At 41.1% G+C, this 288,358-nt stretch overlaps 2 protein-coding genes, 1 long non-coding RNA gene and 3 pseudogenes across 3 annotated transcripts; 2 read left to right on the forward strand and 4 right to left on the reverse strand.

Moving 5' to 3' along the window:
- Nucleotides 1-12,193: 12,193 nt before the first annotated feature.
- Nucleotides 12,194-37,877, reverse strand: LOC120035677 (piggyBac transposable element-derived protein 4-like). Its single transcript, XM_038982245.1, has 5 exons — nucleotides 37,846-37,877; nucleotides 18,996-19,110; nucleotides 15,399-16,913; nucleotides 15,215-15,341; nucleotides 12,194-12,304 (listed from the first exon to the last, which is right to left on the reverse strand). The coding sequence occupies exons 2-5, from the start codon at nucleotides 19,079-19,081 to the stop codon at nucleotides 12,194-12,196; spliced, it is 1,839 nt and encodes a 612-aa protein (XP_038838173.1). The 5' UTR covers nucleotides 19,082-19,110; nucleotides 37,846-37,877.
- A 9,973-nt stretch (nucleotides 37,878-47,850) lies between these two features.
- On the reverse strand, nucleotides 47,851-202,390 carry LOC120035678 (annotated as a pseudogene).
- LOC120035681 lies at nucleotides 98,749-99,776 on the forward strand (annotated as a pseudogene).
- LOC120035683 (piggyBac transposable element-derived protein 4-like) lies at nucleotides 102,408-110,527 on the reverse strand. Its single transcript, XM_038982246.1, has 5 exons — nucleotides 110,485-110,527; nucleotides 108,958-109,072; nucleotides 105,497-106,870; nucleotides 105,160-105,286; nucleotides 102,408-102,437 (listed from the first exon to the last, which is right to left on the reverse strand). Exons 2-5 carry the CDS (start codon nucleotides 109,041-109,043, stop codon nucleotides 102,408-102,410), a joined length of 1,617 nt encoding a protein of 538 aa, XP_038838174.1. The 5' UTR covers nucleotides 109,044-109,072; nucleotides 110,485-110,527.
- LOC120035682 lies at nucleotides 159,131-167,397 on the forward strand. Its single transcript, XR_005474259.1, has 3 exons — nucleotides 159,131-159,167; nucleotides 160,585-160,699; nucleotides 167,345-167,397. It is a non-coding gene; the product is annotated as an uncharacterized LOC120035682 (long non-coding RNA).
- A 27,700-nt stretch (nucleotides 202,391-230,090) lies between the features above and the next one.
- On the reverse strand, nucleotides 230,091-248,961 carry LOC120035679 (annotated as a pseudogene).
- Between the last annotated feature and the right edge of the window lie 39,397 nt (nucleotides 248,962-288,358).

Genomic DNA, 288,358 nt, shown 5'->3' on the forward strand with positions numbered 1-288,358 from the left:
TTCTTCCCACAGCTGGCTTGCTTCTGAAGCTAAACAGGGTTGGTCCTGGTTGGTTATGCAAACATTTGTTTATTAGATCATGTTTATCATTAAGAATATTGTTTTATTTCTAAATGGTTACGCCTTGCTTTGGTCATGTGTTCTCTTATGGGTCAATAATTTTAATTAGAATATAGCAATTATGGTCTCTCCTCAATCACTTCCAGTGCCTTTGTAAAGTATTCAGATTGAGGACATTGCCTTGTGTAGGGTGCCATCTTTCAGATGGGACGTTAAACGGGTGTCTTGACTCTCTGTGGTCACTAAAGATCCCATTGCACTTATCATAAGAGTAGGGGTGTTAACTCTGGTGTCCTCGATTAATTCCCAATCTGGCCCTCATACCATCATGGTCACCTAATCATCCCCAGTTTACAATTTGGCTCATGCATTCTCCCTCCTCTCCCCTGTAACTATTCCCCAGGTTGTTGCTGTAAATGAGAATGTGTTCTCAGTTGACTTACCTTGTTAAATAAATAATAACCATGTTTCCATCAAAAGTTGTTTAATTAGGATATATACAAATATGATGATGTCATAGTGAATTCATGACATGTGAATGAACAAGCCTTTTCATACTTTATAACATGGCTATATACAATGCCTTCAGAAAGTATTCAGACCCCTTGACTTTTTCCACATTTTGTTACGTTACAGCCTTATTCTATTGTGTATTAAATCATTTTTTCCCTCTCATCAATCTTCACACAATATCCCATAATGACAAAACAAAAACAGGTCTTTAGAAATTGTTGCTAATTTATAAAAAAAAATAAAAAACTGAAAAATAACATTTACATAAGTATTCAGACCCTTTACTCAGTACTTTGTCGAAGCACCTTTGGCAGCGATTACAGCATTGAGTCTTCTTGGGTATGATGCTACAAGCTTGGCACCTGTATTTGGGGAGTTTCTCCCATTCTTTTCTGCAGATTCTCTCAAGCTTTGTCAGGTTTCAGGTTGGATGGGGAGTGTTGCTGCACAGCTATTTTCAGGTCTCTCCAGAGATGTTAGATCGGGTTCAAGTCCAGGCTCTGGCTCGGCCACTCAAGGACATTCAGAGACTTGACTCGAAGCCACTACTGCATTGTCTTGGCTGTGTGCTTAGGGTTGTTGTCCTGTTGGAAGGTGAACCTTCACCCTCAGTTTGAGGTCCTGAGCGCTCTGGAGCAGGTTTTCATCAAGGATCTCTCTGTACTTTGCTCAGTTCATCTTTCCCTTGATCCTGACTAGTCTCCTAGTCCCTGCCGCTGAAAAACATCACCACAGCATGACGCTGCCACCACCATGCTTCACCCTAGGGATGGTGACAGGTTTCCTCCAGACGTGACGCTTGGTATTCAGGCCAAAGAGTTCAATCTTGGTTTCATCAGACGAGAGAATCTGGTTTCTCATGGTCTGAAAGTCCTTTTGGTGCCTTTTGGCAAACTCCAAGTGGGCTGTCATGTTCATTTGACTGAGGAGTGGCTTCCGTCAGGCCACTCTACCATAAAGGCTTGATTGGTGGAGAGGTGGAGAGATGTTGTCCTTCTGGAAGTTTCTCCCATTTCCACAGAGGAACTCTAGAGCTCTGTCAGAGTGACCATCAGATTCTTGGTCACCTCCCTGACCAAGGCCCATCTCCCCCGACTGCTCAGTTTGGCCGTGCCGCAAGCTCTAGGAAGAGTCTTGGTGGTTCCAAACTTCTTCCATTTTAGAATGATGGAGGCCACTCTGTTCTTGGGGACCTCCAATGCTGCAGAAATGTGTTGGTACCCTTCCCAAGATCTGTGCCTCGACCCAATCCTGTCTCGGAGCTCTACAGACAATTCCTTCTACCTCATGGCTTGGTTTTTACTCTGACAGTCTCATAATAAAGGGTCTGAATACTTACTGTTATGTAAAGAAGGTATATTTTTTATCTTTAATAAATGTTTCTATAAACCTGTTTTTGCTTTGTCATTTAAATGTTTTATATTTAACTAGGCAAGTCAGTTAAGAACAAATTCTTATTTACAATGACGGCCTACCACTGAACAGTGCCTTGTTCAGGGTCAGAACAACAGAGTTTTACCTTGTCAGCTCTGGGATTCGATCCATCAACCTTATGGTTACTAGCCCAATGCTTTAACCAATAGGCTACCTGCCGCCCCAAATGATGGGCTATTGTGTGTAGTTTGCTGAATATGTAAAAAAAAAAAAATTAAATCCATTTAAAATAAGGCTGTAACTTAATAAAATGTGGAAAAAGTCATGGTGTCTGAATACTTTCCGAAGGCACTGTACAAACATCACATTGAATATTCTCCTCACTTTTGAAAAGCTCCATGAGAAAGAAAGGATTCCCAGATGATCTTTTAGATGTTCTGTCTTCAGGATGTTCTGGGTTGATGGCTGTTGGAGAGGGGAGAGGGGAGGGGCAGTTGAGAGAGCTGGGGCCTTTTATTGCCCTTCCTCTGGGAGCCTGACAGCTGTGACATGATGAGAGAGAGTGAGAGAGGACCTACCCTACCTCTGGGAGCCTGTCAGCTGTGACATGATGAGAGAGTTAGAGAGGACCTACCCTACCTCTGGGAGCCTGTCAGCTGTGACATGATGAGAGAGAGTGAGAGAGGACCTACCCTTCCTCTGGGAGCCTGTCAGCTGTGACATGATGAGAGAGAGTGAGAGAGGACCTACCCTACCTCTGGGAGCCTGTCAGCTGTGACATGATGAGAGAGTTAGAGAGGACCTACCCTACCTCTGGGAGCCTGTCAGCTGTGACATGATGAGAGAGAGTGAGAGAGGACCTACCCTTCCTCTGGGAGCCTGTCAGCTGTGACATGATGAGAGAGAGTGAGAGAGGACCTACCCTACCTCTGGGAGCCTGTCAGCTGTGACATGATGAGAGAGAGTGAGAGAGGACCTACCTGTAAGATATATTGTGTTATAAATGTACTTCTATTTGAAGAGGTTTTTGACCATTCAGGGACCTAATCTCAAACACTCATGAAAACATGAAAAAAATATTGTCCACACGAAAGATAGAATTTGGTAATAAAAAAGATTAAGTTATATGCATGAAAATAAAGATATTTAAAAAATGTGACATTTTGGAGAGGTTTTTGCAGACTATATGGGAGGCCTAAGCCTTGTTATGGATACATGTCTATAAAGAATGACTGGTATAAGATATCAGCTCCATTTTTGTGGCACATGTTGACAAGATGTTGGGGAATCACTGGAGGGGAATGTTGACCAACTGAGCATCTCAGTGTACAGTTCAATAAACACAATAGGCATTTTGTTACATTTCAGTCTTCTGATGATGTATTTAAAGTGTCATATTGGGATGTAAATTCAAATATGAATACATTTAAACTGTATCTGACATGGTACTGGTGTCTTCTTTTTTAAAGCCCATAACCATGTGTGTGAAGTGTAAACAACAAAGGGCACCCCCCCATAAAAAGATCCTGCAACAGAAAGCTGCACAATACGTTGAGAAAAGTATTTTGCTTAACATGACTATATCAAACCCAACTCCATGTGTTTCCACTATCATGTATCCTACCCTGACTATATCCAACCCTACTCAATATGTTACCACTATCATGTATCCTACCATGACTATATCAAACCCAGCTCCATGTGTTACCACTATCATGTATATCCAACCCTACTCCATGTGTTGCCACTATCATGTATCCTGCCATGACTATATCCAACCCTACTCCATGTGTTGCCACTGTCATGTATCCTACCATGACTATATCCAACCCAGCTCCATGTGTTGCCACTATCATGTATCCTACTTGGCTGAAGCTTTGATCCAGTGGAAGAAGTATTGAGGAGCAGGGAGGTTAAAGGTCACTTCAGGACACAGCTGTTACTCTACACTATCCCTAGATAATCCAGTAATAAGAGAACATTTCTACATTATTTAGGGCTCTATAACATCTCTATCTATATATAACATCTCTATCAAATCCTTTTTTTTGTTTTTAACCTAATTCCATTTTCTCCGTTTTTCCAGGTTTCTGATTTGTCCCTGTTTTTCTGTTTTTCTCTCTAAATCACACTGTTAATAGAAAAACAACAACATTGGATGTTCTAAGTCCTCAACAATACTCAAACTACATCAGGAGACCACTTTTGAAAAAAAATTCATTTTTGTTTGTAGATACCCTTTAATTCAAGAGGCACCAGCAAGAGCCTTGCTTGGTTAGTGGTGTCTCTGTAGCACACATGTTATTGCACAGTTTGCTGAACAAATCACAACAGGATTGATGCAAATAATCATGATATCATTCTGCCAGGTAGGCATAGACTACTTTGTAGTTAACATTTAATTGACAAGGTTTGTGTGAGAACTTTTCTATCAACCAGAAGATGGTTGTCATTAGCATCATCGCTAACAGCTAAACATAGTGGTAGACAAATGCACTCAGACAGGGGGATTTCCGGGCTGTTTCCTCTTCAGAAAGTTTAAGGAAAATACAAATCACTGAGGCTAATTTAATGTCAACTTGCAGGCAGTGGGTTCAGAATAACTATGACAAAAAATGAATACTCATCAATCTGTCACCTAATCCTACCTAATGGGCAGGTCAGCCCTGGAGGAAAGTATTGGCTGTAAGAAGTAAGGGAAAACATAACATCTGGTTGTTTTTAAAATTACTTCTAATAAATATATAAAACAATCTGCGTTACCCACTCCAGTCAGCAGATGGGGATGTGCGTCTTTCAGGTGATGCTTCTTGCGTGACGTATATTCTAGTGGACGGGACGGGAGGTTTCTTCAACAGCGAAAAAATAAGAAAAAAAAGTTTATTGAAGAGCGACAACAGACTACTGATTTAACCAACGTGGTGGTTTGCTAGCGAATTTAAAACCGAGACATTGAAGCTCTTTAGACCAATCTTGTGTATATTAATCTTTGTGTTTTGGAGGAAGAGGAGGCTATCACATTGAAAGAGGAGAATGTATTGAAAGAAGAGGAAGAACCTTTTGGAGTGAAAGAGGAACCTTTTGGAGTGAAAGAGGAACCTTTTGGAGTGAAAGAGGAACCTTTTGGAGTGAAAGAGGAGGCTATCTCAGTAAAAGAGGAGGAAGACGTTTGGGGAGTGAAAAATGAGGAGACTGAAGATCCGATTACCACCAGTGAGTACTGTCTTAAAAACAGGGGCACAAACTATGCAGTTGTTGAACTAATGTGTCTTTTAAAGGGGCATTCTACTGAAGTTCTACACTTGAATATGTTGTTCAGTAAGGTAGGAATTGTTTAAGGGACAATCTGCCATTGGTACATATATTTTTGGGACTTTTCAATTAGATGTATTGAATTCTCCATGTGGTCTACATGAAAGTTCCCCTCATCTGATGTAACAGGCTTTTAAAATTCAGTATTGGTAACATCATTTATACTTAAAATATCAAAGGGACGCAAAAGGCACCCATTTAGTGGAGCGACCCTTTCACATTTACAACACAAACAACATTTTACAAAATCATGATGAAAGTGGCCATTGTAGGCTCTTTTTAGACATATTCATGCCTCTTGTAAGACTCTGTGATTGCAATAGATGGTGTTAGAGAATTTCCAGTCGTCTGGAGATTTTCAGTACCCATACTGTTTTCTTTGAAGGAGAAAGCAGAATCGATATAAGGTAAAATATTAGCCATGTGTAAGCAGAATGAAGGCTGAGCCCATGTGAATGTACGGAGCTGGATCAACATGGAGTTAACCATTAGACATGTAACAAACAGAACGTAAGCAGAATCCGTGTGGATGAGGCAAGGTAGACCAACACAGACTGGTCTGGGCCATATCTGATCTTGTGAAGGCTACTGGACATGCACATGGGTTAATCATACATAGACAACATCAGCCTGAACTTGTGAAGACCTTTGGACAGGAACATTAGCTAATCAGTTATAGGAACCATTAGACAGTAGGAGTGTTCATGTCTGTGTGTCACGCCACCAATAGAATCTATGCCCTAATGTCTGAGCCAATAAGAAAGGCAGCAAGACTAGGGTGGCCAAGGCTAGAAGGTATCAATCATTTATGTAAAAGTGGGGTGACGATGTTATGTAAGGGAGAGTCAGTTCTTCAATGGAAATGCTTGGCTTTGTTAATTTTGTAATGAAGTCTATTTGAATTCACATGCTCCGGTATCTGAGAAATATTTGATTCAATATTTCCACGACAATGGGCATAAGTTTACCATCTGTTTGATGTTCTCATTAACACAGGAGAGAGACACGACTATTGTGGATCCTCTGGGGAGCCTCAACAACATCCTGCTGACGAGGCAGAGAACAGTCTCTCCAGATCAGAACACCAGATGGTACAGCTTGGTCTGGTCTAGCATACAGCTTGCTCCGTCTGGGTCTGGGCTGGGTTTCCGTAAAGCACTTCATGACAACAGTGGCATCAGCATCCATAATGATATGTGTCTGTGTCCCCTCTTTATGGTTACCAGGACAACGCTAGCCCTTCCTCCCTCCCGGAGTCCCCGTGTTGTTCCTCTCCCGGTAGCGCCTTACTGCTGGGTATGAAGAGGTTGTCTGTGCTGCTGGTGGACTGCAGGAAAACAACAGGGCTGAGTGGAACTGTGAGAGGAGGAGAAGAGAAGAAAGGATCAGATTTGACACATCAAAGTAAGTGCTGTAGTTTAGTTTGAACAAATACAATAGATCTGCCCACTGGTATCTGTTACCAGTACAACCAGCAGAGTTCTGTTAGTTGACATGAAGATAGACTGGTGGATATGGATGTTATGAATATCATAACACTGAAAAAGGTTACTGCCACTGAAAAGAGAGAAACCAATAGACCATATAAGGCCTTGATGAAAGTTAGCTTTAGAGAGAAAGTTTAAAGACGATCTGATGTCAGGTGCATGTTTTACAAAAAAAAAGTCAAATCATTATGGATGTTACAATGCCTGTCCCAGTCAACCCCCCCTATCTTTACAAGACTGTAGAACAGGAAAACAAAAGAAAAAAGACACTTCAAATCTGTCTGTATTGCTTCATTAACATCTGATCTACAGATATATTATTCTACACTACTGGTCAAAAGTTTTAGAACAGCCAACAAGTTCTCAGCTTATGTGGGAACTCCTACAAGACTGTTGGAAAAGCATTCCAGGTGAAGCTGGTTGAGAGAATGCCAAGAGTGTGCAAAGCTGTCATCAAGGCAAAGGGTGGCTACTTTGAAGAATCTATATATATTATAGATATAAAAATATATTTGTTTATTTGTTTAACACTTGTGGTTACTACATGACTCCATATGTGTTTTTTAATAGTTTTGATGTCTTCACTATTATTCTACAATGTAGAAAATAGTAAAAATGAAGAAACCCTTGAATAAGTAGGTGAGTCCAAACTTTTGACTGGTACTGTACATGAAATTCCCTGGCAACAACTCCTGTGGACCTTCCTGCAGTCAGCATGCCAATTGCACTAAGACATCTGTAGCATTGTTGTGTGACAAAACTGCACATTTTAGAGTGGCCTTTTATTGTCCCCAGCACAAGGTACACCTGTATAATAATCAAACTGTTCAATCAGCTTCTTGATATGCCACACCTGTCAGGTGGATGGATTATCTTGGCAAAGAATAAATGTTCACTAACTGGGATGTAAAAAATTCTGCAATCTTTTATTTCAGCTCATTAAACATCCAACACTTTACATGTTGCGTTTATATTTTTGTTTATTGTAGTTACTATCAGTTTTAGGAACATCTACCCAAAATATTTCACCTTATTTTTTACTTTACCCAAAATATGACATCAGCGATAGTCAAAATGTTGAAAATCTGTGAACGTCTAAATAAGAAATTGGTCCATTTAAACATCATGTGTCGAACCCTTTCAACAACGGGGAGATGTTACTGATGTGCTTTGTGTCTTCGATGTAAAAACAAGTTTTGGACTTCCACTTAAAATTACTTATTTACTTATTTTATGTTTAAGGAAGTGTGTAGGTCGCATTCTGTATCATACAGCTATGAAGGTTATATATTTAGAACCACCTGCTCAATTGGAATCTAGCGACGTCTGTCTTCAGTGTCCTAGAACTGTTTAGTTTTGGATGAATAAATAAGTAATGTAAACATATTATCAGTAATTGCCAGGAAACTCTACAACATTTGTTTTAAAATCACACCAAGGTTGTTAAAACTGGCATCAGGTTATTGAGGGATCTGATTAGAATTTACCCTCGTAGCAAGGCTGTTTTATCATGTGGAGGTTTCATTTGGGTCTCTTTTTTAAAAAACACACTTGTCTTTGGCAGGAGAAAGACCAGACTCAGAGGAACCAGAGCCAGGGACGTCCAAACCAGCAAGAAGACACCAGTGCTCCCACTGTGGAAAAGGTTGTAACCACTTATGGGAGCTGAAGCAACATGAGAGAATACACACAGGGGAGAAGCCTTACCACTGCTCCCAGTGTGGAAAGAGTTTTAACCTGTTAGGGTACCTGAAACGACATGAGAGATTACACACAGGGGAGAAGCCTTACCACTGTTCCCAGTGTGGAAAGGGTATTAACCTCTTATGGGAGCTGAAACAGCACGAGAGAATACACACAGGGGAGAAGCCTTACCACTGCTCCCAGTGCGGCAAGAGTTTTAACCAGAAAGGACAACTGAACCAGCACGAGAAAATACACACAGGGGAGAAGGCTTACCACTGCTCCCTGTGTGGAAAACGTTTTAACCAGAAAAGCTACCTAAAAAAACATGAGAGAATACACACAGGGGAGAAGCCTTACCACTGCTCCCAGTGTGGAACGCGATTTGCAATGTTTGGGACTCTGAAAATACATGAGAGAATACACACAGGAGAGAAGCTGTACCTCTGTTACCTGTGTGGAAAGAGTTTTTCCCACTTATGTCACCTGAAAACTCATGAACAAATACACACGGGGTGAAGCCTCACCACTGCTCCCAATGTGGAAAGGGTTTTAACCTGTTAGGGGACCAGAAACAACACAGGGGAGAAGCCTTACATGCTCCCAGTGTGCAAAGAGTTTGCCTAGGCTTACAAAAGCTCAGACTGTGGGAAAACATATTACTCTTCACAGTCACTTAAACGTCATGAGAGAATCCACACAGAAGAGAGAATAATTACTTCTCCTACTATGTAAATTGATATTTCACATCACATTGACTTAAAATTCATCAGAGAACATACACAGTGCTCCCATTGTCTTATATTGTTGACTAATAATGTGTTTACTTGTTTATACCATATGAAATTGAATTGTACACAGTATACTCAAACATATATTTGTATGTTTTTATTAGAAAACAAATTGTATATGGAGTATGTCAGTTTGAATATAGAGTAGATCAGATTCCATGTGTTTAAATGGTCCTTTTTTAAACTCTGACTATGTGTGTTTATCTGGGTGTCATTCCTCCAGAACTACAGATAATCGAGTGGTATTTGGATGTGATTCTTTTGCTCCATTGTTGACATTTGCATTGTTGGCCCACTGATGATTTAATGACATGAAAATGTTCAGACTGTAATGGAAAATGGTAATTGTATATGTCCACATAACTGAGTATGTGACTAACCTTGTGAAACTGACTTATTATAATCTCCTGTTCTTGGGAGTATCTTCCTGTGTTGCAAACCAGCTCCACCTGCATCCTTGTATGAACAAAGTTCCTCCCAGGAACAGGAAACTATAAAGATATGTGCTCGTCTCCCAATGCTCCGGAATTGAAACCGTCTCCACTTCGCTGTGTAACTATTGTATAAGAGGTTATTAAACAAAGATTCTGCTGTGACTCTGATGTGGAAGATGTTATAAATATTTGTTGGTCTGATTTGATTAATGAGGAGCATCCAGACACTGCACTTGAAAACCATATGAAATTGCTTCTTCCAATTATTGATAAACATGTACCTGTTAAGAAACTGACTGTTAGAACTGTTAAGGCTCCGTGGATTGATGAGGAGTTTAAAAACTGTATGTTTGAAAGAGTTGGGGCAAAAGGAGTGGCTAATAAGTCTGGCTGCACATCTGGCTGGCTTACGTACTGCAAATGGAGAAATGATGTGACCAAACTCAACAAAAATAATAAACTTTATTATGAATCCAAGATCAATGATATAAAGAATGATGGAAACAAACTTGTAAAAAAAACATAATGAAAGAAAAGCATTGCAAGTATTGAATGTTGTAAAGTTAGTGTGGGAGAGGTGGAAAAATTGTTATCGATCAATAATGACAAACCTCCTGGCATTGACAACTTAGATGGGAAGCTACTGAGGATGGTAGCTGACTCTATAGCTACTCCTATCTGTCATATTTTTAATCTGAGCCTAGAGGAAAGTCGTTGTCCTCAAGCCTGGAGGGAAGCCAAAGTAATTACGCTACCCAAGAGTGGTAAAGCGGCCTTTACTGGTTCTAACAGCAGACCTATAATCTTGCTGCCAGCTCTAAGCAAACTGTTGGAAAAAATCGTGTTTGACCAAATACAATGCTATTTGTCTGTAGAAAAATTAACAACAGATTTTCAGCATGCTCATAGAGAAGGGCACTTAACATGTACGCACTGACACAAATGACTGATGATTGTGCAGATTTCAGTGCAGCCTTTGATATTATTGACCATAACCTGTTGTTTAAGAATGTCTGTGCTATGGCTTTTCAACCTCTGCCATATCGTGGATTCAGGGCTATCTATCTACTAGAACTCAGAGGGTTTTTAATGGAAGCTTCTCTAATGTCAAACATGTAAAGTGTGATGTACTTCTTTTTTTTACCAATGACCTGCCACTGGCATTATACAAAGCATGTGTGTCCATGTATGCTGATGATTCACCCATATACACATCAGGAACCACAGCTAATGAGGTCACTGAAACACTTAACAAAGAGTTGCAGTCTGTTTTGGAATGGGTGGCCAGTAATAAACTGGTCCTGAATATCTCTAAAACTAAGAGCATTGTATTTGGTACAAATCATTCCTTAAGTTCTAGACCTCAGCTGAATCTGGTAATGAATTGTGTGGCTGTTGAACAAGTTGAGGAGACTAAATTACTTGGCATTACCTTAGATTGTAAACTGTCATGGTCAAAACACATAGATTCAATGGTTGTAAACATGGGGAGAGGTCTAGCCGCAATAAAGAGATGCTCTGCTTTTTTGACACCACACTCCAAAAAGCAAGTTCTGCAGGCTCTAGTTTTGTCTAATCTTGATTATTGTCCAGTCGTGTGGTCCAGTGCTGCAAAGAAAGACCTAGTAAAGCTGCAGCTGGCCCAGAACAGAGCGGCACGTTTTGCTCTTAATTGTAATCAGAGGGCTTATATAAATACTATGCATGCCAGTCTCTCTTGGCTAAGAGTTGAGGAGAGACTGACTGCATCCCTTCTTATTTTAATAAGAAACATGAATGTGTTGAAAACAACAGACGGTGGTGGAGGTGTTTATGGTGGAGAGGACTGTTGACTCAGTGGAGGACATCCCAGCCACTTGGCAGTGTTGACACTGCTACTTCCTACCTGACTGGTAATATGACTTCACTGCTACTTCCTATCTGACTGGTAATATGACTTCACTGCTACTTCCTACCTGACTGGTAATAGGACTTCACTGCTACTTCTTACCTGACTGGTAATAGGACTTCACTGCTACTTCCTATCTGACTGGTAATAGGACTTCACTGCTTTTTCCTATCTGACTGGTAATAGGACTTCACTGCTACTTCCTACCTGACTGGTAATATGACTTCACTGCTACTTCCTATCTGACTGGTAATATGACTTCACTGCTACTTCCTACCTGACTGGTAATAGGACTTCACTGCTACTTCTTACCTGACTGGTAATAGGACTTCACTGCTACTTCCTATCTGACTGGTAATAGGACTTCACTGCTTTTTCCTATCTGACTGGTAATAGGACTTCACTGCTACTTCCTATCTGACTGGTAATAGGACTTCACTGCTTTTTCCTATCTGACTGGTAATAGGACTTCACGGCTACTTCCTACCTGACTGGTAGTAGGACTTCTATTTATACAATCAATCAAGCAAATTTGTATGGCCTTTTTTTTTTACCTCAGCAGCGGTCACAAAGTTATTTTACAGTCATCTGGCCCAGAGACACCTTGGACATACAGGGCACCACTGCCGTTGCCTTTCTCCCTGTCTGATGTCATATCCTTTTCCTGTTAAGGCACATGACCAGCTGAGTGCAGGTGGGCTCTCCTGTGAACATGGGGCTGAAGATCAGACAGTGAAGAGACTCCGGGGGCGGTGATGAAGGCTGTAGGAATGAAGATATAAGATAGCATAACTTCCTGTAGGCAGTGTAGCATAACTTCCTGTAGGCAGTGTAGCATAACTTCCTGTAGGCAGTGTAGCAGAACTTCCTGTGGGCAGTGTAGCATAACTTCCTGTGGGCAGTGTAGCATAACTTCCTGTAGGCAGTGTAGCATAACTTCCTGTGGGCAGTGTAGCATAACTTCCTGTAGGCAGTGTAGCATAACTTCCTGTAGGCAGTGTAGCATAACTTCCTGTAGGCAGTGTAGCAGAACTTCCTGTAGGCAGTGTAGCATAACTTACTGTGAAAGTAGTGAAATAAATGACATGGAATGAAAAGGTGTGGTATTTACTTCTGAGTATGTCCAATCTATATTGTGTGATCAAAATCTACTATAGAAATGATAGTTTTCTTAGTTTACCAAACTGAATTGCCAATCAACATTCCCAGCATGAACAGCAGCCTCGGAAACAAATTCGTATTTACAATGACAGCATGGCAAAATGCCTCCTATGGGGCAGTAAACACAGCTCTGGTTATTTTGAAAATACTTTGTATTAAGTTGTTAGCAAGAATAAACAATGTAATTAACATTTTCCTAAACTGCGTCACCCAAACTAGTCAGCAGATGATTCTTTCAAGTTGTTTCTTGCGTGACGTATAATCTAGTCGACGGGACCGTTCGACACAAGGCTACTGATTCAGACAGATCGGCAGCTTACTAGCCAACGTTCTACAATGAAAACAGGTACATTCTGAAAGGTTTTGTTGATGTGATAACAAAAATGTTATTCACGTCTGAATTCTGGATAATACTGTTTGTTTTATTTGACTTAAATGTTATTATTTATGTATCATACTATGCGAATACACTACCAAGCAATGCAAGTAGATATTTGGAATTAACCCCAAAGAAGGTTTTGATCAATAATTTATTAAGAAAACCAGTAGTCACGATCAGACTAGGTTTCCTATTCAGGCATCATATAATGCACAGCCACATGCAAATACATCAACTCCACCAATAAAACATTGAAAACTTTAACATGACTACTGGTGATGTCATTATTTATCACCATCCATCACTGGTTAAATTGCATTATTATTCTTTGTACATGGTGTGCCCGCCTCCTGAGTCTGACTAGAAGTCCACTCGGAATACCTCTTCTCTGCCGTCGGCGACGAGCCCTGGGGAGTACGAACAAAGGATCACATTCTGGAAAGTTGTAATGCTGGTGAGTTACCGCCGCTCTGATATCCAAATGTTATTTCCAGCTGTATGTAATGACACAACAAACGTTCTGGGCTAATAGAAATAACAAAACACTGCAAAGTTGCTGAGGAGCCAGAAGCAGAGTTTAGAACATGTCTCTTGGGAATATTTTAACTTGGCACATACAGTATTCAGACCCCTTGACCTTTCACCTTACAGCCTTATTCTAAAATTGATTAAATCGTTTTTTTCCCTACACACAATACCCCATAATGACAGACCGAAAACAGGTTTGAATTTTTTTGCAATTTTTGTGGTGTTGTGAACAATTATAAATGTACATTGACACATCGCAACCCACCATTAACAGGGTCGCGACCCATACTTTAAGAAAGGCGGTTGTAGGGTCATACCCAAGACTCGAAGCTGTAATCGCTGCCAAAGGTGCTTCAACCAAGTACTGAGTAAAAGGTCTGAATACTTATGTAAATGTGATATTTCCATTTTTTATATTAACCTGTTTTACTTCATCATTATTGGGTATTGTGTAGATTGATTATTTAAAAATATATATATTTTAGAATAAGGCTGTCACGTAACAAAATGTGGAAAAAGTCAAGGGGCCTGAATACTTCCGAAGGCCTTGTATTTGCACCCTCTGAACTAACCCTACAAAAATAAGACTAAAATCCAATTTATGCTTTATCCAAAAATTTGGTCTCAGCCTCCAGAGGCCAAATGGAGCTCCGTACTGCACCGCCAAGCGCCTCCCAAATGTTGTACCAATGAGGACAGCTCTGTATAGCTTCTCATTGACATGATTGGTCAATGCGGCAACTTCAGGAGAATAATGGCACAAACTGCGAAAGCCAGCAGGAGAGGGAGGAGAATGGTTGGGTCAGGTTAAAACCTCTTCCGGATAGGACCCTTCATCTCAATTTCCACCTAAAATTACCCAAATCTAACTGCCTGTAGCTCAGGACCTGAAGCAAGGATATGCATATTCTATACTATTTGAAAGGAAACACTGAAGTTTGTGGAGATGTGAAATTAATGTAGGAGAATATAACACAGCTGGTAAAAGATAAAAACAAAAAAAAACATGTTTACAATTTTTATTTGATAATCTTTGAAATGCAAAAGGACATACATTGATATAGGACGCTGGGGGTAATTTATATGTTGTCCACAACAGGGCAACAGTACATGTGCAAAGTCAGACTGATAACTTCAAGAATGAGCGAGTTACATGACATTTAGTATGAAGTCACCCAGGTGTCCCACACCAGTTGCCCAAATGGCCAAATTGATTTTTTTCAAGAAAATAACTACATAGAAAATACAAAAATGCTACGCTAATAAAAAATACAAGTCTCCACACTCCCAGGAATGTCATAAATGATGGATCATTAGCTTCCCTACATAAAAGGTACTAACGGGAAATGTGACAAGAATGCTGATCCAATATCTCCAAACACAGAAGTGAAACATTTAAGGGCCAAGTTAGCAGCCCACAGTGATCCAATGTCACTGTTGAACAACACCACAAACCACACAAAGTAAAAATAAAAAAAGTAAAAAAAACTATTTGAACACTTTAGAATGACAGTATTTGGAAGATCCTCAGTCCTCTACACAATATTGTGCTGCTGATGCCAAGTCCCAAAGCAGTCTCTTTCTGCTGTAAAGCAGAGGCAAACCGAACAAGTCGTGCAGGTGATGGGGGACTTCATGCGACAAAGAACACAACGACGCCTCCATGCTGTGGCCTTTTTGCCCGGAGGCACATTCATGCCTGCAGTTATGAATTTGGCCATGTGAACACCACTGGTGGCAGGAGCAGAAGGGACAGAGGTAGAGGGGGCAGAAGGTGCTGCAGTGGACTTTGTGCCGTAGCCAGCAAGCTCCTGGATGAGCAGCTTTCTGAAGGCTAGCTGTGTCATGGGGGTCTGTCCACAGCTCTTAGCCATTTCCTTATGAAGGATGAATGCATTCACCACAGCAATGTCAATGAAATGATAAAACAATGTCTTGTACCAATTCATTGTCTTGTGGAGAACATTGTAGAAGCCTATCAGAGTGTCTGACAGGTCCACACCTCCCATGCTCTTGTTGTAATCCTTCACAGCAGCAGGAATGGGAACATTTTTAGTGGTCTGTTCCCCATTAGCGTCCTTCACACGCCTGACGACGTGATCGCCACTGTACGATTTGTGGATACTGGAGCACATGACCACCTCTCTGGTATCCATCCACTTCACAAAGAGCAGGTCATCTTTACGAATCCATCGCATGGTACCCCTATCAGCCCGCTTAGGCATGTCGTTTACTTTTGTTTTGGGAAAACCCACTCTGTTGGGACGAATGGTGCCACAAGCCCACACATTCAGCTTCCTCAGGTCTGTGAACAGGGTAGGGCTTGTGTAGAAGTTGTCCACAAACAGTTTGTAGCCCGTCCCCAGCAGTTGAAAATCGAATAATTCCATAACGGAATCATAACTAAGTCCCTTACCGGTGGCTGAGATGGATTCCCCCTCGTAAACAAAAAAATTCAAAGTGTAGGCACACACAGAATCGTCCAAAACAAACAGTTTGTACTTTGTTGGCTTGTTACACATATATTGTTTGAGGCCAATTCTATCCTTTGAGGCTACCATCCTCTCATCTATGGACAGGTTCTGGTTGGGTTGAAAATGGGTCTTGCAAGCCTCAACCATGCTGGGGTAGAGTGGTTTGATTTTGCAGAGCCTATCAAAGCTTGCTGTGCCTCTCTTCTTGTCATTGTCGTCGTCAACTTGTGGGTCACTGATATGAAGCGCCTGCGAGATAGTCAGAAACCTTTTAGAAGACATGACAGTGGAGGGGAAAGGCAGTTGGTAGAGTGTTGACGTTCTCCAGTAGTCCTTGAGGTTTTTACACTTCACAAACCCCATGTAAATAACCAGTGAGATGTAACAGTACAGGTCTTGGATGGAAATGGGCTTCCATGCCTCTTTCTTGCCTGCTTGTGTCTTAGCCCCATACTTGTTGGTGTTAGAAACCAGCGAATCAAGAACTGACAAGGAGAAAAACATCTGGAAAAGATGAAGGGGGCTGTACTTTGCAGTCATGTCCAGCTGAGGTCCTGGCTGCCTTTTCGGTCTAAATGTTGGTGGAAGTGGCTCCACATCATCTTCTAGCACAGTGTGCCAACGGTCCTCTGCCTCAGTGGTAGTTGTCGCTGGTTCACTGGCCCTCCTCCGCTTCTGGGCTGGCCTCTTCACACCTCTAGATGGCCGGGCGGGGGAAGGTGTGGAGCCCGAGACAGCAGGGGTCCTGCTGGATGAACCAGCTTCAGCGTCTGAATTAGTGGGGGATGGACACCTTGACATTGTGGGTTCCCATTGTTCATCCGAGTCCCTGGCAGTGTGTAAGAAAAAACAATCAGTAAGAATACTTCTACAGATGAGCCCTGTATCGACACGTAAAATAAACAGATGTCTATTATATAGAGTAAAGGGAACATAATCACGACGGTGAAGTGTGTGTTTATCAATGGTGAATAAGGCTGGTCAGGGGAGAACGGCTCATAGTGGTGGCCGGGGTGGGGTGAGTGGAATGGTATCAAGCAACATGGTCTGTTTGGTGCTGTTCCATTCTACTCCATTCCGGCCATTGTTGTGGGCCGCCCTCCCCTCAACAGCCTCCAATGGCTATTTATATAACAATGGAATGGAGTGAATGGAACAGCACCAAACAGACCATGTTGCTTGATGATGTGGAACCTCGGGGCGATAAGGTAAGGTAACCTAGTGGTTAGAACGTTGGGCCACTAACACAAAGGTTGGTGGATCGAGTCCCAGAGCTGACAAGGTAAAAATATGTCATTCTGCCCCTGAACAAGGCAGTTAACTTCTCTTGGGTAGGGGGAAGCATTCAGAACTTTGGATGAAAAGCATTCCCAAATTAAACTGCCAGCTACTCATCCCCAGAAGATAAGATATGATTATAATATATTTGGATAGAAAACACTGAAGTTTCTAAAACTGTTTGAAACATGTCTGAGTATAACAGAACTTATTTAGCAGGCGAAACCCTGAGGACAAAGCATTCAGATTTTCTTTTTGAGGTCACTCTCTTTTCAATGAATTTTCATTGGGAAACCAGATTTCTAAGGGACATTCTTGCAGTTCCTACCGCTTCCACTGGAAGTCTTTAGAAATTGGTTGAAGTTATTCCTTTGTATAATGAAGTACGGCCATCTTGAAGGAGGGTCACTCGAAGTGTCCTGTTTGTTAGAAGCGCGTGACCAAAAAGCTAGCTACAGTTGGTTTTAATCCTGTATTTAACACAGATCATCCCGTCTTCAATTTTATCGATTATTTACGTAAAAAAATACCAAAAGATGTATTACAAAGGTAGTTTGACATTTTTTGCCAAAGTTTACAGGTAACCTTAGATATTTTGTAGTCACGTTTCACAAATTGGAACCGGTGTTTTTCTGGATCAAATGCGCCAAATAAATGGACATTTTGGATATACATCGACGGAATTAATCGAAAAAAGGGACAATTTGTGATGTTTATGGGACATATTGGAGTGCCAAGAACAGAAGCTCGTCAAAGTTAGAGCATGAATTACATTTTTATTTCTGCAATTTGTGTCGCGCCTGCAGGGTTGAAATATGCTTCTCTCTCTTTGTTTACTATGGTGCTATCCTCAGATAATAGCATTGTTTGCTTTCACCGAAAAGCCTATTTGAATTCTGACATGTTGGCTGGATTCACAACCAGTGTAGCTTTAATTTGGTCTCTTTCATGTGTGATTTAATGAAAGTTAGATTTTTATAGTAATTCATTTGAATTTGGCGCCCTGCATTTTCTCTGGCTTTTGGCCAAGTGAGACAGTAGCGTCCCGCCTAAACTCAGATTTTTGGATATAAATATGAACTTTACCGAACAAAACATACATGTATTGTGTAACATGAAGTCCTATGAGTGTCATCTGATGAAGATCATCAAAGGTTAGTGATTCATTTTACCTCTATTTCTGCTTTTTGTTACTCCTCTCTTTGGCTGGAAAAATGGCTGTATTTTTCTGTGACTTGGCTCTAACCTAACATAATCTTTTTGTGTGCTTTCGTCGTAAAACCTTTTTGAAATCGGACACTTTGGCTAGATTTACAACAGGTGTATCTTTAAAATAGTGTGAAATACTTGTATGTTTGAGGAATTTAAATTATGGGATTTCTGTTTTGAATTTGGCACCTGGCAGTTTCACAGGCTGTTGACGAGGTGGGACACTACCGTCCCACATACCCTAGTGAGGTTAACAAGAAATTTGTGGAGTGGTTGAAAAACGAGTTATACTGACTCCAACCTAAGTGCATGTAAACTTCGACTGTGTGTATAAATATATATAAATAAATAAAAAAGATCAAATGAATATGCGACCATTTAAACAACTGCATTAGCATGAGAAGCAAAACCCTTTTTTACTTACTGGTCTAAAAGTGGATCTTTTCCTTCCAAAAACATTTCTTCCGCGCTGGAATCATAACTGTGGTCACTCACAGAGTCCTCATCCATTCCTTCTGTGTCACTCTCCGGGTCAATTTCTGCAATAATATCATCAAAATGTTTATACTTGGACTGAGATTTAGCTTTTCCACTCTTAGTAGCCATGTTTAACTTTTTCAGATTTGAGAAGTTTGTAGAAGAGAAGGAACTGCTGTGAAACGTAAACTACAGTGCGTCCGGTTTCCTTTCACCGGAGAATGAACTCTGTTGTGCACAGCTCTAGCATGATGGCTGTTTGTCCTACAAACGGCGTTCACATACTGCTGGAAAGCCCAGCTCATTGGCTATCTAGCTAGGTTTCAAAACGATAGGTGGTCATTGGACCAAGACCCTTCATGGGCTAATTCAGGTGTTGTATAGCCAATACATCATGTAGAATGATGAAACAAGTTTGGTTGCCTTCTAGAGTGTCTGAAGATTGCACAGAAACCGAACTTGACCATGTTAAACAATGTTAGATTTCTAACAAAATTAGATTTCATAAAATTGTTTTGTTGCAAGTTGAGTAAGAATTCATGCAGAATGCTGTTTACAACATGGATGGTGTTAGGATATACAATACCATTCAAGAGTTCGGGGTCACTTAGAAATGTCCTTGTTTTTGAAAGAAAAGCCTTTTTTTGTCCAACATCAAATTGATCATATACACAGTGTAGACATTGTCAATGTTGTAAATGACTATTGTAGCTGGAAATGGCTGATTATCTACATAGGCGTACAGAGGCCCATTATCAGCAACCATCACTCCTGTGTTCCAATGGCACGTTGTGTTACCTAATCCAAGTTTATCATTTTAAAAGGCTAATTGATCCATTTTGAGCCTGTAATCAAACCCACAAATGCTGATGCTCCAGACACTCAACTAGTCTAAAGAAGGCCAGTTTTATTGCTTCTTTAAATCAGCATAACAGTTTTCAGCTGTGCTAACATAATTGCAAAAGGGTTTTCTAATGATCAATTAGCCTTTTAAAATTATAAACTTGTATTAGGTAACACAAAGTGCCATTGGAACACAGGAGTGATGGTTGCTGATAATGGGCCTCTGTACGCCTATGTAGATATTCCATAAAACAATCTGCCATTTCCAGCTACAACAGTCATTTACAACATTAACAATGTTTACACTGTATTTCTGATCAATTTGATGTTATTTTATTGGACAAAAAAATTGCTTTTCTTTCAAAAATAAGGACATTTCTAATTGACCCCAAACTTTTCAACGGTAGTGTATATATAGAAATACACGTTTAAAATGTGACCAATTGATTGGTGGAAAGAACAGGTGACTAAGTCAAACAAGATGTTCATTAGTCTGTGACAGCCCTACTAGTAAAAGATACCAGTCCATCTTCATGTCAACTAACACAACTCTGCTGGTTGTCCTGGTAACAGATACCAGTGGGCAGATCTATTGTATTTGTTCAAACTACAGCACTTACTTTGATGTGTCAAATCTGATCCTTTCTTCTCTTCTCGTCTTCTCACAGTTCCACTCAGCCCCGTTGTTTTCCTGCAGTCCACCAGCAGCACAGACAACCTCTTCATACCCAGCAGTAAGGTGCTACCGGGAGAGGCACGACATGGGGACTCCGGGAGGGAGGAAGGGCTAGCATTGTCCTGGTAACCATAAAGAGGGGACAGACACACATAATTATGGATGCTTATGTCACTGTTGACATAAAGTGCTTTACAGAAACCCAGCCCAGCCCCCGATAGAGCAAGCTGTATACTAGACCAGACCAAGCTGTACCATCTGGTGGTCTGATCTGGAGAGACTCTTCTCTGCCTCGTCAGCAGGATGTTGTTGATGCTCCCCAGAGGATCCAGGATAGTCATGTCTCTCTCCTGTGTGAACGAGAACATCAAACAGATGGTAAACTTATGACCATCTATTGCAATTACATAGTGTTACAAGAGGCATGAATATATGTCTAAAAAGGGCCTAAATTAGCCACTTTAATTATGCTTTTTCTTTTTTTTGTGTTCAGTGGTATAAAGTACCTAAGTAAAAAATACTTTAAAGTACGATTTAAGTAGTTTCAGGGAATCTGTACTTTACTATTTTTGACTAATTTGACTTTTACTTCACTACATTCCTAAAGAAAATGATGTACTTTTTACTCCATACATTTTCCCTGACATCCAAAAGTACTCATTACATTTTGAAGGCTTAGCTGGACAGGAAAATGGTCCAATTCACGCACTAATCAAGAGAACATCCCCGGTAATCATCACTGCCTCTGATCTGGCGGACTCACTAAACACACGTTTCAATTGTAGATTGTCTGAGAGTTGGAGTGTGTCCCTGGCTATCCGTAAATGTAAAAAAAAAAAAAAAAACTAGAAAATGACACCATCTGATTTGCTTAATATAAGGATTTTGAAATTATTTATATACTTTTACTTTTGATACTTCAGTATATTTTAGACTTTTACTCAGGAAGTATTTTACTAGGTGACTCACTTTTACTTGGGTAATTTTCTATTCAGGTATCTGTACTTTTACTCAAGTATGACAATTGCGTACTTTTCCCACCACTGTGATGCAAATGTTAAAGGGCCGTTCCACAAAATGGGTGCATTTTGGGTCCCTCTGATATTTTAAGTAGAAATGATGCACTGTATATTATATTTTAAAAGCCTGTTATATTAGAATAAGTGCACTTTAATATAGACCACATAGAATTCAATAAATACAATTTTAAAGTGCACAAAATATATGTACCAATGTTCAGATTGCCCCTTAAACAACTCCTACAGTACTGAACAACATATTAAAGTGCAGAACTTCAGTATAATGCCCCTTAAAAACCCCACATTAGTTCAACAACTGCATAGTTTGTGTCCCTGTTTTTAAGACAGTACTCACTGGTGGTAATCGGAACTTCAGTCTGTTGATAATTCGTTTTACTGGAGACAGGAGAACAAGAGGAGACATATGACAAGGTGTATAATTTTATAATAAGGCAGATTTATTCAAGTGTAAAGATATTAGGCACGGCTCATTCTGTCTGATTTGTATGAAATCGTCCGGAAAGAGGTAGTTTCAACAATTGTACAGTTTTATATAGACAACAAGCAAAGTAGGTAGATCTGCGAGTCTGGCCTTCCGATTGGTCGATCTGGGTCTTGGGTAGTCCTGAACAGGCCTGGTGTCCACGTTCCATTGGTTCCTGAGATAGTTCTTTGTCTTGAGCTCCAACCCTGAGTTGTGTGTGTCTGTGGTTATCATGGGGGAGGGGAATTATGTGTGTCTGTAGTTGGTGTCTTAATAAGTCCAGCATATGTCCAAGAGAAATGAGGAGTATGTGTATTTTGTATAAAAGATGACTTATGTATAAAAGATGACTTATGTTGAAATGTAGTTATTACTAGTTTCCAGTCCCTATTACAATTTCTTACAAGTCTCCTCTTTTATTGAGATATCCTCCTCTTTTACTCGAAAAGGTTCTTCCTCTTCTTTCAATTTTACGGCATCTTCCTCCTTTTTGATTCTGAAAGCTTCTACCTCTTTTTCCACTTTGACAACCTCTTTCCCATATTCCTCTTTCACTGTAATATCATCCTCTTGTTTCTCCTTTTTCATTCTTCAAGCTTCTTTGCCTCCTTTCACCAGAGTTTCTTTCTCCGTCTAGATTTGTGCTTTTATGCTCCGGGAAATTAACCTAGTGCAGTATCAATGTAACACATTTGCTAATTTAACAAGCAAATTACGTTTATAAATGAACCAGTAGATAGGTAAACAGAATTATGTTCGAAACACTAAGAGTAATATACACAAGAATGGTCTAAAGAGTTTTAGGTTTGCTAGCAAAGCACCGCGTGGTTAAACCAGAAGCCTTTTGTCGCTGTTGAAGAAGCCTCCTGTCCCGTCCACTAGATTATACGTCACGCAAGAAGCATCACCTGAAAGACTCCCATCACCTTCTGCTGACTGGAGTGGGTAACGCAGTTTGGAAACAATAGTTACTACACTTTTGTATTGGAAAGAACGTCATAATAATTTAACAATAAGCTGATATATTTTCTCTTACGTCTGACAAATAATACCGTCCTGTATACAGACGTAGAAGCTTAATAGTGTAATAATAATAGTGACCCTGGGTTTATAATTGCGGAAATCGACCCTAACGCACGAGCATGCTTTTGCGGCACAGTCGATAGCGCGCCGGACCTCGGGCTAGAAGGTCGAAGGTTCGAGACCTGCTCGCTACTGTTTCATTATAATATGAATATGTAAATGTTGAATAAATACTTATATGATTAGGTTAGTGTTTTAATACACATTTGCTCTGTTCATTTTTTACATTCGTTTTTATTTAGATGTGACGGTTCTATTCCCTTAAAGCTACGCTCTTTAAGATACAAATCATCCTGTAAACCAGGGGTGGGCAACTCCAGTCCTCGGGGCCTGATTGGTGTCACACTTTTTCTCCCTCCCTAGCAAACACAGCTGATTAATCAAATTGCATTCTAAACTGAAGATTATGATTAGGTGATTATTGGAGTCAGGTGTGTTAGCTGGGGCTGGGGCAAAACTGTGACACTAATCAGGCCCTCGAGGACTGGAATTTCCCAACCCCGCTGTAAACAATAGAGCAAATGCGTCACATTCAAATAGCACTTGATTATCTGTAGTGATTTACACTGAGTCTACAAAACATTAATAACACCTGCTCCTTCCATGACATAAACTGACCAGGTGAATACAGGCTAAAGCTATGATCCCTTATTGATGTCACTAGTTAAATCCACTTCAATCAGTGTAGATGAAGGGGAGGAGACGGGTTAAATAAGGATTTGTAAGCCTTGAGACAACTGAGACATGGATTGTGTATGTGTATCATTCAGAGGGTGAATGGGGAAGACAAAATATTGAAGTGTCTTTGAACGGGGGATGGCAGTAGGTGCCAGGTGCACCGGTTTGTGTCAAGAACTGCAAAGTTGCTGGGTTTTTCCAGCTCAACAGTTTCCCATGTGTACTAAGAGTGGTCCACCATCCTAACAGTGCCGTTTAAGATGGGGCAGAACGATTTGTTTTTTTATGAGCATGGCCTTATTTCTATTACAGCATATTAGATGACTGTCATTCATATTCCGTTCACCCTGTTCAATGAAACAGCAATAGGTTTAGGCTAATACATGATACTAGAATTTTCCCTATACCCATCATGAGGTTGCTACAACCTGCCTATGAATGAAAGTTTAGAATGTAGGGTCACACAGGTCGAGATAGGTTTTTTAGGTGACAGACAGTGACACATGGACAGACAGTCGTGAAGACATCACCAACTAATTATCATGGTCCAAACACACCGAGACAGTCGTGAAGACATCACCAACTAATTATCATGGTCCAAACACACCGAGACAGTCGTGAAGAGGGCACGACAACAAGTTTTCCACCTCGGGAGACTGAAAAGATTTGGCATGGGTCCCCAGATCCTCAAAAAGTTCTACAGCTGCACCATCGAGAGCATCCTGACCGGTTGCATCACCGCCTGGTATGGCAACTGCTCGGCATCTGACCGTAATGCACTACAGAGGTTAGTGAACATCACTGGGGCCAAGCTTCCTGCCATCCAGGACAATTATAAAGAAAGACCCAAAAATTGTCAGTCACCCAAGTCATAGACTGTTCTCTCTGCTCCCGCACGTCAAGCGGTACCGGAGCACCAAGTCTAGAACCAAAAGGCTCCTTAACAGCTTCTACCCCCAAGCCATAAGGCTGCTGAACAATTAATCAAATGGCCCCCTGGACTATTTACATTGACCCTCCATTTGTTTTGTACACTGCTGCTACTTGCTGTTTATTATCTATGAAATGTCACTTCACCCCGACCTACATGTACAAATTACCTCGACTAACCTGTACCCCCGCACATTGACTCGGTACCAGTACCCCCTGTATATAGCCTTGTTATTGTTATTTTATTGTGTTACGTTTTATAATTTCATCATTTTCTTAACTCTTCCTGAACTGTACTGTTAGTTAAGGGCTTGTAAGCAATTCACTGTAAGGTCTACACTTGTTATATTCGGCGCATTTGACAAATAAAGTTTGATTTTATTTGACAAATTCAGGTATGTTTATCCCGTTTTTTTCTGTTTAAGAAACGTTTGTCTCTAGAGAGTTGAAAACAGCAGGTTTGGGACAGGTAGCACCTCCGGTGAACAAGTCAGGATTCCATAGCCGCAGGCAGAACAGTTGAAACTGGAGCAGCAGCATGGACAGCTGGATTGGGGACAGTAAGGGGTCATCATGCCAGGTAGTCCTGAGGCATGGTTCTAGGGCTCAGGTCCTCCGAGAGAGAGAAAGAAAGAAAGAGAGAAAGAGAGAGCATACTTAAATTCACACAGGACACCGGATAAGACAGGAGAAATACTCCAGATATAACAGACTGACCCCAGCCCCCCGACACATAAACTACTGCAGCATAAATACTGGAGGCTGAGACAGGAGGGGTCAGGAGACACCGTGGCCCCATCCGATGATACCCCCGGACAGGGCCAAACAGGCAGGATATAACCCCACCCACTTTGCCAAAGCACAGCCCCCACACCACGAGAGTGATATCTTCAACCACCAACTTACCATCCTGAGACAAGGCCGAGTATAGCCCACAAAGATCTTCGCCATGGCACAACCCAATGGGGGGTGCCAATCCATGAATACGGCTGCACAGTATTGTCTCTTCTCGATGGCGGTTATGATATCGTTTAGTACCTTGAGCGGGGTTGAGGTGCACCCATGACCAGCTCGGAAACCATATTGCACAGCGGAGAAGGTTCATGCTGAAAGAGCTCTGATAGGTTGGAGGATGTCCTCCGGAAGTTGTCATAATTACTGTTTAAGTCTATGGAAGCCTTGAGAACCATGAGCCTCCTAGGTTTTGTATTGAAGTCAATGTACCCAGAGGAGGACACAAAATAGTATGTTTTATTCAATTATTGTTTTATTCAATTATTTTGGTGAAGTGATTATATTTAGTATAGTTTTATAAAAAAAGGATAATTTTTTTATGTTTTACCAATTTATTTTCTTCTGAAACTCACTGAAAATCCCATCCCACAATTATGTCATGTTTGCTCGATGTCCTTTGGGTGCAGTGGAGGCTCCTCAGAGGAGGAAGGGGAAGACCATCCTTCTCTGAAGAGCCTTCCAATGACATCCAGCCAACATGACACAATTGTGGGAAGCATTGGAGTCAACATGTGCCAGCATCCCTGTGGAAGGCTTTGGACACTTTGAAGAGTTCATGCCCCGACAAATTGAGGCTCTTCTAAGGGAAAAGGAGGAGGTTCCTAGTCCATATTAGGACGTTTATTTCTCTCCAAATATTTGGTATGATCAGTGTATATATATAAAGGAAATATTGCATGACCAAAAGCACAATTCTATTTTTGTAAAAATGAGACAAGTGTACAAGCATATGTGTGTTCTCTCAAGAACTTTAAGTAGCCTGTATTTGATGTGATATACTCCTTTCGAGACAGGATTGTGTCACGGCATAGATCTGGGGAAGTGTACCAAAACATTTCTGCAGCATTGAAGGTCCCCATCATCTTAAAAGGAAGAAGTTTGAAACCACCAAGACCTTTCCTACTGCTGGCTGCCCGGCCAAACTGAACAATCGGGGGAGAAGGGCCTTGGTCAGGGAGGTGACCAAGAACCCAATGGTCACTCTGACAGAGCTCCTCTGTGGAGATGGGAGAACCTTCCAGAAGGACAACCATCTCTGCATCACTCCACCAAGCAGGACGTTATGGTAGAGTTGCCAGACGGAAGCCACTCCTCAGTAAAAGGCACATGAAAGCCAGCTTGGAGTTTGCCAAAAGGCACCTAAAGGACTATCAGACCATGACTAACAAAATTCTCTGGTCTGATGAAAGCCAAGGGTCACGTCTGGAGGAAACCTGGCACCATTTCTACGGTGAAGCATGGGGTTGGCAGTATCATGCTGTGGGGATGTTTTTCAGCGACATGGACTGGGAGACTCGTCAGGATCGAGGGAAAGATGAACGGAGCAAAATACAGAGAGATAATTTTTGAAAACTTGCTCCAGAGCACTCAGGACCTCAGACTGGGGCAAAGGTTAACCTTCCAATAAGACAACGACCCTACGCACAAAGCCAAGACAATGCAGGAGTGGCTTTGGGAGATATCTCTGAATGTCCTTGAGGGGCCCAGCCAGAGCCCGGATTTGAACCCGATTTAACATCTCTGGAGAGACCTGAAAATAGCTTTGTAGTGACACTCCCCATCCAACCTCACAGAGTTTGAGAGGATCTGCAGAGAAGAATGGGAGAAACATGAGGATCCTGCTGCTGGTGTCCTCAAGGGCAAATTGACATATTTTTCACCTAGTTGTCTTTGGGATTCAAACCAGAGATCTTTCGGTTACTGGCCCAACACTAGTAACCGCTAGGCTACCTGCAGCAGGAGCCCCATGTTGACAGGAGAGCCCACCTTTATTTTTCCCTTATTATGAACATTCATATCGGTCAACAGTCAACCTAGTGTGTGTATTGAACATTCATATTGGACTGTAGCAGCTAGCTAACTGGCTACTGATCAACCTATTGTGTGTATTGAATATTCATATTAGACTGTAGCAGCTAGCTAACTGGCTACTGATCAACCTATTGTGTGTTTTGAACATTCATATTGGACTGTAGCAGCTAGCTAACTGGCTACCGATTAACCTATTGTGTGTATTGAACATTCATATTGGACTGTAGCAGCTAGCTCTCTGGCTACTGATCAACCTATTGTGTGTATTGAGCATTCCTATTGAACAGCCTTAGCTGGAGAGTAGCACCACCACCCATCAGCCCAATCTCTTCTTGACGTCAAATCTGCAGTGTATTGTTGGCATAGTTTTTGATGAATAATAATTCAAATTGTGAAAATAGAAGTGTACAATTTATATATATATATTTAATCAACTTTAAGATACTGTTTGCCTCTATGCAGATGTAGAAGCTGAATAGGAAAATACATTATCAATAAATAGTTGATTGTTCTTTTTTCACATCATACTAAGAATACTGAGCCACAACCTGTAAATGTGACCATACTATTCCTTTAAAGCCCCTCTGTCAGATATAAATCATCAGAGTGGGAAACCAACTGACATGGAAACAATGGAGCAAATGGATCACTATCAGAGTGTATTATGACATCATATAGAACTACTCAGACATTCCAAATATCACTTGACTATCAGAGGAGTGTATTATGACATCAGATAGAACTACTCAGACATTCCAAATCAGGCTTCATCCATATCATGAAGGTGGACATTGACCCAACCATTTCAAAAGTAATGACCGGGATGACGGAAACAGGATATGCCTGTACACTTTTATTAATGCAGATAGACAATTTGTTAGTTTGTTTAACATGGTGGGGTCTTTTTGTGTCAGTAAAAATGTATGAGCAAGAAATGGAGGTGGAAACTCATTTATCCACAAATATTTATATACTAACCATCACATCTTTTTAACTTGGAGTCACGTGATGATGATATCTCTCTCATCCATAATAATCTCATCATGTAGGTAGCCTACCAGCACTGTATATGTGAGCTGCAGGCTACAGTGCACGGGACAAGAGCACGTTTTCTATTTCACACAAGTGTTTAAAACCATCAGGAGAGTTGAAAATGTGATGGAAACCAATTTAACTTGTATTTTCCATTCGGTCCATTGGAATTTAACAGCAAACGTTATTCTTCTTGTGCACTACGTCATAACGCAAAGCCTTTTATCCGCAATAAGTCTGTTTGATGCAAACATTTCTGATGGGAAAATGTGTATATTCTTTTATGCAGATTTGAGAATATTCACATGGAAATCTGGCACAAATTGCATGGAAACTTAGCTACTAAGGTGGATATTGATCCAACACCTGCCACGTATTCAAACCAGCCCACTGGGCACAGACGTCAGTTCAACATCTAGTTTCTATTTACATTTCTTTGAGTCGTCAACTAAAGTGAATTCAACATTAAATCAACACAAAATGTCACCTGTCATTTGATTTAGGTTGCCAGTTCGTGAAAAATTAAAAATACCTGATGTTCATGGCTTTTTACAAATCCAATCAGTTTTCCACATTGATCAAACATCATCACATGGATTTGTTTTGTTGAAATGACATGGAAACAATGTTTATTCAACCAGTGGGAGGCTTGTAAATGCCCCCAGGAAAGTAAAACAAAGAACTCTTTACTAAGACAATGATAAACAGCAATCTGTGGGAGAGTTGTGGTGGATATTATAAAATAAGGATCTGCTGGAGTCCAAGTCAAACCAAGATTCTTTATTTCTGAGCTCAGAGAGAGTAACAGTTACACAGCGCAGTGTAGACAGTCTGAATTCCTGCAGCATTGGGTGATGAGCACATATCTTTATAGTTTCCTGTTCCTGGGAGGGACTTTATTCATACAAGGACGCAGGTGCAGCTGGTTTGCAACGCAGGATGATACTCCCAGGAACAGGAGATTATAATAGGACAGTTTCACAAGGTTAGTCTGTGGTGGTTAATTTTTGTATTACCAAATGAGGAGAGACAAACTTCACACACCAGTCAGTTAAATTACATCTTTAATAATAAGATCTTTGCAATGACAAACACAAACTCAGCAAGAAAAGAAACGTCCCTTTTTCTTCCACAGAAAATAAATGTACGGATCTTTTTCAGGACCCTGTCTTTCAAAGATTATTCGTAAATATCCAAATAGCTTCACAGATCTTTGTTGTAATGGGTTTCAACACTGTTTCCCATGCTTGTTCAATGAACCATAAACAATTAATGAACATGCACCTGTGGAATGGTCGTTAAGCCACTAACATCTTATAGACGGTAGGCAATTAAGGTCACAGTTATGAAAACTTAGGACACTAAAGAGGCCTTTCTACTGACTCTGGAAAAACACCAAAAGAAAGATGCCCAGGATCCCTGCTCATTTGCGTGAACGTGCCTTAGGCATGCTGCAAGGAGGCATAAGGACTGCAGATGTGGCCAGGGAAATAAATTGCAATATCCGTACTGTGAGATGCTTAAGACAGCGCTACAGGGAGACAGGACGGACAGCTGATCGTCTTCGCAGTGGCAGACCACGTGTAAAAACACCTGCACCGGATCGGTACATCCGAACATCACACCTGCGGGACAGGTACAGGATGGCAACAGCAATTGCCCGAGTTACACCAGGAATGTACAATCCCTCTATCAGCGCGCAGACTGTCCGGAATAGGCTGAGAGAGGCTGGACTGAGGGCATGTTGTAAGGCAGGTCCTCACCAGACATCAACGTCAACAATGTCGCCTACGGGCATAAATCCATCGTCACTGGACCAGACAGGACTGGCAAAAAGTGCTCTCACTGACGAGTCGCAGTTTTGTCTCACCAGGAGTGATGGTCGGATTCGCTTCATCGTCGAAGGGATGAGCGTTACACCGAGGCCTGTACTCTGGAGCGGGATCGATTTGGTGGTGGAATGTCCATCATGGTCTGGGGCGGTGTGTCACAGCATCATCAAACTGAGCTTGTTGTCATTGCAGGCAATCTCAACGCTGTGCGTTACAGGGAAGACATCCTCCTCCCTCATGTGGTACCCTTCATGCAGGGTCATCCTGACATGACCCTCCAGCATGACAATGCCACCAGCCACACTGCTCCTTCTGTGCGTTATTTCCTGCAAGACAGGAATGTCAGTGTTCTGCCATGGCCAGCGAAGAGCCCGGATCTCAATCGCATTGAGCACGTCTGGGACCTGTTGGATCGGAGGGTGAGGGCTAGGGCCATTCCCCCCAGAAATGTCCAGGAACTTGCAGGTGCCTTGGTGGAAGAGTGGGGTAACATCTCACAGCAAGAACTGTCAAATCTGGTGAAGTCCATGAGGAGATGCACTGCAGTACTTAATGCAGCTGGTGGCCACACCAGATACTGAATGCTACTTTTGAATTTGACCCCCCCTTTGTTCAGGGACGCATTTCTGTTAGTCACAAGTCTGTGGAACTTGTTCAGTTTGTCTCATTTGTTGAATCTTAGGTTCATACAAATATTTACACATGTTAAGTTTATTGAAAATAAATGCAGTTGACAGTGAGAGGACATTTCTTTTTTTGCTGAGTTTACAATTACCATTTTCTATTACAGAGTCTGTGATCATTTTCATTTCATGAAATCATCAGTGGGCCAACAATGCAAATGTAAACAATGGAGCAAATGCATCACATCCAAATATCACTTGACTATCTGTAGTGCTGGAGGAATGACACCCAGATAAACACACACACAGTCAGAGTTTAAAAAAGGACCACTTAAACACATGGAATCTGATCTACTCTATATTCAAACTAACAGACTCCATATTCACTTCATGTTTTCTCATAAAAACATACAAATATATGTTTAAGACTACTTTGTACAATTCAATTTCATATGGTATAAACAAGTAAACACATTCTCAGTCAACAATATAAGACTATTGGAGCACTGTGTATGTTCTCTGATGAATTTTAAGTCAATGTGATGTGAAACATGAATTTACACACGAGAAGTAATTATTCTCTCGTGTGGATTCTCACATGACGTTTAAGTGACCGTGATGAGTAATATGTCTTCCCACAGTCTGAGCATTTGCAAGGGTTCTCCCCTGTGTGCAGTCTCATGTGTTCTTTCAGCTTTCCTGAATGGTTAAAACGCTTTCCGCAGTGGGAGCAGCGGTAAGGCTTTTCCCCTGTGTGTATTCGCTTATGAGCGTTCAGGTTTCCTGACTCTCTAAAACTCTTTCCACAATGGGAGCAGTGGTAAGGCTTCTCCCCTGTGTGTATTCGCTCATGAGATTTCATGTTTCCTAACTTGTTAAAACTCTTTCCACACTGGGCGCAATGGTGTGGCTTCGCTCCTGTGTGTATCCCCTCATGTCTTTTCAGGCTTCCTAATCTGGTAAACCTAGTTCCACACTGGGAGCAGTGGTAAGGCAACTCCTCTGTGTGTATTCGCTCATGAGCTTTCAGGGTTCCTAACTGGTTAAAACTCTTTCCACATTGGGAGCAGAGGTGTCATCTTGCTGGTTTGGACATCTTTGGTTCCTCGAAGTTTGGTTTTCCTCCTGCCAAAGACAGTGTTTATTTAATGAGAGACCTGAATGAAACCTCTTCATGATAATGCCACCTTGTATGAGGTGTCATGACTGTCCTGATCATGTCAGTTTACTGGAAACCACAACTGTACCGATTATCTCTCACCCCCAACTTAGGAGAGATCTAGGGGTATGAAGATGTGGGGGTTTTATGACCCCACACGCCCAATGTAATTCTTAGGCAACAGACAAAATTCCTTTGTCCTCTCACTATGGAGAACCGGCCTCAGAACATTAAACATGGAATAAATGGACTTTGGAACAATGGTTTCCGTCAGCCACAATGGTGGTAATGACGATAGATGGAATATGAAAATTAATGTCATTTTTGTTTTGTTATTAAAGGTTAAAGGACGAAGTCATTATGAAAACATTGTAACTTTAAGAGTTTTCCTAGTATATGCTTGATGTTTATACATTGTACGTTGTGTGGAAAATGTTCAAATCAAAGAGAATGTTTTGGTAAAGATGAAATGTGAAGTTAGTTGTCTAAAATTGGATTTGAGTCAAATCTAGACCTTGCCTCATAACTTGGTAGGCCCAGAGAATTGCCCTAAAGGCGGTGACGCCCAAATCTGACCCGAGGGTATAAGACATGTGAGTTAAGAATTAACATATCAGACTAAGTGACCCGAGCTGCAGCAAAGGTCTGAGTAGTCAACGAACCCAAAACACAACACGAGGTTGAAGACAAAGGAATCCTTTTCTACTCATGCTATGGATGAATAGCTGCGTCTAAGCTGGTGAATTCAAGCCGGACCACCCGGTCTCCACCCCCCATCGAATCGTGGTATCTACACTGTTTTCATTCCTACGCTGTGAGCCCTGAGCTACAGGGCTGGCTGTCCTCAGAAGAACCCTTTCAGAACAAGGGTGAGGAATCAGACCACTAAGCAAAAAGGACACTGACATCGTGAGGACAACCAGAGAGTTGCACCAGAGAAGTGCATCATTTCTTGAAGCCTAAACGGCCCACGTGGAGAGACCCACGGCGGAGACCTTCAACACGTAATTACATCATTATATTCTGACCCATAAGAGCGGCAGTTCGGGGCAAGGCTAGGGTTCAAATAAGCATAGCTGACAAATGCACCCAAATGTATATTTCTCTCGTTTACTTTGTCTTTTTCTCTCTTTTAAATCCCCATTTTGGGGAACACGCGTCAGAGTGTGTTGGTCCGTTGTACTAAGTTCCAATCAACAGCCTAGACTGTGTTTTTGTGTATGCGTATCTTTTATTATCATTTTAGCTTTCTAGTAAATAAATAATCAACTAAAATTGGTGTGGTACGAACTCATTGGTGGGACTCGGGTTTGTGCAGATTCCTGGATTATGCGACGTTCAGAATGAGACTGTAGAGGAAATTGATTAATTAGCGACTGTTGTCAAATCGATATTCAGATTTTCTTTGAGGTAATTTGGGAAATAGAAACTCAATAAAACTAATTTTCCCATGGTGCCCAGGTTAATGAGTTAATAATTGTCTGATTCATTTAATCGCGCAATTATAAACCGTTAATCATTCGATGAGCAGCAGTCGTCACATTAACTAATACAACGTCACGACATATTGGCACCCCGTGGGAGGCATCAAAGATAAAACTATGGCTGCACTTTGGGTTAATTCCATACCAATTGTGTAGCAAGATACATATATACCATTAACTTCAATTATCTACGGATACCGGATGCGGGTTTGAATTCGACAACATACGATGATCGCCACAAATAGTCATATTAAACATTCCTGAAAATACAAGTGTCTCACATGCTTCAAAAGCCTAGAATCTTGCTAATCCAACTGCGTGGTCAGATTTAAAAAAGGATTTACTGCGAAAGAATACGATGTGATTATCTGAGCACAGAGCCCCATACCAAACTACTTTTTCAACCAGCACAGGCGTAACAAAATCACAGATAGCAAAGAAATAAATCGTTTACCTTTGAAGATCTTGCTCTGTTTGCAATCCCAAGGCTAATTGTTACACAATGAATGGTCTTTTGTTCGGTTAAATCCATTTTTATAGCCTAACACGAAACATTTTGTGAACGCTTATCTCATTGAATTTCGTGTCATTCAATTTGACTAAACATTCGACGTGAATACACAGACTAAACCTGACTTTATCCAGTCATGTTTTGTTTCCTTGCAATCAACTGTTTGTTTGTAACACAACCAAACTTGATGGGTCATTTCGCGGGAAGTGTTGACCCGAAAAAAACGATTGGAAGACAACAAGTAACGACCTCATTGTGCACCAATTATATGACCGCTGTTTCGTTGATTGACTGTATTTTAACCCAATGACCACCAATCGTCTTGAAATCTATCTGGGTAGATAGCCAATGAGCAGAGGTAAACGTCAATATCTAATGTTTGTGTTTTGGAAGACCAACCCATGTAGTAAACTCCGACGTAAAGATCGTCATTCGCCATTGAAGTTTCATACTGGAAGTAGCCAAACTCATTACGCACAGCACTGTTTCGGTAACAAGCATCTTCAGATGTTTATATATCGAAAATCATGGTGAATAAATCAGGGAAAGCTAAATCTAAGACTAGATATACGAATGTAGACAAAATTATAGAGGAAATTGATCGTGAAAGTGAAACATATGCTTTTGGAAGACGACTCAGTTAGCGACCATGACTCAAATGGAAGCATATTTTTTGAACGGAGAGGACATTGTTTTGGACTGGTAAGTTCTTCTCATGCTAATGCCATTGTTTGAAATTAATAATATAAAATATTATTTGTGATTGTTTTTACATTTTATTTGCAATATATAAAAATGTAATGAAATGTGTAAAGTACACATTGGCTATACTTCCTCCAGCGCATGCTTCCTCAACTCAGTCTACATATTATGGATTAGAGGATGGTCGAGATGTGTGTGTCTGTCGCCAACGTGCCCATCCCCAACGTGTGTCCATGCCCCTCTGAAGCTGGTTCATCCAGCTGGACCCCTGCTGTCTCTGGCTCCACACCTCCCGGGCCATCTAGAGGTAAACTGTTCATATTTACTCGAGGGCTATATAAATAGATTTGATTTGATAGAGGACTGAGGGTCTTCCAAATATTGAAAGTGTGTAAATAGTTACCCATGTTATTTTGTAAATGTATATATATTCTTTCCCTTTTTTTCCCTTTCCCTTGTGTTAGAATACCATTTTGGTATTTTGTATATAGTTATTTGTTTCAAAAAGTATACCTTCACCAATTTGGCCACTTGGGTACATTTGGGCTACTTGTGTGGGACACCTGGGTGACTTCATGATAAATGTCATGTAGCACACTCATTTTGGAAGTTATCATTCTGAAACTTTGCACAAGTACTGTTGCCTTATGTTTTCCACTGAAATTGTCCCCATATTCATATCTGAATGTTTGTTTTATCTTGTTCATTTTAAAGATGATTGATTGTATTATTAAGATTGTATTATCTAAACCAGATCTATTGTGTTATATTCTCCTACATTCAATTCACATTTACACAAACTTCAGAGTGTTTTCTTTCAAATGGTACCAAGAATATGCATATCCTTGCTCCTGGGCCTGAGCAAGAGGCAGTTAGATTTGGGTATGTCTTCAAGCGGAAATTGAAAGGGGGGGGGGGTTAGCTGTAAGATTAATAGCTATAGGCAGGACTGGTGTGGGAGAAGCGTGTGTGTGTCGTTCCATTTCACCCAGATACTGGTCGGGAGAGAACCACCCCTGTGGTACATCTGACGAATGTCAGTGTGTCGGAGGGTCTACTGAATGCTACGTGCTAGGGCATATGTACCAGCCGATGTAGACATTCTGAGAATAATACTAGTGGCCCAACTAGTAGGTCGCTTTCAGGAGTGATCTGACTCGGTCATAAGCAATTCCTAGAGCAGAGGACATATGAGCCAGCCATTACGGAAATTTGAGTAGATATATTCGTTTGACCGAAGCGAAGCCATTATCTTTCTACCTCTCGCATTTGGTCACGTGAAGAGTTTAAGGGTTGAACGTGAGACGTCACCTAGTAAACCCGTTCCCTTGTTGGGGGAACATCCCTTGCGGCGCGAAGTGGAAGGAAAGCTAAGCATTGCCCCAGATGCTAAGCTAACAAAGGGGAGCAGCCATTTTTGTTTTCCCCTTTGTTCATAGTGAATTCCCGCGCCGGGTGGGAATCATGTGAGATCTCAGCTTGCGCTATCAGTAACCTCTGGCGAAGAATCGGCAGTCATTTTTCATTAAATAATTCAGGTTACGCTGTAGGATATCAATCCAATCTCAACTGATTGGATATCATTGTCTCATTCAATTTAATACATACATTAAATTGATACACTACCTTTCCAGGTTGGTTATTGGAATAATACACAAACTAATGTCTTCTAACCAATGAGACATAGTTAAACTTTTCAATGTTAATGAAGCAATACAGACCACATTGAAGTGTCTGGAGTTTAGTTTGTGTGTTCTAGAGTCTTGTAAAGAAAGGGGGGGTTGACTGGGACAGACAATGTAACATTCATAATGTTTTGAGAAAATGTTTTTGTAAAACATGCAGCTTACATCAGATCATCTTGAAACTTTCTCTCTAAAGCTAACTTTCATCAAGGTCTTATATGGTCTATTGGTTTCTCTCTTTTCATTGGCAGAATCCTTTCTTAGTGTTATATTCATAACATCCATATCCACCAGTCCATCTTCCTGTCAACTAACAGAACTCTGCTGGTTGTCCTGGTAACAGATACCAGTGGGCAGAACTATTGTATTTGTTCAAACTAAACTACAACACTTACTTTGATGTGTCAAATCGGATCCTTTCTTCTCTTCTCCTCCTCTCACAGTTCCACTCAGCCCCGTTGTTTTCCTGCAGTTCACCAGCAAAACAAACAACCTCTTCATACCCAGCAGTAAGGCGCTACCGGGAGAGGCACAACACGGGGACTCCGGGAGGGAGGAAGGGCTACCGTTGTCCTGGTAACCATAAAGAGGGGACACAGACACATATCATTATGGATGCTGATGTCACTGTTGTCATGAAATGTTTTACAGAAACCCAGCCCAGACCCTGATAGAGCAAGCTGTATGCTAGACCAGACCAAGCTGTACCATTTGGTGTTCTGATCTGGAGAGACTCTTCTCTGCCTCGTCAGCATCAGGATGTTGTTGAGGCTCCCCAGAGGATCCACAATAGTCATGTCTCTCTCCTGTGTTAATGAGAACATCAAATAGATAGTGAACTTACGACCGTCTATTATAATCATAGGGTCTTACAAGAGGCATTCATCTCTCTAAAGAGGGCCTAAAATACAAATGTTAAAGGGTCGTTCCACTAAATGGGTGCCTTTTGCATCCCTTTGATATTTTAAGTATAAATTATGCTACAATATTGCATTTTAAAAGCCTGTTATACTAGATGAGATGCACTTTAATGTAGACCACATGGATAATTTAATAAATCTAATTTAAAAGACCCCAAAATGTATGTACCAAAGGCAGATGGCCCCTTTAACAATTCCTACAGTACTGAACAACATATTCAAGTGTAGAACTTCAGTAGAATTCCCCCTTAAAACCCCACATTAGTTCAAGAACCGCATAGTTTGTGCCCCTGTTTAAGACAGTACTCACTGGTGTTAATCTGATATTCTGTCTCCTCCTCTTTCACTCCCAAGACGTCTTCCTCCTTCACCTTTATTGAGATAGCATCCTCTTCCTCTCTAAAAGGTTCTTCCTCGGTTTCCTCTATAACATCCTCTTCTTCTTTCACGACAATGTTCAGCCCCAGAGCTTCTTTCTGCATACAGCAGACCTCTTCTTTAACAGGGGATAAGTAGTTGAGTGAGCTCATGGTCTGGGATGTTAGAATTAGCGACTAGCCTAAAGCTAGGCTCTATCAATGTTTAACAACTTTGCAAATTGAACAAGCAAATTAGGTTAAAGTTAACTAGTTGATACGTCACCTGAACTGCGTTTACAAAACTGAGATTAGCTAATGTACTTTTACATGGTCTAAAGTGTCAATCTTTCAGTTTTATGTTGGCTAGCAAGCTACCGAGGCGGTTGAAAGAGTAGCTGTGTTGTTGTTCCTGAAGAAGCGTCCGGTCCAGTCCATTATACGTCACGCAAGAAGAGTCAGAAGAAAGACGCACTTCGCCATCTGCTGGCTGGAGTGGGTAGCGCAGTTTGGAAACAATAGTTACTACACTTTTTGTATTGGAATAAAACGTCATAATAATTTAACAATAAGCTGATTTATCGCGCCGGACCTCGGGCTAGAAGGTCGAGGGTTCGAGACCTGCTCCCTACTGTTTCATTGCAATATGAATATGTACATGATGAATACATACTTCTATGAATAGGTAGTGTTTTAATAAACATTTGCTCTGTTCATTTTTCACATTCGTTTTTATCTAGATGTGACGGTACTATTCCCTTAAAGCTACGCTCTTTAAGATACCAATCATCCTGTAAACCAGCGGTAAGCAACTCCAGTCCTCGGGCCCTGATTGATGTCACACTTTTTCTCCCTCCCTAGCAAACACAGCTGATTAATCAAATTGCATTCTAAACTGAAGATTAAGATTAGGTGATTATTGGAGTCTGGTGTGTTAGCTGGGGCTGGAAGCTATGATCCCTAGTTGTCACTAGTTAAATCCCCTTCAAACAGTGTAGATGAAGGGGAGGAGACAGGTTAAATAAGGCATTTTAGGCCTTGAGACAAATGAGACATGGCTTGTGTATGTGTCTCATTCAGAGGGTGAATGGGGAAGACAAAATATTTAAGTGTCTTTGAACGGGGGATGGTAGTAGGCGCCGGTTTGTGTCAAGAACTGCAACGCTGCTGGGGTTTTCCAGCTCAACGGTTTCCCATGTGTACCAAGAATCATCCACCACCCAAACAGTGGTGTTTAAGATGAGTCAGAACGATTTGTTTTTTCATGAGCATGGCCTTAATTCTATTACACCATATTAGATGACTGTCATTCATATTCCATTCCCCTGTTCAATGTAACAGCAATAGGTTTAGGCTACTACATGATACTAGAATTTTCCCTATACCCATCGTGAGATTGCTACGTAGGTGCACACAGGTCGAGATAGTTTTTTTAGGTGAGAGACAGTCTTGAAGACATCACCAACTAATTATCATGGTCCAAACACACCGAGACAGTCGTGAAGAGGGCCCGACAACAACTTTTCCACCTCAGGAGACTGAAAAGATTTGGCATGGGTCTCCAGATCCTCAAAAAGACCTACAGCTGCACCATCGAGAGCATCCTGACCGGTTGCATCACCGCCTGGTATGGCAACTGCTCGGCATCTGACCGTAATGCACTACAGAGGGTAGTGAACGTCACTGGGGCCAAGCTTCCTGCCATCCAGGACAATTATAAAGAAAGCCAAAAAAATTGTCAGATGCTCCAGTCACCCAAGTCATAGACTGTTTTCTCTGCTCCCGCACGTCAAGCGGTACCGGAGCACCAAGTCTAGAACCAAAAGGCTCCTTAACAGCTTCTACCCCCATAAGCCATAAGGCTGCTGAACAATTAATCAAATGGCCACCTGGACTATTTACATTGACCCTCCATTTGTTTTGTACACTGCTGCTACTTGCTGTTTATTATCTATGAAATGTCACTTCACCCCGACCTACATGTATAAATTACCTCGACTAATCTGTACCCCTGCACATTGACTCAGTACCAGTACCCCCTGTATATAGACTTGTTATTGTTATTTTATTGCGTTACTTTTTATAATTTTTTACTTTGGTCATTTGCTCATTTTCTTAACTCTTCTTGAACTGTACTGTTAGTTAAGGGCTTGTAAGCAATTCACTGTAAGGTCTACACTTGTTGTATTCGGCACATTTGACAAATAAAGTTTGATTTTATTTGACAAATTCAGGTATGTTTATCCCGTTTTTTTCTGTTTAAGAAACGTTTGTCTCTAGAGAGTTGAAAACAGCAGGTCTGGGACAGGTAGCACCTCCGGTGAACAGGTCAGGGTTCCATAGCCGCAGGCAGAACAGTTGAAACTGGAGCAGCAGGACGGCCAGCTGGACTGGGGACAGCAAGGAGTCATCATGCCAGGTAGTCCTGAGGCATGGTCCTAGGGCTCAGGTCCTCCGAGAGAGAGAAAGAAAGAAAGAAAGAGAGAGAGAAAGAAAGAAAGAAAGAGAGAATTCGAGAGAGCATACTTAAATTCACACAGGACACCGGATAAGACAGGAGAAATACTCCAGATATAACAGACTGACCCCAGCCCCCCGACACATAAACTACTGCAGCATAAATACTGGAGGCTGAGACAGGAGGGGTCAGGAGACACTGTGGCCCCATCCGATGATACCCCCGGACAGGGCCAAACAGGCAGGATATAACCCCACCCACTTTGCCAAAGCACAGCCCCCACACCACTAGAGGGATATCTTCAACCACCAACTTACCATCCTGAGACAAGGCCGAGTATAGCCCACAAAGATCTTCGCCATGGCACAACCCAATGGGGGGTGCCAACCCATGAATACGGCTGCACAGTATTGTCTCTTCTCGATGGGGGTTATGATATCGTTTAGTACCTTGAGCGGGGTTGAGGTGCACCCATGACGAGCTCAGAAACCACATTGCACAGCGGAGAAGGTTCATGCTGAAAGAGCTCTGATAGGTTGGAGGATGTACTCCGGAAGCTGTCATAATTACTGTTTAAGTCTATGGAAGGGCTTGAGAATCATGAGCCTCCTAGGTTTTGTATTGAAGTCAATGTACCCAGAGGAGGACGCAAAATATATGTTTTATTCAATTATTTGGTGATGTGATTATATTTAGTATAGTTTTATCCAAAAATGATTTTATTTTAATGTTTTACCAATTTATTTTCTTCTGAAACTCACTGAAAATCCCTTCCCACAATTATGTCATGTTGGCTCGATGTCCTTTGGGTGCAGTGGAGGCTTCTCAGAGGAGGGAGGGAAGACCATCCTTCTCTGAGGAGCCTTCACTACACCCAAAGGACATCCAGCAAACATGACACAATTGTGGGAAGCATTGGAGTCAACATGTGCCAGCATCCCTGTGGAAGGCTTTGGACACTTTGAAGAGTTCATGCCCCGACAAATTGAGGCTCTTCTGAGGCAAAAGGAGGAGGTTCCTAGTCCATATTAGGACGTTTATTTCTCTCCAAATGTTTGGTATGATCAGTGTATATACACTGCTCAAAAAAATAAAGGGAACACTTAAACAACACAATGTAACTCCAAGTCAATCACACTTCTGTGAAATCAAACTGTCCACTTAGGAAGCAACACTGATTGACAATAAATTGCACATGCTGTTGTGCAAATGGAATAGACAAAAGGTGGAAATTATAGGCAATTAGCAAGACACCCCTAAAAAAGGAGTGATTCTGCAGGTGGTGACCACAGACCACTTCTCAGTTCCTATGCTTCCTGGCTGATGTTTTGGTCACTTTTGAATGCTGGCGGTGCTCTCACTCTAGTGGTAGCATGAGACGGAGTCTACAACCCACAAAAGTGGCTCAGGTAGTGCAGTTCATCCAGGATGGCACATCAATGCAAGCTGTGGCAAGAAGGTTTGCTGTGTCTGTCAGCGTAGTGTCCAGAGCATGGAGGCGCTACCAGGAGACAGGCCAGTACATCAGGAGACGTGGAGGAGGCCGTAGGAGGGCAACATCCCAGCAGCAGGACCGCTACCTCCGCCTTTGAGCAGGAGGAGCACTGCCAGAGCCCTGCAAAATGACCTCCAGCAGGCCACAAATGTGCATGTGTCTGCTCAAACGGTCAGAAACAGACTCCATGAGGGTGGTATGAGGGCCCGACGTCCACAGGTGGGGGTTTTGCTTACAGCCCAACACCGTGCAGGACGTTTGGCATTTGCTAGAGAACACCAAGATTGGCAAATTCGCCACTGGCGCCCTGTGCTCTTCACAGATGAAAGCAGGTTCACACTGAGCACATGAGCACATGTGACAGACGTGACAGAGTCTGGAGACGCCGTGGAGAACGTTCTGCTGCCTGCAACATCCTCCAGCATGACCGGTTTGGCGATGGGTCAGTCATGGTGTGGGGTGGCATTTCTTTGTGGGGCCGCACAGCCCTAACCTCCATGTGCTCGCCAGAGGTAGCCTGACTGCCAATAGGTACCGAGATGAGATCCTCAGACCCCTTGTGAGACCATATGCTGACACATGCACATTTGTGGCCTGCTGGAGGTCATTTTGCAGGGCTCTGGCAGTGCTCCTCCTGCTCAAAGGCGGAGGTAGCGGTCCTGCTGCTGGGATGTTGCCCTCCTACGGCCTCCTCCACGTCTCCTGATGTACTGGCCTGTCTCCTGGTAGCGCCTCCATGCTCTGGACACTACGCTGACAGACACAGCAAACCTTCTTGCCACAGCTTGCATTGATGTGCCATCCTGGATGAACTGCACTACCTGAGCCACTTTTGTGGGTTGTAGACTCCGTCTCATGCTACCACTAGAGTGAGAGCACCGCCAGCATTCAAAAGTGACCAAAACATCAGCCAGGAAGCATAGGAACTGAGAAGTGGTCTGTGGTCACCACCTGCAGAATCACTCCTTTTTTGGGGGTGTCTTGCTAATTGCCTATAATTTCCACCTTTTGTTTATTCCATTTGCACAACAGCATGTGAAATTTATTGTCAATCAGTGTTGCTTCCTAAGTGGACAGTTTGATTTCACAGAAGTGTGATTGACTTGGAGTTACATTGTGTTGTTTAAGTGTTCCCTTTATTTTTTTGAGCAGTGTATATATATAAAGACAATATTGCATGACCAAAAGCACAATTCTATTTTTGTAAAAATGAGACAAGAGTACGAGCATATGTGTTTTCTCTCGTGAACTTTAAGTAGCCTGTATTTGATGTGATATACTCCTTTCGAGACAGGATTGTGTCACGGCCCAGATCTGGGGAAGTGTACCAAAACATTTCTGCAGCATTGAAGGTCCCCATCATCTTAAAAGGAAGAAGTTTGAAACCACCAAGACCCTTCCTACTGCTGGCTGCCCGGCCAAACTGAACAATCGGGGGAGAAGGGCCTTGGTCAGGGAGGTAACCAAGAACCCAATGGTCACTCTGACAGAGCTCCTCTGTGGAGATGGGAGAACCTTCCAGAAGGACAACCATCTCTGCATCACTCCACCAAGCAGGACTTTATGGTAGAGTTGCCAGACGGAAGCCACTCCTCAGTAAAAGGCACATGAAAGCCAGCTTGGAGTTTGCCAAAAGGCACCTAAAGGACTATCAGACCATGAGTAACAAAATTCTCTGGTCTGATGAATGCCAAGGGTCACGTCTGGAGGAAACCTGGCACCATTCCTACGGTGGAGCATTGGGTTGGCAGCATCATGCTGTGGGGATGTTTTTCAGCGGCATGGACTGGGAGACTCGTCAGGTTCGAGGGAAAGATGAACAGAGCAAAATACAGAGCGATATTTTTTGAAAACTTGCTCCAGAGCACTCAGGACCTCAGACTGGGGCGAAGGTTAACCTTCCAATAGGACAACGACCCTACGCACAAAGCCAAGACAATGCAGGAGTGGCTTTGGGAGACGTCTCTGAATGTCCTTGAGGGTACCAGCCAGAGCTCGGATTTGAACCCGATTTAACATCTCTGGAGAGACCTGAAAATAGCTTTGCAGTGACCCTCCCCATCCAACCTGAAAGAGTTTGAGAGGATCTGCAGAGAAGAATGGGAGAAACATGAGGATCCTGCTGCTGGTGTCCTCAAGGGCAAATTGACAGATTTTTCACCTAGTTGTCTTTGGGATTCAAACCAGAGATCTTTCGGTTACTGGCCCAACACTAGTAACCACTAGGCTACCTGCAGCAGGAGCCCCATGTTGACAGGAGAGCCCACCTTTATTTTTCCCTCATGATGAACATTCATATTGGTCAACAGTCAACCTATTGTGTGTATTGAACATTCATATTGGACTGTAGCAGCTAGCTAACTGGCTACTGATCAACCTATTGTGTGTATTGAACATTCATATTGGACTGTAGCAGCTAGCTAACTGGCTACTGATCAACCTATTGTGTGTATTGAACATTCATATTGGACTGTAGCAGCTAGTTAACTGGCTACTGATCAACCTATGGTATGTATTGAATATTCATATTGGACTGAAGCAGCTAGCTATCTGGCTACCGATCAACCTATTGTGTGTATTGAATATTCATATTGGACTGTAGCAGCTAGCTAACTGGCTACTGATCAACCTATTGTGTGTATTGAACATTCATATTGAACAGCCTTACCTATAGAGCAGCACCACCACCCTATCAGCCCAATCTCTTCTTGATGTCAAAGCTGCAGTGTGTTGTTGGTATAGTTTTTGATGAATAATAATTCAAATTGTGAAAATAGAAGTGTACAATTTATATATATATATATATATTTAATCAACTTTAAGATACTGTTTGCCTCTATGCAGATGGAGAAGCTGAATAGGAATATACATTATCAATAAATAGTTGATTGTTCTTTTTTCACATCATACTAAGAATACTGAGCCACAACCTGTAAATGTGACCATACTATTCATTTAAAGCCCCTCTGTCAGATATAAATCATCAGAGTGGGAAACCAACTGACATGGAAACAATGGAGCAAATGGATCACTATCAGAGTGTATTATGACATCAGATAGAACTACTCAGACATTCTAAATATCACTTGATTATCAGAGGGGTGTATTATGACATCAGATAGAACTACTCAGACACTTCAAATCAGGCTTCATCCATATCATGAAGGTGGATATTGATCCAACCATTTCAAGAGTAATGACCGGGCTGACGGAAACAGAATATGCCTGTACACTTTTATTAATGCAGACAGACAATTTGTTTGTTTGTTTGACATGGTGGGGTCTTTTTGTGTCAGTAAAAATGTATGAGCAAGAAATGGCGGTGGAAACTCATTTATCCACAAATATTTATATACTAAGCATCACATCTGTTTTAACTTGGAGTCACGTGATGATATGTTGTGTGGTCCTCCCTCTACGACTTGGGAAACCATGCAGTTTATTAGGCTACAGACAAAATAAGTTATGAACTTCACAGGGTGGTGAAACTGCATGTGATGAGCTTGATGCTCCTTTCCAATACATTTTGAGGGCCTTATTCTGGTGACATGATGATTGATGCTTGGCTGCCATTTGACAAATAAAGTAATATCTCTCTCATCCATAATAATCTCTTCATGTAGGTAGCCTACCATCACTGTATATGTGAGCTGCAGGCTACAGTGCACGGGACAATTTTACACAAGTTTTAAAACCATCAGGGGAGTTGAAAATGTGATGGAAACCAATTTAACTTATTTTTCATTCGGTACATGGGAATTCAACAGCAAACGTCATTCTTCTTGTGCACTACGTCATAACGCAAAGCCTTTTATCCGCAATAAGTCTGTTTGATGCAAACATTTCTGATGGGAAAATGTGTATATTGTTTTATGCAGATTTGAGAATATTCACATTGAAATCTGGCACAAATTGCATGGACTTAGCTACTAAGGTGGATATTGATCCAACACCTGCCACGTATTCAAACCAGCCCACTGGGCACAGACGTCAGTTCAACATCTAGTTTCTATTTACATTTCTTTGAGTCGTCAACTAAAGTGAATTCAACATGAAATCAACACAAAATGTCACCTGCCATTGGATTTAGGTTGCCAGTTCGTGAAAAATTAAAAATACCTGATGTTCATGGCTTTTTACAAATCCAATCAGTTTTCCACATTAATCAAACATCATCACATGGATTTGTTTTGTTGAAATGACGTGGAAACAAAGTTTATTCAACCAGTGGGAGGTTTGTAAATGACCCCAGCAAAAGAAAACAAAGAACTCGTCATTGAGACAATGATGAAACAGCAATCCGTGGGAGAGTTGAGGTGGATATTATAAAATAAGGATCTGCTGGTGTCCAAGTCAAACCAAGATTCTTTATTTCTGAGCTCAGAGAGAATAACAGTTACACAGCGCAGTGTAGACAGTCTGAATTCCGAAGCATTGGGTGATGAGCACATATCTTTATAGTTTCCTGTTCCTGGGAGGGACTTTATTCATACAAGGACACAGGTGCAGCTGGTTTGCAACACAGGATGATACTCCCAGGAACAGGAGATTATAATAGGTCAGTTTCACAAGGTTAGTCTGTGGTGGTTAATTTCTGTATTACCAAATGAGAAGAGACAAAGTTCACACACCAATCAGAGTTATACTTAAAAACGTCACACACCAATCAGAGTTATACTTAAACTACATCTTTAATAATAAGATCTTTGCAATGACTTTCAACAATTCACTATTTCTAATGAACCGTTGAGTGGCAACACAATGGCTACTGAGATCTTTTATAGCAAAGATCCACCCCCCTAGTCGACATAAACCACAGATATTAGGAACAGTTTACAAAGTGAGACTTTATAATGAGAAAGGAGTATCCCGTAGCCAGATAGCATTCGCTATAATTTATCATTCAGTTTGGTCCCTAAGACGAGGTTCTAATCTCTTTCCTGGTACTTCATAGCACAAAAACACCAACTCATCCAATGGCATAACTCAATTGTCAACTCTAGATACTCCCATCTCAAGTAAAACCCCTTCTTGACCCCACTCCTGGACAAGCTCACTGAGGGGAGTGAGCCTCTAGGTCATACACTATCCCAGGATAAGTGCAACATCAGAGAAGACATACAATGGTTCCAGACACTGCCATACACCTCCCCCCAATGCCAAAGGAGGGAGTGACTTGCGCACAGACATTGTGGAAACCAGTAATTGGTTCCCCATTAATCACACCATCCCTTCACATAGTTTAACAGATACATTCACATATGAAGACAATGTTCCCTCCTGTCCTCTTCCCTTCCTGATATTCTGCATAGCACCAGGGACATGTGAAAGACAAGCCTGACCTCTCCCCTCTCTGGGACCAAGGTGACTGAGCCCCAGCTGAGGGAAGAAGTGCAACTGCCATCACCAGAGTCCGAAGGGATACATTCTAATAACAAGTATATCACATCAGCATATTATGCAGATAAGACATCTTAATTATCTATGTTACCCAACTAATTCCGATTCATCCACCACAAGTCACATACTCAGATATGTGGACACATACAATTAACATTTTGTATTACAGAGTCTGTGAACATTTTCATTTCATTAAATCATCAGTGGGCCAACATTGCAAATGTAAACAACGGAACAAATGCATCACATCCAAATAACACTTGATTATCTGTAGTGCTGGAGGAATGACACCCAGATAAACACACACAGTGTCAGAGTTTAAAAAAGGACCATTTAAAACAGAAGGAATCTGACCTACTCTATATTCATACTCCATATTCAATTCATGTTTTCTAATAAAAACATGCAAATATATGTTTTAACAATTCAAGTTCATATAGTAAAAACAGGTAATCATTATAAGTCAACAATATAAGACAGCAAGTCCCCTGTGTGTATTCTCTCATGCCATTTCAGCTCCCCCAGCTGGTTGAAACACTTTCCACATTGGGAGCAACGGTAAGGTGTGTGTATTCTCTCATGCCATTTCAGCTCCCCCGGCTGGTTGAAACTCTTTCCACACTGGGAGCAGTGGTAAGGCTTCTCCCCTGTGTGTATTCTCTCATGGTTTTTCAGCTCCCCTGACCAGTTGAAACACTTTCCACATTGGGAGCAGTGTTAAGGCTTCTCCCCAGTGTGTATTCTCATGTTTTTTCAGGTTCCCTAAATCGTTAAAACTCTTTCCACACTGGGAGCAGTGGTAAGGCTTCTCCCCTGTGTGTATTCTCTCATGCCGTTTCAGATCCGCAGGCCAGTTGAAACTCTTTCCACACTGGGAGCAGTGGTAAGGCTTCTCCCCTGTGTGTATTCTCTCATGGTTTTTCAGCTCCCCTGACCAGTTGAAACACTTTCCACATTGGGAGCAGTGTTAAGGCTTCTCCCCTGTGTGTATTCTCTCATGTTTTTTCAGGTTCCCTAAACGGTTAAAACTCTTTCCGCACTGGGAGCAGTGGTAAGGCTTCTCCCCTGTGTGTATTCTTTCATGCCGTTTCAGATTCGCCGGATGCCTGAAACCCTTTCCACACTGGGAGCAGTGGTAAGGCTTCTCCCCTGTGTGTATTCTCTCGTGGTTTTTCAGCTCCCCTGACCAGTTGAAACACTTTCCACACTGGGGGCAGTGGTAAGGCTTCTCCCCTCTGTGTATTCTCTCATGGTTTTTCAGATCCCCTGACCAGTTGAAACCCTTTCCACACTGCAAGCAGTAGTAAGATTTCTCCCCTGTGTGTATTCTCTGATGTCGGTACAGGTCCCTTAACTGGTTAAAACACTTTCCACAGTGGGAACACTGGTGTCTTCTTGTTGGTTTGGACGTCCCTGGCTCTGGTTCCTCTGAGTCTGATCTTTCTCCTGCCAAAGACAGTGTGTTTTTAAAAAAAGAGATCTGAATGAAACCTCCACATGATAAATAGGCCTTGCTACGAAGGTAAATCCTAATCAGATCGCTCAATAAGCTAAGGCCAGTTTTGACAATCTAAAGTTAACAATCTTGGTGTGATTTTCAAACAAATGTTGTAGAGTTTCCTGGTAATTAATGATAATGTTTACATTACTTTTTTATTCATTCTGTTTTACAAGTCAGAACACAAAAAACTAAACCGTTCTTGGACACTCAAGACACAGACGTCGCTTAATTCCAATCGAGCAGGTGGTTCTAAATATATTATTTTCATAGCTGTATGATACAGAATGCGAGCTACAGTCGTGGCCAAAAGTTTTGAGAATGACACAAATATTAATTTCCACAAAGTTTGCTGCTTCAGTGTCTTCAGATATTTTTGTCAGATGTTACTATGAAATACTCAAGTATAATTACAAGCATTTCATAAGTGTCAAAGGCTTTTATTGGCAATGACATGAAGTTGATGCAAAGAGTCAATATTTGCAGTGTTGACCCTTCTTTTTCAAGACCTCTGCAATCCACCCTGGTGACAATTAATGTTTTGTTCCCCGAGCCACTTATCACGTTTGCCTTATGGCAAGGTGCTCCTTCATGCTGGAAAAGGAATTGTTCGTCACCGAACTGTTCCTGGATGGTTGGGAGAAGTTGCTCTCGGAGGATGTGTTGGTAGCATTCCTTATTCATGGCTGTGTTCTTAGGCAACATTGTGAGTGAGCCCACACCCTTGGCTGAAAAGCAACCCCACACATGAATGGTCTAAGGATGCTTTACCGTTGGCATGACACAAGACTGATGGAAGCGCTCACCTTGTCTTCTCCGGACAAGCTTTTTCCAGATGCCCCAACCAATCGAAAATGGGATTCATCAGAGAAAATGACTTTACCCCAGTCCTCAGCAGTCCAATCCCTGTACCTTTTGCAGAATATCAGTCTGTGTGCAGATGCACTCACACCTGCCTGCTGCTATTCTTGAGCAAGCTCTGTACTGGTGGTGCCCCGATCCCGCAGCTGAATCAACTTTAGGAGACGGTCCTGGCGCTTGCTGGACTTTCTTGGGTGCCCTGAAGCCTTCTTCACAACAATTGAACCGCTCTCCTTGAAGTTATCGATGATCCGATAAAGGGTTGATTTAGGTGCAATCTTACTGGCAGCAATATCCTTGCCTGTGAAGCCTTTTTTGTGCAAAGCAATGATGACGGCACGTGTTTCCTTGCAGGTAACCATGGTTGACAGGAAGAACAATGATTCCAAGCATCACCCTCCTTTTGAAGCTTCCAGTTTTGGGGGGGGGATTCAGTTCATTTGCATGGCAAAGAGGGACTTTGCAATTAATTACAATTCATCTGATCACTTTTCATAACATTCTGGAGTATATGCAAATTGCCATCATACAAACTGAGGCAGCAGACTGAAAATTCACATTTGTGTCATTCTCAAAACTTTTGGCCACAACTGTACACACTTCCTTAAACATAAAATAAGTAAATAAATAATTTTAAGTGGAAGTCCAAAACTTGTTTTTACGTCGAAGACACAAAGCACATCAGTAAAATCTCCCCGTTGTCGAAAGGGTTCGACGCCTGCTGTTTAAATGGCCCAATTTCTTATTTAGACGTTCACAGATTTTCAACATTTTGACTATCGCTGATATCGTCATATTTTGGGTAAAGTAAAAAATAAAGTGAAATATTTGGGAAGATGTTCCTAAAACTGAGAGTAACTACAATAAACAAAAATATTAACGCAACATGTAAAGTGTTGGATGTTTCATGAGCTGAAAAAAAAGATGGCAGAATTTTTTACATCCCTGTTAGTTAACATTTATTCTTTGCCAAGATAATCCATCCACCTGACAGGTGTGGCATATCAAGCTGATTAAACAGCATGATCATTACACAGGTGCACCTTGTGCTGGGGAGAATAAAAGGCCACTAAAATGTGCAGTTCTGTCACACAACACAATGCCACAGATGTCTCAAGTTTTGAGGGAGCGTGCAATTGGCATGCTGACTGCAGGAATATCCACTGGAGCTGTTACCAGATAATTGAATGTTAAAATCTCTACCAGAAGCCGCCTCCAACGTCATTTTAGAGAATTTGGCAGTACATCCAACTGGCCTCACAACCACAGACCACATATAACAACGCCAGCCCAGGACTTCCACATTGTCTGAGACCAGCCACCAGAGTTGTATTTCCTCTTTGTAATGAAGCCCTTTTGTGGGGAAAAACGAATTCTGATTGGCTGGGCCTGGCTCCGCAATGGGTGGGCGTATGCCCTCCAGGGCCCACCAATGGCTGTGCCCCTGCCCAGTTATGTAAAGTCCATAGACCAGGGCCTCGTTTATTTATTTACAATCACTGACTCATATAAACTGTAAATCGTTGTTTATATTTTGGTTCAGTATACACACACACAGTGCATCTGTTAAAAACTTCTCTAGGATAGGGGGCAGCATTTTCACGTTTGGATGAAAAGCATATCCAAATTAAACTGCCAGCTACTCATCCCCAGAAGATAAGATATGCATATTATTAGTATTATTGGATAGAAAACACTCCGAAGTTTCTAAAACTGTTTGAATGATGTCTGTGAGTATAACAGAACTCATATGGCAGGCGAAAACCTGAGAAAAATCCAACCAGGAAGTGGGAAATCTGAGGTTTGTAGCTTTCAACTCATTGCCTATCGAATGTACAGTGTCTATGGGGTCATATTGCACTTCCTAAGGCTTCCACTAGATGTCAACAGTCTTAGAACATTGTTTGAGGCTTCTACTGTGAAGGAGAGGGGAATGAGAGCTGTTTCAACCAGAGGTCTGCCAGAGTGGCATGAGCTGGTCATGCGCCTACACGTGAGAGCGACCTGCGTTCCATTGCAATTCTAAAGACAAAGGAATTCGCTGGTTGGAACATTATTGAAGATTTATGTTAACTGTCTAGCCCCGGGGTGCCGCTAGCGGCACACCCCCCCCACCCCCACTGAAAAGGCAGAGCCGCGAAATTCCCCCAAAAAATATTTTTTAAATATTTAACTTTCACACATTAAAGTCCAATACAGCTAATGAAAGACACAGATCTTGTGAATCCAGCCAACATGTCCGATTTTTAAAATGTTTTACAGGGAAGACACAATATGTAAAGATGTAAATCTATTAGCTAAACACATTAGCATAATCCACCATTTTTTCTTTGTCCACCAACACCAGTAGCTATCACCAATTCGGCTAAACTAAGATATTGATAGCCACCAACCAAGAAAAAACCTCCTCAGATGACAGTCTGATAACATATTTATGGTATAGGATAGGTTTTGTTAGAAAAATGTGCATATTTCAGGTAGATGTCATAGTTTACAATTGCACCCACCGTCACAAATGGACTAGAATAATTACAATGAGCAACGTGTTTACCTAACTACTAATCATCAAACATTTCGTAAAAATACACAGCATACACTAATCGAAAGACACCGAACAAAACAAACATTTATTGTTGAACTGGGATTCCTGGGAGTGCATTCTGATGAAGATCATCAAAGGTAAGTGAATATTTAAAACGCTATTTCTGACTCAACAACATGGCGGGTATCTGCATGGCTTGTGTCTGAGCGCCGTACTCGGATTATTGCATGGTTTGCTTTTTCCGTAAAGCTTTTTTGAATTCTGACACAGCGATTGCATTAAGGAGAAGTATATCTGTAATTCTGTGCATAATACTTGTATCTTGTATCAACTTTTACATGTTTATTATGAGTATTTCTGTAAATTGATGTGCCTCTGAAAATTTGCCGGATGTTTTCGATGCACAACATTACTGACCATAAAGCGCCAATGTAAACTGAGATTTTTGGATATAAATATGAACTTTATCAAACAAAACATACATGTATTGTGTAAAATGAAGTCCTATAAGTGCCATTTTATGAAGATCATCAAAGGTTAGTGATAAATTTAATTTAATCTATATTTCTGCTTTTTGTGACTCCTTTCTTTGGCTGGAAAATCGCTGTGTGTGTTTTTGTGACTAGGCTCTGACCTAACATAATTATATGGTGTGCTTTCGCTGTAAAGCTATTTTTGAAATCGGACACGATGGGTAGATTAACAAGAAGTTAAGCTTTAATTTGGTGTATTGCACTTGTGAATGCATCAAAGTTACATATTTCAAAAAAATATTTTTGAAGTTAGCGCTCTGCCTTTTCAGCGGAATGTTTTTCGAGGGGTTCCACTAGCCATAAGAAGTTTTAAGACTCCATAATGTTTCATCATTAGATGCTACAGTCCTCCTTCAAGACTCCATAATGTTTCATCATTAGATGCTACAGTCCTCCTTTAAGACTCCATAATGTTTCATCATTAGATGCTACAGTCCTCCTTTAAGACTCCATAATGTTTCATCATTAGATGCTACAGTCCTCCTTTAAGACTCCATAATGTTTCATCATTAGATGCTACAGTCCTCCTTTAAGACTCCATAATGTTTCATCATTAGATGCTACAGTCCTCCTTTAACCTGTTTGGGCTGCAGGGGGAGTATTGAGTAGCCAGATAAAAGATGCCAATTTCAAACGGCCTCGTACTCAATTCTTGCTCGTACAATATGCATATTATTATTACTATTGGATAGAAAACAATCTCTAGTTTCTAAAACCGTTTGAATTATATCTGTGAGTCAAACAGAACTCATTTGGCACAAACTTCCTGACCAGGAAGTGGAAAGTCTGAAATCGAGGCTCTGTTCTTCTTCCTGCCTATAAATGGGCATGATACGTAAGAGTATACGTGCACTTCATAGACCTTCCCCTGGATGTCAAGAGGCTGTGAGAGAAGAAATTTAGTGTTTACCTTGGTCTGAAGTGGAATACAAGCTCTTTGTATGACGTGTCCCTCATTTTCGGTACTCTGAAGAGCGCGAAGGTGGACAGTGGGATTGCCTTCTGTTTAGCTGCCGTTATAGGCGACTACTATCTCCGGCTTTGATTTTATTTGATACATGTGACCATATCATCGTAAAGTATGTTTTTTCAATATAGTTTAATCAGATTATTGAAATTTTTTCGGGAGTTTTGCCGTGTTCCGTTCTCTGACTTTGTTGACGATGGAGAGATCCGTGCCACTTGGCTAGTGTGCTCGCTAAATCAAGAGGGAAAGTTGCCGTTCTAAATCCAAACAACGATTGTTCTGGACAAAGGACACCTTGTCCAACATTCTGATGGAAGATCAGCAAAAGTAAGAAACATTTTATGATGCTATTTCATATATCTGTCGTAGATGTGAACTAGTCGTCGGCGCCCAAGTGTTTCTGGCTATTGTGGTAAGCTAATATAACGCTATATTCTGTTTCGCTGTAAAACACAATCCATATAGAGTTTGTTCGAAAATGTGCATATTTAGCGGCACAAATCGTGGTTATACAATGTGATTAGTGGACGAAACTTCAAGCAATCTGTCCGGCGCCCTCTTGGAGAGGCACCTAATCTAATCGAAAACTATTCATAAACTTGACAAAAAAATACAGATTGGACAGCAAATGAAAGATAAATTAGTTCTTAATGCAATCGCTGTGTTATATTTTTAAAATTAACGTTACTGCGCAATACAGCGTGCGCTAAAGCGAGACCGCACTGAAATTCATGGCAGAATTATTATTTGACATTTGCCAACATAAATAAGAATTAACAGCATAAATACTACTTACTATTTGCTGAGCTTCCATCAGAATCTTGGGCAAGGTGTCCTTTCTCCAGAACAATCGTCTTTTGGTTGAAATATGTCCTCTTCTCCTGTCGAAATAGCAGCTAACGATAGCCACCCACTGGAGAGGTGTCCAACTCGTGAAAGCGCATGACAAAGAAATCCCAGAAAATCGCAATAAACTGATATAAACTGCTATAAGTCGGTTTAAATTAACTACCTTATGATGTCTTTAACAACTATAACGAATAAAAACATGACCGGAGATACAGAACTGCTAAAACGAAAGCTTTGCAGCAGGCCATAGTGATGTCCCTGATGCGCCAGGCGCACCGTTGAAAAGAACGGTACTTCCGTTCCACGGTCTTATATAGGGCCCCAGATTGTGCAATCGACTCCATTCAAATTCTCCCCGCTTACTGACATCTAGAGGAAGGCGTATGCAGTGCATGTAGCCCGATGGCTTACATGGGGACTTATAAACTGACCTCAGAACAGGGACCTCGATTTCTGAAATCTCACTCCCTGACAGGAAATGTGCTGCAGAATGAGTTCTGTTTCACTCAGAGAAATAATTCAAACGGTTTTAGAAACTAGAGAGTGTTTTCTATCCAATAGTAATAATAATATGCATATTGTACGAGCAAGAATTGAGTACGAGGCAGTTTAATTTGGGAACAAATTTTTACAAAGTCGAAATGGCGCCCCCCTAGGCTCAAGATTAAGCTGGTGTATAACATTTGTGTCTTTCATGTATGTTTATTATGAGAATTTCTGTTTTGTTGAGTTTCAAGCTCTGAAATTTCACCGGATGTTGTTTGAGACAGTGTTTTACTGAACAAAACGCACTAACAAAACAGGTTTTTGGATATGAAGAGGGACTTGATCGAACAAAACAAACATTTATTGGGTAACTGGGAGTTTTGTGAGTGTAATCATATGAAGATCATCAAAGGTAAGTGATTAATTTTATCGCTATTTCTGACTTATGTTACTCGTCTACATGGCCAGTTACTGTTTGTTATGATTTGTCTGCTGGGCGCTGTTCTCAGATAATCGCATGGTTTGCTTTCGCTGTAAAGTCTTTTTTGAAATGTGACACCGTGGTTGGATGAACAAGAACTTAATCTTTAAACCGATGTATAACACTTGTATGTTTCATTAATTTTTATAATGAGTATTTGAATTTGGCGCTCTGTAATTTCACTGGATGTTGGCCAGGTGGGACGATAGCGTCCCACACCCCCTAGAGAGGTTTTAAAGCATCATTAAGAAATAATGAATTGAAGTTGGAACATTTGTGACATTTGTAGACTAGAGATTAAGAATGTTGGGCAATTAACTGAGAAGTCGCTGGTTCGAATCCGCACGCCCCCCAAGGTAGAAAAAAGCTGCCGTTCTACCCTTGAGCAAGGCAGTTAACCCCCAACAACTGCTCTCTGGGCGCCGATAACGTGGACGTCGATTAAGGCAGCCCCGATTCAGAGGGGTTGGGTTCAATGCGGAAGACACATTTAGGGTGAATGGATTCAGTTGTGACTGACTAGATATCCCCTTTCCTTTCCCATCCCAGTCCTCCTTTAAGACTCCATAATGTTTCATCATTAGATGCTACAGTCCTCCTTTAAGACTCCATAATGTTTCATCATTAGATGCTACAGTCCTCATTTAAGAGAGATCTTTGATGAAAAACTGCTCCAGAGCAGAACCTGCTGCTTGAACAGAGTTCTGAGTATAGGGTCTGAATACTTAAGTAAATGTAATATTTCAGTTTTGTATATTTTGGTAAATTAGCAAAATTATCAAACAAAAATGTTTGGTATTGTGTTTTTAGAAAAAGGCTGTAATGTAACAAAATGTGGAAAAAGTCAAGGGGTCTGAATACTTTCAGGAGGCACTGTACTCTCCGATAGCAACGGCCAATAGCAGACCACTTCCTATATCAGGGACATAGTCGCTCCCGTCTTCCATGTGTGAAAGGTAACCTGGTGAATATCATAGAATCAGGGTTCTGTTAGGTAACCTGGTGAATATCATAGAATCAGGGTTCTGTTAGGTAACCTGGTGAATATCATAGAATCAGGGTTCTGTTAGGTAACCTGGTGAATATCATAGAATCAGGGTTCTGTTAGGTAACCTGGTGAATATCATAGAATCAGGGTTCTGTTAGGTAACCTGGTGAATATCATAGAATCAGGGTTCTGTTAGGTAACCTGGTGAATATCATAGAATCAGGGTTCTGTTAGGTAACCTGGTGAATATCATAGAATCAGGGTTCTGTTAGGTAACCTGGTGAATATCATAGAATCAGGGTTCTGTTAGGTAACCTGGTGAATATCATAGAATCAGGGTTCTGTTAGGTAACCTGGTGAATATCATAGAATCAGGGTTCTGTTAGGTAACCTGGTGAATATCATAGAATCAGGGTTCTGTTAGGTAACCTGGTGAATATCATAGAATCAGGGTTCTGTTAGGTAACCTGGTGAATATCATAGAATCAGGGTTCTGTTAGGTAACCTGGTGAATATCATAGAATCAGGGTTCTGTTAGGTAACCTGGTGAATATCATAGAATCAGGGTTCTGTTAGGTAATCTGGTGAATATCATAGAATCAGGGTTCCGTAAGGGAACCTTCAGTTCTATTTCAGTGACTCGTTAGTCTCTCACTTTGGGGATATAGTCAACTACCACAGAGCTCATACCCTCTCTGATGCCAAGTCTAGACAGGATCATCCCTCAGAGGTCCCCACTCTACTCACCGTATGTGTAGTGATGTCCAGTCAGTAGAACCTCATGAAGGTACATCACCACAACATGCTGCATTACAGATCTCTTGAACAGAGATGCCTTTGAACAATGCCTATGTTGTAGCCATACCTCTGGTGGATTGAGCCATCAAGCCCTCCGGAGGTGTCAGGTCCTTGCTACTATAGAACCTCATGAAGGTATGGGGGTGTAACTCATTATACGGATGTAATGGCTAATGTAAAGCAGTTTTAAACAAGATAAATCTAATTTCTATTCTTTCCAGCGGCTCCAACAGCAGAAATGGTCTCAAGCAAAACATAAAAATCCCAGGATGGGACTAGCTGTTTGGGTACTGGGCGTAGGTGACCCTTCATAAAACAACAGATCAGGGGGTGTTGCACTGTATAGTTGTTGCAGCCTAAATGGCAGCCAAATATACATTTATAGTTGAAAAGGTTTTCCTTCGTCAGAAGGCAGAGTAGCTCTGAAACAGAGCAACAAAGGGGCTGATTTGTTTCTGATCTCACCATCTGTTAAATACACTGTGCTATAGTAATTATTGTGCTATAGTGAGTGTGTGGCTCTAGAACTCTGAATATAGTTTATTCTCAAGGAGAGCGGTCACGTGTGTTGAGAAGCAGAGGATCACTGGTTTGAGCCTGGTATGGGGACAGGGACAGTGGAGGAATTTCAACTGTTAGCATCAGTTACACATTTTATTAATAAAGTTAGTCATTTCCAACTGAAACCATCTTCTGTAAGGTCTATATGTTGGAGTTCAGGCTTTATTTGACCTGTTAAAGTATGAAATTAAATGAACTTTGTCCATTACAGAGACGGAGGTCAAGACAAAAAAAGGAGCTTGTTTTAAAATATATATTGGCCTGTTTAACAAGTTGTGTAGATCAGATATTAATGAAGCAATACAGACCACATTTAAGTGTCTGGAGTTTAGTTTGTGTGTTCTAGAGTCTTGTAAAGAAAGGGGGGGTTGACTGGGACAGACAATGTAACATCTATGTTTTTAGGAAAAGGTTTTGTAAAACATGCACCTTACATCAGATCATCTTGAAACTTTCTCTCCAAAGCTAACTTTCATCAAGGTTTTATATGGTCTATTGGTTTCTCTCTTTTCATTGGCAGAATCCTTTTTCAGTGTTATGATATTCATAACATCCATATCCACCAGTCTATCTTCCTGTCAACTAACTGAACTCTGCTGGTTGTCCTGGTAACAGATACCAGTGGGCAGATCTATTGTATTTGTTCGAACTAAACTACAGCACTTACTTTGATGAGTCAAATCTGATCCTTTCTTCTCTTCTCCTCCTCTCACAGTTCCACTCAGCCCTGTTGTTTTCCTGCAGTCCACCAGCAGCACAGACAACCTCTTCATACCCAGCAGTAAGGTGCTACCGGGAGAGGCACAAAACGGGGACTCCGGGAGGTAGGAAGGGCTAGCGTTGTCCTGGTAACCATAAAGAGGGGACACAGACACATATCATTATGGATGCTTATGTCACCGCTGTCATGAAGTGCTTTACAGAAACCCAGCCCAGACCCAGATAGAGCAAGCTGTATGCTACACCAGACCAAGCTGTACCATCTGGTGTTCTGATCTGGAGAGACTCTTCTCTGACTCGTCAGCATCAGGATGTTGTTGAGGCTCCCCAGAGGATCCACAATAGTCATGTCTCTCTCCTGTGTGAATGAGAACATCAAACAGATGGTAAACTTACGACCGTCTATTATAATCATAGGGTCTTACAAGAGGCATTAATCTCTCTAAACAGGGCCTAAAATGCAAATGTTAAAGGGTCGTTCCACTGAATGGGTGCCTTTTGCATCCCTTTGATATTTTAAGTATAAATTATGCTCCAACATTGCATTTTAAAAGCCTGTTATACTAGATGAGATGCACTTTAATGTAGACCACATGGATAATTTAATAAATCTAATTTAAAAGTCCCCAAAATATATGTACCAATGGCAGATTAAAACTAACAAAGGCAGATGGCCCCTTTAACAATTCCTACAGTACTGAACAACATATTCAAGTGTAGAACTTCAGTATAATGCCCCTTTAAAACCCCACATTATTTCAACAACGGCATAGTTTGTGTCCCTGTTTAAGACAGTACTCACTGGTGTTAATCTGATATTCTATCTCCTCCTCTTTCACTCCCAAGACGTCTTCCTCCTTCACCTCTACTGAGATAGCATCCTCTTCCTCTCTGAAAGGTTCTTCCTCTGTTTCCTCTATAACATCCTCTTCTTCTTTCACGACAATGTTCAGCCTCAGAGCTTCTTTCTGCATACAGCAGACCTCTTCTTTAACAGGGGATGAGTAGTTTAGTGAGCTCATAGTCTGGGATGTTAGAATTAGCGACTAGCCTAACGCTAGGCTCAGTATCAATGTTTAACAACTTTGCAAATTAAACAACCAAATTAGCTTAAAGTTAACCAGTAGAAACGTCAAAAGAATTGTGTTTAAAACACTGAGATTAGCTCATGTACATTAACATGGTCTAAAGCGTCAATCTTTCAGTTTTATGTTGGCTAGCAAGCTACCGAGGTGGTTGAAAGAGTAGCCGTGTTGTTGTTCCTGAAGAAGGGTCCAGTCCACTAGATTACACGTCACGCAAGAAGAGTCAGCTGAAAGACGCATATCGCCATCTGCTGGCTGGAGTGGGTAACGCAGTTTGGAAACAAGTTTGGAAACACTTTACGTCATAATAATTTAACAATAAGCTGATATATTTTCTCTTCCATCTTACAAATAATACTTTCCTGTACACAGAAGTATAAGCTTAATATGAACATGTATATTGATTGAATTTAATTGACAGTTTGTAAAATACATACAATAAAGGCGCTCCAGCTGGTGACGCCTCCACATACAGTTTAAGAAAATCATGAAGGATAACACAATAATGCTTAACAGATATTTACATGGTGGTCCTTTTCAAAAGGGGAAGGGGAAATACAACAAGGTTAGGCGGCGATTGTAATGACAACAGACAATGACAGACACAATTGTTGTTTGTTTCACAACATCCGATAATTAATACAATTTCCTTTCCTAATTAACAACTATGGTACGTCTTCCTTGTCTCACATACCCTTAATATATAAACAATCAAACCCTAATATATATATATATATATAAACACAAGACAATCACAACATAATAAACAACATACCCTTAATATATAAACAATCAAACCCTAATATATATATATATATACAAGACAATCACAATATAACAAACAACATACCCTTAATATATAAACAATCAATCCCTAATATATATATATATATGTATATATATATACACACACAAGACAATCACAATATAATAAACAACATACCCTTAATATATAAACAATCAAACCCTAATATATATATGTATATACAAGACAATCACAATATAATAAACAACTATGGTACATCTTCATTGTCTCACATACCCCCAATACATTTTGATTTGGCAAAATTACACAACTCAAATTCTTACACTATTAACTACTATCTTACACTACTTCTAACAAATTTGGCAAATACGGCTATTGGATCTTCCCAGACTCTTATCATCGGATGGACCCCAGCCATCAATCTGCAAGGCTTTGATCTTCCCAGACTCTTATCATCAGACGGACCCCAGCCATCAATCTGCAAGGCTTTGATCTTCCCAGACTCTTATCATCAGACGGACCCCAGCCATCAATCTGCAAGGCTTTGATCTTCCCAGACTCTTATCATCAGATGGACCCCAGCCATCAATCTGCAAGGCTTTGCCCTTTTGATCTGTGGAACCTTGCAAGTTGATTTGTAACAATAAATGCATAAAGTATTTGCTTGTTAGTTTGGATGAAAATGTAATTGAAACCAGAGTGAAAATTATCTTGAAGTTATACATTAGAATTTATTTCCTGTTGGAGTTTACATTATAGGACCACTACTTATTCATCAGTTATTCAGCACACTACTATGATACACAGCCCTATTATTCCCTATGATATCCTATGATACCCATCCCTATGATACACATCCCTATTATTCCCTATGATATCCTATTATACCCATCCCTATGATATCCTTACGATCCCCTATGATACACATCCCTATGATACCCTGTGATACTATGATACACATCCCTATTATTCCCTATGATTCCCTATGATACCCATCCCTATGATATCCTATGATACCCATCCCTATGATATCCTATGATACTATGATACACAGCCCTATGATATCCTATGATACCCATCCCTATGATATCCTATGATACCCATCCCTATGATATCCTATGATACTATGATAGACAGCCCTATGATACTATGATACCCTATGATATCCTATGATACTATGACACACATCCCTATTGGCTAGTGGAGGCGGCGCCAGACATTATAGCACCAGTACTTAATTATCCCCAACATCATTCTGAGATAACAGTTTATTTACATAAAAATACATGCAGTAAGGAAAACACTGTAAAGTCAATACCTAACACGAATTTCCCGAGTCTCTGCAGCCTCCCACCACGTATAGGGCTTGCACCTCTCCTATGTCCTACTGTTCAGCAGCCTAAAATCTGTCCTGTTTCCTACTGTTCAGTAGCCTACATCCTTATCTACTGTGTGTTTATTCTCATGTGTTCTCATGTTACCTAACTGATTAAAACGATTTCCACACTGGGAGGAGTGGTAAGGCTTCTCCCCTGTGTGTGTATTCTCTCATGTGTTTTCAAGTTCAAAAACTGGGTAAAACTCTTTCCACACTGGGAGCAGTGGTACAGCTTTTCTCCTGTGTGTATTCTCTCATGCCGATTCAGGTCCCCTAACTGGGTAAAACCCTTTCCACACTGGGAGCAGTGGTAAGGCTTCTCTCCTGTGTGTATTCTCTCATGCCGTTTCAGGACCCCTAACTGGGTAAAATCCTTTCCACACTGGGAGCAGTGGTACAGCTTTTCTCCTGTGTGTACTCTCTCATGTTGTTTCAGGTCCCCTAACTGGTTACAACCCTTACCACACTGGGAGCAGTGGTAAGGCTTGTCTCCTGTGTGTGATCTCTCATGTTTTTTAAGGTAGCTTTTCTGATTAAAACTCTTTCCACACTGGGAGCAGTGGTAAGGCTTCTCCCCTGTGTGTAATTGCTTGTGTGTTTTCAGATTACATAAGTGGATAAAACTCTTTCCACACTGGGAGCAGTGGTAAGGCTTCTCCCCTGTATGTATTATCTCATGTGTTTTCAGGTTACGTAAGTGGGTAAAACTCTTTCCACACTGGGAGCAGTGGTACAGCTTTTCTCCTGTGTGTATTCTCTCATGTCATTTCAGGTCACCTAAGTGGTTACAACCCTTTCCACACTGGGAGCAATAGTACAGATTTTCTCCTGTGTGTATTCTCTCATGTCGTTTCAGGTCACCTAAGTGGTTACAGCCCTTTCCACACTGGGAGCAATAGTACAGCTTTTCTCCTGTGTGTATTTTCTCATGTCGTTTCAGGTCACCTAACTGGTTACAACCCTTCCCACACTGGGAGCAGTGGTAAGGCTTTTCTCCTGTGTGTATTCTCTCGTGTTTTTTCAGGTAGCTTTTCTGGTTAAAACGTTTTCCACACTGGGAGCAGCAGTAAGGCTTCTCCCCTGTGTGTAATTGTTCATGTGTTTTCAGGTTATTTAAGTCAGTAAAATTCTTTCCACACTTGGAGCAATGGTAAGGCTTCTGCCCTGTGTGTATTCTCTCATGTGTTTTCAGGTTACGTAAGTGGGTAAAACTCCTTCCACACTGGGAGCAGCAGTACAGCTTTTCTCCCGTGTGTATTCTCTCATGTGTTTTCAGATTACACAAGTGGGTAAAACTCTTTCCACACTGGGAGCAGTGGTAAGGCTTCTCCTCTATGTGTATTCTCTCGTGTTTTTTCAGGTAGCTTTTTTGGTTAAAACCCTTTCCACACTGGGAGCAGTGGTAAGGCTTCTCCCCTGTGTGTATTCTCTCATGTTGGTTCAGGTGTCCTTTCTGGTTAAAACTCTTTCCACAGTGGGAACACTGGTGTCTTCTTGCTGGTTTGGACGTCCCTGGCTCTGGTTCTTCTGAGTCTGGTCTTTCTCCTGCTAAAGACAGAGTGTTAATTTAAATAGAGACCTGAATGAAACCTCCACATGATAAAACGGCCTTGCTACGAGGGTAAATCCTAATCAGATCCCTCAATAACCTGATGCCAGTTTTAACAGTCTTGGTGTGATTTTAAAACAAATGTTGTAGAGCTTACTGGTAATTACTAATAATATGTTTACATTACTTATTTTATTCATTCTGTTTTACAAGTCAGAACACAAAAAACTAAACCGTTCTTGGACACTGAAGACACAGACGTCGCTGGATTCCAATTGAGCAGGTGGTTCTAAATATATAACTTTCATAGCTGTATGATACAGAATGCGACCTACACACTCCCTTAAAACGAAAAATAAGTAAATAAGAAATTGTGTGTGGAAGTCCAAAACTAGTTTTTACGTCGAAGACACAAAGCACATCAGTAACATCTCCCCGTTGTTGAAAGGGTTCGACACATGCTGTTTAAATGGACCAATTTCTTATTTAGACCTTCACAGATTTTCAACATGTTGACTATCGTTGATGTCATATTTTGGGTAAAGTAAAAAATAAAGTGAAATATTTGGGGTAGATGTTCCTAAAACTGATAGTTACTATATATAGTAAGTCTATACACAGCCATATCATAGAGTTTGAAAAGGCTTGTTCATTCTCATGTGATGAATAACCTATGACATCATATGTTTCTAAAACTGATAGCAACTATACTGAACAAAAATATAAACGCAACATGTAAAGTGTTGGTCCCATGTTTCATGAGCTGAAAAAAAAGATAGCAGAATTTCCCCCCATACGTACAAAATGCTTATTTCTCTTGAATTGGGCACAAATTTTGCATCCCTGTTAGTGAACATTTCTCCTTTGCCAAAATAATCCATCCACCTGACAGGTGTGGCATATCAAGAAGCTGATTAAACAGCATTATCATTACACAGGTGCACCTTGTGCCGGGGACAATAAAAGGCCACTCTAAAATGTGCAGTTTTGTCACACAACAGGATGCCACAGATGTCTCAGAGGGAGCGGGCAATTGGCTGACTGCAGGAATGTCCACTGGAGCTGTTGCCAGGGAATTTAATGTACAGTACCAGTCAAAAGTTAGGAATCACCTACTCATTCAAGGGTTTTTCTTCATTTTTACTATTTTCTACATTGTGGAATAATAGTGAAGACATCAATACTATGAAAAACACATATGGAATCATGTTGTAACCAAAAAAAGTATTAAACAAATCTAAATATATATTAGATTCTTCAAAGTAGCCACCCTTTGCCTTGATGACAGCTTGGCATTCTCTCAACCAGCTTCACCTGGAATGCTTTTCCAACAGTCTTGTAGGAGTTCCCACATATGCTGAGCATCGGGTGATTGTGGAGGCCAGGTCATCTTATGCAGCACTCCATCACTCTCCTTCTTGGTCAAATAGCCCTTACACAGCCTGGAGGTGTGTTGGGTCATTGTCTTGTTGAAAAACAAATGATAGGCCCACTAAGCCCAAACCAGATGGGATGGTGTATCACTGCAGAATGCTGTGGTAGCCATGCTGGTTAAGTGTGCCTTGAATTCTAAATAAATCACAGACGGTGTCACCAACAAAGTACCCCCACTCCACCTTCTCCATGCTTCACGGTGGGAACCACACATGTGGAGATCATCCGTTCACCTACTCTGTGTCTCACAAAGACACGCCGGTTGGACCCGAAAATCTTAAATTTGGACTCATCAGACCAAAAGACAGATCTAATGTCCATTGCTTGTGTTTCTTGGCCCAAGCAAGTCTCTTCTTCTTATTGGTGTCCTTTAGTAGTTGTTTCTTTGCAGCAATTTGACAATGAAGGCCTGATTCACACAGTCTCCTCTGAACAGTTGATGTTGAGATGTGTCTCTTACTTGAACTCTGTGAAGCAGTTATTTGGGCTGCAATTTCTGAGGCTGGTAACTAATGAACTTATCCTCTGCAGCAGAGGTAACTAATGAACTTATCCTTTGCAGCAGAGGTAACTAATGAACTTATCCTCTGCAGCAGAGGTAACTAATGAACTTATCCTCTGCAGCAGAGGTAACTAATGAACTTATCCTCTGCAGCAGAGGTAACTAATGAACTTATCCTCTGCAGCAGAGGTAACTAATGAACTTATCCTCTGCAGCAGAGGTAACTAATGAACTTATCCTCTGCAGCAGAGGTAACTAATGAACTTATCCTCTGCAGCAGAGGTAACTAATGAACTTATCCTCTGCAGCAGAGGTAACTAATGAACTTTTCCTCTGCAGCAGAGGTAACTAATGAACTTTTCCTCTGCAGCAGAGGTAACTAATGAACTTATCCTCTGCAGCAGAGGTAACTAATGAACTTATCCTCTGCAGCAGAGGTAACTAATTAACTTTTCCTTTGCAGCAGAGGTAACTCTGGGTCTTCCTTTCCTGTGGTGGTCCTCATGAGAGCCAGTTTCATCATAGCTCTTTTGCGACTGTACTTGAAGAAACATTTAAAAAAGTTCTTGAACTTTTCCGGATTGACTGACCCTCAAGTAATGATGGACTGTCTTTTCTCTTTGCTTAATTGAGCTGTTCTTGTCATAATATGGACTTGGTCTTTTACCAAATAGGGCTATCTTCTGTATACCACCCCTACCTTGTCACAACACAAATGATTGGCACAAATGCATTTAGAATCAAATAAATTCCACAAATGAACTTTTAAGAAGGCACACCTGTTAATTAAAATGCATTCTACGAGCCTACCTCATCAAGCTGGTTGAGAGAATTCCAAGAGTGTGCAAAGCTGTCATCGAAGCAAAGGGTGGCTAATTTGAAGAATCTCAAATATAAAACATATTGTTTTGTCGAACACTTTTTTGTTTACTACATGATTCCATACGTGTTATTTCATAGTTGATGTCTTCACTATTATTCTACAATGTAGAACATAGTAAAAATAAAGAAAAACCCTGGAATGAGTAGGCGTGTCCAAACTTTTGACTGGTACTGTAAATTCCTCTACCATAAGCCGCCTCCAACGTCATTTTAGAGAATTTGGCAGTACGTCCAACCGGCTTCACAAATGCAGATCACGTGTAACCACGCCCGCCCAGGACCTCCACATCCGGCTTCTTCACCTGCGGGAGACTGAGACCAGCCACCTGGACCATGCGTAACCACACCCACCCAGGACCTTCACATCCGGCTTCTTCACCTGCGAGAGACTGAGACCAGCCACCTGGACCATGCGTAACCACACCCACCCAGGACCTCCACATCCGGCTTCTTCACCTGCGGGAGACTGAGACCAGCCACCTGGACAGCTGATGGAACCGAGTAGAACGTCTATCTGTAATAAAGCCATTTTGAGGGGGAAAACTAATTCTGATTGGCTGGGCCTGGCTCCCCAGTGGGTGGGCCTATGCCCAGTCATGTGAAGTCCGCAGATCAGGGCCTAATGAATGTATTGACATTGACTGACGTATATGAACTGTAGATCGTTGAAATTGTTGCGTTTATGTTTTGTTCAGTCTATATATAGCCATATTATACAGTATGACAAGGCTTGTTCATTCACGTCATGAATTCACTATGACATCATATTTGTATATGTTTTATTAGACTTTTATTCTGTAATAGATCATGTGGGTTGAAAAGTGTTTTATGATGTAATAGATCATATGGGTTGAAATGTAATAGATCATGTGGGTTGAGAAGTGTTTTATGATGTAATAGATCATGTGGGTTGAGAAGTGTTTTATGATGTAATAGATCATGTGGGTTGAGTAGTGTTTTATGATGTAATAGATCATACGGGTTGAGTAGTGTTTTATGATGTAATAGATCATACGGGTTGAGTAATGTTTTATGATGTAATAGATCATGTGGGTTGAGTAGTGTTTTATGATGTAATAGATCATGTGGGTTGAGTAGTGTTTTATGATGTAATAGATCATACGGGTTGAGTAATGTTTTATGATGTAATAGATCATGTGGGTTGAGTAGTGTTTTATGATGTAATAGATCATATGGGTTGAGTAGTGTTTTATGATGTTTTAGATCGTATGGGTTGAAAAGTGTTTTATGATGTAATAGATCATATGGGTTTAGTGTTTTATGATGTAATAGATCATATGTGTTGAAAAGTGTTTTATGATGTAATAGATCATATGGGTTTAGTGTTTTATGATGTAATAGATCATATGTGTTGAAAAGTGTTTTATGATGTAATAGATCATATGGGTTGAGTAGTGTTTAATGATGTAATAGATCATATGGGTTGAAAAGTGTTTTATGATGAAATAGATCATATGGGTTGAAAAGTGTTTTATGATGTAATAGATCATATGGGTTTAGTGTTTTATGATGTAATAGATCATATGTGTTGAAAAGTGTTTTATGATGTAATAGATCATATGGGTTGAGTAGTGTTTTATGATGTAATAGATCATATAGGTTGAGTAGTGTTTTATGATGTAATAGATCATATGGGTTGAGTAGTGTTTTATGATGTAATAGATCATATGGGTTGAGTAGTGTTTTATGATGTAATAGACCATACGGGTTGAGTAGTGTTTTATGATGTAATAGATCATATGGGTTGAGTAGTGTTTTATGATGTAATAGATCATATGGGTTGAGTAGTGTTTTATGATGTAATAGATCATGTGGGTTGAGTAGTGTTTTATGATGTAATAGATCACGTGGGTTGAGTAGTGTTTTATGATGCAATAGATCATACGGGTTGAGTAATGTTTTATGATGTAATAGATCATGTGGGTTGAGTAGTGTTTTATGATGTAATAGATCATGTGGGTTGAGTAGTGTTTTATGATGTAATAGATCATGTGAGTTGAGTAGTGTTTTATGACGTAATATATCATATGGGTTGAGTAGTGTTTTATGATGTAATAGATCATACGGGTTGAGTAGTGTTTTATGATGTAATAGATCATACGGGTTGAGTAGTGTTTTATGATGTAATAGATCATACGGGTTGAGTAGTGTTTTATGATGTAATAGATCATACGGGTTGAGTAGTGTTTTATGATGTAATAGATCATATGGGTTGAGTAGTGTTTTATGATGTAATAGATCATACGGGTTGAGTAGTGTTTTATGATGTAATAGATCATATGGGTTGAGTAGTGCTTTATGATGTAATAGATCATGTGGGTTCAGTAGTGTTTTATGATGTAATAGATCATATGGGTTGAGTAGTGTTTTATGATATAATAGATCATATGGGTTGAAAAGTGTTTTATGATGTAATAGATCATATGTGTTGAAAAGTGTTTTATGATGTAATAGATCATATGGGTTGAGTAGTGTTTAATGATGTAATAGATCATATGGGTTGAAAAGTGTTTTATGATGAAATAGATCATATGGGTTGAAAAGTGTTTTATGATGTAATAGATCATATGGGTTTAGTGTTTTATGATGGAATAGATCATATGTGTTGAAAAGTGTTTTATGATATAATAGATCATATGGGTTGAGTAGTGTTTTATGATGTAATAGATCATATAGGTTGAGTAGTGTTTTATGATGTAATAGATCATATGGGTTGAGTAGTGTTTTATGATGTAATAGATCATATGGGTTGAAAAGTGTTTTATGATGTAATAGATCATATGGGTTGAGTAGTGTTTTATGATGTAATATATCATATGGGTTAAAGTGTTTTATGATGTAATAGATCATATGGGTTGAGTAGTGTTTTATAATGTAATAGATCATATGGGTTGAGTAGTGTTTTATAATGTAATAGATCATGTGGGTTCAGTAGTGTTTTATGATGTAATAGATTATAGGGGTTGAATAGTGTTTTATGATGTAATAGATCATGTGGGTTCAGTAGTGTTTTATGATGTAATAGATCATATGGGTTGAGTAGTGTTTTATGATGTAATAGATCATATGAAGAATGGCGCTGAAGGAGATGGCTGCCATTTTACGATCCCGTAACCAATTGTGCGATTGTGTATGCTTCTTCTCGTTATTTGTAACTTATTTTGTACATAATGTTTCTGCCACTGTGTCTTATGACTGAAAATAGCTTCTAGATATCAGGACAGCGATTACTCACCCCGTACTGGAGAAATACTTCATCTTCAATGAAGGATTTACTTCAGAAGCCGGACAAGGCCCTCATCCTCGTCATTCGCATGAGAAAGAAACGGAGGTATCAGGGACGAAGGTCCGGGTGCCTTGTAAGGATCCGTCGCCAAGAGGGTAATCTACCTTTACCATCGGTCCTATTAGCCAACGTACAATCAATCGATAAAAGACGAAGTACGATTACGTATATATCCTACCAACGGGACATTAAAAACTGTTTCACCGAGTCATCATATCACAACCAGCTATTGTTGGGAGTCCCATAGGGCGACGCAGAATTGGCCCAGCGTCGTCTGATGCAGGCCGTCATTGTAAAATAGAACTTGTTCTTAACTGACTTTTTTATTTATTTTATTTTATTTTACCGTTATTTTACCAGGTAAGTTGACTGAGAACACGTTCTCATTTGCAGCAACGACCTGGGGAATAGTTACAGGGGAGAGGAGGGGGATGAATGAGCCAATTGTAAACTGGAGATTATTAGGTGACCATGATGGTTTGAGGGCCAGATTGGGAATTTAGCCAGGACACCGGGGTTAACACCCCTACTCTTACGATAAGTGCCATGGGATCTTTAATGACCTCAGAGAGTCAGGACACCCGTTTAACGTCCCATCCGAAAGACGGCACCCTACACAGGGCAGTGTCCCCAATCACTGCCCTGGGGCATTGGGATATTTTTTAGACCAGAGGAAAGAGTGCCTCCTACTGGCCCTCCAACACCACTTCCAGCAGCATCTGGTCTCCCATCCAGGGACTGACCAGGACCAACCCTGCTTAGCTTCAGAAGCAAGCCAGCAGTGGTATGCAGGGTGGTATGCTGCTGGCATTGCCCAGTTATATAAAGGTTCAATATAACTATGGCCATAAGCAAACAGGAACACACTCAGAGGTGGGCTCCTAGTGGCTGGAGACTTTAATGCAGGGAAACTCAAATCTGTTTTACCTCATTTCTACCAGCATGTTAAATGCACAACCAGAGGAAAACTCTAGACCCCCTTTACTCCACACATAGACGCAAGTTTGCGGACGACACTGCAGTGGTAGGCTTGATTACCAACAACGACGAAACGGCCTACAGGGAGGAGGTGATGGCCCTCGGAGTGTGGTGTCAGGAAAATAACCTCACACTCAACGTCAACAAAACAAAGGAGATGATTGTGGACTTCAGGAAACAGCAGAGGGAGCACCCCCCTATCCACATCGACGGGACAGTAGTGGAGAGGGTAGTAAGTTTTAAGTTCCTCGGCGTACACTTCACGGACAAACTGAATTGGTCCACCCACACAGACAGCGTTGTGAAGAAGGCACAGCAGCGCCTCTTCAACCTCAGGAGGCTGAAGAAATTTGGCTTGTCACCAAAAGCACTCACAAACTTCTACAGATGCACAATCGAGAGCATTCTGTCGGGCTGTATCACCGCCTGGTACGGCAACTGCTTCGCCCACAACCGTAAGGCTCTCCAGAGGGTAGTGAGGTCTGCACAACGCATCCCCGGGACACCTACACCACCCGATGTCACAGGAAGGCCATAAAGATCATCAAGGACAACAACCACCCAAGCCACTGCCTGTTCACCCCGCTATCATCCAGAAGGCGAGGTCAGTACAGGTGCATCAAAGCAGGGACCGAGAGACTGAAAAACAGCTTCTATCTCAAGGCCATCAGACTGTTAAACAGCCACCACTAACATTTAGTGGCTGCTGCCAACATACTGACTCAACTCCAGCCACTTTAATAATGGGAATTGATGGAAATGTATGTAAAAATGTATCATTAGCCACGTTAAACAATGCCACTTAATATAATGTTTACATACCCTACATTACTCATCTCATATGTATATACTGTACTCTATACCATCTACTGCATCTTGCCTATGCCGTTCTGTACCATCACTCATTCATATATCTTTATGTACATATTCTTTATCCCTTTACACTTGTGTGTATAAGGTAGTAGTTGTGGAATTGTTAGATTACTCGTTGGTTATTACTGCATTGTCGGAACTAGAAGCACAAGCATTTCGCTACACTCGCATTAACATCTGCTAACCATGTGTATGAGACAAATAACATTTGTTTTGATTTGATACAAAGCTTTCCCTCCATGTGGCAAATTTGACCATAATTCTATCCTGATTCCTGCTTAAAAGCAAAAACTAAAACAGGAAGCACCAGCGACTCGGTCACTAAGAAAGTGGTCAGATGAAGCAGAAGCTACAGGACTATTTTGCACAGACTGGAATATGTTCCGGGATTCTTCCGATGGCTTTGAGAAGTACACCACATCAGTCACTGGCTTCATCAATAAATGCATTGATGACGTCGTCCCCACAGTGACCGAACGTACATACTAGAGGTTGACCGATTAATCAGCATGGCCGATTAATTAGGGCCGATTTCAAGTTTTCATAACAATCAGTAATCGGCCTTTTTGGACGCTGACTATGGCCGATTACATTGCAATCCACGAGGAAACTGCGTGGCAGGCTGACTTCGTTACACAAGTGCAGCGTCAAAAGGACCTTGTGTTGCACAGAGCCAAGGTAAGTTGCTAGCTATCATTAAACTTATCTTATAAAAACAATCAATCTTCACATAATCACTAGTTAACTACACATGGTTAATGATATTACTAGGTTAACTAGCTTGTCCTGCGTTGCATATAATCAATGTTGTGCCTGTTAATTTATCATCGAATCACAGCCTACTTCAACTTCGCCAAATAGGTGATGATTAAAAAAAGTGCATTGCTGAAAAAAGCACAATCTTTGCACAAATGTATCCAACTATAAACATCAACGCCTTTCTTAAAATCAATGCACAGAAGTTGATTTTTTTAAACCTGCATATTTAGTTAAGAAATTCATGTTAGCAGGCAATATTAACTAGGGAAATTGTGTCACTTCTCTTGTGTTCAGTGCAAGCAGAGTCAGGGTATATGGAACAGTTAGGGCCGCCGGGCTCGTTGTGAACTGGAAACTAATTTGACAGAATTTGACAGAGTTGAAGTCGGAAGTTTCCATTAACTTAGGTTGGAGTCATTAAAACTCATTTTTCAACCACTCCACAAATTTCTTGTTCACAAACTATAGTTTTGGCAAGTCGGTTAGGACATCTACTTTGTGCATGACACAAGTCATTTTTCCAGCAATTGTTTATAGACAGATTATTTCACTGTATCACAATTCCAGTGAGTCAGAAATGTACATGCACTAAGTTGACTGTGCCTTTAAACAGCTTGGAAAATTCCAGAAAATTATGTCATGGCTTTAGAAGCTTATGATAGGCTAATTGACATAATTTTAGTCAATTGGAGGTGTTCCTGTGGATGTATTTCAAGGCCTACCTTCAAACGCAGTGCCCTCTTTGCTTGACATCATGAGAAAATCAAAAGAAATCAGCCAAGATCTCTGAAAAATAATTGTAGACCTCCACAAGTCTGGTTCATCCTTGGGAGCAATTTCCAAACGCCTGAAGGTACCACGTTCATCTGTACAAACAATAGTACGGAAGTATAAACACCATGGGTGTCACGAATCCCGCCGAAGATGGTGCCTCTTCCTGTTCGGGCGGCGCTCGGCGGTCGTCGTCACCGGCCTACTAGCTGCCATCGATTCCCTTCTTTTTGTTTCTGTTAGTTTGGGCTGATTGGGTGCACCTGTTTTGAGTTTAGTTTTGTGGGTAGGCTATTTAAGGGCAGTAGGCCCGCCGGCTTTTGTGCGGGCTTGTTTTCTGTTATTTGGTGTTGGTATTTAAGTGGAAGCTATTTTCCGGACAGTTTAGTCCTGTGTGTTTGGACTGGGATTTTCATGCGCCCGTTGTGTTGGGCATGACCGTTGTTACTGTCGACAGGAATAAAAAACCACGTCCTGAACTAACCTGCTCTCTGCGCTTGACTCCTCCACCCAGTACTCCTAGAAGCTCTGACAATGGGACCACGCAGCCGTCATATTGGCTCATTCATCCCCCTCTTCTCCCCTGTAACTATTCCCCAGGTTGTTGCAGTAAATGAGAATGTGTTCTCAGTCAACATACCTGGTAAAATAAATAAAAAAATAAATACAGCTACGGAAGGAGACGCGTTCTGACTCCTAGAGATGAACGTACTTTGGTGCGAAAAGTTCAAATCAATCCCAGAACAACAAAGGACCTTGTGAAGATGCTGGAGGAAACAGGTACAAAATTACCTATATCCACAGTAAAACGAGTCCTATATCGACATAACCTGAAAGGTCGCTCAGCAAGGAAGAAGCCCCTGCTCCAAAACCGCCATAAAAAGCCAGACTACAGGTTGCAACTGCACATGGGGACAAAGATTATACTTTTTGGAGAAATGTCCTCTGGTCTGATGAAACAAAAATATAACTGTTTGGCCATAATGACCATCGTTATGTTTGGAAGAAAAAGGGGGGAAGCTTGCAAGCCGATGAACACCATCCCAAAAGTGAAGCACGGGGGTGCCAGCATCATGTTGTGGGGGTGCTTTGCTGCAGGAGGGACTGGTGCACTTCACAAAATAGATGGCATCATGAGGCAGGAAAATTGTGGATATATTGAAACAACATCTCAAGACATCAGTCAGGAAGTTAATGCTTGGTCGCAAATGGGTCTTCCAAATGGACAATGACCCCAAGCATACTTCCAAAGTTGTGTCAAAATGGCTTAAGGACAACAAAGTCAAGGTATTGGATTGGCCATCACAAAGCCCTGACCTCAATCCTATAGAAAATGTGTGGCCAGAACTGAAAAAGCGTGTGTGAGCAAGGAGGCCTACAAATCTGACTCAGTTACACCAGCTCTGTCAGGAGGAATGGGCCATAATTCACCCAACTTATTGTGGGAAGCTTGTGGAAGGCTACCCGAAACGTAAACTTCTGACACACTGGGAATGTGATGAAAGAAATAAAAGCTGAAATATATAATTCTCTCTACTATTATTCTGACATTTCACATTCTTAAAATAAAGTGGTGATCCTAACTGACCTAAGACAGGGCATTTTTCACAATTACAAGAAATTGTGAAAAACTGAGTTTAAATGTATTTGGCTGAGGTGTATGTAAACTTCTGACTTCAACTGTAATCATGACATAACATTGAAGGTTGTGCAATGTAACAGCAATATTTAGACTTATGGATGCCACCCGTTTTATAAAATATGGAGCGGTTCCGTATTTCACTGAAAGAATAAACGTTTTGTTTTCTAAATTAAACTTTCTGGATTTTACCATAATAATGACCTAAGGCTTGTATTTCTGTGTGTTTATTATAATTAAGTCTATGATTTGATATTTGACAGAGCAGTCTGACTGAGCGGTGGTAGGCAGCAGCATGCTCGTAAGCATTCATTCAAACAGCACTTTCCTGCGATTGCCAGCAGCTCTTAGCAATGCTTGAAGCACAGCGCTGTTTATGACTTCAAGCCTATCAACTCCCGAGATTAGGCTGGCAATACTAAAGTGCCTATAAGAACATCCAATAGTCAAAGGTATATGAAATACAAATGGTATAGAGAGACATAGTCGACGCGTCATAATTCCTATAATAACTACAAACTCAAACTTCTTACCTGGGAATATTGAAGACTCATGTTAAAAGGAACCACCAGCTTTCATATGTTCTCATGTTCTGAGCAAGGAACTTAGACGTTAGCTTGTTTACTTGGCACATACTGTACTTTTACTTTCTTAATCCAACGCTGTGCATTTGCAATATTTCTACCAAATTGAACATGTTTCATTATTTATTTGAGACTAAATAGATTTTATGTATGTATTATATTAAGTTCAAATAAAATTGTTCATTCAGTATTGTTGTAAATGTCATTATTACAAATATATATATAAAAATGTGCCGATTAATCGGTATTGGCTATTTTTGTTCCTCCAATAAATCCGTATCGGCGTTGAAAAATCATAATCGGTCGACCTCTAGTACATACCCCAACCAGAAGTTATGGATTACAGGCAATATCTCCACTGAGGTAAAGGGTAGAGCTGCCGCTTTCAAAGAGCGGGACTCTAATCCGGAAGCTTATAAGAAATCCCGCTACGCCCTCCGACGAACCATCAAACAGGCAAAGAGTCAAAACAGGACTATGATCGTATCGTACTACACCGGCTCCAAGGTTCGTCGGATATTTGCAGGGCTTGCAAACTATCACACACTATAAAGAGAAGCACAGCCGCGAGCTGCCCCGTGACACCTACCAGATGAGCTAAATTACTTGTATGCTCGCTTCGAGGCAAGTAACACTGAAGCATGCATGAGAGCATCAGCTGTTCCGGGTCAACATTCCCAAGGCCGCAGGTCCAGACGGATTACCCAGATGTGTACTCCGAGCATGCCCTGACCGAGTCTGTAATACCAACATAATTCAAGCAGACCACCATAGTCCCTGTGTCCAAGAACACTAAGGTAACCTACCTAAATTACTACCGACCCGTAGCACTCACGTCTGTAGCCATGAAGTGCTTTGAAAGGCTGGTCATGGCTCACATGAAAACACCATTATCCCAGTAACACTTAGACCCACTCCAATTTGCATACCGCCCCAACAGATCCACAGATGATGCAAAATTGTCAAAAGACTCCAGCCACCCTAGTCATAGACTGTTCTCTCTTTTACCACATGGCAAGCGGTACCACATAGCAAGCGGTATCAACAGTTTAAGCCCGGTATGAGGACAGGGACAGTGGAGGAAACTAAACTGTTAGCAGCACATTGATGTCAAAAAAGTTAGTAATTTCAAATGAAACAATGTTCTTTAAAGTCTATGTTGGAGTTCAGCCGTCATTTGACCTGATAAAGTAGGAAATTAAATTAATTTTGTCCATTACAGAGACGGAGGCCAAGTCTCGCAAAAATGCTTTTCATTTATACATATTTCATGGCTTTTAGAAAAGGCTTTACAGAGTTTGTTTTAAACAATATATTTGTTGTGTAGATCAGATGTTAATGAAGCAATACAGACCACATTGAAGTGTCTGGAGTTTAGTTTGTGTGTTCTAGAGTCTTGTAAAGAAAGGGGGGGATTGACTGGGACAGACAATGTAACATCCATAATGTTTTGAGAAAAAGTGTTTGTAAAACATGCAGCTTACATCGGATCATCTTGAAACTTTCTCTCCAAAGCTAACTTTCATCAAGGTTTAATATGGTCTATTGGTTTCTCTCTTTTCATTGACAGAATCCTTTTCAGTGTTATGATATTCATAACATCCATATGCACCAGTCTATCTTCCTGTCAACTAACAGAACTCTGCTGGTTGTCCTGGTAACAGATACCAGTCTATCTTCCTGTCAACTAACAGAACTCTGCTGGTTGTCCTGGTAACAGATACCAGTGGGCAGATCTATTGTATTTGTTCAAACTAAACTACAGCACTTACTTTGATGTGTCAAATCTGATCCTTTCTTCTCTTCTCCTCCTCTCAGAGTTCCACTCAGCCCCGTTGTTTTCCTGCAGTCCACCAGCAGCACAGACAACCTCTTCATACCCAGCAGTAAGGTGCTACCGGGAGAGGCACGACACACGGACTCCGGGAGGGAGGAAGGGCTAGTGTTGTCCTGGTAACCATAAAGAGGGGACACGGACATATATCATTATGGATACTGATGTCACTGTTGTCATAAAGTGCTTTACAGAAACCCAGCCCAGACCCAGATAGAGCAAGCTGTATGCCAGACCAGACCAAGCTGTACCATCTGGTGTTCTGATCTGGAGAGACTCTTCTCTGCCTCGTCAGCATCAGGATGTTGTTGAGGCTCCCCAGAGGATCCACAATAGTCATGTCTCTCTCCTGTGTGAATGAGAACATCAAACAGATTGTAAACTTATGACCATCTATTACAATCACAGAGTCTTACAAGAGGCATGAACATGTATAAAAAGGGCCTAAAATGGCCACTCATCATCATTTTGTCGAATATTGTTTGTGTTGTAAATGTAAAAGGGTCGTTCCACTAAATGGGTGCCTTTTACGTCCCTTTGACATTTTAAGTAGGAAATTATGCATCAATATTGCATTTTAAAAGCCTGTTATTTTAGATGAAGTGCACTTTAATACAGACAACAAGGATAATTAAATACATCTCATTTAAAAGTCCCAAAAATATATGTATCAATGGCAGATTACACCTTAAACAATTCCTACAGTACTGAACAACATAGTCAAGTGTAGAACTTCAGTAGAATGTCCCTTTAAAACCACACATTAGTTCAACAACTGCATAGCTTGTGCCCCTGTTTTTAAGTCAGTACTCACTGGTGTTAATCGGATCTTCAGTCGCCTCCTCCTTTTTCACTCCCAAAACGTCTTCCTCCTCTTTAATTGAGATGGCCTCCTCTTCCTCTTTTACTCTAAAAGGTTCTTCCTCTTCTTTCACTACATTCTCTTCTTGTATTGTTACGGCATCTTCCTCCTTTCTGATTCTGAAAGCTTCTACCTCCTCCTCTTCCACTTTGACAACCTCTCTCCCATCTTCCTCTTTCACTGTAATATCATCCTCTTATTTCAATGTGATAGCCTCCTCTTCCTCTTCTTTCATTCTGAAAGCTTCTTCCTCTCCTTTCATCAGAGCTTCTTTCTCCGTCTAGTTTAGTGAGCTCATGCCAGGTCGCAGTTGTAAATGAGAACTAATTCTCAACTAGTCTACTTGGTTAAATAAAGGTGAAATAAATAAAAATAAAAAATGCTCAGGGACATTAGCCTAGCGCAATACCAATGTAACAGATTTGCTAATGTAATAAGCAAATTGCGTTTAAATGAAAAGTAGATACGTAAACAGAATGATGTTCTAAACACTAAGATTAATAATACATAAAATACACAATAATGGTCTAAAGATCTTAAACGTTTCGGTTTTATGTTCGCTACAAACCACCGCGGTGGGTGAATCAGAAGCCTTTTGTCGCTGTTGAAGAAGCCTCCCGTCCCGTCCACTAGATTATACGTCACACAAGAACCATCAACTGAAAGACTCACATCGCCGTCTGCTGCCTGGAGTGGGTAACGCAGACTGGGAAGAAATCCCCATTACATTGTTTATTCTGGCAAGCAATGTCATAAGAAGTCATTTAAAAACAACCAGATGTTATGTTTTCTCTTCCTTCTTACAGCCAATACTTTCCTCCAGGGCTGACCTGCCCATTAGGCAGGATTAGGTGACAGATTGAAGAGGGTGGCATATTCCTAGCTAAATTGACCAAGGCTCATCTGGTGGTATAATTTATATTCATTTTTCCCATAGTTATTCTGAACCTACTGCCTGCAAGTTGTCATTATCTACACCCAAAAAATGAAAATATCTTCTCAGATATCTCAAATATTTTTCTCAGACTTCAAAAGTGGTCTCCTGATGTGGTTTAAGTATTGTTGTGGACTTAGAACATCCAATGTTGTTGTTTTTCTATTAACAGTGTGATTTTGGAAGCGAAAAACAGAAAAACAGCGACAATCAGAAACCTTGAAAAACTAAACGTAGAATATAAATTAAAGATTAGGTCCTTGAATGGTCAAAAACCTCTTCAAATAGAAGTACGTTTATAGCACAAAATATCTTACAGGTAGGCCATCTCTCAGTATTTAGCAAGACTTTCATATGGCCAGGAAGGTCATTGAGAATAACAATAGACAATAGTTATTGTTGCTAGTTTAGGGATGAAGATAGTGAAGGTTCATGAATGTTACAGATGTGGTGTTCATAAAGGTCATTTAATATTCTGGTTTAGGGAGAAATAACTTTTTGGAAACCACTATTCACACTATGTACAGACATAAAAAACCCTCACATCAAGGAGGTGTAACAGTGATGAATGGCTATTCAATGTACAACAGTAGTCTTCTGTAACAAGCAATACCTGGTAAATATGTTTACATACATCCATGACTGAATGGTTTCATGAACTCCGTTAAAGGTTTTGTAAGTAAGTTGTAACTGGTCCTCAATCAGCAGTCTGAATTAACCCAGAGGCACCAAACATCAACTTTTAGAGAAGTTTGGAGATTATTCCACAAGTAAGGGGCAAAGAGCTGATTTACCTAACTCTGTACAGACCAAAGGAATTCCCAGAGCTAGCCATCCCTGAGACTGTGTATGATAACACCAACTCTTACCTCTAATGGTTATTGTAGATGTTAGCTACAGAGGGAGTTACTGTCAAAGAGATTTATAAATGCAAAGAGAGCAATGAATGGACCTACGTGACCACAAAGAGGGTCAAGCCTACTTCCTGATGGAGAATGCAGGGAGGTGTACTGAACCTGTACCCATAATAAAACAAAGTGCACTATGGTCAAATGCATCTAATGGCTTTAATGAAGTGGCAGCTGCATTCATATTGATGATGTCACCACAGTCTAGGACCAGTAAGAACATCGATTGAATGATCTGCTTTGTACTATTAAGCAAGAGGCCTGACCTATTTCTATAGAAGAAGACCCTTTTTATACTCAGCATCTTAATTAACTAACTCATCAATATGTTTTTTAAAATACAGCTTAACGTCTATACAGAAACCCAGCCTAAAACACCAACTCAGCATCTTAACTAACTAACTCATCAATATGTTTTTAAAAGACAGCTTAATGTCTATACAGAAACCCAGCCTAAAACACCAACTCAGCATCTTAATGAACTAACCCATCAATATGTATTTTAAAAGACAGCTTAACGTCTAGACAGAAATCCAGCCTAAAACACCAACTCAGCAGCTTAATTAACTAACTCGTCAATATGTTTTTAAAATACAGCTTAAAACTTCTTATGGCTGCAGCCCGGCGTCGGTACACTTATGACAACAGCCACTTCAAGTGCAGGGCACGAAATTCAAAAGATATTTTTTTTAAATATTTAACTTTCACACATTAACAAGTCCAATACAGCAAATGAAAGGTACACATCTTGTGAGTCCGATTTTTAAAATGTTTTACAGCGAAAACAGCACGTATATTTATGTTAGCTCACCACCAAATACAAAAAAGGACAGACATTTTTCACAGCACAGGTAGCATGCACAAAGCCAACCTAACTAACCAAGAACCAACCAAACTAACCAACAAACAACTTCATCAGATGACAGTCTTATAACATGTTATACAATAAATCTATGTTCTGTTCGAAAAATGTGCATATTTCAGGTATAAATCATAGTTTACATTGCAGCTACAATCAGAAATTGCACCGAAAGCAGCCATAATAATTCCAGACACCAACGTCAAATACCTAATTACTCATCATAAAACATTTCTGAAAAATACATAGTGTACAGCAAATGAAAGACAGGCATCTTGTGATTCCAGCCAATATTTCCGATTTATTAAGTGTTTTACAGCGTGTTACGCACGCCTCTAAAAAGAGGGAACGCAACTCCCTGCTGCAACTCAACTCTCCGTGAAGCGAAAGAGGTATGGACCGTAGGTGCGAGAAAGGACGACAAAGGCAGAATTTACCGTTTACTAGGATTTATTTCCTACACGGTAATATGGGGAAAAGGGGCTGGACGGAACCAAAGGAAAGAAAGTAAATATCAAAGCTCCCCCTCTCCTATCTAACCTGCCTACCCACTTAACTTACACCACCTGGTGCCCTAACCAAAATACAGGGGGTGGTCCGCCCAGGTCTTACCTAGTGTGCCTAGACATTGAATATACTACGGGTATATGTATGCCCTCGGGCCTCTTGCCTAAGCACTCCCTAAGTGCCTTCCCCTTCCCCCCTGGGAACAAATGAAACAGAATAATTATTAACAATTTCACAAACACTCACAAACACAGGACATAGCAAAGCTGCTACCAACAACAACTAATATAGTACATACCAACACTTTCTGATACAACCAACACTATACAAAATATTCAATTCTATCTCTGATCTCTTCTCCTTCTCTCTCTAATGATCTCTCCAAAACATTCAATCTCCCTCTAATCTCTAATTTCTCTCCTCTCTCTCTAATCTCTCTCCTAAATATTCAATCTCCCTCTAATCTCTCTCCTGATCTCATCTCTTTCTCTCTCTAATGATCTCTCCAAAACATTCCTCTTTCTCTCCTGAACAGAACACTGGCTTTATATCTTCAGGTGGCAATGGTGATTAGAGTCAGCTGCTTCTTGACGAGGGGGCGGGGTCAGCTCCAATCATCAATTAGCCTGGGGTCGACCAATCATCTGGTTGGGGAGTACTTCAGGAAGCCATCTCCTGAAACACACACTCAAATACAAACTAAAACACAGAAACTGGGGAACGTAACACAGCGAAAACACAATATAGCGTTATATTAGCTTACCACAATAGCCAAAAATACAAGCCATTTCCCAGCAGTAAAAGTTAGCGATCGTGACAAACCAGTAAAAGATATATAATTTTTGACTAACCTTGATATTCTTCATCAGATGACAGTCCTATAACATCAGGTTATACATACACTTATGTTTTGTTCGAAAATGTGCATATTTACAGCTGAAATCAGTGGTTATACAATGTGCTAACGTAGCTACTATTTCCCACAACGTCCGGATATTTTTCTGACACTTTTTATGACACACATATTCTGACCAAATAGCTATTCATAAACATAACTAAAAAATACATGTTGTATAGGAAATGATAGATCCATTAGTTCTTAATGAAATCGCAGTGTTAGAATTCTAAAAAATAACTTCATTACGACATCCAGCTTCGGTATAGCTAGAGTACCCAAAATTGGGCGCTGACGACTAGTTCACATCTACGACAGATATATGAAATAGCATCATAAAATGTTTCTTACTTTTGCTGATCTTCCATCAGAATGTTGGACAAGGGGTCCTTTGTCCAGAACAATCGTTGTTTGGATTTAGAACGTCCATTTTCCCTCTTGAATTAGCAAGCACACTAGCCAAGTGGCACGAATCTCTCCATCGTCAACAAAGTCAGAGAACGGAACACGGCAAAACTCCCGAAAAAATTTCAATAATCTGATTAAACTATATTGAAAAAACATACTTTACGATGATATGGTCACATGTATCAAATAAAATCAAAGCCGGAGATAGTAGTCGCCTATAACGGCAGCTAAACAGAAGGCAAATCCAGGTACCACCTCGCACTCTCCAGAAAACCGGAAATGGGGGACACGTCATACAAAGAGTTTGTATTCCACTTCAGACCAAGATAAACACTAAATTTCTTCTCTCACCGCCTCTTGACATCCAGGGGAAGGTCTATGAAGTGCATGTATACTCATACGTATCATGCCCATTTATAGGCAGGAAGTAGAACAGAGCATCGATTTCAGACTTTCCACTTCCTGGTCAGGAAGTTTGTGCCAAATGAGTTCTGTTTGACTCACAGATATAATTCAAACGGTTTTAGAAACTAGAGAGTGTTTTCTATCCAATAGTAATAATAATATGCATATTGTACGAGCAAGAATTGAGTACGAGGCCATTTGAAATGGGCACCTTTTATCTGGTTACTCAATACTGCCCCTGCAGCCCAAACAGGTTAACGTCTATACAGAAACCCAGCCTAAAACAGCAACTCAGCATCTTAATTAACTAACTCATCAATATGTATTTTAAAAGACAGCTTATTAACATCAGATACACCATACAAGGTACATACACTTCAATCATTAGAATTATTTTTGTGCAATCTAGAAAACAACATATACTTAGTTTTTTTGTATTGTTGTACCGGGTCCTGTCCCGTGTATTGTTGTAACGGGTCTCGTCCCGTGTATTGTGATTACGGGTCTCGTCCCATGTATTGTCATTACGGGTCTCATCCCGTGTATTGTCATTACGGGTCTTGTCCCGTGTATTGTCATTACGGGTCTCGTCCCGTGTATTGTCGGAACGGGTCTCGTCCCGTGTATTGTCGTAACGGGTCTCGTCCCGTGTATTGTCATTACGGGTCTCGTCCCGTGTATTGTTGTAACGGATCTTGTCCCATGTTTTGTCATTACGGGTCTCGTCCCGTGTATTGTCATTACGGGTCTCGTCCCGTGTATTGTCATTACGGGTCTCGTCCCGTGTATTGTCGTAACGGGCCTCGTCCCGTGTATTGTCCTAACGGGTCTCGTCCCGTGTATTGTCATTACGGGTCTCGTCCTGTGTATTGTTGTAACGGGTCTCATCCCGTGTATTGTCATTACGGGTTTCGTCCCGTGTATTGTTACTATGGGTCTCGTCCCGTGTATTTATTAGAGGTTTACACCTCGCTCATTGTTTGGGTTACAGCCTCGTGTAAAATATACGTGTTTGCTTTGGGCTTCGTCCCCGTCATGTTTATGACGTACGCATCTGTGGGTAGAAAAAAAAAAACTATTTTGTATTCCTGCGCCTGTCTCCGATCTTTATACAACGTGACACACTTCAATCATAAGAATCATTTTTGTGCACTCTAGAAAACAACATATACTTAGTTTTACACAGATTCAATAATAATTTAAGGTCAATAAAGGTTTTCTGTAAAACAATGACAGCATACTGTAGTTCAGATAGAGCCTGATCAGCAGGGTGGGCAATATAGTACACAACTGTATCGTCTGCATACAGATGCAGGTAGCAGTTTATTTTGACAAAACAATATTGTTAATGTATACAATATAGTTGTTTATTATACATTATAACATATAAAACAATGCCTAGGAACTAAAGATTTTATATGCAACATTTGAACAACAATTTGACCACCCTTGGGTTACGATGTATATGACATGACAAGATACTTTAGTCATCTTTTTTTATTGACATGTTTATAATCCAAAAGTATGTTTTTAGAGGGGAGGGAAATACTGTTTATGTTAAACTGTCGAGAACAAGAACCTTTGGTGAATCAAGGAGTCCCTGATATTTTATATACTACACATGTCCAAAAAGCTGGTTCTGACAATAAACTTTTCAGTTTCAAACGTCAAGACAGGACCGTACTGTAGTACTAGACTATTACACTGTTATGTACTACTAATGTACTAGTATCTAAGATGTTAAGGAATATCAACAGGGGGAACATGTACACAATATAACACATTCCCACAGCATCTAAGGATACTGACACTGACATTATATTATGTTATGTGACAGTAGCATAAGGATACAGAACCAGTCAAAAGTTTGGACACATCTACTCATTCAAGGGTTTTTCTTTATTTTCACTATTTTATACATTGTAGAATAATATATGAAGACATCAAAACCATGAAATAGCAGTGACGTCCTATTACCAGATAGGAAGTAGCAGTGAAGTCCTATTACCAGTCTTGTATGTATCAGTTCATGAGGGTTGCCTAATCACACATATGACATTTTGGAAAGATGTGACCTTTTTAACCCCTCAAAACAGCACCTATGACCTCAATGTAAGGCACTTCCGGTTGTCACAGGAAGCTACAATTAAACACATTTCCTCACTGGGACACCCGTTTACATAATCCTGAGTTTCAAGTCTTTATGTTAAAAACTGATTGATTTTCATAGGGTTGAATACCTCTTTTAGGGTCAACTTAACCACTTCCGGTTGCTCCAGGAAGCTGAAAAACAACACAGGTAATCCTTATAGTAGCCTGATTAGTAGTCATTGATGATAGTTTTCTAGGGTAACCCTAACCCACTTAGTCATCCAGTTGAATTTCGAGCAGCAGGCAATGTATTCCTAAGGGGAGAGAACTAAGGCACATTTAGGAATTGATTCACTGTTAACACTGTTGTGTTGGATCAATATCTACCTTCGTTGCAAAGTTTCCATGCAATTTGATCCAGATTTCCATGTGAATATTCTCAAATCTGCATAAAACAATATACACATTTTCCCATCAGAAATGTTTGCATCAAACAGACTTATTGCGGATAAAAGGCTTTGCGTTATGACGTAGTGCACAAGAAGAATAACGTTTGCTGTTAAATTCCCATGTACAGAATGAAAAATACAAGTTAAATTGGTTTCCATCACATTTTCAACTCTCCTGATGGTTTTAAAAACTTGTGTAAAATAGAAAACGTGCTCTTGTCCCGTGCACTGTAGCCTGCAGCTCACATATACAGTGATGGTAGGCTACCTACATGATGAGATTATTATGGATGAGAGAGATATTATTTTATTTGTCAAATGGCAGCCAAGCATCAATCATCATGTCACCAGAATAAGACCATGAAAATGTATTGGAAAGGAGCATCAAGCTCATCACATGCAGTTTCACCACCCTGTGAAGTTCATAACTTATTTTGTCTGTAGCCTAATAAACTACATGGTTTCCCAAGTCGTAGAGGGAGGACCACACAACATATCATCACGTGACTCCAAGTTAAATAAGATGTGATGGTTGGTATATAAATATTTGTGGATAAATGAGTTTCCACCGCCATTTCTTGCTCATACATTTTTACTGACACAAAAAGACCCCACCATGTCAAACAAACTAACAAATTGTCTATCTGCATTAATAAAAGTGTACAGGCATATCCTGTTTCCGTCAGCCCGGTCATTACTTTTGAAATGGTTGGATCAATATCCACCTTCATGATATGGATGAAGCCTGATTTGGAGTGTCTGAGTAGTTCTATCTGATGTCATAATCCACCTCTGATAGTCAAGTGATATTTAGAATGTCTGAGTAGTTCTATCTGATGTCATAATACACCCCTCTGATGATGTCATAATACATCTCTGATAGTCAAGTGATATTTAGAATGTCTGAGTAGTTCTATCTGATGTCATAATACACTCTGATAGTGATCTATTTGCTCCATTGTTTCCATGTCAGTTGTTTTCCCACTCTGATGATTTATATCTGACAGAGGGGCTTTAAAGGAATAGTATGGTCACATTTACAGGTTGTGGCTCAGTATTCTTAGTATGATGTGAAAAAAGAACAATCAACTATTTATTGATAATGTATATTCCTATTCAGCTTCTACATCTGCATAGAGGCAAACAGTATCTTAAAGTTGACAAAATATAAATATATATATAAATTGTACACTTCTATCTTCACAATTTGAATTATTATTCATCAAAAACTATACCAACAATACACTGCAGCTTTGACGTCAAGAAGAGAATGGGCTGATGGGTGGAGGTGCTACTCTACAGGTAAGATTGTCCAATATGAATGTTCAATACACACAATAGGTTGATCGGTAGCCAGTTAGCTAGCTGCTACAGTCCAATATGAATGTTCAATACACACAATAGGTTGATCAGTAGTCAGTTAGCTAGCTGCTACAGTCCAATATGAATGTTCAATACACACAATAGGTTGATCAGTAGCCAGATAGCTAGCTGCTACAGTCCAATATGAATATTCAATGAACACAATAGGTTGATCGGTAGCCAGTTAGCTAGCTGCTACAGTCCAATATGAATATTCAATGAACACAATAGGTTGATCGGTAGCCAGTTAACTAGGCTACTGTCCAATATGAATGTTCATTCCACACAATAGGTTGACTGTTGACCAATGTGAATGTTCATAATGATGGAAAAATAAAGGTGGGCTCTCCTGTCAACATGGGGCTCCTGCTGCAGGTAGCCAAGCGGTTACTAGTGTTGGACCAGTAACCGAAAGATCTCTGGTTTGAATCCCAAAGACAACTAGGTGAAAAATATGTCACTATGTCTGTACATAGTGTGAATAGTGGTTTCCAAAAAGTTATTTCCACCTAAACCAGAATGTTAAATGACCTTTATGATCTGTTGTACCACTATTACTTTGGGGTTCTAATCCCCCTCTGTCAACATCCACACTGTGAACACCACATCTGTAACATTCATGAACCTTCACTATCTTCATCCCTAAACTAGCAACAATAACTATTGTCTATTGTTATTCTCAATGACCTTCCTGGCCATATGAAAGTCTTGCTAAATACACCAGTTTTGGCACCAGTTTTTTATGTCTTTGGTTATGCAAACATTTGTTTATTATATTATATTTTCTCATTAAGAATAATATTGTTTTAATTCTATATGGGTCACGCCTTGCTTTGGTCAGGTGTTCTCTTATGGGTCAATAATTTTAATTCGAATATAGCAATGATGCTCTCTCCTCAACCACTTCCAGTGCCTTTGGAAAGTATTCAGACCCCTTGACGTTGTCCACATTTTGTTATGATAGTCTTATTCTAAAATGGATTAAATAAAACTATTTCCTCAGAAATCTACACACAATACCCCATAATGATAAAGCGATAAAAGACTTTTAGACATTTTAGAAAATTTCTTAAAAACAAAAAACATACATCTTATTTACATAAGTTTTCAGACCCTTTGCTCTGATACTCGGAATTGAGCTCAGATGCATGTTTCCATTGATCATCCTTGAGATATTTCTACAACTTGATTGGAGTCCACCTGTGGTAAATTAAATGATTATTGGGTATTGTGTGTCGATTGATGAGGAAAAATTTTAAGTAATACATTTTAGAATAAGCTGTAATGTAACAAAATGTGGAAAAAGTCAAGGGGTCTGAATACTTTCCGAATACACTGTACAAACATCACATTGAATATTCACCTCACTTTCAAAAATCTCCATGAGGAGGAAAGGATTCCCAGATTATCTTTTAGATGTTCTATCTTCATGATGTTCTGGATTGATGGCTGTTGGAGAGGGGAGGGGCAGTTGAGTGAGCTGGGGGCATTTTATTGCCCTGCCTCTGGGAGCCTCTCAGCTTGTGACATGATGAGAGAGAGTGAGAGATGGCCTACCTGTAAGATATTTTGTGCTATAAACGTACTTCTATTTGAAGAGGAGAAAGTGTAGTAACTATTGTTTTCAAACTGCGTTACCCACTCCAGCCAGCAGATGGCGATATGCGTCTTTCAGGTGATGATTCTTGCGTGACGTAAAATGGACTGGACCGGACGCTTCTTCAGGAACAACAACGCGGCTACTCTTTCAACCGCCTCGGTAGCTTGCTAGCCAACATAAAACTGAAAGATTGACGCTTTCGACCATGTTAATGTACATTAGCTAATCTCGGTGTTGTTAACGCAGTTCAGTTGACGTATCAACTAGTTAACTTTAACCTAATTTGCTTGTTCAATTTGCAAAGTTGTTAAACATTGATACTGAGCCTAGCGTTAGGCTAGTCGCTAATTCTAACATCCCAGACCATGAGCTCACTAAACTACTCATCCCCCGTTAAAGAAGAGGTCTGCTGTATGCAGAAAGAAGCTCTGAGGCTGAACATTGTCGTGAAACAAGAAGAGGATGTTATAGAGGAAACGGAGGAAGAACCTTTCAGAGAGGAAGAGGATGCTATCTCAATAAAGGTGAAGGAGGAAGACGTCTTGGGAGTGAAAGAGGAGGAGACAGAATATCAGATTAACACCAGTGAGTACTGTCTTAAAAACAGAGTCACACACTATGCCGTTGTTGAACTAATGTGGTGTTTTAAGGGGCATTCTACTGAAGTTCTACACTTGAATATGTTGTTCAGTACTGTAGGAATTGTTAAAGGGGCCATCTGCCTTTGTTAGTTTTAATCTGCCATTGGTACATATATTTTGGGGACTTTTAAATTAGATTTATTAAATTATCCATGTGGTCTACATTAAAGTGCATCTCATCTAGTATAACAGGCTTTTAAAATGCAATGTTGGAGCATAATTTATACTTAAAATATCAAAGGTATGCAAAAGGTCCCATTCAGTGGAACGACCCTTTAACATTTGCATTTTAGGCTGTTTAGAGAGATTAATGCCTCTTGTAAGACCCTATGATTATAATAGACGGTCGTAAGTTCACTATCTGTTTGATGTTCTCATTCACACAGGAGAGAGACATGACTATTGTGGATCCTCTGGGGAGCCTCAACAACATCCTGATGCTGACAAGGAAGAGAAGAGTCTCTCCAGATCAGAACACCAGATGGTACAGCTTGGTCTGGTCTAACATACAGCTTGCTCTATCAGAGTCTGGGCTGGGTTTCTGTAAACCACTTCATGACAGTGATGACATAAGCATTCATAATGATATGTGTCTGTGTCCCCTCTTTATGGTTACCAGGACAACGCTAGCCCTTCCACCCTCCCAGAGTCCCCATGTCGTGCCTCTCCCGGTAGCGCCTCACTGCTGGGTATGAAGAGGTTGTCTGTGCTGCTGGTGGACTGCAGGAAAACAACGGGGCTGAGTGGAATTGTGAGAGGAAGAGAAGAGAAGAAAGGATCAGGTTTAACTCATCAAAGTAAGTGCTGTAGTTTAGTTTGAACAAATACAATAGATCTGCCCACTGGTATCTGTTACCTGGACAACCAGCAGAGTTCTGTTAGTTGACAGGAAGATAGACTGGTATCTGTTACCAGGACAACCAGCAGAGTTATGTTAGTTGACAGGAAGATAGACTGGTGGATATGGATGTTATGAATATCATAACACTGATAAAGGATTCTGCCAATGAAAAGAGAGAAACCAATAGACCATATCTTGATGAAAGTTAGCTTTAGAGAGAAAGTTTCAAGATGATCTGATGTAAGGTGCATGTTTTACAAAACCTTTTCCTAAAAACATGGATGTTACATTGCCTGTCCCAGTCAACCCCCCGTTTCTTTACAAGACTCTAGAACACACAAACTAAACTCCAGACACTTCAATGTGGTCTGTATTGCTTCATTAATATCTGATCTACACAGCTTGTTAAACAGGCCAATATATATTTTAAAACAAGCTCCTTTTTTTGTCTTGACCTCCGTCTCTGTAATGGACAAAGTTCATCTCATTTCCTACTTTAACAGGTCAAGTAAAGCCTGAACTCCAACATATTGACCTTAAAGAACATGGTTCATTTGGAAATGACTAACTTTATTAATAAAATGTGTAACTGACACCAGTGTGCTTCTAACAGTTTAGTTTCCTCCACTGTCCCCATTCCGGGCTCAAACCAGTGATCCTCTGCTTCTCAACACACGTGACCGCTCTCCTTGAGAATAAACTCTATTCAGAGTTCTAGAGCCACACACTCACCATAGCACAATAATTACTATAGCACAGTGTATTTAACAGATGGTGAGATCAGAAACAAATCAGTCCCTTTGTTGCTCTGTTTCAGAGGTACTCTGCTTTCTGACGAAGGAAAACCTTTTCAACTATAAATGTATATTTGGCTGCCATTTAGGCTGCAACAACTATACAGTGGAACACCCTCTGATCTGTTGTTTTATGAAGGGTCACCTACGCCCAGTACCCAAACAGCTAGTCCCATCCTGGGATTTTTATGTTTTGCTTGAGGCCATTTCTGCTGTTGGAGCCGCTGGAAAGAATATAAATTAGATTTATCTTGTTTAAAACTGCTTTACTTTAGCCATTATATCCGTATAATGAGTTACACCCCCATACCTTCATGGGGTTCTATAGTAGCAAGGATCTGACACCTCCGGAGGGCTTGATGGCTCAATCCACCAGAAGTATGGCTACAACATAGGCATTGTTCAAAGGCATCTCTGTTGAAGAGATCTGTAATGCAGCATGTTGTGGTGATGTACCTTCATGAGGTTCTACTGACTGGACATCACTACACGTACGGTGAGTAGAGTGGGGACCTCTGAGGGATGATCCTGTCTAGACTTGGCATCAGAGAGGGTATGAGCTCTGTGGTAGTTGACTATATCCCCAAAGTGAGAGACTAACGAGTCACTGAAATAGAACTGAAGGTTCCCTTACGGAACCCTGATTCTATGATATTCACCAGGTTACCTAACAGAACCCTGATTCTATGATATTCACCAGGTTACCTAACAGAACCCTGATTCTATGATATTCACCAGGTTACCTAACAGAACCCTGATTCTATGATATTCACCAGGTTACCTAACAGAACCCTGATTCTATGATATTCACCAGGTTACCTTTCACACATGGAAGACACATGGAAGACGGGAGCGACTATGTCCCTGATATAGGAAGTGGTCTGCTATTGGCCGTTGCTATCGGAGAGTACAGTGCCTCCTGAAAGTATTCAGACCCCTTGACTTTTTCCACATTTTGTTACATTACAGCCTTTTTCTAAAAACACAATACCAAACATTTTTGTTTGATAATTTTGCTAATTTACCAAAAAATACAAAACTGAAATATTACATTTACTTAAGTATTCAGACCCTATACTCAGAACTCTGTTCAAGCAGCAGGTTCTGCTCTGGAGCAGGTTTTCATCAAAGATCTATCTTAAAGGAGGACTGTAGCATCTAATGATGAAACATTATGGAGTCTTAAAGGAGGACTGGGATGGGAAAGGAAAGGGGATATCTAGTCAGTCACAACTGAATCCATTCACCCTAAATGTGTCTTCCGCATTGAACCCAACCCCTCTGAATCAGAGTGGTGCGGGGGCTGCCTTAATCGATGTCCACGTTATCGGCGCCCGGGGAGCAGTTGTTGCGGGTTAACTGCCTTGCTCAAAGGTAGAACGGCAGCTTTTTTCTACCTTGCGGGCGTTCGGATTCGAACCAGCGACTTCTCAGTTAATTGCCCAACATTCTTAATCTCTAGTCTACAAATGTCACAAATGTTCCAACTTCAATTCATTATTTCTCAATGATGCTTTAAAACCTCTCTAGGGGGTGTGGGACGCTATCGTCCCACCTGGCCAACATCCAGTGAAATTACAGAGCGCCAAATTCAAAAACAGAAATACTCATTATAAAAATTCATGAAACATACAAGTGTTATACATGGGTTTAAAGATTAAGTTCTTGTTCATCCAACCACGGTGTCAGATTTCAAAAAAGACTTTACGGCGAAAGCAAACCATGCGATTATCTGAGAACAGCGCCCAGCAGACAAATCATAACAAACAGTAACTGGCCATGTAGACGAGTAACATAAGTCAGAAATAGCGATAAAATTAATCACTTACCTTTGATGATCTTCATATGATTACACTCACAAAACTCCCAGTTACCCAATAAATGTTTGTTTTGTTCGATCAAGTCCCTCTTCATATCCAAAAACCTCTGTTTTGTTATTGCGTTTTGTTCAGTAAAACACTGTCTCAAACAACATCCGGTGAAATTTCAGAGCTTGAAACTCAACAAAACAGAAATTCTCATAATAAACATACATGAAAGACAAATGTTATACACCAGCTTAATCTTGAGCCTAGGGGGGCGCCATTTCGACTTTGTAAAAATTTGTTCCCAAATTAAACTGCCTCGTACTCAATTCTTGCTCGTACAATATGCATATTATTATTACTATTGGATAGAAAACACTCTAGTTTCTAAAACCGTTTGAATTATTTCTCTGAGTGAAACAGAACTCATTCTGCAGCACATTTCCTGTCAGGGAGTGAGATTTCAGAAATCGAGGTCCCTGTTCTGAGGTCAGTTTATAAGTCCCCATGTAAGCCATCGGGCTACATCCACTGCATACGCCTTCCTCTAGATGTCAGTAAGCGGGGAGAATTTGAATGGAGTCGATTGCGCAATCTGGGGCCCTATATAAGACCGTGGAACGGAAGTACCGTTCTTTTCAACGGTGCGCCTGGCGCATCAGGGACATCACTATGGCCTGCTGCAAAGCTTTCGTTTTAGCAGTTCTGTATCTCCGGTCATGTTTTTATTTGTTATAGTTGTTAAAGACATCATAAGGTAGTTAATTTAAACCGACTTATAGCAGTTTATATCAGTTTATTGCGATTTTTCTGGGATTTCTTTGTCATGCGCTTTCACGAGTTGGACACCTCTAGAGTGGGTGGCTATCGTTAGCTGCTATTTCGACAGGAGAAGAGGACATATTTCAACCAAAATACGATTGTTCTGGAGAAAGGACTCCTTGCCCAAGATTCTGATGGAAGCTCAGCAAATAGTAAGCACTCTTTATGCTGTTAATTCGTATTTATGTTGACAAATGTCAAATAATAATTCCGCCATGAATTTCAGTGCGTTCTCGCTTTAGCGCACGCTGTATTGCGCAGTAACGTTAATTTTAAAAATATAACACAGCGATTGCATTAAGAACTAATTTATCTTTCATTTGCTGTCCAATCTGTATTTTTTTGTCAAGTTTATGAATAGTTTTCGATTAGATTAGGTGCCTCTCCAAGAGGGCGCCGGACAGATTGCTTGAAGTTTCGTCCACTAATCACATTGTATAACCACGATTTGTGCCGCTAAATATGCACATTTTCGAACAAACTCTATATGCATTGTGTTTTACAGCGAAAACAGAATATAGCGTTATATTAGCTTACCACAATAGCCAGAAACACTTGGGCGCTGACGACTAGTTCACATCTACGACAGATATATGAAATAGCATCATAAAATGTTTCTTACTTTTGCTGATCTTTCATCAGAATGTTGGACAAGGTGGCCTTTGTCCAGAACAGTCGTTGTTTGGATTTAGAACGGCAACTTTCCCTCTTGATTTAGCACACGCACTAGCCAAGTGGCACAAAGCTCTCCATGTCAACAAACGGAAGAGAACGGAACACGGCAAAACTCCCGAAAAAATTTCAATAATCTGATTAAACTATATTGAAAAAACATACTTTACGATGATATGGTCACATGTATCAAATAAAATCAAAGCCGGAGATAGTAGTCGCCTATAACGGCAGCTAAACAGAAGGCAATCCCACTGTCCACCTCGCGCTCTTCAGAGTACCGAAAATGAGGGACACGTCATACAAAGAGCTTGTATTCCACTTCAGACCAAGATAAACACTAAATTTCTTCTCTCACAGCCTCTTGACATCCAGGGGAAGGTCTATGAAGTGCACGTATACTCTTACGTATCATGCCCATTTATAGGCAGGAAGAAGAACAGAGCCTCGATTTCAGACTTTCCACTTCCTGGTCGGGAAGTTTGTGCCAAATGAGTTCTGTTTGACTCACAGATATAATTCAAACGGTTTTAGAAACTAGAGAGTGTTTTCTATCCAATAGTAATAATAATATGCATATTGTACGAGCAAGAATTGAGTATGAGGCCGTTTGAAATGGGCACCTTTTATCTGGCTACTCAATACTCCCCCTGCAGCCCAAACAGGTTAAAGGAGGACTGTAGCATCTAATGATGAAACATTATGGAGTCTTAAAGGAGGACTGTAGCATCTAATGATGAAACATTATGGAGTCTTAAAGGAGGACTGTAGCATCTAATGATGAAACATTATGGAGTCTTAAAACTTCTTATGGCTAGTGGAACCCCTCGAATAACATTCCGCTGAAAAGGCAGAGTGCTAAATTCAAAAATATTTTTTAGAAATATGTAACTTTGATGCATTCACAAGTGCAATACACCAAATTAAAGGTTAACTTTAATTCAAAAAAAGCTTTACAGCGAAAGCACACCATATTATTATGTTAGGTCAGAGCCTAGTCACAAAAACACACACAGCGATTTTCCAGCCAAAGAAAGGAGTCACAAAAAGCAGAAATATAGATTAAATTAAATTTATCACTAACCTTTGATGATCTTCATAAAATGGCACTTATAGGACTTCATGTTACACAATACATGTATGTTTTGTTCGATAAAGTTCATATTTATATCCAAAAATCTCAGTTTACATTGGCGCTTTATGGTCAGTAATGTTGTGCATCGAAAACATCCGGCAAATTTTCAGAGGCACATCGATTTACAGAAATACTCATAATAAACATGTAAAAGTTGATACAAGATACAAGTATTATGCACAGAATTACAGATATACTTCTCCTTAATGCAACCGCTGTGTCAGAATTCAAAAAAGCTTTACGGAAAAACCAAACCATGCAATAATCCGAGTACGGCGCTCAGGCACAAGCCATGCAGATACCCGCCATGTTGTTGAGTCAGAAATAGCGTTTTAAATATTCACTTACCTTTGATGATCTTCATCAGAATGCACTCCCAGGAATCCCAGTTCAACAATAAATGTTTGTTTTGTTTCAATAAAGTCCAACATTTATGTCCAAATACCTCCTTTTGTTAGCGCGTTTGGTAAACAAATCCAAACTCACGAGGCGCGGGCAAGTCCAGGCGAAAGTTCCGATGAAAAGTTCAGAAATGTATGTTACAGTTCGTAGAAACATGTCAAACGATGTATAGAATCAATCTTTAGGCTGTTTTTAACATAAATCTTCAATAATGTTCCAACCAGCGAATTCCTTTGTCTTTAGAATTGCAATGGAACGCAGGTCGCTCTCACGTGTAGCCGAACGACCAGCTCATGCCACTCTGGCAGACCTCTGGTTGAAACAGCTCTCATTCCCCCCTCCTTCACAGTAGAAGCCTCAAACAATGTTCTAAGACTGTTGACATCTAGTGCAAGCCTTAGGAAGTGCAATATGACCCCATAGACACTGTACATTCGATAGGCAATGAGTTGAAAACTACAAACCTCAGATTTCCCACTTCCTGGTTGGATTTTTCTCAGGTTTTCGCCTGCCATATGAGTTCTGTTATACTCACAGACATCATTCAAACAGTTTTAGAAACTTCAGAGTGTTTTCTATCCAATAATACTAATAATATGCATATCTTATCTTCTGGGGATGAGTAGCTGGCAGTTTAATTTGGATATGCTTTTCATCCAAACGTGAAAATGCTGCCCCCTATCCTAGAGAAGTTTTTAACAAATGCACTGTGTGTGTGTATACTGAACCAAAATATAAACAACGATTTACAGTTTATATGAGTCAGTGATTGTAAATAAATAAACGAGGCCCTGATCTATGGACTTTACATAACTTGGCAGGGGCACAGCCATTGGTGGGCCCTGGAGGGCATACGCCCACCCATTTCGGAGCCAGGCACAGCCAATCAGAATTAGTTTTTCCCCACAAAAGGGCTTCATTACAAAGAGGAAATACAACTCTGGTGGCTGGTCTCAGACAATGTGGAGGTCCTGGGCTGGCGTCATTATATGTGGTCTGTGGTTGTGAGGCCAGTTGTATGTACTGCCAAATTCTCTAAAATGACGTTGGAGGCGGCTTCTGGTAGAGATTTTAACATTCAATTATCTGGTAACAGCTCCAGTGGATATTCCTGCAGTCAGCATGCCAATTGCACGCTCCCTCAAAACTTGAGACATCTGTGGCATTGTGTTGTGTGACAGAACTGCACATTTTAGTGGCCTTTTATTCTCCCCAGCACAAGGTGCACCTGTGTAATGATCATGCTGTTTAATCAGCTTGATATGCCACACCTGTCAGGTGGATGGATTATCTTGGCAAAGAATAAATGTTAACTAACAGGGATGTAAAAAATTCTGCCATCTTTTTTTTCAGCTCATGAAACATCCAACACTTTACATGTTGCGTTAATATTTTTGTTTATTGTAGTTACTCTCAGTTTTAGGAACATCTTCCCAAATATTTCACTTTATTTTTTACTTTACCCAAAATATGACGATATCAGCGATAGTCAAAATGTTGAAAATCTGTGAACGTCTAAATAAGAAATTGGGCCATTTAAACAGCAGGCGTCGAACCCTTTCGACAACGGGGAGATTTTACTGATGTGCTTTGTGTCTTCGACGTAAAAACAAGTTTTGGACTTCCACTTAAAATTACTTATTTACTTATTTTATGTTTAAGGAAGTGTGTACAGTTGTGGCCAAAAGTTTTGAGAATGACACAAATATGAATTTTCAGTCTGCTGCCTCAGTTTGTATGGTGGCAATTTGCATATACTCCAGAATGTTATGAAGAGTGATCAGATGAATTGTAATTAATTGCAAAGTCCCTCTTTGCCATGCAAATGAACTGAATCCCCCCCCCAAAACTGGAAGCTTCAAAAGGAGGGTGATGCTTGGAATCATTGTTCTTCCTGTCAACCATGGTTACCTGCAAGGAAACACGTGCCGTCATCATTGCTTTGCACAAAAAAGGCTTCACAGGCAAGGATATTGCTGCCAGTAAGATTGAACCTAAATCAACCCTTTATCGGATCATCGATAACTTCAAGGAGAGCGGTTCAATTGTTGTGAAGAAGGCTTCAGAGCGGTTTAATTGTTGTGAAGAAGGCTTCAGGGCACCCAAGAAAGTCCAGCAAGCGCCAGGACCGTCTCCTAAAGTTGATTCAGCTGCGGGATCGGGGCACCACCAGTACAGAGCTTGCTCAGGAATAGCAGCAGGCAGGTGTGAGTGCATCTGCACACAGACTGATATTCTGCAAAAGGTACAGGGATTGGACTGCTGAGGACTGGGGTAAAGTCATTTTCTCTGATGAATCCCCTTTTTGATTGTTTGGGGCATCTGGAAAAAAGCTTGTCCGGAGAAGACAAGGTGAGCGCTTCCATCAGTCCTGTGTCATGCCAACGGTAAAGCATCCTTAGACCATTCATGTGTGGGGTTGCTTTTCAGCCAAGGGTGTGGGCTCACTCACAATGTTGCCTAAGAACACAGCCATGAATAAGGAATGCTACCAACACATCCTCTGAGAGCAACTTCTCCCAACCATCCAGGAACAGTTCGGTGACGAACAATTCCTTTTCCAGCATGAAGGAGCACCTTGCCATAAGGCAAACGTGATAAGTGGCTCGGGGAACAAAACAGCAATATTTTGGGTCCAGGGCCAGGAATCTCCCCAGACCTTAATCCCATTGAGAATTTGTGGTCAATCCTCAAGAGGCGGGTGGACAAACAAAAACCCACAAATTCTGACAAACTCCAAGCATTGATTATGCAAGAATGGGCTGCCATCACAGGATGTGGCCCAGAAGTTAATTGACACCAGGGTGGAGTGCAGAGGTCTTGATAAAGAAGGTTCAACACTGCAAATATTGACTCTTTGCATCAACTTCATGTCATTGCCAATAAAAGCCATTGACACTTATGAAATGCTTGTAATTATACTTGAGTATTTCATAGTAACATCTGACAAAAATATCTGAAGACACTGAAGCAGCAAACTTTGTGGAAATTAATATTTGTGTCATTCTCAAAACTTTTGGCCACGACTGTAGCTCGCATTCTGTATCATACAGCTATGAAAATAATATATTTAGAACCACCTGCTCGATTGGATTTAAGCGACGTCTGTGTCTTGAGTGTCCAAGAACGGTTTAGTTTTTTGTGTACTGACTTGTAAAACAGAATGAATAAAAAAGTAATGTAAACATTATCAGTAATTACCAGGAAACTCTACAACATTTGTTTGAAAATCACACCAAGATTGTTAAAACTTTAGATTGTTAAAACTGGCCTTAGCTTATTGAGCGATCTGATTAGGATTTACCTTCGTAGCAAGGCCTATTTATCATGTGGAGGTTTCATTCAGATCTCTTTTTTTTAAAACACACTGTCTTTGGCAGGAGAAAGATCAGACTCAGAGGAACCAGAGCCAGGGACGTCCAAACCAATAAGAAGACACCAGTGTTCCCATTGTGGAAAGTGTTTTAACCAGTTAAGGGACCTGTACCGACATCAGAGAATACACACAGGGGAGAAATCTTACTACTGCTTGCAGTGTGGAAAGGGTTTCAACTGGTCAGGGGATCTGAAAAACCATGAGAAAATACACAGAGGGGAGAAGCCTTACCACTGCCCCCAGTGTGGAAAGTGTTTCAACTTGTCATCGGAGCTGAAAAACCATGAGAGAATACACACAGGGGAGAAGCCTTACCACTGCTCCCAGTGTGGAAAGGGTTTCAGGCATCCGGCAAATCTGAAACGGCATGAAAGAATACACACAGGGGAGAAGCCTTACCACTGCTCCCAGTGCGGAAAGAGTTTTAACCGTTTAGGGAACCTGAAAAAACATGAGAGAATACACACAGGGGAGAAGCCTTACCACTGCCCCCAGTGCGGAAAGTGTTTCAACTGGTCAGGGGAGCTGAAAAACCATGAGAGAATACACACAGGGGAGAAGCCTTACCACTGCTCCCAGTGTGGAAAGAGTTTCAACTGGCCTGCGGATCTGAAACGGCATGAGAGAATACACACAGGGGAGAAGCCTTACCACTGCTCCCAGTGTGGAAAGAGTTTTAACGATTTAGGGAACCTGAAAAAACATGAGAGAATACACACAGGGGAGAAGCCTTACCACTGCTCCCAGTGTGGAAAGAGTTTCAACTGGCCTGCGGATCTGAAACGGCATGAGAGAATACGCACAGGGGAGAAGCCTTACCACTGCTCCCAGTGTGGAAAGAGTTTTACCGATTTCGGTTACCTGAAAAAACACGAGAGAATACACACAGGGGAGAAGCCTTACCACTGCTCCCAGTGTGGAAAGAGTTTCAACTGGCCTGCGGATCTGAAACGGCATGAGAGAATACACACAGGGGAGAAGCCTTACCACTGCTCCCAGTGTGGAAAGAGTTTTAGCGATTTAGGGAACCTGAAAAAACATGAGAGAATACACACAGGGAGAAGCCTTACCACTGCTCCCAATGTGGAAGGAGTTTCAACCAGCTGGGGGAGCTGAAATGGCATGAGAGAATACACACAGGGGACTTGCTGTCTTATATTGTTGACTTATAATGATTACCTGTTTTTACTATATGAACTTGAATTGTTAAAACATATATTTGCATGTTTTTATTAGAAAACATGAATTGAATATGGAGTTTGAATATAGAGTAGGTCAGATTCCTTCTGTTTTAAATGGTCCTTTTTTAAACTCTGACACTGTGTGTGTGTTTATCTGTGTGTCATTCCTCCAGCACTGCAGATAATCAAGTGTTATTTGGATGTGATGCATTTGTTCCGTTGTTTACATTTGCAATGTTGGCCCACTGATGATTTAATGAAATGAAAATGTTCACAGACTCTGTAATGCAAAATGTTAATTGTATGTGTCCACATATCTGAGTATGTGACTTGTGGTGGATGAATCAGAATTAGTTGGGTAACATAGATAATTAAGATGTCTTATCTGCATAATATGCTGATGTGATATACTTGTTATTAGAATGTATCCCTTCGGACTCTGGTGTTTTTTTTTTTTTTTTTTTTTTTTTTTGGGGTGGATCAGCTTAATATTGCGGAAAGAATGTTGCTTCCAATGTAATTGTCTGCATCATTTCCAATCCCCCATATTTTTTTGGGTAAATATATATATCCATACACGCATGCATACATATATACATATATACATACACATACCTATATAGACATACATACTTTTTTAAAGAATATACCTTTATTATTATTCCCCGCAACCCTACCACCGCTCCCCCAATTGGAGTAAACTAATAAACACTTCTGCTTTTACCTTCAATTTATACATCTTATACCTATTTTACAGACACAGACTACTTTATAATAGTTCTCTCTTGTTTGTTCTTAGTCCTTCCTCTATTTCTGTTGTCCATCCAATTTTATTTCCACTTGTAACTGTGCTATTTCACAAAAGCTCCGCACCTATACACATTTCACAGATCCCGTATGCCCTACATTGTTTATCTTGTTATTAGTCCCACCCTTCAGTTCCACTCAACCCTTCCCATCTATCTTCCAACATCATCCATTTCGGATTTTTATTTGCCATATATTTTTCAACTGTGCTGTGATGCTTCACAAAAGATTTGAACCTTCCTATTCTCATAGCTTCTACAGATTGTAAATTAAAAATAAACATTTTTGCTAAAATAATTATTATATTATTGATTGATTGACTATGGACTCTGGTGTTGGCAGTTGCACTTCTTCCCTCAGCTGGGGCTCAGTCACCTGGGGCCCAGAGAGGGGAGAGGTCAGGCTTGTTTTTTTACATGTCCCTGGTGCTATGCAGAATATCAGGAAGGGAAGAGGACAGGAGGGAACATTGTCTTCATATGTGAATGTATCTGTTAAACTATGTGAAGGGATGGTGTGATTAATGGGGAACCAATTACTGGTTTCCACAATGTCTGTGCGCAAGTCACTCCCTCCTTTGGGGGAGGTGTATGGCAGTGTCTGGAACCATTGTATGTCCTCTCTGATGTTGCACTTATCCTGGGATAGTGTATAACCTAGAGGCTCACTCCCCTCAGTGAGCTTGTCCAGGAGTGGGGTCAAGAAGGGGTTTTACTTGAGATGGGAGTATCTAGAATTGACAATTGAGTTATGCCATTGGATGAGTTGGTGTTTTTGTGCTATGAAGTACCAGGAACGAGATTAGAACCTCGTCTTAGGGACCAAACTGAATAATAAATTATAGCGAATGCTATCTGGCTACGGGATACTCCTTTCTCATTATAAAGTCTCACTTTGTAAACTGTTCCTAATATCTGTGGTTTATGTCGACTAGGGGGTGGATCTTTGCTATAAAAGATCTCAGTAGCCATTGTGTTGCCACTCTCAACGGTTCATTAGAAATAGTGAATTGTTGAAAGTCATTGCAAAGATCTTATTATTAAAGATGTAGTTTAAGTATAACTCTGATTGGTGTGTGAAGTTTGTCTCTCCTCATTTGGTAATACAGAAATTAACCACCACAGACTAACCTTGTGAAACTGTCCTATTATAATCTCCTGTTCTTGGACATAACTGAGTATGTGACTAACCTTGTGTATCATCCAGTGTTGCAAACCAGCTGCACCTGTGTCCTTGTATGAATAAAGTCCCTCCCAGGAACAGGAAACTATAAAGATATGTGCTCATCACCCAATGCTTCAGGAATTCAGACTGTCTACACTGCGCTGTGTAACTCTGTTATTCTCTCTGAGCTCAGAAATAAAGAATCTTGGTTTGACTTGGACTCCAGCAGATCCTTATTTTATAATATCCACCACAACTCTCCCACGGATTGCTGTTTATCATTGTCTCAGTAAAGAGTTCTTTGTTTTACTTTCCTGGGGTCATTTACAAGCCTCCCACTGGTTGAATAAACTTTGCTTCCATGTCATTTCAACAAACAAATCCATGTGATGTTTGATTGTGGAAAACTGATTGGATTTGGAAAAAGCCATGAACATCAGGTATTTTTTATTTTTCACCGAACTGGCAACCTAAATCCAATGACAGGCGACATTTTGTGTAGTAGTAGGACTGCTGCTTCCTATCTGACTGGTAATAGGACTTCACTGCTACTTCCTACCTGACTGGTAATAGGACTTCACTGCTACTTCCTATCTGACTGGTAGTAGGACTTCACTGCTACTTCCTATCTGCCCGGTAGTAGGACTTCTATAGGAATGAAGATATAAGATAGCATAACGTCCTGTAGGCAGTGTAGCATAACTTCCTGTAGGCAGTGTAGCATAACTTCCTGTAGGCAGTGTAGCATAACTTCATGTGAAAGTAGTGAAATAAATGACATGGAATGAAAAGGTGTGGTATTTACTTCTGAGTTTGTCCAATGTATATTGTGTGATCAAAATCTACTATAAAATGATAGTTTTCTTAGTTTACCAAACTGAATTGCTAATCAACATTCCCCAGCATAAACAGCAGCCTCGGAACAAATTCATATTTACAATGACAGCATGGCAAAATGCCTCCTGTGGGGCAGTAAAAACAGCTCTGGTTATTTTGAAAATACTTTGTATTAAGTTGTTAGCAAGAATAAACAATGTAATTAACATTTTCCCAAACTGCGTCACCCAAACTAGTCAGCAGATGATTCTTTCAAGTTGTTTCTTGCATGACGTATAATATAGTCGACGGGACCGTTCGACACAAGGCTACTGATTCAGACAGATCGGCAGCTTACTAGCCAACGTTCTATAATGAAAACAGGTACATTCTGAAAGATTTTGATGTGATAACAAAAATGTTATTCACGTCTGAATTCAGGATAATACTGTTTGTTTTATTTTACTTAAATGTTATTATTTATGTATCATACTATGCGAATACACTACCAAGCAATGCAAGTAGATATTTGGAATTAACCCCAAAGAAGGTTTTGATCAATAATTTATTAAGAAAACCAGTAGTCACGATCAGACTATGCTTCCTATTCAGGCATCATATAATGCACAGCCACATGCAAATACATCAACTCCACCAATAAAACATTGAAAACTTTAACATGACTACTGGTGATGTCATTAATTTCGTCACCATCCATCAATGGTTAAATTGCATTATTATTCTTTGTACATGGTGTGCCCGCCTCCTGAGTCTGACTAGAAGTCCACTCTGAATACCTCTTCTCTGCCGTCGGCGACGAGCCCTGGGGGGTACGAACAAAGGATCACATTCGGGAAAGTTGTATTCCTGGTCGTAATGCTGGTGAGTTACCGCCGCTCTGATATCCAAATGTTATTTCCGGCTGTATGTAATGACACAACAAACGTCCTGGGCTAATAGAAATAACAAAACACTGCAAAGTTGCTGAGGAGCCAGAAGCAGAATTTAGAACATGTCTCTTGGGAATATTTTAACTTGGCACATACAGTATTCAGACCCCTTGACCTTTCACCTTACAGCCTTATTCTAAAATGGATTAAATCTTTTTTTCCCCCTCATCAATCAACACACAATACCCCATAATGACAGAGTGAAAACAGGTTTGAATTTATTTGCAATTTTTGTGGTGTTGTGAACAATTATAAATGTACACTGACACATCGCGACCCATCATTAACAGGGTCGCGACCCATACTTTAAGAAAGGCGGTTGTAGGGTCATACCCAACACTCGAAGCTGTAATCGCTGCCAAAGGTGCTTCAACCAAGTACTGAGTAAAAGGTCTGAATACTTATGTAAATGTGATATTTCCATTTTTTATATTAACCTGTTTTTACTTCGTCATTATTGGGTATTGTGTAGATTGATTATTTAAAAATATATATATTTTAGAATAAGGCTGTCACGTAACAAAATGTGGAAAAAGTCAAGGGGCCTGAATACTTCCGAAGGCCTTGTATTTGCACCCTCTGAACTAACCCTAAAAAAAAAGACTAAAATCCAATTTATGCTTTATCCAAAAATTTGGTCTCAGCCTCCAGAGGCCAAATGGAGCTCCGTACTGCACCGCCAAGCGCCTCCCAAATGTTGTACCAATGAGGACAGCTCTGTATAGCTTCTCCTTGACATGATTGGTCAATGCGGCAACTTCAGGAGAATAATGGCACAAACTGCGAAAGCCAGCAGGAGAGGGAGGAGAATGATTGGGTCAGGTTAAAACCTCTTCCGGATAGGACCCTTCATCTCAATTTCCACCTAAAATTACCCAAATCTAACTGCCTGTAGCTCAGGACCTGAAGCAAGGATATGCATATTCTATACTATTTGAAAGGAAACACTGAAGTTTGTGGAGATGTGAAATTAATGTAGGAGAATTTAACACAGCTGGTAAAAGATAAAAAATAAAAAAAACATGTTTACAATTTTTATTTGATAATCTTTGAAATGCAAAAGGACATACATTGATATAGGACGCTGGGGGTCATTTATATGTTGTCCACAATAGGGCAACAGTACATGTGCAAAGTCAGACTGATAACTTCAAGAATGAGCGAGTTACATGACATTTAGTATGAAGTCACCCAGGTGTCCCACACCAGTTGCCCAAATGGCCGAATTGATTTTTTCAAGAAAATAACAACATAGAAAATACAAAAATGCTACGCTAATAAAAAATACAAGTCTCCACACTCCCAGGAATGTCATAAATGATGGATCATTAGCTTCCCTACACAAAAGGTACTAACGGGAAATGTGACAAGAATGCTGATCCAATATCTCCAAACACAGAAGTGAAACATTTAAGGGCCAAGTTAGCAGCCCACAGTGATCCAATGTCACTGTTGAACAACACCACAAACCACACAAAGTAAAAATAAAAATAAAACAACTTTAGAATGACAGTATTTGGAAGACCCTCAGTCCTCTACACAATATTATGCTGCTGATGCCAAGTCCCAAAGCAGTCTCTTTCTGCTGTAAAGCAGAGGCAAACCGAACAAGTCGTGCAGGTGATGGGGGACTTCATGCGACAAAGAACACAACGACGCCTCCATGCTGTGGCCTTTTTGCCCCGAGGCACATTCATGCCTGCAGTTATGAATTCGGGCATGTGAACACCACTGGTGGCAGGAGCAGAAGGGACAGAGGTAGAGGGGGCAGAAGGTGCTGCAGTGGACTTTGTGCCGTAGCCAGCAAGCTCCTGGATGAGCAGCTTTCTGAAGGCTAGCTGTGTCATGGGGGTCTGTCCACAGCTCTTAGCCATTTCCTTCTGGAGGACGAATGCATTCACCACAGCAATGTCAATGAAGTGATAGAACAATGTCCTGTACCAATTCATTGTCTTGTGGAGAACATTGTAGTAGCCTATCAGAGCGTCTGACAGGTCCACACCTCCCATGCTCTTGTTATAATCCTTCACAGCAGCAGGAATGGGGACATTTTTAGTGGTCTGTTCCCCATTAGCGTCCTTCACACGCCTGACGACGTGATCGCCACTGTACGATTTGTGGATACTGGAGCACATGACCACCTCTCTGGTATCCATCCACTTTACAAAGAGCAGGTCATCTTTACGAATCCATCGCATGGTACCCCTATCAGCCCGCTTAGGCATGTCGTTGACTTTTGTTTTGGGAAAACCCACTCTGTTGGGACGAATGGTGCCACAAGCCCACACATTCAGCTTCCTCAGGTCTGTGAACAGGGTAGGGCTTGTGTAGAAGTTGTCCACAAACAGTTTGTAGCCCGTCCCCAGCAGTTGAAAATCTAATAATTCCATAACGGAATCATAACTAAGTCCCTTACCGGTGGCTGAGATGGATTTCCCCTCGTAAACAAAAAAATTCCAAGTGTAGGCACACACAGAATCGTCCAAAACAAACAGTTTGTACCCCCCTTTTGTTGGCTTGTTACTCATATATTGTTTGAGGCCAATTCCAGCCTTTGAGGCTACCATCCTCTCATCTATGGACAGGTTCTGGTTGGGTTGAAAATGGGTCTTGCAAGCCTCAACCATGCTGGGGTAGAGAGGTTTGATTTTGCAGAGCCTATCAAAGCTTGCTGTGCCTCTCTTCTTGTCATTGTCCTCATCAACTTGTGGGTCACTGATATGAAGCGCCTGCGAGATAGTCAGAAACCTTTTAGAAGACATGACAGTGGAGGGGAAAGGCAGTTGGTAGAGTGTTGACGTTCTCCAGTAGTCCTTGAGGTTTTTACACTTCACAAACCCCATGTAAATAACCAGTGAGATGTAACAGTACAGGTCTTGGACGGAAATGGGGTTCCATGCCTCTTTCTTGCCTGTTTGTGTCTTAGCCCCATACTTGTTGGTGTTAGAAACCAGCGAATCAAGAACTGACAAGGAGAAAAACATCTGGAAAAGATGAAGGGGGCTGTACTTTGCAGTCATGTCCAGCTGAGGTCCTGGCTGCCTTTTCGGTCTAAATGTTGGTGGAAGTGGCTCCACATCATCTTCTAGCACAGTGTGCCAACGGTCCTCTGCCTCGGTGGTAGTTGCCGCTGGTTCACTGGCCCTCCTCCGCTTCTGGGCTGACCTCTTCACACCTCTAGATGGCCGGGCGGGGGAAGGTGTGGAGCAGGAGACAGCAGGGGTCCGGCTGGATGAACCAGCTTCAGCGTCTGAATTAGTGGGGGATGGACACCTTGACATTGTGGGTTCCCATTGTTCATCCGAGTCCCTGGCACTGTGTAAGAAAAAACAAGCAGTAAGAATACTTCTACAGATGAGCCCTGTATCGACACGTAAAATAAACAGATGTCTATTATATAGAGTAGAGGGAACATAATCACGACGGTGAAGTGTGTGTTTATCAATGGTGAATAAGGCTGGTCAGGGGAGAACGGCTCATAGTGGTGGCCGGGGTGGGGTGAGTGGAATGGTATCAAGCAACATGGTCTGTTTGGTGCTGTTCCATTCTACTCCATTCCGGCCATTGTTGTGGGCCGCCCTCCCCTCAACAGCCTCCAATGGCTATTTATATAACAATGGAATGGAGTGAATGGAACAGCACCAAACAGACCATGTTGCTTGATGATGTGGAACCTTGGGGCGATAAGGTAGCCTAGTGGTTAGAGCGTTGGGCAACTAACCCAAATGTTGGTGGATCGAGTCCCAGAGCTGACAAGGTAAAAATATGTCATTCTGCCCCTGAACAAGGCAGTTAACTTCTCTTGGGTAGGGGGCAGCATTCAGAATTTTGGATGAAAAGCATGCCCAAATTAAACTGCATGCTACTCATCCCCAGAAGATAAGATATGATTATGATATATTTGGATAGAAAACACTCTGACGTTTCTAAAACTGTTTGAATCATGTCTGTGAGTATAACAGAACTTATTTAGCAGGCGAAACCCTGAGGACAAACCATTCAGATTTATTTTTTGAGGTCACTCTCTTTTCAATGAGTTTTCATTGGGAAACCAGATATCTAAGGGACCTTCTTGCAGTTCCTACCGCTTCCACTGGATGTCAACAGTCTTTAGAAATTGGTTGAGGTTATTCCTTTGTGTAATGAAGAAGTACGGCCATCTTGAAGGAGGGTCACTCGAAGTGTCCTGTTTGTTAGAAGCGCGTGACCAGAAAGCTAGCTACAATTGGTTTTAATCCTGTATTGAACACAGATCATCCCATCTTCAACTTTATCGATTATTTACGTTAAAAAATACCAAAAGATGTATTACAAAAGTAGTTTGACATTTTTTGCCAAAGTTTACAGGTAACCTTTGAGATATTTTGTAGTCACGTTTCACAAATTGGAACTGGTGTTTTTCTGGATCAAACGCGCCAAATAAATGGACATTTTGGATATACATCGACGGAATTAATCGAAGAAAAGGACCATTTGTGATGTTTATGGGACATATTGGAGTGCCAACAACAGAAGCTCGTCAAAGGTAAGGCATGAATTATATTTTTATTTCTGCGTTTTGTGTCGTGCCTGCAGGGTTGAAATATGCTTCTCTCTCTTTGTTTACAATGGTGCTATCCTCAGATAATAGCTTTGTTTGCTTTCACCGAAAAGCCTATTTGAATTCTGACATGTTGGCTGGATTCACAACCAGTGTAGCTTTAATTTGGTATCTTTCATGTGTGATTTAATGAAAGTTAGATTTTTATAGTAATTCATTTGAATTTGGCGCTCTGCATTTTCTCTGGCTTTTGGTCAAGTGAGACAGTAGCGTCCCGCCTAAACTCAGATTTTTTGATATAAATATGAACTTTACCGAACAAAACATACATGTATTGTGTAACATGAAGTCCTAGGAGTGTCATCTGATGAAGATCATCAAAGGTTAGTGATTCATTTTACCTCTATTTCTGCTTTTTGTTACTCCTCTCTTTGCCTGGAAAAATGGCTGTATTTTTCTGTGACTTGGCTCTAACCTAACATAATCCTTTGGTGTGCTTTCGTCGTAAAACCTTTTTGAAATCGGACACTTTGGCTAGATTTACAACAGGTGTATCTTTAAAAGAGTGTGAAATACTTGTATGTTTGAGGAATTTAAATTATGGGATTTCTGTTTTGAATTTGGCACCCGGCAGTTTCACGGGCTGTTGACGAGGTGGGACGCTACCGTCCCACATACCCTAGTGAGGTTAACAAGAAATTTGTGGAGTGGTTGAAATACGAGTTATACTGACTCAAACCTAAGTTTATGTAAACTTCGACTGTGTGTATAAATATATATAAATAAATAAAAAATATCAAATGAATATGCGACCTTTTAAACAACTGCATTAGCATGAGAAGCAAAAACCTATTTTACTTACTGATCTAAAAGTGGATCTTTTCCTTCCAAAAACATTTCTTCCGCGCTGGAATCATAACTGTGGTCACTCACAGAGTCCTCATCCATTCCTTCTGTGTCACTCTCCTGGTCAATTTCTGCAATAATATCATCAAAATGTTTATACTTGGACTGAGATTTAGCTTTTCCACTCTTAGTGGCCATGTTTAACTTGTTCAGATTTGAGAAGTTTGTAGAAGAGAAGGAACTGCTGTGAAACGTAAACTACAGTGCGTCCTGTTTCCTTTCACCAGAGAATGAACTCTGTTGTGCACAGCTCTAGCATGATGGCTGTTTGTCCTACAAACGGCATTCACATACTGCTGGAAAGTCCAGCTCATTGGCTATCTAGCTAGGTTTCAAAACGATAGGTGGTCATTGGACCAAGACCCTTCATGGGCTAATTCAGGTGTTGTATAGCCAATACATAATGTAGAATGATGAAACAAGTTTGGTTGCCTTCTAGAGTGTCTGAAGATTGCACAGAAACCGAACTTGACCATGTTAAACAATGTTAGATTTCTAACAAAATTAGATTTCATAAAATTGTTTTGTGTCAAGTTGAGTCGGAATTCATGCAGAACGCTGTTTACAACATGGATGGTGTTAGGATATACAATACCATTCAAGAGTTCGGGGTCACTTAGAAATGTCCTTGTTTTTGAAAGAAAAGCAATTTTTTTGTCCATTTAAAAAAAACATCAAATTGATCATAAACACAGTGTAGACATTGTTAATGTTGTAAATGACTATTGTAGCTGGAGATGGCTGATTATCTACATAGGCGTACAGAGGCCCATAATCAGCAACCATCACTCCTGTGTTCCAATGGCACGTTGTGTTACCTAATCCAAGTTTATCATTTTAAAAGGCCAATTGAACCATTTTTGAGCCTGTAATCAAACCCACAAATGCTGATGCTCCAGACACTCAACTAGTCTAAAGAAGGCCAGTTTTATTGCTTCTTTAATCAGCATAACAGTTTTCAGCTGTGCTAACATAATTGCAAAAGGGTTTTCTAATGATCAATTAGCCTTTTAAAATTATAAACTTGTATTAGGTAATACAAAGTGCCACTGGAACACAGGAGTGATGGTTGCTGATAATGGGCCTCTGTACGCCTATGTAGACATTCCATAAAACAATCTGCCATTTCCAGCTACAACAGTCATTTACAACATTAACAATGTTTACACTGTATTTCTGATTAATTTGATGTTATTTTATTGGACAAAAAAATGTGCTTTTCTTTCAAAAACAAGGACATTTCTAATTGACCCCAAACTTTTCAACGGTAGTGCATATATAGAAATACACGTTTAAAATGTGTACCAATTGATTGGTCGAAAGAACAGGTGACTAAGTCAAACAAGATTTTTATTAGTCTGTGACAGCCCTACTAGTAAAAGATACCAGTCCATCTTCATGTCAACTAACAGAACTCTGCTGGTTGTCCTGATAACAGATACCAGATCTATTGTATTTGTTCAAACTAAACTACAGCACTTACCTTGATGAGTCAAATCTGATCCTTTCTTCTCTTCTCTTCCTCTCACAGTTCCACTCAGCCCTGTTGTTTTCCTGCAGTCCACCAGCTGCACAGACAACCTCTTCATACCCAGCAGTAAGGTGCTACCGGGAGAGGCACGACATGGGGACTCCGGGAGGGAGGAAGGGCTAGCGTTGTCCTGGTAATCATAAAGAGGGGACACAGACACATATCATTATGGATGCTGATGTCACTGTTGTCATGAAGTGCTTTACAGACACCCAGCCCAGACCCCGATAGAGCAAGCTGTATACTAGACCAAACCAAGCTGTACCATCTGGTGTTCTGATCTGGAGAGACTCTTCTCTTCCTCGTCAGCAGGATGTTGTTGATGCTCCCCAGAGGATCCAGGATAGTCACGTCTCTCTCCTGTGTGAATGAGAACATCAAACAGATTGTAAACTTATGACCATCTATTACAATCACAGAGTCTTGCTGGACAGGAAAATGGTCCAATTCACTCACTAATCAAGAGAACATCCCTGGTAATCATCACTGCCTCTGATCTGGCAGACTCACTAAACACACGTTTCAATTGTAGATTGTCTGAGAGTTGGAGTGTGTCCCTGGCTATCCGTAAATAAAAAAAATAGAAAATGGCACCATCTGGTTTGTTTAATATAAGGAATTTGAAATTATTTATATACTTTTACTTTTGGTACTTCAGTATATTTGTGACTTTTACTCAGGAAGTATTTTACTAGGTGACTCACTTTTACTTGAGTAATTATCTATTCAGGTATCTGTACTTTTACTCAAGTATGACAATTGCGTACTTTTCCCACCACTGTGATGCAAATGTTAAAGGGCCGTTCCACAAAATGGGTGCATTTTGCGTCCCTTTGATATTTTAAGTAGAAATGATGCACTGTATATTATATTTTAAAAGCCTGTTATATTAGAATAAGTGCACTTTAATATAGACCACATAGAGAATTCAATAAATACAATTTTGAAGTGCACAAAATATATGTACCAATGGCAGATTGCCCCTTAAACAACTCCTACAGAACTGAACAACATATCAAAGTGCAGAACTTCAGTAGAATGCCCCTTAAAAAAACAGTTCAACTACTGCATAGTTTGTGTCCCTGTTTTTAAGACAGTACTCACTGGTGGTAATCGGAACTTCAGTCTCCTCTTTTATTGAGATATCCTCCTCTTTTACTCGAAAAGGTTCTTCCTCTTCTTTCAATTTTACGGCATCTTCCTCCTTTTTGATTCTGAAAGCTTCTACCTCTTTTTCCACTTTGACAACCTCTTTCCCATCTTCCTCTTTCACTGTAATATCATCCTCTTGTTTCTCCATTTTCATTCTTCAAGCCTCTTTGCCTCCTTTCACCAGTTTCTTTCTCCGTCTAGATTTGTGCGTTTATGCTCCGGGAAATTAACCTAGTGCAGTATCAATGTAACACATTGCTAATTTAACAAGCAAATTACGTTTATAAATGAACCAGTAGATAGGTAAACAGAATTACGTTCGAAACACTAAGAGTAATATACACAAGAATGGTATAAAGAGTTTTAGGTTTGCTAGCAAAGCTCCGCGTGGTTAAACCAGAAGCCTTTTGTCGCTGTTGAAGAAGCCTCCTGTCCCGTCCACTAGATTATACGTCACGCAAGAAGCATCCCCTGAAAACTCGCCTTCTGCTGACTGGAGTGGGTAACGCAGTTTGGAAACAGTAGTTACTACACTTTTGTATTGTAAAGAACGTCATAATAATTTAACAATAAGCTGATATGTTTTCTCTTACGTCTTACAAATAATACCGTCCTGTGTACAGACGTAGAAGCTCAATAGTGTAATAATAATAGCGACCCTGGGTTTATAATCGCGAAAATCGACCCTGCCGCACGAGCATGCTTTTGCGGCACAGTCGATAGCGCGCCGGACCTCGGGCTAGAAGGTCGAGGGTTCGAGACCTGCTCGCTACTGTTTCATTACAATATGAATATGTAAATGTTGAATAAATACTTATATGATTAGGTAGTGTTTTAATACACATTTGCTCTGTTCATTTTTTACATTCGTTTTTATTTAGATGTGACGGTACTATTCCCTTAAAGCTACGCTCTTTAAGATACAAATCATCCTGTAAACCAGGGGTGGGCAACTCCAGTCCTCGGGGCCTGATTGATGTCACACGTTTTCTCTCTCCCTAGCAAACACAGCTGATTAATCAAACTGCATTCTAAACTGAAGATCATGAATTGTTGATTATTGGAGTCTGGTGTGTTAGCTGGGGCTGGGGCAAAACTGTGACACTAATCAGGCCCTCGAGGACTGGAATTTCCCAACCCCGCTGTAAACAATAGACCAAATGCGTCACATTCAAATAGCACTTGATTATCTGTAGTGCTTTACACTGAGTCTACAAAACATTAAGAACACCTGCTCCTTCCATGACAGAAACTGACCAGGTGAATACAGGTGAATGCTATGATCCCTTATTGATGTCACTAGTTAAATCCACTTCAATCAGTGTAGATGAAGGGGAGGAGATGGGTTAAATAAGGATTTTTAAGCCTTGAGACAAATGAGACATGGATTGTGTATGTGTATCATTCAGAGGGTGAATGGGGAAGATAAAATATTTAAGTGTCTTTGAACGGGGGATGGTAGTAGGTGCCAGGTGCACCGGTTTGTGTCAAGAACTGCAAAGTTGCTGGGGTTTTCCAGCTCAACAGTTTCCCATGTGTACTAAGAGTGGTCCACCACCCTAACAGTGACGTTTAAGATGAGGCAGAACGATTTGTTTTTTTATGAGCATGGCCTTATTTCTATTACAGCATATTAGATGACTGTCATTCATATTCCGTTCACCCTGTTCAATGAAACAGCAATAGGTTTAGGCTAATACATGATACTAGAATTTTCCCTATACCCATCATGAGGCTGCTACAACCTGCCTATGAATTAAAGTTTAGAATGTAGGTGCACACAGGTCGAGATACGTTTTTTAGGTGACAGACAGTGACACATGGACAGACAGTCGTGAAGACATCACCAACTAATTATCATGGTCCAAACACACCAAGACAGTCGTGAAGAGGGCACGACAACAAGTTTTCCACCTCGGGAGACTGAAAAGATTTGGCATGGGTCCCCAGATCCTCAAAAAGTTATACAGCTGCACCATCAAGAGCATCCTGACCGGTTGCATCACCGCATGGTATGGCAACTGCTCGGCATCTGACCGTAATGTACTACAGAGGGTAGTGAACATCACTGGGGCCAAGCTTCATGCCATCCAGGACCTATATAAAGAAAGACCCAAAAATTGTCAGTCACCCAAGTCATAGACTGTTTTCTCTGCTCCCGCACGTCAAGCGGTACCGGAGCACCAAGTCTAGAACCAAAAGGCTCCTTAACAGCTTCTACCCCCATAAGCCATAAGACTGCTGAACAATTAATCAAATGGCCACCTGGACTATTTACATTGACCCTTCATTTGTTTTGTACACTGCTGCTACTTGGTGTTTATTATCTATGAAATGTCACTTCACCCCGACCTACATGTACAAATTACCTCGACTAACCTGTACCCCCGCACATTGACTCGGTACCAGTATCCCCTGTATATAGCCTTGTTATTGTTATTTTATTGTGTTACTTTTTATTATTTTTTACTTTTGGTCATTTGCTCATTTTCTTAACTCTTCTTGAACCGTACTGTTAGTTAAGGGCTTGTAAGTAAGCAATTCACTGTAAGTTCTACATTTGTTGTATTCGGCGCATTTGACAAATAAAGTTTGATTTTATTTGACAAATTCAGGTATGTTTATGCTGTTTTTTTCTGTTTAAGAAACGTTTGTCTCTAGAGAGTTGAAAACAGCAGGTCTGGGACAGGTAGCACCTCCGGTGAACAGGTCAGGGTTCCATAGCCGCAGGCAGAACAGTTGAAACTGGAGCAGCAGCACGGCCAGCTGGACTGGGGACAGCAAGGAGTCATCATGCCAGGTAGTCCTGAGGCATGGTCCTAGGGCTCAGGTCCTCTGAGAGAGAGAAAGAAAGAAAGAGAGAAAGAGAGAGAGCATACTTAAATTCACACAGGACACCGGATAAGACAGGAGAAATACTCCAGATATAACAGACTGACCCCAGCCCCTCGACACATAAACTACTGCAGCATAAATACTGGAGGCTGAGACAGGAGGGGTCAGGAGACACTGTGGCCCCTTCCGATGATACCCCCGGACAGGGCCAAACAGGCAGGATATAACCCCACCCACTTTGCCAAAGCACAGCCCCCACACCACTAGAGGGATATCTTCAACCACCAACTTACCATCCTGAGACAAGGCCGAGTATAGCCCACAAAGATCTTCGCCATGGCACAACCCAATGGGGGGTGCCAACCCATGAATACGTCTGCACAGTATTGTCTCATCTCGTTGGCGGTTATGATATTGTTTAGTACCTTGAGCGGGGTTGAGGTGCACCCATGACCAGCTCGGAAACCGCATTGCACAGCGGAGAAGGTTCATGCTGAAAGAGCTCTGATAGGTTGGAGGATGTCCTCCGGAAGTTGTCATAATTACTGTTTAAGTCTATGGAAGCCTTGAGAACCATGAGCCTCATAGGTTTTTGTATTGAAGTCAATGTACCCAGAGGAGGACGCAAAATAGTATGTTTTATTCAATTATTTTTTTATTCAATTATTTGTTGATGTGATTATATTTAGTATAGTTTTATCCAAAAATTATAATTTATTAATGTTTTACCAATTTATTTTATTCTGAAACTCACTGAAAATCCCTTCCCACAATTATGTCATGTTGGCTCGATGTCCTTTGGGTGCAGTGGAGGCTCCTCAGAGGAGGAAGGGGAAGACCATCCTTCTCTGAGGAGTGAAGACTGCACCCAAAGGACATCCAGCCAACATGACACAATTGGGGGAAGCATTGGAGTCAACATGTGCCAGCATCCCTGTGGAAGGCTTTGGACACTTTGAAGAGTTCATGCCCCGACAAATTGAGGCTCTTCTGAGGGAAAAGGAGGAGGTTCCTAGTCCTTATTAGGATGTTTATTTCTCTCCAAATGTTTGGTATGATCAGTGTACATATATATATAAAGAAAATATTGCATGACCAAAAGCACAATTCTATTTTTGTAAAAATGAGACAAGTGTACGAGGATATGTGTGTTCTCTCAAGAACTTTAAGTAGCCTGTATTTGATGTGATATACTCCTTTCGAGACAGGATTGTGTCACGTCACAGATCTGGGGAAGTGTACCAAAACATTTCTGCAGCATTGAAGGTCCCCATCATCTTAAAAGGAAGAAGTTTGAAACCACCAAGACCCTTCCTACTGCTGGCTGCCCGGCCAAACTGAACAATCGGGGGAGAAGGGCCTTGGTCAGGGAGGTAACCAAGAACCCAATGGTCACTCTGACAGAGCTCCTCTCTGGAGATGGGAGAACCTTCCAGAAGGACAACCATCTCTGCATCACTCCACCAAGCAGGACGTTATGGTAGAGTTGCCAGACGGAAGCCACTCCTCAGTAAAAGGCACATGAAAGCCAGCTTGGAGTTTGCCAAAAGGCACCTAAAGGACTATCAGACCATGAGTAACAAAATTCTCTGGTCTGATGAATGCCACGGGTCACGTCTGGAGGAAACCTGGCACCATTCCTACGGTGAAGCATGGGGTTGGCAGCATCATGCTGTGGGGATGTTTTTCAGCGGCATGGACTGGGAGACTCTTCAGGATCGAGGGAAAAATGAACGGAGCAAAATACAGAGAGATCATTTTTGAAAACTTGCTCCAGAGCACTCAGGACCTCAGACTGGGGCAAAGGTTAACCTTCCAATAGGACAACGACCCTACGCACAAAGCCAAGACAACGCAGGAGTGGCTTTGGGAGATGTCTCTGAATGTCCTTGAGGGGCCCAGCCAAAGCCCGGATTTGAACCCGATTTAACATCTCTGGAGAGACCTGAAAATAGCTTTGTAGTGACACTCCCCATCCAACCTGACAGAGTTTGAGAGGATCTGCAGAGAAGAATGGGAGAAACATGAGGCTCCTGCTGCTGCTGTCCTCAAGGGCAAATTGACATATTTTTCACCTAGTTGTCTTTGGGATTCAAACCAGAGATCTTTCGGTTACTGGCCCAACAGTAGTAACCGCTAGGCTACCTGCAGCAGGAGCCCCATGTTGACAGGAGAGCCCACCTTTATTTTTCCCTCATTATGAACATTCATATTGGTCAACAGTCAACCTATTGTGTGTATTGAACATTCATATTGGACTGTAGCTGCTAGCTAACTGGCTACTGATCAACCTATTGTGTGTATTGAACATTCATATTGGACTGTAGCAGCACATCTAACTGGCTACCGATCAACCTATTGTGTGTATTGAACATTCATATTGGACTGTAGTAGCACAGCTAACTGGCTACCGATCAACCTATTGTGTGTATTGAACATTCATATTAGACTGTAGCAGCTAGCTAACTGGCTACTGATCAACCTATTGTGTGTATTGAACATTCATATTGGACAGCCTTACCTGTATAGTAGCACCAACACCCATCAGCCCAATCTCTTCTTGACGTCAAAGCTGCAGTGTATTGTTGGTATAGTTTTTGATGAATAATAATTCAAATTTTGTGAAAATAGAAGTGTACAATTTATATATATATATATATATATATATATATATATTTATTTAATCAACTTTAAGATACTGTTTGCCTCTATGCAGATGTAGAAGCTGAATAGGAATATACATTATCAATAAATAGTTGATTGTTCTTTTTTCACATCATATTAAGACTACTGAGCCACAACCTGTAAATGTGACCATACTATTCCTTTAAAGCCCCTCTGTCAGATATAAATCATCAGAGTGGAAAACCAACTGACATGGAAACAATGGAGCAAATGGATCACTATCAGAGTGTATTATGACATCAGATAGAACTACTCAGACATTCTAAATATCACTTGATTATCAGAGGGGTGTATTATGACATCAGATAGAACTACTCAGACATTCCAAATATCACTTGATTATCTGAGGGGTGTATTATGACATCAGATAGAACTACTCAGACTTTCCAAATCAGGCTTCATCCATATCATGAAGGTGGACATTGATCCAACCATTTCAAAAGTAATGACCGGGCTGACGGAAACAGGATATACCTGTACACTTTTATTAATGCAGATAGACAATTTGTTATTTCGTTTGACATGGTGGGGTCTTTTTGTGTCATTAAAAATGTATAAACGAGAAATGGCGGCATTAATCCTTTATGCGCAAATATTGATTTAATAACGATCATATCTTAGTTAACTTGGAGTCACGTGATGATATGTTGTGTGGTCCTCCCTCTAGGACTTGGGAAACCATGCAGTTTATTAGGCTACAGACTAAATAAGTTATGAACTTCACAGGGTGGTGAAACTGCATGTGATGAGCTTGATGCTCCTTTCCAATACATTTTGAGGGGCTTATTCTGGTGACATGATGATTGATGCTTGGCTGCCATTTGACAAATAAAATAATATCTCTCTCATCCATAATAATCTCATCATGTAGGTAGCCTACCAGCACTGTATATGTGAGCTGCTGACTACAGTGCACGGGACAAGAGCACGTTTTCTATTTTACACAAGTTTTAAAACCATCAGGGGAGTTGAAAATGTGATGGAAACCAATTTAACTTGTATTTTTCATTCAGTACATGGGAATTTAACAGCAAACGTTATTCTTCTTGTGCACTACGTCATAACGCAAAGCCTTTTATCCGCAATAAGTCTGTTTGATGCAAACATTTCTGATGGGAAAATGTGTATACCGTTTTCTGCAGATTTGAGAATATTCACATGGAAATCTGGCGCAAATTGCATGGAAACTTAGCTACTAAGGTGGATATTGATCCAACACCTGCCACGTATTCAAACCAGCCCACTGGGCACAGACGTGTTGAACATCTAGTTTCTATTTACATTTCTTTGATTCGTCAACTAAAGTGAATTCAACATGAAATCAACACAAAATGTCACCTGCCATTGGATTTAGGTTGCCAGTTCGTGAAAAATTAAAAATACCTGATGTTCATGGCTTTTTCAAAATCCAATCAGTTTCCCACATTGATCAAACATCATCACATGGATTTGTTTTGTTGAAATGACGTGGAAACAAAGTTTATTCAACCAGTGGGAGGCTTGTAAATGCCCCCAGGAAAGGAAAACAAAGAACTCTTCATTGAGACAATGATAAACAGCAATCTGTGGGAGAGTTGTGGTGGATATTATAAAATAAGGATCTGCTGGAGTCCAAGTCAAACCAAGATTCTTTATTTCTGAGCTCAGAGAGAATAACAGTTACACAGCGCAGTGTAGACAGTTTGAATTCCTGAAGCATTGGGTGATGAGCACATATCTTTATAGTTTCCTGTTCCTGGGAGGGACTTTATTCATACAAGGACACAGGTGCAGCTGGTTTGCAACGCAGGATGATACTCCCAGGAACAGGAGATTATAATAGGACAGTTTCACAAGGTTAGTCTGTGGTGGTTAATTTCTGTATTACCAAATGAGGAGAGACAAAGTTCACACACCAATCAGAGTTATACTTAAACTACATCTTTAATAATAAGATCTTTGCAATGACTTTCAACAATTCACTATTTCTAATGAACCGTTGAGAGTGGCAACACAATGGCTACTGAGATCTTTTATAGCAAAGATCCACCCCCTAGTCGACATAAACCACAGATATTAGGAACAGTTTACAAAGTGAGACTTTATAATGAGAAAGGAGTATCCCGTAGCCAGATAGCATTCGCTATAATTTATCATTCAGTTTGGTCCCTAAGACGAGGTTCTAATCTCTTTCCTGGTACTTCATAGCACAAAAACACCAACTCATCCAATTGCATAACTCAATTGTCAACTCTAGATACTCCCATCTCAAGTAAAACCCCTTCTTGACCCCACTCCTGGACAAGCTCACTGAGGGGAGTGAGCCTCTAGGTCATACACTATCCCAGGATAAGTGCAACATCAGAGAGGACATACAATGGTTCCAGACACTGCCATACACCTCCCCCCAATGCCAAAGGAGGGAGTGACTTGCGCACAGACATTGTGGAAACCAGTAATTGGTTCCCCATTAATCACACCATCCCTTCACATAGTTTAACAGATACATTCACATATGAAGACAATGTTCCCTCCTGTCCTCTTCCCTTCCTGATAGTCTGCATAGCACCAGGGATATGTAAAAGCCTGACCTCTCCCCTCTCTGGGCCCCAGGTGACTGAGCCCCAGCTGAGGGAAGAACCTGAATGAACCTTTCATTCAACCTGAATGAAACCTCCACATGATAAATAGGCCTTGCTACGAGGGTAAATCCTAATCAGATCGCTCAATAACCTAAGGCCAGTTTTAACAATCTTGGTGTGATTTTAAAACAAATGTTGTAGAGTTTCCTGGTAATTACTGATAATGTTAACATTACTTTTTTATTCATTCTGCTTTACAAGTCAGAACACAAAAAACTAAACCGTTCTTGGACACTCAAGACACAGACGTCGCTTAATTCCAATCGAGTAGGTGGTTCTAAATATATAACTTTCATAGCTGTATGATACAGAATGCGAGCTACAGTTGTGGCCAAAGGTTTTGAGAATGACACAAATATTAATTTCCACAAAGTTTGCTGCTTCAGTGTCCAGATATTTTTGTCAGATGTTACTATGAAATACTGAAGTATAATTACAAGCATTTCATAAGTGTCAAAGGCTTTTATTGGCAATGACATGAAGTTGATGCAAAGAGTCAATATTTGCAGTGTTGACCCTTCTTTTTCAAGACCTCTGCAATCCACCCTGGTGTCAATTAACTTCTGGGCCACATCCTGTGATGGCAGCCCATTCTTGCATAATCAATGCTTGGAGTTTGTCAGAATTTGTGGGTTTTTGTTTGTCCACCCGCCTCTTGAGGATTGACCACAAGTTCTCAATGGGATTAAGGTCTGGGGAGATTCCTGGCCCTGGACCCAAAATATTGATGTTTTGTTCCCCGAGCCACTTATCACGTTTGCCTTATGGCAAGGTGCTCCTTCATGCTGGAAAAGCAATTGTTCGTCACCGAACTGTTCCTGGATGGTTGGGAGAAGTTGCTCTCGGAGGATGTGTTGGTAGCATTCCTTATTCATGGCTGTGTTCTTAGGCAACATTCTGAGTGACCCCACACCCTTGGCTGAAAAGCAACCCCACACATGAATGGTCTCAGGATGCTTTACCGTTGGCATGACACAGGACTGATGGAAGCGCTCACCTTGTCTTCTCCGGACAAGCTTTTTTCCAGATGCCCCAAACATTTGAAAATGGGATTCATCAGAGAAAATGACTTTACCCCAGTCCTCAGCAGTCCAATCCCTGTACCTTTTGCAGAATATCAGTCTGTGTGCAGATGCACTCACACCTGCCTGCTGCTATTCCTGAGCAAGCTCTGTATTGGTGGTTCCCCGATCCCGCAGCTGAATCAACTTTAGGAGACGGTCCTGGCGCTTGCTGGACTTTCTTGGGTGCCCTGAAGCCTTCTTCACAACAATTGAACCGCTCTCCTTGAAGTTATCGATGATCCGATAAAGGGTTGATTTAGGTGCAATCTTACTGGCAGCAATATCCTTGCCTGTGAAGCCTTTTTTGTGCAAAGCAATGATGACGGCACGTGTTTCCTTGCAGGTAACCATGGGTGACAGAGGAAGAACAATGATTCCAAGCACCACCCTCCTTTTGAAGCTTCCAGTTTTGGGGGGGGATTCAGTTCATTTGCATGGCAAAGAGGGACTTTGCAATTAATTACAATTCATCTGATCACTCTTCATAACATTCTGGAGTATATGCAAATTGCCATCATACAAACTGAGGCAGCAGACTGAAAATTCACATTTGTGTCATTCTCAAAACTTTTGGCCACAACTGTACACACTTCCTTAAACATAAAATAAGTAAATAAGAAATTTTAAGTGGAAGTCCAAAACTTGTTTTTACGTCGAAGACACAAAGCACATCAGTAAAATCTCCCCGTTGTCGAAAGGGTTCGACACATGCTGTTTAAATGGCCCAATTTCTTACTTAGACGTTCACAGATTTTCAACATTTTGACTATCGCTGATGTCATATTTTGGGTAAAGTTAAAAATAAAGTGAAATATTTGGGAAGATGTTCCTAAAACTGAGAGTAACTACAATAAACAGAAATCTAAACGCAACATGTAAAGTGTTGGATGTTTCATGAGCTGAAAAAAAAGATTGCAAATTTTTTTACATCCCTGTTAGTTAACATTTATTCTTTGCCAAGATAATCCATCCACCTGACAGGTGTGGCATATCAAGCTGATTAAAACCTCTTGACACTAGGGGGGCGCCATTTCGACCATGTACAAATTCGTTCCCAAATGAAACTCCCTCGTACTCAATTCTTGCTCGTACAATATGCATATTAGTATTACTATTGGATAGAAAACACTCTCTAGTTTCTAAAACCGTTTGAATTATTTCTCTGAGTGAAACAGAACTCATTCTGCAGCACATTTCCTGTCAGGGAGTGAGATTTCAGAAATCGAGGTCCCTGTTCTGAGGTCAGTTTATAAGTCCCCATGTAAGCCATCGGGCTACATGCACTGCATACGTCTTCCTCTAGATGTCAGTAAGCGGTGAGAATTTGAATGGAGTGGATTGCGCAATCTGGGACCCTATATAAGACCGTGGAACGGAAGTACCGTCCTTTTCAACGGTGCGCCTGGCGCAAGAAGACATCACAATGGCGTCCTGCAAACACTTTCGTTTTAGTAGTTCTATATCTCCGGTCATGTTTTTATTCGTTATAGGTGTTAAAGACATCATAAGGTAGTTAATTTAAACCGACTTATAGCAGTTTATTGCGATTTTCCTGGATTTCTTTGTGATGCGCTTTCACGAGTTGGACACCTCTCCAGTGGGTGGCTAACATTAGCGGCTATTTCGACAGGACAAGAGGACATCTTTCAACCCAAAGACGATTGTTCTGGAGAAAGGACACCTTGCCCAAGATTCTGATGGAAGCTCAGCTAATAGTAAGCAGTCTATATGCTGTTAATTCGTACTTATGTTGACAAATGTAAAATAATAATTCCGCCATGAATTATGGGGCGGTCTCACTTTAGCGCACGCTGTATTGCGAAAGTAACGTTAATTTTAAAAATCTAACACAGCGATTGCATTAACTTCTTATGGCTGCAAGGCAAAGTGTTGAGTAGCCAGTGAAATCGTGCCCATTTCAAACGGCCTCCTACTCAAATCTTGCTCGTACAATATGAATATTATTATTCTTTTTGGATAGAAAACACTTTCTAGTTTCTAAAAGAGTTGGAATTATTTCTCTGAGTGAAACAGAAGTCCTTCTGCAGCACTTTTCCTGACCAGGAAGTAAAATGTTAGAAATCGATGCTCTTTTCAATTTGATGCCTATACATGGTCTTAACACTTAGGAGTCTGCTGACAATCTATACGCCTTCCTATTGGTGTAAAGAGGATGTCAGAGAAGAAATTTTTCTGCTCATCTTGATCTGTGGTGGAAAAAAACCTATTTCTTTGTCCTGACCGTCCACTTCCGGTACTCTGGAGGAAGTGGGATGGACTTCTGTTTTGCTGCCGTAACGAACGGCTAACGTCTCCGGCTCGATTTTTTTTTGCTACATGTGACCATATCATCGTAATGTATGTTTTTTCAATATAGTTTAATCAGATTATTGAAACTTTATTCGGGAGTTTTGCCGTGTTCCGTCCTCTGACTGTGTTTACGTTGGAGAAATTTATGCCACTACGCTAGTGCCAATGCTAATTGAAGAGGGACATTTGCCATTCTGAATCGAAACAACGACTCATCTGGACAGAGTACACGTTCTTCAACATTCTGATGAAAGATCAGCAAAAGTAAGACCCATTTTATGATGTTATTTCATATATCTGTCGTGCATGTGAATTGGCCGTGGGCACCCAATTATTTCTGTCTATTGTAGCTACGCTAATATAGCGATACATTTTGTTTGCGCTGTAAAACATTTAATAAATCGGAAATATTGTTTGGAATCACAAGATGCCTGTCTTTCAATTGCTGCAGACTATGTATTTTTCAGAAATGTTTTATGATGAGTAATTAGCTATTTGACGTTGGTGTCTGTAAATATTATGGCTGCTTTCGGTGCAATTTCGGATTGTAGCTGAAATGTAAACTATGGTTTATACATGAAATATGCAAATTTTTCGAACAAAACATATGCTATACAATAAATATGTTATCAGACTGTCATCTGATGAATTTGTTTCTTGGTTAGTGGCTATTTATATCTTTATTTGGTCGAATTTGTGATAGCACCTGATGGAGTAAGAAACTGATGGAGTTAGAAAAAGTTGTGTCTTTTGCTAACGTGGTTAGCTAATAGATTTACATATTTTGTCTTCCCTGTAAAACATTTTAAAAATCGGACATGTTGGCTTGATTCACAAGATGTGCACCTTTCATCTGGTGTCTTGGACTTGTTAATGTGTGAAAGTTAAATATTTAAAAAAAATAGATTTTGAATTTCGCGCCGTGCACTTTGAGCTGGATGTTGTCATAAGTGTACCGGTGTCGGGCTGCCCCCGTAAAAGGTTAAGAACTAATTTATCTTTCATTTGCTGTCCAACTTGTATTTTTTAGTCAAGTTTATGAATAGTTTTTGATTAGAATAGGTGCCTCTCCAAGATGGCGCCGGACAGATTGCTAGAAGTTTTGGCCACTAATCACATTGTATAACCACGATTTGTGCCGCTAAATATGCACATTTTCGAACAAACTCTATATGCATTGTGTAATATGATGTTACAGGACTGTCATCTGAAGAATTCTGAGAAGGTTAGTGAAAAAATTTATATCTTTTGGTGGTTTATACGTTATCGCTATGTTTGGCTTGAATCAATGCTGTTGTGATGTTTGCTATTGTGGTAAGCTAATATAACGCTATATTGTGTTTTCGCTGTAAAACACTTAGAAAATCTGAAATATTGTCTGGATTCACAAGATCTGTGTCTTTCAATTGCTGTACGCTGTGTATTTTTAAGAAATGTTTTATGATGAGTAATTAGGTAATACACGTTGCTCTCTGTAGTTATTCTAGTCGCTTTGGTGAGAGTTGTGATGGTGGCTGCAATGGTAAACTATGATTTATACCTGAAATATGCACATTTTTCTAACAAAACATATGCTATACAATAAATATGTTATCAGACTGTCATCTGATGAAGTTGTTTCTTGGTTAGTGGCTATTTATATCTTTATTTGGTCGAATTTGTGATAGCTACTGATGGAGTAAAAAACTGGTGGAGTAAAAAAAGTGGTGTCTTTTGCTAACGTGTTTAGCTAATAGATTTACATATTGTGTCTTCCCTGTAAAACATTTTAAAAATCAGAAATGATGGCTGGATTCACAAGATGTGTATCTTTCATCTGGTGTCTTGGACTTGTGATTTAATGATATTTAGATGCTAGTATTTACTTGTGACGCTATGCTAGGCTATGCTAGTCAGCTTTTTACTGATGGGGGTGCTCCCGGATCCGGGTTTGGGAGGAATTAGAGGTTAAACAGCATGATCATTACACAGGTGCACCTTGTGCTGGGGAGAATAAAGGCCTCTAAAATTTGCAGTTCTGTCACACAACACAATGCCACAGATGTCTCAAGTTTTGAGGGAGCGTGCAATTGGCATGCTGACTGCAGGAATATCCACTGGAGCTGTTACCAGATAATTGAATGTTAAATTCTCTACCAGAAGTCAGAGAATTTCAACGTCATTTTAGAGAATTTGGCAGTACATCCAACTGGCCTCACAACCACAGAACACATGTAACGACGCCAGCCCAGGACCTCCACATCGTCTGAGACCAGCCACCCGAGTTGTATTTCTCTTTCTAATGAAGCCCTTTTGTGGGGAAAAACTAATTCTGATTGGCTGGTTCTGGCTCCGCAATGGGTGGGCGCATGCCCTCCAGGGCCCACCAATGGCTGCGCCCCTGCCCAGTTATGTAAAGTCCATAGATTAGGGCCTCATTTATTTATTTACAATCACTTACTCATATAAACTGTAAATCGTTGTTTATATTTTGGTTCAGTATACACACACACAGTGCATTCGTTAAAAACTTCTCTAGGATAGGGGTCAGCATTTTCACGTTTGGATGAAAAGCATATCCAAATTCAACTGCCAGCTACTCATCCCCAGAAGATAAGATGTGCATATTATTAGTTGATTTGGATGGAAAACACTCTGAAGTTTCTAAAACTGTTTGAATCATGTCTGTGAGTATAACAGAACTTATTGAGCAGGCGAAACCCAGAGGACAAACCATTCAGATTTTTTTCTTTTGAGGTCACTCTTTTCAATTATTTTTCATTGGGAATCCAGATTTCTAAGGGACTTTCTTGCAGTTCCTACCGCTTCCAATGGATGTCAACAGTCTTTAGAAATTGGTTGAGGTTTTTCCTTTGTGTAATGAAGAAGTACGGCCATCCAGAACGAGGGCAACTTGAAGAGTACTGTTAGATAGAGGCGCGTGACCAGAAAGCTAGCTACAGTTTGTTTTCCTCCTGTATTGAACACAGATCAGCCCGTCTTCAATTTTATCGATTATTTACGTTAAAAATACCTAAAGTTGTATTACAAAAGTAGTTTGAAATGTTTTGGCAAAGTTTACAGGTAACTTTTGAGATACTTTGTAGTCACGTTGCGCAAGTTGGAACCGGTGTTTTTATGGATCAAACGTGCCAAATAAATGGACCTTTTGGATATATATCGACGGAATTAATCGAACAAAAGGACCATTTGTGATGTTTATGGGACATATTGGAGTGCCAACAAAAGAAGCTCGTCAAAGGCAAGGCATGAATTATATTTCTATTTCTGCGTTTTGTGTCGCGCCTGCAGGGTTGAAATATGCTTCTCTCTCTTTGTTTACTATGGTGCTATCCTCAGATAATAGCATCGTTTGCTTTCGCCGAAAAGCGTATTTGAAATCTGACATGTTGGCTGGATTCACAACAAGTGTAGCTTTAATTTGCTATATTGCATGTGTGATTTAATGAAAGTTTGATATTTATAGTATTTTAGTTGAATTTGGCACTCTGCATTTTTACTGGCTTTTGGCCAGGTGGGAGGCTAGCGTCCCACATATCCCAGAGAGGTTTTAAGTATTCAGACCCCATCCCCTTTTCCAAATGTTGTTACATTTCAGCATTATTCTAAAATTGATTCAATTGTTTTCCCCCCCTCGTCAATCTAAATTCAGCAAAAAAGAGAAACGTCCTCTCACTGTCAACTGCTTTTATTTTCAGCAAACTTAACATGTGTAAATATTTGTTGGAACATAACAAGATTCAATAACAGACATAAACTGAACAAGTTCCACAGACATGAGACTAACTGAAATTGAATAATGTGTCCCTGAACAAAGTGGGGGGTTCAAAATCAAAAGTAAGTCAGTATCTGGTGTGGCCACCAGCTGCATTAAAGGAGGACTGTAGCATCTAATGATGAAACATGGAGTCTTAAAGGAGGCCTGTAGCTTCTAATGATGAATTACTATGGAGTCTGATGCTTTAAAGGAAAAGTTTACTCAAAATCCAGAAACTCATAAGTGATTCCATACATTGAAACTAGTCCAGTGGAGTTTGCCCTCTCCCTCTCCCTGTAGTGCTGTACTGAAACAACTGAAAAACGTGACTCGTGACGCTGCTGGATGCGGGCCTCGCCCTGCTGCTTTGCCAGTTAATTTGTTATTTTATTACAGCTATGGCCTTTGTCTTTCACCTGGAGTTGTTCATTTATGTCTGAGAAAAAAACACTTTTCAACATAAAACATATACAAAATAAACTCAGCAAAAAAAATTACAGGTCTTTTTCAGGACCCTGTCTATCAAAGAATATTCGTAAAAATCCAAATAACGTCACAGATCTTCATTGTAAAGGGTTGAAACACTGTTTCCCATGCTTGTTCAATGAACCATGAACAATTAATGAACATGCACCTGTGGAATGGTTGTTAAGACACAAACAGCTTACAGACGATAGGCTATTAATAACTTCTTGTCAATAGGGGGGCGCTGTTTTCACGTTGGAAAAAATCGTTCCCAAATTAAACGGCCTCGTACTCTGTTCTAGATTATACAATATGCATATTATTATTACTATTGGATAGAAAACACTCAGAAGTTTCTAAAACGGTTTGAATTATGTCTGTGAGTAAAACAGAACTCATTTGGCAGCAAACTTCCGTACAGGAAGTGAAAAATCTGAAAACGAGACTGTTTCAGGGCCTGCTTTTATTTATCGATATGTATGCACTTCATACGCCTTCCACTAGATGTCAACAGGCAGTGGAAGGTTGAATGGGGTGTCTAGCTTGATCTGAGACCGAATGAGAGCTTTTGGAGTGACAGGTCCAGTATTTTGTCACATTTCGACGGCGCGCGGGGGATCTCGACATTGTCTTCTCAGTTCCTATGCTTCCTGGCTGATGTTTTGGTCACTTTTGAATGCTGGCGGTGCTCTCACTCTAGTGGTAGCATGAGACGGAGTCTACAACCCACACAAGTGGCTCAGGTAGTGCAGCTCATCCAGGATGGCACATCAATGCGAGCTGTGGCAAGAAGGTTTGCTGTGTCTGTCAGCGTAGTGTCCAGAGCACGGCCTTCTCCACGTCTCCTGATGTACTGGCCTGTCTCCTGGTAGCGCCTGCATGCTCGGCCTTCTCCACGTCTCCTGATGTACTGGCCTCCCGGGTGGCGCAGTGGTCTAGGGCACTGCATCGCAGTGCTAGCTGCGCCACCAGAGTCTCTGGGTTCGCGCCCAGGCTGGGCTGGGTTCGCGCCCAGGCTCTGTCGCAGCCGGCCGCAACCGGGAGGTCCGTGGGGCGACGCACAATTGGCATAGCGTCGTCCGGGTTAGGGAGGGTTTGGCCGGTAGGGATATCCTTGTCTCAGTATGTAAAAATGTAATAAAAATGTATGCACTCTACTGTAAGTCGCTCTGGATAAGAGCGTCTGCTAAATGACTAAAATGTAAATGTAAAAAATGTAAAACCTGAACAAGGTTGACGGCACTGGTTACAGTTTGAAGCTTTCTCTTGAGTGGGCAGCCTGATCACAGCTTTCCTCCAGTATTAGTTAATTAATTAACAGTGTCTTGAGTTTAGTTTGCCTGTTCAACAGTCTTGTAAAGATAGGGGGGTTGACTGGGACAGGCAATGTAACATCCATGTTTTAAGGAAAAGTTTTTGTAAAACAAGCATCTTACATTGGATCATCTTTTAACTTTCTCTCTAAAGCTAACTTTCATCAAGGTTTTATATGGTCTATTGGTTTCTCTCTTTTCATTGGCAGAATCCTTTTTCAGTGTTATGATATTCATAACATCCATATCCACCAGTCCATCTTCATGTCAACTAACACAACTCTGCTGGTTGTCCTGGTAACAGATACCAGTGGGCAGATCTATTGTATTTGTTCAAACTAAACTACAGCACTTACTTTGATGTGTCAAATCTGATCCTTTCTTCTCTTCTCCTCCTCTCACAGTTCCACTCAGCCCCGTTGTTTTCCTGCAGTCCACCAGCTGCACAGACAACCTCTTCATACCCAGCAGTACGGTGCTACCGGGAGAGGCATGACACGGGGACTCCGGGAGGGAGGAAGGGCTAGCGTTGTCCTGGTAACCATAAAGAGGGGACACAGACACATATCATTATGGATGCTGATGTCATTGTTGTCATGAAGTGCTTTACAGAAACCCAGCCCAGACCCCGATAGAGCAAACTGTATGCTAGAACAAACCAAGCTGTACCATCTGGTGTTCTGATCTGGAGAGATTCTTCTCTGACTCGTCAGCATCAGGATGTTGATGAGGCTCCCCAAAGCATCCACGATAGTCACGTCTCTCTCCTGTGTGAACGAGAACAGCAAACAGACGTAAACTTATGACCATCTATTACAATCAAGAGGCATGAATATGTCTAAAATTGCCTTTTTCATCATGATTTTGTCAAATATTGTTTGTGTTGCAAATGTATAGGGTCAATTCCAATTCTCTCCACTGGGATTCTCTGCCTCTAATACAGGGGCTAAGTCACTGGCTTACTGGTGCTCTTTCATGCCGTCCCTAGGAGGGGTGCGTCACTTGAGTGGGTTGAGTCACTGACGTGATCTTCCTGTCTGGGTTGGCGCCCCCCCTTGGGTTGTGCCGTGGCGTAGATCTTTGTGGGCTATACTCGGCCTTGTCTCAGGATGGTAAGTTGGGGGTTGAAGATATCCCTCTAGTGGTGTGGGGGCTGTGCCTTGGCAAAGTGGGTGGGGTTATATCCTTCCTGTTTGGCCCTGTCCGGGGGTATCATCGGATGGGGCCACAGTGTCTCCTAACCCCTCCATTCTAAGCCTCCAGTATTTATGCTGCTCTCTAATTATCTCTTTCTTTCTCTCTCTCGGAGGACCTGAGCCCTAGGACCATGCCTCAGGACGACCTGACATGATGACTCCTTGCTGTCCCCAGTCCACCTGGCCGTGCTGCTGCTCCAGTTTCAACTGTTCTGCCTGCGGCTATGGAACCCTGACCTGTTCACCGGACGTGCTACCTGTCCCAGACCTGCTGTTTTCAACTCTCTAGAGACAGCAGGAGCGGTAGAGATACTCTTAATGATCGGCTATGAAAAGCCAACTGACATTTACTCCTGAGGTGCTGCACCCTCGACAACTACTGTGATTATTATTTGACCATGCTGGCCATTTATGAACATTTGAACATCTTGGCCATGTTCTGTTATAATCTCCACCCGGCACAGCCAGAAGAGGACTGGCCCCCCCTCATAGCCTGGTTCCTCTCTAGGTTTCTTCCTAGGTTTTGGCCTTTCTAGGGAGTTTTTCCTAGCCACCGTGCTTCTACACCTGCATTGCTTGCTGTTTGGGGTTATAGGCTGGGTTTCTGTACAGCACTTTGAGATATCAGCTGATGTATGAAGGGCTATTTAAATACATTTGATTTGAATGCCCCGTTAAAACAATACATTAAATCAAGAACTTCATAGTGCCCCTGTTTTTAAGACAGTACTCACTGTTTGTAATCCGATCTTCAGCCTCCTCCTTTTTCACTCCCAAAACGTCTTCCTCTTCTTTCACTATATTCTCTTCTTTCAATGTTATGGCATCTTCCTCCTTTTTGATTCTGAAAGCTTCTACCTCCTCCTCTTCCACTCTGACAACCTCTTTCCCATATTCCTCTTTCACTGTAATATCATACACTTCTTCTTTCAATGTGATTGCCTCCTCTTCCTCCTTTTTCATCCTGAAAGCTTCTTCCTCTCCTTTCATCAGAGCTTCTTTCTCCGTCGAGCTTAGTGAACTCATGCTCCGGTCGATTAGCCTAGTGCGTTATCAATTTACCACATTTGCTAATTTAACAAGCAAATTACGTTTAAATGAACTAGTAGACAAGTAAACAGAATTATATTCAAAACACTAAGAGTAAAATACACAAGATTGGTCTAAAGCGCTTCAATGTTTCGGTTTTAGGTTCGCTAGCAAATCACCACGTTGGTTGAATCAGAAGCCTTTTGTCGCTGTTGAAGAAGCCTCCAGTTCCGTCCACTAGATTATACGTCACGCAAGCAGCATCACCTGAAAGACTCAAATCGCCATCTGCTGACTGGAGTGGGTAACGCAGATTGGAAAAATATTAATTACAATGTTTATTCTTGCAAGCAATGTCATGAGAGGTAATAAAAAATAAAAAATAAACAGATGTTATGTTTTCTCTTACTTCTTACAACCAATACTTTACTCCAGGGCTGACCTGCCCATTAGGTAGGATTAGGTGACAGATTAAAGAGTTTTCATTTTTATGTCATAGTTGTTCTGAACCCACTGCCTGCAAGTCGTCTAAATTAGCCTAAGTGATTTGTATTTTCCTTCAACTTTCTGAAGAGGAAAAAGCACTGAAATGCCCCTGTCTGAGTGCATTTGTCTACCACTATGTTTAGCTGTTGGGCGATTATGCTAATGACAACCATCTTCTGGTTGATGGAAAAGCTTTCCCAAAAACCTTGTCATTTAAATGTTCACTACAAAGTAGTCTATGCCTACCTGGCAGAATGATATCATGATTATTTGCATCAATCCAGTTGTGATTTGTTCAGCAGACTCTGCAATCACATGTGTGCTACAGAGACACCACTAACCAAGCAAGGCTCTTGCTGGTGCCACTTGAATTAAAGAAAAATGAACATTTCTTAGATTTTTCTCAGACTTCAAAAGTGGTCTCCTGATGTGGTTTAAGTATTGTTGAGTACTTAGAACATCCAATGTTGTTGTTTTTCTATTAACAGTGTGATTTAGAGAGAAAACAGAAAAACAGGGACAAATCAGAAACCTGGAAACACTAAACGGAGAAAATGGAATTAGGTTAAAAAAAGAAAAGACAACGGATTTGATAGGGCCCTAAATATTCTAGACATTTTCTCTCATTACTGGATTATCTAGGGAAAGTGTAGAGTAACAGCTGTATCCTGACGTGACCTTTAACCTCCCTGCTCCTCAATACTTCTTCCACTGGATCACAGCTTCAGCCAAGTAGGATACATGATAGTGGCAACACATGGAGCTGGGTTGGATATTGTCATGGTAGGATATATAATAGTGGCAACACATGGAGTAGGGTTGGATATAGTCATGGTAGGATACATGATAGTGGAAATACATGGAGTAGGGTTGGATATAGTAATGGTAGGATACATGATAGTGGCAACACATGGAGTAGGGTTGGATATAGTCATGGTAGGATACATGATAGTGGCAACACATGGAGCTGGGTTGGATATAGTCATGGTAGGATACATGATAGTGGCAACACATGGAGCTGGGTTGGATATAGTCATGGTAGGATACATGATAGTGGCAACACATGGAGCTGGGTTGAATATAGTCATGGTAGGATACATTGAGCGGCAAGATGTTCTTTACCATTCGGCCATCAGATTTGCCACCAATGCTCCTTATAGGACACCTCACTGCACTCTATACTCCTCTGTAAACTGGTTATCTCTGTATACCAGTCGCAAGACCCACTGGTTTAATGCTTATTTATAAAACCCTCTTAGGCCTCACTCACCCCTATCTAAGATATCTACTGCAGCCCTCATCCTCCACATACAACACTCGTTCTGCCAGTCACATTCTGTTAAAGGTCCCCAAAGCACACACATCCCTGGGTCGCTCCTCTTTTCAGTTCGCTGCAGCTACCGACGGGAACAAGTTGCAAAAAAACACTCAAACTGGACAGTTTTATCTCCATCGCTTCATTCAAAGACTCAATCATGGACACTTTTACTGACAGTTGTGGCTGCTTCGCGTGATGTATTGTTTTCTCTACCTTCTTGCCTTTGTGCTCTTGTCTGTGCCCAATAATGTTTGTACCATGTTGTGCTGCTGCCATGTTGTGTTGCTACCATGTTGTTGTTATGTGGTGTTGCTGCCATGTTGTGTTGCTACCATGTTGGTGTCATGTGGTGTTGCAACCATGTTGTGTTGCAGCCATGTTGTGTTGCTACCATGTTGTTGTTATGTTGTGTTGCTACCATGTTGTTGTCATGTGGTGTTGCTACCATGTTGTGCTGCTGCCATGTTGTGTTGCTACCATGTTGTTGTTATGTGGGGTTTCTACCATGTTGTTGTCACGTGGTGTTTCTACATGTAATAATAACAACATGTGTGATTTATATAAAGTTCTTTAGTAATAAAACATTAGTGACATAATTTAGTATTTAATATGACATAGTAAACTTTAATAATTGTAATATGTATGTTTAAATGACTGTACTAAAGTTTTTGAATAAAATAAAAGGTTTGAAATAAAATGTAATTTACCTTCAAAGAATTTAAATCTCTCTCTCTTTCTCTCCCTCTGTCTCTCCTTGGCTGGGAATGTTAAGGGTCAAGAAGTTGTGAATCTAGGGGGACTCTTACACACAGGGGAACTAAATGTACACAAAATAACTAACAACCTGGACCCCCAGGTGTCTTTAAAACATATGTTTTACTAACGACCTAAACAGATCACTTTTACCCTTTCAAAAATAGTTATAGGGGAGATGTCCAGGGGATGTCTCTGTCTTTGAAAGGGTCATTGTAATATTAAGATGTCCCCTTTACTGATGACCTAAACAGATACATCTTACCTCCCATAAAAGAGTGTCCGAGGGATGTCTCAGTCAACCCCACCAAAAATGCCCCAGAGGCCTCACACCATCCTCTTCGAAAGGTTCATTGTACTCTTTAACTATGCTTCCTTTACTGACGACCTAAACAGATCACTTTTACCCTTTAAAAAATATTTGTCAGTTATCCAGATTTAATGGTCAAGAGATTGTGAACCTAGAGGGGCCCTTGAACACATGTTGTGTTGAGGTACACATATGTTTTCTGTTTATGAAGGAATAAATTATTGGCAGGATATAGACCACAAAACAACAAAAAAAGATAACTGTATTCTTAACGATGTGCCCTTTACTAATGACTTAAACAGATAATTTTACTCCATGAATAACCTTTTACTGCAGGGGGCTAAATCAGGGGCCTTCAATGCTGCAGAAATGTTTTGGTACCCTTCCCCAGATCTGTGCCTCAACACAATCCTGTCTCGGAGCTGTACGGACAGTTCCTTCAACCTCATGGCTAGGTTTTTGCTTTGATCTGCACTTTCAACTGTCGGACCTTATATAGACAGGTGTGTGTCTTTCCAAATCATGTCCAATCAATTGAATTTACCACAGGTGGACTCCATTCTAGTTGTAGAAACATCTCAAGGATGATCAATGGAAACAGGATGCACCTGAGCTCAATTATGAGTCTCATATAGCAAAGGGTCTGAATACTTATGTAAATCATTTTTTTGTGTTTAAAACATTTGCAAAAATGTATAAAAACCTTGTTTTCGCTTTGTCATTATGGGGTATTGTGTGCAGATTGCTGAGGAAATTGTTTAATTTAATACATTTTTTAATAAGGCTGTAACATAACAAAATGGGAAAAAGTCAAGGGGTCTGAATACTTTCCAAAGAAACTGTAAGTGATTGAGGAGAAAGCATAATTGCTATATTCTAATTAAAATCATTGACCCATAAGGGAACATATGACCAAAGCAATGCGTGACCCATACAGAATTTAAAAAATATTAATCTCAATGAGAAATATAATTAAATAAACAAACGTTTGCATAACCAAAGACATGAAATCTGGCGCTAACATTGTATTTAGCTAGGATTTCATATGGCCAGGAAGGTTACTGAGAATAACAATAGACAATAGTTATTGTTGCTAGTTTAGGGATGAAGATAGTGAAGGTTCATCAATGTAAAGATGTTTTTAATTTGACGTGGAAACAACGTTTATTCAACCAGTGGGAGGCTTGTAAATGACCCCAGGAAAGTGGAATGAGGAAGTCTTCATTGAGACAATGATAAACAGCAATCCGTGGGAGAGTTGTGGTGGATATTATAAAATAAGGATCTGCTGGAGTCCAAGTCAAACCAAGATTCTTTATTTCTGAGCTCAGAGAGAATAACAGAGTTTGGTATTTTATTAGGATCCCCATTAGCTGTTGCAAAAGCAGCAGCTACTCTTCCTGGGGTCCACACAAAACATGACACATAATACAGCACATCAATAGACGAGAACAGCTCAAGGACAGAACTACATACATTTTGTAAAAGGCACACGTAGCCTACATATCAATGCATACACACAAACTACCTCGGTCAAATAGGGGAGAGGGGTTGTGCCGTGAGGTGTTGCTTGATCTGTTTTTTGAAACCAGGTTTGCTGTTTATTTGAGCAATATGAGATGGAAGGAAGTTCCATGCAATAAGGGCCCTATATAATACTGTACGCTTTCTTGAATTTGTTCTGGAAACTTGGGGACTGTGAAAAGACCCCCGGTGGCATGTCTGGTGGGATAAGTGTGTGTGTCAGAGCTGTGTGTAAGTTGACTTGTAAGAACTTTGATGATATCTGTACATTATAGGAACACCTGTGATGACAAAAGTACAATGATTCATGTGTTGCTTTAGCTTGAGATTAAGAATCAGTGGTTGACACCTTGCAAGTGCATGAAAAGGTCAACTGTACAAAGTCAGATGTCTGTGTGTAGAAACTATATTTTAGGTAACAGATGGATAAAGGGAACTAAGAGTTCCTGTTGATACTATGTTCCAGTCTTACTTCCAGTCTGACATGATAACAATAAGGGGAAGAGTGATTGGGAAACTAACTGCCAATAACGCAATAAGCTGAACTCCGCCTAGCAGAGACATCTTTGTATTAGCAACTATTAATTATGAGCTTATATGGTATTAAAGTAAAGGGACATCACCCTGGGCGGGGTGATCCTCAGTAGGGGATAAAAAGGGAAAACACCATCTTTTGAACTGAGTGTTGCTTGCAAATTGCTGTAAGTGTAAACTCCGGGTTGCAATCCTTATTAAACAAACTAACCTCTGATCAAATAAGTTTTCCTGTGGTCTCTTGTGTGAACATAGGGCAGAATTCCCTTACCGACTACACAAACAATTTGGGATTTTCAACACATTCATGTTTCTTATAAAAAGAAGAAGTGATGCACTCAGTCTCTCCTCAACTCTTAGCCAAGAGAGACTGGCATGCATAGTATTTATATAAGCCCTCTGATTACAATTAAGAGCAAAACGTGCCGCTCTGTTCTGGGCCAGCTGCAGCTTTACTAGGTCTTTCCTTGCAGCACTGGACCACACGACTGGACAATAATCAAGATTAGACAAAACTAGAGCCTGCAGAACTTGCTTTTTGGAGTGTGGTGTCAAAAAAGCAGAGCATCTCTTTATTGCGGCTAGACCTCTCCCCATCTTTACAACCATTGAATCTATATGTTTTGACCATGACAGTTTACAATCTAAGGTAATGCCAAGTAATTTAGTCTCCTCAACTTGTTCAACAGCAACACAATTCATTACCAGATTCAGCAGAGGTCTAGAACTTAAGGAATGATTTGTACCAAATACAATGCTCTTAGTTTTAGAGATGTTCAGGACCAGTTTATTACTGGCCACCCATTCCAAAACAGACTGCAACTCTTTGTTAAGTGTTTCAGTGACTTCATTAGCTGTGGTTGCTGATGCTTATATGGTTGAATCATCAGCATACATGGACACACATGCTTTGTTTAATGCCAGTGGCAGGTCATTGGTAAGAATAGAAAAGAGTAGAGGGCCTAGAGAGCTGCCCTGAGGTACATTACACTTTATATGTTTGACATTAGAGAAGCTTCCATTAAAAACCCTCTGAGTTCTAGTAGATAGATAGCTCTGAATCCACATTATGGCAGAGGTTGAAAAGCCATAGCACAGACATTCTTAAACAACAGGTTATGGTCAATAATATCAAAGGCTGCACTGAAATCTAACAGTACAGCTCCCACAATCTTCTTGTTATCAATTTCTCTCAACCATTCATCAGTCATTTGTGTCAGTGCAGCACATGTTGAGTGTCCTTCTCTATAAGCATGCTGAAAGTCTGTTTTTCATTTGTTTACAGAGAAATATCATTGTATTTGGTCAAACACAATTTTTCCCAACAGTTTGCTAAGAGCTGGCAGCAAGCTTATAGGTCTGCTGTTAGAACCAGTAAAGACAGTGTTTACCACTCTTGGGTAGTGGAATTACTTTGGCATTCCTCCAGGCCTGAGGACAAAGACTTTCCTCTAGGCCCAGATTAAAAATATGACAGATAGGAGTGGCTATAGAGTCAGCTACTGTCCTCAGTAGCTTCCCATCTAAGTTGTCAATGTCATTATTGATCGATAACAATTTTACAAAATGTAATACTTGCACTGCTTTTCTTTCATTATGATTTTTTACAAGTTTTTTTTCCATCATTCTTTATATCATTGATCTTGGCTTCCTAATAAAATGTATTATTTTGTTGAGTTTGGTCACATCCTTTCTCCATTTGCCAGCCAGATGTGCAGCCAGACTTATTAGCCACTCCTCTTGCCCAAACTCTTTCAAACATACAGTTTTTAAATTCCTCATCAATCCATGGAGCCTTAACAGTTCTAACAGTCAGTTTCTTAACAGGTACATGTTTATCAATAATTGGAAGAAGCAATTTCATATGGTTTTCCCACAGTCTGAGCTTTTGTAAGCCTTCTCCTCTATGTGCAGTCTCATGTGTTCTTTCAGGTTGTTTAATTGGTTAAAACTCTTTCCAGACTGGGAGCAGTGGTAAGGCTTCTCCCCTGTGTGTATTCGCTCGTGTTTTTTGGGAGCAGTGGTAAGGCCTCTCCCCTGTGTGTATTCTCTCGTGTTTTTTCAGGTTCCCTGACCGGTTAAAACACTTGCCACACTGGGAGCAGTGGTAAGGCTTCTCCCCTGTGTGTATTATCTCATGTTCTTTCAGATGCCCTGACCGGCTGAAACACTTCCCACACTGGGAGCAGTGGTAAGGCTTCTCCACTGTGTGTATTGTCTCGTGTTTTTTCAGATCCCCTGACTGGCTGAAAAACTTTCCACACTGGGAGCATTGGTAAGGCTTCTCCCCTGTGTGTATTCTCTTGTGTTGTTTCAGGTTCCATAACTGGTTAAAACACTTGCCACACTGGGAGCAGTGGTAAGGCTTCTCCCCTGTGTGTATTATCTCATGAACTTTCAGGGTCCCTAAATGGTTAAAACTCTTTCCACACTGGGAGCAGTGGTAAGGCTTCTCCCCTGTGTGTATTCTCTCGTGATTTTTCAGGTTCCCTGACCGGTTAAAACACTTGCCACACTGGGAGCAGTGGTAAGGCTTCTCCCCTGTGTGTATTATCTCATGTTCTTTCAGATGCCCTGACTGGTTGAAACACTTTCCACACTGGGAGCATTGGTAAGGCTTCTCCCCTGTGTGTATTATCTCATGAACTTTCAGGATCCTTAAATGGTTAAAACTCTTTCCACACTGGGAGCAGTGGTAAGGCTTCTCCCCTGTGTGTATTCTCTCATGTTTTTTCAGATCCCCTGACTGGTTAAAACTCTTTCCACACTGCAAGCAGTGGTAAGATTTCTCCCCTGTGTGTATTCTCTCATGTCGGTACAGGTCCCTTAACTGGTTAAAACACTTTCCACAGTGGGAACACTGGTGTCTTCTTGTTGGTTTGGACGTCCCTGGCTCTGGTTCCTCTGAGTCTGGTCTTTCTCCTGCCAAAGACAGTGTGTTTAAAAAAAAAAGAGATCTGAATGAAACCTCCACATGATAAATAGGCCTTGCTACGAGGGTAAATCCTAATCAGATCGCTCAATAAGCTAAGGCCAGTTTTAACAATCTTAGTGTGATTTTAAAACAAATGTTGTAGAGTTTCCTGGTAATTACTGATAATGTTTACATTACTTATTTATTCATTCTGTTTTACAAGTCAGAACACAAAAAACTAAACCGTTCTTGGACACTCAAGACACAGATGTCGCTTAATTCCAATCGAGCAGGTGGTTCTAAATATATAACTTTCATAGCTGTATGATACAGAATGCGACCTACAGTCGTGGCCAAAAGTTTTGAGAATGACACAAATATTAATTTCCACAAAGTTTGCTGCTTCAGTGTCTTCAGATATTTTTGTCAGATGTTACTATGACATACTGAAGTATAATTACAAGCATTTCATAAGTGTCAAAGGCTTTTATTGGCAATGACATGAAGTTGATGCAAAGAGTCAATATTTGCAGTGTTGACCTTCTTTTTCAAGACCTCTGCAATCCACCCTGGTGTCAATTAACTTCTGGGCTAAAACATCCTGACTGATGGCAGCCCATTCTTGCATAATCAATGCTCGGAGTTTGTCAGAATTTGTGGGTTTTTGTTTGTCCACCCGCCTCTTGAGGATTGACCACAAGTTCTCAATGGGATTAAGGTCTGGGGAGATTCCTGGCCATGGACCCAAAATATTGATGTTTTGTTCCCCGAGCCACTTATCACGTTTGCCTTATGGCAAGGTGCTCCATCATGCTGGAAAAGACATTGTTCGTCACCGAACTGTTACTGGATGGTTGGGAGAAGTTGCTCTCGGAGGATTTGTTGGTGTTATTCCTTATTCATGGCTGTGTTCTTAGGCAACATTGTGAGTGAGCCCACACTCTTGGCTGAAAGCAACCCCACACATGAATGGTCTCAGGATGCTTTACCGTTGTCATGACACAGGACTGATGGAAGCGCTCACCTTGTCTTCTCCGGACAAGCTTTTTTCCAGATGCCCCAAACAATCGAAAAGGGGATTCCTCAGAGAAAATGACTTTACCCCAGTCCTCAGCAGTCCAATCCCTGTACCCTTTGCAGAATATCAGTCTGTGTGCAGATGCACTCACACCTGCCTGCTGCCATTCCCGAGCAAGCTCTGTACTGGTGGTGCCCTGATCCCGCTGCTGAATCAACTTTAGGAGACGGTCCTGGCGCTTGCTGGACTTTCTTGGGTTCCCTGAAGCCTTCTTCACAACAATTAAACCGCTCTGAAGCCTTCTTCACAACAATTGAACCGCTCTCCTTGAAGTTCTTGATGATCTGATAAATGGTTGATTTAGGTGCAATCTTACTGGCAGCAATATCCTTGCCTGTGAAGCCTTTTTTGTGCAAAGCAATGATGACGGCACGTGTTTCCTTGCAGGTAACCATGGGTGACAGAGGAAGAACAATGATTCCAAGCACCACCCACCTTTTGAAGCTTCCAGTTTTGGGGGGGATTCAGTTCATTTGCATGGCAAAGAGGGACTTTGCAATTAATTACAACTCATCTGATCACTATTCATAACATTCTGGAGTATATGCAAATTGCCATCATACAAACTGAGGCAGCAGACTGTGAAAATTCATATTTGTGTCATTCTCAAAACGTTTGGCCACAACTTTACACACTTCCTTAAACATAAAATAAGTAAATAACAAATTTTAAGTGGAAGTCCAAAACTTATTTTTACATCGAAGACACAAAGCACATCAGTAAAATCTCCCCGTTGTCGAAAGGGTTCGACACATGCTGTTTAAATGGCCCAATTTCTTATTTAGACGTTCACAGATTTTCAACATTGGGTCGAGCTGTGTCATTGGCCAACGAGACAAGGGAACCAGTTTGTTGAGTTGTCTATAGTCAACGGTAAGACACCATTTACCGGTTGGTTTTAGAACAGATGTCAGAATCGACATCCAGCCTGAACGTTGATGTGTCGTCAAGTGGCAATATGGGGGTTACTGCGAATGCCTTTGACAGCCATCTAGGTCTAGGGAGGATGGAAGAGGCCCAATCACGGGAACAACCAGTTCAAAATCATGGAAGAAGTAATCGATCAATGTTCCTAGCTGAGTGTGCCGAGGAATGGAAATATCCGCTTGAGTCAGATTTTGTACCAGGGGGTAAGTGGATCTAGTGGTCAGTTCCAACAGCGGGTTGCCATTGATAGTTAGCCCCAAGTCGAATAGTTGCGGAGAGGGTTGGAAGAACGCAGTGGTGCCTTCCACCCGGTATCCGGGCGCCAGGTTCAGACTTACAGAAACCTCTGTGGTTCTTCCCGGAATCATCATGGCGGACTCAGAGGTACTGGTGCACTGTCCATCTCTGCTGGTGGGCACTGAGGTACTGGTGCACTGTCCATCTCTGCTGCTGGGCACTGAGGTACTGGTGCACTGTCCATCTCTGCTGGTGGGCACTGAGGTACTGGTGCACTGTCCATCTCTGCTGCTGGGCACTGAGGTACTGGTGCACTGTCCATCTCTGCTGGTGGGCACTGAGGTACTGGTGCACTGTCCATCTCTGCTGGTGGGCACTGAGGTACTGGTGCACTGTCCATCTCTGCTGGTGGGCACTGAGGTACTGGTGCACTGTCCATCTCTGCTGCTGGGCACTGAGGTACTGGTGCACTGTCCATCTCTGCTGCTGGGCACTGAGGTACTGGTGCACTGTCCATCTCTGCTGGTGGGCACTGAGGTACTGGTGCACTGTCCATCTCTGCTGGTGGGCACTGAGGTACTGGTGCACTGTCCATCTCTGCTGCTGTGCACTGAGGTACTGGTGCACTGTCCATCTCTGCTGCTGGGCACTGAGGTACTGGTGCACTGTCCATCTCTGCTGCTGGGCACTGAGGTACTGGTGCACTGTCCATCTCTGCTGCTGGGCACTGAGGTACTGGTGCACTGTCCATCTCTGCTGGTGGGCACTGAGGTACTGGTGCACTGTCCATCTCTGCTGCTGTGCACTGAGGTACTGGTGCACTGTCCATCTCTGCTGCTGGGCACTGAGGTACTGGTGCACTGTCCATCTCTGGTGGTGTGCACTGAGGTACTGGTGCACTGTCCATCTCTGGTGGTGGGCACTGAGGTACTGGTGCACTGTCCATCTCTGCTGCTGGGCACTGAGGTACTGGTGCACTGTCCATCTCTGCTGGTGGGCACTGAGGTACTGGTGCACTGTCCATCTCTGCTGGTGGCCACTGAGGTACTGGTGCACTGTCCATCTCTGCTGGTGGCCACTGAGGTACTGGTGCACTGTCCATCTCTGCTGCTGGGCACTGAGGTACTGGTGCACTGTCCATCTCTGCTGGTGGCCACTGAGGTACTGGTGCACTGTCCATCTCTGCTGGTGGCCACTGAGGTACTGGTGCACTGTCCATCTCTGCTGGTGGCCATAGTTGAGGGCTAAACTGGAGAGAACCTTCACAAGGCCTCCGCCTGATGGTCTATTTTGGAGAGCGTCTGTCACAATGTCTGCATTTTTCTCGCTTATCTAACATTTTCAGCCCCTGTGCATAGTTAGGATTTGCATCGTTGCTGAGGTCAGTGATCAATCTTTCCGTGGGTGAAGGTCCACTGATTAGAGGGGGAATGGGTGGAAACACATCTGATGGATTGCTCGTTGTTATAATGATCAGTTATTTCACTTTACGTAATATTTGGGTTTTTGAGTTGGAGGCTGCAAACACAATTTAACTCAGTTTGTAAATGTCAATGAATCATCAAGACTGAGTCAGTAATGCGAGTTGGTTATTACTGAACTTGCCAAAACAGATTTGATTGATTAAATCGATTTTAATGATAAATCTAACCTGTATAGGCTATTTGGGAATTTTAACTTTAATTCACCTGAAAGAGTTGCTATCGCTAAGTTAACGTTAAAAAGATTAACGATGTCTCATTGGTTAGAAGACATTAGTTTGGGTATTATTCCAATAACCAACCTGGAAAGGTAGTGTATCAATTTAATGTATGTATTAAATTGAATGAGACAATAATATCCAATCAGTTGAGACTGGTTTGATATCATACAGCGTAACCTGAATTATTTTAAAGTAATTACTGCCGATTCTTCACCACCGGAGGTCTCTATTAACACTAGATAAAATCGCCAAGGTATCAGGGAAGGTGGAATTTCACAATGCTGTTAAAAGGTCTCCCTAAACACCATTGAACTGGTAAAACGGATTTAATCTATTAATCAATTTGAAAGATTTGTCAACCCTGTATATGCTAAAGGTATTAGCTTTAATTAACCTGACATAGTTGTTATATCTAAGTTAATGTGGAAAAGTTTAACCATCTCATTGGTTAGAAGACATTAGTGTGTGTATTATTCCAATAACCAACCTGGAAAGGTAGTGTAGCAATTTAATGTATTGTAATGACCCGGCTGGGTCATAAAGGGAAAAGAGACGGACTCTAGGTGTGCAGGTCAGAACACAGGTTTATTCCTAAACTGGGCTATTGTTCCGGCCACAGCCCACGCCGCTAAATGCCGAACGTACACAATGTTACCATGTCGAGTTAAGGGTCACTCTCATAGGAACAGATCAAGGCCCCGAACAGAAAAGAAAGAAAGATGAGACAGTAATCCCTATTTATGCATTTCCAAACCCCGCGGGATTACCCATCATACCCCCCCAACCTTTCCATCTGTCCTGACATATTTAACCCCTGCTAGTAGCCATGAGAACCATAACACACCCACAAACACAGAACACAATACCGGGTCGTTACAGTATGTATTAAATTGAATGAGACAATGATATCCAATCAGTTGAGACTGGATTGATATCCTACAGCGTAACCTGAATTATTTCATGAAAAATGACTGGCGATTCTTCGCCAGAGGTTACTGATAGCGCAAGCTGAGATCTCACATGATTCCCGCCCGGCGCGGGAATTCACTATGAACAAAGGGGAAAACAAAAATGGCTGCTCCCCTTTCTTAGCTTAGCATCTGGCGCAATGCTTAGCTTTCCTTCCACTTCGCCGCGCAAGGGAAGTCCCCCCAACAAGGGAACGGGTTTACTAGGTGACGTCTCACGTTCAACCCTTAAACTCTTCACGTGACCAAATGCGAGAGGTAGAAAGATAATGGCTTCGGTCAAACGAATATATCTACTCAAATTTCCGTAATGGCTGGCTCATATGTCCTCTGCTCTAGGAATTGCTTATGACCGAGTCAGATCACTCCTGAAAGCGACCTACTAGTTGGGCCACTAGTATTATTCTCAGAATGTCTGCATCGGCTGGTACATATGCCCTAGCTCGTAGCATTCAGTAGACCCTCCGACACACTGGCTTTCGTCAGATGTACCACAGGGGTGGTTCTCTCCCGACCAGTATCTGGGTGAAATGGAACGACACACACACCCTTCTCCCACACCAGTCCTGCCTATAGCTATTAATGGTATATATGTATCTTGCTACACAATTGGTATGGAATTAACCCAAAAGTGCGGCCATAGTTTTATCTTCGATGCCTCCCACGGGGTGCCAATATGTCGTGACGTTGTATTAGTTAATGTGACGACTGCTGCTCATCGAATGATTAACGGTTTATAATTGCGTGATTAAATGAATCAGACAATTATTAACTCATTAACCTGGGCACCATGGGGAAATTAGTTTTATTGAGTTTCTATTTCCCAAATTACCTCAAAGAATATCAGAACATCGATTTTACAACAGTCGCTAATTAATCAATTTCCTCTACATTCTGAACGTCGCATAATCCGGGAATCTGCATCATTGAGAAATAATGAATTGAAGTTGGAACATTTGTGACATTTGTAGACTAGAGATTAAGAATGTTGGGCCATTAACCGAGAAGTCGCTGGTTCGAATCCAAACGCCCGCAAGGTAGAAAAAAGCTGCCGTTCTACCCTTGAGCAAGGCAGTTAACCCCCAACAACTGCTCCCCGGGCGCCGATAACGTGGACGTCGATTAAGGCAGCCCCCGCACCACTCTGATTCAGAGGGGTTGGGTTCAATGCGGAAGACACATTTAGGGTGAATGGATTCAGTTGTGACTGACTAGATATCCCCTTTCCTTTCCCATCCCAGTCCTCCTTTAAGACTCCATAATGTTTCATCATTAGATGCTACAGTCCTCCTTTAAGAGAGATCTTTGATGAAAACCTGCTGCTTGAACAGAGTTCTGAGTATAGGGTCTGAATACTTAAGTAAATGTAATATTTCAGTTTTGTATTTTTTGGTAAATTAGCAAAATTATCAAACAAAAATGTTTGGTATTGTGTTTTTAGAAAAAGGCTGTAATGTAACAAAATGTGGAAAAAGTCAAGGGGTCTGAATACTTTCAGGAGGCACTGTACTCTCCGATAGCAACGGCCAATAGCAGACCACTTCCTATATCAGGGACATAGTCGCTCCCGTCTTCCATGTGTGAAAGGTAACCTGGTGAATATCATAGAATCAGGGTTCTGTTAGGTAACCTGGTGAATATCATAGAATCAGGGTTCTGTTAGGTAACCTGGTGAATACCATAGAATCAGGGTTTTGTTAGGTAACCTGGTGAATATCATAGAATCAGGGTTCTGTTAGGTAACCTGGTGAATATCATAGAATCAGGGTTCTGTTAGGTAACCTGGTGAATATCATAGAATCAGGGTTCTGTTAGGTAACCTGGTGAATATCATAGAATCAGGGTTCTGTTAGGTAACCTGGTGAATATCATAGAATCAGGGTTCTGTTAGGGAACCTTCAGTTCTATTTCAGTGACTCGTTAGTCTCTCACTTTGGGGATATAGTCAACTACCACAGAGCTCATATACTCTCTGATGCCAAGTCTAGACAGGATCATCCCTCAGAGGTCCCCACTCTACTCACCGTATGTGTAGTGATGTCCAGTCAGTAGAACCTCATGAAGGTACATCACCACAACATGCTGCATTACAGATCTCTTGAACAGAGATGCCTTTGAACAATGCCTATGTTGTAGCCATACCTCTGGTGGATTGAGCCATCAAGCCCTCCGGAGGTGTCAGATCCTTGCTACTATAGAATCTCATGAAGATATGGGGGTGTAACTCATTATACGGATATAATGGCTGAAGTAAAGCAGTTTTAAACAAGATAAATCTAATTTCTATTCTTTCCAGCGGCTCCAACAGCAGAAATGGCCTCAAGTAAAACATAAAAATCCCAGGATGGGACTAGCTGTTTGGGTACTGGGCGTAGGTGACCCTTCATAAAACAACAGATCAGGGGGTGTTCCACTGTATAGTTGTTGCAGCCTAAATGGCAGCCAAATATACATTTATAGTTGAAAAGGTTTTCCTTCGTCAGAAGGCAGAGTAGCTCTGAAACAGAGCAACAAAGGGACTGATTTGTTTCTGATCTCACCATCTGTTAAATACACTGTGCTATAGTAATTATTGTGCTATAGTGAGTGTGTGGCTCTAGAACTCTAAATATAGTTTATTCTCAAGGAGAGCGGTCACGTGTGTTGAGAAGCAGAGGATCACTGGTTTGAGCAGGGACAGTGGAGGAAACTAAACTGTTAGCAGCACACTGGTGTCAGTTACACATTTTATTAATAAAATTAGTCATTTCCAAATGAACCATGTTCTTTAAGGTCAATATGTTGGAGTTCAGGCTTTACTTGACCTGTTAAAGTAGGAAATGAAATGAACTTTGTCCATTACAGAGACGAAGGTCAAGACAAAAAAGGAGCTTGTTTTAAAATATATATTGGCCTGTTTAACAAGTTGTGTAGATCAGATGTTAATGATGCAATACAGACCACATTTAAGTGTCTGGAGTTTAGTTTGTGTGTTCTACAGTCTTGTAAAGATAGGGGGGGTTGACTGGGACAGGCAATGTAACATCCATCATGTTTTAAGGAAAAGGTTTTGTAAAACAAGCACCTTACATCAGATCATCTTGAAACTTTCTCTCTAAAGCTAACTTTCCTCAAGGTTTTATATGGTCTATTGGTTTCTCTCTTTTCATTGGCAGAAACCTTTTTCAGTGTTATATTCATAACATCCATATCCACCAGTCTATCTTCCTGTCAACTAACAGAACTCTGCTGGTTGTCCTGGTAACAGATACCAGTGGGCAGATCTATTGTATTTGTTCAAACTAAACTACAGCACTTACTTTGATGAGTCAAATCTGATCCTTTCTTTTCTTCTCTTCCTCTCACAGTTCCACTCAGCCCCGTTGTTTTCCTGCAGTCCACCAGCAGCACAGACAAGGCTGCCCAACGGCGCCTGAACTGTCCGTCTGCCAAGCGCCGCATGAACTGCCCGTCTGCCATGAGCCTACAGAACCTTCCGCCAGACAGGAGCAGCCAAAGCCTTCCGCCAGACAGGATCAGTCTGAGCCATCCGTCTCCGCAGCGCCATCTGAGCCATCCGTCTCCGCAGCGCCATCTGAGCCATCCGTCTCCGCAGCGCCATCTGAGCCGTCCGTCTCCGCAGCGCCATCTGAGCCGTCCGTCTCCGCAGCGCCATCTGAGCCATCCGTCTCCTCAGCGCCATCTGAGCCATCCGTCTCCCCAGCGCCATCTGAGCCATCCGTCTCCCCAGCGCCATCTGAGCCATCCGTCTCCCCAGCGCCGTCTGAGCCATCCGTCTGTCCCGAGCCATTAGAGCCGCCCGTCTGTCCCGAGCCGTCAGAGCCGTTAGTCAGTCAGGAGCCGCTAGAGCCATTCGTCAGTCAGGATCTGCCAGAGCCGCCAACCAGACAGGATCTGCCAGAGCCGCCAACCAGACAGGATCTGCCAGGGCCGCCAACCAGACAGGATCTGCCAGAGCCGCCAACCAGACAGGATCTGCCAGAGCCGCCAACCAGACAGGATCTGCCAGAGCCGCCAACCAGACAGGATCTGCCAGAGCCGCCAACCAGACAGGATCTGCCAGAGCCGTCAGCCAGCCATGAGCGTCCAGAGCCGTCAGCCAGCCATGAGCGTCCAGAGCCGTCAGCCAGCCATGAGCGTCCAGAGCCGTCAGCCAGCCATGAGCGTCCAGAGCCGTCAGCCAGCCATGAGCGTCCAGAGCCGTCAGCCAGCCATGAGCGTCCAGAGCCGTCAGCCAGTCATGAGCTGTCCCTCAGCCCAGAGCGGCTATTTATCCAGAACTGCCACTCAGTCCAGAGCTGTCTCTCTGTCCGGAGCTGCCTTTCAGTCCGGAGTTGCCCCTCTATCATGAGCTACCTCTCTATCCTGAGCTACCTCTCTATCCTGAGCTACCTCTCTATCCTGAGCTATCCCTCTGTCCTGAGCTATCCCTCTGTCCTGAGCTATCCCTCTATCCTGGTGCTGCCCCGTGTCTCGATGTTACCCAAAGGATTAAGTGGGTGTAATATGAGGGTGGTCATTTGTAGGGGGAGATGTAAGCTGGGATTGACTATGGTGGGGTGGGGACTTCGCCCTGAGCCTGAGCCACCACCGTGGTCAGATGCCCACCCAGACCCTCCCCTAGACTTTGTGCTGGTGCGCCCGGAGTTCGCACCTTAAGGGGGGGGTTATGTCACGTTCCTGACCTATTTCTGTTAGTTTGTTGTATGTGTTAGTTGGTCAGGACGTGAGTTTGGGTGGGCATTCTATGTTTTCTGTTTCTATGTTGGTTTAAGGGTTGCCTGGTATGGCTCTTAATTAGAGGCAGGTGTTTGGCGTTCCTCTAATTGAGAGTCATATTTAGGTAGGTTGTTTCACAGTGTTCGTGGTGGGTGGTTGTCTCCTGTGTCAGTGTTTGTCGCACCATACGGGACTGTTCGGTTTGTTTTTGTACATCGTCATTTTGTGTAGTCTATTTTCCCTGTTCGTGCGTTCTTCGTGTTTAATGTAAGTTCGTCGTCCAGGTCTGTCTACTCCGTTTGTTGTTTTGTTAGTTATAGTGAAGTTCGTGTTTTTTCGTCTTGTCTTTAAATAAATTATGTGTTCACAACCCGCTGCGCCTTGGTTCAATCCATGCTCCTCCTCTTCGGATGAAGAGGAGGAGGACTACCGTTACAGGTTAAAACTCTTTCCACACTGTGAGCATTGGTAAGGATTCTCCCCTGTGTGTATTCTCTCATGTCGTTTTAGGTCCCCTAACTGGTTAAAACACTTTCCACACTGGGAGCAGTGATAAGGCTTTTCCCCTGTGTGTATTCTCTCATGTCGCTTTAGGTCCCCTAACTGGTAAAAACACTTTCCACACTGGGAGCAGTGAAAAGGCTTCTCCCCTGTGTGTATTCTCTCATGTTTTTTCAGGTAGCTTTTCTGGTTAAAACTCTTTCCACACTGGGAGCAATGGTAAGCCTTCTCCCCATTGTGTATTCTCTCGTGTTGTTTAAGCTCCCATAAGAGGTAACAACCCTTTCCACACTGGGAGCAGTGGTAAGGCTTCTCCCCTGTGTGTATTCTCTCATGTCGTTTCAGGTCCCCAAACTGGTTAAAACACTTTCCACAGTGGGAACACTGGTGTCGTCTTGCTGGTTTGGACGTCCCTGGCTCTGGTTCCTCTGAGTTTGTCCTTTCTCCTGCCAAAGACAGTGTGTTTTTTAAAATAGAGACCCGAATGAAACCTCCACATGATAAAACGGCCTTGCTACGAGGGTAAATCCTAATAGATCCCTCAATAACCTGAGGCCAGTTTTAACAATCTTAGTGTGATTTTAAAAGAAATGTTGTCGAGCTTCCTGGTAATTACTAATAATATGTTTACATTACTTATTTTATTATTATTCATTCTGTTTTACAAGTCAGAACACAAAAAACTAAACAGTTCTAGGACACTGAAGACACAGACGTCGCTGGATTCCAATCGAGCACGTGGTTCTAAATATCTAACTTCATAGCTGTATGATACAGAATGTGACCTACGCACTTCCTTAAACATAAAATAACTTAAGAACATAACATCTCCCCGTTTGACACGCTATTTAAAAATGGCCCAGTTTGTTATTTAGACGTTGACACATTTTCAACATTTTGACTGTTACTGATGTCATGACAGTTTGGGTAAAGTAAAAAATACGGTGAGATATTTTGGGTAGACATTCCTAAAACTGATAGTAACTATATATAGTAAGTTTATATACAGCCATATCATAGAGTCTGAAAAGGCTTGTTCATTCACAATGACAGCATATGTTCCTAAAGCTGATAGTAACTATATATAGTATGTTAAATATACAGCCATATTTTAAAGTCTGAAAAGGCTTGTTCATTCACATGAATTCCCTATGACAGCATATGTTCCTAAAACTGATAGAAACTACACTGTACACAAATATAAACTCAACATGTAAAGTGTTGGTTCCATGTTTCATGAGCTGAAAAAAAAGATTGAATTTTCCCATATGTACAAAAAGCTCATTTCTCTCAAATTGTGCACAAATTTTCACATCCCTGTTCGTGAACATTTATCCTTTGCCAAGATAATCCATCCATCTGACAGGTGTGGCATATCAAGAATCTGATTAAACAGCATTATCATTACACAGGTGCACCTTGTGCTGTGGATAATAAAAGGCCGCTAAAATGTGCAGTTTTGTCACACAACAATGCAGTATCAATTTAACACATTTGCTAATTTAAGACTCAAATTACGTTTAAATGAACGAGTAGATACGTAAACATAATTATGAGCCAAACACTAAGAATAATATACACAAGATTGGTTTAAAGAGCTTCAATGTTTCTGTTTTATGTTTCGCTAGCAAACCACCACGTTGATTGAATCAGAAGCCTTTTGTCGCAGTTGAAGAAGCATCCTGTCCCGTCCACTAGATTACACGTCACGCAAGAAGCATCACCCGAAAGACTCATATCGCCATCTGCTGACTGGAGTGGGTAACGCAGATTGGAGAAAAAACAACCAGATGTTATGTTTTCTCTTCCTTCTTACAGCCAATATTTTCCTCCAGGGCTGACCTGCCCATTAGGCAGGATTTGGTGACAGATTGACGAGGGTGGCATTTTACGAGCTAAATTGACCAAAGCTCATCGCTAACAAAACATAATAACACCTCACATAATGTTGCCCTAAAACTATGACAATTTCTATCACCCAGTGACATATAGGCTATTAAGGTGAGTGTAGGTGAGGCCACATGAAGCAGTGCCTGCTTTGTTTAAGGCAACATGGACAGATACGGCTCTACCTGTGTAGAGCTCATACCCCTTTTCCCTTCCAGTCTCCAAAGTGTCCTTTTGGGTGGTGGTATAATTTGTATTCATTTTTTTGTCATTGTTATTCTGAACCCACTGCCTGCAAGTCATTGTTAAATTTGCCTAACTTTCTTACAGGTAGACCCTCTTTCACTCTCTCTCATCATGTCACAAGCTGACAGGCTCCCAGAGGCAGGGCAATAAAATGCCCCCAGCTCACTCAACTGCCCCTCCCCTCTCCAACAGACATCAACCCAGAACATCCTGAAGACAGAACATCTAAAAGATCATCTGGGAATCCTTTCTTCCTCATGGAGCTTTTTGAAAGTGAGGTGAATATTCAATGTGAAGTTTGTACAGTGGATTCGGAAAGTATTCAGACCCCTTTACTTTTTCCACATTTTGTTAAGTTACAACCTTATTTTAGAATGGATTTAAAAAACGACATATTCAGCAATCTACACACAAAACCCCATAATGAGAAAACAAAAACAGGTTTTATGAAAATGTAGCAAATTTCTTAAAGATCAAAAACAGAAATACCTTATTTACATAACAGTAACTATTCAGACCCTTTGCTATGAGACTGTCAGAGCAAAAACCAAGCCATGAGGTAGAAGGAATTGTCCGTAGAGCTCCGAGACAGGATTGCGTTGAGGCACAGATCTTGGGAAGGGTACCAAAACACTTCTGCAGCATTGAAGGACCCCAAGAACACAGTGTGGTGAAGAAGGCGCAACAGAGCCTCTTCAACCTCAGGAGGCTAAAGAAAGTTGGCTTGTCACCTAAAACACTCACAAATTTTTACAGATGCACAATGAAAGCATCCTGTCGGGCTGTATTACCGCCTGGTACGGACCCTGCACCACCCACAACTGCAAGGCTCTCCAGAGGGTGGTGCGGTCTGCCCAACGCATTACCGGGGGCAAACTACCCACCCTCCAGGACACCTACAGCACCCAATGCCCAAAAATATATAATCAAGGACATAAACCACCGAGCCACTGCCTGTTCACCCCGCTATCATCCAGAAGGCGAGGTCAGTACAAGTGCATTAAATCTGTGACTGACAGACTGAAAAACAACTTCTATCTCAAGGCCATCAGACTGTTAATAAACAGCCATTACTTGCACATTAGAGGCTGCTGCCTATAGGCATAGACTAGAAATCACTAGCCACTTTAAGGAATGGAACACTAGTCACTTTAATAAGTTTACATATCTGGCATTACTCATCTCATATGTATATACTGTATTCTATACTAGTCTACGGTATCCTAGTCCGTTCCGCTCTGATATCGCTCGTCCTTATGTATATAGTCTTATTTCATTCCTACTTATATTTGTGTGTATTGGCTATATGTTGTGCAATTTGTTAGATATTACTTGTTAGATATTACTGCACTGTTGGAGCTAGAAACACACGCATTTCGCTACACCTGCAATAACATCTGCTAATAACGTGTATGTGACCAATAGAATTGGATTTGATATACGTCCTGGATGGCAGGAAACTTGACCCCAGTGATGCACTGGGCTGTACGCACTACCCTCAGTAGTCATATCCCAGTTCAACTATTTGCTTATGGTCTTGGCGACAGCCACTGTGTTCTTTGGGAACTTCAATGCTGCAAAAAAATGTGTCTCCCTTCCCCAGATCTGTGCCTCGACACAATCCTGTGTCGGCGCTCTACGCACCATTCCTTCGACCTCGTGGCTTGGTTTTTGGTCTGACATGCACTGTGAACTGTGGGACCTTATATAGACAGTCGTGTGCCTTTCCAAATCATGTCCAATCAATTGAATTTACCACAGGTGGACTCCAATCAAGTTGTAGAAACATCTCAAGGATGATCAATGGAAACAGCATGCACCTGAGCGAGTCTCATATCAAAGGGTCTGAAAACTTATGTAAATAAGGTATTTCTTTTGATTTTCTATAATTTGCAAACATTTCTAAAAACCTGAATACTTTCCGAAGGCACGGTATGTATATAAACACATGTTTTCCACTAACCCTACCATCCATCCCCTAATTAGAGTAAACTAATGCACAACAACTATTAGCCTTCTACGTCCAGCTTCTACATACTATGTACATTTTACGGACACAATGTATTTTACAATAGTTACATTTAGTTTGTTTTTAATCCTATCCTTCAGTTACCCTAAACCTCGCCCATCTATCTCTGAAGACCATCCAGTCCTATCCTTCAGTTACCCTAAACCTCTCCCATCTATCTCTGAAGACCACCCAGTCCTATCCTTCAGTTACCCTAAACCTCTCCCATCAATCTCTGAAGACCACCCAGTCCTATCCTTCAGTTACCCTAAACCTCTCCCATCTATCTCTGAAGACCACCCAGTCCTATCCTTCAGTTACCCTAAACCTCTCCCATCTATCTCTGAAGACCATCCAGTCCTATCCTTCAGTTACCCTAAACCTCTCCCATCTATCTCTGAAGACCATCCAGTCCAATCCTTCAGTTACCCTAAACCTCTCCCATCTATCTCTGAAGACCACCCAGTCCTATCCTTCAGTTACCCTAAACCTCTCCCATCTATCTCTGAAGACCATCCAGTCCTATCCTTCAGTTACCCTAAACCTCTCCCATCTATCTCTGAAGACCAACCAGTCCTATCCTTCAGTTACCCTAAACCTCTCCCATCTATCTCTGAAGACCATCCAGTCCTATCCTTCAGTTACCCTAAACCTCTCCCATCTATCTCTGAAGACCATCCAGTCCTATCCTTCAGTTACCCTAAACCTCTCCCATCTATCTCTGAAGACCACCCCGTTTGATTTCTATTTGCCATATATTTTTAACTGTGCTGTTTCACAAAAGTTATTGACTTTTATATTCTCATCGTTGCTACAGATTGTAAATTAAAAATAAACATGTTTGCTAAAAGTATTATTATTTTATGAATCAATTGACTATGACTTTTCAAATCACTCAGTAGTGCTGTATGCAGAGTTAGCTCCAGGTAAATGTTGCCATTCCTTGACCTGCGACCAAAAACAAGCAACATATGGACAGTACCAAAACAAATGATCTAATGATTCTGTCTCTTCGCAGCTAAATCTGCAGGGGTTCGTTGTATCCCCTATATATATTTTGTATAATAATTTCAATTGAAAAATTCTAAGTTTTGAATCTGGTGTCATTCACAATTTTCATGAACCAAGTTTGGTCTTTAAAGCAAGGCTGACAGACAAGATTCTGACTTTTCCACCCTTCCACTTGTCTCTTCCATTTTTGTGGTAATGCTGCAATTAGTTGGTTGTAATTTTGGGTAGAGCAGAGATTTCCATATATTTTTATGAGCTGCATGTGTGACAACTCCACCAGTCCTATTGATGGTATAATTTACAAAGATTATACCTTTTTCATGTAATCAATTTTATTTATTTATTTTGATCAGTTACTATATTTGAGTTTAACCATTTTTTTAAATTATTTGTTTGGTCTTTTCTGGTGGATTAAACTGAAATTGCAACCAACTTTCTAAGGCTTGTTTTAAAAAATAACGATCTTTTGGAGATGATTTCATTTTCAAATAACTGAAAGTGAGAGGTTGTAATCTGAATAAAGAGAAAAAGGCCATTCTTGAACATCGGGTGAGACATTCTTACTAATCTGATAGAGAACCAGGTCGGAATAAAAGTATAACCTTTGTATGATTGAAGCTTTTAGTTAGAGATCTAATGCTTTAATAATTAATCATTTCTGCCCTCCGAATTCATATTCATTATATAAATAGTCCTATTTAATTTAGTCTTGCTTGCTGATATAAATACAATTGAATATTCTTTTCTCGTATAATTTAAAAGGGGACTGGGAGACAAGTCAGGATCAAGGCAAAGATGAACGGAGCAAAGTACAGAGAGATCCTTGATAAAATCCTGCTCAGGACCTCAGACTGGGACAAAGGTTCACCTTCCAACAGGACAATGACCCTAAGCACACAGCCAAGACATCGCAAAAGTGGCTTCGAGACAAGTCTCGGAACGTCCTTGAGTGGGCCAGCCAGAGCTCGGACTTGAACCGGATCGAACATCACTGGAGAGAGCTCTGGTGCAGGTTTTCATCAAGGATCTCTCTGTACTTTTCTCCATTCATCTTTCCCTCGATCCTGACTAGTTTCCCAGTCCCTGCCACTGAAAAACATCCCCACAGCATGATGCTGCCACCACCATGCTTCACCGTAGGGATGATGCCAGGTTTCTTCCAGATGTGACGCTTGGCATTCAGGCCAAAGAGTTCAATCTTGGTTTCATCAGACCAGAGAATCTTGTTTCTCATGGTATGAAAGTCCTTTAGGTGCCTTTTGGCAAACTCCAAGATGGCTTTCTTTTGTCTTTTACGGAGAAGTGGCTTCCGTCTGGCCACTCTACCACAAAGGCCTAATTGGTGGAGTGCTGCAGAGATGGTTGGTCTTCTGGAAGGTTCTCCCATTTCCACAGAGGAACTCTTGAGCTCTGTCAGAGTGACCATCGGGTTCTTGGTCACCTCTCTGACCAAGGCCCTTCTCCCCCTATTGCTCAGTTTGGCTGAGCCGCCAGCACTAGGAAGGGTGGTTCCAATCTTCTTCCATTTAAGAATGATGGAGGCCACTGTCTTCTTTGGGACTTTCAATGTGGCAGAAATGTTTTGGTCCATTTCCCCAGATCTGTGCCGTGACACAATCCTGTCTCGAAAGGAATATATCACATCAAATATAGGCTACTTAAAGTTCAAGTTAGATCACACATTCCGCCGATTGTTGTTGAAAAACGTTTCTTAAACAGAACAAAACGGGGATAAACATACCTGAATTTGTCCAATAGAAACTCTCGTTTGCAACTGTTGGACTAATGACTACACCCTAGATCAGCTAGATGCATGCAAGAGTGTGCAAGGTGGTATTGAATATGTCACTGTCTATCACCTCAAAATTTTCTCTCGACCAGTGTGCACCTACGTTGTAAACTTTAATTCATAGGCTAGGTTGTAGAAACCTCATGATAGGTATAGGGGAATTGTTAGTATCAGTAGTAGCCTAAACCTATCGCTGTTACATTGAACAATGTTAATGGAATATGATTGGCAGTCATCTAATATGCTGTAATAGAAATAAGGCCATGCTCATGAAAAAACAAATCGTTCTGCCTCATCTTAAACGGCACTGTTAGGATGGTGGACCATCTTGCTACACATGGGAAACTGTTGAGCTGGAAAAACCCATCAACTTTGCAGTTCTTGACACAAACCGGTGCACCTGGCACCTACTACCATCCCCCGTTCAAAGACACTTAAATATTTTGTCTTCCCCATTCACCCTCTGAATGATACACATACACAATCCATGTCTCATTTGTCTCAAGGCGTAAAAATCCTTATTTAACCTGACTCCTCCCCTTCATCTACACTGATTGAAGTGGATTTAACTTGTGACATCAATAAGGGATCATATCATTCACCTGGATTCACCTAGTCAGTTTATGTCATGGAAGGAGCAGGTGTTCTTAATGTTTTGTAGACTCAGTGTAAAGCACTACAGATAATCAAGTGCTATTTGAATGTGACGCATTTGCTCTATTGTTTACAGCGGGGTTGGGAAATTCCAGTCCTCGAGGGCCTGATTAGTGTCACAGTTTTGCCCCAGCCCCAGCTAACACACCTGACTTCAATAATCAACAATTCATGATCTTCAGTTTAGAATGCAATTTGATTAATCAGCTGTGTTTGCTAGGGAGGGAGAAAAAGTGTGACATCAATCAGGCCCCGAGGACTGGAGTTGCCCACCCCTGGTTTACAGGATGATTTGTATCTTAAAGAGCGTAGCTTTAAGGGAATAGTACCGTCACATCTAAATAAAAACGAATGTAAAAAATGAACAGAGCAAATGTGTATTAAAACACTACCTAATCATATAAGTATTTATTCAACATTTACATATTCATATTTTAATGAAACAGTAGGGAGCAGGTCTCGAACCCTCGACCTTCTAGCCCGAGGTCCGGCGCGCTATCGACTGTGCCGCAAAAGCATGCTCGTGCGGCAGAGTCGATTTCCGCAATTATAAACCCAGGGTCGCTATTATTATTACACTATTAAGCTTCTACGTCTGTATACAGGACGGTATTATTTGTAAGACGTAAGAGACAATATATCAGCTTATTGTTAAATTATTATGACGTTCTTTCCAATACAAAAGTGTAGTAACTATTGTTTCCAAACTGCGTTACCCACTCCAGCCAGCAGAAGGTGATGGGAGTCTTTCAGGTGATGCTTCTTGCGTGACGTATAATCTAGTGGACGGGACAGGAGGCTTCTTCAACAGCGACTAAAGGCTTCTGGTTTAACCACGCGGTGCTTTGCTAGCAAACCTAAAACTCTTTAGACCATTCTTGTGTATATTACTCTTAGTGTTTCGAACATAATTCTGTTTACCTATCTACTGGTTCATTTATAAACGTAATTTGCTTGTTAAATTAGCAAATGTGTTACATTGATACTGCACTAGGTTAATTTCCCGGAGCATAAACGCACAAATCTAGACGGAGAAAGAAACTCTGGTGAAAGGAGGCAAAGAAGCTTGAAGAATGAAAAAGGAGAAACAAGAGAATGATATTACAGTGAAAGAGGAATATGGGAAAGAGGTTGTCAAAGTGGAAAAAGAGGTAGAAGCTTTCAGAATCAAAAAGGAGGAAGATGCCGTAACATTGAAAGAAGAGGAAGAACCTTTTCGAGTAAAAGAGGAGACTGAAGTTCCGATTACCACCAGTGAGTACTGTCTTAAAAACAGGGACACAAACTATGCAGTAGTTGAACTGTTTTTTTAAGGGGCATTCTACTGAAGTTCTGCACTTTGATATGTTGTTCAGTTCTGTAGGAGTTGTTTAAGGGGCAATCTGCCATTGGTACATATATTTTGTGCACTTCAAAATTGTATTTATTGAATTCTCTATGTGGTCTATATTAAAGTGCACTTATTCTAATATAACAGGCTTTTAAAATATAATATACAGTGCATCATTTCTACTTAAAATATCAAAGGGACGCAAAATGCACCCATTTTGTGGAACGGCCCTTTAACATTTTCATCAGTGGTGGGAAAAGTACGCAATTGTCATGAGTAAAAGTAAAGATACCTGAATAGAAAATTACTCACGTAATAGTGAGTCACCTAGTAAAATACTTCCTGAGTAAAAGTCAAAAATATACTGAAGTATCAAAAGTAAAAGTATATAAATAATTTCAAATTCCTTATATTAAGCTAAATTTTTATTTTATTTACGGATAGCCAGGGACACACTCCAACTCTCAGACAATCTACAATTGAAACGTGTGTTTAGTGAGTCCGCCAGATCAGAGGCAGTGATGATTACCAGGGATGTTCTCTTGATTAGTGAGTGAATTGGACCATTTTCCTGTCCAGCTAAGCCTTCAAAATGTAATGAGTACTTTTGGGTGTCTGGGAAAATGTATGGAGTAAAAAGTACATCATTTTCTTTTGGAATATAGTGAAGTAAAAGTCAAATTAGTCAAAAATAGTAAAGTACAGATTCCCTGAAACTACTTAAATCGTACTTTGAAGTATTTTTTTAACTTAAGTACTTTATACCACTGATCACAAAAATAAAAGCATAATTAAACTGGCTAATTTAGGCCCTTTTTAGACATATATTCATGACTCTTGTAACACTCTGTAATTGCAATAGAAGGTCATAAGTTTACCATCTGTTTGATGTTCTCATTCACACAGGAGAGAGACATGACTATGGTGGATCCTCTGGGGAGCATCAACAACATCCTGCTGACGAGGAAGAGAAGAGTCTCTCCAGATCAGAACACCAGATGGTACAGCTTGGTTTGGTCTAGCATACAGCTTGCTCTATCGGGGTCTGGGCTGGGTTTCTGTAATGCACTTTATGTCAACCGTGACATAAGCATCCATAATGATATGTGTCTGTCCCCTCTCTATGGTTACCAGGACAATGCTAGCCCTTCCACCCTCCCGGAGTCCCCGTGTCGTGCCTCTCCCGGTAGCGCCTCACTGCTGGGTATGAAGAGGTTGTCTGTGCAGCTGGTGGACTGCAGGAAAACAACGGGGCTGAGTGGAACTGTGAGAGGAGGAGAAGAGAAGAAAGGATCAGATTTGACACATCAAAGTAAGTGCTGTAGTTTAGTTTGAACAAATACAATAGATCTGCCCACTGGTATCTGTTACCAGGACAACCAGCAGAGTTCTGTTAGTTGACATGAAGATGGACTGGTATCTTTTACTAGTAGGGCTGTCACAGACTAATAAACATCTTGTTTGACTTAGTCACCTGTTCTTTCCACCAATCAATTGGTACACATTTTAAACGTGTATTTATATATATACACTACCGTTGAAAAGTTTGGGATCAATTAGAAATGTCCTTGTTTTTGAAAGAAAGGCACATTTTACGTCCAATAAAATAACATCAAATTGATCAGAAATACAGTGTAAACATTGTTAATGTTGTAAATGACTGTTGTAGCTGGAAATGGCAGATTGTTTTATGGAATATCTACATAGGCGTACAGACTCCCATTATCAGCAACCATCACTCCTGTGTTCCAATGGCACTTTGTGTTACCTAATACAAGTTTATAATTTTAAAAGGCTAATTGATCATTAGAAAACCCTTTTGCAATTATGTTAGCACAGCTGAAAACTGTTATGCTGATTTAAAGAAGCAATAAAACTGGCCTTCTTTAGACCAGTTGAGTGTCTGGAGCATCAGCATTTGTGGGTTTGATTACAGTCTCAAAATGGATCAATTAGCCTTTTAAAATGATAAACTTGGATAAGGTAACAAAACGTGCCATTGGAACACAGGAGTGATGGTTGCTGATAATGGGCCTCTGTACGCCTATGTAGATAATCAGCCATTTCCAGCTACAATAGTCATTTACAACATTAACAATGTCTACACTGTGTATATGATCAATTTGATGTTATTTTAAATGAACAAAGAAATTGCTTTTCTTTCAAAAACAAGGACATTTCTAAGTGACCCCGAACTCTTGAATGGTATTGTATATCCTCACACCATCCATGTTGTAAACAGCGTTCTCCATGAATTCCGACTCAACTTGCAACAAAATAATTTTATGAAATCTAATTTTGTTAGAAATCTAACATTGTTTAACATGGTCAAGTTCGGTTCCTGTGCAATCTTCAGACACTCTAGAAGGCAACCAAACTTGTTTCATCGTTCTACATTATGTATTGGCTATACAACACCTGAATTAGCCCATGAAGGGTCTTGGTCCAATGACCACCTATCGTTTTGAAACCTAGCTAGATAGTCAATGAGCTGGGCTTTCCAGCAGTATGTGAATGCCGTTTGTAGGACAAACAGCCATCATGCTGGAGCTGTGCACAACAGAGTTCATTCTCTGGTGAAAGGAAACAGGACGCACTGTAGTTTACGTTTCACAGCAGTTCCTTCTCTTCTACAAACTTCTCAAATCTGAAAAAGTTAAACATGGCTACTAAGAGTGGAAAAGCTAAATCTCAGTCCAAGTATAAACATTTTGATGATATTATTGCAGACATTGACCAGGAGAGTGACACAGAAGGAATGGATGAGGACTCTGTGAGTGACCACAGTTATGATTCCAGCGCGGAAGAAATGTTTTTGGAAGGAAAAGATCCACTTTTAGACCAGTAAGTGAAATAGGTTTTTGCTTCTCATGCTAATGCAGTTGTTTAAATGGTCGCATATTCATTTGATATTTTTTGTTTATTTATATTTATTTATACACACATTCGAAGTTTACATACACTTAGGTTGGAGTCATAACTCGTTATTCAACCACTCCACAAATTTCTTGTTAACCTCATTAGGATATGTGGGACGGTAGTGTCCCACCTAGTCAACAGCCAGTGAAACTGCAGGGAGCCCAATTCAAAACAGAAATCCCATAATTTAAATTCCTCAAACATACAAGTATTTCACACCATTTTAAAGATAGCACACCAAACGATTAAAGCACACCAAACGATTAAAGCACACCAAACGATTATGTTAGGTTAGAGCCAAGTCACAGAAAAATACAGCCATTTTTCCAGCCAAAGAGAGGAGTAACAAAAAGCAGAAATAGAGGTAGAATTAACTTCTCTTAAATACCGATCCCGGATCCGGGTTTGAAAATAGACAACATACGGTGATCGCCACAAATAGTCATATTAAGCATTCCTGAAAATACAAGTGTCTCACATGCTTCAAAAGCCTAGAATCTTGCTAATCCAACTGCGTTGTCAGATTTAAAAAAGGATTTACTGCAAAAGAATAGGATGCGATTATCTGAGCTCAGCGCTCCATAACAAACTACTTTTTCAACCAGCACTAGCGTAACATTATCACAGATTGCATTGAAATAAATCGTTTACCTTTGAAGATTTTGCTCTGTTTGCAATCCCAAGGCTCATTGTTACAGACTGAATGGTCTTTTGTTTGGTTAAATCCATTTTTTATAGCCTTACACAAAACATTTTGTGAACGCTTTATGTCGTTGAATTTCATTTCATTAAATTTTCGACGAAACATCCGACCTAAATACACTGACTAAACCTGACGTTATCCAGTCATGTTTGGTTTCCTTGCAATCAACTGTTTGTTTGTAACACAACCAAACTTGATGGGTAATTTCGCGGGACGTATTGAGCCGAAAAAAACGATTGGAAGACAACGAGTAACGAGCTCATTGTGCACCAATTATATGACCACTGTCTCGTTGATTGACTGTATTTTAACCTGTCTAGGATTGGGGTGCCGCTAGCGGCACGTTTCACAAAAAAAAAAAAAAAAATGCGAAATGTCATAATTATAAATATTTAGCTTCAATTAAATCAGAAGTGTTATACACCATATCAAAGCTATACCTCTTGTTAATCTAGCCAATATGTCCGATTTCGAAAAGCTTCACTGCAAAAGCGATTATCGATCAGTAAACACATTAGGTACAGTTACAACAAAGTACATTAGTCACGAAAGTCAGAAATAGCAATAAAAATCATCAATTACCTTAGGAAATTTTCTTCTTTTGGCAATCCTAAAGGTCACGACGAAACAATCAAGTGGCTTTTTGTTCGATATAATCCATTTTTATAGCCTAACACGAAACATTTTGTGAACGGCTTGTGTGGAAAATTCAGCGTCCTTCAACTTTGGACGTAACATTCATTGTAATTACTCACTCTAAAGGGACGTTTATCAAGTCAAGTTCGGTTTCATTAGAATCCTCTGTTTGTTAGTAAAACAACCAAACTTCATGGTTCTTTTCCCGGGACATATTGACCGAAAAAAATTGATTTGAACAGACCAAACAACGACCTCCTGACGCGCCAATCGAATGACCTGTCCTTCGTTGATTGACTGTATTTCGGACCAATGACCACTGATCTTCTTGAAATCTAGCTGGATAGATAGCCAATGAACAGAGGTACATGGGCATATGCAATGGTTCTACCCGGAAATAATAGGCTTCGTTGTAAAGCCATGCGTACACACAGCTATTCTCCATTGAAAATTCTACCAGAAGGATCCCTGGCGTTTTACGCGCCGCAAACGTTTTTTTCTGAGCATTTTCAAGTTACAATAACGGCTAATAAATCAGCAAAATCAAAGACCAAGACCAGGTACACAGATATGCACGATATAATTGATGAAATAGAGAGATCTAGTGATAGTGAACATCTAAATGAATCCAGTGAGATTGAATCCGTGGATTCAGAATTTGAAGACATGTTCCTCCACGGTGAAGACGCAGTTTTGGATCGGTGAGTAACGTTGTTTGAAATTAGTAATATCAAATATAATTCATTTGAGTTGTTTGAGATATTGTATTTTAGTTGCCTTATATAAAAATATGACTAGGACATGAAATATAAAAGTACACAAGTATATTGAAATGTAGAAAGTACATATTGCTCTACATTGTGGGTGTATGTCTGTGTGTCTGGACAACCTCACCATGGTCACAAATTGTGCTTCTATAATATGTGTCTGTATAATTATTACCTAATTGTTTCCATGTATTTTATATCTAAAATGAAATGGACAAAACCTCACCATGGTCACAAATTGTGCTTCTATAATATGTGTCTGTATAATTATTACCTAATTGTTTCCATGTATTTTATATCTAAAATGAAATGGACAAAACCTCACCATGGTCACAAATTGTGCTTCTATAATATGTGTCTGTATAATTATTACCTAATTGTTTCCATGTATTTTATATCTAAAATGAAATGGACAAAACCTCACCATGGTCACAAATTGTGCTTCTATAATATGTGTCTGTATAATTATTACCTAATTGTTTCCATGTATTTTATATCTAAAATGAAATGGACAAAACCTCACCATGGTCACAAATTGTGCTTCTATAATATGTGTCTGTATAATTATTACCTAATTGTTTCCATGTATTTTATATCTAAAATGAAATGGACAAAACCTCACCATGGTCACAAATTGTGTATATATAATATGTGTCTGTCTTTATTTCACAGTCCCAGCGATTCTGATTGGGAGCCAAGGAGAAAATCCCCCACTGAAGCTGGTCCATCCAGCTGGACCCCTGCTGTATCCGGCACCACACCTACCCCCGCCCGGCCATCAAGGGGTGGTAAGCCGGCGGCAAAGAAGCGGAGGAAGGGCAGCGTGGAACCGTCCAGCGTGGAACCTGCCAGAGCGGAGGAGGACCGTTGGCACTCTGTTCTTGAGGAGGATGTGGCCCCACCATCTCCACTTTTCTGCCCAAAACGCCCAGTAGGCCCTCAATTGGACCCAACTTCTAAATACAGCCCCATGCAACTTTTCCAGTTGTTCTTCACCTCGGCAGTTGTTGATACCCTGGTGATGAACACTAATAAATATGGGGCTAAGAAGCAGGAAGGCAAGACAGAGGCATGGAAGGACATTTCCATTTCAGATCTGTTTTGCTACCTGTCTATGGTCATTTACATGGGGCTGGTGAAGTTGAAAACCCTCAAACACTACTGGAAAACTGCACCACTCTATCAACTGCCTTTCCCCTCAACGGTCATGTCTTGTAAGAGGTTTCTGACAATTTCACGGGCACTTCACATTAGTGACCCAGAGGTTGATAAGGACAACGAGGCGAAACGAGGCACAGCAGGCTTTGACAAACTATGCAAGATTAAACCTCTCTACCATGATATCGTTGAGGCCTGCAAGACATATTTTCAGCCCGCCCAGAACCTTTCCATAGATGAGAGAATGGTAGCCTCAAAGGCCAGAATTGGCCTAAAACAGTACATGCGCAACAAACCCACAAAATGGGGTTACAAGCTGTTTGTTTTGGCCGATTCTGCGTGTGCATACACGTGCAATTTTTTTGTCTATGAGGGGAAGAACACTTGTGCGAGCGGTAAGGGACTCAGTTATGATTCTGTGATGCAGTTATTAGATTTCCAGCTGCTGGGGAAGGGCTACAAACTATTTGTAGACAACTTCTACACAATCCCTACCCTGTTCACAGACCTGAGGAAGCTGGAGATGTGGGCCTGTGGCACCATTCGGACCAACCGAGTGGGTTTTCCAAAAACCAGGGTAAACGACATGCCTAAGCGGGCTGAGCGGGGTACCATGAGATGGATCCGTGAAGATGGTTTGCTCTTTGTGAAGTGGATGGACACTCGAGAGGTAGTCATGTGTTCCACTATTCACAAGTCGTTCGGTGGGGATCACGTTGTTCGACGTTTGAAAGGTCCTACAGGCGCTTGGACTGCCAGAAATGTCCCCATTCCAGATGCTGTGAGGGATTACAACAAGAGCATGGGGGGTGTAGACCTATCGGATGCGTTGATAGGATATTATAATGTCCTTCACAAAACCATGAAATGGTACAAAACGCTGTTCTATCATTTTATTGACATTGCTGTGGTGAATTCCTTCATCCTCCATAAGGAAATGGCCAAGAACTGTGGACAGCCCCCCATCTCACAGCTAGCCTTTAGGGAGCAGCTCATCCAGGAGCTTGCTAACTACAGCAAGAACACTGTAGCACCTTCTGTCCCCTCTACCTCTGTCCCTTCTGCTCCAACCAGCGGTACGCACATGCTGAAGTTCATCATTGCAGGCAGGGATGTGCCTCGGGGGAAAAGGGGCACAGTAGGGCGGCTTCGTTGTGCCCTGTGCCACAAGAAGTCCCCTGTCACCTGCACCACCTGTGCTGTGACCCTCTGTTTCACACCAGAGAGAGACTGCTATGGGATATGGCATCAGGAGCGCAACATTGTTTAGAGGACAGAGAGTCTTCACATGATTGAACATTTGAAGTGTAAATAGTTCCCCTTGTTATTTTTTTATTTTTTTGAAATATTCATTTTTTTTTCTTGAATTTTTCAAATATATATTTTTGGGGGTATGTTAGAATAATTGTTTTGTATTTTGTATATAGGTTTTGTGTCATTGTATCATTGTACCAATTCGGCCACTTGGGTACATTTGGGAAACTTGTGAGGGACACCTGGTTGACCTCATGCTCAATGGCATGTACCTCACTCATTCCTGAATGTATCCATCTGAAACTTTGGTAAAAATACTGTTGCCTACCTATGTTCTCATTTGAAATGATCCCCAGTATCATAACTGAATGTTTGGCCTTTCTTGTTGATTTTTAAAGATGCAACAACAGTAAAAGAACAAAAAACGTCTGTTGATTTCCTTGTATTTTCTTCTACCAGATCTATTGTGTTATATTCTCCTACATTCAATTCACATTTACACAAACTTCAGAATGTTTCCTTTCAAATGATACCAAGAATATGCATATCCTTCCTTCTAGGCCTGAGCTACAAGCAGTTAGATTAGGGTAAGTTTTCAGGTGGAAATTGAGAAAAAGGGGGGCTATCCCAAACAGGTTAAATCACACATGAAAGATACCAAATTAAAGCTACACTGGTTGTGAATCCAGCCAACATGTCAGAATTCAAATAGGCTTTTCGGCGATAGCAAACAATGCTATTATCTGAGGATAGCACCATTGTAAACAAAGAGAGAGAAGCATATTTCAACCCTGCAGGCGCGACACAAAATGCAGAAATAAAAATATAATTCATGCCTTACCTTTGACGAGCTTCTTTTGTTGGCACTCCAATATGTCCCATAAACATTACAAATGGTCCTTTTGTTCGATTAATTCCGTCTATATATATCCATAATGTCCATTTATTTGGCACGTTTGATCCATAAAAACACCGGTTCCAACTTGCGCAACGTGACTACAAAGTATCTCAAAAGTTACCTGTAAACTTTGCCAAAACATTTCAAACTACTTTTGTAATACAACTTTAGGTATTTTTTAACGTAAATAATCGATAAAATTGAAGACGGGATGATCTGTGTTCAATACAGGATTAAAACCAACTGTAGCTAGCTTTCTGGTCACACGCTTCTAACAAACAGGACACTTCGAGTGACCCTCCTTCAAGATGGCCGTACTTCTTCATTACACAAGTGAATAACCTCAACCAATTTCTAAAAACTGTTGACATCCAGTGGAAGCGGTAGGAACTGCAAGAAGGTCCCTTAGAAATCTGGTTTCCCAATGAAACCTCATTGGAAAGAGTGTGACCAAAATAAAAAAAATCTGAATGGTTTGTCCTCAGGGTTTCGCCTGCTAAATAAGTTCTGTTATACTTACAGACATGATTCAAACAGTTTTAGAAACTTCAGAGTGTTTTCTATCCAAATATATCATAATCATATATTATCTTCTGGGGATGAGTAGCATGCAGTTTAATTTGGGCATGCTTTTTATCCAAAATTCCGAATGCTGCCCCCTACCCAAGAGAAGTTAACTGCCTTGTTCAGGGGCAGAATGACATATTTTTACCTTGTCAGCTCTGGGACTCGATCCACCAACCTTTGGGTTAGTGGCCCAACGCTCTAACCACTAGGTTACCTTAACTTATCGCCCCGAGGTTCCACATCATCAAGCAACATGGTCTGTTTGGTGCTGTTCCATTCACTCCATTCCATTGTTATATAAATAGCCATTGGAGGCTGTTGAGGGGAGGGTGGCCCACAACAATGGCCGGAATGGAGTAGAATGGAACAGCACCAAACAGACCATGTTGCTTGATACCATTCCACTCACCCCACCCCGGCCACCACTATGAGCCGTTCTCCCCTGACCAGCCTTATTCACCATTGATAAACACACACTTCACCGCTGTGATTATGTTCCCTCTATATAATAGACATCTGTTTATTTTACGTGTCGATACAGGGCTCATCTGTAGAAGTATTCTTACTGTTTGTTTTTTCTTACACAGTGCCAGGGACTCGGATGAACAATGGGAACCCACAATGTCAAGGTGTCCATCCCCCACTATTTCAGACGCTGAAGCTGGTTCATCCAGCCGGACCCCTGCTGTCTCCTGCTCCACACCTTCCCCCGCCCGGCCATCTAGAGGTGTGAAGAGGCCAGCCCAGAAGCGGAGGAGGGCCAGTGAACCAGCGGCAACTACCACCGAGGCAGAGGACCGTTGGCACACTGTGCTAGAAGATGATGTGGAGCCACTTCCACCAACATTTAGACCGAAAAGGCAGCCAGGACCTCAGCTGGACATGACTGCAAAGTACAGCCCCCTTCATCTTTTCCAGATGTTTTTCTCCTTGTCAGTTCTTGATTCGCTGGTGTCTAACACCAACAAGTATGGGGCTAAGACGCAAGCAGGCAAGAAAGAGGCATGGAAGCCCATTTCCATCCAAGACCTGTACTGTTACATCTCACTGGTTATTTACATGGGTCTTGTGAAGTGTGAAAACCTCAAGGACTACTGGAGAACGTCAACACTCTACCAACTGCCTTTCCCCTCCACTGTCATGTCTTCTAAAAGGTTTCTGACTATCTCGCAGGCGCTTCATATCAGTGACCCACAAGTTGATGAGGACAATGACAAGAAGAGAGGCACATCAAGCTCTGCATAGGCTCTGCAAAATCAAACCTCTCTACCCCAGCATGGTTGAGGCCTGCAAGACCCATTTTCAGCCCAACCAGAACCTGTCCATAGATGAGAGGATGGTATCCTCAAAGGCTAGAATTGGCCACAAACAATATATGAGTAACAAGCCGACAAAATGGGGGTACAAACTGTTTGTTTTGGCCGATTCTGTGTGTGCCTACACTTGGAATTTTTTTGTTTACGAGGGGAAATCCATCTCAGACACCGGTAAAGGTCTTAGTTATGATTCCGTTATGGAATTATTGGATTTTCAACTGCTGGGGAAGGGCTACAAACTGTTTGTGGACAACTTCTACACAAGCCCTACCCTGTTCACAGACCTGAGGAAGCTGGATGTGTGGGCTTGTGGCACCATTCGTCCCAACAGAGTGGGCTTTCCGAAAACCAAGGTGAATGACATGCCCAAGCGGGCTGATCGGGGTACCATGAGATGGATTCGCGAAGATGGCCTGCTCTTTGTGAAGTGGATGGATACCAGAGAGGTGTCCTTCAGGCGTGTGAAAGACGCTAATGGTGCATGGACCACAAAAAATGTTCCCATTCCTGCAGCTATAGAGGACTACAACAAGAGCATGGGAGGTGTGGACCTGTCAGACGCGCTGATAGGTTACTTCAATGTTCTCCACAAGACAATGAAATGGTACAAGTCATTGTTTTATCATTTCATCGACATTGCTGTGGTGAATGCCTTCATCCTCCAGAAGGAAATGGCTAAGAGCTGTGGAGAGCCCCCCATGTCACAGCTAGCCTTCAGAGAGCTGCTCATCCGGGAGCTTGCTGACTACAGCAAGTCCAATGCAGCACCTTCTGTCCCTTCTACCTCTGTACCTTCTGCTCCTTCAACCAGTGGTGTTCACATGCCAAAATTCATCGCTGCAGGCATGAATGTGCCTCGGGGCAAAAAGGGCTCAGTAGGGAGGCTTCGTTGTGCTCTTTGCCACAAGAAAACCCCCGTCACCTGCACCACTTGTTCGGTGACCCTCTGCTTCACACCAGAAAGAGACTGCTATGGGCCTTGGCATCAGCAGCACAATATTGTGTAGAGGGCTGAGGGTCTTCACAATATTGTACATTGAAAGTGTAAATAGTTACCCTTGTTACTTTACTTTTTTTAAAACATTTTTGGGGGGGTGTGTTAGAATAAAATTTTAGTATTTTGTATATAGTTATTTGCATCTAAATGTATCACTGTACCAATTTGGCCAATAGGGTACATTTGGGCAACTTGTGTGGGACACCTGGGTGACTTCATGCTCAATGTCATGTAGCTCGCTCATTCCTGAAGGAATCTGTCTGAAACTTTGCTCAAATACTGTTGCCCTCTTATGTTCTTCTTCGAAATTATCCCAGCATCATATCTGAATGTTTGGCTGTTCTTGTTCATTTGAAAGATGCAACAACAATAAAATAAACATGTTTATTTCCTTGTATTTTCTTCTACCAGATCTATTGTGTTATATTCTCCTACTTTCAATCCACATTTACACAAACTTCAGTGTTTCCTTTCAAATGATACCAAGAATATGCATGTCCTTGCTTCTGGGACTGAGCTACAGGCAGTTAGATTAGGCTATGTCTTCAGGTGGAAATTGAGAAAAGGGGGAGCTATCCCAAGACAAGAGAACCTGCTATTGAAAAGCAGAAAGTTTCACTGGAACTTTGTCAATATTATAATTACAAACCAGCATGAAGTTAAGGCCACCAAGTAGAGAAGACATGATGAGGAATAAAATTCCACATAGAAGTGGGTCTTCTTAGGAATTGTTTTATCCAATTGATCTTAAGTATTATTTAAGGTAGTAAAGTCCAGACAATTCTGCCCACCATATTCATAAGTGTTCATTACAACAGTTTCAGTAAAACACCACATTTTCTTACCTTACAAAAATAAATTGAACTGTATTTTAAGACAATTAAATACTCTACACACACTTAATATTCTAACAGATTTGTTAGTAATGTGATATTGTACCCCCTAGCCCAATTGTCCTTTGTATATTATTTATAGATACTTGTGTTCCCACATGTACTTCCTGTATTGATTTGTTGTTAATAAAATAAAAATTAAGGTAAAAAAGAATAAAAGAATAATCTGCTTGAGTTGAGGAACAATTTGAGGTTTTTCTCACAAAGTTTATAGATTTATGTTGCAGTTAGTTTTCTCTCAAAACATATCTAACCATACAACACAGCGTGTTTAGTTATGTTAGCTAGCTAATGTGTTCATAGCTAGTAGCATGGAATCAGGACATAACCAAACTGTTGCTGAGATAATGGATGTTTAAACTTCCATGGAGAAAAGAGGCATTGCTGAAACTCACTCATATGCTTGCAGTGTAAAAAAAGTGGGGTGAATGTGATTCATACCCGAATACCCCAACCAAGGAGCAACTTCCAAAGCTGCTGAGAAGTGAACCATCACTGAGCCAGTTACAGGACATCGTCCGCATCCTCACGGCTAAAATCAAAGAGAGCGCAGATGACATCATGGATTTGGTGAAAAAGAACATTATCAGCATCGCTAACCTGAAGAAAGAGATTGATTTCAATGCTGAGGAAGTATAAACTCTGAAGCAGCAGAACGCAACATTGAAAATTCAGGTTGCAAAGCAGGAGAGGAAACTCCCTGAAATGGAGTCAAAGGTAAACGAGAATGACCGGTATGGTCGGAGATGGAATCTTCTAATTTATGGAATAGCAGAAAAATCTGACGAGAACATCAAAGCAAGAGTGAAGGACATTTGCAGGGCAATAGTCCCGGAGGAGGGGCGAAATGTTGTTGCAGGTTCTCTGGATGTAGTGCAGCGTCTGGGTAGGCTGAGAGATGGGGACAACAACCAGCCACCACGACCAGTGAACATGAGCTTCATCTCCAGGACAGCGAGGGATATGACATGGAAAATGACTATTTAAAGAACAACAACCTGAGGTTCAAGGAGGATCTGACAGCATTTGACAAATAAGCTCTGAATCGTATGTGGCCGATGATTGAGAGAGCAAGGAAGGAGGGGAAAAGTGCATAGTTTACGGGAGGCTTTTGTTAATGGAAAGGAAATTCACGCTGACGCCTAGCTTGTTGACTGCTGGATTTATCAAGTGAGTTGTGCAGGACTGAGTTTGATTTGCATCTGATAAAACGTTGTATTTCTTGAGGAAAGAGCATTGTTTGTGTGAGTCAAGCTTTCTTTTAGATATATTTTATTTATGGCAGGGAAATTCACACTGACACTTAATGTTAGCTTGAAGGCTATTCGTTTTACCAATCTATGGCACAATGTTATTTGCAATTGTATAAAACTATATATATATATATATATAATTTAGGTCAACAATATCTATAATATATATCTAATTTAGGTCAACCACTTGCAAAGGACTGTTTTTATTTGCAACTAGTAAAAACGTTATTTTTGTGAGAACCCGCTTCATGTGAACGTATACAAGTTTAATATTATTCATATAGTCACTGTGATAGTAAATGTCCATTTCTGTTTTTTCTATTAATGCCAGGGGAATCCGTAATATGTTGAAAAGGAAATCGTTATTTTTGTATTGTAAGGGTAAGAGTGACGACTTTTATTTCATTCAAGAAACTCATGCCTGTTCCACAGATACTGCTTTTTGAAGTGTCAATGGGGGAATGATATTTGGTTTTCATTTGGTACTAATCGCTCAGCAGGAGTCACTATTTTAAAAGGCAACTTTAAGGGTCATGTATTGAGTCATGAAGCAGATAATACAGGGAGATGGATTATACTATTGGTAGATGTCAACCACATTCAATTCATTGTTGTAAATACTTATGCTTCCAATAGCAAGTCAAGTAACTGTATTTTATTTAGAGACATTGAGAGGAAAATAAGTCAAATGATGTCTACATTTCCATTGGCCAAAGTAATATGGGGTGGAGATGTTAACACAGTATTATTACATGATAATCTAGATAGATGGCCTCCTAAGGATAGCAATTCTGTTTGTGAGATAAGGAATATATGTCTAAGGTTAGGTGTTCTAGATATTTGGAGACGTAAGAACCCAGAAACGATTATGTTTACATGGAGTACCAAAAATGTATCTATACAATCCCATATTGATTTCTGGCTGATATCTGAAGATATGGCTGACAAGGTTGATACAGTCTCGATTGAACCATCAATTTTAACAGATCACAAAGGGATCTCAATAAAGAGAAATATGCATGGTTTGTCAACAAAAAAAGTTAGTTACGGTTACTGGAAAATGAATGACTTTACTAGAGAATTAAGTATTTAAGAAGGAAGTAGCAGGAATTATTGATAAATACTGGAATTGTGCCTGTGTTATGAATACGTTAGGAAGTTACTGGGAGCTAATGACATTTGATATAAGGCTTTTGGCTATTTTAATGGGGAAAGAAATTGCTCGTGCCAAGAGAGAAAGAATATGACATCATAAAGGGAATAATGGATTATACTAAAAAACCTGAACTAACTAATCAGGAATTACTGGAGCTATCATCATTGCAAATGCAGTTAGACTGTATCTACAAGGAAAAGGCCCGGGGAGCGTTTGTAAGATCAAGAAGAAAATGGATGGAAGAGGGAGAGAAAAATACAAAATATTTCTTTAATTGAAAAAGGGCAGGCGAAAAGACTTCCATATGTAAATTAATGATTAATAATACTCCCAATGAAAATCCAAAAGAAATGTCTCAGCATGTTGCCCAGTTTTATCAGAATCTGTATACATCAGCCCAGCCAACTTCCAATATGGATCTTTTCTTAGACAATGTAGCAAACATTGCTAAGAAGATAATGATTTCAGGGATTGTTGTGATGATGAGTTATCTGAAATTGAGATAAAAGACTGCATTAAAAGCCTTAAGGACAATAGGTCACCTGGAAATTATAGTTTAATACGTTTTTATAAAGTTTTTTTAAAGCATTCAATGATACATTGATTCCTTTCATTATTGCTATGTTCCAAGAATCAATAGAAAATGGGGAGTTACAGGCTTCCTTAAAGCAAGGTGTAATTACTTTGATTCCCAAACCTAATAGGGATAGTCTTTATATAGACAACTGGACACCCATTAGCCTGTTGAATAATGATGGGAAATGATTTGCCCTGGATAGAGGTTGAAACAAGGCTTCCATCATATAATTGATGAAGAACAATCTGGTTTTATGCATGGTCGACACATTAGTAATAACATCAGGTTGATCTTCGACTATAATGACCTCCTCCTTGATGATAGCTTTCTTATGTTTGTTGATTTTTATTAAGCTTTTGACACTGTAGAACATGAGTTTATGTTCAAAGCAATACGTTATTTGGGGTTTGGGGACTTTTTTTTAAAGCAGTCCAAACTTTATATAGTGGTTGTACTAGCTCTGTAAAATTAGCTCACAGGACATCCCAAAGATTTGATATTGGCCGTGGCATTAGGTAGGGCTGCCCAATTAGTCCATTTCTATTTTTATTGGTTACTCAAATTATGGCTCTTCATGTCAAGAAAGGGAATTTTCAAGGTGTTTCAGCACTTGGCAATGAATTTAAACTGTCAACTGGCTGATGATACCACTATATTTCTAAGAGACAGGAAGGAGGTTTCTAAAGCAGTTTCCTGTATTGAAGACTTTTCCTTCGTTTCAGGTTTGAACATTAATACCAATAAGTCAGTCTTATTTCCACTGAAGGATTGTGTTTTACAGGAAGTATATGGTATCCCAATGAAAGATAAGGCTACTTATCTTGGAATTGTTATATGAAAGGATGAAAAACAAAGGAGTGAATTAAACTTTAACTCCATTATTGAGAAAACAAAGAAGATATTGAACCTCTTGTTGATGAGAGATATTTCCTTATATGGTCGGGTTTTATTGTCCAAAGCTGAAGGGTTATCCAGATCGGTTTATGTCTCGTTATCACTTGAATTATCCCCTAAAACTGTAAAGGATGTAAAGGACTTAGATAAGATTCTTTATAGTTTTATTTGGGGGAACAAGCCTCACTATCTACAGAAAGATATTCTCACTAATACCCAAGAACAAGGAGGTTTTGAGGTTTTAGATTTCAATACTCTAATTAATACTTTTAAAATAAATTGGATTCTGAAGTATATTAAGAACCAGAACAGTATTTGGAATGTCTTCCATAAGTATTTATTTGATTCTGTTAGTGGTTTAGAATTTTTGCTTCGATTGTAATTTTGATGTTGATAAAATCCCAGTAAAATTGGCCAAATTCCATAAGCAGGCGATTTTAGCTTGGATGTTAGAGTACAAACACAATTTTTCCCCTCACAGATGCTTTCTACAGAACAACTAAGATATACGATTTAAAAATAAGTCTCTTTTTTTCGTAACTGGTTTGAGAATATAATTATTTTGGTTGGTCAGTTACTGAATGAGAATGAATATCTACTCTCATATGGGGAATTTCTTGATAAGTTTAAAATTCCAATAACCCCGAAAGAATATGCAATTGTTTTTGATGTGAATCCAAGGGGGGTTGTATCTCTTTTAAATTCCTCTGTGGTCGATGTAAGTAACATAGATTTACATGAAAATATATTCATTGACAATATTAACATCAAAGATAAATGTAGTAATAAACAGATTGGGAATAATGTTTGTGACACTACAATTCCCTCAGCAAGATTATTTTGGTCTAATATCTATGGTGATATACAATGGGGGAAAGCATGGTAAATTGCTAACAAATATTGTATCAGTAACAAGGTAAAGGAAGTTTCATTTAAAATGTTACATAGAATTTATCCTGTGAAACATGTTTTGAAAAGATTCAAGCTGAATAGTGACTTTAAACGTGATTTCTGTGGAATGGAGAAGGAGACCATTTAGCATGTGTTTCTGCCTGTATTTATAGTAGAATTGTTTTGGATTGACATACAGAACTTTGTTACAAAAAAATAGGACTGGTTGTACTATGTAATGATTTATTTCAGAAAGTCTGACATTGATAAAGATGTAGTATATTTAATTCAACTGCCAATAATATTAGGTAAATTTGATATTCACAAATGCAAATGGCACTACTTTAACTAAAATGAAAAACAAAAAGGCAATTAAAACTATTTTATTTTTTTTTTTTTTTTTTTTCTTCGGGGGGTGGATCAGCTTAATATTGCGGAAAGAATGTTGCTTCCAATGTAATTGTCTGCATCATTTCCAATCCCCCATATTTTTTGGGTAAATATATATATCCATTCACGTATGCATACATATACACATATATACATACACATACCTACATAGACATACATACTTTTTTTAAAGAGTATACCTTTATTATTATTCCCTGCAAACCCTACCACCGATTCCCCAATTGGAGTAAACTGATAAACATTTCTATTTTTACCTTCAATTTATACATCTTATACACATTTTACAGACACAGTCTACTTTATAATAGTTCTCTCTTGTTTGTTCTTAGTCCTTCCTCTATTTCTGTTGTCCATTCAGTTTGATTTCCACTTGTAACTGTGCTATTTCACAATAGCTCCGCACCTATACACATTTCACAGATCCCGTATGCCCTACATTGTTTATCTTGTTATTAGTCCCACCCTTCAGCTCCACTCAACCTTTCCCATCTATCTTCCAACATCATCCATTTCGGATTTTTATTTGCCATATATTTTTCAACTGTGCTGTGATGCTTCACAAAAGATTTGAAACTTCCTATTCTCATAGCTTCCACGGATTGTAAATTAAAAATAAACATTTTTGCTAAAATAATTATTATATTATTGATTGATTGACTATGGCTTTTCAAATCCCCCAGTATTGCTATCTGTAGCGTTAGTTCTACGCAAATGTTGCAATTCTTCAACCATTCCTGGACCTGTGACCAAAAACGAGCTACATGCGGACAATACCAAAATAAATGGTCTAATGACTCTGCCTCCTCACAGCAGAATCTACAGAGCTGAGAAGATTGTATCCCCCATATATATAACATTCTATTAGTTGCAAGAATTTTGTACAATAATTTAAATTGAAAAATTTGAAGTTTTGAATCCGGCGTTGTTTTGCGTATCAATTCATAAACCATGTGCCATGGAATGGGTACATCGAAAATCTCTTCCCAACTATTTTGCAATTTATATGGCACAGCTGTAAGTTTTTTGGTCCTTAAATGAAATTGGTATATGTTTTTATTTATCACACTTTTCTTTAACCATTTATGTTCTTTAATATAAGGCCGACATACAAGTTCCTTACTTTTATCCCCTTCCACCTGCCTCTTCCATTTTTGTGGTAATGCTGCAATTAATTGGTTGTAATTTTGGGTAGAGCAGACATTTCCATATGTCTGTGTTAGCTGCATGTGTGACATTACTCCACCAGTCCTATTTATGATATCATTCACAAAAATTATACCTTTTTTAAACATTTCTTCGATAAATACAGTTTTTTTTATCAATTACTATATTTGAATTTAACCACAAGATTTGTTGTACTATTTGTTCCGTCCTTTCAGGTGGATTAAACTGAAATTGCAACCAACTTTCTAAGGCTTGTTTAAAAAATAAAGATATTTTGGAGATTATTTCCTTTTCAAGCAACCGAAAGTGAGCAGGTGTAATCTGAATAAAGGGAAATAGGCCCTTCTTGAACATAGGATGAGACATTCGTACCAATCTACTAGAGAACCAGTTTGGATTTAAGTATAACTTTTGTATGACTGATGCCTTTAGTGAGAGGTCTAATGCTTTAATATTTAATAATTTCTGCCCTCCGAATTCATATTCGTTATATAAATAGGCCCTTTTAATTTTATCTGGCTTGCCGTTCCAAATAAAATTGAATATTTTTTGTTCATATAATTTAAAAAGCAGGTCACTAGGTGTAGGCAAAACCATAAGCAAATAGGTAAACTGTGATATGATTAAAGAGTTAATCAGGGTGATTTTCCCACAAATAGACAGGTATTTTCCTTTCCATGGTAGCAAGATCTTATCTATTTTTGCTAACTTCCTATAAAAATTTATTGGAGTGAGATCATTTCTTTCTTTTGGGATTTGTATACCGAGTATGTCCACATCACCGTCAGACCATTTAATTGGTAAACTACATGGCAATGTAAAATGTGTATTTTTTAGTGATCCAATACGTAATATGGTACATTTATCATAATTTGGTTTTAATCCAGAGAGGATAGCAAATGTATCTAGATCCTCTAAGAGGCCGTGGAGAGATTCTAGTTGTGGTTTTAAAAGAAAACATGAATCATCAGCGTACAATGACACCTTAGTTTTTAGGCCCTGGATTTCTAATCCCTTAATATTAATGTTTGATCTAATTTTAACAGCTAACATTTCGATGGCAATAATAAATAGATATGCCGATAGTGGACAACCTTGTTTTACTCCTCTAGATAGTTTAAAACTTTCTGAGATGTAGCCATTATTTACTATTTTACACCTAGGGTTACTATACATAATTTTTACCCATTTTATAAGAGATTCCCCAAAATTGAAATATTCTAGGCATTTATATATAAACTCCAGTCGTACTTTATCAAAAGCCTTTTCAAAATCAGCTATGAAAACCAGGCCTGGTGTCCCCGATATTTCATAGTGTTCTATTGTTTCCAGTACTTGCCTTATATTATCTCCAATGTATCGTCCATGTAAAAAACCTGTCTGATTAGGATGAATAATATCTGACAAAACTTTTTTTATTCTATGCGCCAAGCATTTTGCTAGGATTTTTGCATCACAACACTGAAGTGTAAGAAGTCTCCAATTTTTTAAATGGACTGGATCTTTATATATACCACTTGGGTCCTGTTTCAGTAATAATGATATCACACCTTCTTGTTGCGTGTCTGATAATCTATCATTTATATAGGAGTGGTTAAAACAAGCTAATAATGGTCCTTTGAGTATATCAAAAAAATGTTTGTATACTTCCACTGGTATGCCATCCAGTCCTGGAGTTTTCCCATCCTTAAAGGCCCCAATTGCATCAAGCAGTTCCTCCTCTGTAATTAGGCCTTCACATGAGTCTTTCTGTACAGATGTTAATTTTACATTATTATTAGGGAAAAAATCCATACAATTAGTTTCAGTTAGTGGAGATGGAGGAGCCTGAAACGAAAATATATTCTTAAAGTACTTTACTTCCTCTTTCAAAATATCATTTGGTGAATCATGCGTGACTCCATCATTTGTAACAAGTTTTAATACGTTTTTTTTGGTAGCATTTCTATATTGAAGATTGAAAAAGAATTTGGTGCATTTTTCCCCATATTCCATCCAGTTCGCTTTATTTTTGTAATATATTACACTGGATCTTTCTTGAATAAGTTCCTCCATTTCTTTTTGTTTTTCCTCTAACTTATTCTGTGCCTCTATGGTACCGTTTTTATTGTTATCTAACTGTACTGTTAGTCCTTCAATTTCCTTTGTTAATATGGACTCTTTTGATCGAAATTGCTTTTGTTTTATAGATGAGTACTGAATTGCATGGCCTCTAAAGGCACACTTAAAAGTGTCCCATACAATATGGGGATCTGCTGTACCTATGTTATGTCTAAAAAAGTCAGTTATAAATTCTTCTGTCCTATTTCTAAACAATTTATCATCTAGTAGGCTTTGATTAAATTTCCAATATCCTCGCCCACGTGGAAATTCTGTAAGAGTAATATATATGCCAATTATGTGATGGTCCGACCGCATTCTGTCCCCTATCAAACACTTTTTAACTTTTGGTGCCAGAGAGAATGATATAAGAAAGTAGTCAAGGCGACTAGCTTGATTAAGCCTCCGCCATGTATATCTCACTAGGTCAGGGTATTTAAGTCTCCATATATCCACTAATTCCAATATATCCATGACATTCCTGATTTCCTTAAGTGCCTGAGGGTGATAGTTTGTAGTGTGATTTCCTTTCCGGTCCATAGAGGTATTTAAGACCGTATTAAAATCTCCCACTATAATAATAGAGTCTAGTGTTGCTTGTAGAGTTGATACATTCTTATATATATTGTCAAAGAAGCTTGGATCATCATTATTCGGACCGTATAGGTTAATAAGCCATATATGTTTATTGTCCAATAACATATTTAAAATAATCCATCTACCTTGAGGATCTGTTTGGACAAGTTGCACATTTGGATCAAAGTTATTATTAATTAAAACCATCACCCCTTTTGAATTTCTTTGCCCATGGGAGAAATATATTTCGCCCCCCCAGTTCTTTTTCCACAAAACTTCACCTAAAACTGTTGAATGGGTTTCCTGTAAACAGTAGATATTATAATCCTTCTCTTTTAGCCAGGTAAATACTGATCGTCTTTTCTTATTATCTGCTAAGCCATTACAATTGTAACTGGCTATACTTATTTCACCACTTACCATAATGAGACACACCTTTCAATTATTTTTATCAAAATATATGTTTGTAAACGTCCTATTAAAAAGTAACATAATGATTGAGTGTCTATATAGTTGTACCATGACATTTGCATCTCCACTAAGCAAACCTCCAATTGGTCCCCACTATTCCACCCGCCAAAAGCCCCCATCTCGAGTTGGGTTGTCATCCCAATGCCCGACAGACCACCCCCGACCCCCCGCATCGCACAGCCCCGGACCGACTGGGATCCATCCTTCGAAAAGTGCACACAGCACCATCCACCGAACCGAAGCAGATCCATTTCCAAATGCATTTCCATCGCCCTCACCTCGATTTTTATTACATATTGCTGTGAATCATCCTCTATAGTCCCTAACATCTTTTACTTCTTCCTTCGCAACAGTTGTGGGATACACACATACACCCACACACATTCAGCCCTTACCCCCACACAACCATAAGCTCACCCGCTCAACAATTGCACCATCCCAGAGCCCAACTCAAGATGGGTCATGATTTACAAATGTACTTGCAGCTGCAGCTTCATGAGAAGGCCTGCAAGACCGCCCAAAAAATGAGCATAAATGTATAGATTCATTTACCATTGTCACATCCTAGATGATGGAGGTCAAATGTACACCTTCTTCCTGAAACACCCACAATACGGTCATCCATTTTGACCATGTTCCCAAGCATCTCCATGCAGTCCGATTGGTTTCGTGCCACCAGGGCCACAATAATATACCCCCTCTCTGAATGTCCGAGTGTGACCCCCTCCCCATGGGTTACTGCAGCTAGTGTTGCCAGCACTGCCACTGCCTGGGTGGGGGCAGCCCACCGGAATCCCCACCGGCTAGGTACAAGGTCATCAAGGTTCTCATTAGCAGCTTTGAGAATTTCCTTGTTTATTATGCTCTCCCTTTAGGGGGCTTTGGCTTTGCAGGACCAACCCTGCCAAGCAGGCTCAGAATCTTGAGGGGGCAGTGCTGCTCTTGGTCCCTGACCTCATTTTGGCTGCATACAGACCGCATACAGCATGCACATAAAACAGTTAGGGACTTCTCCTTAGTATCTGGGCCATTCATGTGGGTGTCTAGGGTATAGGGCCATGGACCGTACCATTAAAATAGGATAATAAATAATTAGATATAATTTATTTTAAAAATGTAGTTCCCCATGATAGGACAATAAATAAATAAGACGTGTAATTCATTATAAAAGTATATCCATCATCTGAACAACATTGAAAGCCCTCTCATACCCGGCCCACAGCAATACACTGGCTCTGGGATATGCAACTATTTCATTACTCACTCACTCAACTTTCCAAACATAACAAATACAAATAAACACACACCACACCATCCACACATACTGTGCCTTCTGTTTACTTAGTTTTTATCTTCACTATATAGAAATAGTGCTTGTGTTCAATTAGTTATATGTGAAGATTTATAGAAAAGCTATATTTTGTATTGTATTGTTACAATCAGTAACCGGGCTTGAATTGTGTTTATTTTCCTCATCTATGAGAACTTTGTAATTTTTAAAATAACCATGGAGTAATCTTTGTGTCTCTGAACAACTGGTTATCAATATATAGTTTATCAACGACGAGAGCTACTCGTTTCGCTTTTAATCTATTTTCTTTGAAAATTGGATACAGAACTTTGCGCCGTTCTGCAATTTCTTTCGGAAACTGATCATTCATGCCAATTTTGGTCCCAGCAAGTCTTTTACCTAGGCTTTTAACCATTATTTTATCTTTAAATGAAGCAAATTTGGCAACGATTGGGCGTTCGTACCTCTACCCTCTCTGTCCGAGGCGGTGTACACGTTCAAGTTGGATCTTATCGATAACTTCGCGCGGTATCTGAAGCGCTGCAAAAAGGAACTCTCTAACTACAGATTCAGGAACCTCTCCTTCTTTCTCTTGGATACCTGTAAGTACCAAATTCTCTCTCATGGATCTAGTTTGTATGTCCAGTAAGCATTCCTTCAGAACGTTGTTCTCCTTTTTAAATTCATTCATTTCGGTTTCAATCTTATTGACCGTCCCTTTTAGCGCGTGTGTTTCCTTCTCCAAAGCCGCGGCTTTTTCATCACTCATCTCTAGGCTTGCCTTCAACTCTTTTATATCTTTACTAACTAATTCAAGTATACCCAGTTTGTCATTTATTGATTTTAACAGATCGGTTTCGACCTTTACCATTGCCGGTGGTGAGAATATTAGATCATCCGTGTCGGTTGAGGAGTCACGTTTTCGTTTTTGATTCGGTTCCCCTGTCTTATTCTCCGTCATGTTTGGGTGTTGCTTGTTTTCGTAATATTTGTCGATAAATGTCTCTAGTCTTAGGATTTGTTTTGTGTTATTATCCAGATTGAAGGTTATCACCCACCAGATTATTTAGTGCTAATATTTTAGTCTAATTTAGCAGATATTTTGAATATTATGTTTTATCTTGAGGTGCTCTACATAACTTCGTTCAGTCCGCCATTACCTTTACGTTACCTTTACGTCCGCCGTCTACGTCCTACCTGCGCCTCTCTCTCTTCCCTGACTGGCAATTAAAACTTGTATTATTAATGAATATGATTCGTTTGTTTAGGATTCCTGGCAATGTAAATAGTTTGTTTGTATGCTTGTTTGAATGTGACTATTCCTCTTTTGTTTGTTGATATTTGTTAATAAAAAAAAATATATATATACAATTTAAAAAAAGGATAATCTGCTGACTAGTTTGGGTGACGCAGTTTGGGAAAATGTTAATTACATTGTTTATTCTTGCTAACAACTTAATACAAAGTATTTTCAAAGTAACCAGATCTCTGTTTACTGCCCCACAGGAGGCATTTTGCCATGCTGTCATTGTAAATAGGAATTTTTTCCGAGGCTGCTGTTCATGCTGGGAATGTTGATTGGCAATTCAGTTTGGTAAACTAAGAAAACTATCATTTCTATAGTAGATTTTGATCACACAATAAACATTGGACATACTCAGAAGTAAATACCACACCTTTTAATTCCATGTCATTTATTTCACTACTTTCACAGGAAGTTATGCTACACTGCCTACAGGAAGTTCTGCTACACTGCCCACAGGAAGTTCTGCTACACTGCCTACAGGAAGTTATGCTACACTGCCTACAGGAAGTTATGCTACACTGCCTACAGGAAGTTATGCTACACTGCCCACAGGATGTTCTGCTACACTGCCCACAGGAAGTTATGCTACACTGCCTACAGGAAGTTATGCTACACTGCCTACAGGATGTTCTGCTACACTGCCTACAGGAAGTTATGCTACACTGCCCACAGGAAGTTCTGCTACACTGCCCACAGGAAGTTATGCTACACTGCCCACAGGATGTTCTGCTACACTGCCCACAGGATGTTCTGCTACACTGCCTACAGGAAGTTATGCTACACTGCCTACAGGAAGTTATGCTACACTGCCCACAGGAAGTTCTGCTACACTGCCTACAGGAAGTTATGCTATCTTATATCTTCATTTCTACAGCCTTCATCCCTGCCCCCGGAGTCTCTTCACTGTCTGATCTTCAGCCCCATGTTCACAGGAGAGCCCACCTGCACTCAGCTGGTCAGGTGCCTTAACAGGAAAAGGATATGACATCACACAGGGAGAAAGGCAGGAGCAGTGGTGCCCTGTATGTCCAAGGTTTCTCTGGGCCAGATTACTGTAAAATAACTTTGTGACCACTGCTGAGGTAAAAAAAGGTCATAAAAATTTGCTTGATTGATTGTATAAATAGAAGTCCTACTACCAGTCAGATAGGAAGTAGCAGTGAAGTCCTATTACCAGTCAGATAGGAAGTAGCAGTGAAGTCCTATTTCCAGTCAGGTAGGAAGTAGCAGTGAAGTCCTATTACCAGTCAGGTAGGAAGTAGCAGTGAAGTCCTATTACCAGTCAGGTAGGAAGTAGCAGTGAAGTCCTATTACCAGTCAGATAGGAAGTAGCAGTGAAGTCATATTAACAGTCAGATAGGAAGTAGCAGTGAAGTCATATTACCTGTCAGATAGGAAGTAGCAGTGAAGTCCCATTACCTGTCAGATAGGAAGTAGCAGTGAAGTCCTATTACCAGTCAGATAGGAGGTAGCAGTGAAGTCCTATTACCAGTCAGATAGGAAGTACCAGTGAAGTCCTACTACCTGTCAGATAGGAAGTAGCAGTGAAGTCCTACTACCAGTCAGATAGGAAGTAGGAGTGTCAACACTGCCAAGTGGCTGGGATGTCCTCCACTGAGTCCACAGTCCTCTCCACCATAAACACCATCTGTTGTCTGCACACCTCTGACCAGATCAAATCAAATGTTATTGGTCTCATACACATATTTCTCTGATGTCATCCCTGTTGTATCGAAACAGTGCTGTAATATCTAACAATACAAATCAATACATGCAAATCCCCACAATTTATTTCAAGGAAGAAGAAATATAGAAATAGTAGAACGAGCAATGTCAGAGTCCGGAATATAAATATTTATACAGTTAGTTTACAATGTATATGATGGTGTGTATAGACATTATGGACTGTATATGAATAGAAAAGGTGTGTACAGCAGTAATTATATAGGATGAGCCTGGACTATAATACAGGGTGGAGTACTGGGTGGTAGACGGCAGTGTAACAGTGACTAAAGTGCAGGGCAGGGTACTGGGCGGAGGCCGGCTAGAGGTGACTATTTAACAGTCTGATGATCTGGAGATAGACCACACATTAACCACACAATAAGTATTGTGGTGGCAGCATCATGTTATGGGTATGCTTGTCACCGGCAGGGACTGGGGAGTTTGTCAGGATCAAAATAAATATGAAAGGAGCAAAGCCCAGGTAAAAAGTTAAAACCCACCTCAGTCTTCTGAAACCCTGCCACGTTGTTTAATTTTTCTGAAGGACAATTTACACTGCTGCCACCACCAGGCCTGGAGGGCTGGGATAGGGTTTAATGTTTCTGCAATTACACCATTTTTTATGCAAAAAACACACCAGAATGGCGAGACTTGTTGAGTGTTCCTAAGTGGTCTGATCTCAGTCCTGACTTAAATGTACTGAAAAAACCCATCTGGTTTAAATATCGCTGTCCATCAATGAGCAGTTTTGACAAAAACTATGGATGTATTTTGCACAAAGTTGGTGGAATCTTAATGAAACTGTAATGGCTTCCACCAAGTATTAACTTGGACGGGGGACGGACTTATTCAATTATGATGTAAACAAAAAAATTGTTCAACATTTTCTATTAAATCTAATTTAATCCCTTTATAGATTTAATTTTAAGGAGCAAAACGTTGAAAAAAGTTAAAAGGCGTGTAGACGTTCTATAGTCACTGTTCAGCTTTAACTATGGAGTGACCCCATGAAATGGGACATCAGCCACCTCAGTGACAACCACAGAACACTGTTCAGCTTTAACTATGGAGTGACCCAATGAAATGGGACATCAGGTCAACTCAGTGACAACCACAGAACACTGTTCAGCCTTAACTATGGAGTGACCCCATGAAATGGGACATCAGGTCAACTCAGTGACAACCACAGAACACTGTTCAGCCTTAACTATGGAGTGACCCCATGAAATGGGACATCAGCCACCTCAGTGACAACCACAGAACACTACTATGTATAGTTTACACAAATATTAGCGTCTTAGCTTTTATTGCAGGACTTTGACTGTGATACATCACCTCCATAGTCAACCTATTGTGAGAATTGAACATTCATTGGACTGTACAGACTTACTAGCTGTGTTAAGATGGAGCAGCTAGCTAACTGGCTACTGATCAACCTATTGTGTGTATTGAACATTCATATTGGACTGTAGCAGCTAGCTAACTGGCTACCGATCAACCTATTGTGTGTATTGAACATTCATATTGGACTGTAGCAGCTAACTAACTGACTACTGATCAACCTATTGTGTGTATTGAACATTCATATTGGACAGCCTTACCTATAGAGTAGCACCACCACCCATCAGACCATTCTCTTCTTGACGTCAAAGCTGCAGGGTATTGTATCTGTAGGTGTTTATGATTAATAATCCTATTTACTTAAAGCCACCCTAAGATGTCACCATAGTATTCCTTTAAAGCCCCTCTGTTAGATATAAATCTTCAGTGGGAAACCAACTGACATGGAAACAATGGAGCAAATGTATCACTACTCAGACATTCCAAATATCACTTGATTATCAGAGGGGTATTATGACATCAGATAGAACTACTCAGACATTCCAAATATCACTTGATTATCAGAGGTGTATTATGACATCATATAGAACTACTCAGACATTCCAAATCAGGCTTCATCCATATCATGAAGGTGGATATTGATCCAACCATTTCAAGAGTAATGACCAGGCTGACGGAAACAGGATATGCCTTTACAATTGTATTAATGCAGACAGACGATTTGTTAGTTCGTTTGACATGGTGGGGTCTTTTTGTGTCAGTAAAAATGTATAAACGAGAAATGGAGGTGGAAACTCCTTTATGTGTGTCACGTTCCTGACCTGTTTTCTCTTGTTTTGTATGTCTTTATTGGTCAGGGCGTGAGTGTTGGGTGGGCAGTCTATGTTTTCTATTTCTATGTTGGGTTTTGTGTTCGGCCTGGTATGATTCTCAATTAGAGACAGGTGTGTATCGTTTGTCTCTGATTGAGAGTCATACTAAGGCAGCCAGGGTTTCACTGGTGTTTTGTGGGTGTTTGTTTCCTGTGTCAGCGTTTGGGCCACACAGGACTGTTGCAGGTTAGTCACGTTTGTTGTTTTGGTATTTTGTAGTGTCTTGTTGATGTTTCATTAAAATATGAACTCTTACCAATCCGCATCTTGGTCCGATCCATGCTCCTCCTCGTCCGAGGAGGAGAACGACATTGACAGCCGTTACAGAAACACCCACCAAACCAGGACCAAGCGGATTGGAGAAGGACGGCAAGAGCAAAAGCAATGGAGAGAAGAGGAATGGACATGGGAGCAAATACTCAACGGAGAAGGACCCTGGGCTAAGGTGGGAGAGAATCGCCGCTCTCGGGAGGAGAAGGAGGCAGCCACAGCCCAGGAGCGCTGGTATGAGGAGGCAGCACGTAAGAGAGGCTGGAAGCCCGAGAGGCTCACCCAAAAATTTCTTGGGGGGGGGCTAAAGGGGAGTGTGGCGAAGCCGGGTTGGTTACCTGAGCCAACTCCCCGGGCTTACCGTGGAGTGAGAGGGCGTCGTACTGGTCAGACACCGTGTTATGCGGTAAAGCGCACGGTGTCCCCAGTACGCGTGCTTAGCCCAGTGCGGGCTATTCCACCTTGCCGCACTGGGAGGGCTAGGTTGGGCATCGAGCCGGATGTCATGAAGCCGGCCCAACGTATCTGGCCTCCAGTACGTCTCCTCGGGCCCGCGTACATGGCACCAGCCTTACAGGTGGTGTCCCCGGTTCGCCTGCATAGCCCAGTGCGGGCTATTCCACCTCGCCGCACTGGCAGGGCTACGGGGACCATTCAACCTGGTAAGGTTGGAGAGGCTCGGTGCTCAAGAGCGCGTGTCCTCCTTCACGGTCCGGCATATCCGGCGCCACCTTCCCGCCCCAGCCCAGTACCACCAGTGCCTACACCACGCACCAGGCTTCCAGTGCATCTCCAGAGCCCTGTTCCTCCTCCCCGCACTCGCCCTGAGGTGCGTGCCCTCAGCCCGGTACCTCCAGTTCCGGCACCACGCATCAGGCCTATTGTGCGTCTCAGCCGGCCAGAGTCTGCCGTCTGCCCAGCGGTGCCTGAACTGCCCGTCTGCCCAGCGGTGCCTGAACTGCCCGGCTGCCCAACGCCGTCTGAGCCATCTGTCTGCCCAGCGCCGTCTGAGCCATCTGTCTGCCCAGCGCCGTCTGAGCCATCTGTCTGCCCAACGCCGTCTGAGCCATCCGTCTGCCCAACGCCGTCTGAGCCATCCGTCTGCCCAACGCCGTCTGAGCCATCCGTCTGCCCAGCGCCGTCTGAGCCATCCGTCTGCCAAGCGCCATCTGAGCCATCCGTCTGCCACGAGCCATTAGAGCCGCCCGTCTGTCCCGAGCCGTTAGAGCCGTCCGTCAGTCAGGAGCTGCCAGAGACGCCAGCCAGTCAGGAGCTGCCAGAGACGCCAGCCAGTCAGGAGCTGCCAGAGACGCCAGCCAGTCAGGAGCTGCCAGAGACGCCAGCCAGTCAGGAGCTGCCAGAGACGTCAGCCAGTCAGGAGCTGCCAGAGACGCCAGACAGTCATGAGCTGCCCTACGGTCATGAGCTGCCCTACAGTCATGAGCTGCCCTCCAGTCATGAGCTGCCCTCCAGTCATGAGCTGCCCTCCAGTCATGAGCTGCCCTCCAGTCATGAGCTGCCCTCCAGTCATGAGCTGCCCTCCAGTCATGAGCTGCCCTACAGTCATGAGCTGCCCTACAGTCATGAGCTGCCACTCAGTCCGGAGCTGCCACTCAGTCCGGAGCTGCCACTCAGTCCGGAGCTGCCACTCAGTCCGGAGCTGCTGCCCCTTATCCCGGAGCTGCTGCCCCTTATCCCGGAGCTGCTGACCCTTATCCCGGAGCTGCTGCCCCTTATCCCGGAGCTGCTGCCCCTTATCCCGGTGCTGGCCCTTATCCCGATGCTGCCCCTTCATTTAGGTGGGTTGAGTTGGAGGGTGGTCATTGGGAGGGGGATACGGAAGCGGGGAGTGACTATGGTGGGGTGGGGACCTCGCCCAGAGCCTGAGCCACCACCGTGGTCAGATGCCCACCCAGACCCTCCCCTAGACTTTGTGCTGGTGCGCCCGGAGTTCGCACCTTAAGGGGGGGGTTATGTCACGTTCCTGACCTGTTTTCTCTTGTTTTGTATGTCTTTATTGGTCAGGGCGTGAGTGTTGGGTGGGCAGTCTATGTTTTCTATTTCTATGTTGGGTTTTGTGTTCGGCCTGGTATGATTCTCAATTAGAGACAGGTGTGTATCGTTTGTCTCTGATTGAGAGTCATACTAAGGCAGCCAGGGTTTCACTGGTGTTTTGTGGGTGTTTGTTTCCTGTGTCAGCGTTTGGGCCACACAGGACTGTTGCAGGTTAGTCACGTTTGTTGTTTTGGTATTTTGTAGTGTCTTGTTGATGTTTCATTAAAATATGAACTCTTACCAATCCGCATCTTGGTCCGATCCATGCTCCTCCTCGTCCGAGGAGGAGAACGACATTGACAGCCGTTACAATGTGCAAATATTTATATAATAACCATCACATCTTAGTTAACTTGGAGTCACGTGATGATATGTTGTGTGGTCCTCCCTCTACGACTTGGGAACCCATGCAGTTTATTAGGCTACAGATGAAATAAGTTATGAACTTCACAGGGTGGTGAAACTGCATGTGATGAGCTTGATGCTCCTTTCCAATACATTTGGATGGTCTTATTCTGGTGACATGATGATTGATGCTTGGTTGCCATTTGATAAAATAAAGTAATATGTGCTCTTATCCACAATAATCTCATCACGTAGGTAGCCTACCCCACTGTATCTGTGAGCTGTTGGCTACAGTGCAGTTTTCTATATAATGTTAAAAAAATAAACCATAGTAGATTTGAACATGTAATGGAAATCCATTTAACTTCTATTTTTCATTCGGTACATGGGAATTTAACAGCAAAAGTTTATTTTGGCAGTTACAGTCTTGTCCCATGGCTTCATCTCACGTACAGACTCGGGAGAGGCGAAGGTCGAGAGCCCGAAACACGACCCAGCCAAGCCGCACTGCTTCTTGACACAATGCATGCTAATCCCGGAAGCCAGCCCACTGGTCAGTTCAGCATCTAGTTTCTATTTACATGTCTTTCAGTCGTCAACTAAAGTTAATTCAACATGAAAATACCTTATGTTGATGGATTTTCACTAATCCAATCCGTTTTTCACATTGATCTAACATCACATGGATTTGTTTTGTTGAAATGACGTGGAAACAACGTTTATTCAACCAGTGGGAGGCTTGTAAATTACCCCAGGAAAGTGGAACGAGGAACTCTTCATTGAGACAATGATGAAACAGCAATCCGTGGGAGAGTTGTGGTGGATATTATAAAATAAGGATCTGCTGGAGTCCAAGTCAAACCAAGATTCTTTATTTCTGAGCTCAGAGAGAATAACAGTTACACAGCGCAGTGTAGACAGTCTGAATTCCTGAAGCATTGGGTGATGGGCACATATCTTTATAGTTTCCTGTTCTTGGGAGGGACTTAATTCATACAAGGGCACAGGTGCAGCTGGTTTGCAACACTGGATGATACTCCCAGGAACAGGAGATTATAATAGGACAGTTTCACAAGGTTAGTCACATACTCAGTTATGTGGACACATACAATTACCATTTTCCATTACAGAGTCTGTGAACATTTTCATTTCATTAAATCATCAGTGGGCCAACAATGCAAATGTAAACAACGGAACAAATGCATCACATCCAAATATCACTTGATTATCTGTAGTGCTGGAGGAATGACACCCAGATAAACACACACAGAGTTAAAAAAAAAAAAAAATTTAAACACACGGAATCTGATTTAATTTAATAATTAATTAATAATTAATAATTAATAAATTAATAAATTAAATTTTTCTTAATAAAAACATGTTTTAGTATACTTTGTACAATTAAATTTCATATGGTATAAACAAGTAAACACATTCTCAGTCAACATAAGACCATGACAAATTGTCAGTTAATGTGATGGGAAATAGCAATATACACACAAGGAGAAGAAATTATTCTCTCCTGTGTGGATTCGCACATGATGGTTAAGTGACTGTGATGAGTCATACGTCTTCCCACAGTTTGAGCATTTGTAAGGCTTTTCCCCTGTGTGCAGTCCCATGTGTTCTTTCAAACTTCCTAACTGGGTAAAACTCTTTCCACACTGGGAGCAGTGTTAAGGCTTCTCCCCTGTGTGAATTCTCTCATGTTTTTTCAGGGAGCTTTTACAGCTAAAACTCTTTCCACACTGGGAGCAGTGGTAAGGCTTCTCCCCTGTGTGTATTCTCCCGTGTGTTTTCAGGTTACGTAGGGTGGTAAAACTCTTTCCACACTGGGAGCAGTGGTAAGGCTTCTCCCCCGTGTGTATTCTCTCATGTCGTTCCAGGTCCCCTGACTGATTAAACCTCTTTCCACACTGGGAGCAGTGGTAAGGCTTCTCCCCTGTGTGAATTCTCTCATGCTTTTTCAGGGAGCTTTTACAGCTAAAACTCTTTTCACACCGGGGGCAGTGGTAAGGCTTCTCCCCTGTGTGTATTCTCTCGTGTTCTTTCAGCCAGCATAATCGGCTACAACCCTTCCCACACTGGGAGCAATGGTAAGGCTTCTCCCCTGTGTGTATTCTCTCATGTCGTTCCAGGTCCCCTGACTGATTAAAACCCTTTCCACACTGGGAGCAGTGGTAAGGCTTCTCCCCTGTGTGTATTCTCTCATGTCTTGTTAGGTTTCTTAAGTGGTTAAAACTATTTCCACACTGGGAGCAATGGTAAGGCTTCTCCCCTGTGTGTATACTCTCGTGTTGTTTCAGCTCGCACAATCGGGTACAACCCTTTCCACACTGGGAGCAGTGGTAAGGCTTCTCCCCTGTGTGTATTCTCCCGTGTGTTTTCAGGTTACGTAAGGTGGTAATACTCTTTCCACACTGGGAGCAGTGGTGTCTTCTTGCTGGTTTGGACGTCCCTGGCTCTGGTTCCTCTGAGTCTGGTCTTTCTCCTGCCAAAGACAGTGTGGTTTTTAAAAATAGAGACCCGAATGAAACCTCCACATGATAAATCAACCTTGCTATGAGGGCAAATCCTAATCAGATCCCTCAATACCTGAGGCCAGTTTTAACAATCGTAGTGTGATTTTAAAATAAATGTAGAGCATCCTGGTAATTACTGATATGTTTACATTACTTATTTTACAAGTCAGAACACAAAAAACTAAACAGTTCTAGGACACTAGAACACAGACGTCGCTGGATTCCAATCGAGCAGGTGGTTCTAAATATATAACTTTCATAGCTGTATGATACAGAATGCGACCTACACACTTCCTTAAACATAAAATAAGTAAAGAAGTAATTTTGTGTGGAAGTCTAAAACTTGTTTTTATGTCGAAGACACAAAGCACATCAGTAAAATCTCCCCGTTGTTGAAGGGTTTGACACATGCGGTTTAAATGGACCAATTTGTTATTTATACCTTCACAGATTTTCAACATTTTGACTATCGCTGATGTCATATTTTGGGTAAAGTAAAAAAATAAAGTGAAATATTTGGGTAGATGTTCCTAAAACTGAGAGTAACTACAATAAACAAAAATATAAACTCAACATGTAAAGTGTTGGATGTTTCATGAGCTGAAAAAAAAGATTGCAGAATTTTTTACATCCCTGTTAGTTAACATTTATTCTTTGCCAAGATAATCCATCCACCTGACAGGTGTGGCATATCAAGAAGCTGATTGAACAGCATGATCATTACACAGGTGCACCTAGTGCTGGGGACAATAAAAGGCCATTAAAATGTTCAGGTTTGTCACACAACACAATGCCACAGATGTCTCAAGTTTTGAGGGTGCGTGCAATTGCCTTGCTGACTGCAGGAATATCCATTGGAGCTGTTATCAGATAATTGAATGTTAAAATCTCTACCATCTCTAATCTCCAACGTCATTTTAGAGAATTTGGCAGTACATCCAACTGGCCTCACAACCACAGAACACATATAACGACGCCAGCCCAGGACCTCCACATTGTCTGAGACCAGCCACCCGAGTTGTATTTCTCTTTGTAATGAAGCCCTTTTGTGGGGAAAAACAAATTCTGATTGGCTGGGCCTGACTCCGCAATGGGTGGGCGTATGCCCTCCAGGGCCCACCAATGGCTGCGCCCCTGCCCAGTCATGTGAAGTCCAAAGATTAGGGCCTAATTTATTTATTTACAATGACTGACTTATATGAACTGTAAATCGTTGAAATTGTTGTTTATATTTTGGTTCAGCACACACACACACACACACAGTGCATTCGTTAAGTATTCAGACCCCTTGTCCTTTTCCAAATGTTGTTACTTTTCAGGATTATTCTAAAATTGATTAAATTGTTTTTTCCCCCTTGTCAATCTAAACTCAGCAAAAAAAGAAACGTCCTCTCACTGTCAACTGTGTTTATTTTCAGCAAACTTAACAAGATAACAAGATTCAACAACATACATAAACTGAACAAGTTCCACACACATGTGACTAACAGAAATGGAATTATGTGTCCTTGAACAAAGGGGGGGGGGGTGTCCAAATCAACAGTCAGTATCTGGTGTGGCCACCAGCTGCATTAAGTACTGCAGTGCATCTCCTCCTCATGGAGTACACCAGATTTGCCAGTTTTTGCTATGAGATGTTACCCCACTCTTCCACCAAGGCACGTGCAAGTTCCCAGACATTTCTGGGGGGAAAGGCCCTAGCACTAGCCCTCACGCTCCGATCAAACAGGCCCCAGACGTGCTCAATGGGATTGAGATCCGGGCTCTTCGCTGGCCATGGCAGAACACTAACATTCCTGTCTTGCAGGAAATCATGCACAGAACGAGCAGAATGGCTGGTGGCATTATCATGCTGGAGGGTCATATCAAGATGAGCCTGCAGGAAGGGTACCACATCAGGGAGGAGGATGTCTTCTTTGTAATGCACAGCGTTGAGTTTGCCTTCAATGACAACAAGCTCAGTAAGATGATTCTGGGACACACCGCCCCAGACCATGACGGCCCCTCCACCTCCAAATCGATTCCGCTCCAGAGTACAGGCCTTGGTGTAACACTCATTCCTTCGACGATAAACGTGAATCCGACCATCACCCCTGGAGACAAAACCACGACTTGTCAGTGAAGAGCACTTTTTGCCGGTCTTGTCTGGTCCAGTGACGGTGGGTTTGTGCCCAGAGGCGACGTTGTTGCCGGTGATGTCTGGTGAGGACCTGCCTTTCAACAGGCCTACAAGCCACCAGTCCAGCCTCTCTCAGCCTAATGTGGACAGTCTGAGCACCGATGGAGGGATTGTGCGTTCCTGGTGTAACTTGGGCAGTTGTTGTTGCCATCCTGTACCTGTAGGTGTGATGTTCGGATGTACCAATCCTGTGCAGGTGTTGTTACAAGTGGTCTGCCACTGCGAGGACGATAAGCTGTCCGACCTGTCTCCCTGTAGCGCTGTCTTAGGCGTCTCACAGTACGAATATTGCAATTTATTGCCCTGGACACATCTGCAGACCTCATGCCTCCTTGCAGAATGCCTAAGGCAAGTTCACGCAGATGAGCAGGGACCCTGGGCATCTTTCTTTTAGTGTTTTTCCAGAGTCAGTAGAAAGGCCTCTTTCGAGTCCTAAGTTTTCATAACTGTGACCTTAATTGCCTACCGTCTGTAAGCTGTTTGTGTCTTAACGACCGTTCCACAGGTGCATGTTCATTAATTGTTCATGGTTCATTGAACAAGCATGGGAAACAGTGTTTAAACCCTTTACAATGAAGATCTGTGACGTTATTTTTATTTTATGAATAATCTTTGTAAAACAGGGTCCTGAAAAAGATACGTACATCTTTTTGCTGAGTTGATTTGTATATGTTTTATGGGTTGAAAAGTGTTTTTTTTCTCAGACATAAATGAACAACTCCAGGTGAAAGACAAAGGCCATAGCTGTAATAAAATAACAAATTAACTGGCAAAGCAGCAGAGCGAGGCCCGCATCCAGCAACGTCACGAGTCACGTTTTTGCAGCTGTTTCAGTACAGCACTACAGGGAGAGGGCAAACTCCACTGGACTAGTTTCATAGTATGGAATCACTTAGGAGTTTCTGGATTTTGGGTAAACTTCTCCTTTAAAGCATCAGACTCCATAGTAACTAATCATTAGATGCTACAGTCCTCCTTTAAGACTCCATCATGTTTCATCATTAGATGCTACAGTCCTCCTTTATGACTCCATCATGTTTCATCATTAGATGCTACAGTCCTCCTTTAACTTCTTGCGACTATAGGGGGTGCTGTTTTCTCATTAGCATAATTTGCATTACAGATTAAACGGCTTCCTACTCAATTCTTGCTCGTACAATATGCATATTATTACTATTATTGGATGGAAAACACTCTAGTTTCTATAGCCGTTGGAATTTTGTCTCTGAGTGAAACAGAACTCAATCTACAGCACTTTTCATGATAGGGAGTCAGATTTCAAACATTTTGGCCACTGATCTGGAGTCAGTTTAAAGCTCACTGTAAATGCTATGGAGAAACAGACACTGCTTACGTCTTCCCCTGGATGTCAGTGCGTGATGACGCTTTGAATGGTGTCGATTGCGCAATCAGTTTCTCTATAAGACACCAAATAGCGGAAGTAGCTTCCCTTTGCTGCCTGCGCCTTGCGCGCGAAGGACATCGGACTCGCCTCCTTCCAAGCTTTAGTTTAGCCAGTAATATTTCTCCGGTCATGTTTTTACCCGTTATAGGTGTTAACAGCATCATAAGGTAGTTAATTTGAACCGTTGTATAGCAATTTATATCCTTTTAGTGCGATTTTGAGGCATTGCTTTGTGGTGCACTTTGAAGCGCTGGGCACATTTCGGGGTCCCGGTCGTACGTTAGTGGGCATTTCGACGGACAAGTGGACATCTTTCGACCAAAAGAAGATTAGACCCAAGAAAGGATTCTTTGCCCAAGATTCTGATGGAAGAACAGCTCACAGTAAGAACAATTTATGATGATAAATCGTGTTTCTGTCGAAAAATGTTAAACGCTTACGCCGCCATTTTGTTTTGTATAGCTTCGCTTGGCGCAACCTGTATTGAAAAGTAAGGATAATTTAAAAAATGTAAATCAGCGATTGCATTAAGAACTAATTTGTCTTTCGATTCCTGTCAACCCTGTATTTTTTAGTCAAGTATATGATTAGCTATTGATTAAACTAGATCACTCAAAGATGGCGACCGACATTTCCAGGCTTGTTTTGCTACTATTTTCATTGTATAACCACGGTTTTTTATGGCTAAATATAAACATTTTCGAACAAACTCTATATGTATGTTGTAATATGATGTTACAGGAGTGTCATCTGAAGAATTCTGAGAAGGTTAGTGAAAAAATTAATATATTTTGGCGATGATACGATATCGCTCTCTTTGGCTTGAATCAGTGCTCGGGTAACGTTTGCATATGTGGTATGCTAATATAACGATTTATTGTGTTTTCGCCGTAAAACACTTAGAAAATCTGAAATGTTGTCTGAATTCACAAGATCTGTGTCTTTCCATTGCTATGTGCTGTGTATTTTTAAGAAATGTTTTATGAGTAAATTGGTAATACAAGTTGCTCTCTGTAGTAATTCTAGTCGCTTTGGTGAGATTTGTGATGGTGGCTGCAATGGTAAACTATGATTTATACCTGAAATATGCAAATTTTTCTAACAAAACCTATCCTATACCATAAATATGTTATCAGACTGTCATCTGATGAGGTTTTTTCTTGGTTAGTGGCTATCAATATCTTAGTTTAGCCGAATTGGTGATAGCTACTGGTGTTGAGAAAAAATGGTGGACAAAGAAAAATAGTGTATTTTGCTAACGTGTTTAGCTAATAGATTTACATATTGTGTCTTCCCTGTAAAACATTTTAAAAATCTGAAATGGTGGCTTTATTCACAAGATCTGTATCTTTCATTAGGTGTCTTGGACTTGTGATTTAATGATATTTAGATGCTACTATTTAATTGTGACGCTATGCTAGCGATGCTAATCCGTGTGGGGGGGGGGGGGGGGGGGGGGGGGGGGGGGGGGGGGGGGGGGGGGGGGGGGGGGGGGGGGGGGGGGGGGGGGGGGGGGGGGGGGGGGGGGGGGGGGGGGGGGGGGGGGGGGGGGGGGGGGGGGGGGGGGGGGGGGGGGGGGGGGGGGGGGGGGGGGGGGGGGGGGGGGGGGGGGGGGGGGGGGGGGGGGGGGGGGGGGGGGGGGGGGGGGGGGGGGGGGGGGGGGGGGGGGGGGGGGGGGGGGGGGGGGGGGGGGGGGGGGGGGGGGGGGGGGGGGGGGGGGGGGGGGGGGGGGGGGGGGGTGCTCCCGGATCCGGGGTTGAGGCTTTAAAGACGCCATCATATTTAGAATGTGTCTGGAAGCGCTACTCTATCTATTCTACTCTCATCCTTTTGGTTTTAATAATATTTAATAATAATATGTTATAATAGGTAATAACTAACTTTAATAACTAGGGTTAATACCTGCCTGGCGCCCCAACAAAATCTTTATCTTTATCCCCCTCTAACAATACCGCTACAGAATTAGCATAGTAGGCCATGTAATTTAGTAGGCCATGTAATTTTAGGACTAACTAACTATTCCTTGCCACCCATTCTGAAACTAACTGCAGCTCTTTGTTAAGTGTTGCTGTCATTTCAGTTGCCATGATAGCTGACGTGTACAGTGTTGAGTCATCCGTATACATAGACACACTGGCTTTACTCAAATGTCGTTGGCAAAGATTGAAACAAGCAGGTGCCAAACAGCTGCCCTGGGGAATTCCTGATTCTACCTTGATTTTGTTGTACAGGCTTCCATTAAAGAACACTCTCTGTGTTCTGTTAGACAGGTGGCTCTGGGGCGGCAGGTAGCCTAGTGGTTAGAGCGTTAGGCCAGTAACCAAAAGGATGCTGGATCGAATCCCAGAGCTGACAAGGTAAAACTCTGTTGTTCTGCCCCTGAACAAGGTAGTTAACCCACTGTTCCTAGGCCGTCATTGAAAATAAGAATTTGCTCTTAACTGACTTGCCTAGTTAAATAAAGGTAAAATAGAAATCAAACACCGGTGACATGTCATTGTTGATTTTTTTTGAACCAAAATTGAATTGAAGGTGCTCCAAAGATTTTTACAATCATTCTTCAAGTCATTTATCTTTGTTTCTATTATATTAGGCCCAGCCTTTGGAACTGTGGTTTTCCTAGACATGGCTACTATATTGTGATCACTACATCTGATGGATCTGGATACTGTTTTCAAACACATTTCTGCAGCATTGGTAAAGATATGATCAAAATATGTTGATGATTTAATTTCTGTACTGTTTGTAACTACCCTGGTAGGTTGACTGATAACCTGAACCAGGTTGTAGGCACTGGTAACAGTTTGAAGCTTTCTCTTGAGTGGGCAGCCTGATCACAGATTTCCTCCAGTATTAGTTAATTAATGACCAGTGTCTGGAGTTTAGTTTTCCTGTTCTACAGTCTTGTAAAGATAGGGGGGTTGACTGGGACAGACAATGTAACATCCATAATACTTTGAGAAAATGTTTTTGAAAAACAAGCACCTTACATTGGATCATCTTAGAACTTTCTCTCTAAAGCTAACTTCCATCAAGGTTTAATATGGTCTATTGGTTTCTCTCCTTTAATTGGCAGAATCCTTTTTCAGTGTTATGATATTCATAACATCCATTTCCACCAGTCTATATTCCTGTCAACTAACAGAACTCTGCTGGTTGTCCTGGTAACAGATACCAGTCCATCTTCCTGTCAACTAACAGAACTCTGCTGGTTGTCCTGGTAACAGATACCAGTGGGCAGATCTATTGTATTTGTTCAAACTAAACTACAGCACTTACTTTGATGAGTCAAATCTGATCCTTTCTTCTCTTCTCCTCCTCTCACAGTTCCACTCAGCCCTGTTGTTTTCCTGCAGTCCACCAGCAGCACAGACAACCTCTTCATACCCAGCAGTAAGGTGCTACCGGGAGAGGCACGAAACGGGGACTCCAGGATGGAGGAAGGGCTAGCATTGTCCTGGTAACCATAAAGAGGGGACACAGACACATCATTATGGATGCTGATGTCACTGTTGTTATGAAGTGCTTTACAGAAACTCAGCCCAGACCCCGATAGAGCAAGCTGTATGCTAGACCAGACTAAGCTGTACCATCTGGTGTTCTGATCTGGAGAGACGCTTCTCTGCCTCGTCAGCATCAGGATGTTGTTGAGGCTCACCAGAGGATCCACGATAGTCAGGTCTCTCTCCTGTGTGAACGAGAACATCAAACCGATTGTAAACTTATGATCTTCTATTGCAATCATAGGGTCTTACAAGAGGCATGAATATGTCTAAAAAGGGCCTAAAATGGCCACTTCATCATGATTTTATAAAATAATGTTTGTGTTGCAAATGTGAAAGGGTACAACAATTGAACTTGAAAAGCCTGCTATATTAGATGAAGTGCACTTTAATGTCGACCACATGGAGAATTCGATTAATCTCATTTAAAAGTCCCAAAAATATATGTACCAACAGCAGATGGCCCCTGAAACAATTCCTACAGTACAGAACAACATATTCAAGTGTAGAACTTCAGTAGAATGCCCCTTTAAAATCACACATTAGTTCAACAACAGTTTGTGCCCCTGTTTAAGACAGTACTCACTGGTAGTAATCTGATATTCTGTCTCCTCCTCTTTCACTCCCAAAACGTCTTCCTCCTTCACCTTTATTGAGTTAGAACATTTTAGAGAGGAAGAGGATGCTATCTCTTCTTTCACTGTAACAGCCTCCTCTTCTTTCACTATAACAGCCTCCTCTTCTTTCACTATAACAGCCTCCTCTTCTTTCACTGTAACAGCCTCCTCTTCTTTCACTGTAACACCCTCATCTTCCACGACAATGTTCAGTCCCAGAGCTTCTTTCTCCATACAGCAGACCCCCTCTTCTTTAGCAGGGGATAAGTAGTTTAGTGAGCTCATGGTCGGGGATGTTAGCTAGTTAGTTAGCATTAGCGACTAGCCTAGTGCTAGGCTCAGTATCAATCTTTAACACGTTTGCAAATTGAACAAGCAAATTAGGCTAAAGGTCATTAGTTGATAAATCAACAGAAATGTGTTCAAAACACTGAGATTAGCTAATGTACACAAACACGGTGTAAAGCGTCAATCTATCGGTTTTATGTTGGCAAGCTAGCTACCGAGGTGGTTGAAAGAGTAGCCGTGTTGTTGTTCCTGAAGAAGCGCCCCGTCCACTAAATTAAACGTCACGCAAGAAGCATCACCTGAAAGACGCACATCGCCTTCTGCTGACTGGAGTGGGTAACACAGTTTGGAAACAATAGTTACTACACTTTTGTATTGGAAAGAACGTCATAATAATTTATCAATAAGCTGATATATTTTCTCTTACGTCTTACAAATAATACGTTCCTGTACACAGACGTAGAAGCTTAATATGAATATGTAGATGATGAATAAATACATCTATGAATAGGTAGTGTTTTAATACACATTTTCTCTGTTCATTTATCACATTCGTTTTTATCTAGATGTGACGGTACTTTTCCCTTAAAGTCACGCTCTATAAGATACAAATCATCCTGTAAACAATAGAGCAAATGCATCACATGCAAATAGCACTTGATTATCTGTAGTGCTATACATTGAGTCTACAAAACATTAAGAACACCTGCTCCTTCCATGACTTAGACTGACCAGGTGAATCCAGGCTAAAGCTATGATCCCTTATTGATGTCACTAGTTAAATCCACTTCAATCAGTGTAGATGAAGGGGGGGAGAAAGGGTCAGGTTAAATAAGGAATTTTAAGCCTTGAGACATGAGACATGGATTGTGCATGTGTGCCATTCAGAGGGTGAATGGGGAAGACAACATATTCAAGTGTCTTTGAACGGGGTATGGTAGTAGGTGCCAGGCTCATCGGTTTGTGTCAAGAACTGCAAAGTTGCTGGGTTTTCCAGCTCAACAGTTTCCCAAGAATGGTCCACCATCCAAACAGTGGCGGTCAGTGCCGTTTAAGATGAGGCAGGACGATTTGTTTATTCATGAGCATGGCCTTAATTCTATTACAGCATATTAGATGACTGTCATTCATATTCCATTCACCCTGTTCAATGTAACAGCGATAGGTTTAGACTACTAGATGATACTAACATTTCCCCTATACCCATCATAAGATTGCTACAACCCCACCTATGAATGAAAGTTTAGAATGTAGGTGCACACTGGTCGAGAGAAACATTTGAGGTGACAGACAGTGACACATGGACAGACACATTCAATACTGCCTTGCACACTCTCGCCTGCATCTAGCTGAAATAGAGATTCTATTGGACAAATTCAGGTATGTTTATCCCGGTTTTGTTCTGTTTAAGAAACGTTTGTCAACAGAATCGGCTGAATGAATTCACCCCTGATGACGCGTAAACACAGTTCACTTTCACGACTGCCACGTTGTATTTCCTCTCACGTCAATTCGCTCACCTTTTCCCTTCGCTTGTGGACGTCAATGCACAACACATCAGCTGTAGGTGACCAGGAGAAAAAACCTTTCCAAACCAGACCATTTCATAACTGCTACACACAGCATCGTTACAATCATGAAAGAGCTCCTCTGTGGAGATGCTACATGTTTCATCATTAATGCTACAGTCCTCCAACAAAGGGTGTCATATGAAGCTTTACCATTTTCTCTGTAATAGGAGTAGTATTTTTCCTCGACTCACATGTGCCCCCGCACATTGACTCTGTACCGGTAATACCTGTATACAGCCTCGCTACTGTTATTTTACCGCTGCTCTTTAATTATTTATTTGTATTTTCTACTTAACACTTATTGTTCTTAAAACTGCATTGTTGGTTAAGGGCTTGTAAGTAAGCATTCCACTGTAAGGTTGACACTTAAAAAATTGTTTTATTTGTATTTTGATTTCATTCATACATTTCTTACATGAATTTATTAATATAGAAAATATAAATATTGAAAATATAAATGTTTCGATTTTTTATATATATTGTTGAACATAATATACTTTAAGGGTATATTAGTTCCAGGATCTCTGCTAGTGTTAAAGTTATGGGCCATTTAATACAGAGAAATTAGCATAGTAGGACCTGTAACTTAAGGTTACCTAACGTAACCTCTGTTCTATGATATTATAAGCCTCGTTAGGGGCGGAGTCTAGGGAGATCCAATCAAACAACATGTGTCAAGCAACAGCTAATAGCAGATGACTCCACTTCCTATATAAGGGCCATAGTCTCTCCCGTCTTCACATCTAAGTACGTTTGTCTTCCATGTGTGAAAGGTAACCTAGTCAACTACCAACTACCATAGAGCTCAAATACTCTCTGATGCCAAGTCTAGACAGGATCATCCCTCAGAGGTCCCCACTCTACTCACCATATGTGTAGTGATGTCCAGTCAGTAGAACCTCATGAAGCTACGTCACCACAACAGCATTACAGATCTCTTGAACAGAGATGCCTTTGAACAATGCCTATGTTGTAGCCATACCTCTGGTGGATTGAGCCATCAAGCCCTCCGGAGGTGTCAGATCCTTGCTACTATAGAACCTCATGAAGGTATTTTTTTATTTGTATTTATTTCACCTTTATTTAATCAGGTAGGCCAGTTGAGAACAAGTTCTCATTTACAACTGTGACCTGGCCAAGATAAAGCAAAGCAGTGCGACAAAAACAACAACACAGAGTTACACATAAACAAACGTACAGTCAATAACACAATAGAAAAATCTATGTACAGTGTGTTCAAATGTAGAAGAGTAGGGAGGTCATCTCAAGGACTCAAGGACTGGAATCATCTCAAGGACTTCATCAAACTGACACTAGTGGAAGTCGTCTCGAGAATTCCAGAAAAATCTGTTTGGTCCTACGCGATGTATATATTTCACTTATACACTAACTTCATCCGTGCCGAGGATGATGCCTGGATAAAAAATGATTTTCCTCATTGGCTGGCTGTTCTGGAGCAGCCAGGACCTTCTGCCTGAAACTGAAGTGCTGTGTGTTATTAAAGCATGTACAGTTTAGGTCCTTCTTTGTTGAACAAAGGCTACTGACATCACCAGACATCAGCTCACCAGGAGCCATGGTGATGACCTGGTGTATTCTCATGGTGGAGGGCACCGCTTTTATGGGTCTTGGCATCATCTCCATCGCACGTTCAACATCGGCACTCTTCACACAGAACAGCTTCACTGACGTGTTTGTCTCATGGAGGCCTTGTAAAGCTCCTGTGCATCACTGATATCACGGCCCTTAGTCACCAACCTGTCCGCCGTTCTCTTCAACGTTCATGATGTGGACTTAGTGGTCAAGTTCCTCAGTGCTCCTTTCCTCTCCTTGCTTCTTTTGTATGCTGTTCTCCACTGTTTACGCTTCTGATGCTGGTCTGTCTCACTTAATAAATCAATTATCTTTTCTTTTTCCCCCTGAATCAACATTCCTTTTCCTTTTCCATCTCTCTCTCTCAAAGTACTGTTCCCTTTTTACTGGGTCAGCATTGTGACGTGCTAGACACTGCCTTTGTCGTTCTGCTGCTGATGTGGGTGCCATCATTCCCTAGATGTTTCAATGGAATAACGTTAAACAAAGATTCTTAGAATATATACATGTATACACTATAATCATTGAGTAATTTAGGATCCAGAGCAACTTAAAGGAACAACTGAAGAGTCTTGCCCAACTCTCCTAACACCAGGCTACCTGCCATAAAATATATTTTCTGTTCACATGGAACACGTTACAGCATGTTTCATAAGTGAATATAAACAATATATAATGTATAATATATTCAATTATTAATTTGTTTAGATGCAATATTCATAAATAAAGTAAATAACTCAACCCTGTCACAGATTTACAACCCGTTACATGTAGACTGAGGGACAGAGCTAAATTGTGTAAATTTAATCAATAATCATGCATTTATTTGATAAAAAATACTTTCTCAACAAAATAACACAAATTTATGTTTGCATTAAATTATGTGCACATTTTAATATTAATTTCCCAAGTAAAAATGTATTGAAACGCCTGGGGGACATGACACAATTCTTGGTGTCAGTTAAAAAAATATGATTTTGTAATAATAAAGTTTAAATTAATTCTATATTTATTTCAATTCATTATACTGGACATTTCAATTTATAATCAAAATCAGTCAGTGGGACTGAAATATTACCAGAGCTCAAGAATGACCCAAATACTGTTAGAATAGAAATTGTTTTCTCTCTCTGTTATTTATTCACATCTAAATGTGGCCATAAAACTCCCTTAAAGTGGAGGTAGCTAAATGTAACCACATGTAACATATGGATCTGCATTAGTATAGCATCACAAGTCCCAATGCAAAGTTCCACCTCTCTTTTCTAGTACATAAAACCGATCAGAATTCCAAAGAATGCCGAAGTCATGTCAGAATGTTTTTTTACAGGCTGTGAAGTAATATGGAGGACCCGGCTAGCCAGCCTATTCCCTACAATGTAAACTCTGACAGAAACATCTTCAAATAGATCACTTCAAATTAAACCAAATCGTGTGCACTCATGACTAGTGGTTTCAATAACATTTTCAGCCAACTTACAAGCAAATACTTTATGAATTGACGGTTACAGATAAGCTTGCAAGGTTGCTAGGCAACTAGCCTGCTAATGTTAGCCCTACCAGGCCTACCTACTTCAGCAAATTTGGAGAGGACAGCATTCGAAAAGTATTCAGACGCCTTGACTTTTTCCAATTTTTGTTACGTTACAGCCTCAAATTTTGTTACGTTACAGCCTTTTTCTAAAATTGATAAAAATATGTTTTTCCGTCATCACAATACCCCATAATGACATCACAATACCCCATAATGACAAAGCAAAAACAGGTTTTTAGAAATTTGTACTGAAAAACTACATTTACATAAGTATTCAGACCCTTTACTCAGTACTATGTTGAAGCACCTTTGTCAGTGATTACAGCCTCGAGCCTTCTTGGATATGACGACACAAGCTTGGCACACCTGTATTTGGGTAGCTTCTCCCATTCTTCTCCGCAGATCCTCTCAAACTCTGTCAGGTTGGTTTGGGAACGTTGCTGCACAGCTATTTTCAGGTCTCTCCAGAGATGTTCGATCAGGTTTAAAACCGGGCTCTGGCTGGGCCACTCAAGGACATTCAGAGACTTGTCCTGAAGCCACTCCTGCGTTATCTTGGCTGTGTGCTTAGGGTCGTTGTCCTGTTGGAAGGTGAACCTTAGCCCCAGTCTGAGGTCCTGAGGTCTCTGGAGGAGGTTTTCATCAAGGATCTCTCTGTACTTTGCTCTGTTCATCTTTGCCTCAGTTGTGACTAGCCTCCCAGTCCCTGCCGCTGAAAAACATCCTCACAGCATGATTCTGCAACCACAATGCTTCACCGTAGGGAGGGTGCCAGGTTTCCTCCAGACGTCACGCTTGGCATTCAGGCCATTGTTCAATCTTGACTTCATCAGACCAGAGAATCTTGTTTCTCATGGTCTAAGAATCTTTTGGTTGCCTTTTGGCAAACTCTAAGTGAGCTGTCATGTGCCTTTTACTGAGGAGTGGCTTCCGTCTGGCCACTCTACAATAAAGGCCAGACTGGCAGAGTGCTGCAGAGGTGGTTGTCCTTCTGGAAGGTTCTCCCATCTCCACAGATATGACCAGCCTTTCAAAGCACTTCATGGCTACAGACGTGAGTGCTATGGGTCCGTAGTCATTTAGGTAGGTTACCTTGGTGTTCTTGGGCACAGGGACTATGGTGGTCTGCTTGAAACATGTTGGTATTACAGACTCAGACAGGGAGAGGTTGTAAATGTCAGTGAAGACACTTGCCAGTTGGTCAGCGCATGCTCAGAGTACACATCCTAGTAATCCGTCTGGCCCTGCGTTGTGATCTGAGGACCCATGCCAAACCTTTTCAGTCTCCTGAGGGGGAATAGGTTTTGTCGTGCCCTCTATATATAGCCAAATTATTTTTCACTCTGGAAGCTACGGTAAACATTGGTTGTAGTGCACTGCTGCCACCACCAGGCCTGGAGTCCATTTTGACTTTGTTGATAGCGAGCTGTGTTAGCTAGCTGTGCGGCTAAAGACGTAGCAGCTAGCTAACTGGCTACCGATCAACCTAGTGTGTGTATTGAACATTCATATTGGACTGTAGCAGCTAGCTAACTGGCTACTGATCAACCTATTGTGTGTATTGAACATTCATATTGGACTGTAGCAGCTAGCTAACTGGCTACCGATCAACCTATTGTGTTTATTGAACATTCATATTGGACTGTAGCAGCTAGCTAACTGGCTACTGATCAACCTATTGTGTGTATTGAACATTCATATTGGACTGTAGCAGCTAGCTAACTGGCTACCGATCAACCTATTGTGTGTATTGAACATTCATATTGGACAACCTTACCTATATAGTAGCACCACCAACCATCAGTTCATTAATAATCCTATTCATTTCAAGCCACACTAAGATGTCACCATACTATTCTTTTAAAGCCCCACTATGTAAGACATAAATCATCAGAGTGGGCCTCCAAGTTAAATGTAAACAATGGAGCAAATGCATCACATGTGAATATCACTTGATTATCAGAGGGGTCTATTATGACATCAGATAGAACAACTCAAAAATTCCAAATCAGGCTTCATCCATATAATGAAGGTGGATATTGATCCAACCATTTCCAAAGTAATGACCGGGCTGATGGAAACAGGATATGCCTGTACACTTTTATAAATGCAGACAGACGATTTGTTATTTCGTTTGACATGGTTGGGTCTTTTTGTGTCAGTAAAAATGTATAAACGAGAAATGGCGGCATTAATCCTTTATGCAAATATTGATTTAATAACGATAATATCTTAGTTAACTTGGAGTCACGTGATCATATGTTGTGTGGTCCTCCCTCTACGACTTGGGAAACCATGCAGTTTATTAGGCTACAGATGAAATAAGTTATGAACTTCACAGGGTGGTGAAACTGCATGTGATGAGCTTGATGCTCCTTTCCAATACATTTTGTTGGTCTTATTCTGGTGACATGATGATCGATGCTTGGTTGCCATTTGACAAATAAAATAATATCGCTCTTATCGATAATAATCTCATCATGTAGATAGCCTACCAACACTGTATCTGTGAGCTGTTGGCTACAGTGCACTGGACAAGAGCACGTTTGCTATATAACTCAACGGTTTTTCAAAACCATCAGTAGAGTTGAAAACGCATTTTTCATTCAGTACATGGGAATTCAAAAGCAAAACATTTTGTTCCGTGCACTACTTCATCACGCAGACTTTTATCCACAATAAATCTGTTTGATGCAAACATTTCCGGTGGGGAAAATGCATATATTGTTTTATGCAGATTTGAGAATATTCACATGAAAATCTGTCGCAAATTGCATGGAAATTTAGCTACTAAGGTGGATATTGATCCAACATCTGCTGCTTATTCAATCCAGCCCACTAGGCACAGACGTCAGTTCAACATCTAGTATCTATTTACATTTCTTTGATTCGTCAACTAAAGTGAATTCAACATGAAATCAACACAAAATGTCACCTGTCACTGGATTTAGGTTGCCAGTTGTGTGAAAATTAATAAGAAATACCTTATGTTCATGGCTTTTTACAAATCCAATCAGTTTTCCACATTAATCAAACATCATCACATGGATTTGTTTTGTTGAAATCAAATAAAATGTTATTGGTCACATACACATGGTTAGCAGATGTTTTTGGTTACATACACATGGTTAGCAGATGTTATTGGTCACATACACATGGTTAGCAGATGTTATTGGTCACATACACATGGTTAGCAGATGTTATTGGTCACATACACATGGTTAGCAGATGTTATTGGTCACATACACATGGTTAGCAGATGTTATTGGTCACATACAAATGGTTAGCAGATGTTATTGGTCACATACACATGGTTAGCAGATGTTATTGCTTACATACACATGGTTAGCAGATGTTATTGCTCACATACACATGGTTAGCAGATGTTATTGGTCACATACACATGGTTAGCAGATGTTATTGTGAGTGTAGCAAAATGCTTATGCTTCTAGATCCGACAGTGCAGCAGTATAAAACAGATAATATCTAACAAATTCCACAACTAAACCTAATACATATAATCTAGTAAAGGAATGGGATATATATAAGTATAAAACATATGTATGAGCAGTAACAGAGCGGCTAAGATGCAATAGATAGTAAAGAATAGATAGTGAAGGATACAGTTGAAGTCAGAAGTTTACATACACTGAGGTTGGAGTCATTAAAACTCATTTTTCAACCACTCCACAAATTTCTTGTTCACGAACTATAGTTTTGGCAAGTCGGTTAGGACATCCACTTTGTGCATGACACAAGTCATTTTTCCAACAATTGTTTACAGACAGATTATTTCACTTATAATTCACAATTCCAGTGAATCAGAAGTTTACATACGCTAAGTTGACTGTGCCTTTAAACAGCTTAGGAAAATTCCAGAAAATTATGTCATGGCTTTAGAAGCGTCTGAACTTTAATTTAATGACTTTTCGTCTGGATATTGGGACCGCGCTTTGTGCCTTTGGAATACTGAACTAAACGCGCGAACAACAAGGAGGTTTTTGGAGATAAAGACTTTATCGAACAAAATAAACATTTATTGTGGAACTGGGATTCCTGGGAGTGCCATCCGATGAAGATCATCAAAGGTAAGTGAATATTTAAAACGCTATTTCTGACTTTTGCTGACTCCACAACTTGGCGGGTAACTGTATGTATTGTTTTGCAAGCTGAGCGCTGTACTCAGATTATCGCATAGCGTGCTTTCGCCGTAAAGCTTTTTTGAAATCTGACACAGCGGTTGCATTAAGAAGAGGTTTATCTTTAATCCTATGTATAACACTTGTATCTTTCATCAATGTTTATGATGAGTATTTTCTGTTATTTGATTTGGCTTTCTGCAATTTCACCGGATGTTTTTGAGAAAATGCATTACTGAACATAACGCGCCAATGTAAACTGAGGTTTTTGGATATAAAGATGAACTTTATCGAACAAAACAAACATTTATTGTGTAACATGGAGTCCTGGGAGTGCCATCTGAAGAAGATCATCAAAAGTTAGTGATTAATTTAATCACTATTTCTGATTTTTGTGAGTCCTCTCCTTTGCTAGAAAATGTCTGTTTTTCTGTGGCTAGGCGCTGTCCTAACATAATCGCATGGTGTGCTTTCGACGTGAAGCGTTTTTAAAATCGGACACTGTGGTTGGATTAACAACAAGTTAAGCTTTATTTTGATGTATTGCACTTGTGATTTCATGAAAGATTAATATTTATAGTAATTTAATTTGAATTTGGCGCTCTGCCATTTCACCGGATGTTGGCCAGGTGGGAAGCTAACTTCCCAGAGAGGTTATTAAGGGTTTCAGTGACCTCATTAGCTGTGGTTACTGATGCTTATATGGTTGAACCATCAGCATACATGGACACACATGCTTTCTTTAATGCCAGTGGCAGGTCATTGGTAAAAATAGAAGAGTAGAGGGCCTAGAGCGCTGCCCTGCGGTACATCACACTTCACATGTTTGACAATAGAGAAGATTCCATTAAAAACCCTCTGAGTTCTAGTAGATAGACAGCACAGACATTCTTAAAAAACAGGTTATGGTCAATAATATCAAAGGCTGCACTGAAATCTAACAGTACACCTCCCACAATCTTCTTGTCATCAATTTCTCTCAACCAATCATCAGTCATTTGTGTCAGTTTTGAGTGCCCTTCTCTATAAGCATGCTGAAAGTCTGTTGTTAATTTGTTTACAGAGAAATAGCACTGTATTTGGTCAAACACAATTTTTTCCAACAGTTTGCTAAGAGCTGGCAGCAAGCTTATAGGTCTGCTGTTAGAACCAGTAAAGGCCGTGTTTACCACTCTTGGGTAATGGAATTACTTTGGCTTTGCTCCAGGCCTGAGGACAAAGACTTTCCTCTAGGCTCAGATTAAAAATATGACAGATAGGAGAGGCTATAGAGTCAGCTACCGTCCTTAGTAGCTTTCCATCTAAGTTGTCAATGTCATTATTGATCGATAACAATTTTTCCACCTCTCCCACACTAACTTTACAACATTCAATACTTGCACTGCTTTTCTTTCATTATGATTTTTTATACGTTTTTTTCCCCCATCATTCTTTATATCATTGATCTTGGCTTCCTAATAAAGTGTATTATTTTGTTGAGTTTGGTCACATCATTTCTCAATTTTCAGTACATAAGCCAGCCAGATGTGCAGCCAGACTTATTAGCCACTCCTTTTGCCCCAACTCTTTCAAACATACAGTTTTTAAATTCCTCATAAATCCACGGAGTCTTTACAGTTCTAACAGTCAGTTTCTTAACAGGTACATGTTTATCAATAATTGGAAGAAGCAATTTCATATGGTAAAAACAGGTAAACACATTATCAGTCAACAATATAAGACAACGGGAGAACTGTGTATGTCCTCTGATGAATTTTAAGTCAATGTGATGTGAAATATCATAATACATGCTAAGAGAAGTAATTTCTCTCTCCTGTGTGGATTCTCTAATGACGTTTAAGTGACTGTTATGAGTAATATGTTTTCCCACAGTCCGAGCTTTTGTAAGCCTTCTCCTCTATGTGCAGTCTCATGTTCTTTCAGGCTTCCTAAATGGGCAAAAGCTTTGCACCTGGGAGGAGTGGTAAGGCTTCTCCCCGTTGTGTATTATCTCATGTTGGTTGAGGTTGCTTTTCTGGTTAAAACTCCTTCCACACTGGGAGCAGTGTTAAGGCTTCTCCCCTGTGTGAATTTTCTTGTGAGCTTTGCAAGGCTTCTCAACTGTGTGTATTCTCTCATGTTGTTTCAGGTTCCCTAACTGGTTAAAACACTTGCCACACTGGGAGCAGTGGTAAGGCTTCTCCCCTGTGTGTATTCTCTCATGTCGTTTCAGAGACCCTAACAGGTTAAAACTCTTTCCACAGTGGGAACACTGGTGTCTTCTTGTTGGTTTGGACGTCCCTGGCTCTGGTTCCTCTGAGTCTGGTCTTTCTCCTGCCAAAGACAGTGTGTTTTTAAAAAAAGAGACATGAATGAAAGCTCCACATGATAAATAGGCCTTGCTACGAGGGTAAATCCTAATCAGATCCCTCAATAACATAAGGCCAGTTTTAACAATCTTGGTGTGATTTCAAAACAAATGTTGTAGAGTTTCCTGGTAATTACTGATAATATTTACATTACTTACTTATTTATTCATTCTGTTTTACAAGTCAGAACACAAAAAACTAAACCGTTCTACACTCAAGACACAGACATCGCTTAATGGCAAGGTGCTCCTTCATGCTGGAAAAGGCATTGTTTCTCACAGAACTGTTCCTGGATGGTTGGGAGAAGTTGCTCTCGGAGGATGTGTTGGTAGCATTCCTTATTCATGGCTGTGTTCTTAGGCAACATTGTGAGTGGGCACACACCCTTGGCTGAAAAGCAACCACACACATGAATGGTCTCAGGATGCTTTACCGTTGGCATGACACAGGACTGTTGGAAGTGCTGACCTTGTCTTCTCCGGACAAGCTTTTTTCCAGATGCCCCAAACAATCGAAAAGGGGATTCATCAGAGAAAATGACTTTACCCCAGTCCTCAGCAGTCCAATCCCTGTACCTTTTGCAGAATATCAGTCTGTGTGCAGATGCACTCACACCTGCCTGCTGCCATTCCTGAGCAAGCTCTGTACTGGTGGTGCCCCGATCCCGCAGCTGAATCAACTTTAGGAGACGGTCCTGGCGCTTGCTGGACTTTCTTGGGTGCCCTGAAGCCTTCTTCACAACAATTGAACCGCTCTCCTTGAAGTTCTTGATGATCCGATAAATGGTTGATTTAGGTGCAATCTTACTGGCAGCAATATCCTTGCCTGTGAAGCCCTTTTTGTGAAAAGAAATGATGACGGCACGTGTTTCCTTGCAGGTAACCATGGGTGACAGAGGAAGAACAATGATTCCAAGTACCACACTCCTTTTGAAGCTTCCAGTTTTGGGGGGGATTCAGTTCATTTGAATGGCAAAGAGGGACTTGGCAATTAATTGCAATTCATCTGATCACTCTTCATAACATTCTGGAGTATATGCAAATTGCCATCATACAAACTGAGGCAGCAGACTTTGAAAATTCATATTTGTGTCATTCTCAAAACTTTTGGCCACAACTTTACACACTTCCTTAAACATAAAATAAGTAAATAAGTAATTTTAAGTGGAAGTCCAAAACTTGTTTTTACGTCGAAGACACAAAGCACATCAGTAAAATCTCCCCGTTGTCGAAAGGGTTCGACACCTGCTGTTTAAATGGCCCGGATTTCTTATTTAGACGTTCACAGATTTTCAACATTTTGAGTAACGCTGATGTCATATTTTGGGTAAAGTAAAAAATAAAGTGAAATATTTGGGAAGATGTTCCTAAAACTGAGAGTAACTACAATAAACAAAAATATAAACGCAACATGTAAAGTGTTGGATGTTTAATGATTTGAAATAAAAGACCCCAGAATTTTTCCATAAGCACAGAAGCTTATTTCTCAAAAATGTTGTGCACAAATTTGTTTACATCCCGGTTAGTGAACATTTCTCCTTTGCCAAGATAATTCATCCACCTGACAGGTGTGGCATATCAAGCTGATTAAACAGCATGATCATTACACAGGTGCACCTTGTGCTGGGGAGAATAAAAGGCCACTAAAATGTTCAGTTTTGTCACAACACAATGCCACAGATGTCTCAAGTTTTGAGGGAGCGTGCAATTGGCATGCTGACTGCGGGAATATCCACTAGAGCTGTTACCAGATAATTGAATGTTCAATTCTCTACCAGAAGCCGCCTCCAACGTCATTTTAGAGAATTTGGCAGTACATCCAACTGGCCTCACAACCACAGACCACATGTAACGACGCCAGCCCAGGACCTCCACATCGTCTGAGACCAGCCAACCGAGTTGTATTTCTCTTTGTAATGAAGCCCTTTTTTTGGGAAAAACTCATTCTGATTGGCTGGGCCTGGCCCCACAATGGGTGGGCGTATGCCCTTCAGGGCCCACCAATGGCTGCGCCCCTGCCCAGTCATGTAAAGTCCATAGATTAGGGCCTAATTTATTTATTTACAATGACTGACTTATATGAACTGTAAATTGTTGAAATTGTTGTTTATATTTTGGTTCAGTATACACACACACACAGTGCATTCGTTAAGTATTCAGACCCCTTGTCCTTTTCCAAATGTTGTTACTTTTCAGGATTATTCTAAAATTGATTAAATTGTTTTTTCCCCCTTGTCAATCTAAACTCAGCAAAAAAAAAGAAACGTCCTCTCACTGTCAACTGCTTTTATTTTCAGCAAACTTAACATGTGTAAATATTTGTATGAACATAACAAGATTCAACAACATACATAAACTGAACAAGTTCCACACACATGTGACTAACAGAAATGGAATTATGTGTCCTTGAACAAAGGGGGGGTTCCAAATCAAAAGTAACAGTCAGTATCTGGTGTGGCCATCAGCTGCATTAAGTACTGCAGTGCATCTCCTCCTCATGGACTACACCAGATTTGCCAGTTCTTGCTATGAGATGTTACCCTACTCTTCCACCAAGGCACCTGCAAGTTCCCAGACATTTCTGGGGGGAATGGCCTTAGCCCTAGCCCTCACGCTCCGATCAAACAGGTCCCAGACGTGCTCAATGGGATTGAGATCCGGGCTCTTCGCTGGCCATGGCAGAACACTAACATTCCTGTCTTGCAGGAAATCATGCACAGAACGAGCAGTATTGCTGGTGGCATTATCATGCTGGAGGGTCATGTCAAGAAGAGACTGCAGGAAGGGTACCACATGAGGGAGGATGTCTTCTCTGTAATGCACAGCGTTGAGTTTGCCTTCAATGACAACAAGCTCAGTCCGATGATTCTGGGACACACCGCCCCAGACCATGACGGCCCCTCCACCTCCAAATCGATTCCGCTCCAGAGTACAGGCCTTGGTGTAACACTCATTCCTTCGACGATAAACGCGAATCCGACCATCACCCCTGGAGACAAAACCACGACTTGTCAGTGAAGAGCACTTTTTGCCGGTCTTGTCTGGTCCAGTAACGGTGGGTTTTTGCCCAGAGGTTACGTTGTTGCCGGTGATGTCTGGTGAGGACCTGCCTTTCAACAGGCATACAAGCCCCCAGTCCAGCCTCTCTCAGCCTATTGTGGACAGTCTGAGCACTGATGGAGGGATTGTGCGTTCCTGGTGTAACTTGGGCAGTTGTTGTTGCCATCCTGTAGGTACCTGTAGGTGTGATGTTCGGATGTACAGATCCTCTGCAGGTGTTGTTACACGTGGTCTGCCACTGCGAGGACGATAAGCTGTCCGACATGTCTCCCTGTAGCGCTGTCTTAGGCGTCTCACAGTACAGATATTGCAATTTATTGCCCTGGACACATCTGCAGTCCTCATGCCTCCTTGCAGCATGCCTAAGGCATGTTCCCACAGATGAGCAGGGACCCTGGGCATCTTTCTTTTGGTGTTTTTCAGAGTCAGTAGAAAGGCCTCTTTCGAGTCCTAAGTTTTCATAACTGTGACCTTAATTGCCTACCGTCTGTAAGCTGTTTGTGTCTTAATGACCGTTCCACAGGTGCATGTTAATTAATTGTTCATGGTTCATTGAACAAGCATGGGAAACAGTGTTTCAACCCTTTACAATGAAGATCTGTGACGTTATTTGTATTTTTATGAATAATCTTTGTAAAACAGGGTCCTGAAAAAGATACGTACATCTTTTTGCTGAGTTGATTTGTATATGTTTTATGGGTTGAAAAGTGTTTTTTTCTCAGACATAAATGAACAACTCCAGGTGAAAGACAAAGGCCAAAGCTGTAATAAAATAACAAATTAACTGGCAAAGCAGCAGAGCGAGGCCCGCATCCAGCAACGTCACGAGTCACGTTTTTGCAGCTGTTTCAGTACAGCACTACAGGGAGAGGGAGAGGGCAAACTCCACTGGACTAGTTTCATAGTATGGAATCACTTAGGAGTTTCTGGATTTTGGGTAAACTTCTCCTTTAAAGCATCAGACTCCATAGTAATTAATCATTAGATGCTACAGTCCTCCTTTAAGACTCCATCATGTTTCATCATTAGATGCTACAGTCCTCCTTTAAGACTCCATAATGTTTCATCATTAGATGCTACAGTCCTCCTTTAAGACTCCACAATGTTTAATCATTAGATGCTACAGTCCTCCTGTAAGACTCCATAATGTTTCATCATTAGATGCTACAGTCCTCCTTTAAGACTCCACAATGTTTAATCATTAGATGCTACAGTCCTCCTTTAAGACTCCATAATGTTTCATCATTAGATGCTACAGTCCTCCTTTAAGACGCCATCATGTTTCATCATTAGATGCTACAGTCCTCCTGTAAGACTCCATAATGTTTCATCATTAGATGCTACAGGCCTCCTTTAAGACTCCATAATGTTTCATCATTAGATGCTACAGTCCTCCTTTAAGACACCATCATGTTTCATCATTAGATGCTACAGTCCTCCTGTAAGACTCCATAATGTTTCATCATTAGATGCTACAGTCCTCCTTTAAGACGCCATCATGTTTCATCATTAGATGCTACAGTCCTCCTGTAAGACTCCATAATGTTTCATCATTAGATGCTACAGTCCTCCTTTATGACTCCATAATGTTTCATCATTAGATGCTACAGTCCTCCTGTAAGACTCCATAATGTTTCATCATTAGATGCTACAGTCCTCCTTTAAGACTCCATCATGTTTCATCATTAGATGCTCCAGTCCTCCTTTAAGACTCCATCATGTTTCATCATTAGATGCTACAGTCCTCCTGTAAGACTCCATAATGTTTCATCATTAGATGCTACAGTCCTCCTTTATGACTCCATAATGTTTAATCATTAGATGCTACAGTCCTCCTGTAAGACGCCATCATGTTTAGAATGTGTCTGGAAGCGCTACTCTACCTATTCTACTCTTATCCTTTCGGTTTTAATAATATTTAATAATAATAATAATGTTATAACTAACTTTAATAACTAGGGTTAATACCTGCCTGGCGCCCCAACAAAATCTTTATATTTACCCCCCTCTAACAATACCGCTACAGAATTAGCATAGTAGGCAATGTAATTTAAGGTAATCTGAAATATTTAGGACAAATTTATTCCTTGACACCCATTCTGAAACTAACTTTAGCTCTTTGTTAAGTGTTGCTGTCATTTCAGTTGCCGTGGTAGCTGACGTGTACAGTGTTGAGTCATCCGCATACATAGACACACTGGCTTTACTCAAATGTCGTTGGCATGTCGTTGGTAAAGATTGAAACAAGCAGGTGCCAAACAGCTGCCCTGGGGAATTCCTGATTCTACCTTGATTTTGTTGTACAGGCTTCCATTAAAGAACACTCTCTGTGTTCTGTTAGACAGGTAGCTCTGGGGCGGCAGGTAGCCTAGTTGTTAGAGCGTTAGGCCAGTAACCAAAAGGTTGCTGGATCGAATCCCCGAGCTGATCATCTTAGAACTTTCTCTCTAAAGCTAACTTTCATCAAGGTTTAATACGGTCTATTGGTTTCTCTGTTTTCATTGGCAGAATCCTTTTTCAGTGTTATGATATTCATAACATCCATATCCACCAGTCCATCTTCCTGTCAACTAACAGAACTCTGCTGGTTGTCCTGGTAACAGATACCAGTCTATCTTCATGTCAACTAACAGAACTCTGCTGGTTGTCCTGGTAACAGATACCAGTGGGCAGATCTATTGTATTTGTTCAAACTAAACTACAGCACTTACTTTTATGTGTCAAATCTGATCCGTTCTTCTCTTCTCCTCCTCTCACAGTTCCACTCAGCCCCGTTGTTTTCCTGCAGTCCACCAGCAGCACAGACAACCTCTTCATACCCAGCAGTAAGGTGCTACCGGGAGAGGCACGACATGGGGACTCCGGGAGGGTGGAAGGGCTAGCGTTGTCCTGGTAACCATAAAGAGGGGACACAGACACATATCATTATGGATGCGGATGTCACTGTTGTCATAAAGTGATTTACAGAAACCCAGCCCAGACTCAGATAGAGCAAGCTGTATGCTAGACCAGACCAAGCTGTACCATCTGGTGTTCTGATCTGGAGAGACTCTTCTCTGACTCGTCAGCGTCAGGATGTTGTTGATGCTCCCCAGAGGATCCACAATAGTCATGTCTCTCTCCTGTGTTAACGAGAATATCAAACCGATTGTAAACTTATGATCTTCTATTGCAATCACAGAGTCTTACAAGAGGCATTAATATGTCTAAAAAGGGCCTAAAATGGCCACTTCATCATGATTTTATAAAATAATGTTTGTGTTGCAAATGTGAAAAGGTAGTTTCACGAAATGGGTGCCTTTTGTGTCCCTTTGATATTTAATGTACAAAATATGCAACAATATTGAATTTGAAAAGCCTGCTATATTAGATGAGGTGCACTTTAATGTCGACCACATGGAGAATTCGATTAATCTCATTTAAAAGTCCCAAAAATATATGTACCAACAGCAGATGGCCCCTGAAACAATTCCTACAGTACAGAACAACATATTCAAGTGTAGAACTTCAGTAGAATGCCCCTTTAAAATCACACATTAGTTCAACAACAGTTTGTGCCCCTGTTTAAGACAGCACTCACTGGTGTTAATCAGATATTCTGTCTCCTCCTCTTTCACTCCCAAAACGTCTTCCTCCTTCACCTTTATTGAGATAGAAACTTTTAGAGGAAGAGGATGCTATCTCTTCTTTCACTGTAACAGCCTCCTCTTCTTTCACTGTAACAGCCTACTCTTCTTTCACTGTAACAGCCTCCTCTTCTTTCACTGTAACAGCCTCCTCTTCTTTCACTGTAACAGCCTCCTCTTCTTTCACTGTAACACCCTCATCTTCCACGACATTGTTCAGTGCCAGAGCTTCTTTCTCCATACAGCAGACCCCCTCTTCTTTAGCAGGGGATAAGTAGTTTAGTGAGCTCATGGTCGGGGATGTTAGCTAGTTAGTTAGCATTAGCGACTAGCCTAGTGCTAGGCTCAGTATCAATCTTAAACAAGTTTGCAAATTGAACAAGCAAATTAGGCTAAAGGTCATTAGTTGATAAATCAACAGAAATGTGTTTAAAACACTGAGATTAGCTAATGTACATTAACACGGTGTAACGCGTCAATCTATCGGTTTCATGTTGGCTAGCAAGCTACCGAGGTGGTTGAAAAAGTAGCCGTGTTGTTGTTCCTGAAGAAGCGTCCCGTCCAGTCCATTATACGTCACGCAAGAAGCATCACCTGAAAGATGCAAATCGCCATCTGCTGACTGGAGTGGGTAATGCAGTTTGGAAACAATAGTTATTACACTTTTGTATTGGAAAGAACGTCATAATAATTTATCAATAAGCTGATATATTTTCTCTTACGTCTTACAAATAATACGTTCCTGTACACAGACGTAGAAGCTTAATATGAATATGTAGATGATGAATAAATACATCTATGAATAGGTAGTGTTTTAATACAGATTTGCTCTGTTTATTTTCACATTCGTTTTTATCTAGATGTGACGGTACTTTTCCCTTAAAGTCACGCTGTATAAGATACAAATCATACTGTAAACAATAGAGCAAATGCATCACATGCAAATAGCACTTGATTATCTGTAGTGCTAAACACTGAGTATACAAAACATTAAGAACACCTGCTCCTTCCATGACATAAACTGACCAGGTGAATACAGGCTAAAGCTATGATCCCTTATTGATGTCACTAGTTAAATCCACTTCAATCAGTGTAGATGAAGGGGGAGAGTCAGGTTAAATAAGGAATTTTAAGCCTTGAGACATGAGACATGGATTGTGCATGTGTGCCATTCAGAGGGTGAATGGGGAAGACAACATATTTAAGTGTCTTTGGACGGGGTATGGTAGTAGGTGCCAGGCTCATCGGTTTGTGTCAAGAACTGCAAAGTTGCTGGGTTTTCCAGCTCAACAGTTTCCCAAGAATGGTCCACCATCCAAACAGTGGCGGTCAGTGCCGTTTAAGATGAGGCAGGACGATTTGTTTATTCATGGCCTTAATTCTATTACAGCATATTAGATGACTGTCATTCATATTCCATTCACCCTGTTCAATGTAACAGCAATAGGTTTAGGCTACTACATGATACTAACATTTCCCCTATTCCTGGATTGATGACGCGTAAACACAGTTCACTTTCACAACTGCCACGTTGTATTTCCTCTCACATCAATTCGCTCACCTTTTCCCTTCGCTTGTGGACGTCAGCTGTAGGTGACCAGGAGAAAAAACCTTTCCAAACCAAACCATTTCATAACTGCTACACACAGCATCGTTGTCACCATATTAGCTAAAGTAACGTCATAGTCAACACAGCTAATATAAGTAACGCGTTAGTAAACCTGCTACAATCATGACAGAGCTCCTCTGTGGAGATTCTACATGTTTCATCATTAGATGCTACAGTCCTCCAACAATGGGTGTCATTTGAATCTTTACCACTTGCTCTGTAATAGGAGTAGTATTTTTCCTCGACTCACCTGTGCCCCCGCACATTGACGCTGTACCGGTACCTCCTGTATATAGCCTCCACATTGACGCTGTACCGGTAATACCTGTATATAGCCTCCACATTGACTCTTTACCGGTACCTCCTGTATATAGCCTCCACATTGACTCTGTACCGGTAATACCTGTATATAGCCTCCACATTGACGCTGTACCGGTACCTCCTGTATATAGCCTCCACATTGACTCTGTACCGGTACCTCCTGTATATAGCCTCCACATTGACTCTGTACCGGTACCTCCTGTATATAGCCTCCACATTGACTCTGTACCGGTACCTCCTGTATATAGCCTCCACATTGACGCTGTACCGGTAATACCTGTATATAGCCTCCACATTGACGCTGTACCGGTACCCCCTGTATATAGCCTCCATATTGACGCTGTACCGGTAATACCTGTATATAGCCTCCACATTGACGCTGTACCGGTACCCCCTGTATATAGCCCCCACATTGACGCTGTACCGGTAATACCTGTATATAGCCCCCACATTGACGCTGTACCGGTACCCCCTGTATATAGCCTCCACATTGACGCTGTACCGGTAATACTTGTATATAGCCTCCACATTGACTCTGTACCGGTAATACCTGTATATAGCCTCCACATTGACGCTGTACCGGTAATACCTGTATATAGCCTCCACATTGACGCTGTACCGGTAATACTTGTATATAGCCTCCACATTGACTCTGTACCGGTAATAACTGTATATAGCCTCCACATTGACTCTGTACCGGTACCCCCTGTATACAGCCTCCACATTTACTCTATACCGGTAATACCTGTATACAGCCTCGCTACTGTTATTTTACTGCTGCTCTTTAATATTAATTATTTGTATTTTTTATATAACACTTATTTTTCTTAAAATTGCATTGTTGGTTAAGGGCTTGTAAGTCAGCATTCCACTGTAAGGTCGACACTTAATTTGATTTGATTTGTATTTTGATTTCATTCATACATTTCTTACATGAATTTATTAATATAGAAAATATAAATATTGAAAATATAAATGTTTCGATTTTTTATATATATTGTTGAACATAATATACCTTAAGGGTATAGTGTTAAAGTTATGGGCCATTTAATACAGAGAAATTAGCATAGTAGGACATGTAACTTAAGGTTACCTAACATAACCCCTGTTCTATGATATTATAAGCCTCGTTAGGGGCGGAGTCTAGGGAGATCCAATCAAACAACGTCTGTCAAGCAACAGCTAATCGCAGATGACTCCACTTCCTATATAAGGGCCATAGTCTCTCCCGTCTTCACATCTAAGTACGTTTGTCTTCCATGTGTGAAAGGTAACCTAGTCAACTACCAACTACCATAGAGCTCATATACTCTCCGATGCCAAGTCTAGACAGGATCATCCCTCAGAGGTCCCCACTCTACTCACCGTATGTGTAGTGATGTCCAGTCAGTAGAACCTCATGAAGGTACATCACCACAACATGCTGCATTACAGATCTCTTGAACAGAGATGCCTTTGAACAATGCCTATGTTGTAGCCATACCTCTGGTGGATTGAGCCATCAAGCCCTCCGGAGGTGTCAGATCCTTGCTACTATAGAACCTCATGAAGGTATTTTTTTATTTGTATTTATTTCACCTTTATTTAATCAGGTAGGCCAGTTGAGAACAAGTTCTCATTTACAACTGTGACCTGGCCAAGATAAAGCAAAGCAGTGCGACAAAAACAACAACACAGAGTTACACATAAACAAATGTGCAGTCAATAACACAATAGAAAAATCAATGTACAGTGTGTGCAAATGTAGAAGAGTAGGGAGGTCATCTCAAGGACTCAAGGACTGGAATCATCTCAAGGACTTCATCAAACTGACACTAGTGGAAGTCGTCTGGAGAATTCCAGAAAAATCTGTTTGGTCCTACGCGATGTATATATTTCACTTATACACTAACTTCATCCGTGCCGAGGATGATGCCTGGATAAAAAATGATTTTCCTCATTGGCTGGCTGTTCTGGAGCAGCCAGGACCTTCTGCCTGAAACTGAAGTGCTGTGTGTTATTAAAGCATGTACAGTTTAGGTCCTTCTTTGTTGAACAAAGGCAACTGACATCCCCAAACATCAGCTCACCAGGAGCCATGGTGATGACCTGGTGTATTCTCATGGTGGAGGGCACTGCTTTTATCGGTCTTGGCATTATCTCCATCGCACGTTCAACATCGGCACTCTTCACACAGAACAGCTTCACTGACGTGTTTGTCTGATGGAGGCCTTGTAAAGCTCCTGTGCATCACTGATATCACGGCCCTTAGTCACCAACCTGTCCGCCGTTCTCTTCAACGTTCATGATGTGGACTTAGTGGTCAAGTTCCTCAGTGCTCCTTTCCTCTCCTTGCTTCTTTTGTAAGCTGTTCTCCACTGTTTACGCTTCTGATGCTGGTCTGTCTCACTTAATAAATCAATTATCTTTTCTTTTTCCCCCTGAATCAACATTCCTTTTCCATCTCTCCCTCTCAAAGTACTGTTCCCTTTTTACTGGGTCAGCACTGTGACGTGCTAGACACTGCCTTTGTCGTTCTGCTGCTGATGTGGGTGCCATCATTCCCTAGATGTTTCAATGGAATAACGTTAAATCAAAGATTCTTAGAATATATACATGTATACACTATAATCATTGAGTAATTTAGGATCCAGAGCAACTTAAAGGAACAACTGAAGAGTCTTGCCCAACTCTCCTACCACCAGGCTACCTGCCATAAAATTTATTTTCTGTTCACATGGAACACGTTACAGCATGTTTCATAAGTGAATATAAACAATATATAATGTATAATATATTCAATTATTAATTTGTTTAGATGCAATATTCATAAATAAAGTAAATAACTCAACCCTGTCACAGATTTACAACCCGTTACATGTAGACTGAGGGACAGAGCTAAATTGTGTAAATTTAATCAATAATCATGCATTTATTTGATAAAGATACTTTCTCAACAAAATAACACACATTTATGTTCGCATTAAATTATGTGCACATTTTAATATTAATTTCCCAAGTAAAAATGTATTGAAACGCCTGGGGGACATGAAACAATTCTTGGTGTCAGTTAAAAAAATATGATTTTGTAATAATAAAGTTTAAATTCATTCTATATTTATTTCAATTCATTATACTGGACATTTCAATTTATAATCAAAATCAGTCAGTGGGACTGAAATATTACCAGAGCTCAAGAATGACCCAAATACTGTTAGAATAGAAATTGTTTTCTCTGTCTGTTATTTTTTCACATCTAAATGTGGCCATACAACTCCCTTAAAGTGAAGGTAGCTAAATGTAACCACATGTAACATATGGATCTGCATTAGTATAGCATCACAAGTCCCAATGCAAAGTTACACCTCTCTTTTCTATTTTTAGAGTACATAAAACCGATCAGAATTCCAAAGAATGCCGAAGTCATGTCAGAATGTTTTTTTACAGGCTGTGAAGTAATATGGAGGACCCGGCTAGCCAGCCTATTCCCTACAATGTAAACTCTGACAGAAACATCTTCAAATAGATCACTTCAAATTAAACCAAATCGTGTGCACTCATGACTAGTGGTTTCAATAACATCTTCAGCCAACTTACAAGCAAATACTTTATGAATTGACGGTTACAGATAAGCTTGCAAGGTTGCTAGGCAACTAGCCTGCTAATGTTAGCCCTACCAGACCTACCTACTTCAGCTCTGCATGAGCTAGCTGTAATTTACAGCTTTAATAGCAAATTGAGCCAAAGTTTTGTAAATACACAATGCCATCTAACCAGTTATCAAATCATGTTACATGCAGTTATGTTAGCCAGCCAGCTAACATTAGCTATTTTAACCTGCTAGCCTAGCCAGCTAACTAGCCTAGCTAGCCAACCACCACAGTAAGTAGTAAGTAGCAAGCGAGAGCCCAACATTGTTAACAACTCAAGACCAAGTAGCACAGGCAGGAGCCCACAGAACACAACTAAAACTAAACCAGCACATCAAAAGCGAAGAAAGCAGAGACTTACAGATTGACGGACCATCTGATGGTAAAAGAGTGGCTGAGTAACTGAAGCGAGAGAAGTGCTTCTGAGAGAGATGTCATTTCACCTGGCCAAGGGAGAGTCAGTGAGGCGGGTAATTAGGGTGACCACATGTCCGGACAGTCCCGCACAATCAAACAATCATGTCCTGCATTTTATCAACAAATTCAAACGCCACTAATTTAGAAAAAAAGGTTGATTTGTCCCGTAAAACAGTCTGACATTTCCGACCTGTCTCTTGCAGACACGTTGCACTTATGAAAATAGATACTTTATATCATAAGGATGTGATAGCCTTAGCCTACTGGTGATGTTAATGCAGTCACGTTACTCTTATGAAAATAGATACTGTATATCATAAGGATGTGATAGCCTTAGCCTACTGGTGATGTTAATGTAGTCACATTACTCTTATGAAAATAGATACTGTATATCATAAGGATGTGATAGCCTTAGCCTACTGGTGATGTTAATGTAGTCACATTACTCTTATGAAAATAGATACTGTATATCATAAGGTTGTGATAGCCTTAGCCTACTGGTGATGTTAATGCAGTCACGTTACTCTTATGAAAATAGATACTGTATATCATAAGGATGTGATAGCCTTAGCCTACTGGGGATGTTAATCCTTAAGAGTCTATTGAAGCACTTTGCGTCAATCTAAGTAACATAGTAAAAAAAAATCCCATCCAAATCCATCAGTTTAAGATAAAGACCTGTTTTGTTGCATGGGCTGCGTCTCAATCCATCACATCTGCAAATGTCGGCCTTCCGCCTGTGAGGTGGAAGGTGGTCGCTACAGCGGTTTTTGTCAGACCATAAGACATCCCAAATATCGGGTCTTCTCACGAAAAAATGTCTGCAGCATCCAAACCGTTTGAGCTACAAAATCAAATGGAAAAGGGGAGACTCACCAACATAACGGTGTTCTCTATGTTGCTCATCGGAACTCGTTTGAAGGTAACCTATACACACACATGGAAGTACGGAGGTAGTTTTGTGCCCCAAAAAATAAGGGGTTATGTAAAACAATCTATAAAATATTACCTGAGCTTTCTTATATCGCCTAGATATAGGACAGACACTTCAAAACCTTATTCCTTAAAAAAAATATATATATATTTTTCCAGTTATCAACGTGTTTATCAATGCATTTCTATGGGCAATATCAGTAAAGCCCAAATTCAATATTTGATTTAAATATATATATATACACTGCTCAAAAAAATAAAGGGAACACTTAAACAACACAATGTAACTCCAAGTCAATCACACTTCTGTGAAATCAAACTGTCCACTTAGGAAGCAACACTGATTGACAATAAATTTCACATGCTGTTGTGCAAATGGAATAGACAACAGGTGGAAATTATAGGCAATTAGCAAGACACCCCCAATAAAGGAGTGGTTCTGCAGGTGGTGATCACAGACCACTTCTCAGTTCCTATGATTCCTGGCTGATGTTTTGGTCACTTTTGAATGCTGGCGGTGCTTTCACTCTAGTGGTAGCATGAGACGGAGTCTACAACCCACACAAGTGGCTCAGGTAGTGCAGCTCATCCAGGATGGCACATCAATGCGAGCTGTGGCAAGAAGGTTTGCTGTGTCTGTCAGCGTAGTGTCCAGAGCATGGAGGCGCTACCAGGAGACAGGCCAGTACATCAGGAGATGTGGAGGAGGCCGTAGGAGGGCAACAACCCAGCAGCAGGACCGCTACCTCCGCCTTTGTGCAAGGAGGAGCAGGAGGAGCACTGCCAGAGCCCTGCAAAATGACCTCCAGCAGGCCACAAATGTGCATGTGTCTGCTCAAACGGTCAGAAACAGACTCCATGAGGGTGGTATGAGGGCCCGACGTCCACAGGTGGGGGTTGTGCTTACAGCCCAACACCGTGCAGGACATTTGGCATTTGCCAGAGAACACCAAAATTGGCAAATTTGCCACTGGCGCCCTGAGCTCTTCACAGATGAAAGCAGGTTCACACTGATCACGTGACAGACGTGACAGAGTCTGGAGACGCCGTGGAGAACGTTCTGCTGCCTGCAACATCCTCCAGCATGACCGGTTTGGCGGTGGGTCAGTCATGGTGTGGGGTGGCATTTCTTTGGGGGGCCGCACAGCCCTCTATGTGCTCGCCAGAGGTAGCCTGACTGCCATTAGGTACCGAGATGAGATCCTCAGACCCCTTGTGAGACCATATGCTGGTGCGGTTGGCCCTGGGTTCCTCCTAATGCAAGACAATGCTAGACCTCATGTGGCTAGAGTGTGTCAGCAGTTCCTGCAAGAGGAAGGCGTTGATGCTATGGACTGGCCCGCCCGTTCCCCAGACCTGAATCCAATTGAGCACATCTGGGACATCATGTCTTGCTCCATCCACCAACGCCATGTTGCACCACAGACTGTCCAGGAGTTGGCGGATGCCTTAGTCCAGGTCTGGGAGGAGATCCCTCAGGAGACCATCCGCCACCTCATCAGGAGCATGCCCAGGCGTTGTAGGGAGGTCATACAGGCACGTGGAGGCCACACACACTACTGAGCCTCATTTTGACTTGTTTTAAGGACATTACATCAAAGTTGGATCAGCCTGTAGTGTGGTTTTCCACTTTAATTTTGAGTGTGACTCCAAATCCAGCCCTCCATGGGTTGATAAATTTGATTTCCATTGATAATTTTTGTTTGATTTTGTTGTCAGCACATTCAACTATGTAAAGAAAAAAGTATTTAATAAGAATATTTCATTCATTCAGATCTAGGATGTGTTATTTTAGTGTTCCCTTTATTTTTTTGAGCAGTGTATATATATATATATATATATAGTATCAGTCAAAAGTTTGGACACACCTACTCATTGCAGGATTTTTCTTTATTTTAACTTTTTTCTACATTGCCAAGAGTGTGCAAAGCTGTCATCCACTCAAATGGTGGTTACTTTGAAGAATCTCAAACATAAACTATATTTATATTTGTTTAACACTTTTTTGGTTAATACATGATTCCATATATGTTATTTCATAGTTTTGATGTCTTCACTATTATTCTACAACGCAGAAAATAGTAAAAATAATGAAAATCTCTGGAATGAGTAGGTGTGTCCAAACTTTTGACTGGTACTGTATATATATAAACACATATATTTTATATACCTAAAGGGGTCCTAGAATTAAAAATCAAACAGCTAAATAATCCACGGTATGGCCATCTTAAAACAATTCCAACCAATAAAATACAGCTAAATTTGGAGAGGACAGCATTCGAAAAGTATTCAGACGCCTTGACTTTTTCCAATTTTTGTTAAGTTACAGCCTCAAATTCTGTTACGCTGAAAAACATCCTCACAGCATGATTCTGCAACCACCATGCTTCACCGTAGGGAGGGTGCCAGGTTTCCTCCAGACGTCACGCTTGGCATTCAGGCCATTGTTCAATCTTGATTTCATCAGACCAGAGAATCTTGTTTCTCATGGTATGAGAATCTTTTGGTTGCCTTTTGGCAAACTCTAAGTGAGCTGTCATGTGCCTTTTACTGAGGAGTGGCTTCCGTCTGGCCACTCTACCATAAAGGCCAGACTGGCAGAGTGCTGCAGAGGTGGTTGTCCTTCTTGAAGGTTCTCCCATCTCCACAGATATGACCAGCCTTTCAAAGCACTTCATGGCTACACACTAGTGCTATGGGTCGGTAGTCATTTAGGTAGGTTACCTTGGTGTTCTTTGGGCACAGGGACTATGGTGGTCTGCTTGAAACATGTTGGTATTACAGACTCAGACAGGGAGAGGTTGAACATGTCAGTGAAGACACTTGATAGTTGGTCAGCGCATGCTCGGAGTACACGTCCTGGTAATCCGTCTGGCCCTGCGTTGTTATCTAAGGACCCATGCCAAACCTTTTCAGTCTCCTGAGGGGGAATAGGTTTTGTCGTGCCCTCTTTATATAGCCTAATTATTTTTCACTCTGGAAGCCACGGTAAACAGTGGTTGTAGTGCACTGCTGCCACCACCAGGCCTGGAGTCCATTTTGACTTTGTTGATAGCGAGCTGTGTTAGCTAGCTGTGCGGATAAAGACGTAGCAGCTAGCTAACTGGCTACCGATCAACCTAGTGTGTATTGAACATTCATATTGGACTGTAGCAGCTAGCTAACTGGCTACCGATCAACCTAGTGTGTGTATTGAACATTCATATTGGACTGTAGCAGCTAGCTAACTGGCTAGCGATCAACCTATTGTGTGTATTGAACATTCATATTGGACAACCTTACCTATATAGTAGCACCACCAACCATCAGCCCATTAATAATCCTATTCATTTCAAGCCACCTAAGATGTCACCATACTGTTATTTTAAAGCCCCACTATGTAAGACATAAATCATCAGAGTGGGCCTCCAACTTAAATGTAAACAATGGAGCAAATGCATTACATGTGAATATCACTTGATTATCAGAGGGATGTATTATGACATCAGATAGAACTACTCAGACATTCCAAATCAGGCTTCATCCATATCATGAAGGTGGATATTGATCCAACCATTTCCAAAGTAATGACCGGGCTGATGGAAACAGGCTATGCCTGTACACTTTTATAAATGCAGACAGACGATTTGTTATTTCGTTTGACATGGTGGGGTCTTTTTGTGTCATTAAAAATGTATGAACGAGAAATCCTTTATGTGCAAATATTGATTTAATAACGATCATATCTCAGTTAACTTGGAGTCACGTGATGATATGTTGTGTGGTCCTCCCTCTACGACTTGGGAACCCATGTAGTTTATTAGGCTACAGATGAAATAAGTTATGAACTTCACAGGGTGGTGAAACTGCATGTGATGAGCTTGATGCTCCTTTCCAATACATTTTGTTGGTCTTCTTCTGGTGACATGATGATTGATGCTTGGTTGCCATTTGACAAATAAAATAATATCGCTCTCATCCATAATAATCTCATCATGTAGGTAGCCTACCAGCACTGTATATGTGTGCTGCAGGCTACAGTGCACGGTACAAGAGCACGTTTTCTATTTCACACAAGTTTTTAAAACCATCAGTGGAGTTGAAAATGTGATGGAAACCAATTTAACTTGTATTTTTCATTCGGTACATGGGAATTTAACAACAAACGTTATTTTTCTTGTGCACTACGTCATAACGCAAAGCCTTTTATCCACAATAAGTCTGGTTGATGCAAACATTTCTGATGGGAAAATGTGTATATTGTTTTATGCAGATTTGAGAATATTCACATGGAAATCTGGCACAAATTACATGGAAACTTAGCTACTAAGGTGGATATTGATCCAACACCTGCCACGTATTCAAACCAGCCCACTGGGCACAGACGTCAGTTCAACATCTAGTTTCTATTTACATTTCTTTGAGTTGTCAACTAAAGTGAATTCAACATGAAATCAACACAAAATGTCACCTGTCACTGGATTTAGGTTGCCAGTTCGGTGAAAAATTAAAAATACCTGATGTTCATGGCTTTTTACAAATCCAATCAGTTTCCCACATTGATCAAACATCATCACATGGATTTGTTTTGTTGAAATGACATGGAAACAAAGTTTATTCAACCAGTGGGAGGTTTGTAAATGCCCCCAGGAAAGTAAAACAAAGAACTCTTTATTGAGACAATGATAAACAGCAATCCGTGGGAGAGTTGTGGTGGATATTATAAAATAAGGATCTGCTGGAGTGCAAGTCAAACCAAGATTCTTTATTTCTGAGCTCAGAGAGAATAACAGTTACACAGCGCAGTGTAGACAGTCTGAATTCCTGAAGCATTGGGTGATGGGCACATATCTTTATAGTTTCCTGTTCCTGGGAGGGACTTTATTCATACAAGGACACAGGTGCAGCTGGTTTGCAACACAGGATGATACTCCCAGGAACAGGAGATTATAATAGGTCAGTTTCACAAGGTTAGTCTGTGGTGGTTAATTTCTGTATTACCAAATGAGGAGAGACAAACTTCACACACCAATCAGTTATACTTAAACTACATCTTTAATAATAAGATCTTTGCAATGACTTTCAACAATTCACTATTTCGAATGAACCGTTGAGAGTGGCAACACAATGGCTACTGAGATCTTTTATAGCAAAGATCCACCCCCTAGTCGACATAACAAACCACAGATATTAGGAACAGTTCACAAAGTGAGATTTTATAATGAGAAAGGAGTATCCCGTAGCCAGATAGCATTCGCTATAAATTATCGTTCAGTTTGGTTCATAACAAAAACACCAACTCATCCAATGGCATAACTCAATTGTCAACTCTAGATACCCCCATCTCAAGTAAAACCCCTTCTTGACCCCACTCCTGGACACGCTCACTGAGGGGAGTGAGCCTCTAGGTCATACCCCCAATGCGAAAGGAGGGAGTGACTTGCGCATAGACATTGTGGAAACCAGTAATTGGTTCCCCATTAATCACACCATCCCTTCACATAGTTTAACAGATACATTCACATATGAAGACAATGTTCCCTCCTGTCCTCTTCCCTTCCTGATATTCTGCATAGCACCAGGGACATGTGAAAGACAAGCCTGACCTCTCCCCTCTCTGGGCCCCAGGTGACTGAGCCCCAACTGAGGGAAGAAGTGCAACTGCCAACACCAGAGTCCGAAGGGATACATTCTAATAACAAGTATATCACATCAGCATATTATGCAGATAAGACATCTTAATTATCTATGTTACCCAACTAATTCCGATTCATCCACCACAAGTCACATACTCAGATATGTGGACACATACAATTAACATTTTGCATTACAGAGTCTGTGAACATTTTCATTTCATTAAATCATCAGTGGGCCAACATTGCAAATGTAAACAATGGAACAAATGCATCACATCCAAATATCACTTGATTATCTGCAGTGCTGGAGGAATGACACACAGATAAACACACACACAGTGTCAGAGTTTAAAAAAGGACCATTTAAAACAGAAGGAATCTGACCTACTCTATATTCAAACTCCATATTCAATTCATGTTTTCTAATAAAAACATACAAATATATGTTTTAGTATACTTTGTACAATTCAAGTTCATATGGTAAAAACAGGTAATCATTATCAGTCAACAATATAAGACAGCAAGTCCCCTGTGTGTATTCTCTCATGCCATTTCAGCTCCCCCGGCTGGTTGAAACACTTTCCACACTGGGAGCAGTGGTAAGGCTTCTCCCTTGTGTGTATTCTCTCATGCCATTTCAGCTCCCCCGGCTCGTCAAAACCCTTTCCGCACTGCGAGCAGTGGTAAGGCTTCTCCCCTGTGTGTATTCTCTCATGCCGTTTCAGATCCGCGGGCCATTTGAAACAGTTTCCACACTGGGAGCAATGGTAAGGCTTCTCCCCTGTGTGCATTCTCTCATGCCATTTCAGCTCCCCTGGCTGGTTGAAACACTTTCCACACTGGGAGCAGTGGTAAGCCTTCTCCCTTGTGTGTATTCTCTCGTGTCTATTCAGGTTCCCTAAATCGTTAAAACTCATTCCACACTGGGAGCAGTGGTAAGACTTCTCCCCTGTGTGTATTCTCTCGTGTCTATTCAGGTTCCCTAAATCGTTAAAACTATTTCCACACTGTCTTTGGCTTCTCCCCTGTGTGTATTCTCTCATGTTCATTCAGGTTTCCTTTCTGGTTAAACCGCTTCCCACACTGGGAGCAGTGGTAAGCCTTCTCCCTTGTGTGTATTCTCTCATGCCGTTTCAGCTCCCCTGACTGGTTAAAACTCTTTCCACACTGGGAGCAGTGGTAAGGCTTCTCCCCTGTGTGTATTCTCTCATGCCGTTTCAGCTCCCCTGACTGGTTAAAACTCTTTCCACACTGGGAGCAGTGGTAAGGCTTCTCCCCTGTGTGTATTCTCTCATGTTCATTCAGATGACCTTTCTGGTTAAACCGCTTTCCACACTGGGAGCAGTGGTAAGGCTTCTCCCCTGTGTGTATTCTCTCGTGTCGTTCCAGGTCCCCTGACAGTTCAAAACACTTTCCACACTGGGAGCAGTGGTAAGGCTTCTCCCCTGTGTGTATTCTCTTGTGTTGTTTCAGGTCCCATAATCGGTTACATCCCTTTCCACAGTGGGAGCACTGGTGTCGTCTTGCTGGTTTGGACATCCCTGGCTCTGGTTCCTCTGAGTCTGGTCTTTCTCCTGCCAAAGACAGTGTGTTTAAAAAAAAATAGAGACCTGAATGAGAGCTCCACATGATAAATCAACCTTGCTATGAGGGCAAATCCTAATCAGATCCCTCAATAACCTGAGGCCAGTTTTAACAATCTTAGTGTGATTTTAAAATAAATGTAGAGCTTCCTGGTAATTACTGATATGTTTACATTACTTATTTTACTCATCCTGTTTTACCAGTCCGAACACAAAAAACTAAACAGTTCTAGGACACAGACGTCGCTGGATTCCAATTGAGCAGGTGGTTCTAAATATATAACTTTCATAGCTGTATGATACAGAATGCGACCTACACACTTCCTTAACCTGTCTAGGACAGGGGTTCCTCTAGCGCCACTCCTCCCACATTCCACTGAAAAGGCAGAGCGCGAAATTCAAAAAATATATTTTTTTAATATTTAACTTTCACACATTAACAAGTCCAATACAGCTAATGAAAGATAAACATCTTGTGAATCCAGCCAACATGTCCGATTTTTAAATGTTTTACAGCGAAAACACCACGTATATTTATGTTAGCTCACCACCAAATACAAATATAAAAGCACAGACATTTTTCAGAGACCAAATTGAAATACCTAAATACTCATCATAAAACATTTATGAAAAATACATGGTGTACAGCAAATTAAAGACAAACATCTTGTGAATCCAGCCAATATTTCCGATTCTTTAAGTGTTTTACAGCGAAAACACAATATAGCATTATATTAGCTTACCACAATAGCCAGAAACACAAGACATTTACCAGCAGCAAAAGCTAGCGATCGTAACAAACCAGCAAAAGATATATAATTTTTGACTAACCTCGACAAGCTTCATCAGATGACAGTCCTATAACATCAGGTTATACATACACTTATGTTTTGTTCGAAAATGTGCATATTTAGAGCTGAAATCAGTGGTTATACATTGTGCTAACGTAGCATCTTTTTCCCAGAAAGTCCGGATATTTTTAGGACACTCACCTATTCTGACCAAATAACTATTCATAAACGTTACTAAAAAATACATGTTGTATAGGAAATTATAGATACACTAGTTCTTAATGCAATCGCCGTGTTAGAATTCTAAAAATAACTTCATTACGACATCCAGCTTACGTTATGGCGAGAGAGTGCCCAAAATCTGGGCGCAAACTAATAGTACACATGTACGACAGATATATGAAATAGCATCATAAAATGGGTCCTACTTTTGATGATCTTCCATCAGAATGTTGTACAATGGGTCCTTTGTCGGGAACAATCGTTGTTTGGTTTTAGAATGTCCTCTTCTGCAGTCAATTAGCACGGAAAGCTAGCAAAGTGGCGCGAAGCTCTCCTTCGTGAACAAACGCAGACAAAGCAACACGCCTAACGTCCCGAAAAAATTTCAATAATCTAATAAAACTATATTGAAAAAACATACTTTACGATGATATTGTCACATTTATCAAATAAAATCAAAGCCGGAGATATTAGTCGTCTATAACGACAGCTTTTCAGAAGGCAATACCAGGTCCCTTCTCGCGCGCTCCAGAAAACAGGAAACTGGTGTCACGTCATGACAAGAGCTTTTATTCGACCTCAGATCAAGTTATACACTCCATTTCTTCTCTCACTGCCTGTTGACATCTAGTGGAAGGCGTATGAAGTGCATGTATACTAATATATATCAAGCACATTTATAGGCAGGCCCTAGAACAGAGCCTCGATTTGAGATTTTTCACTTTCTGACAGGAAGTTTGCTGCAAAATGAGTTCTGTTTTACTCACAGATATAATTCAAACGGTTTTAGAAACTTGAGTGTTTTCTATCCAATAGTAATAATAATATGCATATTGTACGAGCAAGAATAGAGTACGAGGCCGTTTAAATTGGGCACGACTTTTCCCCAAAGTGTAAATAGCGCCCTCTATCCTCAACAGGTTAAACATAAAATAAGTAAAGAAGTAATTTTGTGTGGAAGTCTAAAACTTGTTTTTACGTCGAAGACACAAAGCACATCAAAAAAATCTCCCCGTTGTCTAAAGTGTTCGACACCTGCTGTTTAAATGGCCCAATTTCTTATTTAGACGTTCACAGGTTTTCAACATGTTGACTATCGCTGAAGTCATATATTGAGTAAAGTAAAAAATAAGTTGAAATATTTTTCCTAAAACTGATAGTTACTACAATAAACAAAAATATAATTGCAACATGTAAAGTGTTGGATGTTTCATGAGCTAAAAAAAAAGATTGCAGAATTTTTTACATCCCTGTTAGTTAACATTTATTCTTTGCCAAGATAATTCATCCACCTGACAGGTGTGGCATATCAAGAAGCTGACTGAACAGCATGATCATTACACAGGTGCACCTTGTGCTGGGGACAATAAAAGGCCACTCTAAAATGTGCAGTTTTATCACAACACAATGCCACAGATGTCTCAAGTTTTGAGGGAGTGTGCAATTGGTATGCTGACTGCAGGAATATCCACTGGAGCTGTTACCAGATAATTGAATGTTAAATTCTCTACCAGAAGCCGCCTCCAACGTCGTTTTAGAGAATTTGGCAGTACATCCAACTGGCCTCACAACCACAGACCACATATAACGCCGCCAGCCAAGGACCTCCACATCGTCTGAGACCAGCCACCCGACTTGTATTTCTCTTTGTAATGAAGCCCTTTTGTGGGGAAAACCTCATTCTGATTGGCTGGGCCTGGCTCCGCAATGGGTGGGCGTATGCCCTCCAGGGCCCACCAATGGCTGCGCCCCTGCCCAGTCATGTAAAGTCCATAGATTAGTGCCTAATGTATTTATTTACAATGACTGACTTATATGAACTGTAAATCGTTGAAATTGTTGTTTATATTTTGGTTCAGTATACACACACGTGCATTCGTTAAGTATTCAGACCCCTTCACCTTTTCCAAATGTTGTTATATTTCAGCATTATTCTAAAATTGATTCAATTGTTTTCCCCCCCAATGTAAACAATGGAGCAAATGCATCACATCCAAATATCACTGTACTATCTGTAGTGCTGGAGGAATGACACACCCAGATAAACACACACACAGTCAGAGTTTAAAAAAGGACCATTTAAACACATGGAATCTGATCTACTCTATATTCAAACTGACAGACTCCATATTCACTTCATGTTTTCTCGTAAAAACATACAAATATATGTTTAAGACTACTTTGTACAATTCAATATGGTATAAACAAGTAAACACATTCTCAGTCAACAATATAAGACAATTGGAGCACTGTGTATGTTCTCTAATGAATTTTAAGTCAATGTGATGTGAAACATGAATTTACACACGAGGAGAAGTAATTATTCTCCCGTGTGGATTCTCACATGACGTTTAAGTGACCGTGATGAGTAATATGTCTTCCCACAGTCTGAGCATTTGCAAGGGTTCTCCCCTGTGTGCAGTCTCATGTGTTCTTTCAGCTTTTCTGAATGGTTAAAACGCTTTCCGCAGTGGGAGCAGCGGTAAGGCTTTTCCCCTGTGTGTATTCGCTTATGAGCGTTCAGCTTTCCTGACTCTCTGAAACTCTTTCCACAATGGGAGCAGTGGTAAGGCTTCTCCCCTGTGTGTATTCGCTCATGAGATTTCATGTTTCCTAACTTGTTAAAACTCTTTCCACACTGGGCGCAATGGTGTGGCTTCGCTCCTGTGTGTATCCTCTCATGTCTTTTCAGGCTTCCTAATTTGGTAAACCTAGTTCCACACTGGGAGCAGTGGTAAGGCAACTCCCCTGTGTGTATTCGCTCATGAGCTTTCAGGCTTCCTAACTGGTTAAAACTCTTTCCACATTGGGAGCAGAGGTGTCGTCTTGCTGGTTTGGACATCTTTGGTTCCTCGAAGTTTGGTTTTCCTCCTGCCAAAGACAGTGTTTATTTAAAGAGAGACCTGAATGAAACCTCTTCATGATAATGCTGCCTTGTATGAGGTGTCATGACCGTACCGATTATCTCTCACCCCCAACTTAGGAGAGCTCTAGGGGTATGAAGATGTGGGGGGTTTTTGACCCCTCACACCCATTGTAAATCTTAGGCAACAGACAAAATTCTTTTGTCCTCTCACTATGGAGAACCGGCCTCAGAACATTAAACATGGAATAAATGGACTTTGGAACAATGGTTTCCGTCAGCCACAATGGTGGTAATGACGATAGATGGAATATGAAAATTTATGTCATTTTTGTTTTGTTATTAAAGGTTAAAGGACGACGTCATTATGAAAACATTGTAACTTTAAGAGTTTTCCTAGTATATGCTTGATGTTTATACATTGTACGTTGTGTGGAAAATGTTCAAATCAAAGAGAATGTTTTGGTAAAGATGAAATGTGAAGTTAGTTGTCTAAAATTGGATTTGAGTAAAATCTAGACCTTGCCTCATAACTTGGTAGGCCCAGAGAATTGCCCTAAAGGCGGTTACGCCCACATCTGACCCGAGGGTATAAGACATGTGAGTTAAGAATTAACATATCAGACTAAGTGACCCGAGCTGCAGCAAAGGTCTGAGTAGTCAACGAACCCAAAACACAACACGAGGTTGAAGACAAAGGAATCCTTTTCTTCTCATGCTATGGATGAATAGCTGCATCTAAGCGGGTGAATTCAAGCCGGACCACCCGGTCTCCACCCCCCATCGAATCGTGGTATCTACACTGTTTTCATTCCTACGCTGTGAGCCCTGAGCTACAGGGCTGGCTGTCCTCAGAAGAACCCTTTCAGAACAAGGGTGAGGAATCAGACCACTAAGCAAAAAGGACACTGACATCGTGAGGACAACCAGAGAGTTGCACCCGAGAAGTGCGTCATTTCTTGAAGCCTAAACGGCCCATGCGGACAGACCCACAGCGGAGACCTTCAACACGTAATTACATCATTATATTCTGACCCATAAGAGCGGCAGTTCGGGGCAAGGCTAGGGTTCAAATAAGCATAGCTGACAAATGCACCCAAATGTATATTTCTCTCGTGTACTTTCTCTTTTTCTCTCTTTTAAATCCCCATTTTGTGTAACACGCGTCAGAGTGTGTTGGCCCGTTGTACTAAGTTCTAATCAACAGCCTAGACTGTGTTTTTGTTTATGCGTATATTCTATTATCATTTTAGCTTTCTAGTAAATAAATAGTCAACTAAAATTGGTGTGGTACGAACTCATTGGTGGGACTCGGGTTTGTGCAGATTCCCAGGTTATGCGATGTTCAGAATGAGACTGTAGAGGAAATTGATTAATTAGCGACTGTTGTCAAATCGATATTCTGATATTCTTTGAGGTAATTTGGGAAATAGAAACTCAATAAAACTAATTTTCCCATGGTGCCCAGGTTAATGAGTTAATAATTGTCTGATTCATTTAATCACGCAATTATAAACCGTTAATCATTCGATGAGCAGCAGTCGTCACATTAACTAATACAACGTCACGACATATTGGCACCCCGTGGGAGGCATTGAAGATAAAACTATGGCCGCACTTTTGGGTTAATTCCATACCAATTGTGTAGCAAGATACATATATACCATTAATAGCTATAGGCAGGACTGGTGTTGGAGAAGCGTGTGTGTGTCGTTCCATTTCACCCAGATACTGGTCGGGAGAGAACCACCCCTGTGGTACATCTGACGAATGTCAGTGTGTCGGAGGGTCTACTGAATGCTACGTGCTAGGGCATATGTACCAGCCGATGTAGACATTCTGAGAATAATACTAGTGGACCAACTAGTAGGTCGCTTTCAGGAGTGATCTGACTCGGTCATAAGCAATTCCTAGAGCAGAGGACATATGAGCCAGCCATTACGGAAATTTGAGTAGATATATTCGTTTGACCGAAGCCATTATCTTTCTACCTCTCGCATTTGGTAACGTGAAGAGTTTAAGGGTTGAACGTGAGACGTCACCTAGTAAACCCGTTCCCTTGTTGGGGGGAACTTCCCTTGCGCGGCGAAGTGGAAGGAAAGCTAAGCATTGCGCCAGATCAGCCATTTTTGTTTTCCCCTTTGTTCATAGTGAATTCCCGCGCCGGGCGGGAATCATGTGAGATCTCAGCTTGCGCTATCAGTAACCTCTGGCGAAGAATCGGCAGTCATTTTTCATTAAATAATTCAGGTCACGCTGTAGGATATCAATCCAGTCTCAACTGATTGGATATCATTGTCTCATTCAATTTAATACATACATTAAATTGCTACACTACCTTTCCAGGTTGGTTATTGGAATAATACACACACTAATGTCTTCTAACCAATGAGATGGTTAAACTTTTCCACATTAACTTAGATATAACAACTATTTCAGGTTAATTAAAGCTAATACCTTTAGCATATACAGGGTTGACAAATCATTCAAATTGATTAATAGATTAAATCCGTTTTACCAGTTCAATGGTGTTTAGGGAGACCTTTTAACAGCATTGTGAAATTCCACCTTCACTGATACCTTGGCGATTTTAGCTTGTGTTAATAGAGACCTCCGGTGGTGAAGAATCGGCAATAATTACTTTAAAATAATTCAGGTTACGCTGTATGATATCAAACCAGTCTCAACTGATTGGATATTATTGTCTCATTCAATTTAATACATACATTAAATTGATACACTACCTTTCCAGGTTGGTTATTGGAATAATACACAAACTAATGTCTTCTAACCAATGAGACATCGTTAAACTTTTCAACGTTAACTTAGCGATAGCAACTCTTTCAGGTGAATTAAAGTTAAAATTCCCAAATAGCCTATACAGGTTAGATTTATCATTAAAACCGATTTAAATCAATCAAATCTGTTTTGGCAAGTTCAGTAATAACCAACTCGCATTACTGACTCAGTCTTGATGATTCATTGACATTTACAAACTGAGTTAAATCGTGTTTGCAGCCTCCAACTCAACAACCCAAATATTACGTAAAGTGAAATAACTGATCATCATAAAACGAGCAATCCATCAGATGTGTTTCCACCCATTCCCCCTCTAATCAGTGGACCTTCACCCACGGAAAGATTGATCACTGACCTCAGCAACGATGCAAATCCTAACTATGCCGAGGGGCTGAAAATGTTAGATAAGCGAGAAAAATGCAGACATTGTGACAGACGCTCTCCAAAATAGACCATTAGGCGGAGGCCTTGTGAAGGTTCTCTCCAGTTTAGCCCTCAACTATGGCCACCAGCAGAGATGGACAGTGCACCAGTACCTCAGTGCCCAGCAGCAGAGATGGACAGTGCACCAGTACCTCAGTGCCCACCAGAGATGGACAGTGCACCAGTACCTCAGTACCCAACAGAGATGGACAGTGCACCAGTACCTCAGTGCCCACCAGCAGAGATGGACAGTGCACCAGTACCTCAGTGCCCACCAGCAGAGATGGACAGTGCACCAGTACCTCAGTGCACAGCAGCAGAGATGGACAGTGCACCAGTACCTCAGTGCACAGCAGCAGAGATGGATAGTGCACCAGTACCTCAGTGCCCAGCAGCAGAGATGGACAGTGCACCAGTACCTCAGTGCCCAGCAGAGATGGACAGTGCACCAGTACCTCAGTGCCCAGCAGCAGAGATGGACAGTGCACCAGTACCTCAGTGCCCACCAGAGATGGACAGTGCACCAGTACCTCAGTGCCCAGCAGCAGAGATGGACAGTGCACCAGTACCTCAGTGCCCACCAGCAGAGATGGACAGTGCACCAGTACCTCAGTGCCCACCAGCAGAGATGGACAGTGCACCAGTACCTCAGTGCCCAACAGAGATGGACAGTGCACCAGTACCTCAGTGCCCAACAGAGATGGACAGTGCACCAGTACCCAACAGAGATGGACAGTGCACCAGTACCTCAGTGCCCACCAGCAGAGATGAACAGTGCACCAATACCTCAGTGCCCACCAGCAGAGATGGACAGTGCACCAGTACCTCAGTGCCCAACAGAGGCACGAGCAGGAAGCTGGGGTGTTCAAGGCACAGGTGGAGAGAACCAGGGAGCTGGCATCGAAAGCCGAAAAAGATAAGCTACTGCTAGCCGAGGAACTGTGTGTGAGAACAGATAAATTGGAAGATCTGGCTAACACTTATAACAAAGAACGCAAACAAACTCTTGACCAAGTCCGTATCCGAAAGGAACAACTCGTTTTAGCCAAAACTAAATACGATGAAGTCCACGCAAAACTAGATGAATCTGACGAGCTAGCTAGAAACCGGGGCGAGCAACTTGATGCCCTGCAAACGGTTGTGAATGAAACCCCTCAAAGCAATAATGTTCTATTCCAAAAGCTGCAGACCAAAGACGATCAGTTAATGAACACAATGACCAAGTTGGAGGACAAAACAGCAGAACTCATTGAAGTCGCTGATTTAATGAAGGATGAGAAAAACCAGGTGAGAAAGTTGGAAAATGTGACCTCTAAACAAAAGGACATCGCATCACTGGATCTTTCACTCCACACTTGAGACCCCTCCCTGCAAATCATGACAGATAAGTATGAGGCCGAGCGGAGCAAGGGCGACACCTACATGTCTAAAATAAACACCCTCAACTCCCAGATGGAATCTGCGATGAAACAGAACACCACCTTTAGGTATCATCTGTAGGAACTCCAGAACAGTCACGCACTATTGCGGGACAACCAAACCAAGCAACCTGGCTCACATCCGGAGCTCAGAGAACGAGGGAATGTAGACGACAGGAGATTTCAGCCTCTTTCTCTTAGCCATTCGGCCCACAGTGACATGGGGCCTCCTCGCAAACACAACCACAGCTTGACTTTTCCTCTTGGCCTTTCGACCCACAATTACCAACGGGAGGGTCCAGATGCTCCCCGCGCACTCGGCGGGGATCGCCTTGACAAAATCATCAAAAACTTCCGCCTCTTTGACCCCGTTCCAGGAAAGCCAAACAACACTGAGACATTCTTAGCAGACATAGAGGACGCCTTGGTTACCATCGCTTGGTACCACTAATGGATTGGAAAACCAACCAAATCTGGTCACAAATATGTATGCCAACTCCGTTGACTTCACCGCATTCTTCCAAGGCTACCTGTCATACATTGTGCAACGGCGTTTGTTCGACGTCAGCATCTGCCGCAAACCCGGTGAACTTGGTCATGAGTCCGCCATTGGTGACAGATGACAAGGTGAGTTCAACTTGGAACTTAACCGAACATGAGGTTTTCCTGTGTGGCTTGGGTGATTCACCAGCCACATACCGACCTCCTCTGATAGGGGGCGTGTGCCTAAACAGCATTATGGTTGAGGATGCCAGACTGGCAACCTGGTCAGAAAAATCTGCAATCAGTTTGGAAATGTTCAACGAAATTTCGAAAATGGCTAACTGCCATCCCCTTGTGCCGAAAACGTTTAGATTTCCACTGGGAACGACTCCCCAGACGACGCTCACCGCAACAGGGGTGTGTGCGCTATCGATCCGCATTGTAACCAAGGAAGTATCTCACTACCTACTGGTTGTCGCAGACCTCCCACATACAGTCTATGTGGGAGCGGACATTTTGGTAAGATTGGGTGTTAAACTCGATACCATACACCAAGTTCTTTGGTCTTTGGCGCAGCCAAACCAACATGCCTCGTCTTTCGACCCGGTGTGAATGGCATCCGGGCAGACTATTCCTGAAGCTTGCAAGGTGATAACTGAGTCCGCCATGATGATTCCGGCAAGAACCACAGAGGTTTCTGTAAGACTGAACCTGGCGCCCGGATACCGGGTGGAAGGCACCACTGCGTTCTTCCAACCCTCTCCGCAACTATTCGACTTGGGGCTAACTATCAATGGCAACCCGCTGTTGGAACTGACCACTAGATCCACTTACCCCCGGTACAAAATCTGACTCAAGCGGATATTTCCATTCCTCGGCACACTCAGCTAGGAACATTGATCGATTACTTCTTCCATGATTTTGAACTGGTTGTTCCCGTGATTGGGCCTCTTCCATCCTCCCTAGACCTAGATGGCGAGGGAGGTACGCTGTTTACTTGTCTGTCAAAGGCATTCGCAGTAACCCCCATATTGCCACTTGACGACACATCAACGTTCAGGCTGGATGTCGATTCTGACATCTGTTCTAAAACCAACCGGTAAATGGTGTCTTACCGTTGACTATAGACAACTCAACAAACTGGTTCCGTTGTCTCGTTGGCCAATGACACAGCTCAACCAAGAGTTGCCAAAGGTGGCAAATGCCAAGAACTTCTCCACCGTCGACGTGGCAAACGGTTTCTGGACCATGACTGTCAACCCTCGTGACCAACACAAGTTGGCTTTCTCTTTCTCGAACAAGCTCTTCACGTTCAATCGTTGCCCGCTCGGGTATGTGAACTCCCCCTCAGAGTTCAACATCTTTCTGCACAAGGTAATGCCAGACGCAGCCTCTAGGGGGACGATAATCTATGTGGGCGACGTTCTCATGAGAAGTGAGACTTTGTCACATCACCTCAACGAAATGTTCTCACCCAACTCAGGTGAATTTTGGCCCATTCCTCCTGACAGAGCTGGTGTAACAGTCAGGTTTGTAAGCCTCCTTGCTCGCACATGCTTTTTCAGTTCTGCCCACAAATTTTCTATGGGATTGAGGTCAGGGCTTTGTGATGGCTACTCCAATACCTTGACTTTGTTGTCCTTTTCTCCAAAAAGTACAATCTTGGTCCCTATGTGCAGTTGCAAACCGTAGTCTGTCTTTTTTATGGCGGTTTTGTTCCTTGCGGAGCGGCCTTTCAGGTTATGTCGATATAGGACTTGTTTTACTGTGGATATAGATACTTTTGTACCCGTTTCCTCCAGCATCTTCACAAGGTCCTTTGCTGTTGTTCTGGGAATGATTTTCACTTTTCGCACCAAAGTACGTTCATCTCTAGGAGACTGAAAACGCTTCTCCTTCCAGAGCAATATGACAGCTGCGTGGTCCCATGGTGTTTATACTTGCGTACTATTATTTGTACAGATAAACGTGGTACCTTCAGGCGTTTGGAAATTGCTCCCAAGGATGAACCAGACTTGGCTGATTTCTTTTGATTTTCTCCTGGTGTCAAGTTTGAAGGTAGGTCTTGAAATACATCCACAGGTACACCTCCAATTGACACAAATTATGTCAATTAGCCTATCAGAAGCTTCTAAAGCCATGACATCATTTTCTGGAATTTTCCAAGCCGTTTAAATCTCTAGCCACTTTAATAATCTAAAACTGATTAAAATGTATTTTTACCTCATTAAAATGTACAAACTACACCCCGTAATGACAAAGCAAAAACAGGAATTTTGATTTGGATTTTTACAAATGTATTAAAAAACTTACATTTCACATTTACACAAGCATTCAGACCCTTTACTAAGTACTTTGTTGAAACACCTTTGGCAGCATTGAGGCTTCTTGGGTATGACCCTACAAGCTTGGCACACCTGTATTTGGGGAGTTTCTCTCATTCTCTGCAGATCCTCTCAAGCTGTCAGGATGGATGGTGAGCATTGCTGCACAGCTATTTTCAGGTCTCTCCAGAGATGTTCGATCAGGTTCAAGTCCGGGCTCTGGTTGGGCCACTCAAGGACATTCAGAGACTTGTTCCGAAGCCACTTCTGCGTTGTCTTGGCTGTTGGCTTAGGGTCGTTGTCCCGTTGGAAGGTGAACCTTTGCCCCAGTCTGAGGTCCTGAGTGCTTTGGAGCAGGTTTTCATCAAGGATCTCTCTGTACCTTGCCCCGTTCATCTTTCCCTCGATCCCGACTAGTCTCCCAGTCCCTGCTGCTGAAAAACATCCCCACAGCATGATGCTGCCATCACCATGCTTCACTGTAGGGATGATGCCAGGTTTCCTCCAGACGTGACGCTTGGAATTCAGGTCAAAGAGATCAATCTTCGTTTCATCAGACCAGAGAATCCTGTTTCTCATGGTCTGAGAGTCCTTAACGTGCCTTTTGGCAAACTCCAAGTGGGCTGTCAGGTGCCTTATTCTGAGGAGTGGCTTCCATCTGGCCACTCTACCATAAAGGCCTGATTGTTGGAGTGCTGCAGAGTTGGTTGTCCTTCTGGAAGGTTCTCCTATCTCCACTGAGGAACTCTGGAGCTCTGTCAGTGACCATCGGGTTCTTGGTCACCTCCCTAACCAAGGCCCTTCTGCACCGATTGTTCAGTTTGGCCAGGCAGCCAGCTTTTGGAAGAGTCTTGGTGGTTCCAAACTTCTTCCTTTTAAGAATGATCGAGGACCTTGTGTTTTTTGGGACCTTCAATGCAGCAGAAATGTTTTGGTACACTTCCCCCGATCTGTGCTGTCACTCAATCCTCTCTCAAGGACAATTCCTTCGACCTCAGGGCTTGGTTTTTGCTCTGACATGCACTGTCAACTGTGGGACCTTATAAAGACAGGTGTGTCCATTCCAAATCATGTCCAATCAATTGAATTTACCACAGGTGGACTCCAATCAAGTCGTAGAAACATCTCAAAGATGATCAGTAGAAACAGGATGCTCCATTCCGAGTCTCATAGCAAAGGGTTTGAATACTTATGTAAATAAGATATGTATTTTTTTACATTTGCAAAAATGTCTAAAAACCTGTTTTTGCTTTGTGGTTAACTTTCTTGGGATAGGAGGCAGCATTATCACTTATGGATGAATAGCGTACCCAGAGTGAACTGCCTCCCACTCTGTCCCAGATGCTAATATATGCATATTATTATTACTATTGGATAGAAAACACTCTGACGTTTCTAAAACTTTTTGAATGATGTCTGTGAGTATAACAGAACTCATATGGCAGGTGAAATCCTGAGAAAAATCCAACCAGGAAGTGGGATATCTGAGGTTGGTCGATTTTCAACTCAGTCCCTATTGAATGCACAGTAGGATATGGATCTGTTTGCACTTCCTCCGGCTTCCACTAGATGTCATCCGTCTTTAGAAACTTGAATGGGGCTTCTACTGTGTTGTGGGGCTGAATAAGAGGGGAATGAGTCAGGTTACTGGTAGAGAGCCATTTCCTGGTCACGCGCATTTCACATGATAGCGACCTGTGCTTCTCTACACAGAAAGGAATTCTCCGGTTGGAACGTTATTGAATATTTATGATAACAACATCCTAAAGATTGATTCTATACTTAGTTTGACAAGTTTCTTCGGCCTGTAATATAACTTTTTGAAGTTATCGTCCGACGTTCGCCTGGACCTGCACGAGCGTTTGGATATGTGTACTAAACGTGCTAACAAAAGTAGCTACTTGGACATAAATAATGGACATTATCGAACAAAACAACAATTTATTGTGGAACTAGGATTCCTGGGAGTGCATTCTGATGAAGATCATCAAAGGTAAGGGAATATTTATAGTGTAATTTCTGATTTCTGTTGACTCCAACATGGCAGAGAATTTTTTTTTCTGAGCGCCGTCTCAGATTATTGCATGGTGTGCTTTTTCCGTAAAGTTTTTTTGAAATCTGACACAGCGTTTGCATTAAGAACAAGTGTATCTTTAATTCTATGTAAAACATGTATCTTTCAACAAAGTTTATGATGAGTATTTCTGTTATTTGATGTGGCTCTCTGCAATTTCTCTGGATATTTTGGAGGCATTTCTGAACATGGCGCCAATGTAAACTGAGATTTTTGGATATAAATATGCACATTATCGAACAAAACATACATGTATTGTGTAACATGATGTCCTATGAGTGTCATCTGATGTAGATCATCAAAGGTTAGTGATTAATTTTATCTATATTTCTGCTTTTTGTGACTCCTGTCTTTGGCTGGAAAAATGGCTGTGTTTTTTTGACTTGGTGGTGATCTAACATAATCATATGTTGTGCTTTCGCTGTAAAGCATTTTTGAAATCAGACACGATGGGTAGATTAACAAGATGTTTATCTTTCATTTGCTGTATTGGACTTGTTAATGTGTGAAAGTTACATATTTCTAAAAAATATTTTTGAATTTCCCGCGGAATGTTGTCGAGGGGTTCCGCTAGCGGAACGCATGTCCTAGACAGGTTTAAGGGGTATTTGTGTGTAGATTGAATCAGGCTGTAACGTAACAAAATATGGAAAAGTCAAGGGGTCTGAATACTTTCCAAAGGCACTGTATATAGCCATGTTATGAAGTATGAAAAGGCTTGTTCAGTCATATGTCATGAATTCACTATGACATCATCATATTTATATACATTTTATGGGTTTAAAAGTTGTTTTTTTTCTCAGACATAAATAAACAATTCCAGGTGAAAGCCAAAGGCCATAGTTGTAATAAAATAACAAATTAACTGGCAAAGCAGCAGAGCGAGGCCCACATCCAGCAACGTCATAAGTCACGTTTTGCAGCTGTTTCAGTACAGCACTACAGGGAGAGAGAAAACTCCACTGGACTAGTTTCAATGTATGGAATCACTTCAGAGTTTCTGGATTTTGGGTAAACTTCTCCTTTAACCTCACTAGGGTAGGGGGCAGCATTCGGAATTTTGGATGAAAAGCGTGCCCAAAGTAATCTGCCTGCTACTCAGGCCCAGAAGCTAGGATATGCAAATTAGTAGATTTGGATAGAAACCACTCCAAAGTTTCTAAAACTGTTAAAATAATGTCTGTGAGTATAACAGAACTGAAATGGCAGGTGAAAACCTGAGGAAAATCCACCCAGGAAATGCTTTTATTTTGAAATGCCTGTTTTTCCATTGAAAGCCTATCCACCATACAAAGACTTATGACGCAGGTCACTATCTCTATTGTAGAAAAAAGCTGCCGTGAGCAAGGTAGTTAACCTGCAACAACTGCTCCCCGGGCACCGATAACGTGGACGTCGATTAAGGCCACTCTGATTCAGAGGGGTTGGGTTCAATGCGGAAGACACATTTAGGGTGAATGGATTCAGTTGTGACTGACTAGATATCCCCTTTCCTTTCCCATCCCAGTCCTCCTTTAAGACTCCATAATGTTTCATCATTAGATGCTACAGTCCTCCTTTAAGACTCCATAATGTTTCATCATTAGATGCTACAGTCCTCCTTTAAGAGAGATATTTGATGAAAACCTGCTCCAGAGCAGAACCTGCTGCTTGAACAGAGTTCTGAGTATAGGGTCTGAATATAAATAAATGTAATTTTTCAGTTTAGCAAAATTATCAAACAAAAATGTTTGGTATTGTGTTTTTAGAAAAAGTCTGTAATGTAACAAAATGTGGAAAAAGTCAAGGGGTCTGAATACTTTCAGGAGGCACTGTACTCTCCGATAGCAACGGCCAATAGCAGACCACTTCCTGTATCAGGGACATAGTCGCTCCCGTCTTCCATGTGTCTTCCATGTGTGAAAGGTAACCTGGATGAATATCATAGAATCAGGTTTCTGTTAGGTAACCTGGTGAATATCATAGAATCAGGGTTCTGTTAGGTAACCTGGTGAATATCATAGAATCAGGGTTCTGTTAGGTAACCTGGTGAATATCATAGAATCAGGGTTCTGTTAGGTAACCTGGTGAATATCATAGAATCAGGGTTCTGTTAGGTAACCTGGTGAATATCATAGAATCAGGGTTCTGTTAGGTAACCTGGTGAATATTATAGAATCAGGGTTCTGTTAGGTAACCTGGTGAATATCATAGAATCAGGGTTCTGTTAGGTAACCTGGTGAATATCATAGAATCAGGGTTCTGTTAGGTAACCTGGTGAATATTATAGAATCAGGGTTCTGTTAGGTAACCTGGTGAATATTATAGAATCAGGGTTCTGTTAGGTAACCTGGTGAATATCATAGAATCAGGGTTCTGTTAGGTAACCTGGTGAATATCATAGAATCAGGGTTCTGTTAGGTAACCTGGTGAATATCATAGAATCAGGGTTCTGTTAGGTAACCTGGAGAATATCATAGAATCAGGGTTCTGTTAGGTAACCTGGTGAATATCATAGAATCAGGGTTCTGTTAGGTAACCTGGTGAATATCATAGAATCAGGGTTCTGTTAGGAAACCTGGTGAATATCATAGAATCAGGGTTCTGTTAGGTAACCTGGTGAATATTATAGAATCAGGGTTCTGTTAGGTAACCTGGTGAATATCATAGAATCAGGGTTCTGTTAGGTAACCTGGTGAATATCATAGAATCAGGGTTTTGTTAGGTAACCTGGTGAATATCATAGAATCAGGGATATGTTAGGTAACCTGGTGAATATCATAGAATCAGGGATATGTTAGGTAACCTGGTGAACATCATAGAATCAGGGATCTGTTAGGTAACCTGGTGAACATCATAGAATCAGGGTTCTGTTAGGTAACCTGGTGAATATCATAGAATCAGGGTTTTGTTAGGTAACCTGGTGAATATCATAGAATCAGGGATCTGTTAGGTAACCTGGTGAACATCATAGAATCAGGGTTCTGTTAGGTAACCTTCAGTTCTATTTCAATGACTCGTTAGTCTCTCACTTTGGGGATATAGTCAACTACCATAGAGCTCATATACTCTCCGATGCCAAGTCTAGACAGGATCATCCCTCAGAGGTCCCCACTCTACTCACCGTATGTGTAGTGATGTCCAGTCAGTAGAACCTCATGAAGGTACATCACCACAACATGCTGCATTACAGATCTCTTCAACAGAGATGCCTTTCAACAATGCCTATGTTGTAGCCATACCTCTGGTGGATTGAGCCATCAAGCCCTCCGGAGCTGTCAGATCCTTGCTACTATAGAACCTCATGAAGGTATGGGGGTGTAACTCATTATACGGATATAATGGCTTAAGTAAAGCAGTTTTAAACAAGATAAATCTAATTTCTATTCTTTCCAGCGGCTCCAACAGCAGAAATGGCCTCAAGCAAAACATAAAAATCCCAGGATGGGACTAGCTGTTTGGGTACTGGGCGTAGGTGACCCTTCATAAAACAACAGATCGGGGGGTGTTCCACTGTATAGTTGTTGCAGCCTAAATGGCAGCCAAATATACATTTATAGTTGAAAAGGCTTTCCTTCGTCAGAAAGCAGAGTACCTCTGAAACAGAGCAACAAAGAGGCTGATTTGTTTCTGATCTCACCATCTGTTAAATACACTGTGCTATAGTAATTATTGCGCTATAGTGAGTGTGTGGCTCTAGAACTCTGAATAGAGTTTATTCTCAAGGAGAGCGGTCTCGTGTGTTGAGAAGCAGAGGATCACTGGTTTGAGCCTGGTATGGGGACAGGGACAGTGGAGGAAACTAAACTGTTAGCATCAGTTACACATTTTATTAATAAAGTTAGTCATTTCCAAATGAACCATGTTCTTTAAGGTCAATATGTTGGAGTTCAGGCTTTACTTGACCTGTTAAAGTAGGAAATGAAATGAACTTTGTCCATTACAGAGACGGAGATCAAGACAAAAAAAGGAGCTTGTTTTAAAATATATATTGGCCTGTTTAACAAGTTGTGTAGATCAGATATTAATGAAGCAATACAGACCACATTGAAGTGTCTGGATTTTAGTTTGTGTGTTCTAGAGTCTTGTAAAGAAAGGGGGGGTTGACTGGGACAGACAATGTAACATCCATGTTTTTAGGAAAAGGTTTTGTAAAACAAGCACCTTACATCAGATCATCTTGAAACTTTCTCTCTAAAGCTAACTTTCATCAAGGTTTAATATGGTCTATTGGTTTCTCTCTTTTCATTGGCAGAATCCTTTTTCAGTGTTATGATATTCATAACATCCATATCCACCAGTCTATCTTCCTGTCAACTAACAGAACTCTGCTGGTTGTCCTGGTAACAGATACCAGATCTATTGTATTTGTTCAAACTAAACTACAGCACTTACTTTGATGAGTCAAATCTGATCCTTTCTTCTCTTCTCCTCCTCTCCCAGTTCCACTCAGCCCCGTTGTTTTCCTGCAGTCCACCAGCAGCACAGACAACCTCTTCATACCCAGCAGTAAGGTGCTACCGGTGGAGGCATGACACGGGGACTCCGGGAGGGAGGAAGGGCTAGCGTTGTCCTGGTAACCATAAAGAGGGGACACAGACACATATCATTATGGATGCTTATGTCACTGTTGACATAAAGTGCTTTACAGAAACCCAGCCCAGACCCCGATAGAGCAAGCTGTATGCTAGACCAGACCAAGCTGTACCATCTGGTGTTGTGATCTGGAGAGACTCTTCTCTTCCTCGTCAGCATCAGGATGTTGTTGAGGCTCCCCAGAGGATCCACAATAGTCATGTCTCTCTCCTGTGTGAATGAGAACATCAAACAGATGGTAAACTTACGACCGTCTATTATAATCATAGGGTCTTACAAGAGGCATTAATCTCTCTAAACAGCCTAAAATGCAAATGTTAAAGGGTCGTTCCACTAAATGGGTACCTTTTGCATCCCTTTGATATTTTAAGTATAAATTATGCTCCAACATTGTATTTTAAAAGCCTGTTATACTAGATGAGATGCACTTTAATGTAGACCACATGGATAATTTAATAAATCTAATTTAAAAGTCCCCAAAATATATGTACCAAAGGCAGATTGACCCTTTAACAATTCCTACAGTACTGAACAACATATTCAAGTGTAGAACTTCAGTAGAATGCCCCTTTAAAACCCCACATTAGTTCAACAACAGTTTGTGTCCCTGTTTAAGACAGTACTCACTGGTAGTAATCTGATATTCTGTCTCCTCCTCTTTCACTCCCGAGACGTCTTCCTCCTTCACCTTTATTGAGATAGCATCCTCTTCCTCTCTAAAAGGTGCTTCCTCTGTTTCCTCTATAACATCCTCTTCTTCTTTCACGACAATGTTCAGCCTCAGAGCTTCATTCTGCATACAGCAGACCTCTTCTTTAACGGGGGATGAGTAGTTTAGTGAGCTCATGGTCTGGGATGTTAGAATTAGCGACTAGCCTAACGCTAGGCTCAGTATCAATGTTGAACAACTTTGCAAATTGAACAAGAAAATTAGGTTAAAGTTAACTAGTTGATACGTCAACTGAACTGCGTTTACAACACTGAGATTAGCTAATGTACATTAACATGGTCTAATGCGTCAATCTTTCAGTTTTATGTTGGCTAGCAAGCTACCGAGGTGGTTGAAAGAGTAGCCGCGTTGTTGTTCCTGAAGAAGCGTCCCGTCCAGTCCATTATACGTCACGCAAGAATCATCACCTGAAAGACGCATATCGCCATCTGCTGGCTGGAGTGGGTAACGCAGTTTGGAAACAACAGTTACTACACTTTTGTATTGGAAAAAACGTCAGAATAATTTAACAATAAGCTGATATATTGTAAATGATGAATACATACTTCTATGAATAGGTAGTGTTTTAATAAACATTTGCTCTGTTAATCTTTCACATTCGTTTTTATCTAGATGTGACGGTACTATTCCATTAAAGCTACGCTCTTTAAGATACCAATCATCCTGTAAACCAGGGGTGGGCAACTCCAGTCCTCGGGGGCCTGATTGGTGTCACACTTTTTCTCCATCGCTAGCAAACACAGCTGATTAATCAAACTGCAGATTGAAGATTATGATTAGGTGATTATTGGAGTCTGGTGTGTTAGCTGGGGCTGGAAGCTATGATCCCTTATTGATGTCACTAGTTAAATCCCCTTCAATCAGTGTAGATGAAGGGGAGGAGACAGGTTAAATAAGGCATTTTAGGCCTTGAGACAAATGAGACATGGCTTGTGTATGTGTGCCATTCAGACGGTGAATGGGGAAGACAAAATATTTAAGTGTCTTTGAACGGGGGATGGTAGTAGGTCCCAGGCGCCGGTTTGTGTCAAGAACTGCAACGCTGCTGGGGTTTTCCAGCTCAACGGTTTCTCATGTGTACCAAGAATCATCCACCACCCAAACAGTGGTGTTTAAGATGAGGCAGAACGATTTGTTTTTTCATGAGCATGGCCTTAATTCTATTACAGCATATTGGATGACTGTCATTCATATTCCATTCACCCTGTTCAATGTAACAGCAATAGGTTTAGGCTACTACATGATACTAGAATTTTCCCTATACCCATCACGAGATTGCTACAACCTAGCCTATGAATGAAAGTTTAGAACGTAGGTGCACACAGGTCGAGATACGTTTTTTAGGTGACAGACAGTCGTGAAGACATCACCAACTAATTATCATGGTCCAAACACACCAAGACAGTCGTGAAGAGGGCACGACAACAAGTTTTCCACCTCGGGAGACTGAAAAGATTTGGCATGGGTCCCCAGATCCTCAAAAAGTTCTACAGCTGCACCATCGAGAGCATTCTGACCGTTTGCATCACCGCCTGGTATGGCAACTGCTCGGCATCTGACCGTAATGCACTACAGAGGGTAGTGAACATCACTGGGGCCAAGCTTCCTGCCATCCAGGACTTATATAAAGAAAGACCCAAAAATTGTCAGTCACCCAAGTCATAGACTGTTTTCTCTGCTCCCACACGTCAAGCGGTACCGGAGCACCAAGTCTAGAACCAAAAGGCTCCTTAACAGCTTCTACCCCCAAGCCATGAGACTGCTGAACAATTAATCAAATGGCCACCTGGACTATTTACATTGACCCTCCATTTGTTTTGTACACTGCTGCTACTTGCTGTTTATCTATGAAATGTCACTTCACCCCGACCTACATGTACAAATTCCCTCGACTAACCTGTACCCCAGCACATTGACTCGGTACCAGTACCCCCTGTATATAGCCTTGTTATTGTTATTTTATTGTGTTACTTTTTATTATTTTTTACTTTTGGTCATTTGCTCATTTTCTTAACTCTTCTTGAACTGTACTGTTAGTTAAGGGCTTGTAAGTAAGCAATTCACTGTAAGGTCTACACTTGTTGTATTCGGCGCATTTGACAAATAAAGTTTGATTTTATTTGACAAATTCAGGTATGTTTATCCCGTTTTTTTCTGTTTAACCTTTTGCCACTATAGGGGGTGCTGTTTCGCATTAGCATAATTTGCTCTACAGATTAAACTGCCTAGTACTCAATTCTTGCTCGTACAATATGCATATTATTGTTATTATTGGATAGAAAACACTCTCTAGTTTCTATAGCCGTTTGAATTATGTCTCTGAGTGGAACAGAACTCATTCTACAGCACTTTTCCTGATATGGAGTGAGATTTCAGAAATCTTGGCCTCTGGTCCCAGGCCAGTTTTAAAGTCCCTGTAAATCCTATGAGGATACAAACACTGCCCACGCCTTCCTCTAGATGTCAGTAAGAGGTGACAATTTGAATGGAGTCGATTGCGCAATCAGGGCCTGTATAAAAGAGCACAAGGCGGAAGTGGCTTTCTTTTCCTGCTGCGCCTGACGCACGAAGGACGTCGGACTGGCTCTCTTTCCAAGCTTTGGTTTAGCCACTTATATATCGCCGGTCATGTTTTTACTCGTTATAGGTGTTAAAAACATCATAAGGTAGTTAATTTAAACCGTTTTATAGCAATTTATATCCGTTTAGTGCGATTTTGAGGCAATTCTTGGTGATGCACTTTGAAGCGCCGGGCACGTTTCCAGTACCGGTCGAACGTTAGTGGGCATTTCGACGGACAAGAGGACATCTTTCGACCAAAAGAAGATTAGACCCAAGAAAGGATACATTGCCCAAGATTCTGATGGAAGATCACCTCATAGTAAGAAATATTTAAGATGATAAATCGTTGTTCTGTCGAAAAATGTTAAACGCATATTCCGCCATTTTCTTTGGTATAGCTTCGCTTGGCGAACCCTGTATTGCACAGTAAGGATAATTTTAGAAATGTAATTCAGCGATTGCATTAACTTTTACCGCCTCAGAAACCCGGATCCGGGATCACCCCCCACCCCCCCCCACACTGATTAGCATCGCTAGCATAGCGTCACAATTAAATAGTAGCATCTAAATATCATTAAATCACAAGTCCAAGACACCAAATGAAAGATACAGATCTTGTGAATAAAGCCACCATTTCAGATTTTTAAAATGTTTTACAGGGAAGACAAAATATGTAAATCTATTAGCTAACCCCGTTAGCAAAATACACCACTTTTCTAACTCCATCAGTTTCTTACTCCATCAGGTGCTATCACCAATTCGGCCAAATAAAGATATTGATAGCCACTAACCAAGAAAAAACCTCATCAGATGACAGTCTGATAACATATTTATTGTATAGCATAGGTTTTGTTAGAAAAATGTGCATATTTCAGGTATAAATCATAGTTTGCAATTGCAGCCACCATCACAAATCTCCCCAAAGCGACTAGAATTACTACATAGAGCAACGTGTATTACCAATTTACTCATCATAAAACATTTCTTAAAAATACACAGCTCACAGCAATGGATAGACACAGATCTTGTGAATTCAGACAATATTTCAGATTTTCAAAGTGTCTTACAGCGAAAACACAATAAATCGTTATATTAGCATACCACATATGCAAACGTTACCCGACCATTGATTCAAGCCAAAGAGAGCGATATCGTTATCATCGCCAAAATATATAAATTTTTTCACTAACCTTCTCAGAATTCTTCCGATGACACTCCTGTAACATCATATTACACAATCCATATAGAGTTTGATCGAAAATGTGCATATTTAGCCGCACAATTCGTGGTTACACAACGTGATTAGTGGGCAAAAAATCAAGCAATTTGCCCGGCGCCATTTTGGAAAGGCACCTAATCTTATCGAAAACTATTCATAAACTTGACTAAAAAAATACAGGTTGGACATGAAATGAAAGATGCATTAGTTATTAATGCAACCGCTGAGTTAGATTTTTAAAATTAACGTTACTAGACATACAGTGTGCGTTACAGCCAGACTAGTGCCGCAATAATGGCGTCACTAATCGCCATTATTGAGTTTACATTTTTCCACATAAAAACGGAATAACATCATAAATAGCTCTTACTTTTCGACGAGCTTCCATCAGAATCTTGGCCAAGTGGTCCTTTGTCCAAAAGAATCGTTGCTTGGTTGTAAAACGTTGCATTCAACTTCTGATATAGCAGCTAACAATAGCTAACAATAGCTATTTTGCCCCAACGTGTCCAAATCCTCAAGACGCAATACTGAGGAAATTCCGAAAAATAGCAATATACTCGCATAATCTGATATAACTCGGTTTAAAATAGCTTCGTTATGATGTTTCTAAAACCTATATCGAATTAAATTACAGACGGATACATCTAACGTTGATAATTGAGCGTTTGAAAATGGCATCCTGAGGTCCCTCTCTGCGCAATGGTCAGCGTCGAAAAGAGGGCGCACCTCACTCCTTGGCCTTTTATAACCTCTGAGAGCTACGTATAAAGCCCATTCCACTTCTCATTGGTTACTGACATCCAGGGGAAGGCGGGTGCAGTTCATGTCGTTCCATAGGATACACACAGACCTTTAAAACTGATCTGAGACCAGAGCTTCGCTCTCAGACCATCGCAGTACCTGTCATGGATTTCGCTGTAGAAAGAGTTCTGGGTCACCCACAGACATAATTCCAACGGTTTATGAAACTAGAGAGTGTTTTCTATCCAATAGAATTAATAATATGCATATTGTACGAGCAAGAATTGAGTACGAGGCAGTTTAATTTGGCGACACCCAGAAAAAAAAAATGCTAACTGCTCCCCCTATTGACAAAAGGTTAAAACCTGTCTAGGACAGGGGTTCCGCTAGCGGAACTCCTCCCACATTCCACTGAAAAGGCAGAGCGGGAAATTAAAAAAAATTTTTTTTTGAAATATTTAACTTTCACACATTAACAAGTCCAATACAGCATTTGAAAGATAAACATCTTGTGAATCCAGCCAACATGTCCGATTTTTTAAATGTATTACAGCAAAAACACCACGTATATTTATGTTAGCTCACCACCAAATACAAAAGAGGACAGACATTTTTCACAGCACCGGTAGCATGCAGGTAGCATGCACAAAGCCAACCTAACTAACCTAGAACCAACCTAACTAACCTAGAAACAACTCCCTCAGATGACAGTCCTATAACATGTTACACAATAAATCTATGTTTTGTTCAAAAAATGTGCATATTTGAGCTATAAATCAGTTTTACATTACTGCTACCATCATAGCTACCATCATAGCTACAGTCAGAAATAGCACGGGAGCAGCCAGAGTAAATAGACACCAACGTCAACTACCTAATTACACATCATAAAACATTTCAGAAAAATATATGGTGGATAGCAAATGAAAGACAAAGATCTTGTGAATATAGCTAATATTTCCGATTTTCTAAGTGTTTTACAGCGAAAACACAATATATCGTTATATTAGCTTACTACATTAGCTAGCACACAGCAGCATTGATTCTAGTCGAACGGTAGCATAGCACAGTTCGACAGATATATGAAAAAGCATCCCAAATTGGGTCCTTATCTTTGTTGATCTTCCATCAGAATGTTCTCCAAGGGGTCCTTTGTTCAGAAACGTCTTTATTTCGATCCAGAACGAACGATTTCCCTCTTGAATTAGCAAGCACACTGGCAGTGCGACGCTAACCTCTCCATCTTGACAAAATTCTTGCGTCGCATCACGTCTAAAGTCCCGAATAAATTTCAATAATATAATTAAAATATATTGAAAAAACATACTTTAGGATGCTATTGTGACATGTATCGAATAAAATCGAAGCCAGAGATCATATTCATCAATAACGAACGTTTTCCAGGAGGCGATACCAGGTCCAAATTCGCGCCTCCCAACAAAAAATAAATGGCGGTCCTCTCAATCAAAGAGGTTGTATTCATTCCCTGAACGAGATAATCACCTCATTTCTGCTCTCACTTCCGCATGACACCCAGGGGAAGGCGTATGGCGTGTTTCTACAGTCATAAGTGACATGCCCTTTTATAGACAAGCTTTTGAAGAGAGACCTCGAATTTGGAAATCTCACTTCCGGATAGGAAATGGGCTGTAAAAAAAGTTCTGTTTCACTTAGAGAAATAATTAGAACTGTTTTAGAAACTAGAGAGTGTTTTCTATCCAATATTAATAATAATATGCATATTGTACGAGCAAGAATTGAGTAGGAGGCCGTTTTAAATTTTGAACGATGTTCCCCAAAAGTGTAAACTCCACCCCTAATCCTTAAGAGGTTTAAGTTCTAGACCTCAGCTGAATCTGGTAATGAATTGTGTTGCTGTTGAACAAGTTGAGGAGACTAAATTACTTGGCCTTACCTTAGATTGTAAACTGTCATGGTCAAAACATATAGATTCAATGGTTGTAAAGATGGGGAGAGGTCTAGCCGCAATAAAGAGATGCTCTGCTTTTTTGACACCACACTCCAAAAAGCAAGTTCTGCAGGCTTTAGTTTTGTCTAATCTTGATTATTGTCCATTCGTGTGGTCCAGTGCTGCAAGGAAAGACCTAGTAAAGCTGCAGCTGGCCCAGAACAGAGCGGCACGTTTTGCTCTTAATTGTAATCAGAGGGCTGATATAAATACTATGCATGCCAGTCTCTCTTGGCTAAGAGTTGAGGAGAGACTGACTGCATCACTTCTTCTTTTTATAAGAAACATGAATGTGTTGAAAATCCCAAATTGTTTGCATAGTCTGTAAGGGAATTCCGCCCTATGTGCACAGAAGAGACCACAGGAAAACTTATTTGATCAGAGGTTAGTTTGTTTAATAAGGATTGCAACCCGGAGTTTACACTTACAGCAATTTGCAAGCAAGACACTCAGTTCAAAAGATGGTGTTTTCCCTTTTATTCCCTACTGAGGATCACCCCGCCCAGGGTGATGTCCCTTAACTTTAACACCATATAAGCTCATAATTAATAGTTGCTAATACAAAAATGTCTCTGCTAGGCGGAGTTCAGCTTATTGCGTTATTGGCAGTTAGTTTCCCAATCACTCTTCCCCTTATTGCTATCATGTCAGACTGGAAGTAAGACTGGAACATAGTATCAACAGGAACTCTTAGTTCCCTTTATCCATCTGTTACCTAAAATATAGTTTCAACACACAGACATCTGACTTTGTACAGTTGACCTTTTCATGCACTTGCAAGGTGTCAACCACTGATTCTTAATCTCAAGCTAAAGCAACACATGAATCATTGTACTTTTGTCATCACAGGTGTTCCTATAATGTACAGATATCATCAAAGTTCTTACAAGTCAACTTACACACAGCTCTGACACACACACTTATCCCACCAGACATGCCACCTGGGTTTTTTTCACAGTCCCCAAGTTTCCAGAACAAATTCAAGAAAGCGTACAGTATTATATAGGGCCCTTATTGCATGGAACTTCCTTCCATCTCATATTGCTCAAATAAACAGCAAACTGGTTTCAAAAAACAGATAAAGCAACACCTCGCGGCACAACCCCTCTCCCCTATTTGACCTAGATAGTTTGTGTGTATGCATTGATATGTAGGCTACGTGTGCCTTTTACAAAATGTATGTAGTTCTGTCCTTGACCTGTTCTTGTCTATTGATGTGCTGTATTATGTGTCATGTTTTGTGTGGACCCCAGGAAGAGTAGCTGCTGCTTTTGCAACAGCTAATGGGGATCCTAATAAAATACCAAACTCTGTTATTCTCTCTGAGCTCAGAAATAAAGAATCTTGGTTTGACTTGGACTCCAGCAGATCCTTATTTTATAATATCCACCTCAACTCCCCCACGGATTGCTGTTTATCATTGTCTCAATGAAGAGTTCTTTGTTTTACTTTCCAATAAACATTGTTTCCACGTCAAAATAAAAAACATCTTTAACATTGATGAACCTTCACTATCTTCATCCCTAAACTAGCAACATTAACTGTTGTCTATTGTTATTCTCAGTAACCTTCCTGGCCATATGAAATCCTAGCTAAATACAATGTTCCCTACCAGTTTTCATGTCTTTGGTTATGCAAACATTTGTTTATTTAATTATATTTCTCATTGAGATTAATATTTTTTAAATTCTGTATGGGTCACGCATTGCTTTGGTCATATGTTCCCTTATGGGTCAATGATTTTAATTAGAATATAGCAATTATGCTCTCTCCTCAATCACTTACAGTTTCTTTGGAAAGTATTCAGACCCCTTGACTTTTTCCCATTTTGTTATGTTACAGCCTTATTAAAAAATGTATTAAATGAAACAATTTCCTCAGCAATCTACACACAATACCCCATATGACAAAGCGGAAACAAGTTTTTTATACATTTTTGCAAATGTTTTAAACACAAAAAAATGATTTACATAAGTATTCAGACCCTTTGCTATATGAGACTCATAATTGAGCTCAGGTGCATCCTGTTTCCATTGATCATCCTTGAGATGTTTCTACAACTAGAATGGAGTCCACCTGTGGTAAATTCAATTGATTGGACATGATTTGGAAAGGCACACACCTGTCTATATAACGTCCCACAGTTGAAAGTGCAGATCAGAGCAAAAACCTAGCCATGAGGTTGAAGGAACTGTCCGTAGAGCTCCGAGACAGGATTGTGTTGAGGCACAGATCTGGGGAAGGGTACCAAAACATTTCTGCAGCATTGAAGGCCCCTGATTTAGCCCCCTGCAGTAAAGGTTATTCATGGAGTAAAATGATCTGTTTAAGTCATTAGTAAAGGGCACATCGTTAAGAATACAATTATCTTTTTTTGTTGTTTTGTGGTCTATATCCTGTCAATAATTTATTCCTTCATAAACAGAAAACATATGTGTACCTCAACACAACATGTGTGCAAGGGCCCCTCTAGGTTCACGACCTCTTGACCATTAAATCTGGATAAGTGACAACTATTTTTAAAAGGGTAAAAGTGATCTGTTTAGGTCGTCAGTAAAGGAAGCATAGTTAAAGAGTACAATGAACCTTTCAAAGAGGATGGTGTGAGGCCTCTGGGGCATTTTTGGTGGGGTTGACTGAGACATCCCTCGGACACTCTTTTATGGGGGTTAAATGTATCTGTTTAGGTCATCAGTAAAGGGGACATCTTAATATTACAATGACCCTTTCAAAGACAGAGACATCCCCCGGACATCTCCCCTATAACTATTTTTGAAAGGGTAAAAGTGATCTGTTTAGGTCGTTAGTAAAACATATGTTTTGAAAGACACCTGGGGGTCCAGGTTGTTAGTTATTTTGTGTACATGTAACCGATTTGAAATGGCTAGCTAGTTAGCGGTGGTGCGCGCTAGCAGCCTTTCAGTCGTTGACGTCACTTGCTCTGAGACATTGAAGTAGTGGTTCCCCTTGCTCTGCAAGGGCCGCGGCTTTTGTGGAACGATGGGTGACTGTTGTTGATGTGTGCAGAGGGTCCCTGGTTCGCGCCCGGGTAAGGGCGAGGGGACGAACGTAAAGTTATACTGTTACATACATATAGTTCCCCTGTGTGCAAGGGCCCCCCTAGTTTCACAACTTCTTGACCCTTAACATTCCCAGCCAAGGGGCGAGATAGAGGGAGAGAAAGAGAGAGAGATATATTTCATTGAAGGTAAATTACATTTTCTTTCAAACCTTTTATTTTATTCAAAAACTTTAGTACAGTCATTTAAACATACATATTACAATTATTAAAGTTTACTATGTAATATTAAATACAAAATTATGTCACTAATGTTTTTTTACTAAAGAACTTTATATAAATCATACATGTTATTATTACGTGTAGCAACACCACATGACAACAACATGGTTGCAACCCCACATAACAACAACATGGCAGCAACACAACATGACAACATGGTAGCAACACAACATAACAACAACATGGTAGCAACACAACATGGTAGCAACACAACATGGTAGCAACACAACATAACAACAACATGGTAGCAACACCACATAACAACAACATGGTAGCAACACAACATGGTAACAACACCACATAACAACAACATGGTAGCAACACAACATGGTAGCAGCACCACATGACAACAACATGGTAGCAACACAACATAACAACAACATGGTAGCAACACCACATAACAACAACATAGTAGCAACACAACATGGTAGCAACACAACATGACAACAACATGGTAGCAACACCACATGGTAGCAACACAACATGGTAATAACACCACATAACAACAACATGGTAGCAACACAACATGGTAGCAGCACCGCATGACAACAACATGGTAGCAACACGACATGACAACAATATGGTAGTGACACCACATAACAACAACATGGTAGCAACACCACATGACAACATGGTAGCAACACAACATGGTAGCAACACAACATGGTAGCAGCACAACATGGTACAAACATTATTGGGCACAGACAAGAGCACAAAGGCAAGAAGGTAGAGACAGCAATACATCACACGAAGCAGCCACAACTGTCAGTAAGAGTGTCCATGATTGAGTCTTTGAATGAAGAGATGGAGATAAAACTGTCCAGTTTGAGTGTTTGTTGCAGCTTGTTCCCGTCGCTAGCTGCAGCGAACTAAAAAGAGGAGCGACCCAGGGATGTGTGTGCTTTGGGGACCTTTAACAGAATGTGACTGGCAGAACGGGTGTTGTATGTGGAGGATGAGGGCTGCAGTAGATATCTTAGATAGGGGTGAGTGAGGCCTAAGAGGGTTTTATAAATAAGCATTAAACCAGTGGGTCTTGCGACTGGTATACAGAGATAACCAGTTTACAGAGGAGTATAGAGTGCAGTGAGGTGTCCTATAAGGAGCATTGGTGGCAAATCTGATGGCCGAATGGTAAAGAACATCTTGCCGCCCAATGTATCCTACCATGACTATATCCAACCCAACTCCATGTGTTGCCACTATCATGTATCCTACTTGACTGAAGCTTTGATCCAGTGGAAGAAGTATTGAGGAGCAGGGAGGTTAAAGGTCACTTCAGGATACAGCTGTTACTCTTCACTATTCCTAGATAATCCAGTAATGAGAGAAACTGAATAGAATATTTAGGTCCCTATAACATCTCTATCTATATATAACATCTGTATCAAATCCGTTTTCTTTTCTTTTTTTAACCTAATTCCATTTTCTCCGTTTAGTTTTTCCAGGTTTCTGATTTGTCCCTGTTTTTCTGTTTTTCTCTCTAAATCACACTGTTAATAGAAAAACAACAACATCGGATGTTCTAAGTCCACAATAATACTCAAACCACATCAGGAGACCACTTTTGAAGTCTGAGAAAAATCTAAGAAATATTCATTTTTGTGTTTAGATACCCTTTAATTCAAGTGTCACCAGCAAGAGCCTTGCTTGGTTAGTAGTGTCTCTGTAGCACACATGTGATTGCAGAGTCTGCTGAACAAATCACAACTGGATTGATGCAAATAATCATGATATCATTCTGTCAGGTAGGCATAGACTACTTTGTAGTTAACATTTAATTGACAAGGTTTTTGGGGAATCTTTTCTATCAACCAGAAGATGGTTGTCATTAGCATCATCGCTAACAGCTACACATAGTGGTAGACAAATGCACTCAGACAGGGGCATTTCAGGGCTTTTTCCTCTTCAGAAAGTTGAAGGAAAATACAAATCACTTAGGCTAATTTAGACGACTTGCAGGCAGTGGGTTCAGAACAACTATGACATAAAAATGAAAACTCTTTAATCTGTCACCTAATCCTACCTAATGGGCAGGTCAGCCCTGGAGTAAAGTATTGGCTGTAAGAAGTAAGAGAAAACATAACATCTGTTTATTTTTATTTTTATTAGCTCTCATGACATTGCTTGCAAGAATAAACATTGTAATTAATATTTTTCCAATCTGCGTTACCCACTCCTGTCAGCAGGTGGCGATTTGAGTCTTTCAGGGGATGCTGCTTGCGTGACGTACAATCTAGTGGACGGAACTGGAGGCTTCTTCAACAGCGACAAAAGGCTTCTGATTCAACCAACGTGGTGGTTTGCTAGCGAACATTAAACCGAAACATTGAAGCGTTTAAAACAAATCTTGTGTATATTATTCTTAGTGTTTTAAACACAATTCTGTTTACATATCTACTAGTTCATTGAAACGTAGATTGCTTGTTAAATTAGCTAATGTGTTAAATTGATACTGCACTAGGCTAATCGCCCGGAACATGAGCTCACTAATCTCGACGGAGAAAGAAGCTCTGGTGAAAGGAGAGGAAGAAGCTTTCAGGATGAAAAGGGAGGAAGAGGAGGCTATCTCATTGAAAGAAGAAGAGGATGATATTACAGTGAAAGAGGAATATGCGAAAGAGGTTGTCAAAGTGGAAGAGGAGGAGGTAGAAGCTTTCAGAATCAAAAAGGAGGAAGATGCCATAACATTGAAAGAAGAGAATGTAGTGAAAGAAGAGGAAGATCCTTTTAGAGTAAAAGAGGAAGAGGAGGCCATCTCAATAAAAGAGGAGGAAGACGTTTTGGGAGTGAAAAAGGAGGAGGCTGAAGATTCGATTACAAACAGTGAGTACTGTCTTAAAAACAGGGGCACTATGAAGTTCTTGATTTAATGTATTGTTTTAACGGGGCATTCTAAATCAAATCAAATGTATTTATATAGCCCTTCGTACATCAGCTGATATCTCAAAGTGCTGTACAGAAACCCAGTCTAAAACCCCAAACAGCAAGCAATACAGGTGTAGAAGCACGGTGGCTAGGAAAAACTCCCTAGAAAGGCCAAAACCTAGGAAGAAACCTAGAGAGGAACCAGGCTATGAGGGGTGGCCAGTCATCTTCTGGCTGTGCCGGGTGGAGATTATAACAGAACATGGCCAAGATGTTCAAATGTTCATAAATGACCAGCATGGTCAAATAATAATCACAGTAGTTGTAGAGGGTGCAGCACCTTAGGAGTAAATGTCAGTTGGCTTTTCATAGCCGATCATTAAGAGTATCTCTACCGCTCCTGCTGTCTCTAGAGAGTTGAAAACAGCAGGTCTGGGACAGGTAGCACGTCCGGTGAACAGGTCAGGGTTCCATAGCCGCAGGCAGAACAGTTGAAACTGGAGCAGCAGCACGGCCAGATGGACTGGGGACAGCAAGGAGTCATCATGTCAGGTCGTCCTGAGGCATGGTCCTAGGGCTCAGGTCCTCAGAGAGAGAGAAAGAAAGAGATAATTAGAGAGCAGCATAAATACTGGAGGCTGAGACAGGAGCGGTTGGGAGACACTGTGGCCCCGTCCGACAATACCCCCGGACAGGGCCAAACAGGAAGGATATAACCCCACCCACTTTGCCAAGGCACAGCCCCCACACCACTAGAGGGATATCTTCGACCACCAACTTACCATCCTGAGACAAGGCCGAGTATAGCCCACAAAGATCTCCGCCACGGCACAACCAAAGGGGGGGCACCAACCCAGACAGGAAGATCACGTCAGTAACTCAACCCACTCAAGTGACGCACCCCTCCTAGGGACGGCATGAAAGAGCACCAGTAAGCCAGTGACTTGGCCCCTGTATTAGGGTTAGAGGCAGAGAATCCCAGTGGAGAGAATTGGAATTGACCCTATACATTTGCAACACAAACAATATTTGACAAAATCATGATGAAAAAGGCCATTTTAGACATATTCATGCCTCTTGATTGTAATAGATGGTCATAAGTTTACGTCTGTTTGCTGTTCTTGTTCACACAGGAGAGAGACGTGACTATCGTGGATCCTCTGGGGAGCCTCAACAACATCCTGATGCTGACGAGTCAGAGAAGAATCTCTCCAGATCAGAACACCAGATGGTACAGCTTGGTTTGTTCTAGCATACAGTTTGCTCTATCGGGGTCTGGGCTGGGTTTCTGTAAAGCACTTCATGACAACAATGACATCAGCATCCATAATGATATATGTCTGTGTCCCCTCTTTATGGTTACCAGGACAACGCTAGCCCTTCCACCCTCCCGGAGTCCCCGTGTCGTGCCTCTCCTGGTAGCGCCTTACTGCTGGATATGAAGAGGTTGTCTGTGCAGCTGGTGGACTGCAGGAAAACAACGGGGCTGAGTGGAACTGTGAGAGGAGGAGGAGAGAAGAAAGGATCAGATTTATCTCATCAAAGTAAGTAGTTTAGTTTGAACAAATACAATAGATCTGCCCACTGGTATCTGTTACCAGGACAACCAGCAGAGTTCTGTTAGTTGACAGGAAGATAGACTGGTGGATATGGATGTTATGAATATCATAACACTGGAAAAGGATTCTGCCAATGAAAAGAGAGAAACCAATAGACCATATAAAACCTTGATGAAAGGTAGCTTTAGAGAGACAGTTATAAGATGATCCAATGTAAGGTGCTCGTTTTTCAAGAACATTTTCTCAAAATATTATGGATGTTACATTGCCTGTCCCAGTCAACCCCCCTATCTTTACAAGACTGTAGAACAGACAAACTAAACTCCAGACACTGTTAATTAATGAACTAATACTGGAGGAAAGCTGTGATCAGGCTGCCCACTCAAGAGAAAGCTTCAAACTGTAACCAGTTCCGTCAACCTTGTTCAGGTTATCAGTCAACCTACCAGGGTAGTTACAAACAGTAGAGGAATGAAATCATCAACATGTTTTGATCATATCTTTACTAATGCTGCAGAAATGTGTTTTAAAGCAGTTTCCAGATCCATCAGATGTAGTGATCACAATATAGTAGCCATGTCTAGGAAAGCCACAGTTCCAAAGGCTGGGCCTAATATTGTGTAAAAGAGGTCATACAATACGTTTTGCAGTGATTCCTATGTTGTTGATGTAAATAATATACTTTTTTTTTAAACAAAGATAAATGACATAAAGAATGATTGTAAAAATCTTTGGAGCATCTTCAATTAAATTTTGGTTTAAAAAAATCAGCAATGACACGTCACCGGTGTTTAATTTCTATTTTACCTTTATTTAACTAGGCAAGTCAGAGCCTAGGTACAGTGGGTTAACTGCCTTGTTCAGGGGCAGAACAACAGAGTTTTACCTTGTCAGCTCGGGGATTCGATCCAGCAACCTTTTGGTTACTGTCCTAGCGCTCTAACCACTAGGCTACCTGCCGCCCCAGAGCTACCTGTCTAACAGAACACAGAGAGTGTTCTTTAATGGAAGCCTGTACAACAAAATCAAGGTAGAATCAGGAATTCCCCAGGGCAGCTGTTTGGCACCTACTTGTTTCAATCTTTACCAACGACATGCCAACGACATTTGAGTAAAGCCAGTGTGTATGTATGCGGATGACTCAACACTGTACACGTCAGCTACTACAGCGACTGAAATGACAGCAACACTTAACAAAGAGCTGCAGTGAGTTTCAGAATGGGTGGCAAGGAATAGTTAGTTAGTCCTAAATATTTCAGATTACCTTAAATGACATGGCCTACTATGCTAATTCTGTAGCAGTATTGTTAGAGGGGGGTAAAGATAAAGATTTTGTTGGGGAGCCAGGCAGGTATTAACCCTAGTTATTAAAGTTAGTTATTACCTATTATAACATTATTAATATTATTAAATATTATAAAAACCGAAAGGATAAGAGTAGAATAGATAGAGTAGCGCTTCCAGACACATTCTAAACATGATGGAGTCTTAAAGGAGATCTGTGGCATTGTTGTGTGACAAAACTGCACATTTTCGAGTGGCCTTTTATTATCCCCAGCACAAGGTGCACCTGTGTAATAATCAAGCTGTTCAATCAGCTTCTTGATATGCCACACCTGTCAGGTGGATTGATTATCTTGGCAAAGAATAAATGTTCACTAACTGGGATGTTAAAAATTCTGCAATCTTTTTTTTTTCAGCTCATGAAACATCCAACACTTGTGTTTATATTTTTGTTCATTGTAGTAACTATCAGTTTTAGGAACATTTACCCAAATATTTCACCTTATTTTTTTACTTTACCCAAAATATGACATGTTTCAAAATGTTGAAAATCTGTGAACGTCTAAATAAGAAATTGGTCCATTTAAACAGCATGTGTCGAACCCTTTCAACAACGGGGAGATGTTACTGATGTGCTTTGTATCTTCGACGTAAAAACAAGTTTTGGACTTCCACTTAAAATTACTGATTTACTTATTTTATGTTTAAGGAAGTGTGTAGGTCACATTCTGTATCATACAACTATGGAAGTTATATATTTAGAACCACCTGCTCAATTGGAATCTAGCGACGTCTGTGTCTTCAGTGTCCTAGAACTGTTTCGTTTTTTGTGTTCTGACTTGTAAAACCGAATGAATAAAATAAGTAATGTAAACATATTATCAGTAATTACCAGGAAGCTCTACAACATTTGTTTTAAAATCACACCAAGATTGTTAAAACTGGCCTCAGGTTATTGAGGGATCTGATTAGGATTTACCCTCGAAGCAAGGCCGTTTTATCATGTGGAGGTTTCATTCAGGTCTCTATTTTTTTTTTAAACGCTGTCTTTGGCAGGAGAAAGACCAGACTCAGAGGAACCAGAGCCAGGGAGGTCCAAACCAGCAAGACAGTGCTCCCACTGTGGAAAGTGTTTTAACCAGTTTGGGGACCTGAAACGACATGAGAGAAGACACACAGGGGAGAAGCCGTACCAATGCTCCCAGTGTGGAAAGGGTTGTTACTTCTTATGGGAGCTTAAACAACATGAGAGAATACACACAAGGGAGAAGCCTTTTCACTGCTCCCAGTGTGGAAAGAGTTTTAACCAGAAAAGCTACCTGAAAATACATGAGAGAATACACATTGGGGAGAAGCCTTATCACTGCTCCCAGTGTGGCAAGTGTTTTAACCAGTTAGGGGACCTAAAACGACATGAGAGAATACACACAGGGGAGAAACCTTACCAATGCTCACAGTGTGGAAAGCGTTTTAACCAGAAAGCCTAACTGAAAAAACATGAGAGAATACACATTGGGTAGAAGCCTTAGCACTGCTCCCAGTGTGGAAAGTGTTTCAACCATTTAAGGGACCTACAACGACATGAGAGAACACACACGTGAGAATCCTTACCACTGCTCCCAGTGTGGAAAGGTTTTGCAAGCCTGAAAGAACACATGAGACAGCACACAGAGGAGAAGGCTTATAAAAGCTCAGACTGTGGGAAAACATATTACTCATCACAGTCACTTAAAGGTCATTAGAGAATCCACACAGGAGAGAGAAATTACTTCTCTTAGCGTGTATATTGATATTTCACGTCATATTGACTTAAAATTCATATTATATTTTATATTGTTGACTGATAATGATTACCTGTTTTTACCATATGAAATTGAATTGTACAAAGTATACTAAAACATATATTTGTATGTTTTTATTAGAAAACACGAATTGAATATGGAGTTTGTCAGTTTGAATATAGAGTAGGTCAGATTCCTTCTGTTTTAAACGGTCAATTTTTATGCGATTATTAGAAAACATGAATTGAATATTGAGTAGATCCGATTCCATGTGTTTAAATGGTCCTTTTTTAAACTGTGTGTGTTTATCTGGGTGTCTTTCCTCCAGCACTACAGATAATCAAGTGATATTTGGATGTGATGCATTTGTTCCGTTGTTTACATTTACAATGTTGGCCCACTGATGATTTAATGAAATGAAAATGTTCACAGACTCTGTAATGCAAAATGTTAATTGTATGTGTCCACATATCTGAGTATGTGACTTGTGGTGGATGAATCAGAATTAGTTGGGTAACATAGATAATTAAGATGTCTTATCTGCATAATATGCTGATGTGATATACTTGTTATTAGAATGTATCCCTTCGGACTCTGGTGTTGGCAGTTGCACTTCTTCCCTCAGCTGGGGCTCAGTCACCTGGGGCCCAGAGAGGGGAGAGGTCAGGCTTGTCTTTTACATGTCCCTGGTGCTATGCAGAATATCAGGAAGGGAAGAGGACAGGAGGGAACATTGTCTTCATATGTGAATGTATCTGTTAAACTATGTGAAGGGATGGTGTGATTAATGGGGAACCAATTACTGGTTTCCACAATGTCTGTGCGCAAGTCACTCCCTCCTTTGGCATTGGGGGGAGGTGTATGGCAGTGTCTGGAACCATTGTATGTCCTCTCTGATGTTGCACTTATCCTGGGATAGTGTATGACCTAGAGGCTCACTCCCCTCAGTGAGCTTGTCCAGGAGTGGGGTCAAGAAGGGGTTTTACTTGAGATGGGAGTATCTAGAGTTGACAATTGAGTTATGCCATTGGATGAGTTGGTGTTTTTGTGCTATGAAGTACCAGGAACGAGATTAGAACCTCGTCTTAGGGACCAAACTGAATGATAAATTATAGCGAATGCTATCTGGCTACGGGATACTCCTTTCTCATTATAAAGTCTCACTTTGTAAACTGTTCCTAATATCTGTGGTTTATGTCGACTAGGGGGTGGATCTTTGCTATAAAAGATCTCAGTAGCCATTGTGTTGCCACTCTCCACGGTTCATTAGAAATAGTGAATTGTTGAAAGTCATTGCAAAGATCTTATTATTAAAGATGTAGTTTAAGTATAACTCTGATTGGTGTGTGAAGTTTTTAAGTATAACTCTGATTGGTGTGTGAACTTTGTCTCTCCTCATTTGGTAATACAGAAATTAACCACCACAGACTAACCTTGTGAAACTGACCTATTATAATCTCCTGTTCCTGGGAGTATCATCCTGCGTTGCAAACCAGCTGCACCTGCGTCCTTGTATGAATAAAGTCCCTCCCAGGAACAGGAAACTATAAAGATATGTGCTCATCACCCAATGCTTCAGGAATTCAGACTGTCTACACTGCGCTGTGTAACTGTTATTCTCTCTGAGCTCAGAAATAAAGAATCTTGGTTTGACTTGGACTCCAGCAGATCCTTATTTTATAATATCCACCTCAACTCTCCCACGGATTGCTGTTTATCATTGTCTCAATGAAGAGTTCTTTGTTTTATTTTCCTGGGGTCATTTACAAACCTCCCACTGGTTGAATAAACTTTGTTTCCATGTCATTTCAACAAAACAAATCCATGTGATGATGTTTGATCAATGTGGGAAACTGATTGGATTTGTAAAAAGCCATGAACATCAGGTATTTTTAATTTTTCACGAACTGGCAACCTAAATCCAATGGCAGGTGACATTTTGTGTTGATTTCATGTTGAATTCACTTTAGTTGACGAATCAAAGAAATGTAAATAGAAACTAGATGTTGAACTGACGTCTGTGCCCAGTGGGCTGGTTTGAATACGTGGCAGGTGTTGGATCAATATCCACCTTCGTTGTTATGTTTCCATGCAATTTGCGCCAGATTTCCATGTGAATATTCTCAAATCTGTATAAAACAATATACACATTTTCCCACCAGAAATGTTTGCATCAAACAGACTTATTGCGGATAAAAGGCTTTGCGTTATGACGTAGTGCACAAGAAGAAAAACGTTTGCTGTTAAATTCCAATGTACAGAATGAAAAAATACAAGTTAAATTGGTTTCCATCACATTTTCAACTCTCCTGATGGTTTTAAAAAACTTGTGTAAAATAGAAAACGTGCTCTTGTCCCATGCACTGTAGCCTGCAGCTCACATATACAGTGATGGTAGGCTACCTACATGATGAGATTAATATGGATGAGAGAGATATTATTTTATTTGTCAAATGGCAGCCAAGCATCAATCATCATGTCACCAGAATAAGACCATCAAAATGTATTGGAAAGGAGCATCAAGCTCATCACATGCAGTTTCACCACCCTGTGAAGTTCATAACTTATTTTGTCTGTAGCCTAATAAACTGCATGGTTTAGAGGGAGAGGGAGTCGTAGAGGGAGGACCACACAACATATCATCACGTGACTCCAAGTTAAATAAGATGTGATGGTTAGTATATAAATATTTGTGGATGAATGAGTTTCCACCGCCATTTCTTGCTCATACATTTTTACTGACACAAAAAGACCCCACCATGTCAAACAAACTAACAAATTGTCTATCTGCATTAATAAAAGTGTACAGGCATATCCTGTTTCCGTCATCCCGGTCATTACTTTTGAAATGGTTGGATCAATGTCCACCTTCATGATATGGATGAAGCCTGATTTGGAATGTCTGAGTAGTTCTATATGATGTCATAATACACCCCTCTGATAATCAAGTGATATTTAGAATGTCTGAGTAGTTCTATATGATGTCATAATACACCCCTCTGATAATCAAGTGATATTTAGAATGTCTGAGTAGTTCTATATGATGTCATAATACACCCCTCTGATAGTCAAGTGATATTTGGAATGTCTGAGTAGTTCTATATGATGTCATAATACACTCTGATAGTGATCCATTTGCTCCATTGTTTCCATGTCAGTTGGTTTCCCACTCTGATGATTTATATCTGACAGAGGGGCTTTAAAGGAATAGTATGGTCACATTTACAGGTTGTGGCTCAGTATTCTTAGTATGATGTGAAAAAAGAACAATCAACTATTTATTGATAATGTATTTTCCTATTCAGCTTCTACATCTGCATAGAGGCAAACAGTATCTAAAGTTGATTAAATATATATATATATAAATTGTACACTTCTATTTTCACAATTTGAATTATTATTCATCAAAAACTATACCAACAATACCCTGCAGCTTTGACGTCAAGAAGAGATTGGGTTGATGGGTGGTGGTGCTACTCTACAGGTAAAGCTGTTCAATATGAATGTTCAATACACACAATAGGTTGATCAGTAGCCAGATAGCTAGCTGCTACAGTCCAATATGAATGTTCAATACACACAATAGGTTGATCAGTAGTCAGTTAGCTGTGCTGCTTCAGTCCAATATGAATGTTCAATACTCACAATAGGTTGATCGGTAGCCAGATAGCTAGCTGCTACAGTCCAATATGAATGTTCAATACACACAATAGGTTGATCGGTAGTCAGTTAGCTGTGCTGCTACAGTCCAATATGAATGTTTAATCCACACAATAGGTTGATCAGTAGCCAGTTAGCTAGCTGCTACAGTCTAATATGAATATTCAATACACACAATAGGTTGATCAGTAGTCAGTTAGCTAGCTGCTACAGTCCAATATGAATGTTCAATACACACAATAGGTTGATCAGTAGCCAGTTAGCTGTGCTGCTACAGTCCAATATAAATGTTCAATACACACAATAGGTTGATCAGTAGCCAGTTAGCTAGCTGCTACAGTCCAATATAAATGTTCAATACACACAATAGGTTGATCAGTAGCCAGTTAGCTGTGCTGCTACAGTCCAATATGAATGTTCAATACACACAATAGGTTGATCAGTAGCCAGTTAGCTAGCTGCTACAGTCCAATATGAATGTTCAATACACACAATAGGTTGATCAGTAGCCAGTTAGCTAGCTGCTACAGTCCAATATGAATGTTCAATACACACACTAGGTTGATCAGTAGCCAGATAGCTAGCTGCTACAGTTCAATATGAATGTTCAATACACACACTAGGTTGATCAGTAGCCAGATAGCTAGCTGCTACAGTCCAATATGAATGTTCAATACACACACTAGGTTGATCAGTAGCCAGATAGCTAGCTGCTACAGTTCAATACGAATGTTCAATACACACAATAGGTTGATCAGTAGCCAGTTAGCTAGCTGCTACAGTCCAATATGAATGTTCAACACACAATTTGTTGACTGGGGTGATGATTTCCCAATAAGAGTCCTGCAATAAGAGCTATGACGCTAATATTTGTGTAAACAATTTTTTTGTTGTCAAAATGGCTAATTGATGGACAGTGATATTTAAACCTGATTTGTCTCAGATTCGTCAGCAGATTTAAGTCAGGACTGAGAACAGACCCCCTAGGAACACTCAACAAGTCTTGGACAGTCATTCTGGTGTCTTTTGCATAAACATTTGTGTAATTGTCCCTCAGAAAAATAAAACCCAGTGTTCGGTTATCAGAAGATTGAGGTGGGTTTTAACTTTTTACCTGGGCTTTGCTCCTTTCATATGTATCAATCTACACACAACGACGAAGCAAAGACAGGTTTTTATACATTTTTGCAAATGTATTTTATAATTAACTGAAATATAACATTTACATAAGTATTCAGACCCTTTACTCAGTACTTTGTTGAAGCATCTTTGGCAGCCATTACAGCCTCGAATCTTCTTGGGTATGTCGCTACAAGCTTGGCACTTCTGTATTTGGGGAGTTTCTCCCATTCTTCTCTGCATATCCTCTCAAGCTCTGTCAGGTTGGATGGGGAGCGTCGCTGCACAGCTATTTTCAGGTCTCTCCAGAGATGTTTGATCAGTTTCAAATCCGGGCACTGGCTGGGCCACTCAAGGACATTCAGAGACTTGTCCCGAAGCCACTTCTGCATTGTCTTGGCTGTGTGCTTAGGGTCATTGTCCTGTTGGAAGGTGAACTTTTGTCCCAGTCTGAGGTCCTGAGCGCCCTGGTTTTCATCAAAGATCTCTCTGTATTTAATGTTTATTTAATTTATTATTTAACCTTTATTTAAGCAAGTCAGTTAAGAACAAATTCTTATTTACAATGACGGCCTACCAAAAGGCAAAAGGCCTCCTGCAGGGACGGGTGCTGGGATTAGAAATAAAAATAAATTTGCTCTGTTCATCTTTCCCTCAATCCTGACTAGTCTCCCAGTCCCTGCCCCTGAAAAACATCCCCACAGTGTGTGTGTGTGTGTGTGTGTGTGTGTGTGTGTGTGTGTGTGTGAGCGTGTGCGCGTGCGTGTGCGTGTGTGTGTGTGTGTGTATGTTTATCTGCGTCATTCCTTGATCATTCCTTGTGGTCCTGTAGCTCAGTTGGTAGAGTATGGTGCTATTAAAACCAAGGTTGTGGGTTTGATTCCTGGGACCACACATATGTAAAGTGTTTGCACACATTACTGAAAATCCCTTTGGTTAAAAGTGTCTGCTAAACGGCAGATATATCCACTGATTATACCAAACATTTGGAACAACTTCCTAATATGGAGTTGGACCCTCCCCTTTTCCCCCCAGAACAGCCTCAATTCGTCGGGGCATGGACTCTACAAGGTGTCGAAAAGCGTTCCACAGGGATGCTGGCCCATGTTGTCGCCAGTGCTTCCCACAATTGTGTCAAATTGGCTGGAGGTTCTTTGGGTGCAGTGGAGGCTCCTCAGAGGAGGAAGGGGAGACCCATCCTCCTGAGTGATTTTCAGAAAAATAAAAATGGTAAAACATTTCAAAAGTTATCCATTTTAGATAAAACTATACTCAATATGATCACGTCACCAAATAATTGATTAAAACATAGTATTTTGCATCCTCCTCTGGGTACATTGACTTCAATACAAAACCTAGCAGGCTCGTGGTTCTCAAGCCCTTCCATAGACTTACACAGTAATTATGACAACTTCCGGAGGACGTCCTCCAACCTATCAGAGCTCTTGCAGCAATAACTGACATGTTGTCCAACCAATGAAAGTATCAGAGAATGAATCTAGTACTGAAAGCATTAGCTACAGCTAGCAAGCACTGCAGTGTATAACATGTGGTGAGTAGTTGACTCAAAGAGAGAGACAGACAATAGTTGAACAGTTTTGATCAAATTAATTTATTCCAAAATGAAGGAAAAGAGAGAGAGAGAGAGAGAGATTTGATCATTTATTTACCACTTTCAATTTAAGCAAATGCAGCTAGCTAGTTTAGCCTACTCAAACACCCAGCTCAAACAGAGGAGTGCTATGTTAGCTAGCTGGCTATGACTATCCAACACAACACTGGAACTCTTCCAAGTCAAGGCAAGCTTTTGGTTTTACTAATTTATTGCCACCGGGGCCCGCCAATGTAAATGCTAAACTACTTACTGACTGTACACTGTAACGTTACTGCATGATTGTAGCAGGTTTACTAACGCGTTAGTTCTATTAGCTATGTTGACTATGACATTACTTTAGCTAATATGGTGACAAGGATGTAGGCTGTGTGTAGCAGTTATGGTATGGTTTGACTTGGAAAGGTTTTTTCGCCTGGTCACATACAGCTGATGTGTTGTGCATTGAAATCCAGAAGCAAAGGGAAAAGGTGAGAGGAGGAGAGAAGGAATACAACGTGGCAGTTATGAAAGTGAACTGTGTTTATGCCTGATCAGGGGTGTATTCATTCCGCCGATTCTGTTGACAAATGTTTCTTAAACGGAACAAAACCGCAATAAACATACAGTTGAAGTCGAAAGTTTACATACACCTTAGCCAAATACATTTAAACTCAGTTTTTCGCAATTACTGACATTTAATCCTCATAAAAAATTCCCTGTCTTAGGTCAGTTAAGATCACCACTTTATTTTAAGAATGTGAAATGTCAGAATAATAGTAGAGAGAATGATTTATTTATGCTTTTATTTCTTTCATCACATTCCTAGTGGGTCAGAAGTTTACATACACTCAATTAGTATTTGGTAGCATTGCCTTTAAAATTGTTTAACTTGGGTCAAACGTTTCGGGTAGCCTTCCACAAGCTTCCCACAATAAGTTGGGTGAATTTTGGCCCATTCCTCCTGACAGAGCTGGTGTAACTGAGTCAGGTTTGTAGGCCTCCTCGCTTGCACACGCTTTTTCAGTTCTGCCCACACATTTTCTATAGGATTGAGGTCAGGACTTTGTGATGGCCACTCCAATGATGTCAAGCAAAGAGGCACTGAGTTTGAAGGTAGGCCTTGAAATACATCCACACCTCCAACTGACTCAAATTATGTCAATTAGCCTATCAGAAGCTTCTAAAGCCATGACATCATTTTCTGTAATTTTCCAAGCTGTTTAAAGGCACAGTCAACTTAGTGTATGTAACTTCTGACCCACTGGAATTATGATAGAGTGAATTATAAGTGAAATAATCTGTCTGTAAACAATTGTTGGTAAAATTACTTGTGTCATGCACAAAGTAGATGTCCTAACCGACTTGCCAAAACTATAGTTTGTTAACAAGAAATTTGTGGAGTGGTTGAAAAACAAGTTTTAATGACTCCAACCTAAGTGTATGTAAACCTCCGACTTCAACTGTACCTGAATTTGATGATGGGTAGGGAAAATGTTAGTATCATGTAGTAGCCTAAACCTATCGCTGTTACATTGAACAGGGTGAATGGAATATGAATGACAGTCATCTAATATGGTGTAGTAGAAATAAGGCCATGCTCATGAAAAACAAAATGGTCCTCCCTCATCTTAAACGGCACTGACCGCCACTGTTTGGTTGGTGGACCATTCTTGGTACACATGGGAAACTGTTGAGCTGGAAAAACCCAGCAGCGTTGCAGTTCTTGTCAAAAAACCGGTGCGCCTGGCACCTACTACCCCGTTCAAAGGCACTTAAATATGCCTGTTGCTATCTGGAGATGTTCATCAGGGCCCCAGCCTGTTACTGTCTGGAGATGTTCATCAGGGCCCCAGCCTGTTGCTGTCTGGAGATGTTCATCAGGGCCCCAGCCTGTTGCTGTCTGGAGATGTTCATCAGGGCCCCAGTCTGTTACTGTCTGGAGATGTTCATCAGGGCCTGTTTTCTAGCGATTAATCCATTCGCTATAACAGAGAGGATCAGAAGGGAGCAACGACCATCTCTTTCAAATGCGTGAATCCTGGAAGGAGCTTCATTGTTTCTATTGGACTGCATGGAGTCATCACAAGCCATTTCAGCTGACAGTTCCAACAGAGGAGGAGACCTTGACTCTAGAAAAGGTGTTTTCCACGAGAGGACGACACATCCTTCATCTCCACGTTAGAAGTCTTCTTCCTAAGATTGAGGAACTTCGCCTACTCTCTAGTAACTGTAAGGTGGGAGTGCTTTGCTTTACCGAAACATGGTTGGATGGTTCGATAAAAAACCCCCACTGAGATTGAAGTTTAAAATGATGTATTAATTAGAAGAGACCGCAATCGCCAAGGCAATCGCCAAGGCAGGGGGAGTTTGTATTTATGTAAGATCAGATATTAGATCAGATTTAACTTCTACTTGCACACAATCCCGGATCCGGGAGCACCCCCATCAGTAAAAAAGCTGACTAGCATAGCCTAGCATAGCGTCACAAGTAAATACTAGCATCTAAATATCATGAAATCACAAGTCCAAGACACCAGATGAAAGATACACATCTTGTGAATCCAGCCATCATTTCTGATTTTTAAAATGTTTTACAGGGAAGACACAATATTTAAATCTATTAGCTAACCACGATAGCAAAAGACACAACTTTTTTTTCCCACCATTTTTTTCCTGCATAGGTAGCTATCACAATTTCGACCAAATAAAGATATAAATAGCCACTAACCAAGAAACAACTTCATCAGATGACAGTCTGATAACATATTTATTGTATAGCTTATGTTTTGTTAGAAAAATGTGCATATTTCAGGTATAAATCATAGTTTACCATTGCAGCCACCATCACAACTCTCACCAAAGCAACTAGAATAACTACAGAGAGCAACGTGAATTACCTAAATACTCATCATAAAACATTTATGAAAAATACACAGCGTACAGCAAATGAAAGACAAAGATCTTGTGAATCCAGCCAATATTTCAGATTTTTTAAGTGTTTTACAGCGAAAACACAATATAGCATTATATTAGCTTACTACAATAGCCAACCACACAACAGCATTGATTCAAGCCAACAATAGCGATAACGAATAAACCAGCAAAAGATATACATTTTTTCACTAACCTTCTCAAACTTCTTCAGATGACAGTCCTATAACATCATATTACACAATACCTATAGAGTTTGTTCGAAAATGTGCATATTTAGCGGCACAAATCGTGGTTATACAATGAGAATAGTAGCCAAGCTGCCAACAATATGTCGGGAGAAATCTTGGGAGAGGCACCTAATCTAATCAGTAGACTTGACAAAAAAATACAGGTTGGACAGCAAATGAAAGATACATTAGTTCTTAATGCAATCGCTGTGTTAGATTTTTAAAATTAACGTTACTACGACATACAGCGTGCGTTAAAGCGAGACCGCACCGAAATTAATGGCGGAATATGAGTTTTACATTTTTCAACAGAACAACGAATTAACATCATAAATAGTTCTTACTTTTTGATGAGCTCCCATCAGAATCTTGGGCAAGTTGTCCTTTGTCCAAAAGAATCGTTGCTCGGTTGTAGATTGTCGCCTTCAACTTTGGAATTAGCAGTAAACATTAGCCATGTGGCCCAGACGTGCCCAACTCACCAGAACGCAGCACAAATAAATACCCGAAAATCGCAATATACTGATATAAACTTATATAACTCGGTTTAAAATAACAACATTATGATGTCTTTAACACCTATATCGAATAAAATCAGAGACGGATATATCTAAGGGCTATAATGGGAGCTTTCTAGAACGCCATCCTGAGGTCTGTCTTGCGTCATGGCGAACGAAGGAAAGAGAGGACCCCACGTTGCCAGCCCATTTATAAGGCCTCAGATCTGCCTAGCAACTCCATTCCAATTCTCACTATTTGCTGACATCCAGGGGAAGGCGTATGCAGTGCATCTCAACCAATAGAAGACATGCAAATTAATAAACTGACCTCAGAACAGCCTGCAAATTTCAGATTTCTCAATGCCTCATAGGAAAATTGCTCCAACTCGAGTTCTGTTTTACTCACAGATATAATTCAAACGGGTTTAGAAACTAGAGAGTGTTTTCTATCCAATAGTAATAATAATATGCATATTGTACGAGCAAGAATTGAGTACGAGGCAGTTTAATTTGGGAACGAAATTTTTACAAAGTGCAAACAGCACCCCCTATTGAGAAAAGGCGAGATTGAAGCTGTGTGGTTGGACATTTTTATTTGCCAAAATGTCAACCTATTATAGTTGTAACCTGTTATAGACCACCAGACTAGTACAAGTTTGATGAATTGTTGGAGGAAACTTGTTCCAACTGAACACACTTTGGTAAATCCGAGGTTATTGTTACTGGTGATTAGAATACAGATATGCTGGAAAAGGACCTTGCTACTTTTAAAACTCTTCAGAATGGTTGTAATCTGCTTCATACCAGCTGAATAATGAGCCCAGCAGGTTCTGTCCTTCTACCCAAACCATCATTGACCTTGTGTTCGTGTCGGATAGATCCAGGATATCAAACAGTGGGCTTGTAAACTATGGGCTCGGTGATCATTCCATCATTTTCTGGAGTAGGAATGTTCAGAAAACTGTTTTTAATTGTCATAAGTCAATAAAAATATGAGGGCTATGAAGAATTATAGTGCAGATATTATTTGTTAATTGTTTGAACAAATTGGACTGGTCTGCTGTATTGAAAAGCAATGAGGTGGTGAATGCCCGGGGCAATTTTAGATCAATGTTTTTACATGTGGTAGATAAGCAGGCTCCAGTAAAAAAAGGTTTGAATTTAGCAAAGAGCTGAACCGTGGATAAATGATAACATTTTAAAGGCAATTAAGAGTAGAAATGAACGCTTTCTGGAGTTTAGGAAATCCAGGGCAGATATATTTATAGACTATAAGAAATGAAGAAATTATGTCAACAGGATGATACAGAAGGCCAAGAAAATAATATTTGAATGACAAAATAGTTGAACATAGGAACAACCTGAAGTAAATTAGGGAAGTGTCTGAAGCTGTCAGGTTACAGTAACAGATGAGAGACCGAAGCTCTGTGGTGGAATTATTGTAATCAAAAGGAGAGACTTTTAGATTTCTTCAAAACAATCAAACTCCCCCTGGTACCCCAACTCCATACTGGAGCCATCTCCCCCTGGTACCACAACTCCATACTGGAGCCATCTCCCCCTGGTACCACAACTCCATACTGGAGCCATCTCCCCCTGGTACCCCAACTCCATACTGGAGCCATCTCCCCCTGGTACCCCAAATCCATACTGGAGCCATCTCCCCCTGGTACCACAACTCCATACTGGAGCCATCTCCCCCTGGTACCACAACTCCATACTGGAGCCATCTCCCCCTGGTACCCCAACTCCATACTGGAGCCATCTCCCCCTGGTACCCCAACTCCATACTGGAGCCATCTCCCCCTGGTACCCCAACTCCATACTGGAGCCATCTCCCCCTGGTACCCCAACTCCATACTGGAGCCATCTCCCCTGGCCCCCCCAACTCCATACTGGAGCCATCTCCCCCTGGTACCCCAACTCCATACTGGAGCCATCTCCCCCTGGTACCCCAACTCCATACTGGAGGCATCTCCCCCTGGTACCCCAACTCCATACTGGAGCCATCTCCCCTGGCCCCCCAACTCCATACTGGAGCCATCTCCCCCTGGTACCCCAAATCCATACTGGAGCCATCTCCCCCTGGTACCCCAACTCCATACTGGAGCCATCTCCCCCTGGTACCCCAACTCCATACTGGAGCCATCTCCCCCTGGTACCCCAACTCCATACTGGAGCCATCTCCCCCTGGTACCCCAACTCCATACTGGAGCCATCTCCCCCTGGTACCCCAAATCCATACTGGAGCCATCTCCCCCTGGTACCCCAACTCCATACTGGAGCCATCTCCCCCTGGTACCCCAACTCCATACTGGAGCCATCTCCCCCTGGTACCCCAACTCCATACTGGAGCCATCTCCCCCTGGTACCCCAACTCCATACTGGAGCCATCTCCCCCTGGTACCCCAACTCCATACTGGAGCCATCTCCCCCTGGTACCCCAACTCCATACTGGAGCCATCTCCCCTGGCCCCCCCCAACTCCATACTGGAGCCATCTCCCCCTGGTACCCCAACTCCATACTGAAGCCTTCTCCACCTGGTACCCAAACTCCATACTGGAGCCATCTCCCCCTGGTACTCCAACTCCGTACTGGAGCCATCTCCCCCTGGTACCCCAACTCCATACTGGAACCATCTCCCCTGGTACCCCAACTCCATACTGGAGCCATCTCCCCTGGTACCCCAACTCCATACTGGAGCCATCTCCCCCTCGTACCCCAACTCCATACTGGAGCCATCTCCCCTGGTACCCCAACCCCATACTGGAGCCATCTCCCCCTCGTACCCCAGTACAGAAACATTAACTCATGCTCTGGAATGCGGTATCACCCAAATACATCGTAAATCCCCTGTCAGTGTTAAATCTCCCAGAGGCCCACTTTCAGTTCACACAGCAATAAAAGTATTATAACATAATTTTGTAATTTCCACAATAGTGTGTAGATACCCTTTAATGTTAGTGGCACCAGCAAGAGCCTTGCTTGGTTAGTGGTGTCTCTGTAGCACACATGTGATTGCAGAGTCTGCTGAACAAATCACAACTGGATTGATGCAAATAATCATCATATCATTCTGCCAGGTAGGCATAGACTACTTTGTAGTTAACATCTAATTGACAAGCTTTGTGGGAAAACTTTTCTATCAACCAGAAGATGGTTGTCATTAGCATCATCGCTAACAGCTACACATAGTGGTAGACAAATGCACTCAGACAGGGGCATTTCAGGGCTTTTTCCTCTTAATAAAGTTAAGGAAACTACAAATCACTTGTGCGAATTTACCGATGACCTGCAGGCAGAAGGTTCAGAATAACTATGAGAAAAAATGAATACAGATTATACCACCACCCAAAAGGGCACTTTAGAGACAGGAAGGGCAAAGGGGCATGTGCTCTTTAAAGACTAAAAAGCAGCATTCCCCAAGAAAGGATGGCTTTCACTTCAGCAGTGATAAATTCATGAACTTCTTTGACGAAAAGATCATGATCATTAGAAAGCATATTACGGACTCCTCTTTAAATCTGCGTATTCCTCCAAAACTCAGTTGTCCTGAGTCTGCACAACACTGCCAGGACCTCGGATCAATGGAGACACTCAGGTTTTTTTAATACTATATCTCTTCTTGACACATTGATGAAAATAATCATGGCCTCTAAACCTAAAGCTGCATACTGGACACTATTCCAACTAAACCACTGAAAGAGCTGCTTCCTGTGCTCGGCCCTCCTATGTGTAACATAATAAACGGCTCCCTATCCACCGGATGTGTACCAAACTCACTAAAGTGGCAGTGATAAAGCATCTCCTGAAAAAATAAACCTTGACCCAGAAAATATAAAAACGATCAGCCTATATCGAATTTTTTTTTAAAAGCTGTTGCTCAGCAACTCACTGCCTTCCTGAAGACAAACAATGTATATGGAACGCTTCAGTTTGGTTTTAGACCCCATCATAGCACTGAGACTGCACTTGTAAAGGTGGTAAATGACCTTTTAATGGTGTCAGTCCGAGGCTCTGCATCTGTCCTCGTGCGCCTAGACCTTAAATGCTGCTTTCTGTCAAAGAATTATGCAGAAAAATGTATCCGTGCTTTTGTCACTTCTAGGTTAGACTACTGCAATTCTCTACTTTCTCGGCTACCCGGATAAAGCACTAAATAAACTTCAGTTATTGCTATACACGGCTGATAGAATCTTGACTAGAACCCAAAAATGTGATCATATTACTCCAGTGCTAGCCTCTCTACACTGGCTTCTTGTTAAGGCTATAGCTGATTTCAAGGTTTTACTGCTAACCTACAAAGCATTACATGGGCTTGCTCCTACCTATCTTTCCGATTTAGTCCTGCCATACATAACTAAACATACGCTACGGTCACAAGACGCAGGCCTCCTTACTGTCTCTAGAATTTCTAAGCAAATAGCTGGAGGCAGGGCTTTCTCCTATAGAGCTCCATTTTTATGGAATGGTCTGCCTATCCATGTGAGAGACGCAGACTCGGTCTCAACCTTTAAGTCTTTATTGAAGACTCATCTCTTCAGTATGTCCTATTATTGAGTGTAGTCTGGCCCAGGAGTGTGAAGATGAACGGAAAGGCCCTGGAGCAACGAACCGCCCTTGCTGTCTCTGCCTGGCCGGTTCCCTTCTCTCCACTGGGATTCTCTGCCTCAAACCCTATGACAGGGGCTGAGTCACTGGCTCACTGGTGCTCTTCCATGCCGTCCCTAGAAGGGGTGCGCCTCTTGAGTGGGTTGAGTCACTGACGTGTTCTTCCTGTCCGGGTTGGCGCCCCCCCTTGGGTTGTGCCGTGGGGGAGATCTTCGTGGGCTATACTCTGCCTTGTTTCACGATAGTAAGTTGGTGGTTGAAGATATCCCTCAAGTGGTGTGGGGGCTGTGCTTTGGCAAAGTTATATCCTGCCTGTTTGGCCCTGTCTGGGTGTATCGTCAGACGGGGCCACAGTGTCTCCTGACCCCTACTGTCTCAGCCTTCAGTATTTATGCTGCAATAGTTTATGTGTCAGGGGGCTGGGGTCAGTCTGTTAAATCTGGAGTATTTCTCCTGTCTTATCCGGTGTCCTGTGTGAATTTAAGTATGCTCTCTCTAATTCTCTCTCTCTTTTTCTCTCTCTCAGAGGACCTGAGCCCTAGGATCATGCATCAGGACTACCTGGCCTGATGACTCCTTGCTGTCCCCAGTCCACCTGGTCGTGCTGCTGCTCCAGTTTCAACTGTTCTGCTTGCGGCTATGGAACCCTGACCTGTTCACCGGACGTGCTACCTGTCCCAGACCTGCTATTTTCAACTCTCTAGAGACAGCAGAAGCGGTTGTGATACTCTGAATGATCGACTATGAAAAGCCAACTGACATTTACTCATTTACTCAACTGATGTAAGAAGGGTTTTATAAATACATTTGATTGATTGATTGATTGATTGAAGGGCAGAGGGGCATGTGCTCTACACACGTAGAGTCCTATCTGTCCATGTTGCCTTTTGCAATGTGGGCACTGCTTCATGTGGCAACACCAACACTCACCTAAATAGTCCATATGCCACTGGGTGAGAGAAGTTTTCATTGTATTTGGGCAGCATTATGTGAGGTGTTAATATTTGTTGTTAGCGATGAGCCTTGGTCAATTTAGCTCGGAATATGCCACCCTCTTCAATCTGTCACCTAATCCTGCCTAATGGGCAGGTCAGCCCTGGAGGGAAGTATTGGCTGTAAGAAGGAAGAGAACACATAACATCTGGTTGTTTTTAAATGACTTCTTATGACATTGCTTGCCAGAATAAACATTGTAATTAATAAATAAATAAATAATATTTTTCCAATCTACGTTACCCACTCCCGTCAGCAGGCGGCGATGTGAGTCTTTCAGGTGATGCTTCTTGCGTGACGTGTAATCCAGTGGACGGAACTGGAGGCTTCTTCAACAGCGACAAAAGGCTACTGATTCAACCGACGCGGTGGTTTGCTAGCAAACATAAAACCGAAACATTGAAACCTTTTAGACCAATCTTGTGTATTTTACTCTTAGTGTTTTGAACATAATTCTGTTTACCACTGGTTCATTTGAACGTAATTTGCTTGTTAAATTAGCTAATGTGGTAAATTGATATTGCACTCTGCTAATCGACCGGAGCATGAGCTCACTAAGCTCGACGGAGAAAGAAGCTCTGGTGAAAGGAGAGGAAGAAGCTTTCAGTATGAAAAAGGAGGAAGAGGAGGCTATCTCATTGAAAGAAGAAGAGGATGATATTACAGTGAAAGAGGAAGATGGGAACGAGGTTGTCAGAGTGGAAGAGGAGGAGGTAGAATCTTTCAGAATCAAAAAGGAGGAAGATGCCATAACATTGAAAGAAGAGAATGTAGTGAAAGAGGAAGAACATTTTGGAGTAAAAGAGGAAGAGGAGGCTATCTCAATAAAAGAGGAGGAGACTGAAGATCTGATTACCACCAGTGAGTACTGTCTAAAACACAGGGGCACAAACTATGCAGTTGTTGAACTAATGTGGGGGTTTTAAAGGGACATTCTACTTCAGTTCTACACTTGAATATGTTCAGTACTGTAGGAATTGTTTAAGGGGCAATCTGCCATTAGTACATATATTTTTGTGACTTAAATGTGATTTATTGAATTCTCCATGCGGTCTATATTAAAGTGTTTTAATTTAGTGTAACAGGCTTTTAAAATTCAATATTGGTGCGTCGTTTCTACTTATTTCGTGGAAGGACCCTTTTGCATTTGCATCATAAACAATATTTTAGGAAATCATGATCAATTGTGGCCAATTTAGGCCTTTTTGGACATATTAATGCCTCTTGTAAGACTCTGTGATTTTAATAGACGGTCATAAGTTTACGATCTGTTTGATGTTCTCGTTCACACAGGAGAGAGACATGACTATCGTGGATCCTCTGGGGAGCCTCAACAACATCCTGATGCTGACGAGGCAGAGAAGAGTCTCTCCCGATCAGAACACCACATGGTACAGCTTGGTCTGGTCTAGCATACAGCTTGCTCTATCTGGGTCTGGGCTGGGTTTCTGTAAAGCACTTTATGACAACAGTGACATCAGCATCCATAATGATATGTGTCTGTGTCCCCTCTTTGTGGTTACCAGGACAATGCTAGCCCTTTCACCCTCCTGGAGTCCCCATGTCGTGCCTCTCCCGGTAGCGCCTTACTGCTGGGTATGAAGAGGTTGTCTGTGCTGCTGGTGGACTGCAGGAAAACAACGGGGCTGAGTGGAACTGTGAGAGGAGGAGAAGAGAAGAAAGGATCAGATTTGACTCATCAAAGTAAGTGCTGTAGTTTAGTTTGAACAAATAAAATAGATCTGCTCACTGGTATATGTTACCAGTAGGGCTGTCCCCGACTAATACAAATACAGCTTTGCAGACTCTTGGTATTCTCTCAACCAGCTTCACCTGGAATGCTTTTTCCAACAGTCTTGAAGGAGATCCCACATATGCGGAGCACTTGTTGGCTTCTTTTCCTTCACTCTGCGGTCCAACTCATCCCAAACCATCTCAATTGGGTTGAGGTCGGGTGATTGTGGAGGCCAGGTCATCTGATGCAGCACTCCATCAGTCTATTTCTTGGTCAAATAGCCTTTACACAGCCTGGAGGTAACCATTCTAGTTATGTGTTCCTTGAATTTTGAAATAAATCACAGACAGTGTCACCACCAGCAAAGCACCATCACACCTCCTTCTCCATGTTTCAAGGTCAGAACCACACATGCAGAGATCATCCATTCACCTACTCTGCGTCTCACAAAGGCACGGCGGTTGGAACCGAAAATCTCAAATTTGGACTCCAAAGGATAGATTAACACCAATCTAATGTCCATTGCTTATGTTTCTTGGCCCAAGCAAGTCTCTTCTTCTTATTGGTGTCCATTAGTTGTGGTTTCTTTGCAGGTTTCTTTGCAGCAATTCGACCATGAAGGCCTGATTCACGCAGTCTCCTCTGAATAGTTGATGTTGAGATGTCTGTTACTTGAAATCTGTGAAGCATTTATTTGGGCTGGAATGTCTGAGGCTGGAAAATAATGAAATTGTTATCTGCAGCAGGGGTAACTCTGGGTCTTCCTTTCCTGTGGCGGTCCTCATGAGAGCCAGTTTCATCATAGAGGTTGATGTTTTTTTCCGTCTGTACTTGAAGAAATGTTCAAAGTTCTTGGAATTTTCCAGATTGACTGACCTTCATGTCTTAAAGAAATGATGGACTGTCGTTTCTCTTTGCTTATTTGAGCTGTTCTTGCCATAATATGGACTTGGTCTTTTACCAAATAGGGCTATCTACCTTTTCACAACACAACTGATTGGCTCAAACGCATTAAGAAGGAAATAAATTCCACAAATTAACTTTTAACAAGGCACACCTGTTAATTGAAATGCATTCCAGGTGACTACCCCATGAAGCTGGTTGAGAGAATGCCAAGAGTGCAAACAAATTTGTGCACAAAATTTGAGAGTAATATGCTTTAGTGCGTATGGAAAAAGTCACATTCTGTATCGTACAGCTATGAAAGTTATATATTTAGAACCACCTGCTCAATTGGAATCCAGTGACGTCTGTGTCTTCAGTGTTCTAGAACTGTTTAGTTTTTTGTTCTGACTTATAAAACTGAATTAATTAAATAAGTAATGTAAACATATCAGTAATTACGAGGAAGCTCTACAACATTATTTGTTTTGAATTATGAAATGTTTGAAAATTTACCTCAGGTTATTGAGGGATCTGATTTGGATTAAACCTCATAGCAAGACGGTTTTATCATGTTGAGGTTTCATTTATGTCTCTCTTTAAATAAACACTGTCTTTGGCAGGAGAAAAACCAAACTCTGCGGAACCAGAGACTTCCAAACCAGAAAGACAACACCTCTGCTCCCAGATTGGAAAGAGTTTTATCAAGTTAGGAAGCCTGAAAAGACATGAGAGAACACACACAGGAGAGATGCCATACCATTGCGCCCAGTGTGGAAAGAGTTATAGTCAGTTATTAAGAAGCCTGAAAGCTCATGAGCGAATACACACAGGGGAGAAGCCTTACCATTGTTCCCAGTGTGGAAAGCGGTTTGGCCAGTTAGGAAGGCTGAAAGATCATGAGCGAATACACACAGGGGAGAAGCCTTACCACTGCTCCCAGTGTGGAAAGAGTTTTAACCAGTTAGGAAACATGAAAAGACATGGGAGGATACACACAGGAGAGAAGCCACACCATTGTTTCCACTGTGAAAAGAGTTTTTACGGAGTTAGGAAAGCTGAAAGCTCATGAGCGAATACACACAGGGGAGAAGCCCTTCCACTGCTCCCAGTGTGGAAAGCGTTTTAACCAGTTAGGAAACCTAAAATATAATTTGCGTATACATACAGGGGAGAAGCCTTACCCCTGCTCCCATTGTGGAAAGAGTTTTAACCAGTTAGGAAACATGAAATTCCATGAGCGAATACACACAGGGGGGAAGCCTTTCTATTGCTCCCACTGTGAAAAGAGTTTCACGGAGTTAGGAAAGCTGAAAGCTCATGAGCGAATACACACAGGGGAGAAGCCTTACCACTGCTCCCAGTGTGGAAGTATGTTTGCCTTATTAGGATCCCTGAAAAGACACAAGAGGGTACACACAGGAGAGAAGCCATACCATTGCGCCCAGTGTGGAAAGAGTTTTAACCAGTTAGGAAACATGAAATCGCATGAGCGAAAGTCACACGGGAGAAGCCTTTCCATTGCTCCCACTAGATAGAGTTTTACAGAGTTAGGAAACCTGAAAGCTCATGAGCGAATACTTATGATGTTAGATCAATGTAGAAAACTGATTTGGATTTGCAAAATGCCATCAATATTGTCGTGTCTTTGGCATCATTAAACTGAATACTTAAAAAAAAAAAATCTCTAATTATCATTATGTGATTAAACTAACTTAATAATGTAACTGTAATTAACTAGGAAGTTGGGGCACCAAGGAAAATATTCAGATTACATAGTTATAATTTTCCTAATATAACTTTCAGATATTTTAATATCTCATCAATTAGTCTTCTAATTAATGAATTGTTCTTTACCTCACGTTAGTCTAATTCCAAACGTCGTAAATTGTTGGTTATTTGCACGAACCCAGTCTTCACTATGAGTCACCCATACATCAATTGTCTTAAATCATTTATTTATTAACTAACTAAATAATCACAAAAATGCACAAACAAGTAGATATGGTTACAAGGAAATGATTGGGGAATGTGCCCTAGTGGGCTAAACCGGCATGGCGGCTTGGTGGACAAAAGGGAAGTGGGGGTCGACTGAGATAAGACACTGCAAAGTTGATAATTATAACAATTGAACTGCTAATCCTTTGCACATGAACGCTCAACCATTCGGGAATAATTGCAATTTACGCTCAGTGTGTCGTCGGGATCTCTGTTGGAAAGTTTGTTTCTGTTGGAGAGTTTGTCCACCCTCTCTCTCTCTTTCTGCCGTTGTTAGAATGGATAGTTCAGAGTAACATTCAGCAATGTTGTTATAGAATAGATGTTTCAGGCGGTTGTCGGTCTTCGCGTTCAATGATACCGAATTCCTAGCTGCAGACCAGTAATTAGTATCAAAGATTTGTTCTTATTCTGTCGGTTCGATAATCTCAAGAGTTTAACCACGTGGTATGGTTAAGAATTCAGCAATCGTCTGAAACCTTAGCCTTCTCGTGGTTATCGAGGTAAGCTGGTCTCTACTCAAACCATAGCCCTCTCGTAATTGAGAAGCATGGTCTAAAGATAAATTCCCAAGGTGGGGGTTATATTCGGAAGAGCAAAAAGGGTCTGTCCCACGACGCCAGATCAATGTCTGTGCTCATGGGACGGGCCTATGATTTAGTTAAACTCCAAAGGGAATCGGAGTTTCCTTCATTAAACAGTTTAAAATCACATACATAATTTCACAAATAGTTTAATCTTTACTCATTCATTTTATACAACAATTAGATGAAAGCCTCACAACTGAGACTCTTGTATTAACAGGGTTATGGTAATATGGCTGTATTGTCTCTCATGAGTTTCACAAAATTGTACCAAACAGACCAGTTCGTAGCTGGCCACCGACCGTTTATACATTCTCCAGAACATGAATATTGTTCAGTTCTCAAGTTCTGTGAGGTGGAAGAATTTCCTTTGTTCTCC

The sequence above is a fragment of the Salvelinus namaycush genome, unplaced genomic scaffold (assembly GCF_016432855.1).
Source record: "Salvelinus namaycush isolate Seneca unplaced genomic scaffold, SaNama_1.0 Scaffold109, whole genome shotgun sequence".
Classification (NCBI taxonomy): Eukaryota; Metazoa; Chordata; class Actinopteri; order Salmoniformes; family Salmonidae; genus Salvelinus; species Salvelinus namaycush.

Excerpts from the sequence above, each read along its gene's own strand:
- LOC120035677 (XM_038982245.1), bottom strand. The coding sequence starts at position 19,081 with ATGGATGAGGACTCTGTGAGTGACCACAGTTATGATTCCAGCGCGGAA. Across the intron at positions 16,914-18,995 it reads AAAGATCCACTTTTAGACCA|GGACTCGGATGAACAATGGG; the intron begins GTAAGTAAAAAA and ends ACACACTGCCAG. Across the intron at positions 15,342-15,398 it reads CTTGCTGGCTACGGCACAAA|TGGTGTTCACATGGCCAAAT; the intron begins GTCCACTGCAGC and ends TCCTGCCACCAG.
- LOC120035683 (XM_038982246.1), bottom strand. The coding sequence starts at position 109,043 with ATGGATGAGGACTCTGTGAGTGACCACAGTTATGATTCCAGCGCGGAA. Across the intron at positions 106,871-108,957 it reads AAAGATCCACTTTTAGATCA|TGCCAGGGACTCGGATGAAC; the intron begins GTAAGTAAAATA and ends TTTCTTACACAG. Across the intron at positions 105,287-105,496 it reads CTCCACAAGACAATGAATTG|TGGTGTTCACATGCCCGAAT; the intron begins GTACAGGACATT and ends TCCTGCCACCAG.